Source organism: Neofelis nebulosa, chromosome 4, assembly GCF_028018385.1.
Source record: "Neofelis nebulosa isolate mNeoNeb1 chromosome 4, mNeoNeb1.pri, whole genome shotgun sequence".
Classification (NCBI taxonomy): Eukaryota; Metazoa; Chordata; class Mammalia; order Carnivora; family Felidae; genus Neofelis; species Neofelis nebulosa.
In genome coordinates, this window is record NC_080785.1 from 48,060,451 (window position 1) to 48,348,808 (window position 288,358).

Below are 288,358 nucleotides of genomic sequence, written 5' to 3' on the forward strand. Positions count from 1 at the left end.
GGGCCCCCACAGCAAGCTGCAGAGAGTGGCCTCCGGTTCAACAGGTGGCAAGGATTTGAGGCCCTCAGACCAACAGCTCAAAGGAACTGAATTCTGTCAACAACCACTGAGAACCTCGGAAGCGGATCCTTGCCCCGTTGAGCTTTCGGATGAAACCCCAGCCCTGGCTGACACTCTGCCGGCAGCCCGTGACAGACTCAGAAGCAGAGCGCCCGGCTAAGCTACCCCCAGGCTCCTGAAGCACGGGGGCCGTGAAACAATCCACGTGCGCTGTTTTTTTTTTTTTTTTTTTTTTAAATTTTTTTTTTAATGTTTTTTATTTATTTTTGGGACAGAGAGAGACAGAGCATGAACGGGAGAGGGGCAGAGAGAGAGGGAGACACAGAATCGGAAACAGGCTCCAGGCTCCGAGCCATCAGCCCAGAGCCTGACGCGGGGCTCGAACTCACGGACCGCGAGATCGTGACCTGGCTGAAGTCGGACGCTTAACCGACTGCGCCACCCAGGCGCCCCCACGTGCGCTGTTTTAAGGTGCTGAGTTTGTAGCAATTTGTCACGCGGCAATAGAATGTTAAGACACTTCCCATCTGGGTGGGTTTGGCAGGTTATTCCCCGCCTGCCCTTGAAACCTCCATTTTCTCATCTGTCAACGTGGCCTGGATAATAATATAAATGATGATATTAATGGCTGTCTTTGGGGATTTACATGAGAAACTGCAAAAACACACACACACACAAAAGCGTGCAATTGTTGACATCTGAGTGAGCAAGCGGTCTGGGCTCTGCCTAGGCTGGGTCTTGAAGACAGCGGGGGAGAGCAGTGGGCAGAGGTACTCAGCGGGAAGAGCAGGAAGGGCTTCCCCAAAGCTACGAAGCTTGGAGTTTGGGGAGCTAAAGATGGGATGTCAAGTGAAGGCAAAGCTGGGAACTCCAGAAACCACCAAAAGAGTTCAGCCAGACAGGGCTGTAGGTTCAAAGGACAAGCAGGAAGCAGTGCTAACCATAAGATGGAGGGAGACTTTTATAAGGTGCCAATGATGCCAATAGGTGGGAAGGATTGATTAAGACACTACGAGTGTTTAAATGCATAGCGGAAGTCAATTCGTGCCAAAGGCACTGGAATCCAGGGCTTGGGTGCCCACTATGGTTGGCTCTGGGTACCCACCCTCTCTTTTTGACGGAACTTCTCTCCACACCACCCATAAACCCTAGGGGACTCCTCATCAAATGCGATTCCCAACCCCCACACCAGACTCCTCTAACTTCGCCACTGGGATGTCTAAGGGGCATCTGAGATTTCAGGTGCCCAGATCCGAACTTCTGATTTCACACTCTCCCTCTAAGCTCTGCTGCAGCTGCAGCCTTCACATCTCAGTGTTGCCCTGACAGCTCGATATGGAACAGGGATGACCTTACAGGGCATACTGTTGAAGATGAGAAACGATAGTTCTTTGGAGAGGAGTTAAGATGGAGGAGCAGCATGGAGACCCTGAGTTTGTCTCATCCCTGAAACGCAGCTAGATCAGCCCCAAACCATTTCTGAACACCTAGGAAATCGTCCTGCGGATTACCACAACAATCTGCATAACTTGAGCCACGGAACTCGGCGGGTATGCGGTGCAGAGAGGTGAACTGGGACAGAAAAGATGCAAAAGCATAGATTTAAGCAAGAAGAGTAAAGCGTGAACATCTGCCTTCCTCCCTCCTGCTGTCGTCACCCCTCTCCCGCCACATTATGTTCCAATTGCTGGTATCCGAAGCTATAGGGCCACCTGCAGTCACCCGCCTGGGACTTACTACCTCTCTGCTGAGAAACAGATCATCTCCATTCCTTTTGAAAAAAAAGAATATTCCAAGCAATACCATAATGAACACCCATATCCATATGCACAATTATTTCTTCAGGATAGGTTCCTAGCAGCGGGACTGTGAAGTCCAAGGACTTGCACAGAAAACATATGGTAAGAGACTGACAAATGATCCTTTAAGGTGGTTGAACCGATTCACTTTCCCACCAACAGGGGCGTGACCTCCGTGCCAATGCGGGACATTATCAATCTTTCTAAGAATTTCCAAGAATGAGGTCCCGTCTTAATTTACAGCTTCCCGACAACCAGGGCTTGAATACATTTTCATGTATTTATCGGCCATTTGCATTTGGTCCTCGGTGGGTCGCCTCTCTGTTTTCTTGGTTTGTTTTTCTATCGGGTTATCTATCCCAAATTACCAATGGAAAACCTGAGGACTGGGGAAATTAAGTTAACTGGCTTCAAGTCCCAGCACGAGTAAGTGGCCGGGATGGACTGGAGCTTGGTTGTATTTCTCAAAAGCGCCCATTCTCAACCGCAAGGCCGGTTACTCTGCATCCCAGGTACGGTCCAGGTGAACCGATGAATGAAAACGTGAAGGCTGCACAAGGACACGGATAGCGCTCACTTGCAGAGGTGTGGCCCTTTCTGCTTTTACCTGAAACAGCCCGGCTGTCTACCACAGTTCCCTCCAGGACGGCCACCCGGCTGACCACCGTGACTCTTGCCCTGCGCCGGCCCTGGCTGCCCGTTCGACCGCATTTAGCAATTACATTGCCCCTGAAGACACCGGCAGCCAGAACTAAATAACAACCTATGGCTTCTGGCCATTTCCTTAGTTAAGCCAACTGGAGCTAGACCATCCCTGGCTTTCGGTGTGATCCATTCTCCAAAATCCAAATCCAAGACTGCTCTGGATCTGGCAGGGCTCAGCTGTCAACACAGAGAGGGAACGCGCAACCAGCTGCCATCAACTCATCTGACATTGTGCCAGGGCCACCCTACCATTGTTTGTGGCAGAACAACGCCTTTCTGCGGCAGAGGAGGTTTGCAGCCTTGCCCTTTGGTAAGGGCAGCCGACTTCTCAGCAGGCCGGAGAGCGCCTGAGCGCCAGAGGATGCCTTCTCTAAAAATAGAAGTCCTTTGCAGGGCTTCCTGACTAGCAGTCTTAACGGCATCCACACCACGTCTATGCGTTCTGCGCAGGACCAGCTGCAGGCGCGGTGGGAAAGATAATCTGGGCAGAGGAGCCGCTGCTGGGCAGAGAACCCCGTAGCCTGGGGCCGTCACCAACCAGCACTGGGGCGGACCCCTCCTGAAGGCAGCTGCGGTTAGTGTTACGGGGAAACCAGGCAGCTCGGAGGTTTTATTTGACTGGCAGGTAGATGAACCCGGCTCTCGAATCACTCCAGACTCACCGATCCTCTTGAACAGTGATTCCAGTCGTGTCTTTTGTGAACACATTAATTAGCACGACTTGGTGCTCCCTGAGGTCAACACAGACACGACTGGAAGATACTGCAGGCGGACCCGGTCCCAATCAGAACTCAGTTCTACCCCCTAGTGGCCCGGCTTCGAGAAGGTGTCAGAGCCCTCATGCAGCTCTCTCAAGTCAAAAATCCCAGTTCCTATCTTTGGAAATAGCAGGGAAACGCCACTCGGTCTTCTGTGGGGTCCGAAGCAGAAAGGTCAAGGCTATCGTTTGGTTACCACACCTGGGAGTCAAAGCCTGCTCGAAGGTCACCAGGGAGAAAGGCGGGCCCGTAATGGGAAATATGTGAGTGCAGTAATGAGAAGGGAGTGGAAGAGGGGTAGGAAAGGAACAACCAGTTGGAATTAAGTGACCGGAAAAGAAAAGAGGAAGCAAGACAAAAACAGTGTTCTGAGGACAGTGAGTCTCAAAGGCCAGTTGTGCCAACAGCTTTCACAGAATCGGTGGCCCAGCACTGGTGGACCGGGCCTGTGAGGCCTTCAGGGACCCACCCCACTTCCTTCCTTGGTGATCATGAAATTCTGGGGCCTGACAGGGGGTGGGGGGGTGGTGAGTATTTCGGAAGATTTTTTTTTAAAGAGAGAATTGGGAAAAAGAAGCCCGAGAGGTCCTGTGACTGAGCACAGGTGATGGGGGGGGGGGGGGCCCATGGACATTATTCTAGATGCAGAAACCTAGGTGACTTTATGCCATAAACTGAATGTGTTCCCCCAAGACTCATACGTAGAAACCTAATCTCCAACGTGATGGTATTTGGAGGTAAGACTTTTGGAAGGTGATGAGGTCACAGGAGCAGTGCCCTCGTGAATGGGATCCGTGCCCTTACAGAAGGGGCTCCAGAAAGCTCCCTCAACCCTCCTGCCATGTGAGGACACATGAACCAAGAAGAAGATCCTCATTAGACACTGAATCTGCTGGTGCCTTGATCTTGGACGTCCAGAACTGTAAGAAATAAATTGCTGTTTTTTATAAGCCACTCAGTCTGTGGTGTTCTATTATAGCAGCCCAAGCTGATTAAGACATTATGTTCTTTCCAGATTTTTTCTTCTGATTGATTTGGAGTTTCATACCATTGCGGCTGGAAAAGAGGCACCAAAAGATTCCATCTTCTTGAAGGTAACGATTAAGACAGTTTGATAGAGCAAATGTCATACTGATTTGTCGCCATGCCTAGAAGGCACCTCGGGCATTTTTCTGCTCCTGGGCTGTCCTGCTGGGATGGGGCAGTTTCTGAGTCTTCTCCGAGATGGTGTAGACGCAGGCAGCCTTGGAGAGCACCAGAAAGTGGGTGTCTTGTGTCTCGGGCAGCCTCTGTCCTAGGTTAGCTATCGCGCAGAAAGCAAGAAGGGCCACGGCACATGTTCTTGCTTTCCCACCAGGGAAAGGATGTGTCTTTCCCACCAGGGAAAGGATGTGTCCCAGGATGCGTCTAGGGCTGCATCTGGCTTTATAACTTTCCTATCTCCTGCTGGCACGTCCTTGATGGTCACTCAGGGATCACGAGGTCGCGGGCACAGAGACCTGGGACATCCACCCGCTGCTGTTCCCATTCCCCGGTAAAACGCAAAAGTCTTGGAGACTTACCAACAACATTACCAACTCTTGGACACAGTTTCTCTGAGATGTAGGGATAAAGGCAGGTCCCTGAAGGTTGTGTCTCGGGATCTGTGTGTTTCCATGCATGAGTGAGCGACAGTAGGTCAATCTCAGAGCAAAGCAGTCTCTCCACGTTCCTGAGAGAAAGAGGAACATTTCTTTCTTCTCCCCATACCTCATTCATTCATTCACTCATTCATTCCACAAAGGTTTCATGACCGCCTACCCCATGCCAGGACTGTGCTAAGCACAGGGGGTACAGTGGAGAGCGGAAGAGACAGCACCTCTACCCGCATGTAGCTTATTATCTGGCGGGAAATGTCATCTTCAGTTGGCCCGCTGGATGGTACATTTATATTGTGGAGAGTGTAGTGAATTTCAGGGGGTCCTCGGTTCTTTAGCCTTCCGGTCTCTTTACGATCTTCTCATTTCTTTGCCGTGTACTGAGGGTGATGTAATAGTTTTTAGCTGTAAAAAAGCACCGCCGACAAATACAACTTGGCCTCTGCCCATTATTGTTCCCCAAATGCCGCAAGAGCAGCGTGACGTCTTGTGACAAGAGACTAAGGCTTTGCAATTAGACAAAACTGGCTTTTATTCCCGGTTCTGCCACCACGTGAGCTTAGAGGAGTGGCGGCTTTTTTTTTTTTTTTTCCTCCAAGTCATGAGATTTTAATGGAGACAAAACTGTGGCATCTCTATAAGGATTTTCTCTTTGTGGAAAAAAATGCGTTAGGACCATGAAGGCATTTTGCCCAGCGCCTGGCACACAGGGACTGCCTGGTGAGTCTTTGGCTCCCTCCCAACACAGTGAATGATTCCTAGCCTGGAGGCCAGCTCAACCGCAGGGTTTCTCCGAGTGTGGACCACCTGAGGCAGCACTGCCTGGAATATCTGTAAGCACACAGCTGCCCGTGTTCACCAGGCCCTGGGGGCACCAGTCCAAGAACCTGCCCGTTTCACAGTCTCCCCACTTAAAAGCCCGATTGGTGGCCTAGGCTTTTGTTAGTCTGAGGATCTAGAAATCACATTTTTTTTTAAATGTGTATTTCTTATTTTGAGAGAGGGAGAGAGAGAGAGACAGACAGAGCATGAGCAGGGGAGGGGGAGAGAGAGAGGGAGACACAGAATCTGAAGCAGGCTCCAGGCTCTGAGCTGTCAGCACACAGCCCAACGAGGCGGCTTGAACTCATGGACGAGGAGATCATGACCTGAGCAGAAGTCAGACACTTAACTGACTGAGCCACCCAGGTGCCCCAAGAAATCACTTTTTAATGGTCAACTCTGTGCATAATACCTTTTACAGTGTGGAGTCACCTGACTCATGTCTTTACTAAAGTACTTCCTGTATGGCACAGGATACTTCAAATCACGGGACCTTGAGCCTTCCAGTCCTGGCTAAACCCTGCCCCCCCACTCAGCATGGTGGGGGTCACCTGAGGCACCTACCCACCCTAATACAGGAGGATGGCGAGTTCCAGCTTCTGCCATTTCTGGACAGATTGACCAGGTCTAGGACAGGTAGACCTTTCAAGAGCCTGTTCCAGGAGGGGCTGATGAGCCTCCATGGGCAGAACTCACAAGAAACATGCCAGGCTCACTAACGTTGGAGGGTGACCTTGGAAAGGCTGGATAAAAGCTTTTTCTGAGCCTGTCACGTAGAAGCACATTGAACTTTCGGGACTCAGACTCCTCTGGTGAGTGGCTGGATTAACAGATAAATACAAACAGAGCAGGCTCTCACCAGGGCAGCACCTGCATGGTTGCCAGCATCCTGGACCACATGGCCAGGGCCTCAACGCCTTGGACCGGTGGGCGCGGGGCCCACACTGGCAGGCAGTGGCACAAGGAGGGTACCTTTGGTGGACAGTGACTGAGCCTGTCCCAGCCCAGCTATGCTTTGGAGCTGTGCAGCATTAGCAGAAACGGCCGTGAGTTAAAGCCAGAAAGGAGAACACTGGGTACCAGTGAAGGCAAGCCTGTGAAACATACAAGAGACATCTCAAGGAACAGCCCGGGCCATTTGGGAGGAACAGGAGAGAGAAGGGCTGGGAATCCCCAGAGTAAGTTTCAGAGCCACAGACATGAGAATCTGCCTTTCGTTGTGATTCTCTCCTCCCCCCGAGGCCGCTGTGGTTTGGGGGAAATGGGTGACATCAGTAAATGTGCGGAGATCGGGAAACAGTGTCAGTCACCCTGCCTAGGAGGATGAATCCCCTAGTCTCTGCCTTCTTGTGACATCACTGCTCCAGAATGTAGCACGCTGTGGTGCCAGATGAAAAGTTCTATTTCTAGAGGATGCACAAAAGTGCCATTGTCTTGATGACAGACCAAGAGACCGAGGTCATTGTGTTTCCCAGCAGCCGCTGCGCCCCGCTCCACATCTGTAGCCCTCTCCCTCAGCAGCAGGCAGGGCCGTCCCTGGGGGGGTGGACTCCAAGCACCAAGTAGCATACCCGATCCCGCATCCGTTGGGTCAAAATCCCATCCAGACTCACCAACACGAGCTTCCAAATGAGATTTTCCAGAGCGCGTGGCCAATTCTGTCGGCACTCTTCCAGAGCTGAACAGTTGCGGGGTCAGAGCAAGGTTTGAAGTGCACTTTGGGGAATACTCTCTCACGCATGACGCAGAGGGCTGGCCCCAGTTCTGAAGAGAACACACCATGTGGGTGGGTTTGATGAGTTCATGAGCACGGAGTTAGATGACATTTTTGGCCTGCTTCCGGATGAGAGATCTTTTCCAAAAGCTCGCGAGCTGCATGGGGAGACGCTTCCCACCCACCTCTCTCATGAGGAGGGCACCAGATTATGTTTCCAGCCCGGCAAGAGCTTCACCCCAGGGGTGCTTCGGTGGCTCAGTTAGCTAAGTGTCTGACTCTCAGTTTCGGCTCAGGTCCTGATCTCACTTTTCGTGAGTTCGAGCCCTGTATCAGGCTCTGTGCTGATGGTGCGGAGCCTGCTTGAGATTGACTCTCTCTGTCTCTCTCTCTGCCCCTCCCCTACTCATGTTGGCTCAGTCTCTCTCAAAATAAATAAATAAACTTAAAAAAATTAAAAAAAAAAAAAGAGTTTCACCCCAAATGAGTCCTATCATCCCACTTAGCCCTTCTTGTAACCAGTTATAGGAGCCATTTGGGAGCTGGCAAGAGTCAGAAATAGTCTTAGAAGGAAGGGGGAATCAAAAGAGATCAGGACAGTCCAGCTCTATCACGAAGTATGACCCAACTCCTCCGCCAAAGCACGGGTTTTAGTGACACCGTGCAAGCCAGCTCACAAGTGGCCTGGGTTACCCAAGAGTTGTTTTGCTTACTGGGACTTTCCTCTGAGTACACTTTGGAAGCTAAGGCCACTCGCAAATAAAGCACCTGCTTCTGAAGACATAGCGTTGTCTAGTAAAGGACGTAATTATATCCCCTTTTAAACGCAGATGAACTGTAACGTACAGAGTGCTCGATGTCAGGCAAGGTTGGGGAGGAGAGAACGGAGGGGTGCGGTCGGGGGAGAGGCAGACCCTGACATAGCCCTCAAGGGTGCATGTGACTTGAAATCCTATTGCAGAGTGAGATTTGGGGTGAGACTGTAGCTGAAGTCCTCTCGAGCTACGAGATTTCTATTTCTGATGACAGGGAATATTGCAGTCAGAAACTGTTAAACCCCGACACTCCCCAGACCCATGTTAAAGTTGATCCTCCGCGACGGTTTGTATTTTTACTGCCCCTTGCAGCCTAAGGCTCCAAGTGGCCCTTCACACATCTAAGCAGAAGAAACTACAGATTTAAAAGACCAAGGCCCTATGGGAAGGAGAAGCCGGATCCAGAACACCAACTTTGTCTTCGTTACCATGTAACACTGTGCCCTTCTCTTTCCAAACCTGCGCAGCCTCGTGATCCCTGGAGAACTGCCGTTTTCAAAGGAGTGTTTTTGACTCACCTTTTCTGCTTTTCTTCCCTTCAGCTGCGCATCGTTTGGAAAACGGGAAAGCGCTGCTCCCGGGGTGCCGCACACTCTCCCTGCAGCCACGAGCCACGAGCCCACGCCAGCGTGCCAAGACCACAAGGTCCCAATCACGGGGGATCTGCGTGAGGCCACCTGAGATCTCAGAACCCAGAAAGGCCGGGTTGGGACGCCAACATTTCTTACGGGCTATGACCTGGCCGGCTCTTTTGTCCCCTGCATTTGCAGAGGAAACAACGGTGGAGGTCATCCAAACAAGAACACGAGCTCCAAATCAAACTTGACTTTGGCTTTGCAACGCGTCCTTCGATTTCCAGGCAGTCTGCACAAAGCCGTGCTAAGACAAGCAGCATTGCTGGGGGCATTGACGGGGTGCACGCTGCTGTCTTGGCACAGAGGCGGAAGGCAAGGGCTGGAGGGCGGGGGGGCTGGAAGCGTGTTGGGACGACCCAGGGAGATACACGGAGACAGAAGTCTCCAGTGTGTGGTGGTGACTGGTATGAGGGATAAGCGGACAAGGAGAGCTTTCTCCCTGCTCTCAGGTCCTGGCCTGACCACAGAGCGAATTACGCGCCTGGCTACTTCAGGGCAAGCTTGGGTAAAAGCCGCTTCATGACCAGGTGTCTGTAATAGCCTCTTCTGTTATTAGAAGAGTCTGTAACGGCCCCGGAAAGGGCCGTTCAGGGGGCGAGACCTAGAAAGAAGGGAACAGAAAGGACAGCATACTGGTTGTCCCCACAGCCGCACACCCGCCTAGAGATCCTCTTGTCTTACCAATTTACTAAATTATTTCAACAAGCCTGTTGTTCCAATTCTTCCCATCACTTTTAAATCTTTGCCACTACATGGATACTAGAAAAAAAAAAAAAATGTCTCAGTTAGCACCCTAATCCACCGGGCATGGCCAACCTGGTCCTGGGCAAGGCAAAGACTTAAAGTAACGTTCCCTTTAGTCCATCCTGTGCACAGCAACCAAGCAGACTAATAGTGTTTAGCGTTCTCTGCGTGAAGCTTACGGGCAGGGCCTCCGCAGTGCTGAGCAAAGAGCCAGAGGTTTCATTAAACGTTAAGACCAACCCCGATGACCCTATTCAGAGCAGAGCAGTTAAAAGGGCTCTGAAGGCACACTGCCTTGGGTCGAATCCCAGCTCCAGAACTTACTAGCTGTGTGATTTTGTGAAATTTGCTTAACTTCTGTGTGCCTCAGTTTCCTTATCTGTCAAAGGGGGCTACCAAATGACATCTACCTTATGCTGGAAGGATACGAGGAGTTAAAAGGAGCTTTGTGCTTGCTACTTAATCTGATACTCAGAAGGAGCTTTGTAAAAGTTTGTTAAAATAGAGTTTTGTATGTAATGCCATACACAGCTTGGATTTATTCACTCAGCACTGCCGGCTTCACGACAAGACGCCCGAAGAGTCAGTTGCACGGAATGCAACCAACACTGGGGAGCAGGGAACCTTGGGCCTTGTCCGCACTCACCAGGATGATTCTGAAACCTAATGGTAGCAGTGAGACTGCCGTTAAGTCACTGACCCGTAAGACGTTTTTCCGGGGAGTCTGGGCTTCTGTTGTGCGTGCAGCATGTTAGTTGTCCTTTCCACCAATATCCCTTTTCCATCAGTGGGTCCCAGGCCCAGTGAAATCACCCAGCAAAGGACAGCTGTCAACACCATTTGTGGGCTAGGTTAGGCCTAACTCAGTAGACAGGAACACGAAAAACCCTGAACAGGAGAGAGAGAAGAGAGAAAGGGCTTTTCTGTTCCTTCTTGGGCTAAAAAGAAACCCCGAGGCACCACTGGGAGCTACGGGGAGCTCCCAACGCTGCCTCCGGGTTTGGATTTGGCCTGCGGCGGGCTGTGAAGCCTGAGCCACCAGCCCGAGCATATTCCGACTGCATCTTGTGCCCTGGAGTCTCCCCTCCCCGCCCCAGGAGTGTCAACCCGTTTTGGGGGACTCCCAACCACTTCCGTTCTGGTCGGATCTAAGGGTCCTAAAACCCTTCCCCACCCACTCCTGATCTGGGAGCATCAGGGAGCCTGATGGGGTTCCAAGTGGAAACCTGTGGTCCCAGCACTGCCCATGGCACCCTGAAGTTTGACTGCAAGTTGCAGGGCTGAGCAAAGCCTGCCGCCTAATAACGAGAAAGGCTCCGGGCCGCCGGGGCCCAGAGGGGCTCCTCCCCTCGCTCAAAGCAAAGTGCACTGTGCCGTCCATCTCCTCTTTGGCGTCTCCCCAGCCCTTCTCCGAATGAGCTAAATGCCACGCTTCATCGATCGGTCAATAAGTCGTGTTTATTGAGCTGACAGTGTGTGCCCACAGGGTGTGGGAGCTGTAGGGAAAGATGGATGAGAAGGGGGGGAGGGGGAGGAGAAAAACAACCCAGGACAAATGTTAGGGCTTTGTATAAGGGAAAGGACCCTATGCCTTGCTCTCCCACACACAGCCCGGCTCTTCACCTCTCTCCTCGTGCCGGGGGTCTGCTGGCCCTTCTCTCCCAAACGCTCCACCAAGACACGGGCGCCGGCTTGACCCAGAACTAGAAAGCCCTTTTTTATGCAGTGCTGACCTCTAGAGGCTTCCAATTAAAAAGCATCCCAAAGGACCAGCTTCGTTCTACAGCCGGTTTCTCCATCTGTGGTGTTGCCGTATTTTCCTAGAAAATAAGGAGGAGGAAATGTCTCTGCTCCTTTCAACGTTACCTAATAGGAAATGCCTACCTCATTCTTAGGCTGCCTAACTACGGCTGGCCCAGATTTTCATAAATGTCAATGTTTTCTGCTCCAAAAGGGAAAAAGGCAGGTCAGAGATAGAGCGTTTCAGAGTTACTTTTCTACTACGGATCTAAGAGGAAAAGTACAGTGCCAGCTTATCTCAGGACGCGTTTCTGGGGTTTCCAAAGTAACAGATGGCCAGGCCTGCCAAAGGGAAAGAACGTTCGCTCACCCCGATTCAGCAGGGCACCAGGCAAAACGCTGTGCCACACCCCCCTGCATACAGGCATCAAAACCAAACCCCAGCACAGGGTCCAGATACTGGGTGGTGGGTTTAGTTCGGTTTACCTTGTTTGACTCCAACCCATTCATGTCCACAATGAACACTGGAAAAAAAAAAAAAAAAAAAAAAAAGCATCCCGCCGGACCTGACTTTCCTATGGAAGCAAGATTCGTTTCTAAAGGAAATGAGACTGCGAGTTACAGTCCAAAGCAAAATACCCCAAATCTTCCTATTTTGTTGTGGCTCTTTATTCCACAGTATTGATCGCAAAGAGAAGTGTAGGAAGGCAGGAGAAAGTACCCTGAGACATGAGCATCTGGGCTGACGTGCACCCACGATTTTGGCCCCTAGAAGGGATTCTAGGAAGATGGGCTCAAAATCAGAGAAACACAGTTCTGCCAATGTCACCACCCAGTCCTGGTTTCATGAGACACAGTTTCATTATAAACGTTGCTTCCCACCCTCCCTAGCCCCACTGGCCAAGACGAGACACATCCCCACAATGCTAGTGCCTGGAGGGAACTTGGAAATGAGTCCACAGTCTTATTTTTACAGATGAGGAGACAAAGATGGGGGACGGGGAGAGGTGACACGGCCACATCGCTGGTCAGGGGGGAGCCCGGGGAGAACCTTTACCCCCAGCCAATGGATTTCAGAACGATTCGCCACAAAGGGGGAAATGTGGGTCTTTCTAACACCAGTCTCTGCAATTAGATAAAGGAGTCGAGCTACATTTTAACAAGTTTACCTGTGGGGGCACCCGGGTGGCTCCCTCGGTTAAGCATCCAACTTCAGCTCAGATCATGATCTCACGGTTCATGAGTTCAAGCCCCGCATCGGGTGGGCTTTCTGCTCTCAGGGCAGAGCCTGCTTCAGACCCTCTGTCTCCCTCTCTCTCTCTGCCCCTCCCCCGCACTCTCTCTCTTTCTCAAAAAGAATGAACATTTAAAAAAAAAAAAAAAGTTTATCTGTGAAAAGTGATCAAATAACAGTCACAAAGAAATTCCCCCAGAAGAAAGGCTTTGGCTGGGGAAGATCATGCCAGCACCGTGCTGAGGTCAGCATCGTTGACTCGGGGAGCCTGGGGGGTTCAGTCCGTTAAGTGTCTGATTCTTGGTTTCGGCTCAGGTCATGATCTCGCGGTTCCACGAGTTCAAGTCCTACATCGGGCGTCATGAAAGAATCGTTGACTGAGTGAGGCTGGGAATGCCTGCACACAGCCCACTACTCACGTCCAATCTCTGATAACAGCCGTGCCAAACACAAAGAACTGCAAATGAAGTTATTTAAGACACACACACCAACCTCTACGCTGTTGTCTACTGAGGCAATCTCAAATCTCATTTAACAATCTATGGAGACCTATTCATTTGGGGAAAGAAACCTGCTCTTCATCAAAGAATGGGACTTTACCACGAACTTCGGACGGATCCTTTAAATGTCACTGCTTACGAAATGGTCATAACTGGGAAGGGAGTAGTGGGGAAACAGGGTCATTCATCACAGAGTGACCACAGGTTTCCAGCCGGTGCCACAAAGGATTCCTCGCTATGATGGGAGAAAATAGGGTTGTCATACCCGTCGTATACACACCTAAAGTACTAGGTCTGAAGGAAGACTGGGAAAGCACTAAACACCAGCCACGACATCAGCACAGATATATTAATGTCACAAAATTCCACAGCATTTGAATCATGTCAGTGGTTCACGTAACTGCCTTCTCCCTCTCCTCCCCCCCGGCCATCTCCCACCCAGCCCCGACACTGGCAACCACAAGCTAGCTGACGGTCCTCATTCTTTGTCCCTTTGTTTGTGTCACATGAGGTGTCCTCTCAGACCAAACATTGTGGAGGGAGTAAAAAAGAGGCAAACACCACCATAGTTTGGAAGGCTCTTTAATAGCAAGCGTATGGTAATTACATGGGTGGATGAGATCCTCTCTCGCAGGGGAGAGAGGCAGGTGCAGATGCAGACAGGGATCGGTTTAGGATTTACACTGCCGGAGGCATCTAAAACAAAGGGCAACAATTTTTTGGCAACCCATTTCACAGTTTTGTAATGTACAAGAGATTCCGCGGAAAGGAAATATAAAGGCAAAGAAAGCATACACACCTTGCATGAAACCTTTCTGCGTAAGGAAAAAGAAACCCAAAACTGTTCCTTGATTTTGCTTCTCAAGTAGATGACTCAACCCTGCTCTCAGACACCAGTTAAGACTGGCCCACAGATAGCGTCGGATTTTCCCCAGGGTGGACAATTTGCCTTCTCCTCTAAAAAGCCGACAGGGGTGCACGGTACTGCTCTGTGTCTTTATCCATCTGGCTATCAACAGGTACTTAAAGAATGACTCTTCAGCAACAAAAACGAAACAAAAGAAAAAACCAGGGAAAGGCAGTTTTACAAAGAACAGACTATCCGCCTTCTCTGCAGTACCGAAGAATTTGAATCCAGTTCTCAGTAAATTAAATGTTTATGTTCATGTGGCCCGGCGCACGCTCTCAACGGCTTGTGCCCATTCGGCCATACAGCGCTTTACACGAGGCTTCTAACATGTGACGCTCACGGGCCCTCTATTTTTATAATACGCGTTTAAATAAAAATATCGACGACAACATATTATTTAACAATTTGTCCGGGGAACACGAGCTATAGATATTTTGCCATGGACACGACGTTGCCATGGACACCAGAGGCTCCCGGCATTCTGGCAAGTTTTAGATATGCTGTATAGAATCTAAGCAACTTCAGCCTTTCGTGTCATACCTGGTGTCACAAAACCAAGATAACTAATTGGGTCTTTGTGGAAGAGGATGAGCTTTTAATTAAAAACACAAAACAAAACAAAAAACTCTCAGGCTTCTCTGGTCATCTGAAGCAATAGGCAGGGGCACCTCTTTGGGGTTAACACTCATTATAGGGAAGAGGGATCTGTGAGCCCCTTGAGATTTCATTGTGCTCTTTCTACCACCCTCAAGCACCTTGGAGTCAGTGGGCGGGCTCTGCCCTCCAGCCCCTGGCCGCCTCCACACTGAGGGCAAGATCCAGTCTGGTTCACGTTCCGCCTGCCAGGTGATGAGAGCCCTCAGATCTGTTGGCACTTTGGGAAGACAGGCTTCTCTGGCTGACGGCTGGCTTATTGAGGAAAACTCCACCGTATTTGCAGGACGCGCCCGCGGTCTCCTTGGCTGGGGGGGGCGTCTGTAAAGCCACAAAGCCACCCCCCGACACAGGCCTCGCCTCTCAACATTCAGGCCATCCCTTTGAGGAAAGCGGGCTCCTAGCGTGAATGCCATGAAGACAGTTTTCCTATACCTTACGCGATAACTGCCTTCGGGCTTTTTCTTTTCTTTTAAGAATCGGACTCCCTAACTCTCCCATTCTCCCTCTCTCATCTCCTCCTGCCCCAGATTAAGTCCCGCCTGTTCCCATGTGCCTCTCGAACCGTGGGAAATCAGATGTGTTCATACCGGTTTCCCAACCTGTGAATTTTCACGTGCAAGGTAGATTTCTAAAATATGAATTCCGACGATGCTCTGCAAGCACAGCCCCCCTAGGTCCATCCACTTTGTGCTCTTAGGAGACAGACACAACAGTTAGAGATGTAGTTGTGCTGGAGGAAAGGTTTCCGTTTGTAGGTGAAAAATGACAGTAGCTACGAGAGGAGAGAGATTTTTCACTGAAGGACACGAAACCTAGTTCTGGCAACCAGGACACAAGGAGAATTCCTAAATCAAAGACTTTTCATGTTCTAGTCACATAAAAAAAAAAAAAAAAGTCCTACGTGCTGCTATGAGCCTGGGAGACTTGAGGGGACGTCTCCGTGTACTTGAATCCGGGGTGCTGGCAGGCATCGCGTGGGGTCCCACCTCCCTCCCTGGCTCCCTAACTCATTCTCCGGTTCCCCGAAGTGCGCTCAGTAGGACCATCAGGCAGAGACAGGGACCAGTTGCCATACGGAAAATGTCTCTCAAACCCAGGATCAAGGTTTTTTCATGTCGCCAGAGGCCTGACTTCACAGCTGGCCCACAATGACCAACAAGCCACCGATCGCCACCCCCCCACACGTGTGCCACCACCATTCGCACATCTACACGCACTCACACACATTCCCTCTGGCGCTTTTCTTTCTACTGGATGACACGGCAAAAAAGCAAAAGTATTCCTCTTCCACTCTCTTCCAGCTACTCTTCAGGGAACTTATTCCACTTCCGAAGCCACCGTCTATCAGGGCACAAGGAAAAGCTATGCCTTCCAATGACGAAGCCTGCCTATCTGGGACAAGTGTGTTTCTAGATCTTCAGAAGCCTTATTTTACCCTCTTGTCTAAGGGACAGGAAGTCATCAGCCCCTCGGGATCACGCTTGAGGGGGTTTCAACACTCACAGACCAACAGAAACATACTCCAAGGTGGTCCTGTGGCCAGGATCCTCAGGTTAGCATCTTGGCGTGATTCAAAATGTATTTCTTTCTCATTTCCCTAAAGCTTTCCTTGACGGTTGCTCTCCACACACACACACACGTCATAAGGCAGTTATGGGGCGACCGTGGTGGAAGCAGGAAGGGAAAACACCCCTTGTTTCAGGCAAGTTAGGTGATTTGCCCAAGGTCACACGGTCACCGGCAGAGCCAGGATTAGAACCCAGGTCTCTGTCCTAACTCCTGGGCCAGCGCTCCTTCCGCTGCACCACACTGCCTCTTCGTAAGTGTTCTATGTTCGGGAAAGTCAGGAATGTGTCTAACTGTGGAACCTCTTCCGTGACAACCACCGCAGGCGGCCTGCCTCGCTGACCCATCCGGGTGGAGCTCTGCACCAGGCGAGCTCTGACGCCGCACGCGACCCGCACACACAACGCACAGCCAGGTGGGCGTGAGCGTGTGCCCGGGCGCGGGTGTGCACAATCAGAGGAAAGGAAGTTGGAGAGGAAACAGTCCGATGTGTTGATGCCGTCAGTGGTCTGGCCTTGGAAATAAGTAACATACAGCAATGGCATCCTCAACCCTGGGGGCAGAACAAAGACGAGATTTCTCCTCAGCCCAGTGACCGGCTGAGCTGACCTCGGGGCGGGTTTTTATAAACAGAGACATTAACATAATAATACCAGAGCGCATTTGGTCAAAGCCTAACCGCTTTCTCATAAAATACATTTTTCTATTAACGTCCACGTTCGAACATATGGAAACTCAGATTTTGAGCCTCTCCGTGTAAAATTCCAGCGTCCCTCGTCAAGCTTCTTCATTTCAGTGGCAGAAGTCATTCTTACTCTTTCAGCCCGTGGAGTCAACACGGTGTCAACACAGAGGCCACCAAACTTGAGTGGCATCTACAGAACACAATCACCTGCGCTCGGGTACGGGGCCGGTCGGAACACGGGGAGCAAAGCACGGGATACGCTCACCCCGCTGGATGAAACACCAAGGTGTGTCGTGTGAACAGGCGACTCGGAGGGACATCATTCCCCTGGAAGCTAACCTTCGATATGGTTTTTCCAAGCAAGGAAAAACACGCGGGTACCGAAGCACGGATGGAAACCACCGCATTGTTTTACCCGATGACTTAAAACCGCAGCACGCGGTTCTGCCACAAGCAGCCGTGCTCGTCACGGCACCAATCAATTAAACAGAAAATGTTAGCTAAGCAGGTTGACGCTGACATGCCTGGAAGATACACAAGACTCCCATAAGCTCTGTGCTCTCCGCTGCTGCTGCTTTTATTGTTAATCCCAAACTATGACCACCTCGCAGGCATGTGTGTGCATGTTAAAATTCCCACCCCAGATGCTACGTTTAGTTAAGGGTTGTGGAAGAGGCATTCTGCGTCCTAAGTTATCGGCACGAGAGATGCAGAGAGGTCCAAGAAAATGAATTACTTTAAATAACTCCACCTTAGCGTTCCAAAGGATTTCCCTTGGAAACGTATTTGTTGGCTGAATACTGACAGCAGTGTTTCCAATTATTAAGTAGTCGTTTCTGTGAGTTGTCTTAGTAGTTTGATCATTAGAACTTCCCCCCTTTGAACCAAGCTAACCCACGACTGAAAGATTCTCATGTTCCTATCGCTTTAAAAAGTCACGGCAGTTAGGTTCCTCGAAGCACCTGATGACATTTGTTTTTTTTTTAATAAATTATACAGTGGGATCCTTTTCTTGACTATCTTTTTTAAAGAATAAAAGACAAATTAAGAAAGTAAAGAAGGATTCCATCACATTAAAAAAAAAAAAATTTATCCTGGTTTATTTCCCCGTTAAATCTATCTATGGCTTCAAAGTTTAAGTGGCACTTGGATTCTGAATGTTTTCATGATTTAACAAGTTGCCATCTGGTTATAAAGAGAGAACGTAAATGTTTCATTTCATATGTGGGACGGTTTATAAACATTTTAAAGAAATCAATAATTTATGTCACCCCATCTATATTTTCCGCTATTAGATTTTAAAAGTGGCTTTGGAATTAGCATGTTTTGAAATAATTGAACATGCAAGTCATGTTTGCACCTAACCATGAACCAGCTGCAATCTATCCAGGTAACTTAGTGATGGCGGAACACTTAAGCAAAGGCTTCTTTGCCTCTCTTACCCTCTTCATCCAAAGCTAAGTGATTATCCTTTTCTACCCTTGTATTTTCACTTGTGCAGTTTAATGACTAGGTATTAAAACTCATGCCTTATAAGCAAATTCCTTCACTCATGGACACTTAAAAAGTACGTAAAAAGTGCAGACTGCATTTCTTCTCTGCCATGCTTTTCCCCTCAATAATGTCACCTGTGAGGACTCAAAACATAATCCTTAATACATTCCGAGTTCTCTACGTTCGAGTCAGTGAAAGTGAGTTCTTCAACACAAACTCAGGAGAGAACGGTCAGCCACAAAATGGACTCTAACTTCAAAATGGCAAAGGCTACCGAGACAACTCCATAGAAACCCACGGAAACGGAAGTAAACTTCAGGTCACTTCTGAGCAAAGCTCATTCCAGAAATTTTGTGGTCAATAAAAAGGTACTTGGTTTGAATTTGGATGCTGGGAGCCAGACGTCCTGTTTCGAAGTGCTAACGCAAAATGCTAACCCAGGAGCACGCAACCCCACCTCAGGTACCGGGGGTTTACTCTCCTCGGTGGGAGCCCTCGGAAGTTTACTGCTGACTGACCCCCATTTGGGGGTGGTCCGCCTCTGGCTCCTCCTCTTCCACGTCTGCACTGTACTCTTCAAACGCATCATCGTCTGCATCCGGAAGCCCCAGTAACTACAGGAGAGAGAAGAGAACCAGCCGTGAGTACCAAGTGGCCCGCGGGCAGGAAGGTAATCAAAGACGTCTGATCCCAATTCAACAGCACCTGACAGGACTTAGCACAGCACCGATGGATTCCCCACTGGTGTGAACTGTGCCCACGATTATTTTTATAACCGTATTGGGTGGAAATGTCAAAGCTTTAATGGGCTGGTGCCCAAAAGGCTAAGTTTTCTTGGGGAGCCTGGAGATTTCTCTACTTTTAAGTATCAAAGCATGGCACCACACCCCCATGTACAATAATAGAGTGTCTATGCACACACACACACACATCTGGGATGTCAGATGTCAGCAGAAGTACAATGGACAGTGCTGACTGTTCTATCAAGACGACCAAAATCTATCCCCCTCTATTTTCCAGCCTAAAAACATGTGCTGCCAGCATTTGTAACACACAGAAAAACGTGAAAACCACTAAAAGATGTAACAAAATAACAAAATCTATTTAACAAAATATTTAACAAATCACAGTGGATCTGCAAGATGGGATCTCATATACCCACTTAAAAGAGTATTCTGGGTAACTTAATGATACAAGAATATGCTCCTAAATGTAAAAAGACATGATAAAAATTGCATTTTCAGTGCAATACAGATTTTCTTCAAATTTATACACAAATGCCTAGAAAAAAAGACTTTGACAAAATACATCCACATTTCAGAAGTGTTGTTTTTAGACAATGAGGTAATGGGTACGTTTTTATTTCCTTTTTATCTTTTTGTATTTTCCAGAGGCTCTGTAATTATCATCAGGGAAATTCACAATAAATACACAGTAAACGTTTTCTTAAAGCACCGACTGGTCTTCGGTTAGAAGCTTGAGTGCCATTTGCTGGGTCTGATCAGTATGAACGAAAAACTCTGGTGCCGGCAGGAAGCCACGGCCTTGGGTCTTCCTGGGCCCCGACCGTGATCACGGTGTTTCCAATCCCACAGCTTCTCAGTGAGACTTACGGTCACTGCATGTGACTGCCCTGACTTTCTCACGTGGTGGCCCTCTTGGCTGATCACTTTCAGGCAACTTCACTGAATGGCCCTATGAGCCAAACTAACTGCCTTAAGCCACTCGAATAAGTTAGATCATTCTGTTCACTTTGCATGACCCCCCCAGTGCCCTGCAACCCATGCTTCCTTCCCCTGTCTTCCCAGCCTCTCCCCCAAATGCTTAAATGAGTCAAGGACAAAGCAGAATCCCAACCAAAAGGATGCCTTTACCCTGAAGTTCTCCAGCTGCAACCCTTGCCGGTCTCACAGAGCCCTACGAACACACTCAGGACCAGATCATCTGCCAGGCCCTGGGTCATGTTATACATGTGGCCTGGTGAGGCAGGCATGGCCAGCTGCAGCCACACGCTTTCCCCTCAGAGCCCAGAGTGCTGCCGATGTCTCAAAGAGCCACTGTTGGCTTGGAGGGGTGAGGCAGGAGGAGTGCATCCCCGCTAGTCTGGACAGTGTGGAGCGATCTCGCCTACGCCTGGGGGAAGCAAGAAGCCCCTTTCTCCCACTGCTGTCTCCCTCTCACATCTTAGGAGAGTGAGCAAAGGATCATCTTTTCCCCTAAAGAGAGAGGAAAGATGGCCACAATGGACACAGATGACGAGTATTTTGATGTTCAATTTTTATTTGAAGAGATGCTTGGTGACACGGCAAAACGTGAAAGCATCAAATGAGTGGTAAAACAGAAGTATTGTTGCCCCTACGGAGAACCCCAGCATCACCAAAATGCCAACTGCAGATGCGTTAATTCGGCAATAAATGTGACTCCTCACTGCCCCGAAGGGATACCCCCTTAAAAGAGGAGTGGCCAAGGAGTTCTCTCTCACTTAAAGAATCTGACTGGTAGTGGCTGCCTGGAGCCCTGGGTTGAGGATCCCAAGGGGCTCAGTGGGAAAGACGGTGGTCCATTAGCAATGGCGGCCATGGGTAAAGAGGGTGTGGTGGAGGTATGCATCCACACGTTTGCCATCTTGTCCTGAAGACACGTGCCCACCATTATTCTTTCTCACGACACGCGTAGGTAATTCACACGAACCCAAACCATAGGTAGCCCTCAACACCCTTCTTCTCCTCAGCTTAGGGTGGTTTGTAGAAGAGGTCCCAGCGAGCCATGAAACCATTACCACAACTCTTCCCCTCTCTCCTCTTCCTAGCTCCCTATCTTACCTTTACATGAATCCAAAGGACATAGTTTTAGGTCTAGAGCATCAGCCACACGTGAGGCCCTTCCCTTCCGTGGGAAATACGTGCATGCTACATCTAGAACTGCTCACCCCCTGCCCTGAGAGGAGGGAGAAAGAACAGAAGCAGTTCTGTTCTGGGAAGCGGAACTTACTTCCCGACTTCCCAGGCAACTTTAGTGCAGCGTCTGCAGATTCACAAGAGGCTGTGTGAAAAAGGCACTGGACCTGGCATCCAGAAGGTACGGCTCTAGCTGGGGACCTCTGCCACGCCCCTACCTTGGTTGAGCCTCAGCGTCCTTCTCTGGAAAGTGGGAACCGTGACACCTGCTCTGCGTCCAGAGAAACTCTGGAGACTAAACGGGAAAGTGAGTGTGGCCACAGTCAGCAAACCATAGAGCCCCGTGTGAATTATTCAGTGGCTTCTCGTTGTGAGGCACAGCAGTGCAGGTGGCCTGGGTGGCTCAGTCGGCTAAGCATGTGACCCTTGATTTCGGCTCAGGTCACGATCTCATGGTTCGTGAGACGGAGCCCCGCGTGGGGCTCTGCGCTGACAGCGCGGAGCCTGCTTGGGAGTCTCTGTCTCCCTCTTTCTCTCTCCCCCTCCCCTGCTCACACGCACGCAGCACGCATGTGCTTTCTCTAAACAAACACACACACAAACGCACTTTAAAAAAATAATAATAGGGGCGCCTGGGTGGCTCAGTCGGTTAAGCGTCCTACTTCAGCTCAGGTCACGATCTCGCGGTCCATGAGTTCGAGCCCCGTGTCGGGCTCTGGGCTGATGGCTCAGAGCCTGGAGCCTGCTTCCGATTCTGTGTCTCCCTCTCTCTCTGCCCCTCCCCCGTTCATGCTCTGTCTCTCTCTATCTCAAAAATAAATAAACGTTAAAAAAAATTATATAAAAAAAATAATAATAATAAAGCACAGCAGTTCAGTTATTCAAGGGGGAGTGCCGGCTGCATCTGGACGGCCTCCAGCCCCCGCTCCTCCCTTGCCCCTCGGCTGTGCTCCCTTCTGGGTCACCTCACTGGTAATCAGTACTCTAAGAAGTGTAAAGAGAAGGAAGGAAGAAACTCAATTCTGTTAGCCTCTTCGTCTGATTCTCAGACTTACAGTCACAGCCTTCCATCCAACCCACCAATTTGATCACACTTCAGATGTAATAATAATAATAGTCAATACTGGTCATGTTACTATCTTCTAGGCATGGGAGTTAAGCAGCTTTACATATATTAATTCCATTGGTTCCTCGGAATAGCCCCAGGCCCCATGATTATCACCCTATTACACATAAGACCTAGAGAGGTTGAGTCACTCGCACGCACGGAGTTACCCAGTTAGTGTCAGAGCCAGAATTCAAACCCACACCATCAGACTGCAGACTACAACCTGACCACCAGCTACCCAGGAGGTTCCCTTCCAGCTGGCGATGCTGTTCCTTCAGCTGGAGGCCTCAATGTTTTCTACTGAGTAATACACCTTTTAAAACATTCAATGGGCAATGGTAACGTCTACACTTATGAGTATGTACAATTGGGAAACACACAGAGCAGAGGAGAAAAAGCACCAGAACTATAATTTGCCTGGGACTGCAAAGAATACCATACAGACATGCAATAATCTAGCATTCCCACCTCTGCCTCTACTCCTATCTACGGCAGGTACATCTACATTTAACTTCTGGATCCAAATTTTTAACAGTCAGGAAGACATGTCAGAGACAGGAATACAGACAGACTGGTAAGAATCCTGGGCTCCTTGCTTATACTGTATCTGCTTGTTCTACTAAAGAAAAGGAGACAGACCCAGAAATCCTATCTGGTATGTTTCAACTACTTCTGATAGTTATAATCATTAAGTCTGTTGACCGGAATTTTTTCAACTGACTGGGAAAAAAAATCTTTATGCTCACTCTGGACAGTGGTGTTGGCATTTCTAGAGTTTTGCTGTGCACAAAGCTTTCTTTGGGCAACATATGATCTTACATAAAAACCTCTGGGGCCCAGGGGCGCCTGGGTGGCTCAGTCGGTGAAGCATCTGACTTCGGCTCAGGTCATGATCTCACGGTTGGTGGGTTCGAGCCCCACGTCGGGCTCTGTGCTGGCGGCTCAGAGCCGGGAGCCTGCTTCGGATTCTGGGTCTCCCTCACTCTCGGCCCCTCCCCCACTCACTCTCCGTCTCAAAAACAAATGAACATTAAAAAAAATTAAAAAAAAAAAAACAAAACAAAACTCTGGGGCCCACCCACCCACAGGGTTGTACTTGAAAGGTAGAAATGCCAACCCTTAAGAATTCAAGTTCTTTAGACCCAGAAGAGGATCAATTATCTGTAGGACTAACTCCAGGTCTTATAGAAAGTTACGTAAATTAGTTGAGGACACATTTAGTTGGCACTTAGCATCTGCTGTCTCCAAAGGTGGCCCTCACTTAGCACAGTGGCCTACAGTGTCTTTACGGAAGAAACGGAGAAGGATGTCTATGCCTTGGAGAGCACAGCCAATTAGCGAGGCAGCTTTCAGTGAGTGTCTTGTGGCTTCAGAGGTCCCTGTGAGCTCCTTCCAGAGGACGCCTTGAAGCACTTTACTGTGTATACGATTCACCCAGAGATGCCCTTAGAATGTAGATTCTGACTCAGCTGGTCTCAGGTGAAACCTGGGATTCTGTATTTCTAACAAGCTCCCAGGTGATAGGGATACGACCGGTCCGAAAACCACACTCTGAGCATTAAGCATTACTCTAAAGCTTTAGGGAATTTGTCACTATTTATCTCAATAATCAACGATGCCACTGGTACCAAGAAACCTACAACGAGATCCTGGTCAGTCTGTGTTCTTGATACTAGGAGAAAAAAAGGGGCAGGTGACAAGGTGGACAGAAGACCCAAATGGGCAAGAGACTGGTAGGTACTTTCTCACTTTCAGGGGCCATCATATTTCCTAAAAAAATACACGGGTTTGAAAGCTCATACCTGAGCAAAAAACAAAAGCTATGATAAACGTAAATTATCAACATTCAATGTCTTTTAGTAAAACCTACAGGAGTGCATAGTCTTCTCTTACCGGACTTTCCGACCTACTGGGGGGGTGGATTCTTTCTCTTCTCCCTGGCTCTTAACCAGACTATAGGAGTAGAAGCAAGGATTGGACTTTTTCTGGGTCACGAAAGGTCTTCCCGTGGGGTTTAATTCCCGGCTCCTCAGCTATTAGTGGCAAACTGAAAATATTAATCTTTCTTGGGCCAGCAAGCTAGAACGAGGGGGATTTTTCTGCTAGAAGCGTCTGCTTCTTGAAAGAAAAAAACATGGAGTCAGAACAGTAACCCCAGAGCGGGGGACCAGGGTCAAAGACAGCAAGAAAACATGGGGAACCACAGGCTGTAACTCCAGGTAGGTAGGACTATCAAAGCAACATCAGCCAAACAGCACACAAAGTTGTCATAACAACAGATGCCTCATGACCCTAATGTCCACAGTGCTAGAAGAGAAGGAGGAGTAACGGTCCAGGATAAAATAAAATAAAATAAAGCTTTGAGCGAAATTGAAAGGGCAAAGATAAGGTTTGATTTTGCAGCTAAATTGGAAACCATAAGCTCTTCTCTTGTGAACTGTTTTTTAACCAGGGGAAGCCTGTCGGCTGGCACTAAATAAAAGCTACGAAAACACCGAGGAAAAGAATAAATGGCGCAATCACCGTTATTTGGATCTATAACCGCTATTTTATTATCTAGCTCAATCAGGTGATGACCAGCAACCGTCAACCGAGGGCCACTTAAACAAGAAACATGTAACACTCCGACGATTCTCCAATTCACATTTATCAAGGCTATTGATGGGTGTCTCCGAAGCCGTGACGGGTTGCACGACAGGGATAAACCCGCCTGCTCCCCAGACGGCAATGACGGCCCGCTCGGCACGGTCATCTGCACATACGTACCATTTGGATTTGTCGTTCAGCCAGGAAGGGAAAAAACACGGGGTCCAAGCTAGGAGGCCCCTGGAGTAGAGCCAAACGCGTGTCCCTCTGAGAGGGACGCTGCCCTTGCATCCAGTCCTGGATCTACCCAACGAACCAGAAACTGAGACGGACCTCAACAGTGTAGAAGGGCTTTGATGGTCCTCTGTGCTCTTAGCCTGATTTTGAAGCTCCCCATGGATCCACAAGACCTCAAAACATGTACGACGCCCATTTTAAAGAGGGGGACACTGAGGTCCAGTGACCTGCTGGAGGCCATGACGGCATGGGAGCCAGACAGGGAGCCAAGGCAGGGCTGAGCCGAGCCACCTTCCCCGACCCACGGGGCATCTCTGAGACTCTGAGCCGAGAGGCCACAATGGGCCCTCCTTCTCGGCCAGCTCTCCCTCGCTCCGAGCCCATCTGGATCCCGCCACGTCTTCAGGTCTCAACTTCCAAGGAAGTCACCGCCTGGCACTTGATTCCTCAGTGAGCCCACTCATACCTGGAATTCGCAGCCCTCCTCACACACTACAGACAATACACGTTTGAAAAAAAACATACAACATCGTCGCTCGTTATGTTTTTTTGTGGTAAACTCATTATGTTTATGTGGGTAAACTTCTGACTAGAACACCCCAACAGCACCTCTTAAAAAAATCCCTTACCTTAGCTGGATGCTTCTGTTAAGCAATGTGTTGAAATCACTTAGCACCTGTTTTCTCTCTCCACCCAAAATCTAAGAGTCCCACAGAAGGTCTCACGGAGTCCTACTCACTTCTCAACAGTATTTCGCCTCGTGTGCTCAGCCGGGCCGTATCACCGCCAGCATTTATTCCGTGCTTATCACGCGTGATGTGTCGGACCAAGTTCCCAGTGAGAATTGCATCATTTAATCTTTACAGATGCCTAAGGTAGCTATCGTCAGTTGTTTCCTAATTTTACAAATGGAGACACTGAGAGGTCAAGTAACTTGGCTAATGTCACACAGCCACGAAGTGCCAGAGCTGGGATGTGAATACAGGCAGCCTGCCCACAAAGCCTGGGTTCCTCAACATGTAGTATCCCGAGTCCACATAACTGGGTAAAGAGACCACAAACAGCCTAACTAATGTCCTCTCAGGAAATACTTCCCCAGAGAACAGCAAAGCGATGTAAGGACAGCAGGGAATGGAACTCCTCTGCTCATTCTATACGGTATCTGGGAGGGTGTCCGGACCAAAATAAATGTTCTGCCTTGTAACATGGATTTCTCTGCACGTTTTCGTGGCTGCCTCTCCCATCAGAAAGCTCCTTGAGGGCAGGAACCGGGCACCATGTCCTGCCCCTTGCTCTCGAAAGCAGTGCTTTGGCAAACAGCAAACAATCAATACGCTTTGTTGAAAATGTGGTGAAGAAATGTGGGAAAAGAGAGGACGAGTGAGATAGAGGGAAACACTTTTTTGCTTTTCAAGTCCGACAACAGGTTTTTTTCTCCCCCCCCCCCCATTTTAAGTTTATTTATTCACTCTGAGAGAGACAGTGCAAGTAGGGGAGGGACAGCGAACCCCAAGCAGGCTCCCTATTGTCAGCGCAAAGCCCGATGTGGGAATCGAACTCACAAACTATAAGATCATGACTTGAGCTGAAGTCGGACACCGAACCGACCAAGCCAGCCAGGCACCCCTTCTCTCGCTGTTTTAAAATTTAAATTCTAGTTAGTAGCATACAGTGCAATATTGGTTTCAGGAGTAGAATTCAGCGATTCATCACATACAACACCCAGAGCTCGTCACAAGTGCCCTCTAGCACCCACCACCCATCTAGCCCATCTCCCACCCACCTCCCTCCATCAACCCATTTGTTCTCTATCATTAAGAGTCTCTTGTGGTTTAGGGGCGCCCGGGTGGCTCAGTCGGTTGAGCGTCCAACTTCGGCTCAGGTCTCGATCTCGCGGTCCGTGAGTTCAAGCCCCGCGTCGGGCTCTGTGCTGACCGCTCAGAGCCTGGAGCCTGCTTTGGATTCTGTGTCTCCCTCTCTCTCTGCCCCTCCCCTGCTCGTGCTCTGTTTCTCTCTCTCTCTCTCTCTCTCTCTCAAAAATAAAACATTGAAAAAAAAGTCTCTTGTGGTTTGTTTCCCTCTCTTCTTTTTCTTCCCCCTTCCTGTAAGTCCATCTGTTTCTTAAATTCCACATATGAGTGAAATCTTACAGTATTTGTCTTTCTCTTTTTCACTTAGCATAAAAACATTCCAGTTCCATCCACGTGGCTGCAAATGGTGAGACTTCATTCTCGTTGATGGCTGAGTAATAGTCCAATGTGTGTGTGTGTGTGTGTGTGTGTGCATACATATAAACCACATCTTCTTTATCCATTCATTAGTCGACGGACATTTGGGCTCTCTCCATAGTTTGGCTATCGACAACAGGTTTCTTCGCTGTGGGGGTGAGGGAAACTTTCATTATGATATTGCCTCCTTCAACGTTTTTTATTTATTTTTGGGACAGAGAGAGACAGAGCATGAACGGGGGAGGGGCAGAGAGAGAGGGAGCCGCAGAATCGGAAACAGGCTCCAGGCTCTGAGCCATCAGCCCAGAGCCTGACGCGGGGCTCGAACTCACGGACCGCGAGATCGTGACCTGGCTGAAGTCGGACGCTTAACCGACTGCGCCACCCAGGCGCCCGATATTGCCTCCTTCAGTGTGGGGGGCGGGGGAGGCAAAAAAGAGAGGGGGACGGGGACAAGCAGAGTCTACAAAGTTGTTAGGCAGGAAGGTACCGGGTGCCAAGTGGCACGTTTAGCCTTTTGGGCAGGACGGCTGAGGAAGGACCAGATGACCCCGCTCCTTTGGACCGTGCGTTCAGGGGTGTCCACGGACAGTCAAACGGACTGTGCTCAAGTAAAGCCCCAAAGGGCGGCAGAAGGCTGCTCATCTTTTGGTGCTCGTCTTTCCGGAGAGACGACACAGGGCAGGGGCTGGTGATAGGTTGGCCAAGGGGAAACGACTCAAAGCCACGGATGAGGCTGTTCTAAGATGAAGGCGGAAAGACTCCCCCGTGGTTTTCCCGACTACAAACAGAAAGCAGCCGCAGGAGTTGATCAGATTACCACCTGTTTTCAGGGGGATGACGTGGAAGTTTACCTACTTGACGACCCTGTGGCCTCTGGGTACGTGTTACTTCGACCAGTACTTCCATGAGCAACGAGGCCTTTTCCTGTGTCTTACTTCTAAACGCAAAGGTCCCTTACGTAAAGCTGACAGATATATAGCAGCAGTGGGAGGAACCACACTCTTGAGTGGAGGAGGAGAGGGTGGAACTTTCCCACTGAAGTCCGCAGTCCTTCCTTGTGGTCTGGAACAGTCCTGGACTCACCGAACTTGGGGCACGTCGGGGCTGAGGGAAAGGCAACCGCGTGCACTTCACCTTCACTAACCCTGACAAGGTGCCTCCCACCCGCCTCTCCCCGGGGTCAAAGAGACCCACACAGAAACCTCGCCACCAGCCGGCGCCCTACCAGTCCAGGCCTCCTCTCCTTGGGAGCACATCCCTGCCGGAGATGTAGGCTGTGCTCTAGAAAGGAACCCTGCAGATCCAACGGCAACGGCTGATCAAGTCTGCGTGTCTCTGTGACAAGCAGCAGCTAACTCTGAAAGAAAATGTTCAAACAATCCAGTTGTCTGCAGCTATGCATCTGGATTTTTCTGGACTGCGATCCCCCCCGCCGCCCCCCCCCCCCCCGTTTACATGTGGCTGCCTGGTTGCCAAAATCCAGCCCTGGCTTCTTGGTAGAGAAAAACAGCAAAACAAGTCCTGGCGGGAGAGACCACCTTCTCGAACAGTTAGGCCAATTCTGCCCGTATTGTGCTCGCCATCAAAGAGAACACGCACAGAAAGAAAAGCAGGTGGAAGGCTAATGAATGGAACCCCTGGGAGGAAACTAGCCGCAAAGTGAGTATCATTTGCTAATAGATGTTGCTGTTGTTGTTGTTTTCTGGTTAAGACTTGGGGCCGGGGGGGGGGGGGGGGTTCAAGTTTTACAAAAATCTTGCCTACTTTGATACCTCTGCTTAGATGCCAAACAGGCATGTTCAAATACTGCTATGCCCCAAATTGAGCTCCTGGTCGCATGGCCCCCCAGCCTTCCCTTCTGCATCCTCCCCAATCTCAGTAAATGACAGCACCACTCCCTTCCCTGCGCGGGCAAGGACCTGTGGGTCACCCTTGCCCTCTCTTTTTCCCACACCCACTTCTGTTCCGCCAGCAAGTCCCATCGGGTCTACTTTTTTTTTTTTTTTTTTTTTTTTTTTTCAACGTTTTTTATTTATTTTTGGGACAGAGAGAGACAGAGCATGAACGGGGGAGGGGCAGAGAGAGAGGGAGACACAGAATTGGAAACAGGCTCCAGGCTCCGAGCCATCAGCCCAGAGCCTGACGCGGGGCTCGAACTCACGGACCGCGAGATCGTGACCTGGCTGAAGTCGGACGCTTAACCGACTGCGCCACCCAGGCGCCCCTATCGGGTCTACTTTCAAGGTCACCTCTAGAGTCTGGGCCCTTCATTCCGCCTTTGCCGTGATCACCCCGGTCCAACCCCTTATCCTGTCACCGCATGACAGCAATGGCCTCCTCGCCCGTCCCCCCTGTTCCCACCTGCCCCTTGCAGCCTATTCTCAGCTGGTCAGAGGGGCAGAGGGGGCTTTTCAAAATGCAAGTCGGGTCCCTCTTGCGCTCAAACTCCTCCAATGGCTCCCCACGACACTGGAGTAAAACCCGAACCCTCTGTGACCTGCAAACCCCAGAAATTCCTCAGGCTCCTCTCCGACTCCTCCCCACCCTTCCCAGGTGGGCCACACCACCTCCCCCTCTTCTTGTCCCCCGAACACTGATATTCACCCCATCCACCACGGCCTCCCGGCCTTCGTGGTTGCTGTTCTGTCTACCTGGAAAGCTTTCCTCTGGATTTTCTCCTGTTCACACTTCAAGTTTTACTCAAATGTGAACGTCTTTGCAAAGCCTCCCCTGCTCCCCTGATTTAAAAAAAAAAAAAAAAAAAAAAATCCGAGTACCTCTGACGCTTCTTACCTCCTTTCCCTGACTTACCTACTTTTTCTCCTTGGCACTTATCACTAATACATTATGTGCTGGACTTCTTTATCTTTCCCCCCACCGCTGCTGAATATAAGGATAAGATTTTCATCTGTTTGAGTCGAGTGTTAGGACCAGAGCAGTCAGGTACTCAGTAAATATATACTGCACGATTGAGGGCTACATCAGTACTTTTCAGTCACGCGTCTATCCTGAGTGAGCCAAACAGGCTTAGAAAATGAAGAACCAAAAAATGGACTGCCTGGGCAAATGGTACACATCAGACACAGTGACCGAAGCCACTGAAATTCTAGTTCTTGTAATGGTGGATGAGTGGTTGGGGCCCAACTCTTCCTCAGAGAAAAAAGCTGGAATAAAGACGAAAAATGCCTTCTTAAATACACGGAAGAATTAGAACCTAGAGAGATAAACATAAAAGCTGCTTTTGTCCTGAGGGCATCTGTGGACCTGTAAGAAATGGCTAGCAACTTTTCTGCATTCCTGGCCTGCTATAACAGCTAGGGAGGCCGAAGTCAAACCCTGGGTCTTCCAAAGGAGCAGGCTATGACAAACCATCCCCACTTTAAGCTGAGGTCTCAAAGACCTGTTATGGTCAGAATGCCTGTGTCCCTGCAAAGGTCAGGTGTTAAAACCCTAACCCTTGAGGTGACAGATTAGGAGGTGGGGACTTTGGGAGGTGATGAGGTCATGAATGCGGAGCCCTCATGAATGGGATCAGTGCCCTGATAAATAGGCCCTAGAGAGATCTCCCTCTCCTTCCACCATGTGAGGTTACAGCCAAAAGCAGCTGTCTGTCTAGGAAGTGGGCCCTTACCAGACACCAAGTCTGCTGGCACCTTGACCTTGGACTTCCCGGCCTCCACACCTGTGAGAAATACATGTCTGTTGTCTACAAGGCACCCAGGTTCCGGTATTTTGTTACTGCGGTCTACATGGACTACAACAGCCCTCGAACTAGAAACAACCAGAGTTGCTGGCCTTTCATCACCTGGAGAGTTCCAAGAACTACAAATCTCGCATTGCTTGAAGGTGGTCTCACGTGATAGGACCCCCAAGCCCTGGCAGAAACAGATCAAAATCCTCTCTGGGGGAAGGTGCCATCACCTCAGGCCTCAATGTATTCCTTTTTTTTTTTTCCCCCTAACATTTATTTATTGTTCAGAGACAGAGACAGAGCATGAGCAGGGGAGGGGCAGAGAGAGAGGGAGACACAGAATCCGAAGCAGGCTCCAGGCTCCGAGCGGTCCGCACAGAGCCCGACGCGGGGCTCGAACCCACGGACCGCGAGATCACAACCTGAGCCGAAGTCGGACGCTCAACCGACTGAGCCACCCAGGCGCCCCGGGCCTCAATGTATTCCTATATACAAGTTTTCAAATACGATAACCAGCACACAGAGAGAATCCAACACACTAGGAAACCAGATACCAAGAGTGACAGCCAGTTGACCAAAGATGGCCAAACTGACTCACAAGCCTTGAGATGCTGGAATGTCAGACGTGGTCTATGACGCAGACATGCGATCGGGCCTGCTATGCTCAGGGAACTGAAAGGCAAGCTTGAAAACTGCAGCCGAGGAGTAGACACTATTTTAAAAGAATTGGAAAAAAAAAAAAATCCAGAGCAAATACCATGGAAGGTGTAGCATATTCACAGTGGGCTGAGATGCGGAACTCAGAGGACTTGTCATCACAACAGTAATCTGACTTTATCCTCCAATAAAGATAAAGGGAAATAGGTAATCTTCAAAACAGGGGTGAGAATTCACTTCACATGTTTTCAGCGGGAACAAAACCAAACTGTCAGCTAGCAGGAATAGACAGATTCCTAAATCCTGTGTTGGAGCTCGGGGGAGGAAGCAAGCTCTCTACAAGAGAGTTTATCAGAAGAGAAAAGACCAGAGCCAGTATCCAATGTCCTCCTTCTCCAACCCTACAGATATGGAGGCACATCCTGTATACAGCCTTCTGGCAGCCCCCCAAATCTAGACCCCTCCACCACGGACGAGAACCTCCATAGCTTCCACAAATTGTGACCTTAAGTCTACTGGACAAGAGCAGGAATACTCAGAAGTCTCATAGAGGCTCTGTCTGCTTCCCACCCTATCAGAGACTCTTCACTCAAGTGATGCTAGAAATAACCATCATTCCTGCAACCAACAGCTGTGTCACATCCCGTTCCCCCCTCCCTCTCCGCCCTCACCCTCCCTCCCCGAGCTGCTATCTTTAAGCCACAAAGCAGACAAGAGAAAAACAATTAGTCACCCCCAGGCCTTGCCCACTTTCCCCACCACCCGTGTTATTCCCAGCACAATCACTGCAGAAAAGAAGCCGGCTCTGGAAGCCAAGCAGGCACCTACAGGTCTGAAAGACTTGAAGACTTTTTCCAAGACTTCGTGGAGCGTCTTCTTGCCGCAGGAGGAGATGTAGTCCTGTGCTAGCTGCAAGAAGGGCAGGCAGTCCTCGCTCTCACTCCACACGTGCTGCGCGCCCACAGGCGAGGGAGAGGAGAGAACAAAGACACACAGTCATTATTACACTCGGTGTGAAATACAGACAGCCAAAAAGATTTTTTTTTTTTTTTTTTTTTTTTTTTGCATTCCATAAATTGGAAGGCCTCTGTTCCAGGGTAAAATTCCCACGTTCATTCTCGATTTGCTGGCATTGAAGGGGACAAGAAAATGCCTACCCTACGGGAAACCCCCATGCTTTCCGTCCATAGTCTCACCTGCTCAATTCGCCATCAGATCCGCTGGGGCGTAGCAAAAAAAGCAGTGGGATCCATATCCACTCCCCCACCCCTGCCCCATCCATCCATTTCCATAGCCCTTCTCGGGCTGGGGAAGGAGGGTTTTAAAGCAGCAGAGGGAGAAACCAAGGGTTTGCATGATCCTTGGCTTTGCCTTCAGCTGTGGCTGAAGGATTAATTAAGCATAATCTGTAACCATTGACTTGCAATGAAACATTCTTTACCCAGAGCAGCCTGCAGAGTGGGGGTGATGGTAAATTTACTTCCAAATGAAATGAATTTAAAATCAACAACAACAGGGGTGCCTGGGTGGCGCAGTCGGTTGAGCGTCCGACTTCAGCCAGGTCACGATCTCGCGGTCCGTGAGTTCGAGCCCCGCGTCAGGCTCTGGGCTGATGGCTCGGAGCCTGGAGCCTGCTTCCGATTCTGCGTCTCCCTCTCTCTCTGCCCCTCCCCCGTTCGTGCTCTGTCTCTCTCTGTCCCAAAAATAAATAAAAAACGTTGAAAAAAAATAAAAATAAAAAAAATAAAATCAACAACAACAAAACAGAATGAAACAAAATGACTTTAAAAGAACACACAGAGGGGCGCCTGGGTGGCTCAGTCAGTTGAGCGTCCCGCTCTGGCTCAGGGCATGATCTCACGGTTCGGTTCGTGAGTTCGAGCCCCGCATCAGGCTCTGTGCTGACAGCTCGGAGCCTGGAGCCTGCTTCGAATTCTGTGTCTCCCTCTCTCTCTGCCCCTCCGCTGCTCACGCTCTGTCTCTGTCTCTCTCAAAAACAAACAAACATTAAAAAAAAAAAATTAAAAGAACACGCAGAAAAGCCACCACTCCATCACTGGGAAGCAAAGGCTTTCGGAAAGCTCACCTTCTCTTAGGATGCATTAAGGCGGCATTGCTTCACAATGTCAACATGCACCAAGGACCTGGTTTTAGGTTTTACTTTTTCTTAAGGCTAGACACAGTATATTGGTTTTGTTTGTTTGTTTGTTTTCCCATGTGAGGACACTTGTTTTTGCAACTCTTTAAGACGAGATAAGTCTCTCCCATAAATGTTCAAGGATCTGGAATGAGCCCAAGAAACAGGCTGAGAGATCTGGGGGCAGAAGCCCCCCCTGCTCTGCACATCTGAGCTGGGGAGAGGCACTGGGCCACTAGGGTAACATCAGGGTGTCTAACCAAGAGTCACTGTTTAGAGGGGCCCGATCAATGACAGTGCAGAGGCATGGGAGAGAGGAAGACACCCGGAAGTTAAAGCAAGAAGCAGAAACGAGGCAGCAGGAGACAAGATCTATTTGGAGAAATGGTCCACGTCTAGCACACACTGGCTCCCTTCCATTAATATAATGATTAGGGCATCACCCCAGAGAGTTCCATGTCAATCACTCAAGAAACATTTTACCTCCTTCCTTCTCATTGGAGCATTTCTAAGGACTGGACCTATAGACTTAACTGCTCAGATCCAAGAGACTAACTAGACGCTAATGTGCCCTTTCCACTCCAATTATCTGTGTTTCACAGATGGAAAGGTCCATTTCTGACACATGCTGCTTGAATTCCAGCAGACTTCTAGAGGAGCTTCTGGCTCAACCTAGCGAAGACAACTTCTGGCTTCTCTAACTTTAGAGCACAGCTCAAACATGAGTCCCTATGAATTAGAGACCCTTAAGAGTTGCTGAGCAGCTGAAATGCCATTTATGTAATGGTAGTTTCTTACATTGTATGAAAGGACGAGTACAAAGTGCTTTTATAGCCATTATCACACTTGGTTCTTAATCAGTAGGGATTCAGTAAGAACAATAAAGTCCTACTTTAATGTAAGTTCTGCTCAGCACCCATTTTCATACTCAAATTTTTAAAAGTTCCAGCATATTTAAAATTCTTATCCAAGTTAAAGATGGGATTAACATCTAGGTGAAGATGAGAAAAAAAAGTAAGAAGTTTCTTAAGTCCCTGGCTGGCACGCAGTGGGCGTGCAATAAATGGTGGCTGGGAGTGTCCTCTTTCCCCTTCTGTGTCGGCAGGAGAATGGGGAGGAAGGGGTAGGGCTGGGCTTTCCATGTGCCACAAGTCTAAGGGCCCCCACTGAGCAAATGAGACACCCAGTGTGACCTCACTGAGAACACTCCCCAAAGCAACCTGGGTTATTGTTAATTCAGAAATAGTGTATGTATGAAAACCTTGTATACCTATTTTCTAAAATACATTTGGACCTTAAATTACAAAGTAAACTAAGTGTGATCACTCAAGCAACAGAATTGCACCGTATCCACTACTGCTTGGAAATCAGACACATTCTTTAAGTGTTTCTAGGGCATTTTTTAACATATAACGTTTATTTATTTTTGAGAGAGAGAACTTATGTGCTTACGAGTGGGGGAGGGGCAGGGAGAGATGAGGACAGAGGATCTGAAGCTGTCTGGGCTACTAGCACAGAGCCCCATGCGAGGCTCGAACTCATGAACTGTGAGATCATGACCTGAGCTGAAGTCGGACACTTAACTGACTGAGCCACCCAGGCGCCCCTGAGTGTTTCTAGGGCATTTCTAACCTCGTGAGGAGAGTGTTCGTGCCACAATTTTCATGACTCCGCTTTTGGAGCTATTGACTTATGAGTATATTTTGGGGAAGGAAGACCTAACACCTGCCGGAAGAGCCTTCTGTCCAGGCGGCCTAAATTTACTTCATTTGGCTGTCTAATTCACCCTGGATTCTCAGTCATGTTGGTTTTGGGGGCTTAAACAAGTTTTAACCGAATCTCTGCCCATACGATAACGTGAGGCTGCACAGGGTTTGAAATCGGATAGACCCACGTGTACATGGGTGCTCAGAGGACATCGTTTATTAAATGCTAATTGGTTCAGACCCATGGTATCTCATAACAAAAAGTATTGTTGTATTTATTGTAACTGTTTCCTTCCACATTTAAGGCAGTTCTCAAAGATCCATAAAAAACAAGGTAAGATGAACTAAAAAATGAGTCCGTAGTTGGGAAAACGACGGGAGGAAAGTATATAAAACCAAGTGAGATTAGGACAAACAGGGCCAGGTCAACGGACCTGGCCACCTGTTGCGGATGGGACACAGTTGTCGCTGTAGCTTACTACAGGCCTGTGCAATCAGTGTCCCACGGCAGTGTCCCCAGATAAAATAGATGTGCTCTTCAGAGCTAGCAACGATGGTAATCTCTGAGGAAGAAGAGAACGGCCCGTTCTAAAACCAGGAGACAGCAGAGAGACTGGTGGCTGGGCAGACGCTCCTGAAAACAGATTCTGGGGTCTAGTCTTAAACAAAGACAAGTGGATGACTGGAGACCCGGAATCCCTCACCCCAGGGCGTGACCAACAATGACTTCAACTTGGATATTGAACCAAACGGCCACTTTGGCCATGAAAAAAACCATAGCAGGGGTCAGAGAACCTGTGGCTTTGAACAATATAACTCCCTGGCAGATAATGAATCTGGATACAGAATGTACTGACTTTCTAACTGTGTAGTGAGAGCCAGGGTGCCTGTTAGAATAGGAGGAATGCCAAGAGAAGGCTTCCAAAAGAGAGGCCAGCGGTGGTCCTGTGGCTTCAGCCAAGTATCACGACACCCCCCCGCCCGCAACCCCCGACTTATTAAAACACAAGTGTGGGGGCGGGGGGGGGGGGTGGCACCAAGAACCTGCAGTTCCAACAAGTTCCCAGGTGAAGCTCATACTGCTGGTTCTGAGAACACACTTTGAGAACCAGAACTTTGACTCATCACATTTGGGGAAAGAGGGGCAAAGGTGGAAATCCCTGGTGAGAACTTTGATTTTAAAACAAGCCATCCGTGGCCCTTCTTTCTGTCATTAAGTTGGGCCAGAGGTTATCATCAAAGCTTGTCCAGCGTAAGACAATACAACCAGGCCATCTGCACAAAGGGGAACGAGCACCTTCTGTGTTCTATAGTGTAGATGAGAATATCCAGCTCATCCAAAAATGGTATCCGATCACTTCGGCAATTCAATCCGACAGGTATCTTTTGGGGCACAGCCTGTGCTCCTATTGTTCTAACACCTGGGGAGATGGCATGTGGCTTCCTGGGGCTGCGGCACAGTGGGGGATCCCGGGGGGGGGGGGCGGGCAAAGAATGCACCTGTTTCTCCTCCCTGGACTCAGTTATCTGAGTCAAAGGGCCATTTGAGGGCCAAAGGGCCTCACTCTTGCTGCGTGGGTTTTCCGCAATCATTAGGACCAGGGAGTCCATTCTGAGTTGGGGCGTCCTAACCCAAAACTCCACGCTGTCCATCGAAGAGATGGTGGGAGAGAGGAGGTACAAGCTGTCTCATGTCCCCGATAGGATTCTGCCCAGGGTAAGAAGAGTGCGTGGCCAGGCCTACGACCTGCTCCGTGTGCCAAGCACTGAGATGTGTTGCTGGGGAGGAAACTGAGGCTCAGAGAGGTTAAGCAACGCGTCTGTGGTCACATGGGGAGCAAGGGGCAAAGCCAAGACGTCAACGGCAGTGTGCACACCTTCAACCTGAGCCTCAGCTCCCTCCTTTGTAAGTCACAGAAAATACCGCTCCTCACAGGGTAGTCATAAAGATGACAGGAGATCACCCGTAGACTGCCTCTCATTTAGCAGGAGCCCACAGTGCTTATTCCCAACTGTTTAAACTCATGGGAGCGTGACTTTACCCTCCTCAGGATTACCGCTCCGTGAATATACTAAGGACATGCATACTTTTTCCCTGAAAAAAAAAAATCCCTCTATGTGAATGATGCACAGCCACTGTGGAAGGCTTTACAGTTGGTTACCACTCTTCCTCATTGGCTCCTCACAATAATGTCATACGCATAGGATTATCCCCATTTGACACAGGAGGAAACGGAGGGTAGAGTCTAAATTAGACATGAAGGTGCTTTTTTCCCCCCCATATGAAATGATGCAATCTCATGTAGAAAAGTTATATTGTTTTGCTCCAAAGTGAAAAGGTTGTTCTTTGGTCACACAGGTAAGAAGAGGGACAGGCCCAGGACAAAAATCGGGGAGGAATATATATAAATAACAAGCACAGACATATGTATAAAATTAAATCTCATGGTCCTTCTATAAATAAAGCTTTTCTTCTTTAATAGAATGACAACCGCTGTCTTGGTTTTTATACTGAGGAGAGATTAAACTATACAAAATTTTAAATCCAAACATGTTTTTGATGGGTTGGCAGAAAAAAAAAAACAGGACAATAAGGCAGCTCATCCCTTCTCCAGGCACCCGGGAGGGGCAGGGCTGTGCTCTTTGTTTAGAGTTCTTGCTCCTGGCCTAGGACAAGGGGGGAGAGCCGCTGGGGCTGCCAGGGCCAGGAGAGGGTGCACACACGTCCCTCAGTCCGGCTGCTATGTGAGCGGGTGCCAACACCCGACTCCTTGAACCTGACGAAGCCCTCAGGTCCTTCTGGGTTGGCAGAAGGTAGCACACCACGCTCTCGGCCCCCTCCCTGTCACACCCGTAGAGCCAGGCAGGGTTGGCTCTGTCACTGAAGGCCCAACACAGAGGGCAAAGGCAGCTGCATTTTATCCCAGGATCTGACCTTGTGTGCTGTCCACAGAGAGAAGCCTGAATCAGGGCAGCAGTTTGGAAAGGGACAGTGTGAACAGAATGGCCTGTGAGCTGAGAAGAGGGAACAGTGCACAAGGGACCCAGGAGCTGCCAAAGTGGAGGGAAAACAAAAGGAAGTCCTTGTTCCCAAGGCCTCTGGAGATCCTGGCTTGATCCTGCCTGCGGGACATGCCTCATGGTGCAAATGACAAGCCTCTGGACTTGAGCTTCCGTCCTGCCTGTCGCTTCTTAGTGCTATAGTCCTGGACAGATTCCTTAAAAGGAGCCTCGGTTGCCCAGCCTATAAAATGGGGATAATACCTAAGTCATAGACTTTTTGTGAGGCCCAGTAGGAAGCTGCCCTTGAACCCACAGTCTGAATGTCACCCCTGGGATGCTGTGTCTTCAGGACAGGGCCGTGGATTCAAGTTGCTCTACCATTTATTAGTTATTATTCAGAGGAAAAGTTAGTACACCTTGCTGGGTATCAGTTTCTCCATCTGCAAGATGGAGAAAATTACAGAGAGGGCCTTGTGAAATTACCAAGATTAGCTAAGTACATATACACAAAGTACACAGAACTGTGTCTGCTATATAGTAAATTACACAGGTGGCAGTTACTGTTCTTTGAAGCTGTCATTCTTGAAGTTTAACATCTGTCTTCTTCAATATCATTCACTCATTCATTCTTACAAACGTGGACGGAGCACCTACCACATAACCGACGCTGCTCCAAGTTCTGGGATACAGTGCTAAAGACAGAAAATGCCACTGCGCTTCTGAAGCTTATTTTCTCCCTCCTCATGGGGGGCGGGCAGAAAATACACAATGTCAAGTACTAATGAATGCTATGATTTGAATAAAAGAGGGTGAGGTGAAGGAACGTGTGGCCAGGAAGTCGTCTCTCAGGCCTGAACAGCATAAAGGAGCTACCCATGTAAAGAGGTGGGGGCAGAATGTTCTAGGCAGAGGGGACAGCAAATGCAAAGGCCCTGAGGCAGAAATGAGCTTGGCATGTCTGAGGACCAGAAAAGCCATTGTGGCAGGAACACAGTAATCAAGGAGGAAGAATGGTCCAAGATGAGGTCAGAGGGGTGGCAGGAGACACATCACGTAGGCGCTTGAAGCCAGGGCAAAGCTCAAGTTTTACCGTGAAAGTTATAGGAAGTCAGTTTAGGTGAGGTGGGGAGTCATAGATCATGACCTGGATTATATTTGAAATCCAGAGTGACTGCTGTGTGGAGACTGCCAGAGAGGTATTAATATCACCACCCCTATTTTAGGCACTGGGAAGGTACTAATGTTATCATCCCTCATTTCCAGATGTGGAAATCATGGCATAGAGGGATTAAATAACTTTCCGCAATGCATACGGTTAGACATGGGGGGGCTGGGGTGAGAACCCAAGTAGCCTGACCCGAGACCTTTGCACCCCTGACCACTATGCTACACTGCTTCTCAGATGGGTACAATGGCCCCAGGAAAGTGAGGGCAAACATCCTATTCTAGGAGGCCCTGGCCTGGTGAGCAAAGTGAGCCCTCAATAAATGTTTGATGAATGAATGAATGAATGAATGAATGAATGAATAAATCATGTGAAAACACTTGTAAATTGAGAAATGCTATGTAAATATTCTTAATGTTAATCTTTTGGATTAGAGGAGTTCCATTTATCTCAAATTTCTTCTAATGCTTATCAGATTTTCCTGGGAAAAGGAAAAGGACAGAGGTAGGACATTTACTTCATGCCTCAGTCCCTTTAACTAGGGGCAAACAGCAGCTTGACCAACCTGGTCTGGGGCAAATGTGAGGAGAGATCTGGGCTAAGAAAAATCTGGTGGTTGGCACCCTGTTATGACCTCCAGAAACTTTAAGAATGTTCCAGTATTGAGGTGCCTGGGTGGCTCAGTCAGTTAAGCATCCGATTCTTTCCTGCTCAGGTCATGATCTCACAGTCACGAGATGGAGCCCGGAGTCAGGCTCGGTGCTGGGCACGGAGCTGGTTTGAGGTTCTCTCTCTCCTTCCTCCTCTGCCCCTCCCCCATTTGCACACCACGCATTCTCTGTCTCCTCCACCCCGCAAAAAAGAAAACAAAAAGAATGTTCCAGTCTACCCAAGGTATTACTTTTCCCTCCTATCTTCTTTCTTATCTATTTCATTTACTTATGAAATAGCAAATGAAGACGTTCAAGCATTTTACTCATACAGGTGAGGAAACATTTAAAATATGTTATGAGTGGCCTTGAGAAAGGTGTGATATGCATAATGTTTTGCGATGATGGTTCTCTTTGGAGTAATTTCTTTGGGTAGGTCTACTGCAGTTCCAGCAGGAAGGCCATGTGGAACTCTCCCCTATAAAATCCTGAACCTTGAGTGATTCTTGCTCTGTCTCACACAGTAAGGGGGGGGGGGGGGGTTAGACCACTGGCAGACTAGGCTTAGAAGGAACTCCTAACCAAACCCTAACATGGTAGCTAGGTGGACCCTGGTGCCCTTTCCAGCGTATCCCTGGGGCTTTCTCACACGTTCACAACGGAGTAAATCCCTTTCGAATGATCTCCCATTTTTCTCAATAACAAGTAACACTTTTTTAAACTACAGTTAACCGTGTTCTTGCCTATATTTATAGCTTAGCTGTTCTTCACAAGTAACGGTGATGCAGGTGTTCCGATGAACCTCATGTTACAGGAGAGGAAACCGAGGCTTTAAAAAAAAAAGAGGCAAGCTCTGAACTCCGGGGAAGCCCAGATCTTAGGAGATGGTTACGTGTTTCATCTGTGGGATCATCACCCGGGTGCTGGTATCATGCCCATTGTTTTGATGTGTACACTGGGCTGGGGGGAAGGCATCTGACCGGTCACACAGGCAGGGAACTCAAATCTGGCTGTCACCCAAGGCCATCTCTCTTCTAGTGTCGCACTTCTGGGGCCCAGGTGGCTTCTTCTCGTCCCGCGGGGTTGGGTGCCGGTGGTGGGAAGGGCGTGTCTTACTGTCATGTCGTACACAAGCCCTCACCTCTCTGGGGGCCGAGGAAGGCGGTCTCGCTGTCTCTCTAACTCCTTCGCGAACTTCCCGTGGGTGGCAGGGGCGCGCGGCCGCCGGGGCCTGGGCCCCGCTTTGTCTCACCCCACCTGAGGAGCCGGCGCCAGGCCGCGCCTCGGCGCCGCCCCACCTCGGTCCGCAGGGGCGGCAGCAGCGCCAGCTCTAGGCTCCAGCCGGCGACCACACGGTAACCCGAGCCCACGGCCGCCTCCATCTTACATTTGGGGACCATTATTTTTTTCCCCGTCCTTACAAACCGTTAAAGGAGCGCCATCCTCGCCCGTTCCCCGCACCTCCCACCCCAACTCCTCTGCCCGCCGCATCCCCTTCCTAAACTGCCAGCGCCAAGATCCCAAGTGGGCGCAGGATACAAAGTCGAAGATCTGGACATCACAGTTCCAGGTCCCGGTCCCTGCTAGCACAGGACCCGATGGGGTGGGGGAGGGGGGATTCCTCCCGTCTGGCAAAACCGGGGGCCTTCGCCGGGGCCGCAGCCGCCGCCTCCGCCGGACGGAACCAGCTCGGGCCCCGCACACCTCGCTGGAAGCTCATAGAGGAGCAATGGACGCACAGGAGGAGAGGGGGATAGGCGTGCCCGCGAGCGTGTGTGTGTGTGTGTGTGTGTGTGTGTGTGCCCGCGCGCGCGCACGCGCGTGTGCGTTTTCTAAGATCCGAGGTGTAATTCCGCAAAGAAGGTCCTGGAGATGGGGCATCGCTAGTGTGGACAGAGGCTTTGTGTCCAAACCCGCGGCGCAGGGGATAGCACGGGGGCGGGGGAATCTCCCGGGCGGGGACGAGTGGAGGAGTTGCGTCTGCGCATCGGGAGGGGGACGGGATTCCTCGCCCCGACGGGACGCCCGGCTGTAGGAAGCTCGGGACTCCGGGCCCTGCGGGACGGTCCGCGCTCCCCGGCCCGGGCGGGCGAGCGGCGGGGACCCTAGCCAGAAGCTCCCAGCCGAGCACAGCGCGCGGGCCGCAGGGTCGCGTCCTCGAAACAGCCCGCCCCAGCCCGGCTTCCCGGTCCTAAGGGCGCCCCTGCCCGCCGCTCCCCGCCCCCCCGCCCCCCCCCCGCCCCCACCAACGCTGACACGGCCGAGCCGGGCGGGTTACGCCCCCACCCCGCGCCCACAGCCTCCCGGGCGTGCGGGAGCTCGGGCGCAGGGAGGCGGCCGCGCGTCCACTCCCGCGCGCTGCAGCCGTCCCTCCCCCCCGGCACTCACAAAATTGTCCCCGCAGCCGTTGTCCGGACACAGCACGTAGAAGGAGACGCCGGGGTCGGCGTAGAAATCCATCCTGCGCTCGGTCTCTTCGGTGGCGATGAGCTCGAAGGGCGTGTTGGAGCACCATTTCTCCGCAACGTCAGCCAGCTGCTGGAAATCCATCCTGGCCCGCCGCGCCCGCCGCTCGCTCAGCCTCCTCGCGCGCCGCCCGCCTCCCGCTCCCTCCGCCGCCCGCCCGCCCTCCTCTCTCCTCGGGCGCCCTCCTCCCGGGCGGGCAGCGCGCGGCTCCGCGGGCTCTCGGGCAGGCGGCGGGGCCGGGCGGCGCGGCTCCCTCCGGTCCCGGGGCTCCTCCCGGCGGGGACTGTTTACATGCTGTGTGTACGGGGTGGGCGGCGGCCTGGACGGCGCGCCGCCGCGCCCGGCTCCGCCCCGCCCCGCCTTCCCGCCCGCCCCTCTCGGCCGGCGCGGCTTGCGGCGGGCGGGGCGGGGCGGGGCGGGGCGGGGCGGACTCCTCGGTACGCCCCCACCACTTTTTTTTCTTTTTTCTTTTTTTACAAGCCAACGCGGAGCATCCCGGAGTCCTCCGGAGCCCGGCACCGCCCCCTACCCGTGACGTCATGCGCCCCAGCCAACCAGCGGAGTCAGACGCCAGCCCGGTGACGTCACAGCGCGGGCCCGAAATCCGCGGCTCGGCCGTGTACAGTGAAGTGGGGAGGGCCTGTAGTCCCCGCCTGCGTTTATCCGGAGTTGGAAGGCCTTGTCGGGAAAAGTATTTTCCCGAAAGCGGTTTAAGCGCAGAGGACGCCCACAGAATTGCAGATAACTTGTACCTTGTCTGAGGCTAGCGATGGAGGAGCTGAGAGAATCCAAGGGAAACGGAGCTTTTCTTGTTCAGAAATCCAAGCTCTGTCCCCTTATTGATGTAAGGAGAAAAAAAAAATGTTTGTCCTAAATACATTTACCAGACACTGCTATGAGTATCCATTTGATAGGAAGAGGACAGGTTTTGGGTGGGGTTTTTTTGTTTTTTGGTTTTTTTGGGGGTTTTTTTTGCGTTCACATAAAGCTGAGTATTTCTTAGAAATAAGCCTCATAAGACTAGCTTGAATATTATTCAGCCTCAATTCATATTGCATAACATAAAATGACCAACTACTAGTTTGGAGTGGAGAAAGTACGTTTTAAAACAAGCATACGCAGCCCAACGATTGCACCTGTTGAATGCTCCCTGACTGCCAGGAATGGGGCAGGCATTGCTGGATTGCAAAAAATGCGTCAGAAGGGCCCTCGCCCAGAGGAATTGAATGACGACTAGCAGAGACACGTTGAATAGCATTCATTCTACAAATGTTCAATCAGCTTTTGTCTTTAAAGTTGGTCCTCTGAACCAGACACAGTGCTAGCCCTAGGGATATAAATAAGAATAATGTGTTGTTCCACCCTCAAAGGGCTGGCAGACCAGCTAAGGGAAGCTCATGACACCATCATCCCTCTGAATACACCCTTACCCAACAGAATAAGTGTGATTCTGGAAAATTGTTCTCTGGCATAGTTCTGGGATAGGGATTCTTTTTCCCTTGACTTCCCTTACTGAATCAGAGCTGTATTCCCATACAAAAAGTAGAAACTCCACTTAATCTTTCGGTAAGGGAAGAGGTCAGGATGGTGACGGGCCCAAAGGCATCCCGGGCACTGATCTTTTTCCTGATGGGAGTTGTCTTAACCTTGAAGTTAATGCTCCTGTGTAACAACCTCCTGACTTCAGAATTTCCCAATTCCTTTAAAACATTTTGGTTTAGTGACCTTTGATGGAGCATCTATTGGGTACCAGACACACAAGGCCCAGTTTTTGCCCTCAAGGAATTTGCAGACTGTAAACTAGGCAGGCGATTCCCAAGCTCCATGCCTACTTCGTATACTCACACCTTCTCCCAGTGATTCACTCACTTGCTGTGAGGGATTTTACAGATGTAATTAAGATTTCCAATCAATTGACCTTAAGATAGGGAGATTGCCCTTGCTGGGCCTGGTTTAATCAGGTGACACTTTAAAAAGGACTAGGCTTTTCCCAGAGAGAGAGTCAAAGCATGAGATAGATTCATCATCAGGGAGATTCTCCACTAAGTGACCTTGGAGATGGAAGGGGCCATCTGGCAAGGACCACACAGCGGAGTCTAGGAGCTGAGAGCAACCCCCGGCCAGCAGACAGAAAGGAAATGAGACTTCAGTCTGAACTGAATTCTGCCCATGTCCTCCATGAGTTTGAAAGCGGATTTTCTGCAGAGCCTCCAGGCGAGAAGTCAGCCCTGACCGACGCCATGATGTCAGCCTTGAGAGACCCTGAACAGAGAACTCAGTTAAGTAGTGGCTGTGTAGGAACTTCTCATTTATAGAACTGGGAGCTAATAAATGGGTGTTTTCTTAAGTTGCTAAGTTTGTTCTAGTCTGCTGTGTAGCAGTAGAAAACTAATATACAAGACAATGGAGGAGACACGCATATGAATAAAAACATTCAGTATGCTCTTGTAAATGTTACAAAATGTTGCTTTCTTTCTTTCTTTCTTTCTTTTTAATATGGGAAGCTCAAGATAGAGCAAACTTCTGGTTCTACCATTTAAAACATTATATGCATTAGTGTGGAAGTTCCAAAAATGAAAAGCTTCCTTAAATTTGAGACTAAACTATATAAAATACATAGCTTTTCTTGGAAAGCAGGGAGTTTAGAAAATACATGTGTTTTTAAATCCATCTGTGGAGTCGGCTCTAAGTGACGGATGACCATAGTTAAAAACATATTTATGTAACAAATACTTTTTGTCAGAAGATGAAAAATTCTCACTATGAAAAGTAGAATTCCGGGTATAAAATAATTGCTTAATGAATTGAATACTGTTGGTTTCCTTAGAAAGACATTGAGTTGGGATGCCTGGCTGTCTTAGTAGAGCATGTGACTCTCTATCTTGGGGTCGTGAGTTTGAGCCCCACATTAAGTGTAGAGATTAGGGGCGCCTGGGTGGCTCAGTCGGTTGGGCGTCCGACTTCGGCTCAGGTCATGATCTTGCCGTCCGTGAGTTTGAGCCCCGCATCGGGCTCTGTGCTGACAGCATGGAGCCTGCTCAGGATTCTCTCTCTCTCTCTCTCTCTCTCTCTCTCTCTGCCCTTCCCCTGCTTGTTCTCTCTCTCTCTCTCTCAGAGTTTCTCAAAATAAAAATTAAAAAAAAAATTAAAAAATAAGTGTAGAGATTATTTTAAAAAGGAAAGGAGGAAGGAAGGAAGGAAGGAAGGAAGGAAGGAAGGAAGGAGGGAAGGAAGGCATTGAGTTAAAAAGCAGAAACTTTGGAATTCTGGGTTGATTCCCACCTCTGGGATTTTAAGTTTTATGGACATTTGCAACTTACTTAATTGCCTGGAGCCTCAATGTTTTCTCCTGAAAAATGGGGACAATAGTGAGACGAATTATGTAAAGTCCTTGTCCCAGAACTTGGTACACAGTATATGCCATGATCACTCTTAATCTGCTTCTGGGAGATGATTTGTAGGAAGATCAGCAGATGAATTTTAAAAGTAAAATTCAGGAGTGACATGAGGGTGGGAGGCTGGTTAGTACTGGTCACAGATGAAGGAAAACCTCATTTTTCCCAAGCACTTAGAGCAGAGTTTCTCAATAGCAGCACTATTGATATTGGGATCTGGGTAATTCTGTCTTGTGGGGAGTTGGCCGTGAGTGTCGTAGGGTCTTTAGCAACATCACTGGCCTCTACCCCACTAGATGCCAGCAGCCTCCTCCCCCCCACCCCCGCCCGAGTCCCCTTAGCCTGTGACAAACGAAATTGTCTCCAGATGTCACCAAATGTTCCCTGGAGAGCAAGCCTACCCCTTTTTGAGAACTACAGATCTAGAGAGAAAAATCTTCCACAAGTTCTGCTTCGGCCATTCTTATTAACTAATGGAAGGGGTATGCGAATAACGCAATGGGAATTAATTCTGGAAAGTACGTCTACACAACTCGCTCGAACCTTGGCTTTCCTAATGCAACTGGGAAGGTCAGTTGCTTAGACAGAAAGATAATACATCACTCTGCCTCTCTCCCATTTAGACAGAGTCCGGTGAGGCATCCTGTGTAGGGCTGTGTTCAGGCTCCACATACAGGACAGTGGTCTTTCCAGAACTGCAGCCAGGTCTTTTGTGGAGCCTGAGGGTGAAGAAACATTAGGGCCTCCTGAAGCCCCTTTCTTGTTCTGCCCCTGGAAGCAGAAGGAAAATGAAAACATCTCCATTGGTGGGCAGAGAGTTGTGTAGTCTTTGTTGTGTGTAGAGAAATGTCTCTCTCTCTCTTTTAAAAAAAATTTTTTTTTATGTTTATTTTTTAGAGAGAGAGAGAGAGAGCAGGGGAAGTGCAGAGAGAGAGGGAGACACAGAATCCGGAGCAGGCTCCAGGCTCTGAGCTGTCAGCACAGAGCTGGATGTGGGGCTCGAACCCACGAAACAGTGAGATCATGACCTGAGCCGAAGTCGGATGCCCAGCGGACTGACCCACTCAGGCACCCCTGTTTCTCTTTTTTATACGAATCTAGACTTGGATCTCTCTGAACCACTGTTTGTCTTTGGGAGACATGCGTTGGTGACAAGAGAAGGCGTATTCAAACCCCATGGTGGCTGGGACGTCTCAGGAGCCCAATTTGGAATTGCTGAGCTATTCTCCCGCTCAAACCGACTCTTCCACCCCCCGCCCCCCCCCCCCCCCCCCCCCCCCGTTCTAAGTCCTCTGTGGCTTTTAGGAGTAAGACTGACACTAACACGTAATTTTACCTTTTAGTTACTCCCCCATTGTAAGTCCATTCAAGGAGCCCTCCCTCCCCTCTGGCAAATCTGCTTCAGATTCTGTGGTTATGTGGTAGGAGTCGGGCAGAAAGGGGAGCGAGTGGGGCTGGTTCCACATTCACCCTTTGAGCCCATGGCAGTCACATGGTATCTCGAGGCACAGTAGACCCCGAGGTCCAGGAGGTGGTGGCTGGTAGAGATGTGTGTGATATGTCACAGCGGTGATGGCAGAGGTAAACAGAGCCTGGGATCTGGAGAAGCAACACCCAAGAGGGCGACATGGGAGGGATGAGCGCTACCCCCTCTCCTTCCTAAGACACTTAAGAAAGGGGACACCTTGGGGTGCCTGGGTGGCTCAGTCGGTTAAGTGTCTGACTTCGGCTCAGGTCATGATCTCACGGTTCGTGGGTTTGAGCCCCGCATCGGGCTCTGTGCTGACAGCTCAGAGCCTGGAGCCCGCTTCAGATTCTGTGTCTCCCTCTCTCTCCATCCCTCCCCCATCATGCTCTGTCTCTCTCTCTCTCTGTGTGTCAAAAATAAATAAACATTTAAAAAAATTAAAAAATAAATTAATTAAAGTTCGAGGAAGCTCTGGGTTACAGAGTTTGGGTGCATTTGTCTTCAAAACATGTCTATCTGGTCCAACGCACCTGAAATATTTTCCTTTTTATATACATCAAAGAAACCGAAATAGTTTGAGGTTATTTTAAGTTCTTTATTCAAACACTTCAAAATTCTATATAGTTCAATCATTCCCCTCCTTGCCCTGACTTTCATCTAAAATAGTTTCTCATAGGGGCACCTGGGTGGCTCAGTTGGTTAGGCGTCTGACTTAAGCTTGGGTCATGATTTCATGATCCGTGAGTTCGAGCCCCACATCGGGCTTTGTGCCGACAGCTCAGAACCTGGAGCCTGCTTCGGATTCTGTGTCTCCCTCTCTCTCTGCCCCTCTCACACTCATGCTCTGTCTCTTTCTCTCAAAAATAAATAAACATTAAAAAAAATTAAAAAAATAAAATAGTTTCTCATACTTTCTATTTCTTCTTTTTTTCCATGGAAAACATTTTTTAATGTTTCTATTTATTTTTAAGAGAGAGAGAGACGGGGCGCCTGGGTGGCTCTGTCGGTTAAGCATCCAACTTCGGCTCAGGTCATGATCTCACAGTTCGTGAGTTCGAGCCCCGCATCGGGCTCTGTGCTGATAGCTCAGAGCCTGGAGCCTGCTTTGGATTCTGTGTCTCCCTCTCTCTCTGCCCCTCCCCTGCGCATGCTCTGTCTCTCTCTGTCTCAAAAATAAATAAACATTAAAAAAAATTAAAAAAAAAAAAAGAGAGAGAGAGAGACGGAGCACGAGTGGGGGAGGGCTCGTGCATGAGCAGAAGCCACCCAGGCACACCTCATACTCCCTATTTCTAAGTAAAACACATACAACTTCCTTTCAGCAACATCTCACTGGTGCTGTCGAGAGAGAAACACACAGACTTTAAGGTGGCAAAATGGCATTTTCCTCTTTTCAATTTCTGATAAAGATTATAGTTCTGCCTCTATTTTATTTGTCTGTTGAGGCTTGTTAGGACCCCGTTGAAGTGGCTCATCCTCTAGAGAGGGGTCCTGAGAGCATTACTCCAGAACTCCTACAAGGGTGTGGATTCCCTCTGGGAAGGGGCGTGTATCCAGGTAATTTGCTAAACCAGAAGCCGCTGTCATGCTAGCAGCAGATGGATCTCTTATGAGATACAACAATCCATGACCCATGATCGGGATGACATCACAGAGTGTGCTGTGTCCCAGCCTTGCCTGGGAGAGCGTGCACGTCCTCAGTTACAATGCCAGGAAAGTAGCTGTTAGATCACAGCCAAGATTCGTGATGCGGTGGAAAGGTTTGGGCGATTTCACTTCCTCAGACACCGCTATTTCATCTGTAAAATGAATGTAGAATAGATGAGTCCACCTCCGAATATCTATAACCGTGTTTCATTACTTCAGAAAGAGTCAAGGTCTGTTCTTTTGTTTGGGGGCTCCAAACCAGGTGGAGAAGTGGGTTTTAGCAGTCTTACTCAATGGTCTGCTGTTCATCAATAACAGAAGCTCATTCACGCTAGCTTAGGCAAAAGAATAAAATGGCAGGAGAATGTCTGTAAAAATCCCGAGTATCTCGCAGAACCCAAGGGCAAGAGTAGAGCGCCTGATAACCAGGAACTGGAAAACTACCAGGAACTATTCATTTCTCTCTCCCTCCTTCCCTCCTCCCTCCTCCTCCCTCCTCCTTCGGTCTGCCTTCTCCCTTCCCTCCTCCTCCCTCCCTCTCCCTCTTCCCTTCCCCCTCCCTGCCTCCACCTCATTCTCTCTCTCTGGCCAGATGGCTTTCCCCCTCTGACTTTGCACATCTGTTCCCTTCTCTTTAAATGCCCACTTTCGGGGCGCCTGGGTGGCGCAGTCGGTTGGGCGTCCGACTTCAGCCAGGTCACGATCTCGCGGTCTGTGAGTTCGAGCCCCGCGTCAGGCTCTGGGCTGACGGCTCGGAGCCTGGAGCCTGTTTCCGATTCTGTGTCTCTCTCTCTCTCTCTCTCTCTCTCTCTCTCTCTGCCCCTCCCCCGTTCATGCTCTGTCTCTCTCTGTCCCAAAAAAAAAAAAAAAATAAAATAAAAATAAATGTCCACTTTCTCTCTAGTTAGATGTGGATGAGAATTGCTTTCCATGATGGCAGCCTCTGCTCATCGTTTTCCATAACCCCCATTTCACCTGAAAGGGAGTCATTCATTCATCTCTGAATGCCAACTCCAATCTGATTGCTTCACCTCAGGTCAGGTGTCCATTCACGGCACAGGGTCATCAATTACAAGCATAGCTGGCACATAAAGATGGAGATACCCTCAATGAAAGGTGGTTATTGAGCTGGCAAGATACCCCCCCAATGATCTATTTCAACGGTCAGGGTAATTTTTCTATACAGACAAGTGCGAGGAACAACCGCTATAAGAAAGAACTTGACAAGAATAACAAGCATCGGCAAAGACGTGGAGAAAAGGGGCGGGGACTTTTGGTGGGAATGTAAATTGGTGCCGCCACCGTGGAAAGCAGTACGGAGGTTCCTTAAAAAATGAAAGATGGAACCACCGTATGATCCAGCAATTCCACTTCGGGATATTTATTGGAAAGGAAAAAGCCCCACTAACTTGAAAAGCTTCTGCACCTCCACGTTCTTTGCAACATTATTTATAATAGCCAAGACATGAAAGGAACCTACGTGTCCCCTGACGGATGAATAGACAAAGAAGACACGGTATATTATTCAGCCACAAAAAAGAAGAAAATCTTGCCATTCGTGACGACATGCATGGGCCTTGAGAGCATTACGCTAAGTGAAATAAGTCAGACAGAAAACGACAAATTCCAGTATGATCTTGGTTATGTGTGGGATCAACCTCCTTCCCCAAAACTGAACTCGTAGACAGAGAGTACAGATTGGTGGCTGCCAGAGGCAGGGGGTAGAGGAATGAACAAAATGGGTGAAGGCGATCAGAAGTACAAACTTTCTGTCTTAAGATAAGTAAGTCCTGGAGATGTAATGTAGAGCATGGTGATTGCAGTTAATAATATTCTACTGTACATTTGAAAGCTGTTAAGAGACTAGATTTTTTTTAAGTTTCTTCATTTATTTTGAGAAAGAGAGAAAGAAAAAGCATGAGTGGGGGAGGGGCAGAGAGCGAGGGGAGAGAGAGAGAGAGAGAGAGGGAGAGAGAGAGAGAGAATCCCAAGCAGGCTCTGTACTGTCAGCACAGAGCACGACCGGGGCTTGAACTTACAAACTATGAGATCATGACCTGAGCTGAAGTGGGATGCTCACCCCACTGAGCCACCCAGGCACCACACGAGAGTAGATCTTTTTTCTTTTCTTTTTTTTTTTTTTTAATTTTTTTTTTCAAAAACGTTTTTTATTTATTTTTTTGGGACAGAGAGAGACAGAGCATGAACGGGGGAGGGGCAGAGAGAGAGGGAGACACAGAATTGGAAACAGGCTCCAGGCTCCGAGCCATCAGCCCAGAGCCCGACGCGGGGCTCGAACTCACGGACCGCGAGATCGTGACCTGGCTGAAGTCGGCCGCTTAACCGACTGCGCCACCCAGGCGCCCCGAGAGTAGATCTTAAAAGTTCTCATCACACACACACACACACACACACACACACAAAGGTAACTGTGTGTGGTGATTGATGTTAACTAGACTTACTGTGGTGATCATTTTGCCATGTATCCAAATATTAAATCATTATGTTTTACACCTGAAACGAACATAATGTGATACATCAATTATACTTCAATAATAAAAAAAGGAAAAAAGAACTTCCCGATTATAAGGCTCTTAGATAAATGAACATGATTCAAAAGTCTTCTTGGAAGGGGGTGGATTCATAGAGTACAGGAGACTGACCGTGAGTCGTAATAACACTATTTTAAAAAAGACAATGGAAGTGTAGCCCAAAGTATAACACATAAATAGTTCTAGGGTCTTGTGTATACATTTGGCAATGAAGTTACTGATATATCAATACGTGGATCTGGTGGTATTTCTTTTCTGAACTCAATTAGAATAAGCAGATGGACCGATTTCCAACAGCAGCACCAAGGCTAATGTGTCCTGATTCTCCCTCTTAGAAGAAAGGCCATCTGATGGAATACCCATGCAGAATGACAACGTGTGTGACATTGACATTCTCATGTCTGGTCATAGCTTTTACAGTCTTTAAGCTTATATTATATATATATATATAATTTTTTTTTTTTTTTTTTTTAATTTTTTTTTCAACGTTTTTTATTTATTTTTGGGACAGAGAGAGACAGAGCATGAACGGGGGAGGGGCAGAGAGAGAGGGAGACACAGAATCCGAAACAGGCTCCAGGCTCTGAGCCGTCAGCCCAGAGCCTGACGCGGGGCTCGAACTCACGGACCGCGAGATCGTGACCTGGCTGAAGTCGGATGCTTAACCGACTGCGCCACCCAGGCGCCCCTATATTATATATATATAAAGAAATCTATCTGGACATTGCATGGAAACGGAATCATATAATTTGTGGCCTTTTGCATATGGCTTTTTTCAGTTAGCACAGCGTTATTGTCCACGTTGGAGCCTGTATAAGTATTACATTACTTTTTATGGCTGAATAATATTCCATAGTATAGATATACCACATTTTTAAAAGTTTGTTTATTTGTTTTGAGGGAGAGGAAGAGAGGGACAGAGAGAGAGAGAGAGAGAGAGAGGGAGGGAGGGAGAGAGAGAATCCCAAGCAGGCTCCGTGTTGTCAGCACAGAGCCCGATGCGGGGCTCGATCTTATGAACTGTGAGATCGTGACTGGAGGCGAAATCAAGAGTCTGATGCCCACCGACTGAGCCACCTAGATAGACCACATTCTGTTTATCCATTCACAGCTGCTGAACATTTGGGTGGTTTCCACCTCTTGGCTGCAGGGAAGAGGGCTGTTGTGAATATTCGTGTGAGCTCTTGTTTGAACACCTGTTTTCAATTCTTTGGGGTGTATACCTGGGTAGGAGTAGACTTGTTGGGTCACTTGGTAATTCTGTGTTCAACTTATTAAGGAACTGCCAACTTGTTTTCCACAGTGACTGCCCCGTTCTACATTCTCACCAGCAATGTATAAGGGTTCCAATTCCTCCACATCCTTGACAACCCTTAATTCCACACCTCCTCCCTTTTTTTTTTCCAGTATCGTTACCCCAGTGAGTATGAAGAGGTATTTCACTGTGGCTTTGATTTGCATTGCCCTGCTAATTGGTTTCTTAGGTTTTTGATTGCCCAGAAAAGATTGTTTGCTCTCAGAGGCATGCATTGTTTTCTTAGGGTTTAACATTCTCAGGGCTGAGAATACAGTAGGTGATTAATCATTACCCGTTGACAAACCTTTCATTCAGCAAACATTTACGCGGAGACTCTGAGCTCTGTGCATGGGCTCAGCACCAATCAAAAAGAGTTATATTTAGCTTCAGAAGGTCAGCAGATCAGAGCACATGGATACATTCTAAAGACTCTGTGAAAACAGGCCCAGAAGCTGGAAAATTCACACCTCAACAAGAAGCAGCGATGGCAGCTTTAGAAGCTCTTTAATCCATTGCACTGTGGTACCAAAAGGTGGCTGAACATCAATGACAGTCAAAACAGGTATCTGCTGCTGTTTTCATCTCTTTTCATTTTTAATCCAATGTGTCTTGGCAGAAGACCCTTAAGGCAGATGGGAGCCCACTTCCCAGAAGTGTTTGGTAGGTAAGTGTATAAGCTGAACACGCCAGGGTGATACGACTTCTGCTGTAATTGAAGGGTCAGGTGCTCTCATTCATGAGACTTCTAATTCTGAGCGGTTACTACGTGTAAGGTACTGTCCCATGCAATTGATCAATAGCCGGGAATGTAATGCACAGCTTCCAGGTGTCATCTCAGTCTTACAAAGAGCTCTTTCCCCCGCCTCCGCACTGGCTGCGCCTCGGTTTGCATCTGAGCTCTGCAAGTGACCAGCTATGAGATTTAGCCTCTGTGAGTATCAATTTCCTTCCCTATAAAGATGGGGGGGGGGGGGGCGGGAAATGCCCGCCTCTTAGAGTTGTTTCCAGGAGCAGCTAAGATAACCTGGCTAACTTACTACAGTGGCTGGTACATGAAGAGAAGCCAGTACGTGTTAGTTCCCTCTGCCTTCACTACAAGCAGGGGATATTATAGGTAGGATTCCTCTTAGTTTGTAGATGGGGAAAGTGAGGCATGAGCCTCACAGTGAATGAGAAGTCATCATCTTTTGGAGCATCTTCCCAGCCCACAACCACCTCCAACTGCCTGAGGACTGAGCTCTGAACCGAGGTGATGGATCTCCCGTCAGGTTCGTACCACTGGCCGCTGCCCCTCCAGTCACTGTTGACTGAATTGAGGGAGACAGACAATGGAGCTAAAGGAGGCCATTTAGATTCCTGTGCAAGAATTCGGAATCGAGACCAAGAGACTGAAAGTTGGAATCTGTGTGTGGCTACACCTGTCGCATAACTTGGGCTCTAGATGCCGCCATATTCTGGCATATGGATGGGGAAGTGGAGAAAGCTGATCCTTGAAGAGAGAAGAGGGAAGTAGATATGCAGAGAGAAGGAGAATGGGAGCTGAGAAAGGACCCTGATGAATTTCCAGTTTCCATCTCTAGTCCTTTCTGAGCCCAGCTCACATTTCCCCCCTTGGATTCCACGAGACACCCACCTGCAGGCTTAGAACGAACTCCCTCATGTTGCTCCTTAAAGTTTGGTGGGCAAGTTCTGCGTGGGCCACGAACTCAAATGCACACGCGATTGAACTTTATTTCCCTGTAGCACAATTAAATTTTGAGCCCTCGTTCTGCCTGATGGCAGAAAAGCAATCCAGTAAGCTCCAGATAAACTTAGGCATTTCAGCATTGTCCAGGATTTTAGGTTTCACTCAATTCAGGATATCCTCATACACTTCTGTCTCTCCATACTGTCACCTTCAGACATCTTGGGCACTCTGGCTTCAGGGGAGGCATTCAGTCAGTCCCATCCCCCTAGAGAGAGGTGTAACTGAGGCGTGATGAATTCCATTGATCCCTTCTCACCATGTCCTGCCAGGCCACCCTCCACCCACCGTCTTCTGCATGACTGCTCTTTGGCTGCTGACAGACATTATTGTGCCCCTTTTAGGAACTCACCAGGATCTGAATCTTTTTATATCTTTTTATTTCATTTATTTATTTAAAAAAATTTTAATGTTTATTTTTGAGACAGAGAGAGACAGAGCATGAGCAGGGAAGGGGCAGAGAGAGAGGGAGACACAGAATCTGAAGCAGGCTTCAGGCCCTGAGCTGTCAGCACAGAGCCCGATGCGGGGCTCGAACTCCCGGACCATGAGATCATGACCTGAGCTGAAGTCGGACGCTTAACCGACTGAGCCACCCAGGCGCCCCTCAACTACTACATTAAAAAAAATTTTTTTTAATGTTTTTATTTATTTTTGAGACAGAGAGAGAGAGCATGAGCAGGGGAGGGGCAGAGAATGAGGGAGACACAGAATCTGAAGCAGGCTCCAGGCTCTGAGCTGTCAGCACAGAGCCTGACGCGGGGCTCGAACTCACGGACTGTGAGATCATGACCCGAGCCAAAGTCAGACGCTCAACTGACTCAGCCACCCAGGCGTCCCAATATATCTTTTTATCTTAATAAAATGATTTTGACTAAAGTCTGGATGATCTTTAATCTGCGGGAAATAGAGCCATCCAATTATTCTTCTAATTTCTAATATCCTGTTGACTGCACAGACTTTTTGTTCTGGTCTTTTTAGGGGACAGCCTTTTGAAACTTGAAATACTTTTTTTTTTTCCTCTCATAAATCCTGGCTGTTAAAAATCAAAAGTGTTGGATTTCAAGACTATTGTTTCTACTGGAAATACCAAAGAATCTAACTTGGAACTAATTTGAGTTTCAAGAACCCAATCTGGAACTGAAATCCCTTTGGCTGAGACATAGCATAGCTATGACTTGACTGGGAAGGGCCCAGGAAATGCACATTTCTTCATACTGCATAGAGTGTGAGTCGATTTCTTGTCGGTTGTGGGGTGAAAACCATGGTCTCCCAAGAATGTTTTCTCTCCTTCCACCCTACCTGCCCCTTACAGTTTCCAGGATTATCTCCTCTGTAATGGGCAGCCTGCCTTCCACAATCATGTCAACCGGGGCATGGATGCTGGGAAGGCAGATGGAAAGGCTATGCCACAGTTAGACCTCTATTCATAAGACCAAGTGGAACACAATGCCCGTCCCCCTGAAGCTGAACTATTTTGGAAGGAGAGGAGGGGAATATGGCATTCTATCAAGCATACTTTGCCATATTCCCAACTTGGGTTTCAGACTGTCTTTATACCCTGCCCATGGAGAGTCTTGCTAGTAAGTTCCATCCTCTCATAGAGAGCAACTGGGTTGAGGTGGGGGGGGGGGGGTCCACTAAAGACATTCCAACCTTCACTAAGAGAACAATTTCAACAAGAAACCTAGAGGGGGGAGCGTCTGAGATTTGACTGCAGCAAATTGGAGACCAGACAAAATATTCAAAATATAACTAGTTATCCAGAATAGTCAATGAAAATCAGTTCTGGAAGGGAGATACATTAACTAGCTTTAAATGCAAAGCATTTGTCGGTGGCATAAAGTGAGTTAGGATCATAGGGTTTTTTTTTTTTTGTTTTTTTTTTTCCAACGTTTTTTATTTATTTTTGGGACAGAGAGAGACAGAGCATGAACGGGGGAGGGGCAGAGAGAGAGGGAGACACAGAACCGGAAACAGGCTCCAGGCTCCGAGCCATCAGCCCAGAGCCTGACGCGGGGCTCGAACTCACGGACCGCGAGATCGTGACCTGGCTGAAGTCGGACGCTTAACCGACTGCGCCACCCAGGCGCCCCAAGGATCATAGGGTTTTTAAAGGAGGTGTTCCATTGTTTTATTTCTAGAGCAAAGGGTACAGAAAAGGAAGTTTAATGAATTTTAGTGATTCAACAGAAATGCAACACAATTATCAGGTGAAAAAGTAACGAACACATGTACACGTATGTATCCAGCTATGTAACAAAAACAGACATACATGTACATATGTGTGAAGGTGTATCTAGACATATATAAGAAGGAAACACATAAATACTGGTCTCTTCCATTCATGTATGTATGTATTTATATTTTAGAGTAAGTGTGAGCAGGGAAGGGAGAGAGGGAGAGAGAGGGGGAGAGAGAGACAGAGGGACAGAGAGACAGAGAGACAGAGAGAGAATCTTAAGCAGGCTCCATGCTCAGCACAGAGACTGATGCGGGGCTCGATCCCATGACCTGGGATCATGACCTGAGCTGAAATCAAGAGTTGGACGTCAACCGACTGAGCCACCCAGGCACCCGAATAGTGGTCACTTCTACGTAATGGTATCACGAGGAGCTTATATGTTTTCTTCCTAATACTTTTATACACATCTTCAATTTTTGATTATTCTTATAAAGAGAAAATGATTACATCATACTTTTGAAAGGCTAGAACAAGGCTTCCAAATCTCATAAGATAAGATGAGAGGAAAAAAACCTAAAAGCTCTCCTGCCACATTGTCTAGAAATGCTTGCTACAATACAGCAAAATTGTTTTAAATACATGAATGCACTGGCAAGAGAGACAGGAAGGCCCAAGCACGTCAGCAACAAAGAGGAAAGTGAGTGATGGGGTATGCTGGTGGAGTTAGGCCTGGGATCCCTGAATAAAGAAGTTTTTAAAGGGCTGTGTTTTACCGGAAGAGTAGATTCGAAAAAACATGGATCTAAAAAACATGCACAGAGAGACAGACAGGTATTTGTGTGCTTTGGCTCGAGTGCGAAAAATGTCCCCACTTTTCTTTCTGAGAAAGAAAATCTCCACATTTGTTTCCACCCCAAACTTGGAGGATCAAATTTGCAGGTGATCCAGGATACACGATGATAAATGCCCAAAAAGGTAATAGAGGTATGGTGATCTCTCTGCAAAACAGCTCTTGAAGGATATACCCAAAACCCAGGCCACAGGGGCTTCTCATGAAAAAACAGTCTCCTGTGAAGATGAGCTCACAAACGATGAAAGGGAACATCCTCCATGAGTCAGCAGAAACACTAAATAATATATTACATATATTTTCTAAATAAATAACATATATATCTATATATATATATCTATATATATATATCTATATATATATATATATATATAGATATATATATATATCTATCCTAGATCCATTAATTTAAAAATAGGCTCTCAGAGGGGCGCCTGGGTGGCTCAGTTGGTTAAGGAGCGGACTTTGGCTCAGGTCATGATCTCACGGTCCATGGGTCCAAGCCCCGTGTAGGGCTCTGTGCTGACAGCTCAGAGCCTGGAGCCTGCTTCAGATTCTGTGTCTCCCTCTCTCTCTGCCCCTTCCCCGCTCATGCTCTCTCTCTCTCAAAAAATAAATAAACATTAAACAATTTTAATTTAAAATGGATCATACATAAAAATATAAAACTCTTAGAAGAAAACACAGGAGTAAATCTTCATGATCTTAGACAATGGCTCCTTAGATACAGTAACAAAAGCACAAGCCATAAAAGAACAATTTGATGTATTGGACTTCATCAAAATTAAAAAAAAATTTGTGCCTCAAATGATATCATCAAAAAGTAAAATGACAACGCATTTAAAAGTGAGAAATATTTAAAAGTCATATATCTGAAAAGGGACTTGTATCCAGAATATATAAAGAACTCTTACAACTCAATAATATGAAAATAAATGACTGAAAAGTTGGGCAAAGGATACGAACAGAGGTTTCCCTTTCGAAGATGTACAAATGGCCAATAAGCACTTGATAAGGTACTCAACACCATCAGTCATTAGGGAAATGCACATCAAAGCCACAAGTTACCGCTTCGCACCCACTACATTGTCTATAATAATTTTTTATTTAAAAAAAAAAATTTTTTTTAACGTTTATTTATTTTTGAGACAGAGAGACAGAGCATGAATGGGGGAGGGGCGGAGAGAGACAGAGGGAGACACAGAATCCGAAACAGGCTCCAGGCTCTGAGCTGTCAGCACAGAGCCCGACGCGGGGCTCGAACTCACGAACCGCGAGATCATGACCTGAGCCGAAGTCGGACGCCCAACCGACTGAGCCACCCAGGCGCCCCTATAATAATTTTTTAAAAAGCCAGACAATAACAAGTGCTGGTGAGGAGGCGGAGAAATTGGAAGCCTCACACACTGGTGGATTAAAAAACCAAAACGGTGTGACCAGTTTAGGAAACAGCTTGGCAGCTCCTTGAAATGTTAAACACGGAGTTACCATAGGACCAAACAGTTCTGCTCCCGGGTACATTTCCAAGGGAAACGAAAACGTATGTGCCTCACGAAAACTGCTACATGAATACTCGTAGCAGCATTATTCACAACAGCCACAAAGTGGAAACAATTCAAATGCTCACCAACTGCTGAATGGGTAAATAAAATCTATATCCATACACCAGAGTACTTGTCAGCAATAAAGCAGAACGAAATACTGATATACACTACAATATGGATGGACCTCAAAAACATGCTCAGTGAAAGAAGCCAGTCATAAAAGACCACAAAGTGTATGATCCCATTCATATGAAAGGTCCAAAATAGGAAAATGCAGGGAGACAGAAAACAGATTACTGGCTGCCCAGGGTTGAAGGAGGGTGGAATGGGGAGTGACTGCTTACTGGGTACAGCGTTTCTTTTTGGGATGATGCAAATGTTCTAACGTTAGACTACGGTGGGGACTGCCCAGCTTTGTCAATATAATAAAAACCACTGACTTGTACACTTTAAACGGGTAAACTTTATGGTGCGTAAATTTTATCCAATGCAATTGCGTTTTGAAAAATTAAATCAGACGACATCAAATGCAGTGTGGTATTCTGGATCGGATCGAGGAATAGAAAAGAGGCATTAGTGCGGAAAAAAACTGGTCAAAATCTGAATAACGTTTGTACTGTAGTTAATGTGTTGTACTAAGGCAATTGTACTAATGTTAGTTTCTTCACAAATGCTCACGGTTTGGTGCGATGCTAACATTAGGGAGGACGAGTGAAGGTAATACAGGAACTCTGGATTATCGTTGCATCTTTTCCGCAAATCTGAAATGACTCCAAAATCAAAGTAAGAAACCACCATGGCAAACCTTTAGTGCACCTGACGCAGTGAGTCAGAGAAAAAGGGAGGAAGAGAGAGAGGGGGCACAAATAAATAACTACAACTGACACACGGGATATAAACTACAAAATGGCGGAGATGTAACCATGATACTAAGAACAATTACGTACCAGTGCTGTGCAAGGTAGGTTCCTTCACGGTCACCCTATCAGGTCTCGGGGCTCAGGATGAATTTCATAATGCGACACAGATCGAGATCAGGAACAGGCTCTGTTGGGGGGGGCAGAAGAGGAGACAAGATAGGGTCAGAATGAAGGGTCAGCCAGAAGAGACAAGATGGTGGTCTTGACAAGATGGTGGACAAGATACGTGGTTCACTGTCCTCCTATCACTGTAGGGAGTCGTGTCAGGACCTGGGTGATGAGCTTGTCGATGGGAGGCAAACAGACTGCTTGGCAGACTGATGTTTATAGCAGTTGCTGAGGAAACTAGTTGCCAGCACCTGGAGACCAGGGCGGCAGGTGCTGTGGGGACCCAAGGGAAGGGAGCTCCTGGTCCTGTGGGAAGCCGAATATGGGTGCTACCCCTTCCTCTAGGAGACGGTGGGGCCAGTGCTGGCCAGCTTCTTGTCCACGCTACCCAGAGTCAGCTCTCAGGGTCACCTGTGCACACCTCTACTTGACATTCGGAACCAGTTAATCCACAACATACACGAAATGCGGTTTAAAAAATATGTATATAACTTAATAAAACTACTCAAGAAGAAATATAAGTTTGGTTACATTTACACCTTGAATCAGGAGTTTTATTTTATTTTTTTTTTAATTTTTTTTTTTTAACGTTTATTTATTTTTCAGACAGAGAGAGACACAGCATGAACGGGAGAGGGGCAGAGAGAGAGGGAAACACAGAATCGGAAGCAGGCTCCAGGCTCTGAGCCATCAGCCCAGAGCCCGACGCGGGGCTCGAACCCGCGGACCGCGAGATCGTGACCTGAGCCGAAGTCGGACGCTTAACCGACTGAGCCACCCAGGCGCCCCAAATCAGGAGTTTTAAAATCCACCCTCCTCCCTCAAAAATAAAATAAAGTAAAACAAGCCATTAAGCTCAGAAGATTTTACCAGTCAGACCCAAACTTCAAAGAACATGTCATCGTTATCTTAAACAAACTGTTCCAAAAAATATTAAAATGAGGGAACACTGCCCACTTCATTCTATGAAGTAAAAATAATTCTGATGGCAAAATTAGATAAGGGCAGGATGAGAAACTAATTATTAAAGGCTAATCTTACTTTGAAACGGAGATGCAAAAATCCTAAATAAAACATTAGTCAACTGAATCCAGAAATGTCTATCAAAAATATATCATTACGGGGGCACCAGGGTGGCTCAGTCGGTTAAGCATCCAACTCTTGATTTCTGCTCAGGTCATGATCTCACAGTCCGTGGGTTCAAGCCCTGCATCGGCCTCTGAGCTAACAGTGCAGAGCCTGCTTGGGATTCTCTCTCCCCCTCTCTCTGCCCCTCCCCTCCTCTCTCTCTCTCTCTCTCTCTCTCTCTCTCTCTGTCTCTCAAAAATAAATAAATAAATATTTTTTACAAAATACATCGTTACCAAGTTGGATTTATCCTAGGAATGCACAGAGGGTTCAAATTAGAAAGCCTATTGGTGAGACTTACATATTCACTGGTTAAGGGAGAAAACCATATGATTATCTCAATAAACGTAGAAAACACTTTAATAATATGCAACATTGTTTCATTATTAATACTCATAGCAAACTACAAAAAAAGCACAACTTCCTTACTCTGGTAAATGGTAGCTACCAAAATCATAGCGATTTTCAAAATTATACAGCAAAAATCTTGTATAATTGTGAAATGTTAAAAGTACTCCCTTCGTGATCAGGAACCAGTTCTACTGCCCCTTCTATTCAACACAGTACTGGAGTGTTTCACTAGCATGATAAGACAAGAAAAAGAAATAAAAGTTATAAAGAATGGAAAGGAAAAAAACTAAAAAGTAAAAAGAAGATACAAACTACTAGAAATAAGGGTTTATTGAGGTTGCAGAATGTAAAAAATATGTAAAATCAGCAACATTACTATTCACCAGCAACAAAAGTTATAAAATGTGATTTTTAAGAGACGTATTTTTCAATGGCAGCAATAAAATATAAGGTCCTAGGAATAAATATAATAAGAGATGTACAAGGCTTTTATAAATAAAAATACAAAACTTTATTGAAGGACATAGTAGAATAGCTAAATAGATGAAAATATAAACCATATTTATTGATGGGAAGATACAGTTTTATAATAACAGTAACAATTTTTTTTTAATGTTTATTTATTTTTGAGACAGAGAGAGACAGAGCATGAATGGGGGAGGGTCAGAGAGAGAGAGAGACAGAGAATCCGAAGCAGGCTCCAGGCTGTGAGCTGTCAGCAGAGATCCTGACGCGGGGCTCAAACTCACGGACCGTGAGGTCATGACCTGAGCTGAAGTCGGACGCCCAACCGACTGAGCCACCCAGGCGCCCCAACAGTAACAATTTTGTAAGCCCCAAATCAGTCTAATGAATTTAGTATCATTACAATATATTTTAACAAGGTTATGTTTCAGAACTTGACAAGATGATCTATAAATTCATACAGAAGATTAAAAGGGGAAGAATAGTCAAAACTCATTTTAAGAGGAAACACAAGAGGTATGTGAGCAGAATGGAGGAAACTGATTCCAAACAGATATCAAGATCCTCTTTAAGTAATAGCATGGGGCCCCTGGGTGCCTCAGTTGGTTAAGCATCTGACTCTTGATTTCTGCTCGGGTCATGATCCCAGGATCTTGGGATCGAGTTCTACATGGGGCTCTCTGCTTACTGCCTGGAGCCTGCTTGGGATTCTTTCTCTCTTCCTCCCTCTCTCTCTGCCCCTCTGCCACACGCATGCACTCCCTGTCTCTCTCTCAAAGTAAATTAAAAAAAAAAAAATTAAAAAAATAGTGTGGTATCAGCCCAGAGATAATTAGGCAAATGGAATAGAAGAGTCTAGAATTAAACTCATTTACATATGATAGTAGTGGCACTTATTATTATTTTTTAAAGTCCATCTATTTATTTTTGTGAGAGAGAGAGAGGTGGGGCAGGGGAGGAAGGGACACAGAGAGAATCCCGGGCAGGTTCCAAGCTGGCAGCACAGAGTCCGACACGGGGCTTGAACCCACGAACCATGAGATCGTGACTTGAGCCCAAATCAAGTCTCACACGTAATATAGACTGAGTCACCCAGATACCCCCGTGGCATTTAAATTACAGGAAAAGGATTGCTCCAGTTGTCCTGAGTCAAGTGTCTCTCCACAAAGAGAAGATAAAATTAATCCAAACCACATTCTATACACAGACAATATCTAGATGGCTTAAAGATCTAAAAGGTGAAAAATTATACAATTATTGGGAAGAATATCACATGATGTTTTAGTGATATTTGCATACGGAATTATCTTCTAAAACAACCCAACAAGCCCAAATCATAAAGGAAAAACAGATACATTTGATTATATTAAAATTAAAAACCTGTCTGATAACAAAAGGCATGAGATATAAAGTGAAGAGACAAGCCACCATCCAAGAAAAGATATTTGCTATTCATGTAACCAGTAGAATTAGAATTAAAAAGGAAAGACAACAACCCAAGAGAAAAATGATGAACATTAACAATACCAGGAATACCCAGAGGGAGAACCGTGAATAGCCAGTAAACATTAAGAAACCATGCTTAGCACTCTCTTAAAATCCAATTTGTATTTTCTCAATGGTGAGTTATCCAGCCATAGCCTTTGTAACTTTCGCTGTTGTGTTTTGTGTATTTCCTAACTGATGTGTTTTGAACTTGCTGTTTTGATCTGGTTAGTCAACCTTTTAATGTTGGCTCTGCTGTTTCAACCTTGCTGCTCCTGAGAACATGCTTTTAACTTAAATTTTTAAATTTAAGTATGATTTACATGCATTTATAGTTAGTGCTTTTGCATCCTAAGAAATCTTGTGTGCCCCAAATTCACAAAGATACTGTCCTGTTTCCTTGTAGAACCTTTACTTTTCACTTTTACATTTAGTTAAATGATCTATTCTGAGTTTTGTTTTTTTGTTTTTTTTGTTTTTTTTGGTATGGTGTGATATGGGTCGACGTTCGTTTTTTTTTTCCTATGTAGATAGATGTTTGTTCCTTTCAGCGTTTTGTTGAAAAGATCTTCCTTTTACCATTGAATTACTTTGGTACTTTGGCCAAAAATGAATTGACTGTGTAAGTGTGGGTTTATTTCTGAGTTCTCTCTTGTTCCAAGGATATTTACACCATACTATCTTGATGACTACACCTTTACAGAAAGTCCTGTAATTAGCTCATGTAAGTCCTCCAACTTGTTAAGTTCCAAGATGGTTCTGTTATTCTAGGTCCTTTACATTTTCACTAAATGTTAGGATTCGTTTGTCAATTTCTACACTGGTGTTTTGTTTTTTTTTTTCCTAGCAGTTTTATTGAGATCTAATTCACTTACCATACAATTCACCCATTTAAAGTGTAAAAGTGAGGGGCGCCTGGGTGGCTCAGTCGGTTAAGCGGCTGACTTCGGCTCAGGTCACGATCTCGCGGTCTGTGAGTTCGAGCCCTGCGTCGGGCTCTGGGCTGACGGCTCAGAGCCTGGAGCCTGTTTCAGATTCTGTGTCTCCCTCTCTCTCTGCCCCTCCCCCGTTCATGCTCTGTCTCTCTCTGTCTCAAAAATAAGTAAACATTAAAAAAAAAAATTTAAAGTGTAAAAGTGTAAACTTCAAGTATACAATTCAAATTATACAACTCACAAGTGATTTTTGGCATATTACCTTATTAATTTTTTAAATTTTTCTTTATTTTTTAGAGAGAGAGAGAGGTAGGAGGAGCCTGGGTGGCTCAGTGGGTTAAGCGTCCTACTTCAGTTCAGGCCATGATCTTATAGTTTGTGAGTTCTACCCCCGTCAGGCTCTGTGCTGACAGCTCAGAGCCTAGAGCCTGCTTCAGATCCTGTGTCTCCCTCCCCCGATTGCTCTGTCTCTCTCTCTCTTTCAAAAATAAATAAAAACATTAAAGAAAATTAAAAAAAAAAAAAGAGAGACAGAGCACCAGCAGGGGGAGGGGCAGAGAGAGAGAGACAGAGACAGACAGAGAGAGAGAGAGGGAGGGAGAATCCAAAACAGGCTCCAGGTTCTGAGCTGTCAGCACAGAGCCTGACGCAAGGCTTGAACTCGCTAACCGTGAGATCATCACCCGAGCCAAAGTTGGATGCTTAACCGTCTGAGCCACCTAGGTGCTCCTACCTTATTAATTTTTAAAGATTGTGGTAAAATATATGTAACGTAAATTTGCAATTTTAATAATTTTTAAGTAAACAATTCATCGACACTAAGTACATTCACAATGTGGCACGAACATCACCAATACCTAGTTCTGGAGCGTTTTCAGCATCCCAAACAGAAACTCTGTTACCAGTAGGCAGTAACTCCCCAGCTCATGGTAGTTTCTAACCCACTTTCTGTCTCTATGAATTCGCTTATTCTAGATATTTCCTATAAGTGTCATCATACGTCTTTTGCATCTGGTTTATTTTATTTGGTGTATGTTTTCAAGATGCACCCACGTTATAGGATGTATCAGAACATCATTCTTTTTTATGGCTGAATAATTCATTCTTTTTATAGACACACATTTTGTTTACTGACGTGTCTGTTGATAGACGCTTGGGTTATTTCTTCCTTTTGGCTATTGTGAATAACCTTTAATAACTATTGGCATACAAATGCCTCTTCAAGCCCCTGCTTTGAACTCTTTGGGTCTATGCCTTCGGGTAGAATCGCTGAGTCTTATGGTAATTCTACGGACAGCTTTTGAGAAACTCAAACTGTTTCCATAGTAGCTGTACCAGTTTACATTCCCACCAGCAATGCACAGCTTCCAATTTCTTCCTATTCTCACCACGACTTGTTATTTTCTGGGTTTTTTGTTTGTTTGTTTGTTTGTTTTGGTTTTTCATTTTAGCCGTTTTAGTGGGTCTGGAGTGATGTCTCATTGTTGCTTTGATTTGCATATCTTTAATGACCAATGAAGTTGGGCCTCTTGTCATGTGCTCAGTTGGGCCATTTATATGTCTTCTCCGGAGAAATGTCTACTTCTGTTTTGCCCAGTTTTTAATTGGGCCGTTAGTCTTTTTGTTGTTGAGTTATAAGTATTTAAGTTTGTATATTCTCAATACGAGTCATTTGCCATTTATGATGTGGCAAAGATAGGATAAAAGAGAGGGAAAGGTTAGGACGTGAGTTCCCTGGGTGGGGAAACACACATAATTTGGAACAATGCTGGGAGCATTTGATCACAGCAAACCCCCTCGGGCGTAAGGTTCCTCTTAAGAATGTCACAGACACCACCTACTCCCCCTCAGGTTCCCTTCAGGAATTTGATAATCAAAATACCTTACTAAAATAAGTAAACCATAAAGCTTATGTTGTACAAGGGACAGGATGACCCTCACACAATGGAATCCAGCCGATCGGGAATGGACAACCCAGCACCTAGAGCGATCAAGCCAACAAAGGTTAAGACCTGAGAAGGAACGAGAGGGAAGGGAAGGGGCCAACCCAAACCCTATGAAATAAAGACCCTTCCCTATAATCGGGGGTATTCACCTTTGAATGTGCCCTCTCTGCAAAGAGAGCTTTCAGACTACTCTTACTTCTAATCTTATAGTCTAATAAACTTTTGCTTACTGCTCATTGTATTCTGTGTCCACCTCTTGACTCTTCAAAGCAGCGAGACAATGAACCCTGGGTACGGAGGTAAAAAATCCTCCAACACCTAATCAGACCTACGATTTACAAATATTTTCTCCCATTCTATAGTTTATCTTTTCACTTTCTCAACAATGTCTTCGATGCACAAAAGTTTTCAATTTTGATGAAGTCCAATCAACCTATTTTCTCTTGTGTTGCTCGTGCCTTTCGTGTCATATCTACATGGTGGTATTTTTACTGGGATTGTACTGAATCTTTAGATGAATTAGTATCACATTGTGACACTACAATTTATGATACACCTATATTTGGTTTTCTGTTTCTGGTACAGAGATAATAGAGCCCATGGAATTTCCTAAATTATAAGAGTGATCAAGAAGGCATTTTATTAAAAAGATGTTTTTGAGGTTTATTTATTTTGAGAAAGAGAGAGGGCAGGGGAGGGGCAGGGAGAGGAGAGAGAGTGCCAAACAGGCTCTGTGGTGTCAGCACCAAAATCAAGAGTTGGATGCTAAACCTTTGAGCCACCCAGGTGCCCCGAGGCATTTTAATATTCACAACAAACCCCTTTCAACCACACCTGAGTCTCTGTTAGTTAATAAGATGACTTTTGGAAAGCACTTAAGGACAGGGGCTGGTTCCCAGGGGGACCAATCACGTGATTAGAGGGTTAGAACTTTCCGTCCCTGCCCTTGACCTCCAGAGAGGCAAGCCGGCTAGAGATTGAGTTCAATCATCAATAGCCAGTGATTTAATCAATCGTGTCTATGTAATAAAGCCTCCATAAAAAACCCAAAAGGATGGGATTCAGAGAGCTTCTGCACTGAACACATGGAAGTGAAAGGAGAGGGTGAACTTGGAGAGGACATGGAAGCTCAAGGTGTCTGCACACCTTGCCCTATGCATCACTTCCATCTAGCTGCTCCGGAGTTACAGCCTTTTATCAGCTGTTCAATGGAGGTAGATGTTTCTCTGAGTTGAGAACCACTCTAGCAAAGTAATCAACCTGAAAGGGGGTTGTCAGAACCTCTGAGCTACAGGTGGCCAGGCAACAACCTGGACTTGCGGCCAGCATCTCAAGGAGGGGTGGCAATCCTGTTAAGGACTAAGGAGTCCTTAACCTGTGGAACCCGACGCTTTCGGTGGGTAGACAATAGCCGAACTGAATTCAGTTGAATTGTAGGAGACCAGCTGGTGTTGGAGAATTGCTTGGTGGAGTGAAAAAGGAAACCAAAAACCTAACACATCGGAGACATTCTATCGTTATCAGATGTTCCAACCTATGAACATGGTATACCTTTAAAAATTTATTTTAGGGCTTAGATATGTTTGATAGTTTTCAGTGTAGAGGTCTGGTATGTACTTTACTAAATTCATTCCTGATTATTTTCTAAAAATGTTTATTTATTTATTTTTTGGGAGGGGGAAGGGGCAGACAGAGAAGGAGAGAGAATCCCCAGCAGGCTCCGCACTGTCAGTGCAGAGCTCCATGTGGCACTTGACCTCACGAACTATGAGATCATGACCCGAGCCGAAATCAAGAGTTGGACGCTTAACCGACTGAGCCACTGCTATTCCTGATTATATTATAGATTTTACAATATTTTAAGTGGCATTATGTTTAAAATTGCATTTTCTGTTTTTTTGCTGGAAAAACTGTGTAGAAATACAACTTACGCTTCTATATTGATTTTGTGTCCTACGAACGTCGTAAATCGGGCTATTAACTCCAATAGCCTTTGTACAGTCCTTCAGGTTTTCTACATATAGCACTTGCAGATAAAAGGTTTTCTTTCTTCCTTTTCAATCTGTATACATTTTCTTTTCTTGCCTTGCTGCGTTGCTGGGAGCTCAACTTCAATAGTGAATAGAAGTCGTATGTTGAGGGGCGCCTGGGTGGTGCAGTCGGTTAAGCGTCCGACTTCAGCCAGGTCACGATCTCGCGGTCCGTGAGTTCGAGCCCCGCGTCAGGCTCTGGGCTGATGGCTCGGAGCCTGGAGCCTGTTTCCGATTCTGTGTCTCCCTCTCTCTCTGCCCCTCCCCCGTTCATGCTCTGTCTCTCTCTGTCCCAAAAATAAATAAAAAACGTTGAAAAAAAATTATAAAAAAAAAAAAAAGAAGTCGTATGTTGAGCACACACATGCTTACCTTCTTCCTGATTGTGGCAGGAAAGCATTCATTACCATCTTCTTAGGTATAATGCCACCTAGTGTTACAGGTTGAATTGTGTCCCTCCAAGAGATCCAGTTCAATTCTAAAATCCTAATTCCACATATCTGTGAATGTCATCTTATTTGGAAATAGAGTCTTCGTAGATATATAAGCAAGTTAAGATGAGGTCATACGGGATTAGGATGGGCCCTAAGTCCAATGATTGGTATTCTTGTAAGGAGAGAGATTTGGAGACGTAGGGAAAAGACAGCCGTGTGAAGATACGGGCAGTCGCTGGCGTTAACACTGGCGCCTGCCAAGGCACACCAGGGATTGCTAACAACCACCAGCAAGAGGTAAAGAACGATTCTCCCCTAGAGCCTTTGAGAGCGAGCGTGGCCCTGCTAACACCCAGAATGGAGACAGTCAGTGCTGGGTTCAGCCGCCATGTTTGTGGTAACTCGCTATTGCCCTAGGGGACGAATACACCTAGTTTTGTGGTAAAAGCTGTTCGTGAACTTTCGGTTTTGCCGTCTAGTTGTTCTGTTCTTGTGTGGGAATTCAGAGACTGAATATGACACTGCCGCCACTCCCGTCTTCCCAGGATCTCTCTTCACATCAGTGGTTTGAAATTGTTGACGGTCCAGCATACGGCTTCACGTGGTGAATGTTCCATGTGTATTCTGCAAACGGGCGTTCTACAAACGTCAGGGAGGTGAGGCGGTGGATAGTGTCTGTCAGGTCTCCAGTCACTTGCCACCAAGAGAATGCCAACTGCCACACCATTCTTTACGCCCCAGCTTCTCTGTGGGCCCCTAGGAAACCTGCGTCCTATGCTCTCATCCTCTAAAACGATGTGCTCCCTTCTCTGGGCTCCTAAAGCATTTTTTTTTTTAATGTTTTTTTTTGTTTTTTGGGTTTTTTTTTTTTTTTTTTTTTTTTTTTTAACGTAGGCTCTATGCCCAACTTGGGGCTTGATTTCACAATCCCTAGATCAAGAGTTGCACTCTCTACCGACAGAGCCAGCCAGGTGCCCCTGTTTACACTTCTTGTGGAGCTTGTGTTACATTCTGTTTTATAGCACAGTTATTTCAAAAACACGCCTTATCTCCATTCCTAGACCGCAAATTCCTGGAGAGCAGGAAGTGGATGGGACTCACTCCTGTGTTCACAAGGCACCCATCGCATCGCTTGCATCCCACAGCTATTCGTTTGTTTGCAGCGTTTTTGTTTCTTGCCCAGTTGTGGACACATGTCGTTGACCCACCACCTCAGTCTGACAGATGAGGCAACAAAGACGCTAGGGGTTAAAGGACTCGCTCAAGGTGACCCGGACTGCAAACCGCAAAGGCAGGACCAGAATCCAGATCTGTCCATGCCAGGGCCCGTCCGGAGCTTCCCCTTCACAGCCAGGAGGATGAGAAGGGTCCAGAAGGGCCCGCACAAAGGGTGAGCACCCACTCCGTGTTCAGGAGCCTTGTGGGCCCTGAAGGTGCCACCACGCGCGTGCCTGTCCGGGTGAGCGAGGCAGCGTGCCCAGCGATTTTCACACGCGGCCTCCTTCACTCCTTGCAAGGATCTTATGAACGGGAGGGATGCAACCGCCTCCTCTTGGTTTCTGGCGGAGAAAGGGAAGCCCAGAGAAGGTAAGGAGCACGCTTAAGAGCCCCACGGCTGGCGTGCGGCGGGCTGGGTTGCGAGCCCAGGTCTGGCAGGTCCCAGAGTCTCTGCTCTCCCGTCCCAAGTGCGGCGGGAAGATGTGGGCCCGGGTGTCAGCCTGCGTGGGCTCACGTCTCGGTCCCGCCTGGCATGCACGTGCTCCCTGGGCCGACAGAGCCACACTGCCAAGTCTCAGTCCCCTCCCCGCCCCCGTGTTAATGGTGCCAATAACATATACTGCATGCTTGTGCTGAGGGGTGGACGAGGTGAGCTATTTGAAGTTGTTCACACGGTTCTGGGTAGTCTATACATATTCACCATTATTGCTGTTATTTAGGAAGGAGGTCGAGGCCAGCGGAACCCGGAGCGTCGGCCCCAGTGTCCTGATGCTGTCGCGGTACCAAATAGTCCTGACTTCATCGGACCCCCAGGCGGCTCCAGTTTTCGCCTGCTGCTCAGTTTCCTTCTATGAACCACAAAAGAGTACGCCCATATACTCTGTGGAGGCAGGAAGCATCGAGAGAGAAATAGGGCAATCTGGCCAAGGGCACATGTCTCTGGACTTAAACCGTCCTCAAGCTTCTTTCAGTTACAAGCGACAGAGACTTCATTCCAATTAGATCTCAATAAAGGGGGAGGTACCGATTTCTGCCGCTGGGAAGGACAGGCGTGGAGCTGGCCCCAGGCATGGTCTGATCCAGCCCTCCGTATTCTCTCTTGCTCTGGCTCTCCACCCTGGGTGCCGCCATCTCTCAGCTCTTTGTTGCCCTCATTTCCTCCCAAAGCGGACCTCCCGGCAGCCAAGGGAGGGCAGGCTGCGGATGAGTCATTCTCGTGCCATCTCGGTTTGTAACCCGAGAGGAGAGGGATTGTCTTCATCAGCTCGGGCTGCTAGAACCAAATGCCACAGGCTGGCTGGCTTCCACAAGGGATGTGTATTTCTCCCAGTGCTGGAGGCGGGAGGTCCGAGGCCAGGATGCCAGCATGGCACCTCTCTTGGCGTGGCTCAGCTCTACTGCCCAGCGATTTCACTTGGGTGGGGACAGGGTTGACATTTTCTTTCCAGACTCACAGAGGCACGAAGATAGAAACCTCTCAGCTCTTCCGATGGACTGCAGCCAATGCATGTGCAACATTCCTACGGTGCTGAGTCTTTCTGGCTTCCTTCTTGTAAGATTTACTGTCAGTCACTCCAAACAGTCTCTCTTTCCGTTTCTTCATTTGTTTCAGATGTACCGGGCAGGTCGCTAGGTATCATACTGGCGTTCAATTTTTCCGGTTAGACCAAAAGAATGCAGCACTTCTCAGTTGCATAAAATGGGAGTTTTAGATGAGTAGTATCTTTGTGTGCCTAAAGAGATAGTGGCTCATGAGTGAAAAATAGCCAGTGCCAAAACAGGAAGTGTGGTGGGATTAAGTTAAAAGCTTAGAGTATCTTGCTAGGAGTTACAAAGCAATGTCATTACAAGGATCGGCATAAAACAGGCACCCACCTACACTACACAATGCTTTTTAACCTTGTTTTAAAAATACCCCCTCCCCTTCTATTTTAAAATAAAAATATAGCATGGTTCTCAAATAAAAATCAAGCAATATAATAAGGCACAAAAAAGAAGAGACTAAAACAAAATCAATACCCACCTAACAATAACCACCAATAACAATAACTTTTCGCTGGGTATCATTTCTGACTTTTTCCTTCTTACACAGATAGCAACGAAAGGATAGTGGTGTTTATAGTCATAGATTTACGTTCATTTTCATTCATCATATTTATTCCTAATCACATTTATTTTATTTTATTTTATTTTATTATTATTTTTTTTTTAATTTTTTTTTAACGTTTATTTATTTTTGAGACAGAGAGAGACAGAGCATGAATGGGGGAGGGCCAGAGAGAGGGAGACACAGAATCTGAAACAGGCTCCAGGCTCTGAGCTGTCAGCACAGAGCCCGACGCGGGGCTTGAACTCACGGACCGCGAGATCATGACCTGAGCCGAAGTCGGCGGCTTAACCGACTGAGCCACCCAGGCACCCCAAATCACATTTATTTTAAAAAATAACACTTGGCTCCTTTGCTTGCATTTAAGACAGAAACCAAAGTAAATTGAAACAACTACTAAACTTAATTTTTTTTCCCCCCAACAGGTATTTAAAACTCTATTCAAGCTTATTTTTTAAAAAGTTACCAACAGACTCAAGAGGCTGGTCGTATGTTTGTTTCTTTAGACGACATCAACTCTCTGTTATGAAGAGACTGACATGCTTATATTTCCCTTTCCCACCCCCAATTTACTAGTTATATTATTAAGGCTTATATCACGTGCAGTCTGAATCTACAATGCAATTCCCAGTTTGGCCTTCGTTCTTTATGTAAATTCAATGCACATCACCTGCCGGCTTGTTACAATCTCTTCCATTATTGAGCTATTTGATTCGCCTTTTCTATCAAGCGGTTTCCTTAAGAAGGGCTTGTGGGTGTTGTTTTCCCTGAGTTTTGCACTCTTGACATTATATTTGACAACGTGGCTGGCAGTCACCTACTTAGTCACTCTTTTTCCTACGTAGAACTTTGGAGATATTTCTCCATTACCTCCTGGCATTGAATCTTGTGGCAAAGAAGTTTAAGACCCTTGGCTGGCTGTCTTCCTACAATTGTCGTCTCAAGAATTACTCTGGCTTTTGCAGCCGTCTCAACCTCAAGCCTTTTCTTCCATGGTATCTAGTTTTCAACCATGTTTCTTGCTATTTCTAATTCACTTATTTATTCTAGAAGAGTGTTATTTTGGCTAAGCCGTTTTCTTCGCTCTTCAGCCTGCCTTTTTTGGGGGGACGTGCCTGGGTGGCTCAGTCGGTTTGTCTGCCTTCAGCTCAGGTCGTGATCTCGTGGTTTGCGAGTTCGAGCCCCGTGTCAGTCTCTGTGCCGACAGCTCAGAGCCTGGAGCCTGCTTTGGATTCCGCGTCTCCCTCTGCTCTCTGCCCCTCCCCCACGCACGCTCTGTCTCTCTCAAAACTAAATAAAACATTAAAAATTTCTGACAGAGAGACAGAGCACGCGCAGGGATGGGCAGAACAAGGGAGACACAGAATCCAAGGCAGGCTCCAGGCTCTGAGCTGTCAGCATACAGCCTGACGCGGGACTCAAACTCATGAACCGCAAGATCGTGACCTGAGCAGAAGTCAGACGCTCAACCCACTGAGCCACTCGGGTGCTGCAGTGTAGTCTGCCTTCATCCCGTTGTTTAATCAGCTCATATAGGAGCTTGCTTCTTATTGGATTCATGCTCTTTTGAGTTCTTGTGAGAACACAGTATACCTGTGGGAACTTTTGCTTCTTTAGGTGAGCTTCTCTTCCCAACTGATTTCATCTGTTCCCCCACCCATTCTGGTGGCTGTGTGTTTACGTGGTCGCTGGGTCATTTTATTTAGATTTGCTCATGGGGAAGGTGGCTCTGTACAGACCATTTATTTGCTTTGATATACTGTTGGCACGTATGCTCTCTTATTTGACGACTTCTCTTCTCCTGGGCTTCCGTTCTATGATGATTTCTAAGTACTTAATAACCAGCACAACACAGACACTGAACAAACAGAAGAGAGGGTGGCCACAGCTCTGGGGTAGGAGCCCAAAGACGCCATGTTGGGCCACACGTTACTTCTTTCGTTGCCGGTCGGTGGTCTGGAGTTGGGGGTTTCTTGTGAGAAGGGCTAGGGTGGCCAGAGCAGTGTGAGCTGCTTCCGTCAGCGATCATTTACTTCCCGGTATGGAAGTATTTTGATATTTTAATGACCAGCACAGCTATAGCAGTGTGTATCAGCCAAACCAACCTGCTTGTCTGTGTCTTGTGTCTGCACGTGGGAGGAAGGAGGAGCTGGGCGTACACATTTTTGGTTGGAAGGATTAGACTCTGCTCTGTCTTCTGATACTTGCTTGCATCAACTCCTGCACCAGGGTAACTTCTGAATGGAGAGGAGACGAATCTGCTACAGGAGGAGAGCTGTGGGATGTGGTTTTGTCTCTTAATTCCGGGACAGGCTGGTTTTTCCTGTTTCTTGTTCTCGTGTTTCACCCATCTCTCTCCAAGAACTCCCCTGTGCTTCCCCAACACACACACACATGCCAGCCCTACCCAGAGGAAGGAAGAGATGTCTACTCATCTTGCCCCAACTCTCCAATCAGTTTCCTTCCAAAACCTGAGGTTTTAATGAGCATTCTGGAGTTTGCAAATGCCCTCAATAGGGTTCCAAGATTAGGAACTCTTTTCATTCTTGCCAGAAAATCTGGTCTTTTTCTTTGGTGATCACCTTTTGGAGTTTGGGGCTTAATGGCAAGGTTGGGCTCCTTCCCTTGCTTTGCTGCTGGTGAATATATATATATATATACACACACACACACATATATATATACACACGTATATGTGTATATATATATATATATATATGTATATATATATACGTATGTATATATATATACGTATATATATATATACGTATATATATATATATATATTTTTTTTTTTTACTGGTTTTCACCTTTAAAATTTTTACTTATTTTGGTAGTTCATTTTGTGAGGATTTAGGGGATGAAGGTTTTGTGATCTGGTCTTACTTATCCTAAACACACACACACACACACACACACACACCCCAAAAGACAAAAAAACCCAAAGCACAATTTTATTTATTTAAAAAAAAAGGTGTTTTCTTTTTTAAGTTTTTAAATTTTAACTAGGCTCCATGCCCAATGTGGGGCTTGAACTCATGACCCTGAGATTACGAATCATATGCTCTACTGACTGAGTCAGCAGGGCACCCCCCAAAAGCACAATTTGAAATGTCAAAACCAGCAACTCTGGGTTCTCAATCGGGCTGCATATTATAATCACGGGGGAGATTTTACCAATACAAGTGTCAGGCTGCTTTCCAGAGACTGAGTTAAGTGCTCAGGAGGGGCTTAAACATCAGTGTTTTTATTTGCTTGTTTTTTTAAGTCCTTCTAGTGATTTACTTAAACGTGTAGAGCTGAAAACTATGAACTGGGACTTTGTCTTCTAATTGTTCCTAATTTGATACACATAAGCACCATTTAAAAAACATTTTATACCTGCATTAATTAAGGTAATATGTGGGAAATCAAAGAGCTATGTCCTGGGTTAGGAGAACATAGGGAACACACTGCAAAGAAGAACACTGCTTTCTGGCCTTGTGGAAAACAGCAGGCCAGTGTCTAATTAACGTGTATATAGGGGCTGGGTCCTGCCTGTGCTCATGAATTCCTTAGACCATGTTATCTATGGAATATTTTATCTTCTTCTCCACCCTGCTTTCTGCATCTGCTCTTTTACAGTCTTGGGAACCGCCTTGTTTTTCTGCATGCTTTCTATATGCAGCCCACTGACGTATCGCACAATGTTTCCCTGGATGTATGCTCAATAAATGTGGGAGCTTGAAAGCAGCTCAGGGAGACTTCCCTTAGCCTCTCTCTCACCTCTCTTGACTTGCATGGAGTCTTGAGTAATCCTTTCTGCTGACCTCAGCTGTGCCGGACAAAGCCGAAGACCGAACCCACAGCACAATATAAAAAACACAAATTATTTATACTGAGTGGTCAGGCACTCAGAGTATTTGAGTAGCAGAGGAAGCAGGAAAGGAGAGATGCACAGGGCTTTGCTTCAGAATATTCTTATCTAGTTGGATAATGGAACCAACACACCTAAAGAACCAGGGGAGCACCGTGTGAGGTAATGCCCAACTTCTAAGACGGTTTTAGAATCCTTCCATGGGCAAGGAAGGCAGTGTCGGTGCTAGATGCCCTGACTTGAATAAGGTGAAGTTCACGATTTAGTGAGGAAGGTGCTACAACCAATAAACAAAAGACTCATCCAAGAATGTCTAGTTCTCTTGGGAGTCATGCTTCCTATCCCTAAGTTCTAATTTATGCGGTATTGTTTAGAAGTGCAGGTGTTTAGAGGTGAACTTAATGGCTGGGATTATTGTGTGGGGCAGTTTTTGAGGTGAGGTTCAATCTGGGCTTTGAGGAAGGGGAAGGGAAAGGGGCATTCCAAGTTTGTGAAAGAATCTGAACCACGGCACGGGGTCATAAAGTGTTTTCAGATTTGGAAGGCAGTGGCAGACAGGTTGCAAGAGCACCGAATTCAGAGGTCAAGGCTGCAGCCACTGGAGTGAGGCGGCTGAGGCAGGCCTTCATAGCCAACTGGGTAGAGAGAGGGGAAGTGAGGCAGGAGCTCAGGGTGTCGGAATTTCCTGCCTGAGTGACTGGAATAATAGTGACGCCACCTACGTAAATGGCAAAGCTTAAGAGGTGACCGAGTGTGGACTGAGGGTTTCAGATGAAGGTAGGACATCTAAGAAGATCAGAAGGCAAGTGGGTCTGGTTGGAGCTCAAGACCACAATCCAGGTGAGCGGCTTGTACTTGAAGGTAACTTAAGGGTTGTCCACATGGGACTCTGCTATCGCAGAAGCATCTGAGGCTGCTATCTGGACATGAATGAATTTAACAAGTTTGCAGAGAAGGGGGGTAGAGAGCCAGGTCTAAATCAGGAGGAGCCAGGCAGGAATTCTGAGCCCCATCTGCCCTAGTGACTCACAAAACCTGGGGGAAGGTTTGGTCAGTGACACGTAACGGTCAGTGGAAAGGTAAAGGTCAGGGGGAATGTCGAAGGTGATCTCATGCAGAACTCTGAATCAAGATCTGACTTTTAAAACATCTAAAAACTTTTCAACAACTTGGACTGTCAAGCCAAAGCAGCAAGCCCTAAAATTGGCCGCACACTCAGTGTTAGCAAAGATGTGACAATTCTGTTCTCTAAAAAAAGGAGATGTGATTACACAGCAAACCACCTAAGTGTGATTTGTGTCTCCAGTCCAATGCTGATGTCAGACCATTAACACTCATCGATTCTTTCAGCCTGAACCATTCCTGCTACAAAGGCAGTATCTCCATTTTGTGCCTCTGGAAAGAATGATGGTGATGAGGACAGTGTCAGGGTGTGTGTGTGTGTGTGTGTGTGTGTGTATGTATGAATGTATGAAGGGTGTGATCTGTGCTTGTATAAAGGGTCTCAGACATCTAATTGACACATGTGAACATAAAAAATACAAATACCAACTCTAGGACGGTTCCATTCCTACCTAATTGTTCTTTTGGTTTCTGCATCACAGCCACTAAGCACAGATTTTCCAAGTGAACTTGTGCTTACTGCAGAAAAATAGAAGAGACAGAAAATGTACTCGTATTCACAGACTCTGGAAGAATAACACGCAGCAGACACAGCCTCTCGTCAGCTGGTCCCTCATGATCAGGAGGCTACTCTATCCCCTACCCATTGGAACTCAGGACAGATATTGAAACATGTTCTCTTTCTGAACACACCTTGGTTCATCCTCCAGGAAGCTTATCTTTCCATGGCTCCCAAGTACCACAGAGGGTGATGCTAAGGGACAAAAGCCGACTCTTCACACACCTTCTGATAGCACTGCTCCTGGTAGGTATGGAGAAGGCAGGAGATAGCTGGTCCTCACACAGCCATCCCTGGCAGTATTGAAGTTTAAGGTTTGCGAGAACAAAACCATTGCAAAAAAGCTCCTAGGGTTCTGTGGAGAAAGTGCCCATAACTTAGAACAAGCAGAGAGCTCATACAGACTGACTTCAGGTATGGACAGGCACTTCCGTTTTTATACAGCAAGGGGGACAAGGGTGGTGGTTCTTCAATGTAGGCCACTTTGTTTTTTCTTTAAGATTTGCCCGGGGGTGCCTGGGTGGCTCAGTCGGTTAAGCGTCCGACTTCGGCTCAGGTCATGATCTCGCAGTTTGTGAATTTGAGCCCCGCGTCAGGCACTGTGCTGACAGCTCAGAGCTTGGAGCCTGCTTTGGATTCTGTCTCCCTATCTCTCTGCTCCTCCCCTGCTCGTGCTGTCTCCCTCAAAAATACATAAACATTTTAAAAAAATTAAAAAAAAAAAAAGATTTGTCCGGGGGGGTGCCTGGGTGGCTCAGTCGGTTAAGCATCCGGCTTTGGCTCAGGTCATGATCTCACGGTTTGTGAGTTCGAGCCCCATGTTAGGCTCTGTGCTGACAGTTCAGAGCCTGGAGCCTGCTTCGGATTCTGTGTCTCTCCCTCCCTCTACTCCTCCCCTGCTCGTGCTCTCTCTCAAAAATAAACAAACATTAACAAAAGTAAAAAAAAAAAAAAAAGATGTGCCCATATTCATTGGGGAACAGAGACACACATGCTCATCATAGTGATTGTTTCAAGGGACAGACGCCCACCAGAGGAGGTGTAAGGAGAGTTGGGGCTGTATTGTAAAGGTCCACCTTTCTCCAGGGGAGGACTCCCAGGGCAGGAAAGCAGGCCTCCTGAGCACTGGAAGTAGGAAAGAGAAAGTCAGCCTGCCGAGAAAGTTTGTAGGTGCCCTGGCAGCTACACGGTTCCTCAGTGGGCCCACACCATCTGTTTTCTGTCTCTACCAGCTGTCTCTTCTCTCTCTCGCACGTGGCCCAACACGGCCACTCCAGCAGAGTCCACGTGAACCTTGCACTCAAGGACCTACCACAACTTCGCTTGCTTCTCTTCCTTCAATCCTGCTTCCCTGGCTTCTGATTGGCTCAGATCATGTATTTAAAGAGGTGGCTGGTTGGGGCGCCTGGGCGGCTCAGTCGGTTGAGCGTCCGACTTCAGCTCAGGTCATGATCTCGTGGTTTGTGAGTTTGAGCTCCACGTCGGGCTCTGGGCGGACAGCTCGGAGCCTGGAGCCTGCTTCGGATTCTGTGTCTCCCTTTCTCTCTGCCCCTCCCTTGCTCCTGCTCTCTCTTTCCTTCAAAAATAAATAAACATTAAAAAAGTAAAAATAAAGAGGTGGCTGGAGAGGAGGCCTCATGCGGGCAATTGGCAGGAAGCTTCTCTGTGGACAGTGTGGTTTCACACACCAGCCATGCAGACCCATCTACCTGCAGGTGTTTAATATCCACCAACAAGCATACAAGAGAGAAAACCCAACAGGTGCAACACTACTTTGGCATCAAATGATTTCGAAAAAAGTATTGCCTGTTGAACGTGAACTTTTTAACCACACAGCCACTCACATATTAGGCATAGCAAACTCATCTATCTGTTCTGCATTTGTGGTTTTTCTGAAAAAGGAATTAAAACCGGGCCAAAGAACAGAGCCATTGTGAAAGGAGCTAATGGTTCTAGAATGCTAGGCACACCCAGTGCAATGCCATTACAGAGGTCTTCTGATGCTTCAAAATTAATTTCTGTTTAGGTTTTAACCAGTTTTATAAAGATTTTGGAGCTAGGCTGCTTGAGTTTGTAGCCTGGCTCTACTCCCTAACAGCTGTGGGATCTTAGGCAAGGGGCTTCCTCAGTCTGCACCCATTTCTCATCTGTAATCTGAGGATAACAACAGTACTGGCCTTACAGAGTGAGTAGGAGGATTAAATGTGTTACTGTTGGTAAAGGGCTTAAAATGATGCCTGGCAAACAGTATGTGTTCCACAAATGAGACTTATTATTGGCATATTCAATTCAGAAGTGCACAGAAAAATCTTTAGAAGATGTACTTGATAAAAAATACTTTAAAAATAAGAGAAGCACTTGATAAAATACTTTAAAAATAAGTTTATTATAACTAACGAATATAAAATCTGACAGATGTTTTCAAACATTTTTGCAAAAAAAGTAAAACCCTCCCCACAAGATATAGAGTAAGAAGTTGGACAGTTTTTACATGAACACCAAACATGAAATTCTCATTCACTGGTTGGTCCCCAAAGGCTCCAACACATTGTATTCTAAGTAAAGGCCCATTAAAATGAACAAATCAACAAACTACTTGACACTTGCTTTCTATTGTCATTATGCTGCTCATTCAAAATGCTTTAGGACAAGAACAGTTAACACAAGACTGCATGTGACAGGTATTCAAAGTGCGTGGATCTATGAGACCGTAAACACTCAAGATAAGAATACTGGGGCTGGAATTCAACACCGACTTAAAAAATTAATCCAAGGAAATCTATGTACATTGTAGCCTTTGGCATCTGGTCTCATGTTTTTTTCCTTAGAGAGACATCATTTTGTCCAATCTACTAACCAGATTAAATCAACCTTAAATACATGTCTCATCTGACACAGATTGTCCACAGCCAATTTCACATGAGGTAGTTGGGCTGTTTACTGACATTCTAGTGAAACTGTCATGACACTGGGGACTCAGACATCAAACATGCCATGACACTGGCTCATCAGCCTTCTGGGAAGCAACAGAATACTTCTAGGTCACCCGTCTTGTCATCACTGACTCCACACGCACCTATGAAGAGACATGTACACAGGAGTCTGTGATCTCATTAGTTCTGCAAGGGGTGCCAACCGTCCCAGGGTGGTTGCTGTTTATAAAGTACAGGGAAGAAATACTGACCACATGACCACACTTTAAAATATATGTAATAGAACGGTGCTTAAAACAAGCAGGATCTCTTCCTTATGTTCTCACATAGCTTAGCTGAAAACATCTGTTCGCTCTGAAAGAGAAGTGATTAAAAAGGGCAACCAAAAAATCTTGCAAACTTTTGCATTACAGAGCAGTGGTATGTTTTTTCCGTTGAATGAAAGGCTATAGAAGAACAGCGGAGGAGAAGGATCAATGCATGCGTACCGCCAATGATCACTTAATCATGCCCTGGAGTGCCTTAGAGCAGCAGTGCGACGAGAGAAGTCATGCAAGTGGCCTCCATACACAGGACTACTGGCTGCAACAGGGTGGGAACCAGGAACGTTTACAGAGAAGGTCCTGCGAACAGTTTGTTCATGAAGTGCTGAATGGATCCCTAACAACCTTGTAACTGGTAAGCGATCTTAAAATACGATTAGACAGCTACTGAGTAGTTTGTATGTCATTATTATGAAAGCCCTGAGTCAGCAACTGCAGGTTACAAAGGGACATCCAGAAGCAGAACGTATTTCTAAAGAAAGCCCTCCATATACACTTCACAGGGACACAAGACTTACTGTACACACTGAGGTTGGTGCACAGACCGTACCAGATCACAAAGGGCATCTGAAGTCAGGCCCTCTAAGACCAAGCACATTAGCTCAGCTAACAGAACGAGGGCTTAAAACATATTTTACTTACAAATTCTAAACCTAAAATGTAAAAAAGGTTGACGGTTTACCCTAAAAAAACCACCCATAAAACATCAGAATAGGGAAGCTGAAGAGTTGTAAAACCTAGGACTAAAACCTGAAGTAACTGATTTTAATCAACGATTCAGAAACGCACCATTAAGTAACCAACTTCTTGTGGGATGTACTAGTTTAAATAGAAAAGAAACATAAAAAGCTTTCAGAAAATTGCCTCACATCATCTCATATTGCTCACGACCCCCTGACTCTCTCTACTGTCTTAAACGATATTTCGTCATCTATGTGATTTTCCTAATCAGATCAGGTCCCATTAATAAGAGACCTCTTACTCTAGCTCTTTTATTTCCTTCAAATTTAATAAAGAAAAGTGACTTTATTTACTGGCTCCTTCCACCTATTGTTCATTAAAAACACTGTTCCAAAAATATAAAGTTGAAAGCATGGACTTTTTGGGTATATACACAGATGCAATTAATAATCAAAAAGAGATGCCCGCAAACGTTCCCGGCGGCACTCATCTGATGACAGGTCACTTTCCGCACATGGCGGTCACCTGCTTCACAGCTACAAATGGGACCGGGGGTTCTTTAAGAAGCTCCTGAATGAAGTCCAAGAGAACAGAATCCCCGGCGACTGGGCACCTGACCGTGGGCTAGGTCCGCAGCAGGGGCTCCACGTAGGTAGGAGTTAGAGGAAGCTGCTAAGGAATGGGGCAGAACAGCTAGAGTGGGGGGTGGCTCCGGTGCTCTGAGGGGGCACTGCTGGCTATCCCCAGTAACAGAAAGCGGCCAGGCTGAGTTCTGGAGTCCAGATATCCCTTATTGTGCACACTGACATTTGAGGAAACTCTGTGTTCAGAAATGACATGCAAACAGTGATGACAAGGTGCCTCAAGCCACGACTTACACATCCTAATGAACACTGCCTTTCAAAGTCAATTCTCTGGGGACTCAGATGCTCGGCCTCCGGAGAGCCCTGCTTCCAGAACTCCCTGCAGAGCTGGATCAAGAGCTGACAAGAAAATCATCTCCGCCTCATAGTTGTAAGTTGGTTTGGTCCCCAAAAGGTATCCCTCCAACTTAACATTTTTCACCAGGATTAGCTATAATGAAGCAAATCTGCTTTCAAAGGGCAAAATAATAATAACGATAATTGCCAGCATCGCAAGGAGTTTGTTCAGTTGGACAAATGTGTATTAATCCCCCTGAAGTGTAAAGCCTGGCTTCTCCTGCGGGGGGATGGGGAGAGGTGCACACGTGACGAAATTACGTGCACCAAGCACTTTGTTATGTTACTTATCAGCTTCTACTAACCCCTAGAAGACAAATTACCTTCTTCTTCAGGATCTCTCTAAAGGTTACTCCAAAAAAGGAACCCTAAAAATGTTTTGAGCAATGACGGCAAGGTGACTCCTCTGTCGACAAGCATACTAATGTTTTCTCATCTCTCACTGGGTGAAAGAAAGCTTAAAAGTCCCAGAAATCTTGGAGGATCATGCAGAAAAGGTTTTAACTATCTTTTCTTTGTTCCCATCTCAGACGGTACCTGCAGATTAGAACTTCAACTAGAAGCAAATGCTGTGTGTCCAGGAGGAAGCTCTGACTGTGCCAAACTGCACGTCAAGTTGCATTTATCACGTAGTACGAGGTTCAATTTCCAGTTCCTTTTTTTCAGGACCCTGCGAGCTTTATACATCTTGGGCACATTTAACATGCTCCAGTGAGGAAAATACCTGTCAAAAACACTACGCCGGTCTACGGGGGTGGGAAAAGGGGGAGTACAAAATGTAACTTATTCAAGACTCAAGCTATTCTGATCTGGGTTCCCAGTGATCCCAGATAATATTAAATTCTTCTTCCCCGGAAAACCAAGTTATGGAAACCAAGGCCGTACCTATAGAAATGTGAAATGGCCACGCTGAGCAGCTGTCTTCTGTCTGTGTGTATCCAGAGCTAGGGTGGCGAGTCCGAGGCACGCGCCGTGTACCCGCACCCTCTCCAAGAGACCACATGAGCTCACTGGGGGTGACGGGGCGGCAGGAGCTGCTCCGAAGGGATACTTACAGTCTCCTGGTGGCACCCCCTTGCAACAGCACAATGCCTAAAGTGCCTTCGTTCAGGGTTCGAGCACAGACTGGCTGTTGTTTTCTTTTTCCCTCTCGGGAGGCTACGGGGAGGGCAGGAAGTCCGAAGTAGCCTCCGGCTCCTCCGTCACAGTCGCACTGACCAGAGGAGATCCACACTAGCTGCTTGTGGGGGCAGGGGAAACGACACACAGGCCTTGGCAGCTGCCAGTAACAAGCGCTAAAATACAGAAGAAGCGATACCATTTCAGCACCGTTTCCCCAGCCTTTAAACATTTGTTTTTCTTTAAGCATTTTCCAGAAGTCCTTGCGTAAGTTGCATACCTGCTTCATTAATCCGAGCTAAATAAATGCCAATTCGTTTAAAGACAGATAAAAGACAAAATCAAAACCCCTCCCTACACGAACCTCCGCCTAAGGAGAGGGTTCTCTTTGTCCTGGAAGAGAATCACCTGGGGCTGCTCAGGTAGCATGCACCTGTGCACTTTAAAGGCCCTCACCTTCTACCCTGGGGCACTACCTTCCGCTGGACCTTCTCTTCCAGCTGCTAGAAGGAAGCAGCCTCTGGGGGGGAAGCCTCCAGGACTTTCCTCCCACGCCCACTCTTGGCAGTTTGGCCTACTGGAGACCCCTGGTGTCACACGCTTGCCAGGAGAACGCCTACCCAGGGTTGTATTATGCAAGATTAAATCCTACCTTTAAACTCTGATACAGTCTTAAAGCTGTAAAGACAGCTTGCTTTGCACTATTGGTGATGATACCAAGATTGATCAGAGAGCACATTCAGAACTGTGGTCCCTGATGTGATGCCGAAGCCTCATGGCTGGGCGCCGATGCTGGTTCAGTTAAGAAAATGGTGAGTACACTTGCTCTACGTCTCACTCTCCCTTTAACTATTTTATTTCAATGAAAGTCTCTTCCTCTTTGGAAAAGAAAGGACACACCATTTAGTTCATGCAGAAGAGTTCTGCAAACTAGAATTTAAACTAGAATTTAATCTTGTAGTTCTTCAACCCTGGGTGCACAGGAATCAACTGGAAAGTTTATTCAAATGTAGGTTCCTGAGTCCCACCCCCCACTACTCTGATTCTTTAGTAGGTCAGGTTAAGGCCTGGGAATTTGCTGTTTGAAGAAGCAGTCCAGGTGATTTTGATGCAGAGGTGGTCCAGATCACACTTTACAATCATCAGCTTCCTCTAAGTAGAAGCTATATGCCTGTGAGTAAACTCCTCAACCTCTACACCTTACTTCTGAAATGGGTAATAAGTCCTAAAGTCTGAATGTCACAGTTTCACTGTACTGATTCAGATGGTGCAGGGGAAAGCATGCCGGCGAAGTATGGGCACTAGATAGGGGTCATCTCAGGTGACCTCTCACATCTCTGCCAGACTGTCCCCCTGCTTGGGGTCAGGCCACACCACTCACCCCTTCGGAGCCACAGTCTCCCCCCCACGGACAGGGATGGCACTCCGTGTTTGTGTCTTTCTCCTCGACACCGACATGCCCACACCAATGCCCCAAACACCTGAACTACACAGGCACTTCCTGTCCACAGAGCCGTGGGAGAGAGGATTCTCTGAACGTCTAGGAATACCAACTCCACATTTCAATAGCTTCAACAAAGGGGCTTAGCCTTCCCCCCAATTTTTAGTCTAAGTTGATCGAAACACTGGCTATGTGTTACAGTCCTTGCTACAGAACTTGCTCATTTTCAGCTGGGGCGTGAAAGGTAAAAACAAAACACAATACTGACAAACTCATTTGTCAAATCTGCTCTTATAACTTGCTGTTCAATTCTAATATAACAGCTATGATTTGGTTTCCAGGAGGCCCTTTGAACTGAAATATATAGCACCTTGATTTTTAAACACACAGAACACATACGCATTAAAAAAAAATTATATATAAAAGCACTAGGCTTTGCCTCCTTCTCTCCATCCCACCAAGTAAGGGGCTGGAGAGGGTCGAAGCTGCTGCTGGGAATGAAGCAGGGCAACAGAACACGTTAGCAGACTTTATTCCCTGAAGGTAGGAGGCAGCGCGGTCCTGCAGACGTCATACCACCTCGTCAGACTCCAGTCCGTGGACCTCGTACAAAGTGTCCAGTATCGCCAGCTGCTTTTCCATGGCAGGGAGGTAAAGGCTGAGGTCCCTCTGCATCCCAACACTGAATGCTGCTTTCTGGTGGTCGCCTTCCTTGATGGTTAACGCGGCCACAAAATCTTCATAGGACGGAGCCGCCCTCAGAGCTAACTGCAAAAGAACTGCCCGTGAGAATCTGCACCACGTCTCTTGCTCTTGCACGCTTTACGCTTATGCATGAGTGCAAACGTGCACGCACACTCACACACATACACGGAGATGAGGGGGGTGATACTACGCCCTTCCAAGCCACGGGCTCTAAGAAAACAAGTATGTACTTGGGCCATCTTGCGGATGAACGATGCCAACAAATCAGGGAGTGCTGAGGGAGAAGTTCTGAGAAAAGCTTCCTTCTCATTCACAGCATGATCCAGACCGTTCCTTCTGAATGCTCAGAATCCACCTGCGTGCATGCTGCTCCCCCAGGCTTGGTTCCCACGTGGCCAGCCTTCCAGGGCACCTCACTCTCTTATTTGTGTCCCATCCGTACGTTTCTCTGCCTATCCCTCTTTCCCCCGACATGGAAAATATTTCCTCTGCACCCGTGACGATTTCCTCAGAGGGAAGGGAGCTACCCTTGTTGTCTGCTTGTACACTGATGCTGTAACGTATCTTATCCCACTTAATCTGTGTAAGAACCCTGTACTGTTTATAGCCCTAGTTTACAGATGAACATTATATTGCTAACGAGGGCCCGGGCCAGGATCTGAACTCAGGATCGACTGCGTTTTTTCAACCATGCTGCCACACCACACCCCTTCCCTGATGGAACAGTTCCTAGGCTCTGGATGGCTCTCTTCCTTTCGTAGGCCAGTTGTTCCCTAAGGTTGCCAAAATCTGCTGGCTGGATCCACTGGATTGGTTCTCCTGAGATCTCAGGAGACTTTGGAATCTTCAATTAATTACACTACACTTGCTTTCCTGAGCTTTCTTATTCTTGACAAGTCTTTGAGAATAAGCCCCACTCCCTTTCTGCAATTGGAGGCTGACTGGCATTATCATGCAGTGGTTAAAGCACAGGCTTGGGTGAAGGAGACACGGATTCAAATCCCAAATCTTCCCACATATTAGCTCGAGAAATTTGAGCAAGGTGCTTAACCTCCTAGAGCCTGTGTTTCCTCTGTAGAAGAGGGCTGGTACCACTTTCCTTATTTGAAGAGATTAATGTAATATGTACAACATGCTGAGCTCACTTTCTGGTACACACCAAATACTCAAATAATGGCAGAAGTACAAGGGAGAGAGCAGAGAATGAAGGGAAGGCAATTATCTCAACGTAATGTGAGAAAATCTGGAGCTGAAGGACAGGAGCCTTCACATTTAAAGACCTACCCAGCACTCAGCATAATGAATGAAAAAGACAAAAGGAGAAGGTCATGCAATTTTAGAATGTGAGGATAAAGATCCTGGAAGCACCCTGAGGGGTGAGGAACAGTCTATGTAAATGGAACAGGAACTCATTAGACTCTACAGTAGTAACACTGGAAGCTGGAGGACAACAGAGGAAGCCTTCAAAATTCTGAGAGAAAGTGACTATTAACCTAGAAGTCTATACAAGCCAGAGCATCACTCTAGTAAAAAAGGGCAGAATAGGGGCGCCTGGGTGGCTCAGTCGGTTAAGCATCCGACTTTGGCCCAGGTCACGATCTCATGGTTCATGAGTTTGAGCCCCACGTCATGTCGGGCTCGTGCTGACAGCTCAGAGCCTGGAGCCTGCTTCTGCTTCTGTGTCTCCTTCTCTCTCTGCCCTTCCCCCACTCACGCACACACTCACTCTCTCTCTCTCAAAAATATTAAAATGTTAAAAAAATATATATATATATAAAAAAAGAAGGGCAGAATAAAGACATTTTCAGGCAGGCAGGAATTCAGATGTTTCGCTCCCTTGTACCATTTTTCAGAAGCCACTAGGGGACAACACTAAAACAAGGGATTAGATCAAGAAATAGGAGGTAACAGAACTTAGGAAGTTAGTGTGAGATGGGGATTCTGTACAGAAAAACTTGTAAGGAAGAGTCCTAGGGCACACAGCAGTTCAACAGGCCTGAACAACGAATTAAGATTGGCACAGAGTTTAGAAAGTTCTGGAAGGGAAGTCTCACGGAAAAAAACTCAAGACATATAGAAAGATAGTATGATATATCTGTGGGTTCAGAATGGTGGTGTTTTGAGAGATTTGATGATGCAAGGAAAATATAAAAACAAAATTAAAAAACCCCATACACTTTTGGCTCATCTTTATCATGTTAACTTGTAATATAATTATATTGGCAAGGTGGAGGGAGGGGAAGTGAGGTAGTGATAGCAAGGTCTAAAGACAGCTAAATCCTAATCTATAACAGAAAGTCAACATTAATGGCTAAAACTGATAAGGCCAAAAAGAACAGTAAACATTTTTAGGATTACAGAGGTACTGGAAGAAGCAGTCACAGTAGTTGAAGGTGGCAGCCTCTTTGGAGTAAGTCTGGGAAGGAGGGGACAGAAGGCAGGGGCCGCTATTTTTTCTTACAACTTTTGGACTTTTGATAAAAAAAAAAAAAAAATTAAGCCCTATGCATGTGTATCTAGGTACAATAAAATTTTTGAAATGTTTCTCCAGAGTGGGGCCCCAGACTATGTATCTCTCCAAAGGTTCCTACAGGACTATGATGCAGTCAAGTTGACTTAGGAACCAGTGGTAGAACTCAACTGAAGAGGAAACCAAAAAGGTCAAATGAACAATGATTAAGAATCACGCTGGAGGCAGAGCCCGGACTGGGCTTCAGTGCCATAAATTACAACAGCGTGAAGATAAAAGTTCACTGTTTGGCTGCTAAATGAATCAAATTCCCGGAGTGTAGAAGCTGTTTCACTGAGGAACTAAGACAGTTAAATGAATTTGCCTCTGCTAATTACTTAGCACCTTCAGAAACAATACACTTTCTAAAGCAGGGGTGACTTGGAGAGTAAAAGTAAGAGGCTCCAAGGGCTGAGTTAGCTCTTCTGTTGACGAGGCTGTTGCCAAATGCTCAACATAATCTATTTTCTTAAAAACCAGCAACTTTAAAAATTATTGGCAATACTATCAAGAACCTTCAAACTGTTCTTCCTCTATAATTTCGGGTGTATTACTTCACCTCTGTGTCTCAGGCTTCTTTGTCTATAACAGGGAAAGTAAGAGAACATACTTAGGAATTAGGAGATTAATAATTTTATGTATGTAAAGCACTTAAGACAACATCTGGTACACAGTAAGTGCTCAAAATTCTGAGTTCTAATAGTTCTTGGTATTAGACATAACAATTCCACTTCTAGGAACCTATTTTTTAGGAGATGAAAGTTCTACTCAAAAATGCACATAAACAAGTGCTGTTGACAACAGCCTCAGAAGCAGCTTAAATGTCTAACACAGAGGATTGGGCAAATAAATCCTATTATCTCCATACTAGGGAAGTATTATGCAGTCATTAAAAATAATGATTTTCAAAAACTCTTATGGCATTTAAAAATGGCCATGATTGACTCTGTTAAGTGGGGGGGAGGGGGGAGGATAATACAAAATCACACAAGCTAAATATAAAAAAATTTATATGCATATACAGAGTATGCAAAATAATTTTACACATATAACAAACATGTACATATAAAAATATAAATACCTACAAGTAGATATATATTTAGATAAACATATAAAATTAAATAGAATAATCTTAAAAGAATATATAAATATACATACAAATAAAAGGTAAGGTAAAACACGAAAATGTTAAAAATGGTTATTTTGTATGGAGTGGTGAGAAGATGGACAATTTAAATTTTTTCCCTTTCTATTCTGCCATGATTTCTACTTTTTTTTTTTTTTTTTTTAATGAGTCTAAAGTCCTATATGCTGGGGAAAATGCTATAAATTAAAAATTGTTTTTAAAGAGCCTTGCTTATGTTAAATTTTCTGCTACGTTTGCATTTTTGTTGGCAACGTCTCTTGGATCATTAATATTTCAGGATTAAACTCTGACTCTTATACCGTAACAACAACTACAACACACAGATGTTTTTTGTAAATAGGGCAACTTAGCGTTCCTGTGCTTTGTCATCTAACCAGGGGAATGCGGGTTTCCGTCCCCTGCAAGCAGTCAGTGTTTACTCCGGGATCAATGAATGTAGCTGCATCCACTGCTCAGCGGCAGCCTGTCGGACGCGACTTCCCTGCAGATGGTGGTGACGTGGCCTCGGAGACAGCGGAGGGGGTTTAGACCTGGGCTCTGCCACAGCTGCACTTTGGGACTCTGGGACTCGAACGGACAGTTCTGAACTTGTAGAATGGTGAGAGTAAATCCTGAGATTACTTAAGATAATGAACGTGGAAGTACCTAGCACTGTCCGTGGTTCACAAAGGTGTCCGACGGCCAAACGGCAGCTATTACTGTGATTACAAAACATATACTGAAGGTGAGCGTGAGCACTCTGTAGCTGCGGCCGGCCCAGCTCCTACGGCGGTGAGCGGTGGGGTACGGGCCTAGCTACCTCCAGGCCTTCCAAAACCAGTTCAGTCCATTTTATTTCTTCCACTGTGTTCTTCCCGCTTTCTTTACCTGCCCCCTGATAAGTCATGACCTAAAGAGTTCTCACCTCAGGCAAATAATGTCTCCTATCCTTTAATTACTAAGACACGTGCAAGGCTATTTTTGCCCCACGACCTTCCGCAGAATACTCGCAGCTAACGTGTCTGCTCGTGAACCACCACACGGCACTCTGCCTTTTCACAGCTGTCCCTGACTAAGGCTGACCTCTCCTCAGATGGCAGAATCACAGAGCATTACTGAGGACATAAAGGGGCCATCCATCTACTCCTGCTATTTTACAAAAGCAGGCTAAGTGATTTGTCCAGGGGACTACGATTTCCAGGCGTGTGTTCTTCGGTCAACATGCTGGCAAGGAAGGAGTGGCGGAGTAACAGGAGCCCAAACACACAAGGACAAACGTCTCCAACAATGAAAAGAATGGTCTGAGAAGCCCTAGCTGCTGGCACACCCAATTAGACAATTAGTCAAAGACGAAATCCAACTAAATGCAAGAAAAATCCATTAAAATCTTAGAATTAACAGGATGGAATACAATGGGCAGCAGAGGGAGCTATGAGCTTGAAGGCCCCACTCATCTCCCATCATTGGTGAGTATTTGGCAGCTTCCTGCCTACCCCTGCACGGATACACTTTACTACCTTATCAGAAAGGCAACCACTGGGGCGCCTGGGTGGCGCAGTCGGTTGGGCGTCCGACTTCAGCCAGGTCACGATCTCGCTGTCCGTGAGTTCGAGCCCCGCGTCGGGCTCTGGGCTGACAGCTCAGAGCCTGGAGCCTGTTTAAGATTCTGTGTCTCCCTCTCTCTCTGACCCTCCCCCGTTCATGCTCTGTCTCTCTCTGTCCCAAAAATAAATAAAAAACGTTGAAAAAAAAAATTTAAAAAAAAAAAAAAAAAAAAAAAAAAAGAAAGGCAACCACTTCTGTGGCAAATTCCCACAATGTCATTGGAGGTGGACAGGGGAAAGTATGGTAACAGTCTTCTTTATTCCAGACGCTTTTTTTTTTTCCAACATCTACACACAAAAAAAGATCTACATAGACTTAAATAGGCAACATTATGTTCCTATTCTTGAGAACAAAGCAAATAGAAATGCTACACGCGCATACACACACACACACACACACACACACACACACACACACACACCACCCTGCTGTGACCATCATAACATAGAAGGCAGGATCACTTACCGCAAAAACCCCTCGAACTACCCAGCCGTGGTGCTGCCGTAATGTTTTACCATATGCGTTATCTTGAAAAGAAGAAAAACGCCATGAAGCACAATTTCACCAGAATTTGATGTGCTGTTTGTATCACGTCCTTTCTAATGTACACGGTAGCATGATACTGTTAGTATTACAAGCTGATGAAAAAAGTCTAATTACAAGATTGTGTATCCCAAGAGTCTTGAGTAGGAAAAAAGCCTTACACAATTTTTTTTTTTCCCCTAAGAAACACAGATAGTTCCACTCTTCCCTTGGGCAAATGTATCTGAACTTCATTTTATTTTCATGGTGGGAAAAGTCCCATACATATCAGGAAATAAACGTGCGGAGAGGATACTGGAAAAGCTACACTAAATACAAATAGAAATACACTGTAAGAATACAAAAATGCAGGGGCACCTGGGTGGCTCCGTTAGTTAAGTGTCCAACTTCGGGTCAGGTCGTGATCTCACGGTTCGCGGGTTTGAGCCCCGCGTCAGGCTCTGTGCTGACAGCTCAGGGCCTGGAGCCTGCTTGGGATTCTGTGTCTCCCTGTCTCTCTGCTCTCCCCTCCCTGCCCTGCTCATGTTCTGTCTCTGTCTCTCAAATATAAATAATAAATGTTAAAAAAAAAAAAAAAAAAAGAATATAAAAATGCAGTTCTCTGAATGTTGTGTGACCCTGAGCCAGTCCCTTAGCTGTCCTCTCTGTTTCCCTCTTTGTAACCTCTGAGTTTCTTTTCAATTCTAACATTCTATTCTGGGATGTCAAATGTTTGTTCTAGATGTCCCTATGACCTTGGATATGCAGTATCAAGCCTAGAAACCTTTAAAGCTACTGTGGAAAGAATGGCTTGAAGTTACTAAGCTAGTTATAAAGTACTTGGTGAGACCTATTAGTAAAAGGCATTCACATTTAAGACTTTAAAGATAGAAACCTATGAATTTTGTCCCAATGTGTTTGAAAATGGGGTTTAAAAACTTGCATATAATAATCTTAATTACAAAAAAATCTGAAGAACAAAATGACTGCATGTTGTTCAAGGGATGTGTTCCTGAAGGCTTTGAATAATATACGCAAAATTCAAAACAGATCCTTCCACAGGAGTAAGTGCATTCTCGGGAGGCACAGGTCTACGTCATCACAGTGCACTTACATTAACACTCTGTTTCATTTCTGAGCAGCGTCTCCAGTGCTCACAGTACTTACTCATTCCTAAATGACAGCACAGGGGGTCACGGGGGTTGTCTGACCTTATTCCGCATGTTTTATCATATCTAAGCTTTATCCCACACTTATTTATTTCCATGAGCTAGTTTCCGGACTGATACAAGTACTACCACCATTTAATCAATGTTTAGGTGACATTACAATAGGATGTAAAAATGTTTCAAACTATAGTAAGAGCAGATGTTAAAATAATGCAAAAACAGACACCAAGGCCACAACCACCATTTCATGTGGTCAACAGCAGTGTGGTTCACAGAATCCTGCCAAAGGATATCAGGTATCTGCATTTTACTGGCCAAAATAGTGCTGCCATGTGGCTGTAGCTTAAATGCATCTTACAATTTACTCAAGCCCTCTAGCCTTGAAATTATGTAATTCGTGTCAACTTTTATTTTTAAAACTTGCATGAGCCTTTCTTAATACTTGTAGCATATATTACTATCAATTTTATATAATTCAAGTTTGCATAAAGTACAATTTATATTTGACATAAAAGACTGTACATTTGAAATCTGATAGATTTCTCTGGTTATCTGAAGTTTTAGGAACAGGTGGAAATGCCAGCACCCCGGCTGGTAAAGCTAAAGCAGAAATGATAAAGAATTACTAAATTTAGGTATGAAGAAGACTCTTGTGAGCAGTCTACAGGAGAACAGAAGATTAATTTTGGTTTTTTTCGGGGAACAGTCTGAATAGACTTAGGGCATGCTCACAGATACAAGTCTTCAATCTCAGCCACTCTTAAAATCTGATTCCCTAAGGGGCCAGATGGTATCAGGGACATTGCAGATGGTCTATGAGGCTTTAGTGAAGGAAGGGTTGCTGGCCTACTAAATGTACAGTGCAGATGGGCAGAAAATACCAGGCACAGCCTCTGAGGTACATCAGGAAGATAAACAACTTTCCAGCCGTCCTTTCCAAGGAGGCATTCGGGCTGGCAAGTCAGCGGACAGGTCCGCGGGTGCTCCATCCTGAGGTGAGTCACAGGGGTAGGATACTGGGAACACTTCAGTTCTTGTGATCTTAATCCAGGTGAAGAATTAAATGCCATTATGAATAAACAGACGGAATTCAACGATGTTCAACTCTGCCAGTGGATGTCCACGATGGGATGAGGGTCTACCAATGCCCACTGGGCAAGGCAGGGGAAATCCTTAGGTGATTTAAAATCAGTCAGTCCACGGCCCTCAGGAAGTTACCAGACTTATGAGAGCCAGCCGTTTGACAGTGTTATTATGTAAACTGCCAACTGCTATAGTAAAGATCTGTGTTCAGTTCTTTCTGTAGGAACACAGAGAAGAGAGAGAAACGAACCCAGCCTGTGGGCAAGTAGACAAGGAATTCTCCAAAGGAGTCCCAAAAGCTGGCGAGGGCAGAGGGAAGGGTGGCGGCTGGGGCCGCAGGGAGCACCAAGGAACTGTGAGGGACGGTGGCATACTGTGCACAGGGGAGCAGTTCGCTGGGGCTGAAGATCACTGGGGCCGAAGGGTGAGGGCCTTTACATGCCGTGCCAAGGATTCTGGATTTCCCACTGGAGGCACAGTGGCACTTCTAAAAAAAATATAACACTTAACTGCTTGTTTCTAATTTCACAAGTAACTCATGCTCATTGTTGAAAAGAAGGAAAACACCCAAAGGAGGGAACTAAAGAAACCTATAATCATGCCTCCCAGAGATAACCACAGTGGGCAGTCTGGGGGGTTCACTCTCTTAGTCTTTTTTCCTATACAGACTGTGTTATTTTCTCCTAACAGTCGTGACCATTCTGGTTTGGAATTGTGGTCAGGGAAGTAACAAGGTGAGATTTATACTTCGTTATGCTAGGCCGCAAACACAGCCGTCTTGGTCCTCAGTCTTGGGCTCCAAAGCACTCCTGGCTGGACAAACTGCCTGTTTACAAAGGCTCGGGATCCAGTGCTATGCCAACCTCACGGGCTTACACCTTTCCTACGCTTTGCTACTTGAGTCAACCATTTAAAAAAAGCCCAGAAACTCGACTTCGTGCCACCTTCCTTCGGACAGCAGGAAAACACGGGTGCCATGAGTCCCAATAACGTGGGCGGTCTGGGCTCAGGACGGGGGAGTGTTCGTGCACAGCAGCATGATCTGTGTCCTCCCGCCCAGCCCTTCTGGAGGCAGTTGCCTCGCTGTGCCCACACCTTGCCAGAGAAGAGCTCTGCCGCTGGGTAAAATGCGGGCCGGCTAGTCTAACAGGAGAAGAAGGAACCAGAGAATCTGGGCTGGGTCCCTTCCCAGGTCCGGGAAGAACACTATTGCAATTTAAAACCAACAAATGAAAGAAAATTCGTTAAAAAAAAAAAAAAAAAAAAAAAGTCTTGCCAAAGTCCTTAGCTGACTTCTAGGGCTGCAAATATCCCTGCCACGTGAGGCTACATTAAAATAAAATGAAGTCTAAGCCTGACCTATTTTGGTTACCTAGAGAAGATTAGATAATGAAACACATTAATCTTCACTGTAATATCCATTCATTATCATAATGCATGTTCTATAACCTGGAAGTATTTTTGGCCTCTGAGAGACATAAATGATCCCCTTCTCCCAGATCTTTGAGATGTGTCAGTTCCTCAGAGACTGAGTCAAAATTTCTGAGTAGGAAGCCATGACAATCACCTTGCCCAATTCTTTTCCTTTTACAAAAGAAGAAACAGAAGACCCGGAAAGATGGTGATTTGCCCAAGATCACAACGCTAAAAGCAATGAGAACTGGGGCATTCTTCTTGTCACATTAAACCATTCTGCTAAAAAACTAATGTGTACTCTTTGTGAAACAAAATAATGAAAATAAAAAATGTCCTTTTTCCAGCAAGAATCAGAACCTTATTCTGTTTATGGAAATAAAATAAATCCGATTTCTTTACTGGTAACTCAGAAACTTGCGGAGGCATTTACTTATTTTTATTTTTCTAAAAGATTTTATTTTTGGGGTGCCTGGGTGGCTCAGTCGGTTAAGAGTTCGACCTCGACTCAGGTAAGGTTGTGAGTTCAAGCCCTGTATCAGGCTCTGTGCTGACAGCTCAGAGCCTGGAGCCTGCTTCGGATTCTGTGTCTCCCTCTCATTCTCTGCCCCTCCCCTGCTTGTGCTCTCTCTCTCAAAGTAAATATTTTAAAAAATAATAAAAGATTTTATTTTTAAGTAATCTCTACACCCAGTGTGGGGTTCAAACCTAGAACTCTGAGATCAAGAGTTGCATGCTCCACTGACTGAGGCAGCCAGGTGCTCCAGAAATTTGCTGAGGTATTTAGTGACTGATTTTGCCTAAACCTGTTATAGCATGCGAGAGAGAACAACTTTTCCCTTACTGTTGGTACACGCTGTTCTGTCCAGGAACTGAGTATGACAGTTTCTCTACTGTCAATCTGTAACTGGTTAAGAATTTGTCAAGTTACTTTGGGTTGTAAAGAAGACAAAGGAGAAATGCAAATCTAAGTTTTAAGAGAGATCGCAAAAAGTATATAAGCAAAGCCGGGAAAGGTGGAATCAATCATTCACTGAGTTTAAGAGATGACAATCATCTTAGCTCTGCAAATGGACCATGCTAGCCAGTGCTTGGCAAGAATCAGGAACCAAGAGAGGTTGGAAAGTGAATAAATCTGAAAAATAATACTGAATGAATTTGTATACAACGTACAGTATATGAGTTTAACACTTGCGGTACAATCCTCGATACTATTTATAGACACATAAATGTACAGAAAAATTATAAAAACGCATGACCATAAATAGCAAATTCAGGGTGAAGATCTTCTCTGGAGAATATAAGGACTAGTGGGGTCAAGGGACACATGGTACACTATTGAACTATTTTATATATTTGGTCAAATGGTAGATATTTGTGAAATGTCTGAAATATTTATGATAAAACAAAAAATAAACAACAAAAAACTGAGCTACTAGGAGAGTACTGAATTCTTTATAGTGACCAAGCCTCAGACAAAATGAATGTATGAAGGAAAGTCAAATAATAACCAATGGACAGAAGTGAAACAAGTTCCCAGAGTTACCCCTTGTTAACTCTAGGCATTATGAAGACAAAAACATGCATTGTAAGCCAAGCCTGCCATTCAAGAAAGGCACAGGCTGTGAGTAGTTTGGGAGAGGGCAGGATTTGATTCCTATTTCACAGTATTTTCAGAATAACTAGTCAAGTTATGATTTGGTGCTAAATATCAGATCATGAGTTCCGACTTTAGCTCTCTCACACAGCTCTTCTTGCCTGTAAAAGCCTTTCACATTAAACACACAACTGAGCACCCTATTAAAGTTTTTATTCTGGGTCAATGTCTACCTGACATTGATGGAATCATCCCAGGGTGAGGGATGTGGCAATATGCTATCCCGTTTAGGGGACAGTGCAGAGCATATAACATTTAGTATAATGGTACAGGAATGCCAGAGCAACTTTTCTGCCTTCTACTTACAAGAAGGCTTTCCAAAAGCTCATTTTGATGTGGCATCTGCGAATGGAGGGGTTCAGCTATAGGGTGGACCATTCAACACATCTGCCTAGTGGACCTAACTCTTCCCTTAGAATGAACTCTAAAGAATGCCATAGGACATTTATGGGTTCAAGAACAGCCCTTGACATGAGACCATCCACTCTGATCATTATGACAGGAAATCCAAGTAATGGTTCAAATGCAAAAGGAGGCAGTATAAAGCCTAAGGCCTCCAGATGCTGGATACTCAGTCTAGGTCACAGAACTTCAGCAATATAATGACTATACTTACATTCTCCAGAGAGTTAATACATGTCAAGGCTTCCATTGCGTCATTTAGGATTTTATGTAGATCACCCCCACCCCCATTTTCTTTCTTTCTTTTTTTTTTTTTTAATTTTTTTTAATGTTTATTTTTGAGAGAGAGAGAGAGACAGACAGAGCACAAGTTGGGGGTGGGGGGTGGGGTACAGAGAGAGAAGGAGACAGAATCTGAAGCAGGCTCCAGGCTCTGAGCTGTCAGCACAGAGCCTGACACGGGGCTCAAACTCACAAGCTGTGAGATCATGACCTGAGCTTAAGTTGGACGCCCAACTGAGCCACCCAGACGCCCCTGTATCACCCCCCATTTTTTTTTTTTTTTTAAATTTTTTTTTTTTTTCAACGTTTATTTATTTTTGGGACAGAGAGAGACAGAGCATGAACGGGGGAGGGTCAGAGAGAGAGGGAGACACAGAATCGGAAACAGGCTCCAGGCTCTGAGCCATCAGCCCAGAGCCTGACGCGGGGCTCGAACTCACGAACCGTGAGATCGTGACCTGGCTGAAGTCGGACGCTTAACCGACTGCGCCACCCAGGCGCCCCTATCACCCCCCATTTTTAAGACCACTGAGATCATATAAGTTTTATGAACATTTACCTCAAAACCTGTCTTAAGCAGTGTTTTCAAATTTGGGAGTACTAGTCAAGATTTATCCGTAATTTATCCCTACGATCTTGCTGTTTCTAGATTAGGAAAACTTTCCTGTCATTGGACAACTAGCTAACTATCACGAAAAGGAGGCAAAATTAACTGATTAGTGCTATGGCACTAATTTCAGCACTTTTATTTCAGTTTATTTGTTAATCATTCAGATGCAATCAAAATTCTCAAATAATCAAAATGTAGCCTAGTGACAGGTACCTTCAACGTCCTAGCTCTAGATGAGTGGGTCCCAAACTTTATCATGGATTAGAATCACCCGAAGGACTTGCTAAGTGCCCCGTGTCCCTGGAGTTGCTGTCAGCAGGTGTGGGTGGGGCCTGGTAGTCTGCATTTCTACTAAGTTTGCAGGTGATGAAGATGCTCTCCTGGGATCACTTTGAGAACCACTGATCTAGACTGGAGACCTTAAGGAAGGTACTTTTCCTCTCTAGACCTCAGTTTACTCACTGTACAAAAGGAGTACTGGAAGATTAAATGAAATGTTTATCAAGAACCTGGTGCCATTCCTACACTGTGTGCTCTGTAAATAGCAGCTGTTACTACAATGATTCACATTCAATTTTAGAACTTAAAACATGGAAGCTAATTTGCTTATACAAATATAGGCATATACCCTCTCTTTTACCTATATTCCTAAATTTCAGACAAGATATCAGTTCTACTTATAAAGGTAATGCTTTCAAAATGAGAAGAGACGCGGTTAGCCCAGAAGAAATTCGCATCAAGGAGCCTGTTGGCTCAAAGTAGCTAGTGTGTGAACCCTTGTTATAAAACTATTTGTTTGCTCAGAGCTTGCTGCGTCTGCATCTAGAGGGGAGAGTGGGCTGCTGAGAGGAACTTTCTCTTCATACTGAACAGCAGCAGGAAACTAGGGAATTCCTACAAGCAAAAATAGGATTTAAATCATGAAGACTTCTGAAACCATCTTGAACGTCAGAAGGAAAGTCTCAAATTTACAGCCCTCTTTTCCTTCCCACTGAAAACCGTGCTGAAGGGGAAGAGAGGGAAGGAAAAACTTATTTTGGTTTTGAAGCAGCATTTCCCTTTCTAGGTTGCCCTCTCTTTGGGACGGCCCAGATTCCAAATCAAGTAAAAAGTAGGGGAGAAAAAGGGCAGATTCAGGGGCGGAGGTCGGGCAGAAAGGGGGATATCCTCGACTTCCTCCCTACCTCCAGGGGGCCAAGCTTCTCTGTTTTCACTTGTGTGTCCTGTAAGCAGTTCTCTTCCACCTCCAGGAGGGGGCTGAAGGAGGCTAGCACTACCCCCCCCCCCGCCCCCCCCAGACAGCCACAACACAGCAACAGCATCATGTGACAGGTGGAGCCCACCAGGCACACTGCTGAATCCCACAGCTTCTGTATTTCCTGCAGTGGAGGAACCTACAAGTGTGAAATTTCCACGCTAGGAAGTTCGCATAGAGAGAAATTTCTGGTTTGGCACCAGAGCTTTGTAAAGTTTTCATTTCTGATTTGGGACAAATAAGCCCCATTTTCTGGCAGGTTATCAACTTCATACGTCATGATGATGAAAATATAAACAAGAGAAGCTACTTTCTATTAAGTGTTTATTATGTGCCACTTTTCTAATCTTTTTATATGCATGAACCTGTTTAATCATTATGACAACGTTTTTAGGGACATGGTATCATCATCCCCATTTTATAGATGAGGAAACCGAGAAACAGAAAGGTCAATAAATTGCCAAAGTGGTGCTATCAAGTGGTGGGATCCAGAGAGCCCAAGATCTTAATTTTTCCAAAAGTCATAAAGTTTGAGGATACTGATTAGGGAGCACGAATTGCTATGGTGAATATACTTTTAGTACTGAAATCAGGACACATAAAGGGGAGAATATCGCAGACTGTCCTAGAATTCAGGGATATATGAGAAGCCCAGAAAATGCAGGTAGCCCAGGGTTGGTGGAGAAGACCTTTTGTGGGAGAAATGAAGACTTTTGAGGCAGGGGGCCCAAAGTGATTCTGCTTCCAGATCTTTTGTGGCCTTAGCATGTATTTTAATCTCTCAGAATTTGGGGTACCTGTAAAATGGATTGATATGAGGATTAAGTTGTCTAAATTCTTCATAAAGTGTTACAAAAAACCCAGCTTTTTTTGTTTCATGACACATTAGCAAGTTTCTAGATAGGAAGGCCTCAGAAAATCACACGGAGGGCAGAATCCCTCAGGACTCATGGCCCAGAGGGAAGATGAACAGAAGGAAGAGCTCACTCCTGACACTGACAAAATGTTGCAGGGAATACTGGCTCCCTTTCCCAAACAGAAGCATCTAATACACTCATTTCATTATTTATAATCATGGCTACTTAGAGCTTGACCACATACTCCTCTACATCAAAATAATATAGCGCTTCAAAGTAAGATGGAATTTCAATCCCCACTCCCCACCCCTCATGCCTCAAGGCCAACGCTGGGAGAACTTCCTTTAGGCTGAGAGTGAGAGTTCAGCCACTCTGTCAGGAACACTATAAGGATGCTTCCGAGTCGTTAGTGTTTTCCAAAACTAATCTGATAGATCCACCACTTATCTACCCACCCACCCAATGTTTACTAGGCGCCTACAATATTCAGCCACTGCATTAAGATGCTGGAGATACAGGATGGCCTCCTTTGACCAAGGCCTTCATCTTAGTCTCAGGTCTACCACTACGAACACACGGCATTTGAGGACTATAAGAAGATGATGATGATGATGATGATGACGACGACGACGACAACTACCCATCTTTCATTTCACTCCAGAGCAAATTCCCCAAGCCGACGTCGATGACGACGACGACGACAACTACCCATCTTTCATTTCACTCCAGAGCAAATTCCCCAAGCCCTCTCTGTTATGATATCCAAAACTAGCTTCTCTGGGGATATTGATTTTATAGAACTACACTGTATTTGAAGATTAGGAGGAAATCACTTCTTGAAAATATTACGCTTTCCTATTAAGAGATGGCTCTGCATTGATTCAGCTCTTCTTTAAGATATACTGATTTTTTTTTTTTTAATTTTTTTTTTTTTTTAATGTTTTTTTTTTTAATTTTTATTTTTGGGACAGAGAGAGACAGAGCATGAACGGGGGAGGGGCAGAGAGAGAGGGAGACACAGAATCGGAAACAGGCTCCAGGCTCCGAGCCATCAGCCCAGAGCCTGACGCGGGGCTCGAACTCACGGACCGCGAGATCATGACCTGGCTGAAGTCGGACGCTTAACCGACTGCGCCACCCAGGCGCCCCAAGATATACTGATTTTTAATAAGCCAGATCTAGATTACCAGGTCACAATCTCATGGGTTCTTTTTTTTTTTTGTAACAGAGCATATAAGAAACAGACAATAATAACAATGAAATAGAAAAGAAACCAAATGAAATCTGGAAAAGCAGAAATTTCCCCTATTCCCAGTCTCCTCCTCTAGGGGTCTCCATTCCATATCCTATTCAGTGGATCAATCAAAATGTAAAGGACACTTACTCAAGGCTGTCTGGATATCCTTTTCTCCATTTTTCACTTCTGTCAAAAATCCTTTCAAAAATTTGAGACCTCTAAAACAAAAGAGAGGAAGAAATATTATTTTCAACGTCTACTATGTTGAATGAGTATAAAGAAATGGCAGATACCAGCTTCTTCAAAATCTTGGACACAGCAACAGAGGTCAAGTTACATGGCAGTCCTTTCTTCCCTGTCATTTCCCTTTAGTTTGTTCTAGACCCTTCTCATCTGATATACGTAAACAGTGGTTTCCAAAATGTAGTCCCAGGACCAGTGGCTTCAGTACCGCCTAGGAACTTGTTGCAAATGCTAGTTCTGGGCCCCCATTTCTAGGCTTACTGAGTCAGAAAGTCTGAGTTTGGACTGGAGCAATCCGCATTTTGAAGAAAGCCCTCCAGGTGACTTGGATGCTGCCAAAGTTTGTGACCCACTGACTTAAAGAGAACCGGTCAAGTCTATCACCCTTTAAGATTCCTATCTTACATATACTGTTAATATTAACAATGTTTATCATCATCAGAAGGGAAGGACAAAAAAGAGCTGGTGCTCTCTTCATCAGGCCTTCTAGAGAAGGCTACTGGGTTAGATCCCCCACTCAGAAGCAGTCTTTGCAGGGGACTTTTTTTGCTGGTAGCATCTCAACTGAGCTGGATTTCAACTGCTGCCCCATCCCAGCTGCCTCACCTCTTCAGCCACAACAGGGCTTCTGTAGCTGAGTTCCTAACCTGGGCTACGTCTGCCTCCACTTCATGCAGCACTATCTTCTGGAGGGTGGTGAACTCTTCCTTGTTGGTTATATACTTCTGATTTACTTTCTGCAGGAAAAGCAGGGAAACAATCTAAGTTACAAATGCTAAAGTTATCAAGTAAATCAGTATAACATGGAGATGCATAAACTTGTCAAGCAGGCCTCTAAGAAATCAAAACAAATTAAGCCTCTATTACCTTTTTCCTTATGTTCTCAAGGTACTATGTTTTAGTTGAGAATTCTGTTTCTTTTATTTAATTTTTTTTTTTTATTTGAGAGAGAGAAAAAGTGAGAGCAGGGGAGAGGGGTAGAGGGAGAGAGAGAAAGAATCCTTTTTTAAAAAAATATTTATTTATTTTGAGAGAGAGAGAGAGACAGACAACAAACAGGAGACGGGCAGAGAGAGAGGGAGACAGAGAACCTCGAGCAGGTTCCACTGTCAGTGCAGAGTCTAATGTGGGGCTCGAACCCACGAACCGTGAGATCATGACCTGAGCCAAAACCAAGAGTAGGACGTTTAACCGACTGAGCACCCAGGCACCCTGAGAGAGAGAGTAAAATTAAGCAGGCTCCATGCCCAGTGCAGAGCCTGATGCGGGGCTTGATCCCATGACCTGAATTGAAATCAAGAGTCGTATGCTCAACCCACTGAGCCACCCAGGCACTCCTTTGTTTGAGAATTCTCATGAGGCTTAAGCTAGAATTAAATAGTCTCAAGGTTTTAAAAATACTGTTTCTAAAGTATTTTTTTTTCTGCCTCAGAACCTTTCTCACAGCTGGCCTGTACTTTTCATCTTGAGTATAAAGTCAACAATCATGTGTTTCTGAATGAGATTTCTTGCACTACTCCCTCCAAATATATGAGATGGTCTCTGTAGAGACAAGCTTGTACACTCACCTTAATATTTCCAACAAGATCCATTTTAACAGGAGCAAACACCGTAGGGCCAAGTTTGTCTAGAAGAAAAGATTGAAAACATCTTTAAAAAAGCAACGATTTCAAGTGGAAAGTATTTTTTTACAGTGACAAAATTTAGCATGTTTTTTTCCCCCCATTTTTTTTTTTTTTTGCTTTTAAATCATTTTCCAAACATAAGTTTCAAAGGCTTCTAGGATACTATCATCACTTTTTTCTATTACACACCATTCCGGGGTAACTATAATAAGGTCCTAAGTAAGTGTCAAGTGAAGATAATCTTATATGTTCACAGTGCATATTGTAATCTTTACGGCTGCATTGTCCAATGTGGCAGCCACTAAATATGTGGCCACCTATCACTTGCAATGTAGCTATTCCAACTTGAAATGTACTAGAAGTATAAAATACTAGATTTCAAAGACTCAGTATCAAAAAAAGAAGGCAAATATCTCATTAGCCATTTCTTTATATTGATTACAAGTTAAGATAATATTTTGGATACACTAAATTATATAAAATATGTTAAAATTAGTTTAAAAAATCAGTTCACTTGTTTTGTTTTACTATTTTAATGTGTCTGCCAGAAAATTTAAAATCATGTATGTGGTTCGAATATTTCTGTGGGACAGGAGCAGCTAAAAAAATAACGAAGGGTAGAGGTAAAAAGCCAGAAGAGAAAAAATAATGGAATTCTAAAAAGCACCTGATTGATCCAAGAAAAAAAAGAAAGAAAGGAAGAAAGAAAAAGGGAAGAGGCAGGGACAAAGATAGGTAGCTAAAAAGCTAAAATAGGAAATAAAACAGAATAATAAAAAATTAATTGATTGGCTTGAATTTAAGAAGGGAATAAAAAGAAACAAGGAACAGATAGAACAAATAGAAAATAAACAGCAAGATGATAGAAATAGCGAGACAGTAGACTTAAATTCATCCAAACAATGTAATTCACTATTATTAACAAAAGTACAGGAGAAAAAGATACAACTTCAATAAACACTGAAGATGCATTCTATAAAATTAACTCACTCATGATTATAAAATATTATAAAATACACAAAAGTCAACTGTATCTGTATGCTGTCAATCAACAACTGGAAGATGAAATACTTTTTACAATGGCATCAAAATCATAAAATTCTAAAATTTATTCTTAACAAAATGTATAAGGCATCTACACTAAAAACTATACAAAACATTGTGAAAATAAAGACTTAGGTAAATGGAGAGAAGTAGCATGCTTCCAGATTAGAAGATTCAAAGTTGTTTAAGAAGTAAATTTCCTCCTAATTGGTTTACAGATTCAATATGATCTTAATCAAAATCCTTTCCAATAGAAATTGAAAAGTTAAAATTTATATGGACATGCAAAGGACCTAGAATTGCCAAAACAATCTTGAAAAAGAATAATAAAATTGGAAAAACTTACATTATCTGATTTCAAGCTTTAATATAAAGGCACAGTAATTAAGACAATATAAGTATTAGCATAAGAAAAAATAAACAGATCACTGGAACAGAAGACAGTACAGAAACAGACCCACACCTAAAAGGTTCACTGATTTTCAACAAAGTGGCCAAAATAATATAAAAGAGAAAATAATGTTTTTTCAAGAAATGGTTTTTGAACAGCCAGATCTCACAAAGGGAAAAAAAAAAGACTCTCAACCCTTACCTCATACCATACAAAAACTAAGTCCAAGATGTATAAATGTAAATATAAAATCAAAACTAAAAGGTATAAAAAAACTCAAGAGAATATCTTCATGACCTTGGATGTGAACAAAGATTTTTTTCTTTTTTTTAAAAAAATTTTAATGTTTATTTATCTTTGAGAGAGAAAGAGAGAGAGAGGACGAGCAGGGAAGGAGCAGACAGGGAGGGAGACACAAAATCCGAAGCAGGCTCCAGGCTCTGAGCTGTCAGCACAGAGCCCAATGTGGGACTCAAACTCACAAACCGTGAGATCATGACCTGAACCAAAGTCAGACACTTTATCGACTGAGCCACCTAGGTGCCCCATAAACAAAGATTTCTTAAGACACCAAAAGCACTATAAAAAGAAAACAGATACATTGGATTTCATGAATGTTAGAAGCTGCTCTTTAAAGACATTAAGAAATAGGCAAGCCACAATCTGGGGGGAAATACTCATAATACATATGTCTACAATGACATGTTTTTGAGAATATATAATGAATCCTTACAATTCAGTAGTAAGAACATTAGCCAACTTAAATTTTTTTTTTTTTTAACGTTTACTTATTTTTGAGACAGAAAGAGACAGAGCGTGAGCAGGGGAGGGGCAGAGAGAAAGGGAGACACAGAATCCAAAGCAGGCTCCAGGCTCTGAGCTTTCAGCACACAACCTGATGTGAGGCTGTAACTCACAGACCGTGAGTTCATAACCTGAGCCGAAGTCTAACACTTAACCAACTGAGCCACCCAGGAGCCCTGAACATTAACCAACTTTTAAAAATGGATTAAAGATTGGAAAAGACTTTACAACGAAGGAGATAGCAAAAGCCAATAAATTATATTAGAAAATGTTCAACATCATTAGTCATCAGGGAAGTGTAGGGGTCAAGGGCAGGCCACACCAAGATGGACCACTTGGAACATGAAGATTATTTTGAGTGAAAAGCAATCAAAACCCAGCAGATCAGGAAAAATTCTTTACCTTCCCCCTTGACTGCCTAAATTTACATTGGAAAGGAAAAGCCTGTTCCAGGAAGAGAGCAATTAGCAGATTCCTCTTTACTTAAGAAACTTATCTGCATAACAGCGCAGCCTTGGTTTTCCAACCATCTCCTTTCACCTTTCTACTAATGATCTTCCTCTGTTTTGTATCCTGTCCCCAGACCCCTGCCCCTTTCCTTAGGTCAGGATGTCATATAAGTCTCATGTTGTCTGTCTTTGAAATTTCATGTCTGCGTGGATTCTCTGTATGTATGGCATTACATTTGATTTTCTCCTGTTATTCTCTCTCATGTCAATCTGATTCTTGGGCCAGCTAGAAGAACGTTAAGGGCATAAACTTCTTCCTCCCCAACACAAATTAAAGCCACAAGGATACCTAAACACTCACAGGAATAGCCAGAACCAAAAACTCCAATACCACCAAGTGTTTGTGAAGATGTGAAGCAACCAGAATACTCCTACATTGGTGCTTGAAGTGTATAATTGTGCAGTCACTTTTTATAAAGTTAACCAGATGAACCCAATGAATCAGCAATTCTACTCCTGGGTATTTACTCAAGATATGAAAAAATATGTTCACAGACACAATATTCAGAGTGATATAATTTATAATAGCTGCAAACAAGAAACTACGCAAATGTGCATCAACAGAAGAATAAATAAACAAATTGTGGTATGTTCATTTAATAGAATACAATTCAGCAATAAAAAGCAATGAACTACTGATACATGTAACAATAAGGATGAAGACATTGTACTGAGAGAAAAAAACAGATCCACAAGAGTAGATAATGATTCCCCTTACATGAGATTTTAGGAAAGATTAGCAAAACTAATCTATGGTGACAGAAATCAATAAAATGGTCGCCGTGGGGTGCTGAAGACATTCTAGTCTTGATGGGGATACGGATTACGTAGGGGTAGGTGTGTTGGTCAAAAATCACTGAATCATAACACTTAAGTTCTATGTGAGTTATATCTCAACTTCAAAAAAGATACACAAAATTTAAAAATGTGAATTAAAAAGATGCACAGCTAAATAGGTCATGAAGCAAATTTCAACATGCTAGTGATTCCTGGTTCTACTGACTCTATATAAAAAGTAAATGTAATTTGGAGTTAAACTTATACATACAATTTTTAAGCCTTTGAAAAAAATGTTTTAACTGGTAAAATGTTTTTCATTATACCAATGGATTTGAAGGTCTGTTCCTCTACTACTTCCACTCTTGCTTTTGAGTATGATTTCTGGAATACAAAATTCCTATTTTTCCTTATACTACTTTGTGGTCAGCGTTTAATCACAAGCAGGAATAAAACAGAAATGTGGAATAACGCTTAAGGTCACACAGTTTTAATGTACGTTAAACGTACTGCCGGTGACATGCAGAAATAGCTAAGAAGGGTCACTTCATGGTACATACGGTTCAGGATACTTCTCCTGCAAAACAACAGCAGTGAGACAGATTCCAGAGACTAATGAATTCAAGACAAACGCAGTAACCTTACCTAATACTGGAACCACAGCATAACATGACGCCAAGAATGCTTCTGTGGGAATGCCACTGTCTTCCAGAAGTTCAATGTCACTAAAGCTAATGATACAGGGTGATATAGAGGAGGAAAGATTGAAAATACAACATTAGCACTCTCTGCAATTCAGAGGTAGCCACGAAAACAGCTGCCCCTCTGTAGGCCAAGTCGTTTGGCTTGATTTCAGTAATTGCTTTTCTATTATAAAATGGTGCAATCAAATCGTTTTCCAAAGACAGTCTATGAAAGCAAGCTAAAATTTGTTCAGAGTATAGTCTCAATTCAATTCCTTCTCATCCGCTGCTTCAGACAGGTAAACAGAAAAGCACACACGTGGTATAGCATCTCCTCTATTCTGGATAGTACGCCATCATCTGAAAGGAGCACCAGGATTGACTTCCAGAAGGGAAGCTGGTGTCCAACTGTCAGTGACTTTAGAAAGTACACGATACCTGGTATTCATGGTACTAAAGAAAGTCGGGATAACTTCTTGGCCTTCTTCCCAGTGGGATTCTGGAGAGCTACTTGAGGAGTCTGATCCAGGCTGTGCCAAGCTGCTGTCATGATTTCCCAGGTTGTCCTCTCCTTCTTCCTTCATGATCTCACCTTGGACTGTGAACAGGAGATACTTATTATTTATTATAAAATTTAACACACATTCAGTGGTGAATATTTCTAAAACACGGAGCAATATACAGAAATAAAAATCAGTGAAATACTACACAGACACACACACACACACACACACACACACAACACACATGCACGAATTTGGGTTCAAATACATGTAGATTTGTAAACTGCTTTCACTCAACAGTTTATCATGAATATTTTCATTATCATTCAATACTTTTTAAAATACCATTTTAATGACCATATAATATTGCATCAAGCTCACGTGGAGGGCACTTACGTGGTTTTTAAAATTTCAGTGTTTATAAATACTGTCGATCCTCACTATTAGTGTATTCTGTATTTGCAAATTTGTATTCTTGATAAAGTTTATCTGTGATCCTAAAACCAATGCTTGTGGCACTTTTGCAGTCATTTGTAGACATGTGTACAGTGGTGAAACATTTGAGTTGCCTGATATACACGTTCCCAGCTGAGGTCAACCAAGGTGACAAACTGCCTTCTTGCTTCAGTTCTCACACCATACGCGTGTGTTTATACAGGGTCACGCTTTGTGCGTTCTGTTACTGATTTTGCTGTTTGCAAGTGCCCCCACATGCAGTGCTGTCTCGTGCTCTGAAGTGTAAGAAGGCTGTGACGGGCCTTATGGAGAAAATACATGTGTCAGGTGAGCTCCATTCAGGCACGAATGAAGCACTGCCATTATAGTACTGCTGACCATGGGTTCAATGTTAATGAATTAACAATACATATTCAGTAAGATGTCTTTAACCAGAAACACACATAAAACAAGGTTATACACATTGATCAGTCGACGACCAAAATGTGAATAGGGGTTTGCAGGAACCTAACTTTGTATTTCCCTTAAGAGCAATGGTTCAGTATTTACTAACTCAGTGTCTGCAGTGACTTTATAACTACCATGAATAATGAAAATCACTGTAATGTCATAAAGAACATCCCCGTCCACAGACATTTGTCCTTAAACTTGACTATCCCTGAAGACAAATTCCTAGAAGTAAAATTATTGGGTCAAATAAATTACAGTACTGTTTCCACAGAAACTCCCCTGTCTTTATTATTTACTCAAGGGATAAGACATCAGCACTGTGTGGATTGCTTGCCTCAGATTATTAGCTATGAAAACCCTCCTTCTTTGTCCCCAGCTCATCTGGAAAAAAACAGGGTCTTTGTTATTTCAGGGGAGATGAGCAAGAAACTTATTTAAAATTTTATTTTCAAAATAATTATTAAACACTTACAACACAATTAAAAGCTCTAATACAGTTGTCTTGGACTGATCTGAAGTTGGTTTTAGTGGTTAGAGCCAAGGGAATTAGCAAATTTGAAAGGGTGGCATAACTACAAGCTCTGACCTGAAGTGTAGGACTCTGGCTCGAGGGACACAGAGAAGGCTGGGTGAAAACGTGCTGGTGGTTGGTGAATGGTGATATCCGCAGGCCTTACCAGAAACCAGGAGGACAGCAACCTGAACTGCCATAACTTTATACTCTGTTAAGTCTGACATCATAGTTTAAGGTCAAAGGATCGTGAGACTTAGAGTAGAGGGCCAGTGAAATCCTCATATTCTCTAAAAAGTCAGCACAGACAGCTGCTGCCCACTGCTGCTCGCTGCAGCCCATGAACATCACAGAACAGTGAATAGGTAAATTCTCTTCATTCTGCCTTCTCAACACTGGGTCAGATGGGCTGGCACAACGCTGGAGTGACCTATGTTATCCAGCTAATGTCTGCCTTAGGCACTCCTAGCACATTGTCTTGAGGCCAATGCCTCAAGTGTCACATCATGGATAAAGAATCAAACTCCCAAGATCCTACTGTTCAATGGTTTGCTTCAGACTTTACTTTCATTTTTACCTGTTATATTATCGTCTGTATTTTCTTCACTTGATATGCTGCAATCTATCTCTGCAGGTTTCAAATATAAGCTCTTATTTTTCATTAGGATTTCTTCATCATCATTGATTTCCATATGTAAAGATCCATTTTCACAATTGTTTAACTCCATTTGCCTGAAATTTTTTATAAGGAAAAAAAGGCAAAAAGTCCAATTATTTGGTCTTAAATAGACTGCACAGGTAGATCTTGAAAGAGAGGAAGGGTTCACAAGCACCAACTACTTTTAACAGTGATTAGAAACCACTATTGTTGGGGCGCCCGGGTGGCTCAGTCGGTTAAGCATCCGACTTCGGCTCAGGTCATGATCTCGAGGTCCGTGAGTTCGAGCCCCGCGTCAGGCTTTGTGCTGACAGCTCAGAGCCTGGAGCCTGTTTCAGACTCTGTGTCTCCCTCTCTCTCTGCCCTCCCCCGTTCATGCTGTCTCTCCCTGTCTCAAAAATAAAATAAACGTTAAAAAAAAAAAAAAAAAAAGAAAGAAACCACTGTTGTTAAATCGGCCAAATGTCTCAGCCTCCTGCCTCCAAGGCAGGTATGTGCCTGTGACGGAGGCAGACCTGTCTGCCAACTGGAGGTCTGAAATCAAAGAGCCGTTCCTGGCTTTTCATGGACCCTCAGTGGATTCAAACTTCCTGCTCCCCACCAGCAACAGGAAACAGTCATTGACAGCTCTTTGGTTTTCAATCAGTTTTCTACATGGACACATTTAACAGTTTTCTAGCTTTTCTCAGCTTCTTCCTGGGAAGTTGTTTCTCTCTCTTCAGCTCTCAGAATCACTGGCCACTCCTACCTGTTTGCCTACCAGCTAACTGTCCAGAAGCTACATGCTGTGGTCAGGGGAGAATACTCCCTAAAAAGTTACGTGTGACAGAAAAGAAGCAGGAGAACACAGGATACATCCTGAGAATAGGCTGCTCTTTGGGGTGACAGGAAAAGTGTTTAACAGGCAAGTAGAAGAGCTGTTTTGTTAAAGGGACAACCATGATGCCTTATCGTAAGTGATTATATCTAGCCAAATAAGAACAAAAATATTTCCTTCTAATAAAAACAAAGACAAAGGGGCTAAGCTATTTGGTGACTCCAGGAAAAGTATTTATGTTTTAAAGAAATGCCATATTTCAACTTAGCAATTAAAAATGTAGGAGTATATTAAGGAAATGTCAGACACAAAAAATCTACAAAGATGTTCCCAGTAGAAATATCTAGAACAAGAAAAAAATGGTAACCAAATTGGAACAATCCTTGTACTAAAGCAAACAATAGTATACAAAGAGATGAAATGTTAAGTAATAATTTGAAAGGACAAACATATGGAGTAAGTCAAAATACAGGAATGTTTATATAAAATAATTACTGAATAAAGACCCCAAATAATAAGAACACAACTATGAAAATGTGTACTTTTTTTCTAAAATCAAAGGATCATTTAGAGGAATAGTTTAGATTTTGATATTAAGTTTTTTATTCAACTTGTAAAGCTACTAAGCTTTTTATTTTTAAATAACATAAAATCATACTGTCTTTTCTGGATAAAAGCACACTGAAGTCAATGCCTGGCTCCTCCACGAGAGGCGGTTCCAACCCTCGGCACACTAGAGTGATGAAAAGTTACTACATGTGGAGGGCAGTTTCATCCACAGATGAGGGAGAATGCAGACATCTCCCTGGGCAGTCAGAGCTGAGTGTAAGATCTGCATGGCTTCAAGCTCACCCCAAAGTGGAAGATGAGATACTGTTTCTTTCTGGCACCACCTCAAATCATGATCAGCATATTTTTATTTCTTTTAAACCAACAATAAAAAATTACTTTTTTATTTTTAGAAAGAAGAAAAAACAAAAGAGTTACTGTACCTTTCCAATGAATTATGAATCGGTATAATAGGATGTTTCATCTTTAAAAGAAGCAAAAAAATGAAAGCTTCGTGTTAAATTTCCAACAGAGCATATTCAGAGTCTTATCACATATAAAAGTGGTAAATATGACCATAACATAACTGCTCCACTCAAAGGAACAATTTTAGATTGTTCCCCAAAGGGAGTCATTGATCTCAACCAGTCCTCTGTATTTTTTCAAACAAGTGTACCCAAATTTCTAAGGAAAAGGAAGATGGGTCTTTTGAAGGATCTAAATACCATAGCCAAACTTTTGGTGGTTGGATTTCTTGTAATTAAGATTCTGATGCAGCACCGTTTCAAATACTAGAAGTATAAACAGTATGGAGGCTCCTACCCTTAAGGTAATTTCAATACAGAGTAACGCTAAAATAGGGGCATGCATAGAGGAGAAGCTCCTAGACCAACTTATGGATTCAGGAAAGGAGAGATTCAATCTTGAAGGATGAGGAAGTGCTAACCAGGGAAAGGTAAGTGAGAAAGAACAGCATTCTTGGCACTGGGAAATGGTGCAAAGATGTCACGGGGGGGGGGGGGGGATATATGTTGTTAGTATGTTCAGCCAGGTAATGACAAAGAGGCTGGTGGTGTGAGAAGGGGTTAAGAAGTTCTGACTTTAACCTTTGGCGATGAGGAAGGCATGGCGTGGCTTAGGGTAAAGTGGTCCAGTTTATACTGCATGAATGGAAATACCACCGGCTGCCTGGAAGGTCAGGGTGAAAGCAACTAGTTAGAAGGCAACCACAAATCTTGGCAAGATTCACTGGATAAGGAGGCTGATAAGAGGCTAGCTACATCAGAGACAGGTTTGGGTGGTAAAATTGCCAAAACAAATGGACATGGGGGACTGAGGACCGAAATATGTGAGTGGACATAAAGGAAAGTCTACTAAAGAAATGTCTTTCTCAGTCACTAAAGGGGGATGGATAACATTGTTCACTATATCATTTTTTAACTTTTCCTCATGCCCTCCTGCGGCCAACCTGAGCTGGCCTTTACCTTGTTGGACTTCAGCATGGCCAGCTGCGGTGAACCTGGGGGAGTGCGATAGAGCAGTTCAGAGGTGAAGGCTGCATTTGCGATCTGCATGCATTCTTCCAAAGTCTTCAGAAAAGTATTGCAGGTTGATTTCAGCAAAGTTCCCACATCAATTCCCTCCTATGAAACAACGAGAGTGGAAGACTCCTTTACCTTGCCAAAAAAGAAAGAGCCCAATTGTGGAATGTCCTTAGAGGTTTTTATCCACAGTGCAGTAATAATGTACCCACCTATTTTGCTGGACGAATATGTACATCAATTACAAAAGAAAAATAACGAGTGTGTCCACTTTATCTACTAACCATAGACAAGCCTTACCCTCAATCTGACCCTTCAACACTCACACCCCCTACTCCAGATGAAGGCAACACATTTCTTCAGTTCAACGGTATTAGATGCTGGAACTGTGCCAGGTGCTGGGCACAGAGCCCTCAGGTCTTATGTAAGGGGGTGGCAGGCATGAAACGGAATCACACAGACTAAAGAACTGTGGAATCAATGGAGAAATGTCTCCCATTGAGTAAAAATGAGGTTCTAGAAGAGAAGCATTAGAAACCATAAATTCATTGTTTACTTTCAAATGAGGTTTTTGTTTTTGTTTTTTCAATATATGAAATTTATTGTCAAATTGGTTTCCATACAACACCCAGTGCTCATCCCAAAAGGTGCCCTCCTCAATACCCATCACCCACCCTCCCCTCCCTCCCACCCATCAACCTTCAGTTTGTTCTCAGTTTTTTTCCAATATATAAAGTTTATTGTCAAATTGGTTTCCATACAACACCCAGCGCTCATCCCAAAAGGTGCCCTCTTCAATACCCACCCCCCTCCCTCCCACCCCCCATCAACCCTCAGTCAAATGAGGTTTTTGGATTTCAGTACAGATGAGTTTGAGAGGTTTTAGCAACTGTAATTCTTTTGAACATCATTTTTCTTCCAGTTATTTTACTTGCTCAGGGTGTTTTTCCTCTGAATATTGGTATTATTTTGTTCAGGAAATTGAGGTCATATCCCAACTAGAGAGTACAGTAGACACATCTTAGTGGTATAAAAGAAACTAGATTGGGCCCAAGATGGAGTCGCTCATGCTAAGCCTCACATTAGCGACTCAAAATCTCCAAGTTTCTATGCTTGGTTATCCTAGACAAGGCAGGCCTAGGGTCAAGCGATCAGCACAAGGTACCTGACCCAGCTCCAAGATTTCCCTTTGCTCTACATGAGGAAAGTAACCCTGCTTTAACTAATCAGCAAATGCCCAGTAGAACTTCCTTGTTCCTGCTCACTTTGGTCTATAAAAATCTCTAGCCCTGTACAGCTTTTCAGAGCTCCTTTCTATCTGCTAGATGGGATGCTGCCCAATTCATGAGCTGCTAAATAAAGTCAGTAAGATTTTTAAAATTTACTCAGTTGAATTTTTCTCTTTTAAGAGTAGCCTCTGTCTTTTCTTCAATTTTGTATTTCTAACAAGCTAGCAGGTGATTTTACTGGTTGTGGACCACTATGGTTCTGACACTGATTATGAATGCATGGGTTTTCTCATACCACCAAGCAAACCTCTGACAGCAGCTGGGTGTCTACAATTCAACTAAATAGTGACACTATCTACCTGAAGATAAGTGTCAGATTTCACAGGGTAAGGGCTCAGTCCGGCAGGGCTGCTCTACAACCCTCACTTCAGACACCAATGTCAAGTCCAGATTGTCCCCTGTGCTTCTGACTGACCTGCTACAGACTGGAAGTTCCACCCCCCTCCTTTCAGTTGATTAATTTGCTAGAGCTGCTTACAGATCTCAGAGAAACATTTTACTCACTAGATTGCCAGTTTATTAGAAAAGGATACAACGCAGAAACAGATGCACAGGGCAAGGCACCTGGGAACAGGCTCAGAACTTCCACGCTCTCTGATCACTTTCACTGAACCTTCATGTGTTCACCAACTCAGGGGCTCTCTGGATCCTGTTCTTGGGGTTATGGAAACTTCATTTCATAGAATATTGATGAAATCATTGGCCACTTGGGATTAAACTCAATCTTCAGCCCCTCCTCCTTCCCAGGAGATGAGGGTGGGGGTGGGTGAGTGGGTCTGAATGTTCTAACCCTCTAATCACATGGTTGGGTCCTAGGTCAACCAGGCCTCTGGCTTAGGCACTTTAAGAGAAGTCTCCTCAACACAACAAAAGTCAACTTAATCATTCTCATCACAGGAAATTTCAAGGGTTTTATGATCTCTGCCAAATACATACTTCTTATGAAGACCAAATATATATTTTGTATTATAAATCACAATATCACAACCATAGTTTCATGAACAAGTTCCCAAGGCACCCTTGAATTAAAAATTGTTATGTTCACATTTTCCCTTCCCATTAGATCAGGAGGGCTTCCCCACCTTGGCGCGACTGACGTGAGGGGCTGGCTCATTTTTGTAGTGGGGGGAGAAGGCGGAGAGCTCTCCTGCTCACGGCAGGATGTTAAGCAGCACCCTAGCCTCTATACAGTGGATGCCAATGGCACTCTTTCAGCTGTGACAACCAGAAATGTCTCCCGCGGGGCAAAATTGCTCTGGGCTGAGAATCACTGCTCTGACCTATAAACACCCCAAGAGCAGGACTGAAATGTTCTTTTGGTATCCCTCTCTTCCCCTCCCCCAGCACAGCGTCTGGTACACAACAGGCAGTTGCTGAATGGATAGGAGAACCCAAAAGGAAGTGAATGAAAATGAGTTAAATCACCCTTCTTTAGAAACACTGAAAGCACACATACCACTAGTAACATAATATTCTTCTACTAAAACCATTAATTAGAATCCGCAGGTTCTTCATTTTGTAGGCACTGCTGTTTAGATTATAATTACTCTGAGAGTAGAACAGAGACCCTCTGGGGGTAGTGTGAGTCATTCAATACCCAACACCAGACAGGTCTTTTAATATATTTTTTAGGATGAATGAATGACAGCTTTATTAATAAACATTAAAAATCACAATCCTTACTGACAATGGATGGAAAAGAAAGCTGTGTCTCCATCTCTGAAAGCACTCATCTACACTAAAGCAACAATTGCTATTTCACCAATAAAATCCTGTTACAGGGGTGCCTGGCTAGCTTAGTCAGTAGAGCATGCAACTCTTGATCTCCCGGTCATGAGTTCAAGCCCCATGTTGTGTATAGAGCTTATGTAAAATAAAATAATAACATAAAATAAGATAAAATAAAATAAAATAATAAAATAAAAATAAAATAAATAAAATAAAATAAAATCTTGTTAGTCTTATCAAAGGTGACAGATACACATTGCTGAAAAACATGATGCTGGCATGTTAGCAGCCACACCTACAGAAGTAGCTGTGCTAGACAGGGAAGGCTGTATTTTAAAAAGTGATGCAAATGGGGAGAAGCAAAATTTAGTACACCAGCAGCAATGTTAAAGGTTCCAAAGGGTACCAATTAATCCTGAATTCATTCTGTGAAGGAAAACTATATGCCTCCATATGCTGAAATGCATTTTTTGGTATCCCAAAAATGCACCTTTCTTCTCTCTTGAATTTTGTTACTTTTTCCTCCAGAAAAATAGTAAATTCCAAAACGGTCAGGGATTGTGTGAGAGTAAGCATTACCTGTAAGCAACATCTGGCACTATTTTTCACGTGGCTAAGACAAGTAATATTTTACCTCAGAATTGGACACACCGATTGCGGTCACTTCTTTTGTTTTATCTACTTGCTGAACGAGGAGGTCACAGTAGAGTCTCAGTTCCGACATTTTGGTTTTCAAGTTTTCAGTGTTTTCAGCAAACTCTAAATAATAAAATGATAATGATGTAATTATCAGGATAAATAAACAATTTACTAGTTAGCATACCATGGAGTGGAATATATAACCTGTATCTAAAGTCAGATGTTTATGGTATGGGTTATAGATAAGATGTGAGTGAAGATATGAGGGCAAGAAAAACAGAATAAAGAGATTTCTGGTCTTTTGTAATCTATATTATTTTTGGGGCCAAGGTACTGAATGATCACCAGTACAGGAAGAAGGACACAGCATACTTTTTATCCCTTAATGTCAGAACTGGGAGCAAAGAGTCAGTGGTTCAGAATTTTGGTATTTGCTACAGTTTTCCCTATCTGTAAAATGGGGTCATAGCTATCTACCTGCTAACAGTGCTCAAAACTGGGAAACTGTTCTGTAACGTGCAATTACCACTAATAAGATGGCTTGTTAATTCACAGAACTGGTTCAGCATGGCACCTGTCAAAGCTAATGACACCCTCTGTGCACCTGCTGAGACCTCATTAGCACAGTGCTCCAGCTGCTCCCTAACTGAGGGCTCAGCTAGTCATTATCACTTCTGTTTTTTGTCCCATGAAAAAGCTGCATGTTACAACCTGATCTGAGTCAAAGCTGACAGTGTCTAGAATTTGCTCCTGAGTTAGCATTAAAAAACAACCAAGGAAGAGGCCATTTTACTGTGTCTACTTGAAGAGTCAAGCACATCTGCCACACCTGTCATGAGAAAGAGGCCTCATCTCCCGCCTTTCTCTCTAGGTGCATATATATGGGTGGGGGGCTGGGAAGGTGGTGGTTAGGGCTCAGGCACTCTTCCCATAGTCCACATAGAAAGCTGTGCCATGGTTCTCAGGAGACAACGATGTCAAGTTAATGAGCATTAAGCAGCAGCAACCCGGCAATGAGTATCCATCCCACCCCAGGGAAAGGGAGGGGAAAGTGGGGTCCTACTGCAGAAAGTGCCCTGATCCAAGGCTCAGCTATTCTTTACCAAAGGTCAACTCTGTGCCAGACTGGGTCCTAGACAGTTTAGTATAATGATGAATCCTACGGCAATCCTTCTAACGTACACTTTTACATCTTTTTAAAATAAGAGGAAGCTGAGAGAGTCAGAGAGATTAAGTGACCTATGCCAAGGCCGAAGGCCAGTACCTACAAAGCCATGATTTGAATCCAGCTGTATCTGGCTCCAACGCCTGTACTCTTTCTACTATGAGATGCCAAGAGAGAGGAGTTAGATACAGACTGTGGTTTAAATTCCAGATGTATATGGCATTTGCAGGATATAAAAAGCTGGCTAGGTGGTCAGAGGCAAGATACAAATATGGGAACCCAGAGATGCCAGTGGGTGATTCCCAAGCTTCCCAGACCACAGAACAATCGATACTTGCCTTTTTCCTTCTGGGTCCTACTGTCTGTTAGGCAAGCCTTGGCTGACCCCAGGGCTACCAGCCACCGCTGTCTCTCAGCCACGCTTCTGGCCTTCAGGTAGAAATACTGCTCCCCAGGGATTATCAGGTCCATGCGCGTGTTATCTACAGAATGAACTGACAGCAGGCAGAGGGAGGTCAGAAGCTTAGAAGAGCTAGGGTGCCTGGGTGGCTCAGTCCGTTAGGCGTCCGACTTTGGCTCAGTTCATGATCTGACCCCACGTCGGGCTCTTTGTTGACAGCTCAGAGTCTACAGTCTGCTTCGGATTCTGTGTTCCTCTCTTGCTCTGCCCCTACCCCGCTCGTGCTCTGCCTCTCTCTCTCTCAAGAATAAACAAACATGAAAAACAAACTGAAGATAAAAGAAACTTAGAAGAGCTCTATCTGGTGCCCTACCCTACCCAAATTCAAGAGCTCAACTGGTGCCAGTCATTAAAGGCTTCTTCCAAGGGGGGATGCCAGCCCTTACCACCTCCCCTGTTTATTTATCTCTTTCTAGGTGCCTCTGCTGATGAAAAGGAAAAACCTTGGCTGGCTCCAAGGTATCACCAAGACTAAAAAAGTAGTACTCAATTCTCCTTATCAGAATAGAGATAGAATCTCTCTTTTGGCTTGTGTGTGTAAAGTATGCTGCTCTGAGGCCAAAAAGGCTTGCACACCCGTAAGTAAGGGTGTGCCTCTGTACCTTCTTGGGTTTATTGGAAAGCAATCAAGAACACACTATTCTTCCTTTTCTACTGTCCTTCACAAGTTAGAGCAAAAGTGCGAGAATTGCCTCGGAGACCTTCAGGAGAAGAAATAAGCAAACCACACTCTCCTTCACCCCCTACCTCACCCCAAAATATCCTTCTAATCTGTTTTGAAGCTTCATCTTCTCAGCATGTCTCAAGATGTCTCCAAACCAAGAAGTAAAGGCTATTTGCAGGTCTTTATGCGTTTGTTTGTTTTAAGTAATGTGGTGGTGGTGAGAAGGTGTGTGTGTGTGTCCTGATTTATACACAGAAGTTTTGATGCTGCAGTAAAAAGACTTACATAAACTTTGCAAAGAGTCCCTGGCTTCAGGTGAGCAAGTGAATCAAGAATGAGCACTAGATGTGTGGTGAAGCACGTTGCTCTCATTTATTTTGATACCTTTTAAACAACCTCCCTGTAAAAATTGTCTGCAGTTTTAGGTCTTATTTGTAAGGCTTTCTTTTGGGACATAACACTATGTATCTCTGTACTACAGGAATAGCAGAGAAAGGCACGCAGAGGCTAGTCCTTTTTTTATTTTGTGGGGGAGACAGAAAGAAAAAGAAAACTTAGAAATGCCTTGGTTTCTCACCTTGAATTTCACAGACCGCCATCTGGATGCTCCCTTTGCAACCTTTCCAGGCATCTTCAGGAGAATCATAATAGGATAATATCCCCCCACAGAGAAGGAACCATCGAGGCTGCCAACCTGAAAACAGAAGCAAGAGCAGGTCTCAATTATGGCCTCCATGTAAGGTGCCTCTCAGGACACAGGAGCGGGACCTGATAAAGGAAGCTGGGTCCCAGCTCCGAGGAGCTTAAATTCCAGGGGAAATTCTAAGGGAAAGAAGTAGGTTAGAAAATACCAGTATGCATGATCTCATTTTTAAAATTAGAAACAAACACCCATAGGGGCATATATTTTTAGTCACATAATGTATAGAAGTCTGCAAGGGCCAGGAATATAGTGATGATTCTGATGATAGTTAATAGGATTACCGATGATTTTTATTCCTTTTTCCATTAATATAGTACTAGTAATCTTTGATTTCTAATTTTCTTTTAATATTTATTTTTGAAAGAGAGAGAGAGAGAGAGAGAGAGAGAGACAGAGTGGGAGTGGGGGAGGGCAGAGAGAGAGGGAGACACAGAATCCGAAGCAGGCTCCAGGCTCTGAGGTGTCAGCACAGAGCCTGATATGGGGCTCGAACCCACGAACTGTGAGATCATGACCTGAGCCGAAGTCAAAGTCAGACACTCAACCGACTGAACCAACCAGGTGCCCCTGATTTTTAATTTTTTTAAGGTAAAAGATTATTGTTTCCTGAACATTATCGTTTTCTTTTTATTTGTTTGTTTTAGTGTTTATTTTTGAGAGAGATATAGGCAGAGCACAAGCAGGCTTCAGGCTCTGAGCTGTTAGCACACAGCCCAATGCGGGGGCTTGAATCCATGGACCACGAGATCATGACCTGAGCCGAAGTCGGATGCCTAACCCACTGAACACCCAGGCGCCCCATGAACGTTATCGTTTTCATATACTTGCTCTTCTCTCCTTTGGTTAAGAACAATTATCCTGAACTTAGAAATAAGGCAAAAGATTACATTGCTCTGAAAGACGACTTCAACCACCTCCATTTTGAGCTCAGTCTGTACTTTCTGATTAAGTTCTTGCCAGCTTATCTCTCTTAACTCAGGCAAAAGACCCCACAGGCAAAGCCTCCAGTGATGGGAACTGAAACTACTCCCTCAAGCAATTAACTACTGCCCTGACTCCAGCAAGACGCTGCACGATTGACCCCAAGATAGTGACTGACCTGACCTTTACTGCCCAGCACTGGTACCCACTGACCCTTCCCCCACATTTTCCTTACATAATAAACCCACAAGTATTTTCAGCACTATGGAAACAGTCTTTGAGATACCAGTCCACTGTCTTCCCGGTGTGGGCCTCACTGAAATAAATTCCTTTCTTGTGTCACCACTACTCATCTCTCTGTCTTTGGATTTTGTCAGCAGGGAATGGCAGATCCTGGTCTGTTTGGGCCCCCAGGGCCAGGTGCTCTTATACCCGTGTCCTGCAGCCCTTTCAACATCGTAGAGAGTTACAGAGTGCAAACAAGCCTGTGTGGGGGCATATGAGCCCTAGGAGAAGGTAACTTTGACTTATTACTTAGCATTGATCCACTGTAATGAAATAATCTTAAAACATTCAAGGGCTTAACAACTTTTACTTTGGAGAATTTCAGGGGACAAACCATATTTGGTTGAAATATACATCTTATCTAGTCCTCTTACAAATTTATATTCTAGGCAACCAAAATTATTTGCTATCTTCCTGCTTCTGGGCTTTTGCCTGAGTTGGATCTTTTTTCTAAAATGTCATCTCTGACTATTTCTGCATAAGCCTTGTCAGTCTCCTCAGTCAGATATACACATATTTTTGTCTCTGAAATGTTATAGCCCTTTAGGGATACATTTTTCTCATGACACTCTTCTGGGGCTGAGGCAGACAGAGAGAAGACCAGGAAAAGCTTTGAGCAGAGCCCTAGGGGCTGCTTAGGTACAGATGTCCGATGACTGATTCACACAAACCAAGAGGCCTGAGACCCAAGAAGAGCTGTGGTTCCATCCAGGTCAGAAAGCAGGAAAAGACCAATGTTGCAGCTCAGGCAGGAGGAATTCCCTCTTTCTTGGCCTTTTTATTCTATTTAGGTCATTGATTGATTAGATGAGACCCACTCATATTGGGGAAGGCAATATACTCAGTCCACCAATTCAAACGTCAGTCTCGTCTAGAAACATGCTCACAGACACACCCAGAAAGATGTTTGGCCACATGGCCAGGCACCTCATGGCCCAGGCACACTGACACAAAAAATGAGTCATCACATCATATGTTAACTAACTTGGATTTAAATCAAAAAAATAATAATAACAAATAAAAAAAATTAATCATCACACACCATTAATTTTAAGACATACCATTATTTTGTTTAACACAAGAAAAAAAAAATACCTGGCCATTAATCAATGACACGGCGCTGCTTCTGCTTCCTGATTTCAGCTACTAAAATGTGGAATAATGTCTACAAATTGAAAAACTGTGGCACTAAACTAGGTTTAGCTTATAGTAATCTGAAAAAAGTTAAAGAGCTCCTCCTCTCCCTCAACACACACAGACACACAGACACACAGACACACACACACACACACACACACACACACACACACGGCACAGCTGCAGTTAGGTTTTGAAAGTTGCTGGTGAACTGTAATAGCAACTGAAACAGCACCTTCCCTGTAACATGTTCTATATTTACCTAGAAGTTATAATTGTACTAGGGGAAGTTCTATATATCGTTATTTTATCCTGTAGTCTGTAACTATAAAAACCATGACCAAAAAAACCTTTTCTTTAAATCATAAAGTTACTGGAATCTCAGAAGGCACATTAAGAGACCACAGAAGTCTCAGTCCCATTATATGAAATTTACCGGCAGAGCGATGGACAGTCCAGAGAAGGACTGGGATGCACTGCTCTTTCACGATGTCCCTTTCCCAGAAAGCTCAGTTACAGCTCAGAAATAACTGTATGAGAAAAGCGGCAAGAATGAAGAGGCCATTAATCCACTTCCTGTTTTAAATTAATCTGCAGTTACTTTGATTGATGTTTCAGCTTGATAGTCTAAGGGATGCCCAGATAGCTGGTAAAACACTATTTCTAAGTTTGTCTGTGAGGGTGTCTCTGGCAGAGATTAGCATTTGAGTCAGTAGACTGAGTAAAGACTCCCCTCACCAATGCAGGTGAGTATCATCCAATCCACTGAGGGCCTGAGTAGAACAACAAGGCAGAGGAATGGAGAATTTGCTCTCTCTTCTTGATGAGACATCCACCTTCTCCTGCCCTGGGACACTGGTGCCCTGGGGACTGTGGACTCAGATCAGGACTTAATACCATCCATCTCCCTAACTCTCAGGCCCTTGAACTCAGATCGAATTGCATCACCAGCTTTCTTGGTTCTCCAGCCTACTGACAGCAGATCATGGGACCGGTCTCCATAACTGCATGAGCCAATTCTTACAATAAATCCCTTCATATATTACAAGTACATACATATATGTATATAATACATATACAATTGTATATACTATTGGACCTGTTTTTTTAAAGAACCCTTGCTAATACACTTGGAAATGATCAAATATTCAAGGTAACAAAACAGCAGATGAAAACTGTGGCTGTAACCAGTCCCCGCTCCCTTAGATTACCATTGGATTAATCTTCCGGTCCAACCCCACTTTCCCATCCCCCCCTTTTTTTGGCCATTCTCTGTTGGAGATGGAATGTGGTGTCAGCCAAACTCTCTGCTTGCAGGGATTAGACAAGAGATTTCAATGAGCAAAGAAAAGTTTTAGCTTATATAAGTTACCTCTGCCAGGGATGGGGTCGGGAAATAGAAGTATTTAAATGCCAATTTCACATACTTTGCATTATCCTGGATTATTTCACTATAAAAGGTATGGTGGACATTTATTTTTGGCAACCTGGCATCCACCCTCAACACCTCTGTTACTGAAATTCTCCTCCTCCACACCCTATCCATGTAGTTTGGGTGGGGCTGACTGGCTCTATGTGGGGCATGTGATTCAGGCTTAAAATGGAGCTTCACGTTCCCTGTCCTCAATGATACACTCCGCGACAGGCAAGTGACCCAACCAGAGATAAACAAACCTGGGACTTCTGCTGGGTCTGGAGACAGATGGAAAGAAATGGAGACTGCCTCTTTTTGCTCTGGTCTTGAAGATGTTTGCCTGGAGCTGTCAGCAGTCATTCTGCCACCACACGGGACCTACACGTGATTCACCCACTAAGCGAACGGGGGTGGGAGGACTTGAGGGAGGCAGGGAAAGGAAGCAAATCCAGACGACAGTTTTGAACACCGCAATAAGACCATATTATACCCATAGATAAGAACTTTTTCAGAGTCAAAAAGTGAGCCAATATCCATTTTTTTTTAACTTCAAGCCTAAATTGGATTTATTCCTAAATAAAAGATTTACAAACTATCACATGATCAACTTCACTAAATGTAGAAAAAGCAAAAGCATTTGACAAAATGTAATAACATCCTTTCACAATAAAAATTCTCAACAAACTCGGAATAGAAGGGAACTTCTTCACCCTGATAAAGCATGTAAAAAAACAACAACAACAACAACCCACAATTAACATACTTAATGACAAAAGACTGGAGGTTTTTCCCCTGAGACAACATAAGGATGCTTCCTCTCACTGTTTTTATTCAATATTTTATTGGAGGATCTAGCAAGGGCAATTAGGGTAAAAAATGAAATAAAAGGTATCCAGATTGGAAAAGAAGAAGCAAATCTATCTTCATCTGCAGACATGCTCTTACATATTTCAAAACAAATCAAAGCAAAAACCTAAGGAGTTCAATTAAAATTAGAATAAATAACTTCAGTAACGTTGCAGGATAGAAGGCCATATGTAGATATCAATTGTATTTCCATACATTTGCAATGAACTGAAAGTGAAATTAAGGGAACAGTTCCTTTTACAGTAAGATCGAAAAGAATGATAGTTAGGAATACACTCAATAGAAGAAGTATAAAATTTATACTCAAAAACAATATAACATTACTCAAAGAAATTAAAGACTGGAAGATCATTATTCCAAAACTGTTACCAGCCTGTTGTTTTCTCATATAGTGCAATGTCTTTCTATACTTCATCTATACTTAATTGACAGCAACTGTTTGCAAAATTCAATTTTTTTCAGCTCAACTAATGTCAAGCAATATGGATTTTTTCCAATGAGCATAGTTTTCTTGAAAAAATGTACATATATTTGGACCTAAAACAGCATAGCTCATGTTAACTTCATACTATAGTTTCTTCCTTTTTAATTTCACAACAACCACTTTAAAATCAAAGTTTCTAGACATGTTCTTATACCTTAAAGATCCAAACCAAAAAGTGACTACTTGTGAGTCACGCCTATGTCTAAAAAACACTGTAACTTCCCATACTCAGCAGCCTTGGGACATGTAACTCATCCAAACATATCACTAAAAATAACTGCACTCCATTAAAAAAGAAACATAAATTCTTTTTTTCTTTTCAAAGATCTTGTTTTTAAGTAATCTCTACCCCCAACATGGAGCATGAACTCACGAGCCCGAGATCAAGAGGCACATGCTCTGCTGACTCGACGCTTAAATTCTTAACAATATTTTAAAATTTACATGTAGTGAAATTTCTTTGGTTACCAGTTCTGAGTTTTGATAAATGCATAATCCTCTAACAACCACCATAACAAATACAGAAAAATTCCATTATCCTCCCCTCAAAACTCCCTTGTGCTCCCCCTCTGTAGTCAAACCCTCTCCCCACACTGTACCCCTGGCCAACCACTGTTGTGTTTTCATTTTAGTTGAAAATATTTTGCAATTTTTTTGAAGACTTCCTCTTTGACCCACAGATTACTCAGAAACATATTGTTTAATTTCCTAATATTTGGGGATTTCTCACATCTTTCTGTCATTGATTTCTAGTTTACTTCTGTTAAAGACAGGAGCATTCTTTCAATTGGGCAGGGTTTCTCGTATAGCCCAGAATATGGTCGATCTTAGTGAATGTTCCAGGTGCATTTGAAAAACATACAGTATTCAGCTGGTGTTCGAGGGATCACTCTGTAAATGTCAATTAGGTCCAGTTAGTTGATAGTATTCAGATCTTCTGTTATCTTTGGATGATTTACTGTCTACTTGTTCGATGGAGTACTGACAGGAAGAATGTTGAAGTTTCCAAGGATAATTGTGAATTTCTCCTTTCAGTTCTATCAGTTTTTGCTTCATAGATTTTGACGTTCTGTTTCTAGATATATATACATTTAGGATTCCTATATCTTTTTGATGAATTAACCCTTTTATAATTACACAGTGTCTTCATTCTCCCTTGAGATTTTCTATTCTGAAATCTACCTAATCTAATATTCATACAGCCAATTCAGCTTTTGATTAGTGTTTGCATGGTACCTTTTCCTATCTTTTTTTTTTTTTATAATGTTTTAAAAGACTTTAATTTTTTAGAGCAGTTTTAGGTTTAAAACAAAACTGAGAGGAAGATACAGGGATTACCTATATGCCCCTCACTCATACTTGCATAACCTTTCCCCTTATCAACATCACTCACCAGAATAGCTCATTTTTTTAATCATTTATATTGACACATTATAATCATCCAAAGTCCAGTTTATCTCAATGTTCACTCTTCCTGCTGTACACTTTATGGATTCAGACAAACGTATGATATGTATCCATCATTATTCATCTCCCACTACAACCCCTGCCCCTGCAGCACCACTCATCTTTTTATTGCCTCCATAGTTTTGTCTTTTCCAGAATGTCACATAATTGTAATCATTCAGTATGTAGCCTTTTCAAATTGGGTTCTTTCACTTAGTAATATGCATTTAAGATTCTTCCATGTCTTTTCATGGCTCGACAACTCACTTCTTTTAAGCACTGAACAAGATTCCCTTGTCTGGATGTACCAGTTTATCCATTCACCTACTGAAAGGCATCCTGTTGCTTCCAAATTTTGCTATTGCGAATAAAGCTGCTATAATGATCCTTGTGCAGGTTTTTGTGCGGACATGAGGTTTTGACTGCTTTGGGTAAAATTTAGCGACGGTTGAATCATATGGTAGGAGCAGGTTTAGTTTTGTAAGAAACCATCAAACTGTCTTCTAGAGTAGCTGGCTGTACCATTTTGTATTTTTTTGTTTTTGTTTTTTTTCTTTTTGTACCATTTTGTATTCTAAAGCAATTTATGAGAGCTCCTGCTATTTCACGTCCTTGCTAGCATTTGGTGGTGTCAGTGTTCCAGATTTTGGCCACTCTAATAGATGTGTAGTGGTACCCCATTGGTGCTTTAATTTGCCATTTCCATGATGACATATGACATGAAGCTACTTTTCACAAGCTCGTTTGCCATCCATATCTCTTCTTTGGTAGGGTGTCTGTAAGGTCTTTGGCTCATTTTTATGTTGGTTTTCTTAGTGCTGAGTCTTAAGAGTTTTTGTATATTTTGGATAATAGTCCATTTATCAGATGTCTTTCACAGGTATTTTCTCTCAGTCTGTGATGTTTCTTCTAAATTTTTTTTTTCAATGTTTCTTTATTTTTGAGAGGCAGAGAGAGACAGTGTGAGTAGGGAAGGGGCAGAGAGAGAGAGGGAGACACAGAATTCAAAGCAGGCTCCAGGCTCTGAGCTGTCAGCACAGAGCCTGACGCGGGGCTCAAACCCACAAACCGTGAGATCATGACCTGCGCTGAAGTCGGACGCCCAACCGACTGAGCCACCCAGGCGCCCCGTGTGATGTTTCTTCTAGTTTTCTTGATACTGTCTTTCACAGAGCAAAAGTTTTTAATTTTAATGAAGTCTTATTAAATTATTTTTTATTAATTATTTTTTCTTATTATTTCTTTCATGGATTGTATTTTGGGGGTTATATCTAAAAAGGCATAAAAATGCCAAGGTCATCGAGGTTTTCTCCTATGTTATCTTCCAGGAGTTTCAGTTTTGTGTTCTACATTTAAGTCTATGATCCATTTTGAGTTAATTTTGGTGAAGGCTGTAAGGTCTGTATCTAGATTAACTTTTTCTGCACGTGGATGTCCAGTTGGTCCAGCACAATTTGTTGAAGAGATTATCTCTGCTTCATTATATTGTCTCTCTTTCTTGGTCAAAAATCAGCTGATTGTATTTATGTGGGTCTGCTTCTGGGCCTTTTCCCCCCAATGATCTGTCTTTTCTTTCACCAATACCACACATTGTTGATTATATAGCTTTACAGTAAGTCTTTAAGTCAGGTAGCATCAGTCCTTCAACTTTGTTCTTCTCCTTCAAGATAGTGTTGGCTATTCTGGGTCTTTTGCTTCTCCAAATGACTTTTGGAATCAATTTGCTGACATCCATAAAATAACTTCTTGGGACTTTAGACTGGGATTGCATTGAATTTATAGATCAAGTTGGGAAAAACTCACAACTTGACAATATTGAGTCTTCCTACCCATGAACATGGACTATCTCTTCATTTATTTAGTTTTTCTTAGATTTCATTCGCCAGTTTTGTAGTTTTTCTTATACAGGTGTTATACATATTTTGTTAGGTTTATACCTAAGTATTTCATTTTGGGGGGTTTAAATGTAAATGGTACTGTGTTTGAAATTTCAAGTTCCACTTGTTTATTGTTGGTATATAGGAAGGCAATGAATATGGGCTTTTGCGCATGAACTTTGTATCCTGCGACCTTGCTAACATTTGTTATTAGTTCCACTTTTTTGGTTTGTTTCAGACTGTCTACATAAGTGATGTTACCTGTGAACAAAGACAGTTTTATGTCTTCCTTCCAAATCTGTACGCTTCTAATTTCTTTTTCTTGCCTTACAGGATAAGCAAGGGCTTCCAGTATGATGTTAAAAAGGAGTAGTAAGAGGAGACATCCTTGCTTTATACCTGATTCTAGCAGGAAAGTTTCTAGTTTCTCACAATAAAGTATGATGTTAGCTGTTGGTTTTTGTTTTTGTTTTAGTATTTATTTATTTTGGGGACAGCTCAAGAGGGGGAGGGCTAGAGAGAGAGGGAGACAGAAGATCAATCAGAAGCAGACTCTGCACTGGCAGGCTGACAGCAGTGAGACTGTTGTGGGGTTTGAACTCACGAACCGCAAGATCATGACCTGAGCCAAGTCGGACACTCAACTGAGTCACCCAGGTGCCCCTTAGCTGTGGATTTTTTAAAAATACTCTTTAAAACTTCTCTTCCATTCCTAGTTTACTGAGTTTTTATCATGAATGGTGATTTGCTTAATGGCTTTTCTGTCTACTGATATGACCGTGCGATTTTTCTTTTTTAGTCCGTTGATAGAATGGATTACATTGGTGAATTTTCAAATGTTGAACCAGCCTTGCACATTTGGGATAAATTCTAATTGGTCATGGTATACAATTCTTTTTATACACTTTAGGATTCAATTTGCTGATATTTTTTTGAGGATTTTTTGCATCTATGTTTGTATATCCTTTCATTTTTAATCTGTATCTTTATATTTAAAGATCTCAAAGGCAGCATATAGTTGGGTCTTGTTTTTCATTCTATCTGACAATCTGTGTCTTTTATCTGTTTAGATCACTTACAGTTAATAGATTATCAATATAGTTGGAACTAGGGACACTGCTTTATTAATTTTCTGTTTCCTGTTTTGTTTTTGGTTACTTTGTTCCTCCCTTTCCTGACCTTTGGATTATATGACTCCGTTTTATCCACATCTTCTGCTGTATCTCTTAGTATTTGTTCATTAGTTGCTCTATGGCTTAACAAATAGACATCTAACTTTTCAGCCTACTTAGAAATAATATTTTGCTATTTCAAGTAAAATATGCAAACCTAAACCCAAAGAACTCCTTTTAGCCTTCTCCTTTTCTATTATAGTTACCATATGTATTACATCTACATATAACAACCATCCCCCCATGAGGTTATAATTTTTGCTTCCAACAGTCATACACATATTAAAGAACTTAAAGACAAGAAAGAGTCTATTATGTTTATCTGGATATTTACCATTTTTGTCGCTTTTTTTTAATCCTGATGTTCTAAGTTTCCTGTGGTATCATTTCCCTTCAGCTTCAAGAACCGTTTTTAACATTTTAATTTTCCTTCATCTAAGGGTGTTTTTATTTTACCTTAACTCTTAAACTCTGCCTTCTAGCCTCCACATTTGCTGGTAAGAAACCCCAGACACTGAAACTGTTTCCCTATCGTACTGTGTCTTTCTATTCTTGATGCTTTTGAGGTTTTTTTGTTTTGTTTTGTTTTTTTGTCTGTTTTAGTTTTCAGCAGTTTCATCATATGTATGGTATATCTTTGAGCTGACATGGCTTGGAGTTTGGTGAGTATCTTGAATTTGTAAATTAGTAGCTTTTGCCCAATTTGAGAAGTTTTCAGTTATTATTTTTTCAAGACTGTTTTCTTCACCAATGTCTTACTCCTTACCCTTCTCCTTTCTCCAAAGTCTAAATGTTAGACCTTTTGTTCTTGTCTCCGAGGTCCCTGACTCTATGTGCTTTTTTTTTTTTTTGAGGTACAATTGACATTTAACATCAACAACAGGATTTATGTATATATTGCAAAATGATCACCACAATAAGTTTAGTTAACATCTATTGCCACGTTGAGTTACAAATTTTTTCTCTTCTAATGAGAACTCTTAAGATTTACTCTCTTAGCAACTTTCAAATATACAACATAGTATTATTAACCATAGTCACTGTGCTGTATGTTATATCCCCAGGACTTATTTGTAAGTAGAAGTTTGTATCCCTAAGGTTTTATTCATTTATTTCCCTTCATTTTTTTCCTTTGTTCTTTAGACTGGATAATTTCTATTGACTGATGTTCAAGTTCACTGATTCTTTCCTGTGTCATCTATATTTTACTGAGCCCATCTACTGAGTGATTTTTTTTTTAATATTGATATCATACTTTTTTAGTTCTAAAATCTCCATTTAGTCCTTTTTAGTAGTTTCTATTTCTCTGCTAAGAATCTATATCTTTCCATTTGTTTCAAGAGTGTTCATCTTTACCATGGTGGTTGTTAACGTTTTGTCTTCTCTCCCAGTCGGCTTGCTATAATTTACTTTTCAGAGTTCTCAGGCACTTGAGTAGTTTGTTCAGGTTTTAGTCTCAGTGGGAGAGAGACTACAGTGAACTTACTCCATCTTGGCCCAATAACAATACTCTTAAATAGAACTAGTAAGACACCCACTAAGTGAAATGTTAACCTCATGCTAGGGTACATCACTCTGCCTATAAACCCATCGTAGTTTCTTCAGAACTTTTGCCAATTAAATATTATGGGAAACCAGAAGTTTACAATCTTATTGTTTAACAGAAAATAAAAACAAGATTAAAAAAAACCCACATTAACACACTGTAAATTTTTAAAAATCCATAATGAAATACTGCTGTTTAGAAATGCAGAAAAACACAAGAAGGGGCTATTTAAATCTCTTATAGAAAATTAAGCCAAAAGCAAAGAAAAAAATGAAGAAAAGGTGCTTCTTCATCAAACATAAGAGGAAAAACTAGTGACCATAATCAAGTGGGAACAGAGAGAAGAAGGAAAAGGGCTGAATTCGTCTCTAACTTCTTTTGACTTTCATTTCCTTTTCCACAGAATTATAGCATGAGTTTAATAGTCTCTTCCAGTTTTCAAAACCAGTAAACCTCTATCTTGATTCAAAGTAAGAGGAAACTTAATTCTTTCGCAGCATCTATTTCAAGAGAAATTAACTAGTGTCAAGAAAGATTAAATTTCGGGGCGCCTGGATGGCGCAGTCGGTTAAGCGTCCGACTTCAGCCAGGTCACGATCTCGCGGTCCGTGAGTTCGAGCCCCGCGTCAGGCTCTGGGCTGATGGCTCGGAGCCTGGAGCCTGTTTCCGATTCTGTGTCTCCCTCTCTCTCTGCCCCTCCCCCGTTCATGCTCTGTCTCTCTCTGTCCCAAAAATAAATAAAAAACGTTGAAAAAAAAAAAAAAAGATTAAATTTCTTCACAGAATTAACAACCTTTCTGAAGTGGTGAGTCAAGACTTAATTTGTTCACCATAAATTAATGGTTGCTGTGTTCATAACTCATATATATTACATGATGGTCATAATATATCATGTTATAGATATTTTACAGATACATTAATGGTGTGAAAATCTACCATTTCTAAATTGAAGCAAAGCAGTTACTCAGTCCTGACCGCCACAGTCTTGGTGTTTTCCGTGTCCAGCTATGGGTGCTCAGCCATATTCTACCTCATCAAAACCCTTGCCCATAGCTCAGCCTCCCCAGAGGAGCTCCAGACAGGACAGTGGATAACAAGGCTGTGGGTTCTTCTGCCAGGTCAGTCACAAGACTTTTGCTGCAGCTGGGAAGGAGGAAGGAGGAGACATCCCTAATAGTAACAGATAATAACCAAGCACTAGCTAAATTACAGGCTTCTTAATTTACCATTAATTAATTCACAAAGCATTTTTTGAGCAGTTATAATTTGCCAGGCTTGGAGATTAAGAGAAAAGATGATCCCAGGCTTCAAAGAGTGACAGCCTACTGGGGAGTAAGGCATGCAGATGGTGGGGAGACTATAATTACAATATATTAAATCAAATTCTCTTTAGAACCTTCTGTTGGAGCCTGCTGTAAGTTACCTCTGTCTGTGCTTTGGGCTATCAAACTGGACATTTGTTATATTTATTTGTTCTGGGCAATGCTTCTCATATGTTCCACCATCACCTTACTCAAGAAAATAGGAAATGTTGGTTGTTCAAGTTCAGACTCATAACATCTAGATGTGTCATCCTGAGCATGTCACTTAATTCCTCTGGGCATTACTTTCCAATTTACAAACAGACAGACGGATGAAACTGAGTATCTAAGGTTTAACACATCATCTTCCTTCTGATTATAATGTCACTCTTAACAAACCCAGCAACCTCTCACTACCCCAGCTCCAAACCTGAGGGTCACTTTCTGCCCCATCCCTCCAGGTCAGTCACTAAGTCTTGCCCAATCACACTCTTCTCCACTCTTGCCTTCAGTGTTACACCATGCCCATGTTGAGGCGTATGGTGTAAAATCATGGGAAGGACAAAAGCCAGGCAGACCTGGCTCAAGGTTTATTTGTTGTGTGATTCGAAGTCAATTATTTATCTTACGAGCCTTGGTTTATTCATCTGTGAAATGGAGGATACTGCCTCCCTCCTCCCCTTCCATCATCATTGTGTTCCTGTTATTTCAGTGTTTTCTCCTCCCTTATCATGTTTTAGCCAGCTGAATCTTCCTTATGTACTGTTTTTACCTGTTCTTTCTTCCTATTCAGAAATCCCAAGTGACTCCTCACCAATTCAAAACTCTCAGGCTTGGCTTGGTAATCTAATCCTATCCCATGGGGCGTCTGGGTGGCTCACTCAGTTAAGCATCCAACTTTGGCTCAGGTCATGATCTCACAGTTTGTGAGTTTGAGCCCCACATCAGGCTTGGTGCTGACGGCTCAGAGCCTGGAGCCTGCTTCATATTCTGTGTCTCCCTCTCTCTGCCCCTCCCCTGCTCACACTGTGTTTCTCGCTCTCTCTCTCAAAAAAACAAATAAACATTAAAAAAAGCAAAAAGATATTTGTGATGTCAACCTGGATGACCAAAGACTTTAACATTCCAGCCTGTCAGGGATGCCCCAAATTTGCCTTTAAAATTCCAAGACTCCAGAGGATGATAGGTAAGAGCTAACCCCCTACACCTAGGGACCAGCTACATGCAGTGTAGCTCTTCTGAGCTTTGTCAAGCCATAGCCTTGAAGCAACCATGTAAAGGCTTAAGGGACAAAATTATGAATTTAGCCGAATTTAGAAAGGCACTTTTCATAGTTAAGAAGGACAGCCACAAGCCTATTATCTCCTTGAGAACAGGGATCATGTCTTACTCAAAACAGTATCCCTAATATCCACACAGGGTATAGTAAGAGTTGATGCTAGTGTTCCATCCATTCTCAGTGAATGAATGACTGACGGGGAGCTATTAGACTGTGTTAAAAGTAGACTGTTGAAACCTTTCCTCTGGTATTTAAAAATCAAGACAGAGCCATCCTTGTCTTGGACTATACAGGAACAATTCTACCTAAAGGAGTAGATTCTCAAGCAAATGATATTTTGCTTCCTTTGATGTAACACGAATACTGAGAAAGGTCAGCCCTCTCTCTGGCTAACTCTAAGTTACCCACTTTTCCATCTCTTCTGCTACTGTCACACCCTCCACCAGCCAACTTGAAAATGGATCCAGGGAGAGAAATGCCCAAGCATCACAGTATTTTTTGGACCTCCCTTAGGAGGAGGAGGTAACTCTTACCTGTTCCAAATCTATTCCTAATGGAGTTTAACTGGGCTTTTGCTCAATTCTAAACAATATGAAAGTAATAGTAACAGGAAATGGTAAAGATTGAACACTGAGAGCACAGTCTGAGAACAATGGTCCTCAGGCCTCCTGTCCACAGACCACATCAATGACCTGAGACCATGGTCACTCCTAACATCTCCAACCACATCACACATCAGAATTAATGGAAAGACTGGTGCTGCTTTTGAGGGAGTGCCAATAAGGCAATGGTCTAATATCTCTTATGTTCCTTAACAAATTATTAATTTTTGCTAGAGGCAACATTACAGGGGTACACAGAATTATGTGATCTGTAATCAGCATTCATTCAAAACAATGACTGTCATAGGACTACAGAGTCAATTCCAAGATTCTGATGGCTCATTGGAGTATTTTCTTTTATAGATTATATCACTCCAACTTCCAAAAGGAGGATTTAAAAAACTCAGGTTAGGGGCACCTAGGTGGCTCAGGTGGTTAAGCGTCTGATTCTTGATAGCCACTCAGGTCATGATCTCACTCACGGTTTGTGGGTTCGAGCACAGGCCTATCAACACAGAGCCTGCTTGGGATTCTCTCTCCCCTTCTCTCTCTGCCCCTCCCCCGCTCATGCTTATTCTCACTCTCAAAATAAATAAACATAAAAAAAAGAATTCAGGATACATACACTTTCAGAACCAATGAGGAGACTCAATTTGCATACAGACAAAACCAACAACTGAATTTTTCTGGCATCATTAATCAAAACAGTTGTCCAATTAATCTAACAGTAAGTGAACTATGTACTAGACAGGTTCATATATGTTATCCATTTCATCTTTGTAAAAAACCTAGTATGGCTATTATTCTTGCTGTCATCTTAAAACTGAGGCTCAGGGAGATTAAGTAACTTGCTCAAGGTGTCAGCATTAGTAAGTAGCAGAGCAGAACTTTCAACTCAGGGCTTACAGACTTCAACCATTTTCATTTAAAGCATTTGAATATACTGGCCCATGGCCCTGTCACTGAAATCATGAATAAAGAGTTGAACATTGGATATGGCAAAGAATGTAAACAATGAAGGTGACCCTTAACTCACATCATACACAAAAATTAGTTTATTTATTTATTATTATGTTTTATTTTATATTTGAGAGAGAGAGAGAGAGAGAGAGAGAGAGAGAAAGAGCACGAGCAGGGGAGGGGCACAGAGAGGGAGACACAGAATCTGAAGTAGGCTCCAGGCTCCGAGCTGTCAGCACAGAGCCCGATGCAGGGATCGAACTCACGAGCAGTGAGATCATGACCTGAGCTGAAGTCAGACGTTTAACCGACTGAGCCACCCAGGCTCAATTAGTTTAAAATGGACCACAGACCTAAATGTAGGAGCTCAAACTAAAAACTCAGGAAAAAAACAGGAGTAAATCTTTATGACTTTGTGTTAAGTTAGACAATAGTTTCTTAAGAATGAAACTAAAAGCACAAGCGATAAAAGAAAAAAAAAATCAATAAACTGGACACCAAAATTAAAAACTTCTGTGCTACAAATGAGACCATCAAAAAAGTAAAAGGTAATCTACAGAACAGGAACAATATTTGCAAATCATATATTAGATAAGGAACCTGTATGCAGAATAAAGAATTATAATTCCATAATGAAAAAAGAGCTCAAACAACAAGTGGGCAAAGGCTGTAAATGGACATTTCTCCTAAGATACACGAATGGTTCATAAGCACATGAAAAGATGACCAATATCATCAGTCATTAGAGAAATATAAATCAAAACCACAAGGAGATAACACTTCACACTCACTGGAATGGATGTAAGAAAAAAGACAGGTAATAATGAGTGTTGGTGAGAATGTGAAGAAATTCGTTCATTACTGATAAGATTGTAACATGGTGCAGCCAGTTTGGAAAAGTTTGGTTGTGTGGTATTTTTGTTGTTGTTGTCATTGTTTAAGTTTATTTAAGTAATCTCTACACCCAACATGGGGCTTGAACTCACAACCCTGAGGTCAAGATCTGAGCTGAGATCAAGAGCCGGATGCTTAACTGACCAAGCCACCCAGGTGTCCCAATTCCCCCCAAACTGTTAAACAAAAAGAGTTATCATACTACCCAATAATTCCCCTCCTAGGTTTATATTCAAGAGAAATGAAAACATGTCCACACAAAAACCCGACACAAATATTCACAGCACCATTACTCATAATAACCAAAAAAATGGAGCAACTCAAATTTCCAATTGATGAATGGATACACAAAATATGGTATATCCATACAACGGAGTATTATTTGCAATAAAAATAAATGAAGTACTGATAGATGCTATACATTCACGAACCCCAAAAAATATTATGCTAGGTAAAAGAAGCCAGTCACAAAAGAACACATAATGTATGATCCCCTTTATATGAAATGTCTAGAATAGGCAAGTTTACACAGACAGAAGATTAGTGGTTGTCAAGGGTAGGGTGGGGTGGGGTGGGAGTGAATGCTAACTGGGTTTCGTTTGGGGATAATGCAAATATTTTTAAATTGTGGCGATAACTGCACACTAAAAACTACTAACCAGTATACTTTAAATGGTGAAATTTATGATGGGTGAATTATTATCTCAATAAAGATGTTAAAACAACAACAAAAAATGCTGATCAGTGGTTATGAGACCATGAGAATCTTGCTCTGGATCACTCACATTCCAGATGTCCTTTTTACACAGCACAAACGTATACGGGCAAGAGTCACCTTCCTAAACCTGCGTTGGGGGGCAGTAAGCAAAATTATCGCACCTCCCCAGACAACCATCTGGTCAGCATGATGCAAGCTTTTGTTATTTCTGGAATGCAGTACTGCAATGTGTTGTGCCCTAACCTGCTGGCCAGGCCCACGAAGCCTGCAGCTGGATAGAGCTCAGGGCAGCAGCCCTCCCGCTTGCTGAACGGGCAGGAAAGGGACCTAAAATGGCAAAGTAGAAAGCTCACAGCACAGTTCAGAAAACTTCCTTATGACAAAACATAGGCACAACACTGAGCAAAGTCTTCCTCACTCCTGAACTCCTCCCTTCCTCCTACCCCCAAATGGAGTCTGCTATTGTAGGTCAACATATTTTAAATATAGGTGCATTATGAATCAGCTAGAATTATATAATGATCAAGCAGGAAGGACCTTTCAAGGTATTATGTAATGGAGCAATGACTCCGGAGCCACTTACTAACTGTGTGACCTTGGGCCAGTTCCTTGACCTTTCTGTGTCTCAATATCTTCATCTGGAAAATGGATGTGAAGATTAAATGAGTTAATACTCGTAAAATGTTTAGAATAGTGCCTAGAACGTCGCAAAATCTTTTACTATTTTTATAATTATTGACTGGTAAATCTCATCATTTTTATGGAGGAAGACGTTAAGCTCAGAATGGTAAAGTGAGTCTGAAGCTTGCAGCGGCAGAGCTGGTATCAGATTTTAGGTCTCTTTAATGCCTCAACTATGGTTCTACTATTAATTTACAACCGAGCAGGTATAATATTCCTTGACCAACTTTTAGGGCTTGAAAGATATGAATAACAAACATACAATGCTTAGCTCTACATTTCACACAATATAGGGATTTGTGAAATGTTTGATCCATATTTCCTTTTCATTCCAGGTTTAATCCTCTAATGTCTAAAGAGAAGGTGTAGGGGCGCCTGGGTGGCGCAGTCGGTTAAGCGTCCGACTTCAGCCAGGTCACGATCTCGCGGTCCGTGAGTTCGAGCCCCGCGTCAGGCTCTGGGCTGATGGCTCGGAGCCTGGAGCCTGTTTCCGATTCTGTGTCTCCCTCTCTCTCTGCCCCTCCCCCGTTCATGCTCTGTCTCTCTCTGTCCCAAAAATAAATAAAAAACATTAAAAAAAAAATTTAAAAAAAAAAAAAAAAAAAAAAAAAAAAAAAAAAAATAAAGAGAAGGTGTGATGCTAAATTCCAGAATGTCTAGTGTTCTGATGTTTAAAAAGTGGGATGGCTCAGGGCTGTTAAAATACACGTAAGTTTTCTCTCTCTCTTTTTTCATTTTCCTTTTAAGGAGCACAGGGTACCTGCATGTGCCTAGTGTATCAGGAAAAGAGACTGTTTCTATTTCTCTATTTTAGTACTATACTCATGCAAGCAATTTAAATGCTATTCTCTGGGTTTGATGATGTTTCCAACTTTCAGTAAATGATACCTACCGGTTGATTAAAGAGGCAAGAGAAACTCACAAAATAACTACAGTATATGGCAAAGTACAATAAATGCCAACAAAGTAAGTGTTTAAACACTCTCATCATTTCTCTCTCTTTCGTATACTCCTACCGCCCCATGGTGTTTACACCAGCATAAGAGATAGGCAGGGGCCTTTCGAGCTTCTTATCCACCCCTGCAGCCTTGTTGGAGCCTCACACTAAGCTCTGCAGCCTTTCAGGTCTTCTTTCCTTTCCTCACTCACTCGCCTCTGTCCTGCTTTACGGCCTTCATACCGACATTCCCCGTAGCTAAAAAGTTCTTCCTCACAGCCTCCAAATGCACCTCTGCCTTGGCCTCGCCAACTAGCTAGCTTCTATTTATCCTTCAGGTTCTGCTTAAATCTTTTCTTCAGAGAAGCCTCCCCCCGTGACCCAAACTAGCTTCTCTTCTTCCCTTCTCCCCAACTCACACACACTTGGAACACGCTTCTAAGTACTTCCAATAAACGTCTTTCTCCCCCATCAGACTGTAAGCTCAAGAAAGGCAGGGACTGTGTCTGTCTTGTTCAGTGTTGCTTGCCCTGTGCCTAACATAATAGTGCCCAGCACACAGTAGATGGCAAATGAAATTAACAATATCCTCCAAGCATTAAAAGGATCAGCTAACAAACTGATTTCCTAACTTCTCTACTCAGATTTGACAAAAGGCTTCCCATATCAAGCCGTGGGCATGACAAAATTACACAAACAGATACGACCATTTAGAGAAAAATTCACAACGGAGAAAAACTGTGGCTGGGATATCTATTTTAATGTTTATCTATTTTTGAGAGAGATAGAGAGAGACAGCGTGCGAGCGAGGGAGGGGCAAAGAGAGAGGGGGACACAGAATCTGAAGCAGGCTCCAGGCTCTGGGCTGTCAGCACAGAGCCTGACGGGGGCTCGAACTCATGACCGTGAGATCATGACCTGAGCCAAAGTCGGAGGCTCAACCGACTGACCATCCAGGTGCCCCTGGGATATCTATTTTAAAATTACTGTGTGCAGGGGCGCCTGGGTGGCTCAGTCGGTTAAGCGTCCGACTTCAGCTCAGGTCACGATCTCACGGTCCGTGAGTTCGAGCCCCGCGTCGGGCTCTGGGCTGATGGCTCAGAGCCTGGAGCCTGGTTCCGATTCTGTGTCTCCCTCTCTCTCTGCCCCTCCCCCGTTCATGCTCTGTCTCTCTCTGTCTCAAAAATAAATAAACGTTAAAAAAAAAAATTAAAAAAAAAAATTACTGTGTGCAAAACCCTAAGGAAAAACATTACTTTTTAAAAAAAGTTTATTTATTTTGAGAGAGAAAGAGAGAAAGAGCACAGGGGAGGGGCAGAGAGGGAGGAGAGAATCCCAAGCAGGCTCCATGTTGTTAGTGAGAGCCTGATGTGGGGCTTGAACCCACAAACGTGAGATCATGACCTGAGCTGAAAGCAAGAGTCGGATGTTGGGGTGCCTGGGTGGCTCAGTTGGTTGAGCATCCAACTTCAGCTCAGGTCATGATCTCAGGTTCGTGGGTTCAAGCCCCATATCGGGCCCTCTGCTGACCGCTTAGAGCCTGGAGCCTGCTTTGGATTCTGTGTCTTCCTCTCTCTCTCTGCCCCTCTCCTGCCTGTCCTCTGTCTCTCAAAAAACAAAATGTTAAAAAAAATAAATAAAAGAGTTGGACGCTTAACCGACTGAGTCACCCAGGCAATCCGAAAACATGTTACTTTTAGGGGCGCTTGGTGGCTCAGTCGGTTAAGCGTCTGATTTCAGTTCAGGTCACAATCTCACGGTACGTGAGTTCAAGCCCCACGTTGGGCTCTGTGCTGACAGCTCACAGCCTGGAGCCTGCTTTGGATTCTGTATCTCTCTCTCTCTCTGCCCCTCCCTTGCTTATGCTCTGTTTCTGTCTCTCAAAAATAAACATAAGAAAAAAATTTTTTTAATGTAACTTTTAAAAACAAGCATCAGAAGAAGAAAAAGTAGTAATGTCTTCATCAAAGCTTGTCATTAACAGTCACACTATGTTCTTTTGGGAGACTATCTCACATAGGAGGGTGGAAGAAACGAGAATGCATTTGTTCCTCCTAGGCTATACCATTTCGTTCCAAAGTAAATTTATCTCCTGATGAAAGACAGTGTGCTAAAAAATAATTCTAAGTATATCCAGTAAAAGTACCCGGTGGTGTGATGGGCTTCTATGAACACTATGCCCACAATGAGGTGGCATGTGGGTCAAGGGAACAAGCAGCATGATATGAGGACAGCTGCCTCTGGCAATGGCTCCAGGCTCCCGTTTTTAGGGCTTCCACCCTGGCACCAATCGCAGAATTAACTTCTCTTACTTGGGGCAGAAAAAAGGAGACTCTTTTCCAACTAGACAGATGGTACAGGCATCACATGATAAAGATTCCAAAAGATCCTTCTAGAGAAATTTTGCTGTATTGAAGAATACATAACAACAGTCAGGGGGAAAAAAACCAACCAGGAAGCAGGTACTATACACACAGACTAAACTTTCTATATAAAGGAGGATGAGAGTAAGAAAAGTGAGGAAAAAAAAAAAAAAAGGCAGGGGAGGGGGATGGAAAAAAAGAAGGAAGAGTGTTCAGGATGAAAGAAAAAAGTTAAAAAGCATGTGTAATGGAAAGGGGTGAAAGACCAGGCACTAAATTTTACTCAAGGGGTTAAGATCCATATATCTCAGAACTTGGAGATACCTGAAAGACAAATTACCTGATCAAGCATGCTCCCTTTAGATTAGTAGAGTGTTAATGAGCCTTGGACATTCACCAAAGCCCAGCCACGAGTTACCCACATCTAATTGAACCATTTGACATCAAAGAAAGTCCTCAAAAGCCAAGGCCAGGTCTTCTAGTATATGTGCTGCCGAAGCGAGCACTAGGCCAGGTCTTCTAAAACACCTTTCTTCACTCAGTCTTTACTAATGAATATCAGAAAAATAAACAACTCACCTCTAACCACAGTCTGCAAAAGGAAGAGATTCTGGGTACAGCCAACAGGTGCACTTTTGGCTGTGCTGTGTAACCTCATCAAAGTCAATATGCCAACTGATCCTCACAGACACACATGAGTCCTTAAACTACCCTAGAGCATCACCACACTAAAACATTTAAAAAACTGTCCAGTCCTGGGGCGCCTGGGTGGCTCAGTCGGTTGAGCGGCCAACTTCGGTTCAGGTCATGATCTCACAGTTCATTAGTTGGAGACTGCATCCGGCTCTGTGCTGACAGCTCAGAGCCTGGAGCCTGTTTCAGATTCTGTGTCTCCCTCTCTCTCTCTGCCCCTCCCCTGCTTGAGCTCTCTCTCTCTCTCTCAAAAATAAATAAACATTAATGAAATTTTTTTTAACTGTCCTGTTCTATCAAAGGATGGGAAAATATATCTCTCCCACTATAAGAGATACTGGGAATACCTCTGGTTTCAAATACACTGCTATTAAAAGTGCCCAGCTCTTTTTCCATAATAAAGTTTAATTCCAAAATGGTGCCTAACACAGTTGCTAGCATGCAGAAGGCTTTTACTAAATACTGGTTGCAAAAACGAAAATATGCTTGTTCTGAATCATATTCACGGTTGGAGAATAGTTACGACCTTACAAGATATGAAGGAAGGTACTTCCACACATTGGAAAGGGGGCAGAGTATATTTTTAAGCCATTCTGCTCAGCAGTGCAACAAAACAGTTGCTACCGTTTCATTTTGTGGGAATTTCTGGGTCTGTAAAACAAAAAGAACGCTCAAGTGAGAAAAGCAAAAACCGTGTACATACTTTGGAGCTTTGAACTATTGAGATGGAATTCTGGTATCTTGGTCCGCACGCAGATGACTCCGAAAGTGACAAAGGGAAAGTGTTTGCACTGGGGACTTTGTTTGAAAAAGGACCTTTCACCTCTGGAATTCCAAGTCACCTCTAGCATTCATAGGAAACCTTCCAACCTCTCTGCTGGGCGGGCGAGACCAGCTCCTTCGCCAGAATTCGATAGGCTCCTAGAAGACCCCCACTGCGGGAGTCAGCGCCTCCTTCCCGCTGACGCCGAGGGCATCGAGCCTTTCCAGTCACCCCAAACCTCTGTATTTTGTAGCTTTCCTTGAAGCGAAAGGGCAGTTATGGGCCTCACCCAGCCCCAGCAGAGGACTGTGTCCTTACAGCATGGGTGACACGGCCCCGTGAGAACGGCTTTGGGCAAGTATCCCCGACCCGTGCAGGCCTCTCCGGTTTCACTAGGGGCCGTGACCCCGACCCCCGGGGACGCGCGTCCGACGCCGCCCTCCCGCCGCTCAAACAAAGGACCCGGCGCCTGGCGCGCCCCCCACTCACCGCTCAGATAGTTGGTCCACTTGTACAGCACCCCCTCCATGTCGCCCGCGGCCCCTTGGCCCCCGCCGCGCCGGGGCCGTTTCCCTTCGCCCGCCGGCCCCCTCACTGCCCCAGGCCCCAGGAGGCGAGGAGCACCGGCAGCAGGGCCATCGCCCAGAGCTGCCGAGCCGCCGACTCCCGGCGCCCGGGCCCGGTGCGGGGACACCCGGCCAGCCTCACATCCTCGGCCCGGGGGCGGGGTCACTGCGGCGGCCTGGGCACGTGAGGACGCGGCCGGCCAGGGCCCCCGTGCGGTGGAGCGGCGCGCTGTTCACAGGGAGGCGAAGGCCCTGGGTGGGCCCGAGTGGTGGCTGCAGCCTCCAAGGGGCCACTGTAGCGAGGGAACCGGTGGCTGGCGGTACCACAGCGCGCTACCTGAATCCTCGACGCGCCGGGCCCGGGGCCCGCTCGCGCATGCCTAGTGCGCCGCTCGCGCGCACGTTCCCAAGGTCCACTCCGGGGTTTGGCTGCGACTGCGGCGGCGGCGGGGTGACGTAGCGGCAATTGCAGGCAGGGAAATTGAGTCCTGGGAAGCGGGCTTGAGAGTAGGTGATGCGTCAGAGTGGAGAAGGGCGACCTAGGAGACACAGTCCAGACTGTTAATGGTACCGTAGGTGGGGCCGGACCCACCTCTGGATGTTTGAGGGTCAGTGTGGCCCCTTAGGGTGCCTCCTGTGTTATAGCCCCCAGGGTCCAAATCTTGTTTCAAGGCTAATTGATGCCAGAAAATCGAGGCAGCTAGCAATAGAGTGTACGGTGTTGACGGGAATTTCACGATAGAATACAGTGTGGCTAGTAAACATGTTTAAACTCTAAGGCCTAGCTATTGGAAGTGCGGTCCACGGACAGCAGAATTAGCATCACCTAGGAGCTAGTCAAAATTGCAGGAACTCACGGCGAGCCCAGGCCTCCTGAATTGAAATCTGCATTTTAACAGATACTCTAGAGGATTCCTAAGCATATTAAAATGTGAGAAAGTACTGTGCGAAGGATGTTTGACCAGGGAAAATGTTAGCGATAGATTAAGTGGAAAGAGCATGTTATGAAAGAAAGTGTACAATCTGATCTAATTTCTTTTAAGCCTATGTCACAGAAGCATGAACCAAAATGTTAAGATGATTATTTGTAGATGGTGGCGCTATAGGCGATCTCTTTTTCTCTTTTTCTTTGGCATAAGATTGCCAGATTTAGCAAAAATACAGAACAACGGATTCGTTGTTTATCTGAAATTCATGTTTAATTCGGCTCTTTTATTTTAACTGGAAAACCTACTTTCGTGCTTTCCAGTTTCTTCCAAATCGACTGTAATGAACATGTGTTGCTTTTGAAATTAGGCGAAAAATGTAAAGCTAATAATTTTAAGCTAAGATGAGCCAGTGTAACTCGTAACTGTGATTACTGTTTCTTCTATAAAGTGGAGGTCTGCACGTCCGTCTCCTCGATAGAAGCTATTATTTACCTTCTACATTAAAGTCACTAAGAGATAAACTGTTAGCAGCCATAACATTATGCGGTGTTGTAGAATGAATCAGAAGACCGGGTTTGAAGGCGGAGCTCAAATGCTTTGGGGCTGAACAATTTTAAGCAGGACCCCTTAACCTCTCCTTGCCCAGATACATTTATCATTTAAATGGGATTAAAGAACCTGCCTTACTGGCAGTGTAGTGAGGTTTACGCAACGGGAATGCGCTTTGCGAACCCTACAGAAATATTTAAGCCTTTATCGTTTATACTGTAAGTTAAGTAACAATACAGGATTGTGGACTCCTAGGGGCGGGGAGTAACCTCTCAGCGTGCGCAAGAGTAAACAGGACTTGCCGGATACCGCTACCTTTTCACTTAGCCTGGGGGCTCAGCACGCTCAGCGGGGAAACTTCACAGCTGTAAATCTGCCGGAGGAGTTTCCGGTTAGCTGCGTTCCCCAGGGATCTCCCAAAGTCCAAGGTTGTGGAATTCTTTAATCCGCCTTTCTCTAGGACCCCTCCCTGTGCTTCGCGGCCTGACCAAGTCCTGGCTCCGCCCAGCTGTAATTATTGCAGCATCATTGGCTTGAGAGGCTCCGGCGGACTGCAATGCTAGCCAATGGGGAGTCATCGTTCCCAAGAGCCAACCTGTGAGAGCCAGTCAGGCCCGGGTTTGGGGTTTAACGCTTTAGAGGTGGGTTCGCATTACGTGGGAAAGTTGTCGTAGTAAGTGTGCCACGTCTGCTGGGAAGCGGTAGTCATGAACTTGCCAAAGGCCGTTGTCTTGAAGCCTTCAAATACTTTCTTAGTTCTATGAGGTCGGGGGCCCTTTCTCTGTTTTTGTAGGAACTTTCCTGCGCCAGCAGCATGAGGCTTTTTTTGTGGAACGCGGTGCTGACGTTGTTGGTCACTTCTTTGAGTGGGGCTCTGATCCCTGAACCAGAAGTGAAGATTGAGGTGCTCCAGAAGCCGTTCATCTGCCATCGCAAGACCAAAGGGGGAGATTTGATGTTGGTCCACTATGAAGGCTACTTAGAAAAGGATGGCTCCTTATTTCACTCCACGTAAGTAATTACACCTCGCAGGTAAAGTAGTGAAGAACCCATCGACCTATGCGAGCTCTCTGGCAGGAAAGGTAGCCTGTATCAGGTTTTACTTCTCTTTTGAAAAATTGAAATCTGTTATTTCCTTCTTTGGGAAAGGAAATTGTTTAAAGACAATCAAGACAAACAATTTGGTTAAAAACAATAAAGACAATAACGGTGCCTTTGAAGTTCCTTGGAACTTGGAAACGTGCGGTAAGGATAAAGGTTAATTTTTACTCTAAAAATTAGAACTAGAATCTTTGACATATTGCAGAAGTATCTAGGTGTGTAATTAGGCAATAAGTAGAAAAAAACTGTAAAGGAATTTCATTTCTCAAACTCCATTCCCAAGGGAAAATGACTCAATTCCATTTTGAATTTGGTGTAGGTGAAATTTACTTAAAACTTTTCGCAGGGACTTCATGAGCAGAATACACAATCATTTATTTGCTTGTTGTAGGATATGCTAATGCTAGCCTATTGATCTGTTTAATTTTTGTTCGTACAAATGACATTTTGGTCAAGGTATAGTCCCATGATTTGTTTCATTATTTTTTTTCTTTCTAGAAAATTCAAAGATTTCATTGATGGGTATGGTTATGGCCATGAAAGATTAATCCAATAACTATAGTGAATGATTTTCAGGTGGTTACACTATCATTATTTCTGTTCTATACGAACAAAGAAATTGCAACATGGATGTTTTACAAGTGTAATGATTTCTAATTAGGCATTGATTCTCTTCATTCCATTCCAAGATTATTTATTGAGCATTTCTTTTATGTTAGGCCCTGTGTTTGAGACTAGGGAGTTTAAAACTTTTTGGCTTCTCCATCCTTGTCCATTCATTTATCTGTCCATCTAACAAACCCTTGTTGAGTGATCACAAGTCAGGCCTTGAGGATGCAAAGGTGACTTAAGAGTGGGCTCCTGTCCTCCAGCAGTACATCATCTACAGGAAGGAGGACGACAAGTAAATAGCTCATGCTATGTAGTACAGAGTGTTCAAAGTGTTTGCAAAGCATAATGGAGTCTGGCATTAATGATGCTCTGGGGGGGTGGGGTAAGAGAAAGACTTCCCAGAGATCATAATTGAGATGGGTCTTGAAAGATGGGTGGAGGGTTCCTTCCAGGTGGAGAATGGGGGCAAGGAGGACATTCCAGGTAGAGAAAATGACATGAACGAAAGTAGTGAAGCTTTGTGGCCCATCCTAGACCTCATTTTCGGATGAACTGCCTTTATTGAGCATTCAGACCTGGTCTGTCAGGTTTTGGAGAAATGAATGGCGTTCTTCTCTGAACTCTGTTAGCCTTTGCAAACATTTCTGAAACAGTGGCTTGCCATAGAATTCTCAACAGCTCCATCTTCTTAGCAACAAGGCCAGTGCCACAGTAGATGTTAAACAAGATTAAGGTATGCATTTAAAATTTTCAACTGCATCTTTATTTTTAGTCTGATCTCTTTTAGATACAGCCTGATGTCTTTCAGGTCTCAGAATGAAAAACCTATTGTCCTTTGGTGGTAGCCATACAACATTATTTAGCAGTTTGCTACTAAAGTTTTAGTACCCATTAAAAAAAAGCAGGGGGGCGCCTGGGTGGCTCAGTCGGTTAAACGTCTGACTTTGGCTCAGGTCACGATCTTGCGGGTTTGTGGGTTTTGGCCCCACGTTGGATTCTGTGCGGACAGCTCAAAGCCTGGAGCCTGCTTCGGATTCTGTCTCCCTCTGCTCTCTGCCCCTCCCCTCACTCATACTCTGTCTCTCCCTCTCTCTCTCAAAAGAAATAAACATTAAAAAGATAAATAAATAAAGTTCTGGTACCTGATGAGGGGACGGTTGTCATGCGGCCTCAGTGTAAATGGTCAGGAACTGCTTACCCTGAGTTTTATGAAGCAGTACCATCAAGTGATCTGTGGTAAAGCATGTTTGCCATGTCTAGAATAATAGCCTGTGTGGTAAATAGCTTAAATCCTTTAGCTGTGACAAGAAATGTACCAAAACTGTAGTCAGCACTGGGTGGCAGATTGTTTTCTTCCTTCTTTATTCTTTTCCAGCCTTCCCAAGTGTTCTACAGTTGGCAATTTGTTTCTTTAGTCATAGGGGGAAATTAAGAAAAGAGGAAGTAATGGCTTTTACCTAGATTTAGTAATTAACCATGATGTCCATGAAACCTAGTAGAGTGATTTCTCATTCTCACCTATACGATATCCTTGAGAATACTTTCCGTATGTACCAAAAAGGAGCGAACTGAGGCTCAGGTGCTATTCAGCCCTCAGGCCCCCCAGTAGCTTGGCAGGCTGGGTTTCTTAGGCTGGCCTCTCTCCAGGTCCTAAGCCAGGATATTTTGATCATTTCCTTCTTCCTCAGTCCTTGAGGGACAACTCCCCCAGGTTTCCCTGCACAGCCCCACAGAAAATGCCTGCAGGCAGCATCTAGGTGGGGTTCGGGTTGAAGAGCAGCCATTTCCACCTGTCAGAGCCATCACGAGACTGTACATCAGCAGGGTTTATAGGCAGACTAGAAGATGCTGTGCTCCTGACTCTCCAGTGTCCATGTGGGTGTGGACCCACTTGTCTTGGCAGTAACTTCTCCTTAACTTCTCTTTCTTCCCAAATTCACCCATTTTCCATGATTTTCTCCCTCTTCTGCCCGGGATGATGTTCCTGGGACAGCATCGCTGTGGTTAAGACCTTGAAGTTTGGAGTTAGATCAAATACCAGCACATTTAACCTCAGTTTCCTCCTCTGTACAATGGGGAAATGATGGTACTTACCTCATATGATCATTCTCACAGAGTTAAAAGAGGCAAAGAATTTGGGGTAATACCTGGTACACAGTAAAATCTCAAATAATTATTAACTGTTTTTATTATTATTCCCTCTGCCCTTCTCTACTTGATTCAATTGTATGAAATTTGCATCAAGAAATAGGGGCAGTGGATTAAATTATTACAAAATTAACCTGGTTTTGTGTGTATGTGTATAGCTGTTTTTGTTAATTCCCAAACTGAATCACTTATTGGTAGAATAAAATGCTCCCACATCAATAAAAAAATAAAGTTACTAAAGAGTTCTAATATGTTTTCTTTCTATTGTAGTCACAAACATAACAATGGTCAGCCCATTTGGTTTACCTTGGGCATCCTGGAGGCTCTCAAAGGTTGGGACCAGGGCTTGAAGGGAATGTGTGTAGGAGAGAAGAGAAAGCTCACCATTCCTCCTGCCCTGGGCTATGGAAAAGAAGGAAAAGGTAATAACAATTTCACATTTTTACTACAGCATTGGGGTTCTTCTCTGGATTAGGAGACAGAAGTCAGCGTAACTAGTATGTATTTTTCCCCCAGAAGTAGAAGATGTGTATTATTATTTTTTTTAAGTATGATTGCATCTTGATTATCATTTGAGACGGCCAAATTAAAGCCATTCTATCTTAATGGTCAACTGAACTACTGATACAAAGTTCTGGAACCTTTAACTCTATCATTAACAATTTACCACCATATTAACCAAAAGAATGGTTTTTAAAAAATTATGGCACAATACTTACAAAATAATGGTTCCTATTTTAACCGCTTTTAACTGTACGATTCAATGGCATTATGAACATTCACACTGTTGTACAAGCATCACCACTATCCAGTTTCAGAACGTTTTCATCCTCCCCAGCTGAAACTCATCAATTTATTTTAACACCAAAAAGAAAGATTATTCCACATAAGTGTTTCGATGAGTTGAACATGTGAAATGTAGATTATTCAGGTATTAAATGGGGTTTAGATGTGGGCTGCAGGGGGCTCACAACTGAAGTTTTCTTTAACAAAGCTTTTTTTGGGGGGTTGTTTTCATTCTTGTGTTAAAGTTGTTTTATAACTGTTGTTATAATTCACTTATAAAACCTGATGGAGTGACATGAAATGAGTGTTATAAATTAGAAGCAAATAGGCTAGCTGATTCCAGGAGACTTTGTGCTAGTTTGTTCCAGGATGTACACCTGCTGTGTGAGTGGGGAGCCACGCAGCTTTCCAAAGGGCTATTTACAAGAGGCCAGATGATGTTTCCTGCACAAGATATATTTCCTTTCTAATTTAACCTAAGGGAATAATCAGGTATCAGGAGAAATATTTGTGGACAGGCATGTCCATTGCTACATTGTTTTAAAATGTTTATTTTTGAGAGAGAGAGAGAGCGTACAAGCAAGGGAGGGGCAGAGAGAGAGGGACAGAGGATCTGAAGTTGGTGAAGTTGGCTCTGTGCGGACAGCAGCGAGCCCCATGCGGGGTTCAAACTCATGGGGCAAGTTCATGACCTGAGCCAGAGTCTGAAGCTTAACGGACTGAGCTACTCAGGTGCCCCACTACATTGTTTCTAACAGCAAAAATATTGAAATCAACTTCAATGTGTAATGAGAAGGGTTAACTAAAATATGGCCCAGTTATTAAAAAATGGCATTTCAAGGATTAAAAAAATTATATCCAAATGGGTAAGATATAATATTATATTGAAAAGTGGAAAATAGGGGCGCCTGGGTGGCGCAGTCGGTTAAGCGTCCGACTTCAGCCAGGTCACGATCTCGCGGTCCGTGAGTTCGAGCCCCGCGTCGGGCTCTGGGCTGATGGCTCAGAGCCTGGAGCCTGTTTCCGATTCTGTGTCTCCCTCTCTCTCTGCCCCTCCCCCGTTCATGCTATGTCTCTCTCTGTCCCAAAAATAAATAAAAAACGTTGAAAAAAAAAAAAAAAAAAGAAAAGTGGAAAATAAAGCTATACTATATCCAAGAGTAAGTATTAGAAAAAAGTATATACACACACAGAGTGAATCACAAGGAAATAATTAAGAATGATAACAATGGATGGGTCGGAATTATTTTTATTTCTGGTTCTGTCTCTTCCAAATTCTCTACAATGGGCATGTATTACATAATGAAGAAAAAAATTTATTAAGTAGTCACCAGAACCAGACAGGGAACCACTCTGATACTGTAGCAATAACAGACTTCACAGTATCCTTAGGTCTAAACTTAACCAGTTACAAAGTGAGAATCCTAACCCCAGTTTCCAGAGAAGAAAGTAAATGCCATATGTGTAACATTATATTCTTTTTTTTTTAATGTTTATTTTTGAGAGACAGAGACAGTATGAGCGGGGGAGGGGCAGAGAGAGAGAGGGAGACGTAGAACAGGAAGCAGGCTCTAGGCTCTGAGCTGTCAGCACAGAGCCCAAGGAAGGGCTCGAACTCATGAGCTGTGAGATCCTGACCTGAGCTGAAGTCAGATGCTTAACCAACTGAGCCACCCAGGTGCCCTTGTAACATTATATTCTAAAATGGAACTTGCTATATAAATCTTATGCATAGAATGCAATTTACTAACCAAATTCAATTATTATGATAATCATCTCTTTAGAGAAGAAAATCCGGTATCTAGAAAATGTTTCTCTGATGTTCAAATGTATTCTTTCACCTTTCTGCTGTATCTTTATTGCCTCACCTTTAATGTATATGTAGAATTAATCCATTACTCTTACTCCATACTGTATTTAACTCATTTTTACTGTAGGACAAGCAGAGTTCTAAATTTGAGTCATTTTGTCCAAACTGAGAGTCATGAAACTAATTCTGCTAATGTGTATTTAACACTAATTTTGTAGTCATTTGGTACCACGTTTGCATGTCTCCTTTGGAAAGACACCAGTTTTATCAACGACCTAGTGCATGCCCCTTCTCTGTCTAGATCTGGAATGGTAAGCTTGGGCACAGAGTGTAAGTTTTGTTCTCTTTAATACTTAACAAATGCTCCTTGACAGAAATATGTGGGATTTGGATGGGGGGGGGGGGGGGGACTAAGAAATATTTGCAATGTTTACCCAGACCTTTATGTTAAATACAGTTATAAGGAAACAAATTGGAAAAAAAAAAAAATTGTTCATACTGCCCAGAAAGTATTTTTTTGAAAAGGCCCCTGGGACTTTTAATAGAGCTCTTTTCATGTTTTAAAAGATTTTTATCTCCCTTCTCAGAAATTTGTTTTAATTTCTTCTCTCTCATGAAATGTCTTCAGAATATGTATATAATTATATATATGTTCTATATCAGAGGAGGTGTTTCCCAAGTCTGAAATTGTTGAAACTTTCTGTATTGTTTTTAAAGCTTATAAGAGAATTATGTTTTAGTAATACATTGAGAGCTTACTATTTATGAAGCAGAATGCTAAATATTTTGCATAGCTTTATTTTCCTCCATCTTCCCAACAGATTCTGCATTTTATAAATGCATTCTATAAATGAGGAAATAGGCTTAAAGAGGGGCAAGTTTAAGCTTTAATACCGGCTCCTGGGACACCAGATCTCTCTCAGTTAGATACTGCCTCCTAGTGGTAGAAATGCTACTACTCTATGTATATCTAGGTCAGGACTTTTGTGACACCGCCCCCCCCCCCCCCCCCCCCCCCCGCCAAAGTTAGTTAAATCACTTGTACTATAATTAACTCTGAATTATCTACAGCCCTTTAAGTCATTCTTGACATGTAATATATAATATCTTAATCATATTTGAAATTTAATACCAGGCCATTAGGCACATCTCTATGTATGGTGTGTGTTTGTGTGCACGAAACAGTTTGTAATTGCAAAGCCAAACACAGACTGCTTTTGATCTACCAGTTTGGATTATTCCTTTGCTATTCTATTTGTTTGAGTAACATATAGTTACAAGTAATTCACATCATATGTGATAGCCTTAGGAAGACTGTTCATTTAATTCAATCAAAAGAATATTTTGTTCAGTGTCATAAGTTTCCTGTCATCAAAACTTTGGGATTGTTTAAGTAAAAGTTAACCTCCGTCTCTCTTCATGTCAGGTAAAATTCCCCCAGAGAGTACACTGATATTCAACATTGATCTCTTGGAGATTCGAAATGGACCAAGATCCCATGAGTCATTCCAAGAAATGGATCTTAATGATGACTGGAAACTCTCTAAAGATGAGGTGATCTTTCCTTCTTCTTACTCCTTTGTTTGCTTGTTTCTTCTCACTTATTAAAAAATATACTTCTAAAGAAAATTTATCTTTGTTTGGATAAAATATTGTTTATAAGTTTTCTTATAATACTGATGCTTTGAATATTGGCTTTTTTAAAAATAGGAAATCATTGGGGCGCCTGGGTGGCGCAGTCGGTTAAGCGTCCGACTTCAGCCAGGTCACGATCTCGCGGTCCGTGAGTTCGAGCCCCGCGTCAGGCTCTGGGCTGATGGCTCGGAGCCTGGAGCCTGTTTCCGATTCTGCGGCTCCCTCTCTCTCTGCCCCTCCCCCGTTCATGCTCTGTCTCTCTCTGTCCCAAAAATAAAATAAAAAACGTTGAAAAAGAAAAAATTAAAAAAAAAATAAAAATAGGAAATCATTGTTTTGGAGAGAAATATATTGAGACTCAACACCATTCATTCTTTTGCTTCCCTCTCCCCCCACCCCTACCCCACCATGTTTAAGGTTTACTGTATCCTTCCCTCTTTCTGAGTTTTTGAAAGGTCCATTTTGCTAAGACAATTCCCATTTTGAAGTTGCTATATAAGAAATGTGGATGTCTGGAGAAATATCTCCTGTTGACAGTTTCTGTTTAAAACTGTCAACTGGCTGTTAAATGCCCTTTGTTGTAATTTCCTGGCATTTAGCAGCAAACGGCCCACCTGCTGGGTTATTTTGTTCTGGGTAGCACCTGGAGAAAGGAGACTCTGGTCTGGATTTTCTAGAGCAGAAGACCTTTCCCAGCCCCCTCTTAGTTCTGGTGTTTGCGTAAAGATAATGGAAGAAGTCTTCTCCCTGTAATTCATTTAGGCTTTCGCAGCCATTTTTACACATACCTGTCTTAGTCTGGCTGTTGTGAGGAAAGGATTGGAGGTAGAGAGCTACTCAGTTTTTTTGTCTGCCCATATTCTCCATTGTGGCCTGGCTGGTCAGAAATCAAGTCCCTTTTTATGTTTCAATCAATTTCATTCTAATGGCCAGGAAATGATTAAGTCTTAAATAAGCGAAGTTATTATGAACTCATAGGGTCATGATCTACAGCTACTAAATTTATAACACCTTGTACTATTACCAGTCATAGGACTTTTTTCTATCCAAGGTAAATTTCAGTAACCTTTCATTTAAAAAACCTTAAATATACAGCACATTAAAAAAAAAAATCAATCCAGGGACGCCTGGGTGGCTCAGTCGGTTAAGCGTCCGACTTCAGCTCAGGTCACGATCTCACGGTCTGTGAGTTCCAGCCCCGCGTCGGGCTCTGGGCCGATGGCTCAGAGCCTGGAGCCTGCTTCCCATTCTGTGTCTCCCTCTCTTTCTGCCCCTCCCCCGTTCATGCTGTGTCTCTCGCTGTCTGAAAAATAAATAAACGTTAAAAAAAAAATTAAAAATAAATAAACGTTAAAAAAAAATCAATCCAGTTAAAAAAGGTGTTTATTAAAAAGTTTTTCTCCCACCCACATCCTCTTCTATGTGATCTGTCCCTTTCCGCATCCAGTTTTATTTACTTCTAATGTATCTTTCCAGGGTTTCTTTATGCAAATACAAGCAAACATGAATATATATTCCTGTTTCCTCTTTTCTTACATAAAAAATAGCATGATATACGTAATATTTGACATCTTGCTTTATTCTCACAGTATATCCTTGGGATATATTCTACATTAATCCATGTGGCCTTATCATCCTTTTTTTTTTTTTAACAACTTCATTAAATCTCCTTAATCTTAAAAATAAATATGTCATATGTTTGTATATTGGCGATAGGGGCAGGAAGGAGGACTTGAAATTACTGATCTAACAGAAGGAGCAATAGAGCTCTGATTAAAAATGAAAATACAGGTTAAACTGCATTATGGTCAATCTAGTGGGTAATTGGGAACAGGATTTTGTTTATGTCTTTAAATATCTGAATGAGAGTGAAAATTTTTAGTGTAAGCACTCATCAGGCTGGATTTTGCTTTAATTTCTGAGATTGGGAGGTCATGAGGCATGGTCATAGCCAGATCCACAGCATGGACTATTAGTAGACACTTACTTAAATTAAAAAATGCCATTAGGAGAGGGGAGGCAAGTGGGAGCAATGGGTGAAATAGGTGAAGGGGATTAAGAGCACACTTATGATGAGCACTGAGTAATGTACAGACTTGTTGAATCACTCACTATATTGTACATCTGAAATTAGTATAACACTGTAAATTATACTGGAATTTAAAAAATTGAAAAATTTTTAAATAAATTTTTTAAATGCCATTCTTTAATCTGATTTTAAGGGAGAAGTACCTGGAATTCTGACCCTAGTTAGAGATCTGGATAATTCAATGGAATGAAAGACTACAGTTTTTCAAATGCTTGGCTTTATTTAGACTCAGATTAAGAGCAGGTAGTATCCTTTCACTGGGTGCTTTTCTTTTTCTTTTTCTTTTTTTTTAAGTTTATTTATTTATTTTGAAAGAGAGAGTGTGAGTGGGGGAGGGGCAGAGAGAGAGGGAGAGAAAGAATCCCAAGCGGTCTCCGGTCTCCGAGCTGTCAGTATAGAGCCCCACTCTGGGCTCAATGCCATGACCTGAGCCAAAATAAGACTGGGCCGTGTAACCAAGTGAGCCACCCAGGTGCCCTACTGGATGATATAAACCTTATCTTTGCCTCTGAGCAATATTCTGTGTCTATATTGGAGCAGTATAGCAACAGTTTTTAAGGAGAAAAAAAACTTTCCTTTACTGTCATTGGAAATATATCCAATGATACATTGTAAAGCAGTTGGTTAGTCATTGTTGTATATAATCCGGTAAACTACCAGTCCACTCTGTGATATTAACAGGCTTGGTGTGGGTGTCTTATGAATTAGAATTATTAATGAGACCCATTATTTTGTAGGTTAAAGTGTATTTAAAGAAGGAGTTTGAAAAGCATGGTGCAGTGGTGAATGAAAGTCATCATGATGTTTTGGTGGAGGATATTTTTGATAAAGAAGATGAAGACAAAGATGGATTTATATCTGCCAGAGAATTTACATATAAGCATGATGAGTTATAAAGATACATCTGCCCATTTTATATGGCATCCATCCTTAAAGACAGGGCAACCATTTTAAAAGAAGGTCTTATTTCTAAATAATGTGCTGTTCCTGTTCTGGTTTTATATATATATATATACACACACACATACACACATACATATATATATACACATACATATATATATATATATTTTTTTTTTTTTCCTGAATATTATTTGAAAAACCCCTTAAGATCCCTAAGTGCCCATTTCTTTCTGGTGAGTTATTGGGAAGAAAAAAATTACTTTGTCTTTGAACGGAAGACTGCTGAACTATTTTCCACTTTCACATATGAAGCCTTATGTTTTACTTGCTTGCTTGTAATTTTAAAATATTGCAGCCAGAAGCATGCCCAACAAATCGACACCCTCTATTTCTCCTTCCCTCTATTTTCTCCAAGTTAGATACTGACATTTGAGAAACCTTTCGCATAGCCCAAGGCTTACTATTTTCATGTTATAATGAAACAGTGGGTCTGTAACTGCCTTTGAGTCTCTGCTTAAGGAAAAGAGGAAACTGGTTGTTGATTTGGGCTTGTAACAGTTACTGCTCTACTGAGATGTGTAAGGCTGAAGTGAGTAACAAAGTTAATAACTTATAAATATGTATACATTGAAACATTCTGCCCAGGACTTAAGTTTTATAAAGTTTGGTTCCTAGTGACTAATAATCTATAATGAGAAATAGGACAAATTATTTATGTGTCTGGCTCTTTGTAATAACGGGTCAAAACATTGTTTGCTGAGGTAGAGAGTTGTATCTAGTCAATGTTTAAGTCTAGCAGATTACCCTTCCTGGTTCATTAATGAATAAAATCTATTACTAATGTATTACTACAATAACATTGTATCATGAGAGAAATCAGTAAGCCAATCGACAATTTCCCATTTCTGCTCATCAAAAAATGACATGGATCCACAGCTGCTACTGTTGCATAGAAATCTGTCCTGCGTCAAAAAAATGGATGATTTTATAATTTTACCTGAAATTGGCTTTTGTCCTTTTCCTTTAAAAAAGCTCCCAAATCTCCATTTACTAATAGTTCTTTATCATTTACAAAGTGATCTCAAGTGCATCATCGTCTTTGATTTTCATTGCTCTGAGCCCTGTGGAAAAAAAAAACAAAAAAACAAAAAAAAACAACTGGTGGATCTTAATGTAACTGTTTTATAGATGAGGACATTATCCTTCAAAGAGATTGATTGTTTTGTCCGAGGTCAACAGCTAACTTGTGCAAACAGATCACAGTCCCCAAGTTCAGTATGTTTGTTTTGCCCTCTACTAGTGAAAAAGCAAAACTTCCCTTTGAACTCACTGGACCTAATTCTCTCTTCACTTTGCTCTCAAAGCAGTCAGCTCTGTTTTTGTTTTTTTTTTTTTATCTTTGGCTCCTTATCCTTTGAAGATGGTGAACTGGCTGTCGTAGGTACTTTTGAATTCTTCCCCTGATCTAGGAAAGGCTCTGGTTTCATTGAATAGTCTTGGGGTTAGCACTGAATTGCCTCAAAACCCCTGTCCTGTGAGAAGATCCAGGCATGTTTCTTAGTCCTTTCATGCTTGTTTACCTCTAGGTTTTTTAATTTTGTTTTGTTTTGTTTTGTTTTAGAGAATCATGAACAATTATTGCATGATATACAGGCTACTCTTGCCACTTATCTGTTGACGTTTTCCTCACCAGAACATAAAGTTCTTGAGAAGAACATATATAACACCTTCTTCTGATGAAATCAGCTATATGTCAAAAACTCTTAAATTGTCACTGCTATTTTCCTCAACCCGGAGGAGTTATGAACCGCAATGCAGAAAGCCTTATGCTGTGTTCGTCAGGAAGGAGAGAGCTTGTCACGTGGTAGCACCTTGTATAGACGTTATTGGCGATGCTATCTCCAGTAAAGCAGGCAAAGCAAAAAGAATTGTGATTATTTGGGCAGCATATTTCTTTATATGTGAGTTTATATAAATTCTCATCTAAATCTTTAGACACAAACATGAAATGAAAGCATATAAATGGGTTATGGTCGTTTTTAAGCATCTGCCTTTGGTTTAGCTACACCTCTACCCCTTTCCATTCGTGGGAATAATCAGACATGAACTGTGACCTCACTTTAATATAATTTGACTCATTAATATTGCTAGATATGTCCTACTTAAGTTTATATGACCATGTTGTATTCTTTTCCAAATAAACTTTATTTGGGGAATGATTGGTTTTGTGAAACATTCTTCAAGTACCAGTTTCCTTAGCAGCTTTATTGATTTTCTTACCTGTTATTCTAGGTTTTATGTTGAAACTGGATAGGGAAGATGGATAGGTCATGGTAGGAGAGGGGTGTAATGACGCATGGAACATGATTATCTGCTCTGTTTATTTTATTTATCTGTTTTTTGACATTAATTTTTTTTTTTTAAATTTTTAGAGAGAGTGTGTGAGTGCAGGAGAGGGGCAGAGGGAGAGGGAGAGAATCCCAGGCAGGCTCCATGTTCAGTGGGGAGCCTGACGTGGGGCTCCGTCCGTCGCACGATCCTGGGATCATGACCTGAGTCCATATCAAGAGTCAGACGCTCGACTGACTGAGCCACCCAGGCGCCCTTGTCTGCTCTGTTTAGAGATATGTGTAAGAAAAACTGTGCTTTGGTTTCCATTGTTTTGAAGTAAGCATTAAACATTGAGAATCGCGGGCAACAGCTGCTAGTGAATTTTGGTACCAGAGACACTGTATGTGTTGGGTTTTATTCAGTGTGGTTTGGGTGGTAGTTCTCACTATTGTTTTCGTTTGGGATTTTATTTTGTCACAGGTGGACATTATGATGATTAATGCCTAGTGAGTGAGTGAGCACTGTAAAATGTAATTAAATGAAATGCTGGGTTGTCATAAAAATAACAAGAAACAATGATTTCTGATTCAGAAGGGGAATCAGCCATTTGAATCTTTGCTTGTGGAAATGAATTTGTACCCCTTCATGATATATAGGAAATTCTTTACATCTACAGCGCTGTTAGATATGAGCATGCTGTCTGTCCCTACTAAATTGAGTGTATGGATGATTTCTCAGCATTGTTTGGAAACTGCAAGAGGAGAAAAAGGGACTTGGTGGAATGTTATGGGAAAAAATACATCTCTCACCCTTTTATTAAAAAAGGGACTTATCATCGTAATAATAACCCTGGGGAAAAAATAACAAGCAACTTCTTTTCCAGAGTGCAGAGCACTTGGTCATAAGGGTGTTTTGATTTATTTTATTTTTGTTGCTTACCCACTTCTGTTTGAAATGAAACCTAAAATGTCAAGCCTGGTTGTACATTCCTATGCCCATTTGGAAACATGAAAATTATAGTACTTTTCTCTCTTAATATCTGTAGCATTCTATTTAGGAAGATTTGCATATTCTCTTCAGTACGATGAAATCCATACATTCTTACATAAGGGTTTGGAGTCTATTTGAAGGTAAATTCTTTTCTCTGTTTAAAACATTGCTTTGCCTTTGCTTTCAGCCTTGCCTCTGCTGCCTTCAGCTCCTTGCTCCAGGCTGACAGAAGACAAAGACCTTATAAACACTGGTTTCCTAGTGCCAATCCTCAAATACAACGAGAGGCTTGCTTTGCTTCCTAAATGTTGCAGAAATGTAGCAGTGACTCAAAATTAGCATACACCAGAAATGCATGGTATATGTGTGAAATATGCAGATTCCTGACCCCTTCCCCCAGCAATGCTGATTCATTCTTGGGTTGGGCCCATGGTTCTGCATTTTAGCCCACTTGCTAGATGACACTGATGCAGGTGGTCTAAGATTCTTAATTTGAGAGATGATTAACGTCACCAATTCCCTGCCCTTGAATATACGATCTTCTATATTTTTCTTTGAATATTCTTTCTTGTTTTCTGTAAAGCATTGGTCATTGGGGAAACTAATTGTGCCTAAAACTGAATGTACAGTCAAAAGGGTAAGTTGTGTGGAGATACTATTTTCCCCAGGGTTAGGAATTTTTTAGGACTCTAAATTCTTACAGCAAAAAGTTAGATCATCAGTAAGTATGTTTTTGTGAACATCTTCCCTACCAGAAGAGAGAAAAGAGACCCAAACTTTCCCAAAATTATTGTTCTTTATTATTTTTTCAGAATTATCTATAGCCCATATGTTTAGAAGAATATACAGTCAAGAGATTGCCTTTAAAAAGTAAATATATATATGTATGTTATGTATATAGTGTATAAACTATGTGCCATGTATAATATATACATATATTATGAATAGATTATACATATATATGAATATGTATATATATAGTTTCGTATCAAAGATAGTCATTGAAATATTCTCTCTAGTACATGATTTCCCTTCTCTGAAAACTTGTCTATACCATGCAGTTAAATTTCCTTTTGGTTGATTTGGAATCTGTCTTTCTGTACTTTGCTTATATTTCTATGTTTCACTTATAATTTAGGTAAAATTTCCTAGTAGTTCTCCATGTAAAATCAACAATAATCTTTTTTTCATTCCTTCAGCTTTGGTTTACCCAAGGGATTAAGTGGCTTATTTTGATATACATAGGTTATTGTTAAGGAAAAGAAAAGCATACAAACAGTTGGGAGATTCTGGAGATCTGAAAACACCTAGCACACTAATCGAGGATTCTTTCGTTTACCATTTCTTTGTGTTCCTGTACTGCTAATAAAGCCTCTGGCATAAAATGGATGACTGTAGTGAGTATGAGTCAGCCAATAATTTACAAAGCCAATCTAAGTGCCTAGGACCTAGACTAACATTAATTTTATTTTATGATCTAAAAACAAATTACATGAGATGTTTGCTGAGGTTTTGTACTCTAAAAATCTAGAATAAAGTGAATGCTGTCCCCTTGGTCTTTAGTAACAGCTAAATTATATCTCACTTGGGGATTTCTGGGAATTTACAAGTCATTTCTTTAATTTAAAATTCCACACTGCTGTAGGGATAGAGGTAATTTCTTTTCTGGTGAACAGTTGCAGTAAAAACATTTCACACGCAATGTGAATTGAGGTATTGGGGGACAGTTCTCGTTATTATAAAGAATGAAGTAAAGGTAGGGAGACCCTTTGGACTTTAATTCCGGTTTCTCAGAACATTTTCTCATTCGTTGGCCTTGCTCTGCTGGAATGTATTTTATGTTAATATAACTGATAATAATTTTACCTCCAGGCAGGAGACTAGGATATTATAACATTCAACCACATAACAGGTGTTTTGTTTTTTTTTTCTTTTCCCATTATAATCGTATCTTGTATTGTTGTGTAGCTGTTTTGTGCAGAAAACATTTGGAAACAGTCTAAGTTTGTTTATTTTATATATTTTTTAAAGTTTATGTATTTATTTTGAGAGAGAGAGAGCAGGGGAGGGGAAGAGAGAGAGAATCCTAAGCAGACTCTGTACTGTCAGCACAGAGTCCAATGCGGGGCTCAAACTCACAAACCGTGAGATCAAGACCTGAGCTGAAATCTACAGTCAGTTGCTTTACCAACTGAGCTACCCAGGCACTCCTAGATTTTTTTTTTTTTAAGTAGCTCTTAAGTTAGAAGCTAAATTAAATTAAATTGAATGGGTAAGGTACTTGTGTAGAATAACCAAGAAGAGGACTGATATTAATACAGGAGATTTGCCTTAAAGTAAGAAACATTTTTAAGAAAATTAAGCAGCCTACTAAAGTTAATTGATTCTTGCTTACATTAAGACTGAACAGTAAACCAACTCTGCTCCTTGAATTCTTTTTTCCTAACATTTTCCTACTATGGCAATAATTCTTCAAAACTATTCACTCTTTATCATTGACCTATATTTCCTCTGAGCTGGGCAATGTTCAATGGTTGTCTTTTTTTTTTTTTTTTTTTTTTGAGGTAGGGTATTTTTAAAAAATAAAACCGTGTAATACAGTGATTTTTTTTTTTTTACAATTCAATAAATTGTAGCATACAGAGTTGTGCAGCCATCACCACAATCCATTTTAGAATGTTTTTCTTATCCAAAAGAAACTCCCACACCCAAGTAGTCAATCCCCTCTTTTCCCCAACTCCCTAAGCAACCACCAATCTGCTTTCTTTGCCTGTCCTAGAAATTCACTGATAATTCTTAAAGCTCTGTCCTTTCTTTATATTCACAGTCAAGAAAGATTGACTATCTGAGAAATTCATATGACAGTAAAACAATTCCTGCTCAATTTTTGTTTCAAAAAAATATGATAAGATGCTTTTTGAAAATCAAAATGAACCAGACACAGATTCCAACTCCAAGGAATAAATCACTCTTTGTACACAAAAAGTTAAATCTTTTGCACGTGTAAGAGCTGGTATAAGGGATGTGATAGTAAAAACCTAGGGCCTGGATTTTGACTGAAAAGTAGAAAGTCAATGGAAAGGAGAGTGAAGAATAATTAGGAATTTAAACACTCAAGTCTCTCCATATGTTAGATTATTTCCAATTATCTGAGAGCCAGGTAATTAGTCCAATAGGAAACAAAATGATACCAATCTTCTGCTCTTTCATGAAAGTTAGATGCATGTCCAAAACAAAATACTCTTCCTCTGGAGTCAGAAATTTTATACATTCTCTCAATAGGTAGGATGATTGCTGAATCACTGATAGCATGAAATAAGTCTTCCTTTAACTGAACCCAAAATTCCTACAGCAATTTAGACAAAACTTTGTTTAGTTCTCGGGAAGATTGGAAAATAACTAATAATAACTTTTTTTTTTTAAGCTTATTTATTTATGTTGAGAAAGAGAGGGAGAGGGCACACTAAAGCAGGGGAGGGGCAGAGGGAGACAGAATCGCAAGCAGGCTCCGTGCTGTCAGCGCGAGTCCAGTTTGGAGCTGGACCCCATAAACCGCAAGATCGTGACCTGAGCCGAAACCAAGAGTCGGTCGCTTAGCCAACTGAGCCACCCAGGCGCCCCACTAATAATAGCTTCTGTTGAAAGTCCTGTATTATCTTGAGGGAGCAGTGGTGTTAACATTGCAGATCTAAGAAGCTCAACGTCTACAATTCTGGATAAGCTTTCATCCATTAAAAGGTGGCCTCAGGTATCACCAGGATATTAAAAACAAGTTCTGTTTTAAAACTGTGGGTAGCATGGGGTGGATCTTTTCCACACACGTAAACTAGGAAAACATCAGGAGGACAGGATTAGGTTGAAGCTCCCAGTCTGGTCATAGAATCTTTTAGTCTGTTCTTTGATGATGACAAGACAAGGTCTTAGCGATTCTCCTTTAAATCATCTGTACAGTGGCTAAACCCATGAATGACTCCTAGAGGCACAGAACGTGTGAAGCATACATAATTTGTTTTTAAAACCAGATCCAGAACATTTAGGAGCTGTTATTTCAAATTAAATAGAAGACATTCACTGAAATGACACACTTGAGTAATTGAATTTATAAGCCCATCACCTAGTTACAATAAATACAATTTTATACCTTTTGCCAAAAGATAATTTATGGCCGTCCAAATTACATATTCAAAGGGCTCGATGGATCATTTAAATTCTAAAGATAATTTAAAAATAGATTTCAGTACTTAAAATCTCTCAGTGTTGCTTATACTCGATATGGGCAGTAATTCTGTAAATTGATTTAAGGGCATTCTAAAGGTTTGTTTCTATGGTAACCAAATTCAGAAAACTAACCTCCTAAACATGGTTGTCATAGAATTAAGACAGGTGGCTGACTAATCTTCACTAGCTTTCTTTCTCATTTTCTGATGGCTTTGCTCTCAGCACCTCTTTTGATTCTCGTAAGATTACATACAAAGCAATTACACGGGCTTTCTTACCCTTATGTGAGTGTCTCGTTCACGTAATACTGTCTGTTGTTCATCCCCATGAGATCTGCCCAGTGACAGATCTTTTTCTTCCTGCTACAATTATACATCAGAAGAAGCACTAAGTGGAAAACACCTCTATAAGTAATGTGTTAAAGGCATTTCTCAATTACACACATACTTCAGCTCCTCGAAATCATTGTACGGGGTTCCTCAGACAGTAACACTGCTTAGAAGAAAAGGCAACGTTGTCATCGATAATTTTTTTAGATGGTCTGTGTTCGATAACCCTCATTTATGATCATCTTTCATACTTGTTTACATTTCCCAATATGCTAGATCCACATATTTATCTGTGCCTAATTCTTATGTTACCCTGACGGGAACGTGGAATATATGCATATATTACCTTTCTACTTAATTTCTACTTAATTTCCTTGCCTGCCTCTGACTTCCTGGGAGGAGGGGCTACGATGCCTTTTACACCTTTGTAGCAGAAGTACAATTCCTGCTACAAGCGTTCCATAAATGTTTCTTGTTAAACTAGACGTGTTGAAGAACTTCTAGAAGTATAAATAAACTATGCATTTATAGTTTATTAAATAATGGGCCTAGCTGATTCTGTATCAGTCCATTTGGTTCCTAAGAGGTATGAAGATTCGTGTTCCTGGCCTTCCACATCTTCCTAGGAAGGAAAATGTGCTATGGCACTTGCTATCCGGTTGTAAGCAATTAGAAAACTGGGCAAAATAGATGAGACAACGTGGGTCAGACATTGGTCAGCAGGCAGAGCGGGATTGTGATTCTCAAGAGAAAGGAAACAAATGAGAAGAGACCTACAATCGCCTTAGCCTCCTGTGTGGAGGCAATTCCTGAACCATACATGGCAAAGACAAGGGGAAACAAAAACAGAGCCCAGTTGTTTTGCGCGGGTGAGGAAAGAGTGATCAGAGTTCAGGAAGGCCAAAGCAGTTGGAATATGTGGGGCAGAGTTCTGCAGAAAACTAAATGGAAAGGAAATTTAGAAATTTGCATTTTAGTCATCGACTGAATACCAGTTTATGCATGCAAATGATGAATCTCCACAAGGCTGAGGAAGAAACAACTACTGGGAGCTGTGCACCAAAAACTTTGCAGAGCTCACACAAAACTGGGAATTGTTCACGTTTCTACCAGCCAGGATCACCTTATTGATTGCATGGAACATTTATTAGAGACCCTATGTGAGTCATACCTTAGTAGAAGGGCTAAAGTAGCCATAGAGTTAGCCTGGGTGGTTCAGTCGGTTGAGCGTCCGACTTCGGCTCAGGTCATGATCTCACGGTTTGTGAGTTCGAGCCCCACGTCGGGCTCTGTGCTGACAGCTCAGAGCCTGCAGCCTGCTTCAGATTCTGTCTCTCTCTCTCTCTCTCTCACTTTCTGCCCCTCCCTCTCCCCCACTCTCTCTCTCTCTGTCTCTCTCTCTCTTTCTCTTGCTCTCTCAAAAATAAACATTAAAAAAATTGGAAAAAACAAGTAAAACACACAGTATGATTAGGAAACCAATAATGGATTTAAAATGGAATACTAAAAAGAATCCCAGTTCTTCAAAAGAAGGCAAGTAAAAAGCAGCTGGCTGGCTCAGTTGAGTGACTGACTCCTGGTTTCAGCCCATGAGCTCGTGGTTTCATGAGTTTGAGCCCTGCATCGGGCTCCGCGCTGGCAGCATGGAGCTTGCTTGGGATTCTCTCTCTCTCCCTCTCTCTCTGCCCCTCCCCCACTCACACTGTCTCTGTCTCTCTCAGATAAATAAATAAACTTAAACAAACAAACCAAAAACAGGTGGGACAAATGGAAGTATCAGGATGTTACATTTATAACTCACCATACTGATAATTACATTAAATACCGATGGTCTGAATCAGTTTCTCAACCTCAGTACTATTGACATTTAGGGCCAGATAATTCTTAGTTTTGGGAGATCGTGCACTGCATCCTAGGGTGTTTAATAGCATCCTTGACCTCCATGCACTAGACACCAGTAGAGACCTCCTCCACCTCTGCCATTTTGACAACCAAAAATATCTCCAGACATTGCCAAATGTTAACAGCCGCTGATGGAAACATTCCAATTCAAAGGCAAAGGGTGTCTGAATGAAAAACAAGATCCAACTATATTATGTCTTTGAAAAAAAACAAAACCAAAAACACCTACTCTAATCTAAAGACAGAAATAGGTTAACAGTAAAAGGACAGTTTCCTTGGTTGGCCTAAATGTGCAATAAGGTCCTTTTGTGCTCCAAGAGTATATGACCGCTGGTCTATCCTGCAGTGCCTCCACGGATTCCCTCAGCCTTCTCCTACACTCCATTCACTCTTGGGGCAAACCACAAGCATAGGAATAACATTCAAAAGCCATGAAAAAAAAAAAATCTCCCTCCCTTCCCTGCATTCTGTCACTCAGTTCTCTTTCCTGATGGCATCTATTATTACAGTTTATGATTTCTTCCAAAGATATTCCATGCATTTACAAATATGAGTACAAGCATATTTCTTCCCCACAGATAATAACACATGATATTCTGCACATGGTCCTGACCCCCCACCTCCCTTGGTGTTGGTTGCAAATCTTTCATATCAGTACATAGAGATAGACCTTCCCCACTAAAAAAAGAAAAAATTATTTGGGGGGGGGGATGAGCAAGCAGGGGAGAGGGGCAGAAGGAGAGAGAGTGAGAGAGAGAGAATCTCAAGCAGGCTCCATGCTAGGCGTGGAGCCCTATTCGGGGGCTGGATCTCATGACCCTGGGATCATAACCTGAGCTGAAATCAAGAGTCTGTTGCTCGACTGACTGAGTTACCCAGGCGTCCCAGATCCTCCCCGTTTAAAAAATTTTTATAGCTGGTTTGCATTCCATTTACTGATGCGCTGTAATGTATTTAACAGTCGTTTATTGATGGACGTTTGCTTCCAGTCTTTGCTAGCACAAATAATGTAGCAATGGATAACCTTGTACTCCTATCATTTCACACCTGTATCAGTGTATCTATAGGATAAATTACAGAAGTGGAATCCTTAAAGACTATATATATATTTTTTATTTGAGAAGATATTGCAAAATTGTCCCCCGTTGAGGTTCTAAAACTTTATTTTTTCGAATCTGATGGATGGAAAATTCTGCCTTGTGTATTTGATTTGCAGCTAAGTGAACTTGAATATCTTTTCATGTGCTGAGTGTGCGTTTGTTTTCTTCTCGTGAATTCTCTCTTCGTAGCCTTTGAGTTGGGCTTTTCTTGTCAATTTATAGAAGGTAGAGTCTCTATTCTGGTAACAGACGATGGTCAGGTCCTGACCATCAACACACCTGTCACCTGTCTGTGGATCTATTAACCCTGGGATGGAATCTGGGCTTTACTACTGCCTTGTGACCTTGGGCGAGTTCCTTAACCTCTTTGGGTTTCCATGTCCAAGGACCCAGGGTAGGGTCTCGTTTATCAACATGACGCGGGACGGCACCTTTAAAACCGGGGAGTCGGCTAGGACATGTTTGTCAACAAAGTACAGGGCACGTTTTTCCGCGGGGAAATTTTGCTTAGGCACCGAGGCCCGCACGTAGCAACCCAACCGCCGAGTCCGGGAGTGCGCTGCGAGGGGGGGTGGGGGGACTGGCTCCGTAAAGCCCGAGTTCCCCCTTTCGAGAGAGCCGCAACCCCGGACGTGACCGAGAAATAAAAATCGAGCAAAGAAGGAGCCACTTTCTGCGGCGACAGTCGCCCTCTCGGCCGCTCCCGTGCTCCCAGGCGCCCTCCCCTCTCGGGCCGAGCGCGGCGCTGCAGCCCCGGCGGCCCAGACGCAGCGGGTGCGGCTCGGCCCCGGGGCCCGGGTGGGGGAGGCGGGGGTGGGCCCCGCGGTCACGTGAGCCGGGCCAGCTGTTAGCGGGGGGCGGCGGGCCCAGGCGCCGGGAGTCTGGGGAGGGGGAAGCGCCCGACGGCCGCCTCCGCCACTGCAGCTGCAGCCCCCGATGTCGCCGCAGTAATCGCGGCCGCGGCAGCACGCGTACCCTCGGCGGCCGCAGCATCCGCGCCGCAGAGCAGAGCCCGGAGCCCGCCGCCCCGCAGGTAAGCCGCGGCGGGCACGGCTGCGAGCGCAGGGCGTCCGCAGCCCCTTCTCCCCGAGCGTTTCGGCCGCGTCCGCCATCGTCGTCCCCTGTGCCTCGTCGCCAGCCCCGGCCCTTCCGGACCTGCGGGAAGCGCTACTCCGGGCGGCATTCCGGCGGGTGGTGGCAAGGGCCGGCTGGAGGCTCGGGGGTGGGGGACGGAATCAGGGGAGAGATGGCCTCTGCCCGGGTGGTGGATGACTCGGGTTAGTAGGTTGAGGGGGCGCCGGAGAGGGATGCCCCACTCCGGGGCGCGGGCAGTGCCGCTTAGTTTGAGTCCGTCCCCCCGCTCTACACCCCAACCCCATCCTTTGCCCCGACCTCCGGGCGCTTTTCCTGTTTCCATTTCCTGAGAGCCAAGTTGCTGCCCCGCTGGGGTCTGTGCCCGCAACCCTCCCCCCCCCCCCCCACACACACCCCTGCCACCCCTCGGGCTGCTCCCGGGGTTCGCAGCTCGCTCGGTGGTGGAGTGGGCCTGGCACCTTTCCGGGAGGTAAGGTACCTGCTACCCGGGTAGCGCGAACATGGCTGCCTGGTGGGGCCCGCTGTCCTTGACCTGGCTCTGCGCCCACGTCGACCCGGTTTGTGATCACGAATCAGGTCCAGGGCACTGCCCCCCCCATTAAGGGCAAACGCGCAGGCTGTTGCTGTGTGTGCGGGCTGCAGGACTTGCCACAACTCCCCTCCCCCTCCCCAAGCCACCTCGGGGAGGTTCTTGGGGGTGGGGGGTGTCAGGGTAGGTACGTCGCGGCGCCGGGACACTTATTGGTAGAAGGCATCCTTGTATTTCTGCTACGGTTATACACTTAAGCCCTCGCTTCGCTTGTCCGTCCTGGAGCCGTTTACTTGGCGACATCACTGGTGAGGTCTGAGACGAGGGTGGTTTGCAGAGCAGGAGGGACGCTTGAACTTTAGAGAATTGATGAGAACTCGGATTGAGGGGTTTAAAATGTCCATCAAACCCAAGTGCATCTAGGGAAGCTGTCATTTGCTGTGACTCAAAACCGACTTGGTAAGGGTTCTTTCTGGATTTGCTGTTTAATTCTGACTTGCAGTTGTCTTGAATTACACTTGTGTCCAGCCTCCCGGTGGCCTCCTGTGTTCCCAGCCTGACCAGAAGATGTCATGGGTTGCAGAAGAGACCTATGTTAATTTAAAATGGCAGCATGAAAAATCAGGCCAGGCAGAAGCAGTACAGACAGACCACAGCTAACATCAGCTACCCCTGACTTATGCCTTGGTGGGGAAATCTGCAGCAGGGAAGGCTCTCCGGGGTGTCGCTGTGGCTGGTCCTAAGGGGTAGGGACTGATTCTTGCAGCAGGCTAAATTTTAGCGGGCGGCGGGGTCCTGGGGAGGTGAAGTGGCAAGTTTAGGGAGCTGTAAGTATCTTCTCTAACGTACCAAATGTGGTGCAAAGACCCAATTAAAACTCCATGATTTTGATCTGATTTTCTCCAGGCTCCACTAAGGACGATTTATGTGGCTGCTTATGTCTGTTTGATGCATAACTTCTGTGTGTTTTGTACCTACAAGTGGCTCTTAAACGAGCTGAGTGTCTAGTGTAAACATCACCCAAGAACAGTACATAACAAATGCCAGGTTCTTCAGAGCAAATTTCATTGGAAGTACTGATACAGCTCCATGAGCGAGCACCCAGGCACCAGAGAATGATACATTCTTGAAAGGTGACTCATTTTAAGATTTTTTTTTTTTTTTTTTTTTTTTTTTTTAAACAGCGTTTCTTTCCGGTTTCACTGCTGTGCCGTCAGCCATCTTCTCATTTAGGAAGGAGGGGATGCCTGAGGAGGCAAGTGTTTTCAGGGGCAACGGAATAGACGAAGATTAGTGCTCAGGTCAGGAATGGCGAGCTGGAAGCAACCTAAGAGAGCACTCTCCTGTCACCCCCCCACCCCCTTTTTACAGCCTGGGAGGCTGATTCCAGCAGGGTGATTGGGCTGTGCCCAAGGTCAGATGGCTGGTTGGCAACTGGCAGTGAGGATCGAACTCCAGCTCTCATAACTGCCCAGGTCATATTTAAGCACCAAAAAACATAAGTTAGGCATATTTTTTAAGGGGAGAAATGCGTTCTCGGATGAAAAAAATGAGTGGCTTTGTTTGTGGAGAACGATTAGGTGAATTTCTTTTTAAAAGAAACCAAAGTGGGATATGTGATAGCTTTTGAATACATCTCATTTTAAGTAAAAGGGAAATAACGAGCCTGTTTTAAAAGAATGTTGAAACGGCACTGGGTACAGAGGGTTTTCTAGAATCTGAATTTGAATTCTCTTGGTCATATACCAGTAACCACATTGGGAAGTGTGCATGGGTAAGTATTTGCGCAGAGGTGGTGAGGATATGAAAAATACTTCTGGGCATTCCGTAACGTTAACCCAAAGATCTGCAGAAGGAGAGGGTGCGTGTGTTGGGAACAGGGAGAATAGTTTGGGATGGTGAAGTGGATAGGAGCTAGGTATGGATAGATATATGGAAGTGAAGACTGATGACGATGCCATGCTTGCTGTTTAAAAACGAATAACTTGCATTAGAGCATGGTTGTCAAGATTCATTCACTTAAATTCCCCTGGTGTGTCAAAGATATTTAAAGTCAAGCGTTTCAGAAATACGTAAACATGTGCAGTTTGTTTGTTGGAGAACAGTAAGCCAAAGTTATTTTATTTTATTTTTTTAAGTTTACGTATTTATTCTGAGGGGGGGAGGGGCAGGAGAGAGGCAGAGAGAGCATCTCAAGGAGGGTCTGCCCCAACAGCGGGGAGCCAGATGCAGGGCTCGAACCCATAAACTGTGAGATGGTGACCAGAGCCGAAACCAAGAGTCGGACGCTTAACCTACTAAGCCACACAGGCACCCCTGCCAAAGTTATTTTTTAAAAAGTCACTCATGATCTCTTTATCCAGCAATAATCAGTCCTTAGGAAAGTTTGGGGCCATTTTCATTGGAATGAGAGTCTAGGTCTGTGCTGTCCAATTCAATAACCACTAACCACTAGCTACTACCCACATGTGGCTGTTGAGCGCTTGAAATGTGGCTAGTCCAAACTGAGATGTGTGAACTACGCACCAGATTTCAAACTTTATATGAAAAAAAGAATTTAAAATACCTCATTAATAATTTGTATATTGATTATATATTAATTTTTTTTAAAGTTTATCCTTGAGAGATAGAGATAGAGCACAAGCAGGGGAGGGGGAGAGGGTGGGGGAGACGCAGAATCCGAAGCAGGCCCCAGGCTCTGAGCTGTCAGCACAGAGCTGGACACCGGGCTCGAACTCGTGAACGGAGAGATCGTGACCTGAGCTGAAGCTGGACGCTTAACCAGCTGAGCCACCCAGGCGCTCCTTGATCATACATTAAAATAATATTTTAGGTATATTCCAGAGTGACTCTGGAAACATTTTGCCAAATGTTTAAAAAGTTCAACTGAACTTGGGAAACAAATGGATGGAAGAGCCAAGAAATGTAAAAGAGTTATTGGGAATGAGATAGGATCTGTACTTGCTTTACCTCTGAGGTAGATTGGCCACAACCCTGTAGCACTTTGCACCTGCCCTGTGCCAAGGATAGACACGTCCTTTTCCATCATTCTGTGTGTCTCTTCTACCCTCACTGTCATCCTTACCCCCAGTTGGGGCCTTATATGGAACTCTCTTCTCTGCAACTCTTAGGGATGGTTACAAAGCTCTTGTCAGTGGAAGGGATGGCTAAGATCAAGTGATCCCATTCCCTTTGTGACAGGGAAGCGACCTGGCATCCAAGACGGCAAGAGTGATGTAGCCATCAGTCACACCCTCCCATAGAAGCTCCCCACGTCACCAACCCAGTCTGGGATGGCGGTGCGCCATCCATTCCACTGGATGGAATGTCACATCACTCAGTCAGGGTGGCTGGAAGGGGAGGGAGGTTGAGAGCCTCCCGGCTCGAGCCTTACCTAGAGAGAGGGAGCTTGAGAAGGTCAATGTTCCCTTCTTCTGTTCTTAATAGTTACATGTTTAGCCTAAGTCTATCAGTGCTTGATATCCTCCGCTAAAGTGAACTACACCTGCTTGAAAACTCCCATAAGCATCTGCAGTCGTTATTTTAATTTGGGTTGCTGCCCTTCTCTCTCGGTTGTGTTTATGAGCCCCTCTTCTAGGTGATAAAGATCTTGAAAACATCGTTTTAGTTCCGTTTTCCCTTGGGTTGAGCTTAGTGCTTGTAGGTTTGTAGGTGGTTAGGGGCTCAAGATGCCTATTGGTAATTCATCCGACTTCTTAAAAATTCTAATTAAAATAATGTAGCGACCGAGGCTCTTCTGAATATTTTTGTCCTCTCAAAGTAAAATCTTAGTGTATTTTTAAATTGCGCTCAGAAGCGCCCTAGTGACCTGAAAGAATTAAATGAAATGTCTTTGTTAAGCACTAAAGGAATCAGATTTTTTAAATAATGAAAAACCCAATAAAGTAATATGAGCTTGCTATAAATTGAAAATGACATAACTAGATAAAGTAAAATTTAAAGCTTCTTACTCTGTATCCCATCTCTATTTTCACTGCCAATTCTTAGGTTAAAAAATTTTTTTTTTAGGGAGAGCAGGAGAGAGGCAGAGGGAGAGAGAGAGTCTTAAGCAGGCTGCATGCTGCGCATAGAGCCTGATGCGGGGCTTGATCCCACGACCCTGGGACCATGACCCGAGTTGAAATCAAGAGTCAGATGCTAAACTGACTGAGCCACCCAGGAGCCCCTGTTAGTGACATATTAATCCATTAACCCTGGTCCTTTCCTTCATTCTTTCTTCCCTCCCTCCCTTCCTTCCTCTCTCCCTCTTTTGTATATGCTTATATTTATATTAATGTATGTGTATACATATACATGTATATACACACCCATGCATATATTCACATATATGAATATAAGTTTCTTTTGGTAATAAAATGGGATACATTCCCTAATGGTAAAACAGAGCAAATGGCTCTAGCATTAATGGGTATTTACAAAGTAGTTTTAATTTTTTTAAATGTTTATTTTATTTTTGAGAGAGAGAGAGCATGAGCAGGGGAGAGGCAAAGAGAGAGGGAGACAGAAAATCCCAAGCAATCTCCCTGCTGTCAGCGCAGAGCCCGGTGTGGGGCTCGAACTCATGAACCATGAGATCATGACTTGAGCCGAAAGCAAGAGCTGGACTCTTAACCAACTGAGCCACCCAGGCGCCCCTACAAAGTAGTTTTTAAATCAAATTTTGCTAGACCTAAAAAAAACGTAATCTCTGGTTACTAGCAAGATTTAACTCTTATTGCTTTATGCCTTCTGTAGAAAAGGAATAGTTAGCTAATTTGTTTTACAGGGACAGAGTGTAAATCACCATTTTAAGAATGACTGAGAAGAGTTTTTAAATCCCAGTTTGCAGAGTTAACAGGTACATATCAAATTACATTAATGGGAAAAGATCAGAAGAGACAATGCATTATTTAGATGGGAGAAGAAAACAGATGGTGGGAATAGGAAGGTCATAATTCAAAGCAACCTTGCCAAATTAGTGGACACAATGGCAGCAATGTTAGAAATGAGAACAGAAGCAAATGAAAGGATCCTAGATGCGGCTTGCTTAGCAGCTTCTAGGTCTTTCCCACAGAGAGTGCTTTTGGCAGCTCACCGGATACCTGCCTATCTCGCACCCATTTTTCTTCCTTCATTTCCCTTATCATTATGTTTCAAGAACACTGTTCTTTAAGAACAAGTTAAAGGACCAAACCTTGAGTGTTTCTCTCTTCTAGATAGGCTGCGTATATTATCTCATTTAATCTCATACCAGCTCATCTACATTTTATAGATGAAGACTTTTATAGACAAGAACTCCACTTTTAAATGGAAGAACTGTACCTGGAATTGGGGGTCTGTCTGATGCTTTCTTAAAAAGCTATAACGTAACCTCTTAGAGAGTTTATCCTAACCGCACAGTCTCACCTGTATTGTTCATGCGATGCAAGCCATTTTCTTTCTTTATGTTACTATGAAAGATGGAAACCTTCTTCCAACCTATCATGTATTGGAAAACATCTTCTTTACCATGAACTCGATCTGACTATCTTTCTTCTAACTTGGCTAGCCTGAGCGGAAAATTAATCTCTCTTGTGCCGCTTATCTACTCTTTCTTGCAATTAAAAAAAAAATTGTTGTATCCATGAGAAATAGATGCCATTCAACTAATCTCTCCTCTTTCCTTCCCTCTAAAATCCCTAAACGGGTTCTTCTTTTTTCTAGCTCAGATTTTCACTGAGTATCCAAGGTAGAGGAGTCATGATAGCCGCCAATCTTGCAGCCTGAGTTTTCTTTTAAGTGGCACCATATTTTAAATGCACCAGATTGATGGACAGACCACTGGGTGTGGTGCAGTTTTTGAGATGGTCCTTGAATTCACATGTGTCCCAACCTTGAAGGTACACAGACTAAATAATGAGCCATATATATCTGCACCACTGTTTTTCAAACATGTAAGGATTCTGTTGCCATTTAGCACATACAAATCCATTGGAAGTGTTATTGAATTCATAACATATATTCATTATGTCTTTCCCAGCCAACTGCAATGACTGTTAGGTGAGAGTTTCCATGAACATTTCTTGACATTGAAAAGTTGGAAAACATCATATTAGAATATTTTCTATTATAGAAAAATTCTGGAAGGATTGGAAGAATAATTTTGTAAAGTGACCATTTTACCACCTAACTTACCTTATGGATAAATGCTGGTTTTGATGTACAACGTTCTAATTGACTATGGATAGAAAGCTCTACATTTCCTTCGTTATCAGTCTGTCACGTGAATCATTACGTTAGACATTTTGCTTTATTCATATTTCTCATTGTGACCATATAGCGCAAATGAAGCAGAATCAGATGTGGCCCAAAGTTAAAATGAGTGTATTTGCCATGACTGAGCTATAGAGTTCTCCCTAATTCCCAAGCCTCAGCCCTATTGTAATATCATATTTATTAGCTGCAATGAGCTAGGATAATAGATTATTCTGATTGCCACTCTTCCTTTTCTTTTTTTAAAAAAAATATTTTCATTACTAATTCTATACTTTTACAAGAGAAATTTGAAAATGCCTGAATATATAGAGGTTAAGAAACTGTGATTCTTGGGGCACCTGGGCGGCTCAGTCAGTTAAGCATCTGACTTCTGCTCAGCTCATGATCTCACAGTTTGTGAGTTCGAGTCCCGCATCGGGCTCACTGCTGTCAGCAAGGGGCCTGTTTTGGATCATGTGTCCCCCTTTCTGTCTACCCCTCCCCAGCTCGCACTCTATCTCTCCCATAAATAAACAAATAAGCATTAAAAGAAAACGAATTGTGATTCTACAACCCAGAGATACTGCTACTCTTAAAATTTTTGTTACATTTCCTTATGATCTTCTTGCAACATCTGTCTAGATAATATACATAACTTGAATGATACCATATGTAATTTGTGTGACCTCTTCTCTTTTACCAGCTTGATTCTGTGTACTTATATGTTTTCCAGCTTTCTATGATATGTATAGATAGCCATTTACATGTCCTGAATCTGTTTTGTTTTATTTTTTGATTCTTACGATCATCTAAGTGGTTGTATTTTGGGGGAGGGGAATGCAGCAGGGGCGGTCCATTAAATTATTAGGGGTTAGGAGGAAGTCGAAAAGTCATTAATTACCTGAACATTTGGTTTTACAGGTTTTTAAAAATTTTTTAAATACATTTATTTATTTTTGAGAGACAGAGCACAAGTGGAGGAGGGGCAGAGAGAGAGAGGGAGACACAGAATCCGAAGCAGGCTCCAGCTCCCGGCTGTCAGCACAGAGCCCGACATGGGGCTCGAACTCACTAACCTCGAGATCATGACCTGAGCCGAAGTCAGACGCTTAACCGACTGAGCCACCCAGGCACCCCAGGTTTTACGGTTTTTAAATAGACACTCTTTTCATTTTTTCTAGCTAGTCGCCTTTATTGCAGTATTTTTGGAATGGATAATAAGTAAGTGTGTTTGGAAAAAATCATCCAGGAGATATTTCTTAGCCATCTTACCGACTTAGAAATATTCCGTTACTTGAAATGACATTTAATTCTTCTTTTTTTTCTGGCTCAGATTCTCACTTTCTGTCCAAGGCAGAGGAGTCCTGATAGTCTCCAATCTTGCATCTATGTTAAATGAAGAACACTTTTTTTTTTAAAGGCATTTTCATTTTTTAAATTAAAACATTTTTTTAAGTATTTTATTTTGAGAGGGAAGGTGGAGAGGAGCAGAGAGAGAGGGAGAGAGAGAATCCTCAGCAGGTTCCCCACTGACAGGCTCCACTACCCCCGGGATCATGACCTGAGTGCAAATCAAGAGTCGGACGCCTAACCGGCTGAGCCACTCAGGCGCCCCTAACGGCCTTTTTAAAGAATTGGATGAAACTTTACTTCTTGAAAGTAGTAAAAATTGCAGGGGTGCCCGGGTGGCTCAGTTAGTTGAGTGTCCAACATGGGCTCAGGTCATGATCTCACAGTTGGTGAGTTTGAGCCCCACGTCCAGCTCTGTGCTGACAGCTCCGAGCCTGGAGCCTGCTTCGGATTCTGTGTCTCCCTCTCGCTCTCTGTCCCTTTCCCACTCGTGCTCTGTCTCTCTCAAAAATAAAAAAAATAAGAATGTTAAAAAAATTAAAGTGGTAAAAATTGCAAAACAGAACAGTTAACCATCCAGGTCTTCCTGATGATCATGTATTCTGATTTCTCCATTTTATTATTTATTTATTTACTTTTTATTTTTTAACGTTTTTTTTTTTTATTTTTTATTTTTGAGAGACAGAGAGACAAAGCACGAGTGGGAGAGGGGCGGAGAGGGAGACACAGAATCTGAAAGCAGGCTCCAGGCTCTGAGCTGGCAGCACAGAGCCCGACGCGGGGCTCAAACCCATGAACCGAGAGATCATGACCCGAGGTGAAGTTGGACGCTTAACTGACCGAGCCACCCAGGCGCCCCTGATTTCTCCGTTTTAAAGCTAGAGACCAAGAAACATAGCCTCCCACACCTCTGTTTGTCATACTAGGGAAGAGGAAATCCTGCTCTCGCAAGTTAACCAGGGATCGGTTTCACCAGCCTTCTGCCCGAAGGCAGAGCGTATGGCCGCCATTGCTGTGGCTGCATTCAGCAACATGCGATTAAAATTAAGTGGTTTCCTTAAGACTAAAATTGAGAAGCAAGAAGGCAGCAGGCTGATGGCCTTTGAGGCTGGTGGATGCCTTCAGGGGCTTTGCTGCACTGTTCTGTGTGTGCTGAAACACATGGTCAAAGAACCATGCACAAGAAACGAAGAATCCTTTTGAGGAGCACAGAGGTGAAATAACTTGTACCAGTGGGTTTTGCACACCCGTTCTGGACTGGCTGCACCAGAATCACCGGGTTATTGGTTAGAAATACACTTCCTGCGATCTCATACAGATGCACTGAACAGAATCTACAAGGAGGGGGATGTCTAGGAATCTGCCATTTTAACAAACTCCCCAGACGATTTGGATGCGTGGTTAAATATGGATACCATGGATTGAACCACAGCATGGGAGCACCTTGGCCAAATTACGTTTTCCTGCCCTTTTTCTCTCACTGAAGATTAAAATACAGTTATGTCCCTTCCCCTTCGTTCATTCAACAGACATTTATTGAGGTCTTATTAGGTGCCAAAGTGCCAGGGAAATGAGGGCTTATGTAAGGGTCCTTGCCTCATGGGTCTTACAGTCTGGCAGGTATTTTGAAACTTGAGGGAGAGAAATAAAGCAAGGTAGTGGGGTCCAGGGGCTCACTCCCCCCACTAATATACCTTGCAAACTAAGCTCCCTGCCCAACCCCCTGCTCCAGTAATCCTTCCTCAAAGAGGTATTTGAGCCTCAAACAAGTTACGAGTAATAACTCCAAGAAAATATTCCCTGTCTTTGATCAGTCCAGTGCTATTTCTAACCTTAACAGAATTTTATTTTATTTTTTTTTAATTTTTTTTTCAACATTTTTAATTTATTTTTGGGACAGAGAGAGACAGAGCATGAACGGGGGAGGGGCAGAGAGAGAGAGAGGGAGACACAGAATCGGAAACAGGCTCCAGGCTCCGAGCCGTCAGCCCAGAGCCTGACGCGGGGCTCGAACTCACGGACCGCGAGATCGTGACCTGGCTGAAGTCGGACGCCTAACCGACTGCGCCACCCAGGCGCCCCTAACCTTAACAGAATTTTAAACATCTTATCATGTGCTTTACTTTTAAAAGTTATTTATTATATGGGGCGCCTGAGTGGCTCAGTCAATTAAGCGTCTGACTCTTTTTAAAAATAAAAAAATTTTTTTAATGTTTATTCATTTTTGAAAGACAGAGAGAGACAGAGCACAAGCAGGGGTGGGGTGGAGAGAGAGGGGGACACAGAATCTGAAGCGGGCTCCAGGCTCTGAGCTGTCAGCACAGAGCTCAACACAGGGCTCAAACTCACGAACCGTGAGATCACAACATGAGTTAGTCAGATGCTCAACTGACTGAGCCACCCAGGCACCCCGTGTCTGACTCTTGATTTCAGCTCAGGTCATGATCTCATGGTTCGTGAGTTTGAGCCCCAAGTTGGGCTCTGCGCTGACAGTGTGGAACCGGCTTGGAATTCTCTGTCTCCCTCCCTGTCAACCCCTCCCCCACTCATACGTGTGTGTGTGTGTGTGTGTGTGTGTGTGTGTGTGTGTGTGCGCGCGCACACACTCTCTCTCAAGATAAATAAACATTTAAAAACTTACTTATTATACAAAGTTACAAACAGATATAAAAGTAAAGAGAACAGTATAGTAAATCACTGTGTACCCATCACCCCATTTCAGCCATTTTTGTTATATAGCCAAACTTGTGACATCTGAATGTTCACCCTTCCTTCCCACCTTGGATTACTTTCATCCTATCATTTCACAGGGAAATACCCCAGATTGTATCTCTAAAAGATATGGGCTCTTTTTTCAGACATAACCAGTGTTATACTGTCTAAAACAAGAATTCCTTAATGACATCAAATATCCAGTCAGTGTTCACATTTCCCCAATTGTCTTATAAAGTTTTTGTATCATTTATTTACATCAGGATCCAAATAAATTTGTCAGTGCAGTTGGCTGATACATCTCTTAAGTAACTTTGTCTCTTAATCTTTTTTTTTTTCCCTTGCAGTTTTTGTTGTTGTTATAGAAGAAGTCAGATTTGTCCTGTAATTTCTCATAGTCTAGACTTTCCTGATTGCATCCCTAAGATGTTATCTGCATTCTCTGTAAACTGATGGTTAGATCTGGAGGCTCTATCATCCTAATTGTTATTTTTTTTTATAAGCTTATTTACTTAGAGAGAGAGAATGAGCTGGGGAGGGGCAGAGAGAAAGAGGGAGAATCTCAAGCAGGTTCCACACTGCCAGCATTGAGCCTGATGCAGGGCTCGAACTCATGAACCGTGAGATAGTGATCTGAGCTGAAAGCTAGAGTCGGCTGCCTGTCCGACTGAGCCCCCCAGCCCCCCCGGCCTGATTTGTTAAACACATTTTAGTTACACCATGGAACGTGTATCTGATGTGCCAGGGTGCAAACCACTGAGGGATTGGCGTAATGGTGGCAGACCATCACCAGTGAGTAAGAGCGAGGAAAGTAAATGTTTATTTGTAAATAAAAGTAAGCTGTGTACAGCCACAGGCCCTGGTGCCTTCTGTATGCTTGCACATAAATTGGAGTGCTGTGTTGTATGTGGGGTATTAGTCCCATTTTCACATGTGGAAACTCTGTTTCAGAGAGCTCATGACCTGCTTGTCTCTTACAGGTAGTGGGTGGATTCAGGATATAAACAAGGGCCTATTTATCTTAAAGTGTATCATTCTCTTGCCTGTGTACACATGGGGCTGCAGGGCCAAGCAGGCATTGTAAAGGAGGACAACTGACCTGACAATGAAAAAAGAAAGAACAAAAAAAGCAATATCCCATGGGGTGATGCTAAGTGGCATTTTCATTGGCCTCCGTGTCAGGGAGTGGAGGGGACAGTGGAGAGGACCCCCTCCTCAGCTCCAGTCTTGATGTCACACGGGAATGTGTGCCCAGTGTTGGCAGATCTTTTCTGAGATTTCAGAAGTCAAGTATCTGAATTTCTATGAAATATCTCTAGAATTGAAAATGTTCTATTTTTTAGTTTTTTTTTTTTTTTTTGAGAGAGAGAGAGGGCACGAGTGAGTGAGGAGAAGAGACAGAGGGAGAGAGAGAGAGAGAGAGAGAGAGAGAGAGAGAGACTTCCACGCAGGCTCCTGACTGTGAGCATAGAGCCCGACGTGGGGCTCAAGCTCACAAACCGCGAGATCATGACCTACGCCAAAGTCGGATGCTTAGCCGATTGAGCCACCCAGGTGCCCTTAGAATTAAAAATGTTAGCTGCTAATTCAGATTAAACAAACAAACAAAACAAAACACTATCTAGGACAACACCCTGGGCCAAACCAGACAAATGTGCCGCCTGCCGCCCCTGTCCCTCCTCATGCTGCCCTAAGTATGTCGGTTGAAGATTGGTTCTGCAGACCGCAGCAGGCAAGTGTCGCAGGGACGAGTTGCCCCTGAAATTAAAGAAAGGGGATATTAAGTAGCTCTTAAAAGGCATCAACTGGCAACGAGGCAAATCTTCAAAAGATGAAAGAGCATTTAATACTTCAGGGAAAAAGCCAGTTTCTGAAGTCTGAACAGATCAGACGTTAACAAAGGAACAGCCCTCCTCATCCGTGTACCTTTTCTCATCCTCGTGAGGCTCGAGCCCTTACGATGACCCACATGGTGTTCTGAGCACTTGGTAAGTATTTGCAAGTCTCTGCTCATTTCAGCCCTCACCATAACCCTGTCGTTATCCCATCAGAGAAAGGTGACACGGGCCTGAGATTCACAACAAGGTTGGCCCCGAAGCCTGCTTACTTAACACCCTATATGGTCTTTCTTCTCTCATTCAAAGCACAGAGTATTAGAAGCTGGGATTTCCTGGCTGTGGACTCCCAAAGCCCCACTATCTTGAGCTTTCAACAAAACACTTAGTAGGGTATTTCTTTCAGGCAGAGCTCGATGAGCCTTTCATCAGCTTCTGTTAGCATTTACATCTAATGTCTAGCTGGAGAATTCCTTTCCCGAACACCTTATCTATTCTTTACCATTCCCACAGTAGATACCTGACAGGAAAACCAATTTGTAAGCGATTATTAGCATTTGTCCTGTTTTCAGTTCAGCCAGAATGTCGATCATTTAAAAAATGAATTTATCAGGAAATAAAATAACATCATAAAATAAGGTCTTCTTGGCTTTTCTGGAAGCCGGTAATTCACAGACACCGGATTTAAGCCTACCCGGTCCGTTCAGGAAAGCTGGGAGCTTGGGGAGTAAGGAAGCCTGGCCGGACATTTGGGTTTTGTTTCTATGTGCAAGTAAAGGCACTTTGTTACAGTTACTTGTGAGACAGTTAATAAGCTCCTAGCTTGTAGAGGTAGTCATTTTCTTCCTCTCAGGCAGTTTAAGCCTCTCTTATTACTGGGTAAGGTGACTGATGAGGGACACTCAGGAGCTTCACTGGGACAAAAGGGCAGGGCAGTCTGGCAGTCAGGCGAAGAAAACCCCTACCCGGGCTCAGAGCATTCATGCCCTTCAGTAACAACTCCCTGAACTTGAGGACAAAGACCTCTTCTCGCTTGCGGCTTCCTCCCTCCTTGTCTAGACATTCTGCAAGTGGTCTCCTAGTTACAGGGGTGCGGTGCGCCAGCCCTGCACGCCTGTACCCAGCCTGTGGGCACCAGCCAGAGGGCGAAGGTGCAGATTCCGCCCCCACCCCCTTCCTGTGCAGTGAACTCCAAGGAAGCTCAAATATCTTGTTCCCACGAGGAAGTCAGGACTCCTAAGAAAAGTTTGATAAGGAGGACAATGGTGGTTAGAAATTGAGCTCTGGGGGACCTCACCACAGCTGACAGCAGCAATCTCTAAAGCTGTGCACCTGCAGTACTGTGGCCTCTAGCCACATACGACCGTTTAATTAAATTTTTTAAATTGTGGTAAGATACACAGAGCATGAAGTTATCATCTTAACCATGCTGTTTAAGCGCACAGTTCAGTCGTGTTAAGGATAGTCGCATTGTCGTGCAACCAATCTCCAGAATTTTTTGTCTTGCATGGCTGAAACCCTGAAACCCTATACCCATTTCCCCTCCCCCCATCCCTGGTAACCACCTTCCTCTATGAATGTGACTACTCTAGGGCCTCATATAAGTGGGATTATATATGTGTGTGTGTGTGTGTGTGTGTGTGTGTGTGTGTGTGTGAGAGAGAGAGAGAGAGAGAGAGAGAGAGAGAGAGAGAGAGAGAGACGGGCTTATTTCACTTAGGGTAATATGGGCTATCTTAATTTTAAGTTAATTAAAAATTCAGCTCCTGACTTGCACTGGCCATATTTCAAGTACTCAGTAGCCCCATCTGGCTAGTGGCCACTGTATTGGACAGCACAAATACAGAATATTTCCATTATCGCAGAAATTTTTTACTGGACAGGGCTCATCTGAAGGAAGACAAGTGGCTTAAACAGAGAAGTGGCTGGAGGCGGGGGCTGGGAGAAGGAAAAGTACCAGCTATTTTTTTTTCTTACCATTCCAGCTGGTGAATAATCCGACTCCTTTTCTCCCCCACAGAAACAATAGCAGCTACCTTCTGTTTTAATAGTTGCAATTTGTATCCTTAGCCCAGCCTCCAGTCTTCCTGTAGCATAGGACATGAAGAATAATCCAGTTTGAGAAAATACACAATACAGACTACAGATAAATGTACTTTAAAACATTCTTAGCAAGTACGTTTTAGGAAGCACCTGTCAGTTTAACTATCCATGGGAGTTAAATTGCAGTGTTTCATTAATCGGAACTATTAGTTTATCGCTTACTTGGCAAGAATCCTAATTGGTATTTACCACAAAGAAGCCTTATTCAGTAGACCTACCCTTTAAGCCTGTTGCTTTTAAAGATTTTTGCTTGAGACCCGCAGTAAGAAAGAGAAATATTGTATCTCCTCCCAGTTTATGCACACACTTACATGTTTACATGTATATACCTGAACTTAAAAGTTTCTTGTAACAACACTTACCCTTATTAAGTGTGATGCATATATTGTTTTATTAAAAAATGTTTGTCTATTAAAAAAAAAACAACAAAAAACCACTGATCCTATCCACTGAATTGATTTCGTAACCCTCAAAAGGGCCACAACATGCAGTTTGGAAAACACGGCTTTAGGTACAGCTAGGTTCCATTTCAGGCCTGGCGTGAATGCTGCTCCCCATCTCTCATGGGATGACTCAGAAAGTGGCTAAGAATTGCATCTCAAGGGGCGCCTGGGTGGCTCAGCCCGTTGAGTATCCGGCTTCAGCTCAGGTCATGATCTCACGGCTCAGAGCCCACTTAGGATCCTCTGTCCCCCCCCCCCCACCCCTCCCCACTCCTCCCCGCTCATGCTCTCTCTCCCAAAAGTGAAAAAAACATTTATATTAATAATAATAGAAAGAATTGCATCTCAAAACAAGCAAGATTTTTTTTTTTAATTTTTTTTTTTCAACATTTTTTATTTATTTTTGGGACAGAGAGAGACAGAGCATGAACGGGGGAGGGGCAGAGAGAGAGGGAGACACAGAATCGGAAACAGGCTCCAGGCTCCGAGCCATCAGCCCAGAGCCTGACGCGGGGCTCGAACTCACGGACCGCGAGATCGTGACCTGGCTGAAGTCGGATGCTTAACCGACTGCGCCACCCAGGCGCCCCAAGCAAGATTTTTTTAAAAAGCCATCAATCAGGCTTTATTTCTGAGGAACCTCTGTCCACTCATTTTAATGCCAGTTTAAGTAGAGAGTAGTTATGATAAAAAAAAAACAACAACCCGTTTTCAAATGGTTATACTGTTTTCTAAAGCCAAACATAAACAAATGAACACTTTTTCATGCAGTAAGTTTCTATATTAGCATGTGTGATTGGGAGTTCATTGAATTTTAGTTTACTTTTCTTTGTGGAGGGGAATATCACATCATAATACTATATAAGGTTATTGAGGGAAAAGGCAAAAAAAAAAACCCTTAGTTTCTGGTGTCATGCATGAAAAATTGAATAGTTTATAAAAAATCTTGTAAACACAGATGTCAAGACGCATGTTTTATACGGTATGTAGATGAGTTAACTTGTCCAATTTTTTTTCTTTCGTCGTGTAACTCTCTGGTATGTTGACTAGTGTTTTTGACAGATAATAGGGACAAAATGGAGTTTCCTTGAATCACGTCCAGAAGCATTTCATCTCAAGGTCGGCAGAGAATTGGCTTCCTGAAGAGCCCGTTTTTCTTTTCGCCTCAACAGAGGGGCAATGCCGCGAGAGGCCTCCCCACTATTTGTGTGAATAATAGTAATGAAAATTTGTGTGCTCCTTGAGGAATTCTGAATTAGGCAGGCTGTAGAAAAAAGTAAAAGAAGGTATCAGAGAATAATTATGATAATGCCGAATAAAAGGTATCATCCTTAGGGAATGAGGGATGGGCAAAATGGGTGAAGGGGGTCAAAGGCATGAACTTCCAGTTATAAAATAGATAACTCCTGGGAATATAAGATACGTCATAGCAACTAGAGTTAACAATATATATTATACAGTATTGCATATTTGAAACTTGCTAAGAGAGTAGATCTTAAAAGTCCTCATCACAAGCAAAAAAAAATCTATGTATGGTGACAGATGTCACCGAGATTTATTGTGGTGATCGTTTTATAACGTGTCCACATACTGAATCATTGTTGTATACCTGAAGCTAATAAAATGAACGTCAATTGCACCTCAATAAAAAAATGTCGTCCTGGGGTGCTTGGGTGGCTTAGTCGATGACCATTCGACTTTGGCTCAGGTCATGATCTCATGGTTTGTGAGTTCGAGCCCCACACTGGACTGACTGCTGTCAGCCCAGAGCCTGCTTCAGATCCTCTGTCCCCCTCTCTCACTTCCCCTCCCCTGCTTGTGCTCTCTGTCTCTCAAAAATAAATAATAAACATTTCTTTAAAATGTCATCCTGATAAGAATGTCATAACTGATAAGAACTTGCCAGTTTTGAAATTTTAGATGTGTCAGGACACAGAAGTAGAGACAAAGTGTTTTCTTTAAAATAAAATTCTAAAATCGGTACTGTCCCTTGGATTTATTTTTTTTTTTTTAATTTTTTTTTTTCAACGTTTTTTATTTATTTTTGGGACAGAGAGAGACAGAGCATGAACGGGGGAGGGGCAGAGAGAGAGGGAGACACAGAATCGGAAACAGGCTCCAGGCTCCGAGCCATCAGCCCAGAGCCTGACGCGGGGCTCGAACTCACGGACCGCGAGATCGTGACATGGCTGAAGTCGGACGCTTAACCGACTGCGCCATCCAGGCGCCCCTTGGATTTATTTTTTAAAAACTCATTTTTGTGTGTGTATATAAGTGTAAATACTTGTAGGAAAATTAGAAATTAAGGGAAAATATGAAAAATTAGAAAGAATTCAGTGGTCAGGCTCCTACTATTAATATTTTGGGCACATTTCCTTTTAGTCTTTCCTATGCATAGTTTTACATAATTAAAATAATTTATTTTGGATCTCCCTCCCCAGCCATTTCTCCATGCAGTTAAAAATTCTTCGGGGCACCTGGGTGGCTCAGTCGGTTAAGTGTCCTACTTTGGCTCCGGTCATGATCCCGCCGTCTGTGAGTTTAAGCCCCATGTCAAGCTCTGTGCTGACAGCTCGAAGCCTGGAGCCTGCTTTGGATTCTGTGTCTCCCTCGCTCTCTGCCCTGCTTGTGCTCTCTCTGTCTCTCTCTCTCTTAAAAATCAATGAACATTGAAAAACTTCACAAACATTTGTAATGGCATTGATGTAGCATGAATTTTCAGCTACTATGATGCTGGACACTTAAGTTTCAGTTTTACACCTGTATAAGTACTGCTGTGTTGAACATTTTTGTGCATAAACCTTGTCCGTGTTCCTGATCATTCCTTAGGGTGAATATATGGAAATAGAATTACTTGTCAACCCCTTCATTTACATCTAAGGAGCTCTTTCTGTCACAGCCAACTTCTTTGAAAAATTGCCAATGTGCACTGGCTCCACCTTCTACCTAAAACTCGGCTTAAAAGCCTCCAGTGGGAAAAGAGGTTAGAGTGGGAGAAAGCCAAAGCATAAGAGACTGTTAAAAACTGAGAACAAACTGAGGGTTGATGGGGGGTGGGAGGGAGGGGAGGGCGGGTGATGGGTATTGAGGAGGGCACCTTTTGGGATGAGCCCTGGGTGTTGTATGGAAACCAATTTGACAATAAATTTCATATATTTAAAAAAAAAAAAAAGCCTCCAGTGGGTTAGACATCCGTGTCTATCATGGGATAGACACTGAAATCCTTGCCGTGGTCTTCACGGCTTAACATGGACTGGCCTGTCTCCCTGCTTCTCCAGCCTCTTCCCCATTCTCTCTGGCCTCAGCTCTGGCTTTTTGACTGATTAGCTCCTTGCCCTTTCTCCAGCCACAGGACCTTAAAAGCTGCTTATCCTATATCTGACACCGTCTTCCTCCCCCAGCCATCTCTTCTTTGTGGAGGAGGAGGTGAGATGTCTGCTCAGAGGAGGTAGTTGGAGGTTTGAAAAGAAGTGAAAGTCTCAAAAGTTCATTTAGGAGATAAAAAGTGGAATTGTTCATTTAGTTCATTTGGTGGATAAAAAGTGGAATTGACCAGAGAAGTATCCATAAGATTTCTAGGCAGTAATGGGAACACACACATGGTGTTTTCAGGGTTAGGAATATGAGACTCACATCAAGGGAAATGAATTGGTACCCAGGGCTTTGATCACCCTCAGCTTCTTGAGAACAAGTTTGCTTAAACTCAGTCCACCAGGTGAGTTCGGTAGCTACTTCCTAATGTTTGTTTTCTGGGGTCTTCTCGAAGCGTGCTATCTCCTCTTTGGTAATTCAGTTTATATGGATGAGAGCATATTTTGTCATTAGAATATGTGGAGAGCTTCCCAAGGAAGCACTTAAGGGATTATTGGAAGGCTTAATGTGAAAATCTTCATTTCTGGGTTTATTGCGAGGTTATGGTGACGCTCTGTCCAATAGCATTCCTATTACTTGGTAATGAGATGTGTGGCTAATTACATTTAAACTAATTAAGGTTGTTAATAAAAATTCATTTCCTTAATCACACTAACTGTGAGGCTAATGGCCACCATATTGGACACTGGAGGTAGAACATTTCCATCAATGTAGAACGTTCTTCCGGACAGCATTGATCTAGAGAGTGGAAAAGGATCCAGCTAAGTCATCTCTGGGGCTAGTAAGTGTCTCGAATGGTGATCCAGGAAAAATAAATGGACAATTACCCTTGGCTGGTTTGCTACTGGGTGTGTTACACAGTTTTCTGGTTCATTTAGCATTAAAAAAAAAAAATAGGCATTGCAGTTCTGCTCCCTTCTGGCATTCCCAGGCTTTCACAAGATTCAGTGGAAAAGCCAGCCTCTCTGGGCCCACATACCCCTGGGCTTGTGTTGCCTACATCCAGGTCATGGTCACGTGACCCATACATCTCGCTGACCAAGCAGACGTCCTGACAGAAGAATAGAATAGGTGCTTGTCAAAGCCCTGTGTTATTTATTTTCTACAGATACAGCTTCATAAATGCAAGACCAGTGCATTGCTACCATTTTTAAGGACCCCTGCTCATAGGGGAGACACCAGCACTTTTGAAATGACCCAATGATAGGGGAGGAAGGGGAGTCGTGTCACATAGGAGAGGCATTACAAACGCAGGTAAATGCACCCCTTCTCCATCTTATCTTCCGGATTTGTTTCACTTTATCTGGCTCAGCCAGCAATTCTTCCCACCCTCAAATTCTAGAAACCTGCTATTAAAGCATTTTGTCTTCTAATTATTCTAGGTCTTTCTTACACATACGGAGTTTTGGTTAACTTCTCCCTGCTTCTCAAGTCTGAAGATAATGCAGTTCTTGTGAAAATAGAAAAGGATAATTGGAGAAGGAACTGGAATTTTTTTTTTTTTTTTTTTTTTAATCTCCCTGCCGGTTCTTTCTCACAGAGTGAGTGGGGTAGTGTTCTGAGCTCGGAGGGGATTATTTTAGAGCTCTGGGCTCCTCCACTTGTCGGTGCCCTCGGGTGCCCAGTGCAGGGAAGGACTTTGGACAGCCCAGGGTGTGCACGTACAGACGAATCTGAAGCAGCCTGGATGCAGACATAGCAATATGGTCCCACACAGAGATGTTGCCGACTCTGCGACTGGGTAACTGCCCCAGTTATGAGTGAGGTGGATTTGACTGGCTTGACTTGTAGAAGTTTTGAGATGCCTCTCTGTTTGAACAGTCAAAACCCAAAGAAAATAGCTTATGCTCGCCTAGCTTTCACAGCTTGTGAAGTATGTTCTCAAGCATCACGTCATTTGATACAATAACCTTATGGCCTGGGGCAAAACAGTTGCAGAAGGGAAAACCTAGGCCCAGAGAGGGAAAGTGACTTGCTCAAGCTCACACAGTAGCAGGTGGTGCGGCTGAGTTTTGAATCCCAGTGGCTTTGCTGGGATCATTGCTTTACTTCTCACTTGCATTTGGAATCATTAAAACACATTGACGACACACATATGACAGTTGGCTTAACAGATAATGTTTGTCGAGGGCCTATAGTAGGGGTTTGGGAAAGGGGCTGCTGTGGTTGGGTGGCCTGCGTCCTGCCCTCAGGCATCTTTATTTGAAACATTTGAAGCAGTACATTTACAGACAAATGCACATCATCTTAGAACAGACTGGAGGCCTTATGGATGCTGAGAAAATGAGAGTCCTTTGTGGAAGGCATCCTGAAAGGAAGGGATTTTGAATCAGATCCTGAAGGAAAGGCACAGACCCGGGCAGGGAGTTCCAGCCAGGTGCAGAGGCATGGTGGTGAGAAAGAGCTGTAGAGAGTTGGCTTCGGTTTTAAGAAAGACGAAAACAGCACTTGTTTCTTATTTTTTGAAAACCTACCCTGCAGAAGACATTGCGCACAGCTGGGTTTACGGCGCTGCAAGAGAGACGTGGTTTCCCTGCCTTCATATTGCTTAGCCTTTGGGTGGAAAGACCAAGTGTTGATTGTTGGTAGTAAAATCATTACATAAAGATTTCAGGTGGAGATTTGCTATAAAGGAAAAGGAGGGGATTCTGCGAGAGCATACAATACAGCGATGTAAATTCGACTGATGTTTGGTGTGTGAAGGAGTAGGAGTTCACTAGGCAAATGGTTTTGGTATAAGGAACAGAGAGAGGAGTGCTCAGGAACAGGGGTGAAGCGTGTGCAAAGGCCGTGGGAGGATCGGAGGGGCTGGAAAAAGGTCTGTGTGCTGGAGTTGAGAGAACAGAGTGGCGAGTGGCATGAGACGGGGCTGGGGAGGAGGCATGAGCTTGATCAGATTTTGGTTCTTTATTCTAAGAACCATGGGAAATCACTGAAGGATTTTAAGCAGGGTGACACAACTGACATGATCAAATCTTCCTTTTAAAAAACCACTTTGGGAGCGCCCGGGTGGCTCAGTCGGTTAAGCGTCCGACTTCGGCTCAGGTCACGATCTCGCGGTCCGTGAGTTCGAGCCCCGTGTCGGGCTCTGTGCTGACAGCTCGGAGCCTGGAGCCTGTTTCAGATTCTGTGTCTCCCTCTCTCTCTGACCCTCCCACACTCCCACTCTGTCTCTCTCTCTCTCTCTCAAAAATAAACATTAAAAAAAAATAATAAAAAGATCACTTTGGCTGGCACGTGCCAGTGTTTTGGAGGGGGAATAATGGTGGCTATGCAATAACTTCTTACTACTGGTGGGGATCCAGGCTAGTATTGGAGGCTTGGTGCAGAGTGGTGGTAGTGGAGATGGGGAGAAGTGGATACTTTCCAAAGAGATTTACAAGATCGAATCTACAGGTGGAATTTAGTGGTATGTTAGATAACAGAGAAGCAGATGATAAGGATAGTTCTTGAGCTCCAGATGTTCCAGTGACATGGATAGTTCATTGGATGGCCAATGAGATAGAGATCTGTGGGAAGGGACCCAGTTTAGGGAAGAAGAGGATGAAGTCAGCTCTGGGTATCAGGGAGGCATTGGGCCTATGGGTCGGGAGCTCAAGGAGAGAACTTGGCTGGAATCAGATGTGCAGGTCATGGGCACCTAAGTGACCAATGGTCATGGATGAGTTTTTCCAGGAAGAAAAGAGCATTAAATGAGGAAGGAAGAATCAAGCAGTGAGGACGCTCAGTGGCCAGGTAGAAGCGCACAAGCCAGCCCAGAAACACTGGAGAGGTTGGAGGAAAACCAAGAGATCCTGGAGTGTTACGTCATGGAGGTAGAGTAAAAATACATAAAATAGGGGGAATATCTTTCACTTTATCTCTAGACCCATTTCCCCATCACCACCCCAAAATCCGTTACATCCCGAGAAGCCACACATCTCGAGCTCCAAGACAGTTGGGGAGGACACTGTTACGAGTACATTTAATGATTTTTCTATTACTGGGACAGATTGCCGTGTGTGTTTTCTGCCGGGAACAATAGCCTCCTTTCCGTTCTCTTACATCATTGCCCTTTGGCTGCCACTGCAGATTGTTGCAAAACTGAGCTAGTTTAATCCCACGGAGCACTAACCACTATCTGGTCTCCGCAGTTCTGCTCCAGGCGCCCTACCTTCCTGTGCCAGCTGGGATCTCTTAATGAACTAGCCGCACACAGTTCGACACTAAAACTGCTCTCACTGGTGAAACTGTTGGAATGTTCCACCTTAGGGCTGTTTCCATTCTCTCTCTTTGCAGGATGGCTGTCGCTCCTCCAAGTTACTGTTTTGTGGCCTTCCCACCACGTGCTAAGGACGGTCTGGTGGTATTTGGGAAAAATTCAGCTCGGCCCAGGGATGAAGTACAGGAGGTTGTGTATTTCTCGGCTGCTGATCATGAACCCGAGAGCAAGGTTGAGGTAAGTCCTGTGCTACAGTCTCTCGTTACCACTCACTCTTGCCTCTGGCTTTGCCCAGCACACTTTCCTTAAGCCTGCTCACCGGTCAGGACTGTCCTGTTAGTTCTGTTGATTCCTGTTCCCACGTGGCTTTGTCCATAGCCTTAGAAACAGGATCGCGGGGCGCCTGGGTGGCGCAGTCGGTTAAGCGTCCGACTTCAGCCAGGTCACGATCTCGCGGTCCGGTCCGTGAGTTCGAGCCCCGCGTCGGGCTCTGGGCTGATGGCTCGGAGCCTGGAGCCTGTTTCCGATTCTGTGTCTCCCTCTCTCTCTGCCCCTCCCCCGTTCATGCTCTGTCTCTCTCTGTCCCAAAAGTAAATAAAAAAAAAAAAAAAGTTGGAAAAAAAAAAAAAAAAAAAGAAACAGGATCGCGTGGAGAATACCACGTTCATTGCTGTGACCCTTGTTCAGTAAAATATTTACATGGCTCCAAAGTCGAATGTACAAAATAAGGTATATTCGTAGAAGTCTAGTATCTATCTTTGTCTCATTTACTCTCCTTCCTTTTTCTCCTATAGATGTTCCACGTTTTGAAAAATATTTTACTTTGCGCACCTAAAAAACTACATATGGGGGCACCTTGGTGGCTCAGTCAAGTCCCACTCTTTGATTTCTGCTCAGGTCATGATCTCGTGGTTTGTGGGGTGGAGCCCCATGTCGGGCTCTGTGTTGACCGCACAGAGCCTGCTTGGGATTCTCTCCCTCTCCTTCCTCTCTCCCCCTCCCTCACTTGTGCATGCTCTCTCTCTTGAAATAAGTACATTTTTAAAAATTTAGAAGAAATTATCTATGTACACAATTGTGCACGCGTGCGTGCGCCCGCGCGCACACACACACACAATTATCCCAGTTCCTCTCCTTTCTTGAATGGGTAGCATGCCCTGTACACTTTTCCCCACTTTGCTTTTTTTTTTTAACTTAAATCATATCTTGGAGATCACTCCATACGGTAAGTAGGGGTAGTATTCATTACTCACTTAGAGCTGTGGAGTGTTCGATTCTATGGATGTATCATAGTTTAATCAGTCCCATGTTGCCGGACACTTGGGTTGCTTTCCAGCCTTTTGTTATTGCAAATATTTTCTTGTATTTTGAAGTGAATAATAGCCCGGTGTATCTGTCACAGTATCTGGTCTTGGTTTGTGTATGTGTATCATGTTAAAAAAATGATCTATCCGTTCCTGTCCTGAGTGCTGAAAAATCAGTTTTTGTCAGTCCTTCTTTGGGATATGTGCCTAGAAATGGGACTGTTGGATCACATAGTAGATAAGTCTGTAATTGTTTGGTTATTATCACCTTGCCTTCCCTAGGTGGAGTACTTGCATTTCTACTAGGAGGGTGACAGTGCCCTTCTCCATATGCTCAGAGTGCATCGTCAAACTTTCGTGATGGCTATTTTAGTCTGCTGTTTCACTACATTCTTTCACTGGTTGTCTCAGCTTTTTATCGTGCATTCTCTTGGGTGTTCCAGGTTGATTGTTATCAGCACCTGCGAATAGAGTCTGAGTGTTCTTACATCTCTGCTTTCTTGTCTGATGGATTGGCTGAGCTTGGATCCAACGTTAATATTTAGTGGAGATAGTGGGTATCTTTGTCTTTGTTCGTGACCTGAGTGAGGCAGCCTTCAGTGTCTCTCCAGTCACTAAGGGGCTGGCTTTAGGACAGAGATTTACACAGTTTTATTTTAAGTATTTTAGAAAGTATACATCAGTTTCTGTTTTTAGTGGTTAAAAAGAACCCCTCAGGAGCAGGTGTTGAATTTTGTTAAAGGTTTTTTGTTTTTTTCCAGTAACATGGATTTTTTTCTTTCAACTTATATGACAAATGGAACCATCTTGTGTTCACGGAATAAACTTCTTGGTTATGGTATGTTTATTTGCGTGTGTGTGTGTGTGTGTGTTTTAATGCTAGGTTTTTAAAAAATTTTTTTTGAGAGAGAGAGGGAGAGAGAGAGAGAGAGAGAGAGAGAGAGAGAGAGAGAGAGAGAGAAAATCTTAATCAGGCTGCATGCTTAGCATGGAGCCCAATGCAGGGCTGTATCTCACAACTCGAGAGATCGTGACTTGAGCCGAAATCACGAGTCAGAGACTTAACCGACTGAGCCACCCAGGTCCCCCAAGGATGAAGAATTTAGAGAAAAAACTTTGGGCAAGTAAATTAATAAGCTGTTTCCACTGACGCACTTCTGCTCTTTGGTGTTCTGTGTCTTGGAAAATAAACTGATTTTTCTGCTAACTGTGCTGGGTTTTCAATGGGCATCCATCAATGCGTATTTTATTTTCTTACCTGAATCTTTGTCTGTTTCAGTCCTTTATTTTTAAAAAAAAATTTTTTTTAACGTTTATTTATTTTTGAGACAGAGAGAGACAGAGCATGAACGGGGGAGGGGCAGAGAGAGAGGGAGACACAGAATCAGAAGCAGGCTCCAGGCTCCGAGCCATCAGCCCAGAGCCTGATGCGGGGCTCGAACTCACGGACCGCGAGATCGTGACCTGAGCTGAAGTTGGACGCTTAACCGACTGAGCCACCCAGGCGCCCCTGTTTCAGTCCTTTAAAAACAGCTAAGCAGCACCAGAGAGCAACAGAACTTTACAAGGAGCTGCTTATGTTGGGTGAATGGAAGAGGGGCGAGGAAATGGCCGGGCAGCATGGGGCATGACTTGGCATGGGTTGTGTGCCGTGGGGGAGGTGCAGACTGTGTCCCCAGGACATTCACCAGAACCACTCGCCTCTCCTCTCGCGCCACTAACTGGGTCCAAGCATCTAAGCTTCAGTAGGACATTTCTTTTATATAGGTGGAGAAAAACACTGGGTTCTCTGGCGACCATGCTAGGTTTCGATTCCTGAATGTTTGACTGTCCGTGTCATTTGGATTTGAATGTTTCTCTCTTCCTGGAACAGAGTGGACTCTGCGTGGATGAAGTTTGCAGGTTTGAGTTGTGACAGGTTTGACTTATTAGTGACCCTCCCTGCCTGTCTTCCCTAAATGTTTCTTTTTTTCTGAAGAGTCATACAGACTGAAACAATGCTTGGATTTTCACGTGGGCAGATTTAATTTCCCAGAAATAGCTGCACCAAATCCCATCCCACATGCACTTCTTACGGTGTCATGAACACTCCTCCATGGAGAGGTGAGGCTGATGCCCCCCTCCCCTGCCATGAGTCTGGGTGAGGGCTTGTGTTTGCTCTGACCTGTGTGGCATGCTGGAAGTGAGTCTTTGTGACCTCCAGGGCTGGGTCACGAAAGGATTTGGCGCCTACACGTGTCTCTGTCTCTTGGGATCTGGCCCTGAGAATCCAGGCACCAGACTGGAAGGAACCCAAAACCAGCCCACATACAGAGAGCACAGGGAGGGGCCCACATGGAGAGGAACCGGAGTCCTTCAGCCAGCGACCAGTGTCAGCTGCCAGATGTGCGAGTGAATGGCCCTTCAGACGGGTCCAGCCTCAGACAGTGTGGAGTGGAGAGTGTCGTCCGATCTCCTGACCCATCGAGTTCGTGAGCATAATAAATGCTTGTTTTACACCACTGCATTTGGGGATCACTTGTCAGTAGCCATAGTAACCACAGCATCACACAAAAGCCACTTATAAATATGTCTGAAATAGAGGTTTTAGAAAAATTTGTTTTCTTTTGGGAGGGATAGGCTAAATAACGCAATATTTTCCTTTCACGGGCACCATCAAGTTTAGAAAATAGACTAGATTTCTTTCCCTTGTTGACTCAGAGTATATTGTCACTCCCATGTGCTGGAGGTTACATGATGTGGTTCGACACACATCAGAATCAGTTTCGAAGGCAGCCTGACCTCTTTTCTGTGCTGCCTACCTGTGTCTGGAGCTGCTTCTGTGTGTTTCCACATCTGTATCCTGTGAGAAATAAAATAATGTCACGGTCAAAAACCAAGCTCATCTTCCCCATCTCCTCTGTTCTTCTTCCTCTGTCAGCACCACCATTGTCTGCCCCATAGTTTAATGTAGAAACCAGAGGGAAACGTTGACCCTCATTTTCCCACACACGTCTGGATGCATGGGGACGGCTGTCGCCAAGTCCTGTGGCTTCCTCTGCTGTGTCCCCATCCCCTCCCCACGGCCCCTAGCTCATTCGGACCCACCCCCACCTCCCTGCTGCTATAATCTGCTTCTTCGTCCCTGGCTCTCTTTTTCCTAGATTCTTCAGCCTGCAGGGTCACCAGAATTTTCTTTTCAGAGCAAAACTCTGTCACTGCCTTGTTTCAAAAACGGTTGTGTTTACAGGATGAGAGTCCAGGCTGATTTGTATGCATTTCAGAACTCTCCCTGACTGGCACCCGGCTCACTTTCCCTTTGTGTTCTTTTCTTTTAAATTGGTAGACTTAATTTTTTTTTTTTTTTTTTTTTACTGCAGTTCGCAGAAAAATGAACAGAAAGGACAGAGAGTTCCCATATAACCCTTCACCCTTTCACCTCCCAGTTTTCCTTATTATTAACATGTTGCATCAGTGTGGTCCAGTGTTATAATCCATGAGCCAAGACTGATACATTATTACTAACCAACGTCTATCATTTGCCTTAGGGTTGGCTTTTCGTGTTGTGTATTTCCATGGGTTTTGACAGATGTAGACAATGACATGTATCCACCATTATAGCCGGCGTAAGGTATAGAAAATATTGTCTACAGAATACTTTCTCAGCCCCAAATATCCTCTGCGCTCCCCCGATTCATTCCTCTCTTCCTGACCCCTGGCAACCACTGATGTATTCACTGTCTCCAGAGTCTTTGCCCTTCCTGGAATGTCATATATTTGGAATCCTACAGTCTGTGGCCTTGCAGATTCTTTTGCTTAGTCGTACGCATTTAAGGTTCATCCATACCGTTTCCAGGCTTGATAGTGCAAGTTTAGTTCTGAAAAGTATCCCCCTGTCTGGATACACAAGAGCTTAGCCTTCCGCTCATCTGGTGAAGGACATTTTGGCTGCTTCCAAGACTGGGCAGTTAGGAACAAAGGTGCTATAAACATTTATGTGCACGTTGTGCTTTGTTTTGCCTTTTAGCCCTGCTCCCCTCCTATGTGCGGGTTTTTATACGGACATAAGGCTTTTAACTCCTTTGGGATACTTTTAACAAGTAAAGATGCTTTTTAATGTAATTTTACATTTTGAATAGGTAATGTATCCGTGTGGTATTAAAAAGGTTTACCCTCCCGTATTGCTACTCAGTCTGATTCCCATCCCGCATCACCCTTTTTAGTAATTACTTGCACATCCTTCCACTGTTTCATGCAAATGCAAACAAGTGTGAATATTTAGCCTTATTTTCTTATTTTTTGCCACAAAAGTAGCGCATTATATATACTCTTCTGAAACTTGATTTAAAAAAAATTTTTGTAATGTTTATTTATTTTTGAGAGAGAGAGAGTGTGAGTGGGGGCAGAGCAGAGAGGCAGACACAGAATCCGAAGCAGGCTCCGGGCTCCGAGCTGTCGGCACAGAGCCCGATGCGGGCCTTGAACTCACAAACTGTGAGATCATGACCTGAACCGAAGTCGGATGCTTAACCGACTGAGCCACCCAGGCGCCCCTGAAACTTGATTTCTAAATAGAAAATTTCAAATGCACAAAAAAGGTCTACATTTTTTAAAATTTAGTAACATTTTCTAAAGATTCTTCTACATTTGTACACAGAGATCATCTTATTATTATTTGTTAAGGATGCATAGTGTCCATTGTGGAGATATTCCGTAATTTTTCAATCAGTCCTCTATTGGTGGACACTGGGCCTGTTTTCTAGTCCAGAAGTCAGTCATGAAGAACCTTGTATGTAAGTCATTCTGTACATGTGCGGGTATAGTCTCTAGATACACCTGGCAGATGTAGGATCGCTGGGTCGTGGGGTAAAGTTTTTGTACTAATTACCCTCCAGAAGGGTTGTACAATTTCCTGCTTGCTTTTCTGCCCTCCTTCTTAGTCTTCCTCTCCCAGCTTGCACCATAGGCTCCAGCTACATTGAGCTGCTCGTCATTTCTTGAACAAGTAACACATTTGCATTTCTTTGTGCTTTTGTTAAGAATGCTCTTCCTGTCCTCTCCTCTCCTTGGTAGATGCATCCTTCAGGGCCCACATACCAATATCCTCACCTCCCTCTGGCCTGCCCTCCTTCTGTGAACATGTACTTTGTGCCTGTTCTGCCATTATAAATCAATGGAAATTTACAATTGCCTGAAACCGGTGGGATGAGTCTGGCCTCAGGTACAAGGGTCTTGGCTTCCAGGCTTGTCTTCCCCACTTCCTGCATCTTGGGTCTTTGAGTCTCTTTGAGACTCAGTTTACTCATTTGCCAGATGGAGATCATAACACCCACTGTGTCTGCCTTACAGATTTTTTGGTGAAACACATGGGAGCTGATATTTGAAAGTACTTTATAGACTCTAAGGAGAACATTGTAAAAAGAGATTTTTTTTTTTTAAAGAATTGACTAGTGTTGAGAGCTTCTGTGACTCCAGGTCTCAGTTCCCAGACTATCTTTAGCATTTGGTTCTGAATCTGCTTTTCAATTTGACTCTTGCCTTCTCTCTGCCCCCTTTTTAAAGTAAGCTCTACGCCCAACATGGAGCCCAACATGGGGCTTGAACTCAAGACCCTGAGATCGAGACCTAAGCTGAGATCAAGAGTCGATCGCCTAACCAACTGAGCCACTGAGGTGCCCCTACTCTTACCCCTTTAATTCCTTTTGTTACTTTCCCAAGTACAGAATGGTGGGCTCTTTTCCATAGCTGAGCCCACCAAATATCATGTAACTTTCATAAAGTTGTATGAGCCCAACAACTATCATGTAACTTTCATAAAAGCTCTCATTAGCACACAGAAATTATTTTTCTAAACTGTGAAGAGTGAGAACTTCCTATAAACTCCCATCTATTTCTTAGCCATTTCACAACATTTTAAACGTATATATTCTGCAGTTTCCCTAGAAACCTCATACTTGAGTTTTGAGGTTCCAGGAATTCATTTTCTGAGAATAACCGTGCACTAAAAGTCATCCTGATTACTCATCCACTGACCCGCCTACCCTTCCAGCTGGCCCGTCCTTCCAGGCGGTCCTCCCGTCCAAGTTGTCCACTCACGCACCCGTCCTCCTTCCTTCTGTCTGTCCATCAGTCTACTCAGCCACCATCTACTCTCCGTCACATTCTCTTTGCTTGAGACAAAGGATAAAAGAATACAGAACAGGATCCTTTAACAGAGTTCCTCCATTTCTAAAATTACACTGCATGTTTTGTTTAGCTCCACAGTTGGAAGATTGGAGCATTTTTTAAATGTTCTTTAGTTTCTCTCTCTCTCTCTCTCTCTTTTTTTTTTAAAAATTTCACTTTGGATGCAGAGTGGCATGGATCCGTGTATATCCATTTGTGCTCTCTGAGGATGCTATACCACTACGCATCACAGAGCACATCTCGACTTTTCCTCAAGCCCTGCTCCTTTCTGTAGATAGGAGTGTTGAGGAAGCAGATGAGTAATTTCCTGGATCATGATGTTCTCTGTGTGTGTGTGTGTGTGTGCGCGCGTGCCTGTAGGTGGGTACGTATGCCTGTTTTCATATGGTTGGATTTTCTATTTAGGAAAAAATGGATCCAACATTAGAATACTGCTCCCAAAACCAATGCATTTCTTTGTTTTAAAAAATGTTTATTTTATTTTTCAGAGAGAGAGAGAGAGCGCCAGCGTAAGTGGGGGAGGGGCAGAGAGAGAGGTGGACAGAAGCTCTGAAGCAGTCTCTGTGCTGACAGCAGAGAGCCTGATGCAGGGCTCCAGTTTGCGAACCGCGAGATCATGACCTGAGCCTAAGTTGGACGCTTCAGTGACTGAGCCACCCAGGTGCCCCATACAAAAACCAGTGAATTTCAATTAAAGTTGACCTGATTTATATTTGGTGCCCAGAGAATAATTATGTCACCATTTGTAGAGACAGAATTCTTGATAACCAAGTCAGATTTGACACATCATGCTTTTTAAAAGAGTCTCTTATTATTATTATTATAATATAATAATCCTCTTCTCCATTTTCCCCCTTCCTTTAAAGTTTAAAGTCTTCATTGTTTCTTCCTCTCTTTTTTTAAGTTAGGTTTAATTTATTTATATTTTCCTCTATATAAAGTTCTGTTTGGGTTCAGGACCCCCAGTGAGATTATACAACTTCCACAGTTTGGGGCAGGTTTTTGGTAGATCACTTCCTTTTTTTCTTGCCCAATGAAAATACTTTCAAGAAGAATAGAAAATTACCCATTAATGATAGCTGGTAACATTGTTAGTAACATTGTCCAGATGGCAGCTATATTTGTGGTTCGTGGGATGTGTGTGTGTTTTGCGGGGGAGAGTGTCTGAATTTCATTTCCGAAGATTCCCTCTTACAGTGGGAAAGCACGAGTTATTCTGGAATCAAAGAGAGCTGAACAAAGCTCCATGTGGCCACCGGGGGGACTGGGTGCTGGTCTTCCTATCTGCTCTTTGTCCCCAGAGCAGGAGCCTCCAGCGTCGTGTAGAGCAGGTGCGTCCCCCTCACCTCAGGGGAGCGTGGCTTAGCAGGGAACTTCCTTCCACCAGTCCCCTGTCCCAAGCCTGTTTCCGACCCCAGGCCTTTGCATTTGCCCATTCTCAAAGATCTAACGTCCTCAAGGGAGTATAAGGCCCTGCTTCTAAAATGTGGCTGACGCTCTTTTTTTGGTCATTATTTAGAGTCATCTGAACCTTAAGGGCACATTTTCAAAAACCGGTCAAGTAGCCGGCAAGACACTGGGCTAAAGAAGATAAAAACAAACCCCAAGAACCTCAGTGATCATGAGCAGTGCTGCTTTAGAGTTGCAAATTTTCTAAACCTAAAAATATTCCTCCAAAACATCCCATTTTCCCTGCTTCCCACCCCCCCCCCCCCCCCCTCCACCCCGGGAAGTCTGGCTGAGTCATCAGCTCATTTCAGAGTGCTTTTTCACTGGTGGTGCCAGGGCTGTGTTCACCATCTGAGTACAGTAGGAAAGCACAATGGTTGCATTTCATTAATTGAAACGTCTATTGTGTGAGTGTCTCTGTTCCCCTTTCACTGGGTGATATCCAGGAAGGGTGTGCACCAGAATGTGCAAGGGGTAGGCACCAGCGTGAAGCTGATTTTGCTTTTTCGTTTTTGACACAATCACAGAAAATAATAAAGGGCTTGCCCTGCAGGGGAATTGTCTTTTGTCGCCGTCCCCAGGGCTTTGTCAGGCAAGGCTCATCTTTTCTATCCTCCAACCTGGCACGTGTCCCCTGGAGCCACCTGAAAGAGTGACAGGCTCAGTGCAGGCAGTACCTTTAAAACCTCAGTGATCAGCAGCAGACAGTGCCGACATTTACAAGCCTGCCTCACCGTGCTCCCTGCTCCAGGCAGCCTTATACTGTTATGTGGCCTTGGCACCCAGAAGTCACACAGCTGACAGATTTGTTTTATGAGAGGCTGGTTGGGAGTGGCCGTGGGCAGCAAGACAATTTGCTCATCTCTGTCTCTTTCTCTGCAAACTTCTTAAGCGGCTTAATCACCGAAGCTGAGGCCAGAACCGTCCCTGTAAAGATTGAGCTTTTGCATGGTGAACGTGTTCTTTCCCCTTTTTGTTTTGGGTAGGAATTCTGGCTAGGAATTTTGACTTGAAGAGCGAAACTGCTTTTGTCACGCTGAAAGAACATGTCAGGTGCATTTTGGATTTTTTTTTTTTGGTGAGACCTTCCCTGCTGCCTGAGATCCCACTCCCACTTACCGTCTGCCTCCTCAATAGTGATGTGGCCGTTGTGAAGATGAGTGAATTTTATTAAAAAAAAAAGAAAAACGGTGACGGGGGCACCTGGGTGGCTCAGTCGGTTAAGCGTCTGAGTCTTGGTTTTGGCTCAGGCCATGAACTTGCAGTTTGTGAGTTCAAGCCCTGCATCAGGCTCTGTGCGGACAGTGCAGAGCCTGCTTGGAATTCTCTCTCTCCCTCTCTTTCTGCCCCTCCCTGCTCTCTCTCTCTCTCTCTCTCAAAATAAATAAACTTAAAAATAAAAAAGAAATGACTGCCTGCAGAGTTCATGTTCTAGATGGCTGACTTTACACAGTTTAGCTAATTACATCTTGTGTTAACGTTCCCTATTTACGAGGTTTGCTCCCAGACGAGGATTTTAGATAAGCAATCGTGACCATCCTCTTTGATCTGGGTGTGATTCGTCAGATTTCAAACACAATGGAGTGTGTGTGAATTGTAGCCACAGAAGGGTCCTTGTTAGGCTCAGGCTGCTGCAGTCCGTGACAGAGATGCCCTAAGGGTGTGTGTGTTACAGGCTCCGAAGGGCTTGGGTGCACCGCCCCCCCCCCCCCCCCATCTCCATAACCCCTTTGCTCTGTAGCATATGAGGGGGATCTGTCTGGTGCATTGGCTTTCCGCCTGGTGTTTAGGAGGGGCCGATGTGGCCCATCTGGCTACTTGGGCATCTCTTTTCTTCCTCCTCCTTCCGAGTTTGGCTAAAAAGTGTCAAGTTGGCTGCAAATATTTTGAACTCCCACGAAGACCATATGGTCTTTTGGATTCAGTTTTCAACATTTTTATCAGTCAATGCTTACTGAGCTCTTGCAGTGCTGTTACTCAGTGCCTTCGCAATAGCTTCTGTGAGTGGCACAGAGGGGGGAATGTTCCTGGCCCCGTCTCTGTCTCTCTCTTCTCTGGCTCTTACCTCTCTGTCAGGAGCGCCTCGATGTCTGGCCCGTTTTTTCAAGATCAACTCAAATGGCACTCATTTATAAATCCTCTGGCCACTTAGATAATTTCCCTCTTTCTGTTGAACCTGTATTGTGTCCCTCTGTTCTTTGTTATTCACTTATTCCTTCCTTCCTTCCTTCCTTCCTTCCTTCCTTCCTTCCTTCCTTCCTTCCTTCCCTCCCTCCCTTGAAAAAAGATCTGTTGATGCCTAATGTGTACCAGATTTCGGATATATCACTGAACTAAACCACAAATATATCTCCTTGCCCCTATGGAGCTTACCTTGTGGCTGGGGGAGATAACATACATAAACGGTATATGCAGTACATAAGCCAATTATACAGTATTTGGAAGGGGATAAATGGAATGGAATGTGGAAGAAAAAAGCAGGAATGGATTGCTCAGATGTACAAGATTGAGGAGGGGGAAAGATGGATTACACATTAACTTGACAGGCCTCGGTGATACCTGCTGAGGTTGGCCTGGTGGTCATGGTAATTTGCATGTGTGCTTTCTCCTTGTTTCCCAACTGAAAGAACAGGGATTAGGCATCCTTCCTGATTTATCTGCAAACAGTGCTTAGCACAAAATGCCTTCTGTGTGGTTGGTGCTCTGTAAATAATTGGCAAAATGGAAACGAATGTGTAAAAACGAATTTGAGAACAGATAAATAAACCCATTCTTCTTTTTGCTTCCTTCTTGCCCATAAAAATAACTTTATGATACATCTGCACTTAAGAATCTTAAATTCCTGGGGCGCCTGGGTGGCTCAGTCGGTTAAGCAACTGACTTCGGCTCAGGTCATGATCTCGCAGTCCGTGGGTTCAAGCCCCACGTCGGGTTCTGTGCTGACAGCTCAGAGCCTGGAGCCTGCTTCGGATTCTGCGTCTTCCTCTCTCTGTTCCTCCCCTGCTCGTTCTCTGTCTCTCAAAAATAAACGTTAAAAAAAAATTTTTTTTTTTAAAGAATCTTAAATTCCTTCCATATTTACTCATTCTTTTCAAGACAGAATTTACCACTGGAACTGACTCAGTGTACACAGAGGGGTTTGGAAAACGTTGGTCGATGCCTGAACTGCTTTTTACATGAAGAATACAATTTTTTTTTTTTTAATTTTTTTTCAACGTTTTTTTTATTTATTTTTGGGACAGAGAGAGACAGAGCATGAACGGGGGAGGGGCAGAGAGAGAGGGAGACACAGAATCGGAAACAGGCTCCAGGCTCCGAGCCATCAGCCCAGAGCCTGACGCGGGGCTCGAACTCACGGACCGTGAGATCGTGACCTGGCTGAAGTCGGACGCTTAACCGACTGCGCCACCCAGGCGCCCCCATGAAGAATACAATTTTAAGATATAAACTGCTATCACATTTAGAAGAGCACAGAGGACCGTAGTTTGTTCATGGCTCTGGCTAGGTTTTTGCTGTAAAAGAAGCGTTTTTCAAAGTAAACAACGTTCAGGAACTAGGGAAAACATTTCAAGAGTGCATTTCATTATCAATTTGCCGTGAAAAACTCAAGAGCCTCTTGACAGCCTCTGGATTTAATTAGCTTTCAGTCTTACCAGTATTTATCCAGTGAAACAACATCATCCCAGTGCAGAGCAGCACCTTCCATGGATTATGAAGATACATATGTCACCTGACCAATGAGGGTGCATGCAGCCCGCGTTTTAGCTCTTACCCGAGGCTTAGACGTTATGGAAAATCAATGCAGAATAACGTCCCGGGCTGTGTTCAGTCGACACAACCGGGTTGCGAGTCAGAAAAAGATCCGAGGCCACAGTTGAGCCGATGCTTTCAGTGCCCAATTTAAAATGTAAATGGTTGCCGCAGGTGACGAATTTCTCCCTTGAGAGCCAAATAGGCTGTGCAGCTTAGAGCCCTGGATTCCATGCCAGAGTCAGCAGGCGCCTTATGGGCCACCCAGGTTAACGTTTTTCTCATTTCTCCAAGGGAGCTGTCTGTGCCGTGGGCCCATCGTGGGGAGGGAAAGGGTAGAACCAGCAGGCCAGGCTTTGAGTTAGCTGGTCCCACCACCCAACTTCCATTTGCCTCAACGCACCGTGACCGCTTTTACTGTCTTCATGCTTCTAGTAAGAGTTCGTGCGAAGGCAGGGTTCTAAGGCTAAAAATATTTCGAAAAACAAAATCGCTTGTTCTCGATTAGCTCACTCATTTTCCAGGTAAAGACACAGCAGCCTGGAGAAGGTAAGATATACAACACCACGTGGTGTGGGTCTTGCTGTCCTGATCATAGTTAGAAACATGCCCTTCTGGGACTCTCTTCCCCTGTGTCCGGTGCATAGGCTTAGTGTGAGAATCAGATGGGACAGACAGGGAAGCACAGTGTATAAGAGAGCATTTAATGCATTAGTTAAATGTAAAGCTTTATCATCACGTTCCCTTTTCTACCACTAGAGCAAACGTGAAGGTTATGAAACTAGGTTCCAGGGAGCCCTAGGGATCATTGCCAGGAGCATAGGGACCCCCCTGGCCCCACCCCCATCTTCGTCAGGCAACACATTTTCCTTTAATCTGCTTTCTATGTTAGGCCTCCGAGTAAAGTTTCTTCTATAGTAAGGTTCAATAACTTTAAAGAAGTTTGAAAGCCACTGATCTGGAAGGAATTTTGCAGATGAGAATAAATGGTTATGTTTGTTTGAAATGCTTGTGCCCTGAAGCATCTGTGCCTGCTGAAATGACCAGACAGCGTATTCAGGGCACAGATGGGCTGCATACCTGTTTCAAGAAGCTGATTGCTGGGGCGCCTGGGTGGCTCGGTCAGTTAAGCGTCCGACTTCGGCTCAGGTCATGATCTCACGGTCCGTGAGTTCGAGCCCCACGTCGGGCTCTGTGCTGACAGCTCAGAGCCTGGAGCCTGCTTCCGATTCTGTGTCTCCCTCTCTCTCTGCCCCCTCCCCTGTTCATGCTCTGTCTCTCTCTGTCTCAAAAATAAATAAACGTTAAAAAAAAAATTAAAAAAAAAAAAAAAGAAGCTGATTGCTATAAATGTGAGAGCACTGTGGATAAACTGGGCTTGAACCGGAGACTGAAACCTGATTGGCCCAACTGCACCTCACTCTAGAGACCTCTGAGCTTGCGTTGAGACCTGGGGTATCTTTTAAGTCTTGTGTTCCCAAGGCCTTTCATTTTCTGGCTCTGTTTGCAACTGATGTAGTGGTTCCGGTTAAGTACCAAGATGGAAACTGAGTGGTTCCTGACGGGTGATGGTCCTTTCTTTCCTGTCTTTGTTTTCTAGTGCACGTACATTTCAATCGACCAAGTTCCCAGGACCCATGCTATTGTGCTAAGCAGACCTGCCTGGCTTTGGGGGGCAGAAATGGGAGCCAATGAGCATGGAGTGTGCATAGCCAATGAAGCCATGAATGCCAGAGAACCAGCAGCTGAGACCGAAGCCTTATTGGGGATGGATCTGGTCAGGTACCACATAGTCATTCTTTGAAAGAACTGCTCAGAACAGGTGGGGGAATGGGAACGGGATTTATTTCCCTCCAAACCTCATATTTTTGTAACACGGTCCTCCCAAAGGAGACATGTGTCTTTTGATAAGTTTGAGGTGATAGGAAAAAACAAAAAAGGTGGATTACAGTGGAATATTATTGAGCAATAAAAAATAACTGAGTGCTTACACATGCTTCAACATGGTGGGTTTTGAAAACATCGTGCTAGGGGCGCCTGGGTGGCTCAGTCGGTTGAGCGACCGACTTCGGCTCAGGTCATGATCTCACGGTTTGTGAGTTCGAGCCCCGCGTCGGGCTCTGTGCTGACAGCTCAGAGCCTGGAGCCTGCTTCGGATTCTGTGTCTCCCTCTCTCTCTGCCCCTCCCCCACTCATGCTCTGTCTCTCTCTGTCTCAGAAATAAATAAATATTAAAAAAAAAAAAAAGAAAAGAAAGAAAGAAAACATCGTGCTAAGTAACAAAGCCAGACACCGGAGGTCGCATGTTGTATGATTGCATTTATATGAAATGTCCAGAACAGGCAAATCCATAGTAGCAGAAAATAGATTAGTGATTGCCTGTGGCGGGGGTGGGAAAATGGGGAGTGATTCCTTATGGATATGGGTCTTCTTTTTGGGGTGTTGAAAATGTCCCAGTTAGGTTGTGGTGGTAGATGTGTGAATGTACTAAAAATCACTGAACGGTGTATTTTAAGTGGGTGGTTCATGGTTTGAAATGTAGCTAAAATGTACGAAAGAGGGAAGGCTGCATATAAAATACATAACATATCAAGGAAGAAAGAAGAGATATATGCCCCTCCTGTCCTTCTTCATCTCACTTGTCCTTTTCCCTTTTCCTTCTCTACCGGCCACTACATAACAGGAGGCAGCAGGTGCGTCGTGGGCTCGGTGGGATGGGGGGCCTCTCCTTGGTCACCACTGTGCCGTGAGCACTGGGACTTGTGTGCCTGGCCTGCGGTGGCTGATCAATGACGGAGTTTGGAGTGAACCACCAAAGGCGAGGGTGGGTGGGACCGAAACGACACTCTGAACTGGCTTTCTTTTTTTCGGAGATGGTGAAATGCAACAGACTCATGGCCTCGTTGAAAGAATATTGGGCTGGGAGCCAGGGGCCTTGGTTTTCCGTGTGAGTACACCCAAGTTACAGCACCCCTCGGGACCACAGTCTCCGCATTTATTCGAGGGGAGGCCTTAGATCGGATGACCTCTAAAGAACCTCCCAGAGCCAACATCTTACACCAAGCATTCGTGGTTTTGACACTTTGTAGGACTTGCAGGGAGAAAGTATGGACCTCTGTGGTCCATAGCTTCCGCCAACCGATGGATAGGTCTATTGACCTTCCAGGAATGGGCACACTGGGTTTGACATACCTGTGTGAGAGTCATGGATTGCAAGTAGGGATCCTTACAAGTAGTTTTCATAAAACAAGAATTTGAACTTGGTTGCATCTAACTCCAAGATCCAGAAAAACGTGGACCGAGCTCATATGTTCAAAGGATCTGAACTGCACTGAAGGTAGATGTCAGAGTGAGACTCTAACCTTGGCCCAGCGAATTCCATCCCTTTTCCTGCCCTGGTCATGCCCATAGTGAGGTGACATAGCCAAAGGGAAAGTAGGCATGGGACCAGAAAGATGGTGTTCTCATTTTGAGTCACGTGAATTTGCCCCATCTATGGGGCCAGAGCACTGTGAAAGGCTTTGGAACGGGTCTCTTGATATCGGGTAACTTGTGGCCCTAGACTACTGTAGCCCGGGTGCACCTGTCCCCTCAGTCTTGCTGTTGTTTGCGTCCTGATACAGTGGAGCAGGCTGTCCTGTCCTTGGCCCATGGCACAGAGGCTAAGTGGGAGTGGCCAGGTGTATCGTTTTTCTTGGTCCTGGCACAGAGGGTAGGAGGGTCTGATCAGAGTGGTGTCTGTGGATGAGTGCTGAGGTCCTGCTGCCGACGCCATACGCAGAGGGCACTAAGGAACCTCCCGGAGCCAAGGTTCTTGGCTTGTGGGAGGGCAAGTGCGCGTACTGGCGCCTCAGTGTGGAATGCAGCAGGCAGAACGGCAGGAGAATGAGCTAGAAGCTGCAAAAGAGAAGTCACGGCTTCCAAAGGTGGTGTGCCCCTGGCTAGGTATTCCCACGCTCCTAGCACGTGTTTGCCTGGGCAGATTGGAGCCCTGTGAAGGCCTCGGGACAAGGCTTCTGCCTGGAATGCATGCATGAGGCAATGTGACCAGAGGCTGCTAGGCCTCTGTGAAAGGAAGAAGGGGGACCTCCTCGGGGCACAGCTCGGGCAGATCAGAGAGGTGCTCCTATAGCATGCTTGTTTCCTCTGGATCCTCAAGAGCAGGTGAGGGCTTGCTTCTGTCGGTCCTCTTTGGAGAAGATGACACCCACCAACAGAAAAGTCTGCTTAAGCCAACCGTCTCCTAAGTTTATTTTGTATCACTCTGCTAAGGTCTTAGGGTTCAGCTTTGCAAATCAGTGCCTTTTCACCAAGTCTTCCTAAATAAGCTAAAATTGAGAAATGCCCAATAAATGGATATATAATTATCTGACCACGAAGATAAGCCTGTCACGAGAGCAAGTCTGTCGGGGCGCCTGGGTGGCTCACTCAGTGAAGCGACCGACTCTTGATTGTGGCTCAGGTCAGGATGTCAGGGTTTCGCGAGTTCAAGCCCCACGTTGGGCTCCCCTCTCTCTCTGCCCCTCCCCTGTTTGCATTCTCCCTGCCTCTCCCAAAATAAATACATAAACTTAAAAAAAAAAGAGAGAGAGAGAGAGAGAAATAAGTCTGTAGCATTATCTTTTCCTCTCCCTGGCAGGACAGTGGAGGTTCCTTCAGCAAGAATCAGGCTGGGTGAGTTTTAGAGACGATTGCTCGCATGATGAAAATTCCCACAGAGCTGGCTTATGCTGCCATTTTAGCGGGCACCGTCGTCTCTGTTCTGAGGCGCTTGTGTTCCTGCCGCCAGAATTATGATTGGAAGCAAGAGATGAGTTAGTGGACATTTGCTGAGTACATTTCAAGTGCCATCCTCTTTCATATCAGCCCGAGAGGGGCGTAGTCCCCTTTTGACATTACAAATGAGAAAATCACGTTCCCGAAAGGTTATGTCACTTAAGGTCACACTGCCAGTGGGTGGCACACATAGAATTGGGAGCCAGGTCCCCGTATCTCTGAGCCATTGTTTTTCGGCCACAGCGTGCCGCCTCTCAGACCTACTGGCCCCCTTGGTCCTGGGCAGTTGTGTTTGTATTTTCACAGTCAGTATCTCGTACACCTGTCTTCATAGAGCCCAGGGGTCAGGTACCTGTTTTACAGGTGACATAACGCGGACTTCAGACATATCATGGGACTTGCCCGAGGTCACGCAGAGGGCCGTATCTGTGCCCTCTGTAGGGGGCTGATTACTTGGAAGGGCTGGGAGCAGACTGCTGTTTCATTTCAGAAGAAATAGGTACTTTTTGATAAGTGACGCTCTAAGCCACACCAGGAGAGGCAGGCTGATAGGTAGGAGGAGAGATACGCAGAAAAGGATGGATCGCGTCCTACCAGGCACCCATTCCCCGTGAGATGACGGAGTAAAACATATGTACTGAGGACAAGGGCTGGCAATGGAACCCTTTGTTACCAACCAAAATGCCTGGTGTAGAGTAACAGAGATCAAGGCTGCCCTGCGCACAGGTGTCCTTTTGCCCGGAGGCAGGAGGGAGAATAAGCCACAGAAAGGGGGTCTTGACACGGCTGGAGCTGAGCTGGCCGGCATCATGGGAGTCAGTCAGAAAAGAAACAGCGTTGGCTGAGCTGCCTTTCACGAGGGAGAAGCCACTGGGTTCCTGAGTCTTCTGTTTGTGTGTGTGTGTGTGTGGGGGGGGGGGATGGGGGGTGCCCAAAGACAGAAAACAGCCCCACGATTTGGAACCGAATGCGTGAAAGACGCATCCTGAGCTCAAGTGCCATGAATCTGTGTATCGGCCTCAATATTTCATACATTTACACGTGACGGCGTGCTTCATAACTCATCTGCACCCCAGGCTTTGGTTACTGTGGTGAGAACCATAGTGTATGAAGGGACTGAGGGAGACTTCCGGTCTTCTTACTTCAGGCTTGGTTTGGAAAGAGGGACAACAGCCAAAGAAGCCTTGGATGTCATCGTCGCCTTGTTGGAGGAACACGGACAGGGTGGCAATTATTACGAAGATGCACACGCCTGCCACAGCTTCCAAAGCGCGTATCTGATTGTGGATCGCGAGGAAGCCTGGGTGCTGGAGACCGTGGGGAAGTACTGGGCTGCTGAGCAGATCACAGGTGAGCGGTGTGGACGGGCGGGGGTGGGGGGGAGCTTCGAGGGCAAGAGAGGCTCGGGCGGATGCTGCCTGGACGCGTAGGAGTCACCCTGGTGCGGCAGACCCCCTCTGTGCCGTATCCTCACTTCTGGGCTCTGCTTCTAGAAAGAACCTGGGCTGCAGAGGTGTCAACACTTGGGAGACACGCTCGTGACATTTCTTATTTTCCGCTTGCTTTCTGGGCAGGACCCGGCTGTGGCTACCGGCCGTTTCGTGACCCAAATGGTTACTCTGTGACTTGGCCAAAGGAATGGTGATTATCCCATTCCATTCAGTGAGTGAACCCCTACAACAGGGAGCTGCCCCTCATCACCCGTAGCCCTGTGGCTCCTCGCACTTGGAATGTTCCTCTAAAAGAGGCGTTCGGATCTGTGTGAGGACCGTGGACTGCCTCTGGGACAAGCTCATTTCTCTGTGAGACAGTGTTTCTAGAAGCGCAGAGGCCTAGGGGATCCATTCGGAAGGATCTTGTGCCCACACAGTTGTGGCTCTGTGCTCCCTGCAGCACTTTGTTCTGAGACAGTTCTGAGGAAGGAGATGTTAGAGGGGGTTGTGGTTATCCTGTCTCATCACTTAGCAGCCTCATATTGGAGACAGGATGAGGTCCCAGCATGGGTTAAAGGGTTTCCGAGAGGACGAAGGAATTCTAGGAGAGAATCGGCCAGTGAAGCCCCCCTGATGCTCCTCAGGACTGGATGACAAGTACCTAGACTGTGTGCCACCATTTCTACCCTCCTGTGCTCACGGCACACGCGGCTAGTGGCTCGCCACCCTCTTCTCGTGTTGAACCTAAACTTGGGCTTCAGTTTCTCAACTGAATTTGTCAGGAAGTCTCTTCCAGTTCCTCAGAATTGATGATAGGGATGAAACCTGTTTTCCAGACCTACCCAAGGGGTGATTGGAACCAAAGCTGACCTGAGTTAGAAGCAGAAGATCTGCGATAGTTGAGAGTCAAGGTTTTCTGTGGCCTGAGTCAGTGCAGTGATGAGGGTTTCTGTGGACGAGGGGTGTGTTGGATGCTCTACGTGGCTGGCTTGCGGCGCTTGCCTGGAGGAGGGTGGCTTCTTCGCATTCTCACAAGGGTACCGAATGGGCTGGTGGCACCCTTGCAACAGTCCCAGAGAGTTTCTTCACCCCCACGTGCCCAGCATATACCTCCTGGTGCCTGTGCCCCATCCCTATGGCACTTACAGGACTGAGACAGCCGGTGTGGCCACTGGATCACTGAGCCTGCTGCAGTGCGGGAACCTTAAACTTTTTTATCAAAAAAGTTCTAAGCTGAAGCCTTACTCTCCAACGTTTCCGGCAGGAGGGCTAGTGGTCCATGCTGAAAAAGCAGTCATATATTGCTTTTAAATAGAACTTAAAACTTTTTGATCTATACCTGCATTTCAGAAGCTTAGTTTCTCTTCAAGATGCAGCTTAAAAAACCCATCTCCTCAAAATGCGTGCTTTCACGAAACATTGAAATAAAAGCTCAGCCATTCATTCCTTGGACTCATTGATCTCATGTCCTCTGATCCCAGCAGCAGTGTGAGTGCAACAGGACTTGATGAAACTAGGCCCTGAATGCTAACATTCTTGGGAGCAAACATATATTATTTTTAATGTTTATTTCCGTACTTTTGAGAGAGAGACAGTGAGTTGGGGGGGGGGGGGGTGGGGAGTGGAGAGAGGGAGAGAGAGAATCCCAAGCGGGATCTGCACAGTCAGCACAGAGCCTGACTCAGAGCTTCATCATGAAGCGTGAGATCATGACCTGAGCCGAAATCAAGAGTCGGACGCTTAACCTACTGAGCCACCTGGGCGCCCCAAAAGCAAACATACATTATAAATCAGCCCTTTAGGAAAATAATATCTGTGGCACTGTTCACAGGATTTTTTTGGATAGCTTAGCATGAAGAATGCCAAAAGCCCCTTTTTAGGCCAAAGCTCCTTTTTATTTTTAATTTTTTTTTAAGTAGTTTTATTCTTGTGTTGTCCTCTGAAAAGACGAGCGGCAGAAGGCCAATGCCCATCAGCTAGGAATACTTATTTTGGAAGAACAAATCAGTGGAGCAGAACATACTGGAAGAACCCTGTCCAGCACTGACCTTATCTCTAGAAACCGGTTTTTAGGCAGTAACGGCTTGCGGCTTGTGGTTTGATCTCTCTCTCTACTTGATTCTCCCAAGAATTTAAAAGATCAGCACGCTCTCTGGAAGCAGCAAGTACGGATGGCCTCTTTTGAGCTACAACTCATAACTTCTTAGTGTTCTAGACAGCATCTTGAAGAATGAAGTCATCCTCAGTGGATTTGCAGCTGAGGCTTTGGAAGAAGCCACAGGAAGCCTGCCAGCCGATAGGGGAGTTTCATCAAGCTGGAGTGCACTCAGCATTCATGCGCTCCCGACTCTAGACTCTTTTAGCTGCACTTATATTTTTATGAGAAAAAAATTCCCATAGAATTTCTGCACTCATATACACGTACACGCATGCACACACACACACACACACACACACACACACGCGCGCGCTCATACTGATATCCTCAGAGACGTATATTCGCAGGTACATTCCGTTCTTTTAAAACAATTCAGTATCAGTGCCACTGTGTTTTTCTAAATGTTGGGACCTGAAAAAAAAAAAAAGTTGAATGAAGAGGTGCCATCTTTGTATTTTCCAAAAGTGATGTTACTTGGGCAGAGGGTGGAGGTGTAAAGTGTTCCTTCAAGTGGAGGAAGCCTAAATTGGGGAAGAAGCAGGGCTATAGTTGTGATGTTCATAAGTCTTGTAAGTCACGTCATGTCTCTTTCAAGAAACCTTTCATTTTTCCTATCGTTAATAGATGCCTGGGGTTTATTTAGCCCTAATGAGACCTGCACAGGTTTCCTTCCGAGTGTGAATTTTAGATCCAGCGACCATTGCTCCTTTAAAATGTGGTAGTGCCCGGTCAGGACTGGTCAAACCTTCTGGGAGGTCTTCTTACAAGAGGACCAAGGATTGTGTTTCTCTCTTCAAAAATAGAGTCGTTTCCTCTCTCTAAAGTCGAATCGCAGAGAAGGGATTCACTGTAAATTTCCATTTCTTGATTAAGTCCTTCTAAGTATCTTTCCAGCTAACCGGACTTTGCACTCTCTACAGAGGGAGTGAAGTGTATTTGCAATCAGCTTTCGCTCACCACTAAGATAGACGCGCAGCATCCTGAGCTCAGGAGTTATGCTCAGAGTCAAGGCTGGTGGACGGGAGAGGACGAGTTCAATTTTTCCGAAGTTTTTTCTCCAGCTGATGACCACCTAGACTGCTGTGCAGGCAAAGACAGCTTAGAAAAGAAAGAAGGTGAGTTAGTATACCCCTTACGATTCTCCCTCTCATACCTATTGTCTTGCAGCTGTGTTTCAGAGAACTTGTCTGAACTTCGGGGGGTGAGCAAGGAGGTGGAAATGAGAACGGACCTTGTACATAGAGATGAACTTGTGTTGATGTCCCTGATGTGCAGGCAGGATGACGTATATCTATTGTTACAGGATGCTTCCTCATCCACGAGGGTTTTTCCTCCTTCTGATTCAAGTCATTGTGCTTGTCTTCGTGATAACTTACTGTAGCCTTCCTTCTACCTCAGCATTTGTGTATTTCACTCATTGCCTTGTCTTCCTGTATTTTCCTTTCTCAGTGGCCTGCTGAGCCTGGAGGGCAGGGAGCTGTCTTTCACTCATACTGGGATCCCCTCGTGGTGTCCCTTATAGTCTTTTGCTCCGTGAACATTTGTTGAGTTGGAACTGTTGTTCTGAATTCTCTTCCCAAACCCTCTATCTCGCACCTAGCTGTTGACTTAATCAGAATCCATGTTGAGGCAAACGTGGTGACTGGATAGCTTATTACTTCTGTGCCCGAGCGGAAACCCTTCCAAGTAAACCACTGAGGCCACATTTTATAGTTGCCAGTGATACATGCGTTTTGTAAGTTAGACCTGTGATCATTTAGAACAGGGGTCAACAGACTGGGACCTGTTGGCAATCCCCTATTTTGCAAATAAAATTTTACTGGAACATAGCCGTGCGCATTTATCTAGGTGCTGGTTATGACTGCTTCCATGCCATATTGGCACGGTTGCAGAGTTGCGACAGGTAAGTTACAGCAAGGTGGTGGGGCCCATAAGCCTGAAATATTTACTGTCTGGTTCTTTAAGAAAAAGCTTGCCGATGCTTAACGTAGAAGAACACGTCACGACTTTGGCTGTAGAACTTAATGTATTAAGGGTAAGAAGGTAGGACAGTGATCCATTTTAAAATGGGAACTTCATGGGGCGCCTGGGTGGCTCAGTCGGTTAAGCGTCCGACTTCAGCTCAGGTCACGATCTCGTGGTCCATGAGTTCGAGCCCCGCGTCGGGCTCTGGGCTGATGGCTCAGAGCCTGGAGCCTGGTTCCGATTCTGTGTCTCCCTCTCTCTCTGCCCCTCCCCCATTCATGCTCTGTCTCTCTCTGTCTCAAAAATAAATAAACGTTAAAAAAAAATTAAAAATAAAATGGGAACTTCAAAAAAAACCTCCAAAAGTTAACAAAAAAACAAACCCAGCTTGATAAAAGCATATAATACCATGTATGAAGCAGTCTTGCCAGAACATCAAATCTAAATCTGATGAAGCCTCTGGACCTAGCTACGGGTTTACAGGAAATGCAGAGGATGGGAGGACATACTAAGTAACACCAGGGGCTGCTGTCTGCAAAGTGCAGACTGTGGGAAACTCTATAGGAGAAATGGCCCCACAAATAAAATGCAAGGGGATAAAGTGAGAGGCAGAGGTCAAAAGAGATTTCAGCTGTTATCAACCGACTGGGTCCTGATTTAAATCAACAAACTCATTCGTAAGACAATGAAAAATGTTTAACACCGGGTAGTTGAAGAAATCAAGGCTTTATTAATCCTTTTAGGTATGGCATATTACAATTGGAAATGTACAAAGAGGACGTGAGTTGTGTTAGTGAAGTTTAAGGCACCTCTTCTTTATGTGACGCTTTGATTCCATCTATGTGAACATAGACGGAAAGAATAGTGTTTTAACGAATCATGATCAGAGGGAGAAAACGTAAAACCGGGGTCCTTTGTGGCCAAGGAGTTGTTTACGCATTTATCTGAAGTCAGAGCCAGTACTCAAAATGGCTGTGAATGTTCTGAATATTTCTCTGTGTGTCTCTTTCCCACTGCAGAGAGGTCATTCTCCAAATACAGTGCTGACTGTAACCAGCAAGTGTGTATGAGAGAACTTGCTTAGTGGATTGTGCATAGACTGCAAATACTTTCCTATGGATATCGTTCTATTGCATACTGTACTGGTTGAGAAATTGCTAAGTGCTACTTAGCGCAAGGAGACTCCAAAATAATATGGCTTCGAGAAAATGGAAGCTTATTTTTCTCCCGTGTTATGGTCTAGATGTATATGGCCAGTCCGGGGCTGGTGGGTTACCCGGCACCAGAGGACAGCCATACGCGACGTTTGACTTCCGCCTGTGGTCCGACTTGCGGGCATGTCCTGGGCAGAAGAAAGAGGGGCAAACAAAGTGAAGGGCGAACCGTCCTTTGTATGGAGGTGACGAGGAGGTGACGAGGAAGTTGCACGTAGCATTTCTTCTCCCACTGGTCGGGATTTATCATGTGACCCCGCCCGAGCCACAAGGGAAGCTGGGAAACATAGTCTGTAGCTGGGCAGTTATAGTCCAGGGTTCTGTAACTAAGAAGAAAAGGAACAAATGGATTTTGGTTAACAACTTGCCGCTATTAAAGCTTCTCTCTCTCTCTCTTTCTCTCTCTTTTTTTTTTTTTTCTTTACAGAAAGCATCACTGTGCAGACTATGATTGACATCTTACGGGACAAAGCCAGTGGAGTCTGTATAGATTCTGAGTCCTTCCTTACCACAGCCAGTGTAGTGTCTGTTCTGCCTCAGAATAGAAGCTCGCCGTGCATTCACTACTTCACTGGGACCCCAGATCCTTCCAGGTTTGTTTGAGACACAGTCGTGCTGGCAGGAAGTATGTGCTCCTCGAAAGCTCATCCAATGCGCATGCGCTGCGTCCCTGTACCTCTCTTTCTATAGCCGAGTCACATTTTTCAGTCGGCCCCAACGTGGCCAATGCAGCACAAAGAGCTTTGACAAAGGGGAGTTCTTGGCTGGAGTCATATCATTTTTATGACATCCGTGGAATCAAATTGGTTTAAATTCAACCGATATTTATTGAGTTGATATCATGGGCCAGGCATTGTGCAAACATGCATGAGGGGTGCAAACATACATAACACACAGTGAGACAGATGCAGGAATGCCCAAGATTGATCAAAACAATCAGTTCCTGTAAGTTAGAGGACCAAATAGCCCGGAGGCAATGCAGATTGAGGCAACGTCAAGGGCACTGACCACTTCTTTTTTTTTTTTTTTTTAATTTTTTTTAATGTTTTATTTATTTTTGAGACAGAGAGAGACAGAGTGTGAGCAGGGGAGGGGCAGAGGGAGAGGGAGACACAGAATCCGAAGCAGGCTCCAGCCTCTGAGCTGTCAGCACAGAGCCCAACGCGGGGCTCGAACTCATGAACCGCGAGGTCATGACCTGAGCCAAAGTCGGACGCTTAACTGACTGAGCCACCAGGCGCCTCCGGGCACTGACCACTTTGTAAGACATTGTGTTTTAGGGAGTTGCTTTCTGCCTACGTTCAGCAAAGGCATTGTACTGCCCAGTGTTTAAGAACACAGCCTCTAGAATCACCTGTGAGGATTTTGAGTTCCATCTCTCTCACTGAGTGGCTGGTAAGTTACTTAACCTCTGTAAGCTTCAGTGTGCTGTACAGACCGGGGGTCCTGGGGATAATGTCAGCTCCTACTTCGTATGCTTGTGGGGAGGATTAAATGAGATAATCCAAGTAAATAGACAGTAGGCTTAACTTTTCTTTTATTAAGACTATCTCTGATTTGCCAGGCAGACAGCAGCCCCACTCCCTGGTAACGTTCGGTCACATACACTGCAAGTCATGGCTTCAGTGGCTTAGACACAGCTTTCCAGCGGTTTCTAATTCAGTTCATTATCAGAAGCACTTGGGGGAGTTTTTGAAAAATACAGGTGCCTTGGCCCAAACCTCTTGTATCAGAATCTTTAAGGTGAGCTTACGAATGTGTCAGGTTAAGACTGACCCTCAGCCTGGAAAACCACGAAGATGTCCTATTCTGATAGTTTCAGTGGTATTTTTTAGGGGTTCTCTTGGCTGAAAACACTCATCATTGTTTGTATATCGGGTGTCAGATCTTTGACTGCTATCAGGAAATCTGCAGCTGTTCAATTTCATTCCCTTTTCAGCTAAACATATTTATTCTCCTCTTACTGTTTCAGGAATAGAAGACAATGATGGTGTCTAGCTAGGGATGGTTTCTTAGATGACTCAGGGGAAAAGCCGAGTACCTCTCTTGACCTGTCGGACTTACTTGTAAATTACTGCCAATATCAGTAGATCCTTCTAGCAGGACCTGACTATTAAATTCAGTATAAGCTATTCCTAGTTTTTCGTCCACTCATTTATTCATTCAACAAGCATGTATGAAGCACCTACTGTGTACCAGATATCATGCTGATTGGGTATTAGGGATGAAGTGTATGCAAGGTAACAGGTGGCTTGGAGGAGATGATGAAGGAGCACGCTTCACTGAGGAAGGATCTCTTGCGCGCCGGGCATTGTGGGAAGAGGAAGAGTTTGTTAGGAATGAAAAGCAGGAATGACATTTTGGGTAGAGAGATAGCATGGACGCATGCAGAGAGCCATGAAACGGTACCCTGTTGTAGATTATGTTTCCATCTCTCCTCTCCCCGCCGTCCCCCACCCCCCACTCCTCCAGTAAACAAGCCTGGCCACCCTCTCATGGCCTCCCACGGTGAACCTCCTCTCTCCATGGTATTCCAGTCGGCCTCCCAGGGTGCGCTCCTGGTTGACCCCGGCTGCTTCCTTTTGACCTTATCTCGAAGCTCTGGATGCTTGGTCTCATGGATGGCCCTTCTCCCGCCTTCTTGTCCGTCCACCAGCTCTGGGGCGCGTCCTTCCTCTCCCTGTTGTCTGGACCTCCCTTCATGGACTCCGACTTAGCTTGCCCCGAACGCTGGTGGCTCAGCTGCCTCTTGGGAGCGCTCTGTGCCGCACCACAGGGGTACACGTGGGCACTTAGAGCCCTTCTGTAGAGTGACTAGAATGCCCTGCCGTGTTCTTTAGTGGGCAGGAGCCTTTGAAGGAGTGGGTTGAGCTGAGGAAGGCCTGAAGTACCCGCCTTGCTCCTGATGTCTCAGGCACCGGCCCCAGCTGTGCTTAGAAGACAGGGCTGTGTGAGGCCAGAACACTAACAGAAAGGAATGCCATTTCCTAGACTGAAGTACAGGGCCCAGTACGGTTCTAAAAATGGGCTGGGAAATAGCCTGCTTATATTTAATCTGGAAGATTTCAAGTAATTTTAAAAGAAAGTTACTCATGGTTAAATTAATTGAAAAGACCTTAAAGAAGATTAAGGCATTCATTTTTTCTTTCAGGGCTAAGGGAGCTGCGTTTCCTACTGTGACTGTTAGAACTGTCACAGAGTCTTTTCTCCTATTCACCATTTCAGTGTTTCTCTGTAATTGGGCATGTTTAACATTTTCTATTTTGTCAGCAGGAAGCATAATTACCTCCTCTTGGGTTTTTAGGTAGTAAATGGGGGAAATTTTAGCTGGCTTCTGCTGACGCTGGAAACAGTAGAGAGATGTTTTCAGGAAATCATTTCAAAGCAGGGGGCTCGCGAAAGATTATGATTTAAGAGCGGGACTGTGTTCTTTATCCCTCCCAATTAATGTTCGGAACCAAAGGACACCATCTGACTGTTGCTCTGTCTGCTTCGACACGTTTCTGCCCTTTGCTCGGTGGACTCATTACAGATCCTTCTCTGGAAATAACTTGTTCTCGCGCTCTTTTCCTCTTTCTCCGCCCCTTCCAGGATGGACCAGGTTCTGTGCAAGTTTGAGGGCTGGAAGGAGGTGCAAAAGTCAGAGTTTGAGAGCTGAAGAGGGAGATGCAAAAGACCTTTAATTAATTTTATTGAGGAGGCAGATTCTGTCCTATTAATATTCCGTTGAGTCAGCTGGTGCCTCAGTTATCCACGTGGTGACAGCGACTGACTTCAGTGCTCTGGTTCTGACCTTTGGAAGCCATTTCCTTCGTGGAAGCTGGCACTTGCCAAAGCCTCACTGATGTGAAGAATTGGAGAGGGAAAGGGGAGAGAGGTACCTTAGCACATTGAGACTGTGAAATTCGGGGTCCTGGAGCCCGTGAGAGTGGGCTGGAGCCCGTGAGAGCCGAGCAGGTGCGTCTCTTCCCAACCCTGTGTTCAGTGACGTCACACTGGTAACGTGACACGGGTCACAGTGGGCATGTTCATACCACAGAAGCCGGCAGACGCCATGGATCGGGGCTTATTTTTTTTCAGATACGGTTGCCAAGCCGGCACATCGCCAAGAGGCCCCCACATCTGAGAAAGCCCACAGAAAGTCCACTCGGTGTACAGGATGGAGAAACCAAGAGGGGGAGAAAATTAAAAAATTTTTCCATTTTAAATATTAGAAGGCTGTGTCCCAACCCATTTCTCTCATTGTATGAGGCTGTGGACTTCGGCCCAGGAAACAGAAAATAGGGAAGAAATTCTAGGAAAATGGGATGTTGGGCCTAATTTAACTAGCGGCAAATAGCTGGGGAGTTGCAGGGGACCTGGTGTGTGTGTGTGTGTTTCCTTCTCTTCTCCCAGTGTGCTAAGTTTGAGAGGCTAAGCTGAGTCAACTGAGACTGTTTCATCTGGTTAATTCAAATGTAGTGACGAGCGGCCTGTCTGTTGGTGGAGATAACACTTAACAAACCTTAGACGCGGCCGCGTAGGTAAATACGATCCCTGGTACTGTTCAGGGAACAGCCAGCAGAGACGTACCCAGAGGTGAGGGCCCCGTGTGAAATAGCACCCCCGTCAATTTCACTCTGAATGCGTACAGCACCAGATTCCTCCTCTCTCCTGCCCTTTGACCTCACAACCTTCCAGAGCATCTGGATCCAGCCCGAAGCTCATCCCATGCCCCAAATGTACGAGTTCTCTTTCCCTTTAAAATAGAAAGGCCCTTCACTGATAGGTCCTGCCCTCAGCCAGATGCGGCTGAGATCGTGTGATTAAAGTGACCGACAGTGAAGCTAGAGCGACCCATTCAAGAGACACCTGCAATTGAGAGAAAACTGGTTATTTTGGGTTATTTTGAGCTTGGTTGAACGTTTAGGAGATTCACCCACGCAGGAGCCTTGTGCTGCCCCGCTCTGTGCCAGACTCCCCTCAGTGGATCTGGGGGACTCCAGGGCACGGGATAAGCCTGGCTGAGTGGCTTGGGGAGTTTCTGCACCTTCCTAAGGATAGAGCCATATTTGAGGTCAGAAGTGCCGGCTGGCCACTGATGATAAAATCCCAAAGCACCAAAAGGGTTTTATTTTTCTGCACAGTGTGTATGAAGAACCAACAGAAGGTTAATATAATGGTGTGAGGTCGTGGGCGGAAAACTGACCTCAGTTTAGAAGACCTGAATTTAGTTCTCCATCTGCCACTTACTAGGAATATGCCTTTGGACCCAACACTTAGCTGCTGTGAGCCTCAGTCTTCTCATCTGTAAAATGGGATGGAAATGTTTTCCCTGCCTTGTTCATTGCTGTGTCCCTAGTATCTAGAATGGTGACGGGTACTCAATCATTACTCAACACGTATTTGCGTGTTGTATGGATAGAATAGAAAAGTGAGCGAATAGAAAAATAGGGGTACTAGGAGAACTGAATGCAAGCACTTTGAAAGTTATGACACGCTATAAAACGTCAGGGGTTTCCACAGTAATTATGCTCTCTTGCCAAATGAGAAAACAAATGACAGGGAAACATTTTTTACACTGGCTCGGCGTGTGCGTCACAAGATTCTGGAAGACAAAAGGGACAGATGAGGCCAGGACGCCTCCCAGGGAGCAGGTCTCTGGGCTCGAAGGCTAAGATTCTGCAGACTTCTGAGACAGAGCGTGGGAGAGCACGCTCTGGTCCCTGTCATCAGACCGTGCCTTAGATTTGTCTCAGGGAGAGCTGAGGGTCGTGGTCATACGGTTTCCTTTATGTCGCTCATGGCTTCCTTTGTTTAATTGTCCCTCCTGACGGTGGATTGTCCCTGTAGAGTCGCTCAGCCGGCCTTAAACCTCCTCAGTAACCAGCTGATGGGAGACTCTTTGCCGCCGGAAGCACTTTCCCCTTTTGGGCCTATTAGCCTGTGTTCGTGTCACGGCACACAATGCAGGGGCCGGGTGACCCAGGGTGAATTCCGGGTTAGGTGGCTTCTTTGAACCAGCTTTCTGGAGCCCTCTCAGCTGTGCTTCACGTCAGGGCCATCCCTGGGACACTCTGGAAGGGTTCCACAAGTGTGACAAAGTGTGCCCTGCCCTGTCCCGCTGGCCTGGGAGGGGTGTGCCTTGTGACTCAGATGACAGTTTCAGCTTTGCCGCTGGCTGCATATGTGACCTTGGTCAAGTCATTTAATGTCCGGGTCGTTACTTAGCATACATTTGATGAAGTGGCATTTAAGAAGCTACCATCTGGGCTTTTTTAAAAAAAAGCTTATTTTTGAGAGAGAGAGAGAGAGAGAGAGAGTAAGTGGAGAAGGGGAAGAGAGAGAGAGACGGAGAGAGAGAGAATTTCAAGCAAGCGCCGAACCACCAGCACGGAGCCCGATGCAGGGCTCAAACTCACGAACTGTAAAACATGACCTGAAACGAAGTTGGACGCTTAACCGCCTGAGCCACCCAGGCACCCCCCCTCGATCTGAACTTCAAGTGTGGGAAAATGTCAGAAATTCTCCTCACCTATTTGTATCATTCGTGTGATTTTTTTATAAGGCTTGGTGAGAAATCAGAAGGTTTGGGAACCATCGAGTTACCCACATTCTGCTTTTTTTGGATACATAGGCACAAATAAACCCCGAATTATAATTCCCACATTCAGGTTTAAATAATTATTAGTGTTATTGCAATTTGTTATCAGCAGTAGTTTTTTATTTATTCAGTCTCAAAAACTCTCCCTTTAACCACTTGACAAATCTGTGCTTCATGTTTGTGGCAGTTGAGGGTGCTGACTTCCTTACAGACTTTGGGGGAAAAATCCTTGGAGAGCTTTGGCTGCATTAGAGTATTATGGAAATCCCATCGTATTTGTTATTTATTTTGAGAAAGAAAACTGATAGATGGGATAACTAGTAAACATATGGTACTTTCTTGCTTTAGAAAAGCCACTGGGCACCTTTATTGAGGTGGAGTGGGTTGGCAGTTCCATCAACTGGAATGTTCTGATTTTTACTACACTGTTATCCTATGTATTGGATGCAAAAGACCATGACTGTGCTTAGCATGAACTTCTTGTTTTTAATGTTTATTTTTGAGAGAGAGAGCGCGCAGGGGAGGGCCAGAGAGAGAGAGAGGTGGACAGAGGATCCGAGAGAGACAGAGAGAGAGAGAGCGCGCAGGGGAGGGCCAGAGAGAGAGAGAGGTGGACAGAGGATCCGAGAGAGAAAGAGAGAGAGAGAGCATGCAGGGGAGGGCCAGAGAGAGAGAGAGAAGTGGACAAGGGATCTGAAGCTGTGTTGACAGCAACGAGCCCAATGTGGGGCTCGAACTCACGAACCGTAAGATCATGACCTGAGCCAAAGTCACGCTCAACCGACTGAGCCACCCAAGCACCCCAGCATGAACGTCTTGAAGTCAGAGTCACAAGTTCATGAACTGCATGACATACAAATAGAAATTTATAGGTTTGGAAGCTGGAAGGGAACTTCGAGATCATTTTAGTCCCAATCAGAGACAGGGAGCACGAGTGCCCCCACAGCTGGTCAGAGTAGAGAGGAGTCGCATACCCTCATTCTGAGGCCCAGCCCAGTGCCCCGCCGCTGCTGTCATGAGTCAGGCAGATCTGGGATCCATGCTCAGCCCGACGAGTGATACCAGACTGTGCCCCTCCTGGCCCCCCAGAACCGTGGTTCTCGCCCACGGGGCCACCGTGTCAGAATGGTCCTGAGATGTAAAGTAACGCCCTCCTAGTGACTGAGCCTGGCCACCTCATTGCCCAGCGTAAGCCTGTGGAGGTCACGACTCTGACCCTTTCTGGCCACGGCACAGACCCTGCGGCCCAGAAGACGTGAACTGTGTGGGCTTGGGGCTGCACAGCAGGAGCCTCAGAGCCAGGGTCCCACAGAAGGGTCTCTGCGCCGGGCCAGGAGGCTGCAGATTAACGTCTGCTGGCAGGCGGCACGATGGGCGCCGACTTTTCAGGAACCCCTTGTGCTATCGGGTTCTGAAGGATGGGATGCTTGCCTCCTGTGAGGCCGCTGTGTTGTAAGAGACCAGAAGGCCCCAGAAGCCATGTCTGTGCCGGACTCTTTGCTCCCCCCCGTTTTCCTCCCGCTTCCCCACCCTTCCCGGTCTGTTACCCTTCTCCTGGGACCCCTCACCCTGCAGCCCTTTTGCAGAATCAACTGAATGACTAATTGGATGATGCAGCATTGTATTGAGCATTCAGTAGAAGGGCCAACGACCCGTGGATGTTCAAGAGGCTGTAGGAGGTGGCACTTCGTGGTCCCTCTATGAAAGGCAGCCCCCCCATGTCCTGGGGAGGGAGGGTCCATGAACAGGGTACCTGGTGCCCATCCTTAACCAGGCCCACCCCACTTCCCCAGCTTGGAGTATGAAGGTCTCGCTGCTTGTAATAATCAAATCAACTTAGCCTGAGCCCGGTCTTGCAGAGTGAGTTCTGTGTCTTGACTCTCTTGAGCCCTCTTTCCCGTGACCTCCTCAGGGAACTAACCTAAGAGGTTACTTCTCATGACAGGTCTCCCCCGCTATCCGCAAGTTCTTTTTCTGCCACGTCCCTTTTACGAAAGACGTGCGTTAGTACAGTACCTGTTTTCACTAACTGAAAGAAATCCCAAGAGGCTTCTCGCTCTTATGAAATGGTAACTGCTTCTTTGCTCTGTACCATTTTGGCTTACGAGAAGTTTCATAGAACATTCTACCTCCAGATAGCGGGCGTGGGGCGGTGGGGGGGGGGGCGCTTCAGATGGGGGAAGAGCCCGTCCTGTTGTCCCTGTAGCCCTGCTCCTCAGACTTGGTCTATCGCCAATCCCCTGGGGACCTTGTTGACGCGCACATCCTGATTCAGCAGGATGGGGGCGGGGCCTGAGGGTGATGCCGAAGCCCCGGGTTCAAGGACACAATTCGGGGAGCCAGGGTCCCCGGTTCCCAGTTCTTTTCAGACTGTGGCACACCTGAACGTGTTTGTGTGGCACACTGGCAGGGCTTCCCCGGCCGCCTCGAGCCCCGCCACCTCAGGGCTGAAGGAGTCAATATCCCAGCTCACTGCTAACCCACTCGAAGCATGGTGGCCAGGGCACGGGCGTAGAGGAGAGAAAATAACCCGGCTCCGACCCGTACACCTGGGGGCGTGTTTGTAGCCCTCTCTCTCCTATTGTTATTGCAGGTGCTGCCCCAGGGTAGAGAAAGGCAGACGCCTTTCAGCCTAGATGGATGGCCCCTTGCACCCTTTTCTCCAAACGCCACGCGTCCGTTCGCCTTACTTTGTACAGCCGAAAGGGGCCTCCCAAACGTTCTTCCAGGAACACAGCAAGTCTGTTTTGATGTCTCCTTGCTGCTCATAGAAGAACTTGCAGCTGGCAAATGACAGCTTTACTAAAATATTTACTAAAATATGCAGTTGTGTCTGTCTCGGCCCCCACCCGCCAGCCGCCGGGAGCTGGCTCAGGAAGCGATGGCCTAATGAAAGGACAGCCTCTGATGTCCTCACGCCTCAAGCTCAGTTGGGCTGAAGCACCTCTCCTTTCCCTCCAGGTCCATATTCAAGCCCTTCATCTTTGTGGATGATGTGAAACTTGTCCCCAAAGCACAATCTCCCTGTTTTGGGGACGACGACCCTGCCAAAAAGGAGCCTCGGTTCCAGGAGAAGCCAGATCGCCGGCACGAGCTCTACAAGGCCCACCAGTGGGCACGCGCTGTCATCGAAAGTGACCAGGTGAGCCTAGGGGTGGGCTGGCAGAGGGGGGCGCGGTCTGCGCTTGAGGAGGCAGGAGGGCGTTAATCCCGCACATCGTTTCCCTCCTCGCCAGTACGCCTCCGTCCAGAAACCCGGGGACCTGAGGCCTGCCGAGAAGGCTGCTGTTCACTTTTCCGGCCAGTCCCCTGAAACCTAACGAAATGAAGCTTCCACGTCTAATGTTGTCCTAGAACTCAGTGGGCTGGGAATATCCCTCTTTCATTTACTGTTTCCCTGGGGATGTTCCCTGGGAATAATAGATGTGTGCAGTTCTGGTGGGGGTAACTGCTTTCCTGCTGTCTAAAATTCTTTGTGTACTTTTGGGGGTAAAACGTTGGTACGAGATGGCAATACCTTAAAGACGCAATCATGTGTTGTTTAAAAAAAAAAGTAATCCTTCAAAAAAGTTCTGTAGACAGACGGGGGGGGGGGGCGGTGGTGCACAGTAGTGCAAATGTCCTTATGCCACTGACCTCGTACACCTAAAAATGGCTGCAATGGCAAACGTTGTGTTATGTGTATGTTACTATAATTTTAAAAGAGTTTTTCAAAAAAGATTCTCAAAGTCCTAGTTTTTTAAATTGAATTCAATTTTTATCTGAGAGAGTGTGTACACGAGCAGGGGAGAGGGAGAAAGAGAGAGAGAACCTCAAGCAGGCTCCACACTCAGCTTGGAGCCCTCCACAGGACTTGATCCCACGACCCTGGGATCATGAGCCAAAATCAAGAGTTGGACGCTCAACCGACTGAGCCACCCAGACGCCCCAGGTTCCTAGTTTTTAAAAAAAGTTATTCTCCAAGGTGCAGCTCACCCGCCCCTCCCCGCAAAGCTTTGGCAAATAAAGTTACAAGACATCAATTCAAACGAGACCTACACCCAGTATATGCCCACAGCAGCCACTAGTGATGGGTTGCGTATAAAATCCAAGACTCCGTTTTGCTGAAGGGAAGGGGAAGGAACGTGGCAGTTAGACGCCCATCTGCTTCCCAAGCATGTATTTGCCAACTTGCAACGAGTCTAGTTTGTCCTGAAGAAAGGGACACCTTGTAGGGAAATTGGCGTTTGCATTTGCGTGGACTGGGTGAGCTTTTTTTCTTGTGCTTGGCATGGTGGACTATATAAAAAGCATAGAAAGAAGGGTGCCATCAGCAGTAAACCCAAGGGATTTCAGAAAGCATCTCAGAGAAGGGCAGTCTCACCATCCAAAGGCTTTGCACTTCCGTGCCACAGAAATGTCCATTTTGACATGTCAGAGTCACCTGGTGTTTTCACCTCCGTCTTCCCTGCTGGATGTTTCCGTGGAACCGTGAGTGCTTCCGCTCCACTGCACTGACTTTTGTCCGGGGCTGTCTATTGCGGTTCCCAGCAGTGCCTGTCTTCCAGGTGGATGACAGTAAGCCCGGAGTGAAAATGCCACTCGGTGCGTCGTTTTGGGGCTCTCTGGCAACTAGAAGGTGGAGGGAGAGAGGGGCGTGTGTTTGAGCCCTTCTGCACAAAATGCCACGGAGATGAGACGGACGAGGGTGGGTGGGCTCTGACATTGAGACATGACCGTTGCTTTGCGTCAAGGCCGTGTTAGGAAGTGGGGGACGGCTGCTGACGGCGGCTTCTCCATTCTGGGACTAACTGGGCAAATGGAAGCTTTTCACTGTCACACACTCTAAGCGAGTGGAAGAAGCAATCTCAGCAGCTCAGAAGAAAGTACGTCGGGCGACGGACACGGCACGTGTTTATTCACTGATCGTTTGTCCATTCAGCAAACATTTACTGGGGGTGCCTCCTGTGTCCCATGCCTCTTGTGTCCCAGGCGTTGAAGCCTGGTGATGAGCCCAGTTCTCACTCCCGGGAGATCATGGTCTAATGGGGGACACGGGCAAATAGACAGACCCTTATAGGACAGGAAGAGAACAACCACGGCAGAAGTAAAGGCATGGACAGGGAGCCCAGAGGAAAGGTTCAAAGAGGCCCGGAGATGGGTGCGTGTTGACCAAGTGCCGAGGAAGGGCAAGGTGGAGTATCATGGGTTGGAAGAATGCAGTTAATTCAGTTTGGCTAAAGAGAAAGGGAGACTTTGGGGGGCCTGGCAGGAGGTGAGGCAAGCAAGAGCCTCGTACTCAGGTTACAAAAGGCCTTTCCTGAATATCACTCAAGAGTCTGGATTTTATCCTAAAGGCAGTGAGGAGGTAGGTATGCCAAGCAGAGCAGTACCATAACCGCACTGGCATTCTAGAATGATCCCTGCGGCAGCCCTGGGGAAACAGATCGAATGGGGTGGGTAGGCCCCTGAGAGGCTTTCTTGTCCATCGTAGTGACTCTCGCTGTTCCCGCCCTTCCTCAGGAGCAAGGTCGCAAGCTGAGGAAGACCATGCTGGAACTAGAGAAGCAAGGCCTGGAAGCCATGGAAGAAATTCTGACCAGCTCTGACCCTCTGGACCCCACTGAAGTGGGGGATCTTTTCTATGACTGTGTTGACACTGAGATTAAGTTCTTTAAGTGAAGTAAGCATTCCCTCTCCTCTCCCCTTCTTATTTAAACGTTCCCACCTTACTAAATTACCAGCAAAACAAACCACTCTCCTGTTTGAGTAAAACGAGAAAGTTCAGACGTGTGAAAGTCACACTCTTGTGTTCTGCCCTGAATCCCAGCAACGTCCCCTTCTTCTACAACGTAGCTCCCCCTTTGCAGTGTAACGTGTATCCATTTGCCTGTCTTTCGATTGTGTGACTACTTGTGGATGTTCAGCTGCTATCGTTGTATTTCAGTGACCGTGGACACACTAGCCTTCTCACGGAGGACGAGCATTTGTCAGGCCTTCACGGGGGCTCCACAGTGCTGGGTGTGCAAGAAAAGCAAAATCTATTGAAGTCTTAGTCTTTCTTTCAGTAATGGTTCCTTTCAGGTTACCAAAAGGCCCGGGGCTTTTGTGTGTGAACTTGAGGGGGAAGCTTCCCGGCCTCCCCTTCACACGAGTGCAAGCCCGTCGTGCAGAACGTCTGCAGATGTGTCTGCTGAAGGACACAACCAATGGGAAGGAACAAAGGGGGCTCCTCTCTAGTCGCAGCTCATCCTGATTCTCTTGGTTCTAAGGGGCCTGTCCTCTGTCTGCTGCGCTTGTGCGCAGTGGACCCACAGACGGCTCCTGAGCACGGGAGAGCTGGTTAGCGGAGTTAGCTAGAACTGCCCGTGTTGGAGATTCCGAGGCAGCCATGCGCGTGGCCTCCCCACATCCCCACGTGGCTCTCCCCAAAGGCCCGAGGCTCTCGCAGTACAGTAGCACGCCCACCCCTTGGCCTTGCGTAGAAACGATTTCGGGCCTGGTTATGGCCATCTACTCCGGGATTAATTAAATGGCCCTGTGGCATGGTTCTCCCCCCCCCCCCCCCCCACAAAGCTGCGTATCTCTCCAGCTAATGAGGGAGAGAAAAGGAGAGACCGTTGGCTGTTCAGATGCTAGTTAAAGTAGCTGGAATCCGAGCAGCGACTACATTATCTCAGCGGAGACTTTAATTAAACTGATTTGTTTCCAGTGTCGCGTTCACACGAAGTATTTGACTTACCACCAGAGCACAGAAGAGCATGTGAGGAAGACCAGATGGGCCGGGCATCGGGGAGACAGAGGGCAAGGAGGTGGCAGATGGAGGCAGAAGCAGGTCGCCGCAGGGTAGCGATCCAACCCCCAGCCTTCCTGCCCGGCTTGTTATATCCCACGAGGCTGTGTACGATGCACCTGGCTCTCCCTGGCCCTCCCTTTGTTCCTCGTGCCCCGTGACCTGGTAGCTGCCCTCACGGCGAAGGCAGCCGCGGGGGCAAGGGTAGGGGGGCTCCCCTCCAGCTAGCGAAACTCTCACCCACTCCAGAGATGGACAGGGGGCAGAGATGACGAAGGGACGTATATGCGGGTCAGCAGCTCCTGGGAGAAGGGCAGCCCCACTATTCCAGCCTCACCCCCACCGCTGGGGCCCCGTCGTGCTCCGTCACTGGTAGGAATTTGCAAGTGGAAATACTGGGAGTGTCAGTAATCTTCAAAGTGACCTTGGGTTCGGGATTCTGCACCGACAGCGGTGCACGACAGGCAATAAGGGCCGGAGGGGACGTGGGTCTCACACACAGATGCGGACACGGAGGGTCACGGGTTTTATCGGGACACAGCTGGTTTCTCTACCAGCTCCCCTCCAAGGGTGTAGGTATAAAGGCACCACGAGCTTTTGGTCCGGCAGTTTTGTGAGTTCTGTACGTAAAATCACAGACGACGAGCGGTGGGAGATGGGAGGGACGTTTGAGAGCTGACAGGGTCAACAGGGCCATTCGTGGCGGCTCATAGCTGCTGTGACCCAGTCAGGGCTTTCACGGGTGACGAACTCAGGGTCTTCTGGTAGATGGAGCAGCCATTCTCAGAGCATCTGTCTACAGGTGCTAAGTTGGGGGAGGGGGAGGTTTGGAGGTGACGTTTTCGGTGCCTCACCCCGCCCAAGTCCACCTGCTAGGTGGTTATTTAAAACAAGGGGATGTGTTAAGCCACTCTAAGATTTCACCAGGTGGTTTCACCTCTACCTATTATAGAAACATTTCATCGGACCTGACGTGCTTGAGATACCCAAGGTGATTTGGGGTTTACCAAAAGAGGTCTGGTGAGAATAAATTACACGGGGGTCTGCTTTCATTATTATGGGCCAAACATTATTGTGGGCCAGCCAGTCTATGCGATTTCCTAACCGCCATGAAGTGGGAAATACAATGGCTGCTTCTCTTAGGGGACACTGACCTTTGTCCAGCATCTCAAAGAAGGGCCAACCCTAAATGAGAATTGTCTGGGGTAATGGTGTGCATCACAATTGTGGTGCCCCAGTCTTGGGCCACCATGGGCCATGGCAGCCCTCCATGGCTAGGCCGGGCAAGAAGTTCAACAGAGGCTGGGACACTTCTGTCAGGCACAGAGGGGGTCTATGTACAGTCAAACCCCCAATAATAGCGTGGGTGAATTCTTTGCGCATTTGGGCAGTGTGGAGAAAGACGAGAAGAGAGTAGAGAATCTGTTGATGTGGCTGGACCCCCTTCTAGTGACTTCTTTCTACTTACGTCCACCGCTTGAAATTCGTTCTTGGATTTTGAACAGGCTGTTGGGGGAAGGTATGTGTCTTTTTAAATTCTCCAAACAGACCCTGCTTTTGAAAAATGCTTATCATTACATGGATGAATTCTTGACCAGGGATTGCTTTTCTAAAGGCAATATGGAGAAAATGAATATTCAAGAGGAACTAAGAAAACAATGGTTAAAGGTCAGTGTGTAAATAGCTTCCTGAAAGAACCATTTGTGTGTCCCTTAAGACTTGGACGGGGGAGGTGTGCGTGCTTTGTGCAGCAAGAAGACATGGCTGTAAAGGATGGAATTTCTCCCCCAATCCCATGCCCCGTAACCAACCATAAGCCGCTTAGTCTTGTCTAGTAGATGGCATTGCCGTAGATGAAGACAGCCCTCATCCTCTAAGGGAGCAGAGGCTCCAGTAAAAGTAAATTAGCGAAGCAGAGGTAGTACTCTTCCTTCTTGGAGGTGGTTTGGAACTTTCAGTAGAATAAGCATATACTTGAAATTCTGGTGATTCTTTAGTGCCCAATAACATAAGACACAGTGTTCTTATTAGACGGTCTTCCTTACAAGCTAACAGAGCAGGTGTGTGCCTAGTAGATACTAGCAGTGAAGTTCCTTCACTATTGGGTGAATTGCTAGGTATAAAAAAAGGAATTGCCAACCAGGCAAACTACTTTGCTCCCTAACTTATGTCATCCCGCACTGGTACAGGTGTCACACAGCTCTGGCCGGCCCCAGCAGGGAAGCCGGGTGGGACCAATGTGTCTGCTATGAAACCACTCACTGCATCCTTGACTAAAGAACAGTCAAGTCATTTGTCGGGAGGTCTTCAGCTGAGCTCGCAGGTTTAGGAAGGAAGCACACGGAGGAAGGAGGGAGGGGGGGAGCCCCCCTGGCTGGCCGTTCCCGAACGGAGGGGGTGGGGTGGCAGGTCACATGCATCTGCTGTCCCAGGACCACCCTGTGCCTCCCTGTGGCTGTGGCGTTTCATTCTGCACGGTCCCAAGCCCCAGCTCTCCTCCTACGGTTTGTGCCAAACGTGCCGTATCTGACCGACTCCCAACATTCCGAGATGTCACCTGCAGATTTCTCATGGGAATGCACTACGTATGTGTTTGCAATCGTGCTGTGAGAAGTTCCATGTGTGAGCTGGAAAATGCTATTGGCAGGGAATACTAACAAAGAAAATCTTTCTGTTTCCTGCAGTGGGAACCGACCGTGTAGTCTTAACAGCCTTTTGTACAAATATCAACAAACCAGATAACTTCCCTATCCAGTGCTTGCCCTTGGAATTGTCTCTAAATACATCAAGCATACAATAAAAAAAAAAAAATACTGAAATTAATGTCCTTGTGTTTCATGAATAAATGTGGGCATTGGTCACAAAAGAGAAAAATGTATGAAGGGGGATGTGTTTTTCTGACCGGACTCGTCATCAAACCCAGTCAGCTCAGTGTTTCCAACATGGTATACCGTTTGGTGAGTAACTTCACTCTTTGCAAATAAACACAAAAGCACAACCCATCGGGTTGGCTACCATCAAAAAGCAGAAAATAAGTGTCGCTGAGGATGCTCAGACATCGGAACCCTGTATGGTACTGGTGGCCGTAAAAAATGGTGCAACCGCTGTGGAAAGCAGTATGGCAGTTCCTCAAAGAATCGGAAAAATGGGATTAGCATATAACCAAGCAATTCTGCTTCTGGGCATATGCCCCAAAGAACTGAAATCCGGGTCTGAGGTACTCTTACGCCCGTGTTCACAGCAGCAACATTACGTCCAGTAGCCACGGTGTGGAAGCAATGCGAGTATCCACTGAGATTATTCTGAGTGAAACAAGCCAGTGTCAAAAAGGCAAACATTGGGGCGCCTGGGTGGCTCAGTCGGTTGAGCGGCCGACTTCGGCTCAGGTCGTGATCTCGCGGTCCGTGAGTTCGAGCCCCGCGTCGGGCTCTGTGCTGACGGCTCGGAGCCTGGAGCCTGTTTCGGATTATGTGTCTCCCTCTCTCTGCCCCTCCCCCGTTCATGCTCTGTCTCTCTCTGTCTCAAAAATAAATAAACGTTAAAAAAAAAAAAAGAAGGCAAATATCGTATGATTCCACTTACGTGAGGTCCCAAGAGCAGTTAACTCACAGAGCCAGGAAGTAGAAGGGCGGCTGCCAGGGCCTGGGGGGGCTGGAGAATGAGGATTGTTGTCTGAGAGGTAGAGTGTTTTAGTGTAATTTAGTTTAGTTTTTTTTTTTTAAGGTTATTTATTTATTTTGAGAGACAATATGAACAGGGGAGGGGCAGAGAGAGAGGGAGAGAGAGAATCCCAAGCTCTGTCAGTGCCGAGCCCGCTGCAGGGCACGGTCTCACGAACCATGAGATCATGACCTGAGCTGAGATCAAAAGCTGGACGCTTAACCGACTGAGTCCCCCCCAGGCGTCCCTGAGCTGTGCACTTAAACGTGGTTATGGCGGTAAGTTTCCCTGACGCGTATTTTACCACAATTCAACAAAACCACACTAGAAACAGAAGTCGAGCTCGTTAGAACGGCTGCCGCCTTCTGTGCCGAGCATCTTCAAGGCTAAAGCCAGAGCAGCCCCGAAAGAGGAAACAATGCCACGTAAGAGGAAGGCCAGCTCTCTCCACTCTTGTGACCTAGAAATGCCAGGTTGCTTCCATGATTTGGTCTCCGCCGTGACAGGCAAAAAGCAACTGAGTGTCTTGTTTGTGAAAATAGGACTTAGTCACGGTCACAAGGTGACCTGTGTCAAGGTCAGAGTAGATGACTGCCTCGTTGATACGACAAGGGACTGCTGGCTCTTTAACCTGTATCTCCAACTCTCGTCTTCCCCACAAACGCGACATTGTCCTGCAAAGCTCCAAGGTGACAGAGCACGTATTAGTTTGCTAAGGCTGCTGTAATAAAGCCATCACGAACCGGGTGGCTTAAACAACAGAAGTTTATTGTCCCACAGTTCTGGAGGTGAGAGACCCAAAACCCGGGTGTCGGTGAGGGTGGGGTTCCCTCGGAGGGCTGTGAGGGGGAATCTGTCCTGTGCCTCCACCCTGGCTTCTGGGGGTTTGCTGGGGGTCATTTGGCATTTCTTGGCCTTGCCCCAGTCTCCGTCTTTGTCTTCACACAGCGTTTCTCCCAGTGTATGTGTCTGTGTCCACGTTGCTGTTATTACAAGGACACCGCTCATACTGGATTAGGGCCCGCCCTGCTTCGGTACCCCCTTATCTTCAGTAGCTACATCTGCTACCTGATTCCCCCATCAATACCAGAGATGAGGGAGCGAGGACTCCTCCATATGGATTTCTGGAAGACATCATTCAACCTATAACAGAACAGGTTGATGAAGGACGCCCAAAACTCTGGGACGTGGTGTAAGAATTCAGATCTCACTTCTGGAGTCCACAGCCCTTCCTATGAAGCTGCTTCCCTCACCCTTCTAGGTACCACCTTTCCCACCCTTAAGTCTATCAGAGGTGCCTAAAACGACAGCTTTTTCACCTCTGCAGCCCATGGCTTTGAAGTTCATCATCCCCTTTGTCAAGTCTCTTCGGCCACTGCTTTCCTTCTCTACTCACCCTGGCCCTTTGGGTCATTAAAGGGCTTATCTCTACCTCTACTAATAAGAGGGCAGATAAAACAAGTCAGGTCCTTAACTAATTTGGATGCAAAGTGTGTGTAGCCGCTAGCTTTGAAATTCGCTTCCAGATGAGATTTATTCCGGGAACGTCTATGAATTCTAACGACTGCGCTCTCCTTGTTATCCAACGGCAGAGCCAGTGGAGTGTGGTCTTTGAGCTTCTTTGCTACCATCTAAGCCGAAGGGCTGGGGTGTGGGTAGCCAGTGACGGCTCTGTTTGTGACTCGGCATGTAATGAGCCCACTGCTTTTACCCTAGAGCTGGGCTGTGCCGGTACCTGGGTCTCTTGGGACCCAGGGGTTAAGGGCTTGTCTAGGTCTAACTTCACTTCACCACTGTATGCTTAGGTACCTATTTGTGCCCCCATTTTACAGGTGAGGAAACTAAGGGGCAGACGGGGTCACATAACTTACATCCTCCAACTCGTAACAGGCAAAATAGACTCAGATCTCTGGCCCCAGGCCAGCTTACCTAGCAGGTGAACCGCATCTCCTCTGTGCCACAGGCCCCCTGAAAACACCACAGGGCACATCAAGGTGACACTGCCTCGTAAAGATTCTGCGAGGGGTTTGTGAAGTTGGGGGCAGGCACGAAGTGCACTTAAGAGCAAAAGTGGTTTCGTTTTGACACGAATCAGAGGAATTCCATAAGCAACGGTCTCTGCCCATTTTATATTAATAAAACAATACAGCGTTACCGATTTTTTTGGGAAATGTATTTGAAGGGCACCTCGTGGCTCAGTCAGTTAAGCGTCCGACTCTTGATTTTGGCTCAGGTCACCATCTCACGGTTCGTGAGATCGATCGAGCCCTGCGTTGGGCTCTGTGCTGTCAGCTCAGAGCCTGCTTGTTATTCTCTCTCTCTCTCTCTCTCTCTCTCTCTCTCTGCTGCTCCCCTGCTCATGCTTGCGCTCTCCACTTCAAAATAAATAAGCAGTGTTTTTTTTTTTTTTTTTTTTTTTTAAAAAGGGAAAATATATTTGAGAAAGATTTTCCCTTGGTTGCTTTTCCCAAATACCCATCCGTTCCATTGAGCCACAAAAGCTAGGAAAACACCATGTCGTAGGTTAGTGAAAAGCGTCAGCTCAGAACAGAAAGGCCCCATTTTGGACACAACATGTTGCAGCAGGTGTTGGTTCCCCGTGTGAGTATCTCCCGTTCCCTGCCATTCTTAGAATAGAAGCCCTTCTAACCCTTAAAAATGGTTGGCCTAGATTGGTACTGGTGTCCCTCAACGGGTTTTAACAAGGACACGAGCAGAAGCATTTCCACTTATTAAAGTTTATTAGGTACAAAGAAAGGAGTCTGTGGAGGGCACATCAATAAATACAAAATACATATGAAACACGGGGTGGGGTGGGGCACAGGCGACAGTGTTAGCGAGACGCTTGAGAGCAGTGAGGGTGCTGTGATTCGTCGTCGCCTCTGCAAAAGTTTACGGTCAAGGGGCTTAACCTGTCCTGCCAGAGGCAGGCACCACGTGAGTTCGAAGGGTGTGAAATTCAGTGATAGGTCTCGAGGAGAGGTGTGATGCCAGATTCCTGAGATTTCTCCCTAATTGCAATTTTTGGTTTCTGCTCATCCCTTCCCTCTGTCCTTGATGGCTTTATTTTTCATTTCTGTCCCAGTGGCGTGGAACATGAGTGTATAAACACCTCATCAGGGCAGTCAGTCTACTCTGAAGGTGGAATTGTCTTTGTCTTTGGCCTTCTTAATCGTGATCATTAAAACCCTTGTAATTATTTTACGCAACCGGGAGGGAGACGGAGGGGATGCCGTTATAATAAAGAAATTCTGACCTTTTGGAAAGCTTCCGGAGCCAGTAAAACAAATCGGCTATGCCCAGAGCCAATGACCTGCAAAAGCTGCTTTTCCATTGATTTAGCAGTTACAGTTTGGCATGATTGATTCCCCAGAGAAGGGCACTTGACCTTGTTCAGTTGTAGGACGCCATCTTACTCTTTACTCTGGACAACAGCTGAGTGTATGCACTCACGTCTGCCAAAACCCTCCTCACCGGAAACCTCTTTTGGATGGCTTGGTCTGGGCACGCTGTCCTTCAGGTGTGAGCACCTGAGAGGGTTGTTCTAAAGGACATTAATTTTTCCACTGCTCTGCCCGCCTCTCCTTCTCGATTTCCTTTCATCTCCACCTGTTTTGAGCACAGACCCCGGGGTCAGTCTGTTTCCTTCTATGTTCTGTCCTTCTTCTGGTATAGCTTCCCCTCCAAGGACAGGGGGCATTTGGGGGTCAGGTGCAAGCAAAAACACACTTCTGTTCTCTTCCCAGCTCAAGAAAAAGGGTGCGAGAACAGCAGTCAGAGCCCGTCCAGACCAGTTCTATATTCGGGGGCTGCTGTACTTCCACCCTTCTCCCCCACAGAGAAGTGCCTGCGGCAGGGAAGGGGGGATTTGCTCTCAGACCAGTCAGGTCCTCTTGAGCTCAGAAGGGAGCTGAAGAAGGGAAGGGAAGCCTGGCGGGTGCTTCCAGGGTCCCTAAGGGTGGGGGTGAGGCACCAGGTATGTGAGGCAGATATTTGCTAATATGCTTCGGTCTATACTTTCTCGTGTCATATTTTCCGTGGAAATCCTGCTCCCGGGGCGAAAGATAAAAAAACAAAAACATCTCTGAGATAGACTTTGTAACTGACTATAATAAGGAGTCACATATGTTTCCAACTTGCAGAAAAAAATACCAAAATCTCATAAATCTCGCCTTACCCTGGCTGCCAGGACTGGGGCTAGGGGCTTCGTGGGACAGGAGGAATGGGAACGTGGGTGAGGAGGGGCACTGTAAACGGTAAAGAGCACTGGCTACTTGTAGGGTCATTCAGTTACAAAAGGGCCCTGTGGTTGGCATTGGAGGGGCCACGCCCACTCTTGCCTTAATTTTGCGTTATATTTACATTAGGCAGAAAAAAAAAAAAAATCCCTGTACTGCAAAACGAAGCGAGACATGGCATCTCGTTCACTGGAGGCTGTGTGGCATTGTCTGGGTGTGGGGATACACTACTCTCTCTGAGCTGCATAATTTATAAGGCATTATTTGGTTTGATTTTGCGGTTTGTACGATGAGAATAAAGAATCATGCCAATAAGAAGCTGTCATGGATACTGCGACTTCGGGACTACTTGCAAACTAAGGAATCTTCTAGAAACGGTTCAGAATCTAGGAAGGGCCAGCCTGCACGCATATTTACAGTCATGGAATGGACACCACGGGGTGGGGACAGGGCTCTGTCTGTACCGACAGATGGATGACAAGATGCGTCTTAGACTGGAGAAACATAATGTGTGTGTGTGTGTTTAAATTACTCAAAAGTCGACTACCATACTGACTTAAAGCCTGTGCAAACTACGTATTTACAATAAATAAATGCTCCACTCTGAGCTTGTGTGTCAACTGAATTACAACTCGAGTGTGGTGAGGACAGACATGTTCTCCTGGGGATGCCCATCTGGCAGTATGGAACCCCAGGTGGCTCACAGGACATGGGCTTCATCTGCCTTCTCACCGGAGGGTCTTTAGAGATAACTGCGGAAAGACAAGAACATTACCAGGTGGACCGAAAAGACGCCTCACACACAAACAACCCACCCTGGGACTGGGCACCAAAGCCTTTCTGCATCCACGTAAGGCTGCCAGGGCCTGATGCGTCATATGCAAGGGGCTGATTTTTACCAAGGGGGTTGTGGGTGGACGCGGGATGAAATGGGACATGTAATTGATGGCAAATGAAGGCTTAATGCCATCTTACAGACATTTATGGGACCAAACACCAGTACCTGGCAGAAACTCAAGAAAAGCAAAGAACTTCTGGGAGATCCCAACACAAGGCAATGGGAAAGAGAGAGGGCCCCAGGCCTTCAGGTTTCCAGCCCAGGTTTCCCACCCTTGCATGGATCACTCAGGCCTCCTAGCCAGAAAAGAAGAGTGCCCCCTGGGACAGTTTGCTTTGTCTACAACCCTGTGATCCCTCCGGGTGATAGCTTTTTGTCTCACTGAAGTGAAAAGGAATTCACACGGTGTCCAGCTAGACGTAAAAGAAGATCATCTTGACTACGGGATGCCCAAGAGAGACTTCACAATCCATCCTGGACTAGACTTTCATGGGCTCTGGTGAGTTAAGTGTGTGCCTGCCATGAGGCCAGAGACGGGGCGCTGCACCATGGTTAATCATTCTGGCTGTGCCTGAGGGTGAGGATAACTCCTATCCTGGTGATTTGAACACACCAGGAAAAGCAGAGAGGTATTGTGGGAGGAGCACCGCACAAGGAGTCAGAAGTCTGGGCATGTGACCTCGGGAAAGTTCCTTAGCCCCTTGGGGCTCAGTTTCCTTGTCTGAAAAAAAAAATGTCATTAAAGGCATCTCTCCAGCTTACATCAGAAGGTACCTAAAAGGATCAAAGGAGATCACATATGCAAGTGATCTGAAAAAATGTAAAGAACTGTATAATGTGGGGGCTATTATTTTGATTATTACTATATTTTTTCTGACCACAAGAGTAATGTATTCTCTGCAGAAACTTCAGAAATTCCAGAAATGCGCTAGGAAGAAAGTAAAAAATCAACTCTCATCTCCCAGAGTGCCTGCCTGTTAATTCTGTGTCTATTCCCTCTGTCTTTTGTCCTATGCATATACGCTTCTCCCTTAACTGCAACCATACACCCAGTTTTGAGCCTGTGATCATTTGAGTGGTTATCACAATTCTTAGACGAGCCGTGGTTGGTTAGAAAAGGGGGTGTTCGTCCTCCTGCAAGGAAATCATCCTGGCATCCAGGACCTTGTTCCCCTTCTCACATCCCTTGCCATGCTGTCCCATGTGGCTGCAGAAGGGGCCAGTTTAACAGGAGGCCACCCTCTTTGCCACACAGAACTGTGAAACAGGAGGAGGCCAAGGCAGGCACTAAATGCTTGTTTGCAAAGTGATAAAGGGCCTTTAATGATGAGACCCTGTTGTGAGCAGTGAGAGATGTCACTTCCGCCCAGGGGCAGGAGATAGTCTGTCCAAGCTGCCTTGCGTGAGAAGGAGGGCATTTTGTCAAAGACTCTTATCCCACAAGAACCTGTCTGGTTCTCTTCCCAGCTTTCCTCTAGCCACCAGGACTTGAACTGTGACTAAATTTGGCCAAAAGAAGCTATTTTGTCAATGGGAGAAAAACCCCAATGGGTGCGCTAAGATACCCTGCGTTCTGTGGACAATACAGAATCTGAATTCAATTGGATACATGTCACAGGGTTTTGTCTCCAGGCTTCTCAAGCCATTGGAACCAGGGAAGAATGAACTGGGGGGGGGGGGGTGAATGGGGGCACTGTTGCAGAATGACTCGCAGGGGGTTCTGGGTTGTCAACCTTGCTTCTGGATGTGATGGGGATTCCCCCTTTCGCTCTTCAGAGCTTGAAACTGTAAGCATTTCATTCTAGCTGCAAAGGTACACCAAATGGTCTTCCCTGAGGAAAAAAGAGTCTGTGCAAAGATGTCAAGTTTCAAGGAGAAAGCACACGCTCAGCATTTCTGGGGGCTCCCGGTTTTTACATTCAGAGACCCGAGGGACGCGTTACCTGAGAATTTCTGCCTTTGATGTCATCCGAGCTCTGCCCTGCCACCTCGGCATGGAGCCAGGGACCAGGTGTCCGGCCTGAAAGAAGAACGATCTCACCGTCTCTTGGCCCGGGGACCGCCGTGCACTACACGGAGAAAACGCAGACTACACGGGCGCTTAGAGCAACAGCAAAGGAATCAAGGGTAACATGAGCCCGTCAACCTGAAACCTTCGGGCTCCTGGCCCTAGACTGCGTTTCCACCCACTGCTTCCATGTCACAGACCGGATGCCCAGGCATCTCGACCAGTCTGCTGGAAGGAGAACCGGTTATTAAGGCCTGTCGTCTAAATGCACATGAGCGCTTCTTAGCTCCAAACGAGCCACCCCCTCCAGACTCGCTCATTTGTCCAGTAGCCCAAATGTGCCAAGCACCGTGCTGGGGTTGGTTAAAAAAAAAAAAAAGGAGTAAAAGGTAAGTATATGCTGAATAAATCAGGCTCCATTCCGTGAGGATCCAACTCGTTCTCTAAAATACACTTTGTTTAAATATTACATGAGTTACACATAAATATATTCTCATTAAAGGTTCAAAGAATATAGGGAAATAGGAAATAAAAACGCAAAACAACCTCAAGTGTGTCTTTGCCTGCCCTCTTTCTCATCCCATTTTCTATCCTGAAGTCACCACTATTTAACGCTTGGTGTTTATCCCGCTAGATTTTTTTTTTTTGGCATTGACTTACATATATGTGTGTATGTGCATATATATGGGTTGGTTTTAAATCCACATTCCCAGGCCTTCCGGGACTTTTCCTGTGAGTCACGTGTTCCAAATGGTGCCCCTGATGCCTCTTTGCTGCATGAAGTACGAGGCTTTTCTGTCCTGCCTCTGTCACAGACTCCGAATTAAACACGCATTGTCCCTCCAAACAATCCAGGCTGCTGTGCTACTTAACAAACAACTGAAAAGCAGAACTACTCATCACAGATCATTTATGGTAGTGAAATACTGATAACACCCTGTGTTCAACAAAACTATTTAGGAAATCCAGGGTTCATAATTTTGGACAGGGTATGAAGGAGCCATTTGAATGTTTACAAAGGCCCAAGTAATTTGGGGTGATGTTTGAAACTTAGGAGAAAAAAAGCAGGCTAGAAATTGTTTAAATAGGATGACCGGAACTATTTTAAAAATGGAAATAATATATTGATTCCTCCTGGATGTACTATTTTGTTTGAATCTCTTGAAAATACTTTAAAGTTTTCGACAATGAACATGTAAGTCATCTTAAGAATCTGTTAAGATACAGGTTTTTGGGGGGGGGGGGCGCCCGGGTGGTTCAGTTGGTTAAGTGTCCAACTCTTGGTTTCGGCTCAGGTCATGATCTCAACGGTTCGTAAGTTTGAGCCCCACGTCGGGCTCCTGCGCTGACAGTACAGGGCCTGCTTGGGGTTCTCTCTCCCTCTCTCTCTGCCCCACCCCCGCTCATGCTCTGTCTGTCTCAAAAATAAACAAACATTAAAAAGATTTTTTAAAAAATAAAATAAAAAAAAAGAACTAGTTTATATCCCTACCCGATCCCATGCGTCTAGGGCCCGAGAGCAGCCTGAGTGACCACTGCTGAGGCCTCCTAGCAAAGAGATGGCCCCCAAGTTACTGACAAAGCGTTGTTTATTTCATAAACCAAGCCAGCCTGTGCCTTTTTGCAGGCATAGAGATACTTTCTTTGTCTTTTTTTTGGGGGGGATGGTGGTTACTGGTTTATTGTATACTAAAGGATAAAGATGAACAGTGAAATGAAGAGGTATGTATATAGGATGAGGTCAGGAAGGCCCCAGGGAGCAAGAGTTTCTGTCTTCATGGAGTTGGGTGCACCATGGATGCACCATTTTCCAAAAACACGGATGTGTTCACCAACCTAGAGGCTCTCCGAACCCCCTACGTTTGGGATTTTTATTGGTGGCTTCACCTTGTAGGTAGACGTGATCGTTCATTAACACAACCTCCAGTCCCTCTCCCCTTCCAGGAAGAAGGGGGTTGGGGCTCAAAGTTCCAAGCTTCTAATGATGGCTTCATCTTTCTGACGACCCACCCCCACCCAGGATCCCACCAGGCATTGCCTCATTAGAACAAAACATGTTCCTATCACCCAGGATATTCCAAGGGATTCAGAAGCTCTGTGTCAGGAACCGGGGTCAAAGACCAAATATTTGAACAAAAGGTGCTGGTAGTAATCTTATCCCTTAGGAAATGACAAGGGTTCTAGGAGCTTTGTGCCGGAAGCTGAGGGCACAGGTGAAATATACATTTTCTATTATTTCACAAAATACAATTCAATCCATCACATTCTTCTTTCGAGAGTGGGCTCCCGGAGCTGTATTTATGCCAGTATAGCTCGGGAGGCCCGGGAAAGTCACATTTTTCAGGAAGGATGCCTTCGGCACAGAAATACTTTCACGCCAAGGGGGGGGGGGAAAGTCATTCTGTAGCCAACGGGAGGCTGGACGCTGCAAGACCTGGAGAAGGGCCAGGGAGGATTTACAGACGGGGCTGGCCGTTCAAGCTGGGTCTCTCTGAGAGCCTTCCAGAACTCCGGCCAGCCTTGCAGCGACTCAGCATGCTGACGGGGGGTGGGTTAGCACAAGGGTGGACTCCTAGGAGAAGCACAACTAACTGGCAGCCTGGGGCCAGGATGGGCTCTCCAAGCTGAGGGTCCACGTGGCACCAGGGGGAGAGGTAGGAAGGTGTGCAGAACACTGGACACGGAGCAGAGACCTTGGTGCGAGCCCCAGCTGTGACCAGGGGCAGGGCACTCGATTTCTGCCCGGGTTTCTTCAGCTGTACGTGAAGGAGTTGGTCTGAATGACCTCAAAGGGCCCTTTCGTTCCGATGCTGGAGGCCTCTCACAGTCTCCAACCAAAGCAAATGACAGGTTTCGCCGGAAGTGACAATTCTAGTATTTGCCAGATTTAAACCTTAGAAAGTGCACATCTGGCCTTTCCTCTCCTTCCCCGCCATGATGTCATGGTTGAGGTTGGTGTGAACCCTGCCACTCCTTCCTGGACCACATCCGCTTGTACAGAACTTAGTGGGGTCACCCTGTGTACCGTGGGGCCACACTTCCCCTCCACAGGTGCTCAGGCCAGGGACTGGCCGATCAGATTCTCTCCCCCAATAACCTGGAGTTCTTTTTTAAGTTTATTTATTTATTTATTTATTTATTGATTAAAAAAATTTTTTAATGTTTTTATTTCTTTTTCAGACAGAGACAAAGCATGAGCAGGGGAGGAGCAGAGAGGGGGGAGACACAGAATCGGAAGCGGGCTCCAGGCTCCGAGCCATCAGCACAGAGCCCGACGCGGGGCTCGAACTCACGGACTGTGAGATCGTGACCTGAGCTGAAGTCGGACACCCAACTGACTGAGCCACCCAGGAACCCCTATTTATTTTGAAAGAAAGAGAGAGTGCACGAGTGCAGGAGGGGCAGAGAGAGAGAGAGGGAGAGAGAGAATCCCAAGCAGGCTCTGCGTTGACAGTGCAGATCCCGTGGGGCTCCAACTCAAGAACTGTGAGATCAGGACCAGAGCGAAACTAAGAGTCAGACACTCAACCGACTGAGCCACCCAAGCGTCCCTCCCAATAAACTGGAATTTTAAAATTAGCGTTAATGATCAAAAAGTAATAAGTATTTGTTATAGGAAACTTGGACAAAACAGTGAGGCCAAAGGACAATAAACACCACCCAGCATTCTACCTCTGAGTGCTAACCACTCTCAACACTTAGTGTATATGCTTCTGGCCTCTTCTCTCTTCTGTTGATTTGGTCAACAACTTATTCTCTCTCTCCATATAGATTCACAAAATGATTTCTATTTTAAAAAAAATTTTTTTAATGTTTATTCATTTTTTTTTGAGAGACAGAAAGAGTGAGCAGGGGAGGGCAGAGAGAGAGACACACACACACACACACACAGAATCTGAAACAGGCTCCAGGCTCTGAGCTGTCAGCACAGAGCCCAATGTGGGGCTGGAACCCACGAACGTGAGATCATGACCTGAGCCAAAGTTGGACGCTTAACCGACTGAGCCACCCAGGCGCCCCCACAAAATCATTTCTTAATGGAAGAAGATGATAAGGCAGAAGGAACAAAAGTGACGGGGCAGGGAGGGCTATCAAATAAAGAGTGGTCAGGGAAGAAGCGTCTGATAAAGCGCCATTAGATCAAAGACCCAAAGGAGGCAGGGAGGAAGTCTCATGGATATCAGGGGACAGCGTCCCGCAGAAAGAACAGCAAGTGCAAAGAACCCACAGCCCAGAGGTGGGAGTGCGCTTGGAGTTTTCTACAAGCTCCAAGTTGTCTGTGCTGTTGGAGCGAAAGGAGGTTCTGTGGGGAGTGCGGCTGGTTGTGTGGGCACTTCACGTAGGTCTGATGAGCCAGGTGGGAATTTCTAATGGATACAGAACGAGACAGGAATTCAGTGGAGGATTTGAAGCAGACGGTGGCCTGACTAGACTTGGGCTCTAGACAAATCATGGGGCCTGCAGTATGGGGCAGGGAAGCCTGTTGGTAGGTCGCCTGCAGTCTCCAGATGAGAAATGACAGTGGTTTCGGCCGGGCTGAGGCGGAAGACGAGACCACAGAGATCAGATCGAAGATATACTTCAGAGGAGGAGCCCCAAGATTTTTCTGGTAAGTTGGATGTGGAGCAGGAGAGAAAGAAAGAAGCCAGAGAGGACTCCAAAGTATTTGGTGTGCCAAAAAATGGGGAGGCAGCAAGCACAAAGTGGAAGGAGGGAAGAAAGCGAGGGATGCCAGAAAATCTAAGTGAAGATGTGCTTCAGAAGGAGGGTGTGACGGACTGCGGCTAATACATCTGACCACTGGCTTTGGTGACATGGAGGTCCCCTGGAGGCCTTGCTAAGGTCTCTTTCCATGGGGTAGGGGTGGGGGAAAATGCCTGAAAGGGCAGAAGGGGAGGAAGAAGGCATGGCACTGTCTGTGAGCGGAGACATAGCCCAACGACCAGAGTAGGCCAAGGGAGACGCTTTATAGGCGGTAACACCTTTGCCGGTTCTGAGGAATAAAGGAATAATCTAGAAGGGCAGGAGTAGTGGTAACAGAGTGGGATGTTGGAAGATAGCTTATGAACGAGTGAGGTCAACAGTGATGATCAGGCACGGCTAAGATTAACCCCAGGGCAGACTCCTCACCGCCCTGCGGCCCTCCGCAAAGGCAGTAATAGATGCTCAGCTTCTGGCAGAGTCTACGGATTCTCTCAGTCTTGGGACGTCTAATGCTTTGATTTCATGACACGAACCACCCAGTACTGTTAGGGCAGCACTTGGTGGAGAAGTTCCTTTGCTAATGGAAATCGTGGTGGCTAGTTTTGCCGTAAATGTAAAGTAACTCTTTTATGTATTATTCTTTAAAATTTTTTAATGTTTATTTTTTTTTAAAAAAATTTTTTTTTTCAACGTTTTTTATTTATTTTGGGGACAGAGAGAGACAGAGCATGAACGGGGGAGAGGCAGAGAGAGAGGGAGACACAGAATCGGAAGCAGGCTCCAGGCTCCGAGCCATCAGCCCAGAGCCTGACGCGGGGCTCGAACTCACGGACCGCGAGATCGTGACCTGGCTGAAGTCGGACGCTTAACCGACTGCGCCACCCAGGCGCCCCTAATGTTTATTTTTAAGAGAGAGAGAGAGACATCGTGAGCAGGGGAGGGGTAGAGAGAGAGGGAGACACAGAATCCAAAGCGGGCTCCAGTCTCTGAGCTGTCAGCACAGAGCCCAACGTGGGTGCAAACTCACGAACTGTGTAGTCATGACCCGAGCCAAAGCTGGACACTCAACCAACTGAGCCACCCGGGCACCCCAGTAACTCTTTTAAAATAGGAACTGGATCATAACAAGGTACTACTTCACGACTATTAGGATGGCTGCTATCAAAAAAAAAAAAAAAGAATAAATAAGCAGAACAAAACAAAACCCAGAAACTAACAAGCATTAGCGAGGATGTGCTGGAGCCCTTGTGTGCTGTTGATGGGAATGTAAGATGGAAATCAATATGGTGGTTCCTCAGAAAATTAAAAAATAGAGTTACCATATGATCCAGCAATTCTGGGCATATACACAAAAGAATTGAAAGCAGGGACACAAAGAGGTATTTGTATATCCATGTTCACAGCAGCGTTATTCACAATAGCCAAAGGTGGAATCCACCCAAGTGTCCGTGGATGGATGAATGGGTGAACACATGCCATACGTACATACAATGGGATATTATTCAACCTTAGAAAGGCAGGGAATTCCGACAGATGGTACAAAGTGAATAACCTTGAGGACATGGTGCTAAATGAAAGAAGCCAGTCTCAAAAAGTCAAATATTAGAGGATGCCACTTATATGAGGAACCGAGTAGTAGTCCAACTCTTGGAGCCGGAAAGCAGAACAGAGGTTGCGATTTTAATGGGTTTACTGGGTACGAAGCTTCGGTTTTGTAGGATGAAAGGATGAAAGGGGAGGGGCAGAGAGAGAGAGAGAGAGAGAGAGAGAGAGACAGAGTCCCAAGCAGGCTCCACCCTAACAGCGTGGAGCCCAGTGTGGGGCTCGAACTCACAAACCACGAGATCATGACCTGAGCCGCAACCAAGAGTCAGATGCTTAACTGACTGAACCACCCAGGGGCCCACTAATGCATTTTGAGAACATTAAGAAATTAGGTAAAATCACCCTGTCAAAGGAAGAAAACAGCTAACACCTGCAGGGTGGAGACAGTGAAGAGAACAGGTAGAAAAGCTAAGCATTAGGGGATCTGGGGGCTGTGTGTGTGTGTCAGGAGCAGAGAGAGAAAGCGAGCAAGCGGGAGGAGACAAAGCCAGAATTGCTACAAGGGAGTGTGAAACAGAACCAACACCGTCCCCCAGATATGAAGAACGCGAATCTCGGGGAACCAGGTCAATGGGGAGAAGGAAGAAAGCTGTAAGGAGAGATGTAACCAGACAGGCATGAACTGTATCAGACTCACACTGATAGAATTAACAAGGTTCTACCCTACCGCTCACAGGGATGGCAGGAACATGCTAATTTAATTGTGCTAGGAAGCCACGGGAGTATTTTATGCCCGTCAATGCCTCATCAACCTAAAACCATATTTTATTTTTGAAATTGCAAATACCCTTTCTGGTCTGTGGGATGTCAGTTCGCTTTCTTTCTCGTTTCCTCTTTTTTTTTTTCTTTTTTAACTGCATCTTCCTGAGCCTCAGATTATCTTTTTTGTGCGTGGGCACTGATTTGACCCTCTCTCTGAGATGAGAGGAACACAGTGCAGACTGCTAGCTGTGTCCTGTGGTGGCTTCTCTTCCATTCTCAGGGAGGAGACTGGGCACCCTGGGCTCAAAGTACGGCTAACTTTAGAACTTGCTGAGTCTGAAGGTCGAAGGACTGCACAGCACGCTACTGAGAAAGGCCGCATAAAAGAAGGAGATTGCGAAGAATCCGCTTTTCTGGAACAATTTAGTGCAGCGATCAGCAAAGTATGGCCGGCAGACCAAATCCAGCCAGCACCTGTTTTTGTTAATAAAGTTTTATTGGGAGATGGCCGTGCCCATCCATTTACGTGTGGTCCGTGGCTCTTTTCAGGTCAAAATAGCAGAATCGAGTCGTTGTGACCAAGAACGTGTGGCCTGCAGAGCCTCAAATGTCGTTTCTGGCCCTTTAGAGAAAATGTTTGCTGACCTCTGGTCTAGGGTAGGGGCCACGTGTCACATTCACGTGTTACAGTCCAGGTATAACAAAGAACGGTGGGATTTGGGGCATGAAGGTGGCCGGTGAGCAAACCCTTGCTTAGGGAAAGGAAATGAGCCTTGTACTGACTTCGTCTTTGGCCCTCCATTCTGTCTTGCTCTTCTCTTCCTCCTCTTTCTCTTTAGGTTCACAGCAGTAGTCTTTACATATTATTTAAAAAGCACACAAGGCCACTTCTGTCTAAATGTGCAATCCCACAGGCCAGCAGAAAAAGACCTGCCCAGGCTGATTCCAAGGGCACCTGTGACCTGAGCAGGGCACAGGCTCGAGCTCCCTGGTCTGCCTGCAGGAAGATGAACGCTGGAGAAGAGCCCTTGCCAAAAGTTCCTCTGAAGGAAGAGGTCAAAGAGCCCAGTTCATGGTCTTGGGCTAACACAGGACACTGATGGTTTTCCGTGCTAGTCTACAGATGTCTGGGATTGGGGGCCTCACCCATGCTGTGGGGTGGGAAACATATGACCCTTACCCCATGTTGCCGTCTCTGTCCCCTCTTACCAGCTCCTGCCCAATCGGATTGGGTCAGCAGTGGACCAGGACTGGCTCATATTAACTGACAGGCAGCATCACTGTGTGGTTCACAACCCATCTTGCTTTTCTTGGCTTCCTGTTTTCCTAAAGTACTTGCCTCCCTGCCCTTTTGGCCCTGAGGGGCAGGCCAGACTCTTTCTCTTCCACCCTTCAGGCTAAACAGGTAAGCAGAGTGCAGGCTTCTCCTTGGAGGCTGTCCACACGATGAAATTGGGAGAAGGCAGTTTCGCCCCAGGCTGAGATTTTTCAGCCTTGGCTGGACACTGGAATCACCTGGCAACTTTCAAAAATATGGACACCTGGATCCCACCCTGCATATTTTGATTTAGTTGGTGTGGGTGCAGTCTGGCCGTTGGGATTTTTAAAAGCTCTCTGGGTTGTTCTAATGTGTATTCAAGGTTGAGAATCACTGACCTAAGGACATTCCCCATTTCACAGTCTGCTAGAGTTCTGAATTGGGGTTTTTAAGAATCTTCTCTAGTTATTAATACAAAGCTCCTGTGTCTCATTTTGCTGTCGTCTCGGGGTGTTCAGCTCCCTTGTCAAAAGCCCTAAGGCGGGGAGGGACAAGTGGTGAATCTAGGCACTCAAATCCGAAGCCAAACAATCAATGCTGGAATAAAAAGCTCCTAAATGAATCCTTGGGGGGGCAGGAAATGTTCTGACACTTCCAGAAGCACGGATAGCACTGTACCCTTGAGTAGTGAAACCATGACGTCATCCTTTAGGCAGCCCGTAGCCCATCAGTCACACTAAGCACTTAATTCTGGGTATAAACCAAGAGGCTTCCCAAGGTGGTACTTACTTCTGGGGATCTTGCTGGGGTAAATCTTCTGGCATGGTTTATACTCATCTGGAGGAGGAAAGTCTTCCACAGTATGAAACGTGAATTTCGACTCAAAGTCATCTGCCCACGTGGAAAACAGCAAAATTACTCTAGTTATTGTGATGACCCAAGTTTTGAAAGTTTCCAGGAGCACACAGGTTTGCCTGCCCAGTGCAAGGGTTTTAATGGCTGGCGATTGCCCCCTAAGACACCCATCTACTTCTCCGTGTTTGCTCTTTAGCTCAGACAAGGGGAATCAGGAAAAGCGAGGTCAACAGACTCTCCCTGATCACCCACTCCGGTTTGCTTTGACCAACATCTTAAGGAAGCTTCTAAAGGCAGAAGTGCCACAGGGCTATCGAGGGTCCAGAGTCAGAGGAGGGGAACGTGACAGCAACACGGCACCAGCAGAGTCCCTGTGGCCTGAAGCTACCCCTGAGCCCCTGGGGAGGCCTTTGTTTGGGAGGGGTGAGCAGGGCAGGAGTCCGCAGCCCGGCTGGTGGGAAGGAGCACGGCCTGGGTCTAGTTGGGGAAGGGGGCTCCCCAGGCGGGGACGCGGGCTCCCCAAAGCGAACAGGATTTTCCCTGAGCTCCTGACTGCAAGAGGACAGGTGGCGTTCGGCCCTTTCATGAGCTGAGTCCCTGCTTTGTGATCTAGGCTTTGTTATCTGAGCCCAGAGAACCTTCCTTCCTATCCAAATTTTTGCCCTACCTCTCCCTCTGTCTAGTGGGCCTTCTATTCGTTCTTTCACCGTTTCCAGATCACTCTATTCTTTTTTAATCCGATATGCCTGGATTTCTCTGTGGAGACAGACACATACACGCAGACATGTGCAGTTTAAATGTCGGTATTCTTCCCTCTTTCTCATCTCAGATAGATGGTTAGAGGAATGGGTTCTGGAACCTCCCAGAAAGCCTCGTGAGAAACCCTATTTCACACAACTTGTGGGCTGTTTTGTGCTAGAGTGAGCTCCTGCTTGCACCCTGAAGCATGCACCCTGAAATGGTGGGCTGGCAAACTCCCTCCAGGGGCCAGGGAAGCCCCTTCCTCGCTGGCAGCCAGCACGGGCCGAGGGCGGGCCCACTTACCGATGATATGCAGGCTTCCGTTCCGCAGCTGACCTCCCGGCTGCTGTGTCGGGGTCCAGGCTAGGGCCTGCTGGCTTCTGCTGGAAAGCTCTGTGGTGGGTGACCTCGCAGGCGGTGCTGGGGGTGGATTTAGCTTTCCCCCACTGGTCCCTTATAGAAAAGATGCCAGAGTATTCAGAGACAGGAATGGCAGAGGCTATAACTTTCGGTGAGAGGTGCCAAACTGCTCGGGACCGAATTCCAGTTCTCTTGCAGGGATAATGACACAGCATCCTTGTGCCTCAGTTTCCTCAACCGTGAAATGGGGATAACAGTACACCCACCTTCTAGGGTTGATGAGAGGGTTGAATGAGTGAAGTCAACTGGCGTGTAGTAAGGGCTCAATAAAATGTTAGCTGCTGTGGCAATGTTAATGGTGACAACAACCTTCAGTATCAGACGGCACCGTTCAAAGAAGGGGAAACCATTGCCCAGTCTGAAGAAAGGGAGGGACTGTCTGTGGGTGAGGTGCAGAGGGAGGTGGGACGAACAAGCTGTCGGGGCTTGCTCCTATCCCCAGGGTTCTGCTCATGGGGGTTCCCCTGCACGGCAGACACTCTTTCTCCTTCTAGTCAATACCTAAATCCACCCCACCCACCAGGGCCCAACTCAAGTCCCACCTCCGTCACCAGGCCCTGATGATGCCTGTGGGAGGTTCGCTCTCCCTTGTCAGTACTCTGTTAAATGACTCATTGCCAATTAAGGAGCACGTCAGTGTGGGTGTTCTACTCTTCACCTATTGAAATGATGACCACCACACCGCTATTACCTGTGACAAAATGCCCATGATTACAACCTCCTTCTCTGCCCCCCAGTTGGCCTGAGGCAGAAATTGCCCTCATGTTGTTCGTGGAAAACTAAGTTCCACATCCAAAGACACAAGGAGATGGGCCAGAACAGCATCTGCTCCTGGCCTTGAGCTTACCACCCCGGTCTTCCCTTTCTCAGAATCAGGACCCACTAGGATTTACTGGCTCCCGTAAGCAGACTAAAGGGGTGAAGGGGCTACAGTGGCTGCTGACTCCTCTTCTGGAGGAAAAACTGTCCCTTCCTATGGTAAGGAGGTGACACAGTGAGCCCCTGCTCTACACAATGCACTTCAGGCACATTCTCTCACTGAATATTCGTAACGATCCTCCATGAAAGGTGTTATCTCCATTTGCCACCCCCCCCCCCCCCCACATAAAAGCAAGGTTCCAAACATTTAAAAACTGGCAAGAGGTTACACAGGAGTGGATGGGGAGGCCAGGTTGAATTCAGATGTCTCTGAATCTAAGGCATTGTTGTTTTCGCCATCCCATGAATGAATCATGGGTGGCTGTCTCACTGGCAGGAATGCTGGCCTTATGGTGACCACTCAGTTGAAAACAGAATGCCTCAAACCTTCTCTCTAATGACCAAGAGCCTTACACATACACTTGCCCTGGGGCGCCTGGGTGGCTCAGTGGGTTAAGCGTCCAACTCTTGGTTTCGCCTTAGGTCATGATCTCGTGGTTCCAAGAAGTCGAGCTTAGGCTCCTCTGCCCTTCCCCTCCCCTCAGAATATATAAATAAACTTAAAAAAAAAAACATATTCTTGCCCTTTGTATCAGGAATTCCTTATTAGGAACCTGTCTTTTCAAAATATACAAAATATACAAAATACTACAAAAGTATTTCCTGCAATATTATTTACGATAACAAAAAATAGAATCAACTTCGTACTAGAAATCTGGTATATACTGCTGATCATATCAATATGCTTCTGAATAAACTTCACTGGTTTGACAAGACTGCTTTCGATGGAACATTAAACAGAAAGAGAATAGAAATATTTGAATCATATATTCAAAATAGTATTAACTTTGTAAATACGTAGACATACTCCGAAAAAAAAAAATGATGGGAAGTACACTGAAATGGGACAGCTTTTATTTCTGGGTGATGTTATTTTGGTGATTTCAGTTGCTTTCTACTTGCTCCACAATGAGCTTGTCTTATTTCTGATTCGAGGAAGCACATTTCGGAAAGCTTCTGCATCAAAAGATTTTCTTAAAGACCGAGGAATATGTATGTGTGAGTGTGGATGTGTGCTGGCGTGTGTGTGTGTGGATGGTGTTTATGAGCATGTGTGCATGTGTGTGTATGTGTGGGTATGTGCGTATGCTTTCCATTCAGAAGGACACCAGAGGTGAATGAAGCCTCCCCAGTATCTGGACATCAGTTAAGGGTATGCACACTCAATCCAACACCCTCTCTGCTAGATATGTGAAGGGATTAAGTTTTACTATTTGGCTTGAAATGCAGACCTTTAGTTTTCTTGAGTCAGCACGAGAACCTGCCAGAAAGAAGGCAGAATGCTAATACAGTCTGTGGAGGGCCAGTGCGGATTGTGGCTGGGGGCCAGCGTGTAATAACTCAGGCAGAAATTACAGCAGAGACCTGGTTCTGGAAACAAACTGCATCCACAGCCCCCTCCACCGCAGAGAGGAGATTTGGGTAAATGAGCGATGAGAGTAAGAATAAAAAAACCCTTCTCTAGAGCTCAATGTTGCCAGGCCCTGGTCCAACAATCACACAAGGTGGGAACTATTGCTATCCCCATTTAACAGATGAGGAGAAGAAAGCACAGAGAGGCTAAGGAATTGTTCAGGGTCACACAGCTAGTAATTGCAAGGTGATTAAGGCCAGAATTCCTGGCGAGGGGTTTGCACGACCTTGGACAAATCTTTCAACCCCTCTCCCCCTTGGTTTCCTGTCTCTAACATGAATACAACATAAAGTCCCATACAGCAAGTTTCATCGTGCTCTGCGAGGGGCATTGATAGCTCGGTTCTAAAACAAAATCCTAAGAGTTAAGACATCTCAGGGTGTCCCCAAGTGGCTCCTAGAAGCAGGCCTCTGGCTGTGTCCCTAGCACCTCCATAATTACTGGCAGGGCTGGGTGATCCTCTGATATGGCCACCCTGGACCGGGACAGTGGTGCTCACCTGGGCCTCGTCCGGGCCTCTTCTTCTGCACGAACGTCTGGGATCCCGGAGGGGCTGGAGGTGTAGGCAAGGCTTGAACGCTGGACTTGGGTGGCTGGGCCTGGAAGCTGGGAGACTTGGGGGGCAGCGGGGGTGGGGCTTCACTGCTGTTGTTAGCTCCTGGCAAAGGAGGCGCAGGCACAGAGGACCTCGGGGTACAGGAGGCATAAAGAGGGGGTGGGGGTGGTGGGGGCGGTGGGGCGGGAGGCTCCCGTGCATCTTGGGCAGGGCTGGTAGCATCTGCACTGAGCCCCGGATACCCACAAGGTGGGAGGAGAGGGAGTGGGGGTGGGATGGGTGGTAGGTGCAAGGGGGTTAGTTGAGGCTTCACTGCCTTGTCACTGAGAACGGAGGCCAGGGGAAGGGGGGGTGGAGTTGGGGGAGGGGGGGGAGGGGGAGGGGGAGGTACGGAGGGGAGAGGGGGTACAGCCACTGGGGGGTTCCCTTTGGTCGGTGGGCCAGGTGGGGACACCAGCGGAGTTTTGGTGGGGGAGGAAGGGGGCAGGGGTGGGGGCAGGGGCGGAGGAGGTGGGGGTGGGGTAGGAGGCGGTGGGGCGGGCATGTTGGGGCGAGGAGGGACTGTCCTGGCAGCGCCGTGCACCTCAGAGGCATTGCCTAGCCTGGGAGATGCAGGGGGGTTAAGCGGGCCACTGATAGTTTTGATAGGAAGCCGGGGAGAAGGTGCCCGGGAGCCAGGGGCCTGCCCTGTCTTGCCACCTGGAAGTAAACAAGCTCTGAGTTAGGTCAGCCACAGAGGACGGAGGAACCCGAGTATGTGGGCGGCTGTGACAGATGCTGTCCAGCATGATGTCAGCCAAATGCATGGTGGACGCTCTCTTCCTGCACGCTCACGGGGAGACCTCAGGTGCGGCAGCTGTCCCACGAGAGGGCTGGCTGGACCGGCCCCAAAGTCCTTGCAAGTGCCAGCCTTCCTGTTCCAGCCCATCTCTGCCCACACCTGCCAAGGGCCCACGAGTCTCCCAGCCCAGGGCACAGGGCTGCTCTGACCCTCTCTGCCTTTCCTTACCTCAAGGGCACCCTCATACTCATTCACTGTAACCGACTGGGTCAATCCAGCCGGGTACCCAGCCTTTACATCCTAGTTTGGATCCTCAGCCGTACCAACCAGAAGCTCCTTGCTAGGGAGGTTTTCCTCATTTCCAGCATTTTGTGAACAAGGACTTCGTTTTTGCATCAAGACCAGAAGATCCATCATCCCTCGAATATATAAGTAACTCAGAAGTCAGTGGGAAGACACACAGCCTTGGGGATCCAGGTCCGACGACCTTGAACCTCCCAGTCCCACGGCTCTGGAATTTCAAAGTCTCTTTTTCCGAAGACATGTCCATTTCCAGTGGGCTCTTGGTCTCCTGATCTCCTGGCTTCCTCACCGCACAGATCCACGAACCCCAACTTGAAACCCAATGCCTCTTTGGAAGTCAACAAATCTGGAGTAGCATGCTGGTCCCAGTGACGTGTGTTTGGCATACTTCATGCAAGACTGGGGTGGAGGCACTCCCTAGGAGGGGCCTTGTCGCTCTCTGTGCGCCCTTTTGCTGTGCTTCTTACACTTTTGTCCCTCCCCGAGGACAAAAATGTTCCTCTCCTTGTTTAGTGCATGGAAATTCTGCAGCCACTGCTCTAATGTGTCTTTGGAGCATCACTGTCCCCTCAGGAGGCTCGTTAAAATACTCCTTCTAAGTAAATATAGTGGTCTCCCTAATGGAATTCCAGGGAAGCCATATTTTCCTATTCTTGCACCCCTGTAATTTACAACCCCCTTGAAAACACGTGGCGAACACCTGAAAAGATGGTTGCTTCTCAGACAGCTTCCTGGGTGTTGCAGAATAGGAAACACAGCTGCCGACTCAGATTATAAACCCCAGCATCTGGCAGCGGTTCGGAGCTTTCCTGCTGGTGCGTCCCCGGGTGTGTTCACCCAACCAGGTGCAAGATGGTACCCCAACGCACTTGACCCCAAAAGCCAGGCCATTCAAAGCAAGGTGTGGTGGCGGCGACGCTGGGGCTGAAACTCGGTGGGCAGGATGACAGTATCGGGCTTTCCAAAAGGATGGTGACCCTCCTCTGGCTATGATGTGACAGTTACCTGGGCAGCACTGCTTTTTATAAGTCTCAGCTACAGGATGGCTGCTCTGAAGGCAGGGTGGTGGTGCCATTATTCCTCTGCTGAGGATTTCCTTTGGGGGTGGTTCTGGAAGAGACAATGTCTTCGCACGGAGGCATCCACCCTGGCTGACTGGATCCCCTCGGGGCCTGAGGCAGGCACCGCCATGACACCCGGCTGACCGTGGCCAGGAGTGAAGGCCTCCGCCTGGCCTTTCCAAGGACGGGACTTACCGCCCCCTGCGATTCTAACATTAGACATTTCATGTGAGGTCTAGGGCAGGTGTCAGGCTCAGGGATTCCTGCCTTCAAGGTCTTACGCCTGTTCCCATAGCACACAGAGATGAAGACAGAGGACCAAGGCAGGTCCCTAACCAGGCCGAGGCCTCCCTATATGTCTGCTTGCTCCCTGAACTTTAAAGGAATAACAAGTTTGAGGAGGAGCAGATTCAGCCGCTGGGTAACCAATCCTGACTTTCTAAGTGACTAAGGACACCATGTCTCCGAGATTCAAAAACGCTCAGAATGAGTCATTTAAAAGCACAGGAGCCTCTGCTGACTAAGCGGCCAGGCAAATGAGACGTGGGCAAACCTATTTTTATTGTGACATGAACAGCAGAGGCAAGGAAGGCACAAATCCTCATTCGGCTTATGCTCATGCCCACTCCAGGATGAAGCAGACAGCTGGCAGCACACGTGTAAGGTGAGGCCCCCAGGAGAGAGGAATTAGCCTGCATGCAGGCCAGGAAGCCAGGTAGCAGGGGGCCCGTGGAGAGAGCCAAGGGGAGTAAGTGCCAAGGGAAGGAAGGAGGAGGTTTTCCTTCATAACATAGACGTTAACCCTGGAAATCCAAACAGAAACACAAAAGGAGGCCACAAAGCGGGTGGGGAAAGGCCAGCTTGAGTGCATCTAGAGCCTGGGGGGGTTATCAAAAGATGAAATATGTTTTGGGGCACCCGGGCGGCTCAGTCGGTTGAGCTTCCGACTTCGGCTCAGGTCATGATCTCACGGTCTGTGAGTTCGAGCCCCGCGTCGGGCTCCATGCTGACCGCTCAGAGCCTGGAACCTGCTTCAGATTCTGTGTCTCCCTCTCTCTCTGCCCCTTGCCTGCTCATGCTCTGTCTCTCTCTGTCTCAAAAATAAATAAACATTAAAAAGCATAAATTTTAAACAGATGAAATATGTTTTCCTTCTTCAATCTGTGGGTGTTTCCAGAAGATCTGGGACTGCGTGGAAGTCTCATTACACATTCCATAGTACCCAGTTTACTCATCCTATCTTATTTTAATGGCCACTCCTTCGGAGCGCTAAGCCAAGGCCACATTGTGACTTTGGAAGACATTTTAGGGACGTGTTGCTATAAAGACAAATAGAATCTTTGACCCTGAAAGTGATTTTATTTATTTTTTTTTTTTTAAATTTTTTTTTTTTTCAACGTTTTTTTATTTATTTTTTGGGACAGAGAGAGACAGAGCATGAACGGGGGAGGGGCAGAGAGAGAGGGAGACACCGAATCGGAAACAGGCTCCAGGCTCCGAGCCATCAGCCCAGAGCCTGACGCGGGGCTCGAACTCACGGACCGCGAGATCGTGACCTGGCTGAAGTCGGACGCTTAACCGACTGCGCCACCCAGGCGCCCCGACCCTGAAAGTGATTTTAAAAGAAATCCAAATATTTTCACGGACTCCCAAAAGTACTGTGAGCACTAGACTCTGTGCTTTCTGGGCCTCATGGCTCTCTGCAACCATGCTACCTACGTTCCACTCAACAAATATTTACTGAACACCTACCATACATCAGGCATTTTTAAGGCAGTGAAAAGAAACACAGTTCCTGCCTTCACAGAGTTTATATTTAGAGGGAGACGACAGAAATAAACTAACGAGTAAATATATATCAGATGGTGAAAACTAATACAAGAAAATTAAATCAGTGTAGAGGGGATATGGAGTCAGGGGGTGGGACTGATATTTTTTGTGGGCTGGATGCATAAAGCCTCACTGATAGGTTGATCAGGTGCCACATGAGCAGAGACCTGAAGGATGGGAGAAAATGAACCATGTGGACACCTGAGGAAGAGTGTTTCCGGTCAAGAGGGCAGTCAGTGCAAGGGCCCTGTGGCAACAGCATGCCTGGTGTGTGCAAGAAAGCAAGGAGGACAATGTGGCTGAAATGGAGGGCGTGTGCTAGCAAGAGCGGGAGGCAAGAACATGGAGAGGTAGCAAAGACTAGAGCCCTTCTCTCTGAATGGCCAGGAAGCTGATGGAAGTGTTTTGAGAGAGGAGAGCCATGGTCGGTCTTACTCTGACATGGCACCCAGCCCATGCATCTGTTTATTGTCTCTGTCTTTGAGATTCCATCCTGTAGCATGCATCATCGGTCACTTCATTATGGATTTCCATCTCCTCTACAGAAATCAATGCTTGTCTTCACAGAGTGGCTCAAACACCACACACTTGTGTCCTACAGGAGACAGGTAGGAATGGAGACGACCTGGCTTCCTTTGGCCGGTCCCTGTTAAACCTGACTGGGTATTTCTCCTATCTTTTCTTCTGTGAAGAGAAACTAGTGGACATTTTATACCCTACAGGATGTTTATTTGCTACCACTCAGGAATTTGGGAAAAGAAAGCGGCCTTGAGAAATGTCAACTCTCTTTGCCAAGCCCTTAGCAGAAAAGAGGAAATGAAATGGCTTCTGAGAGGGTTTCAATTGGACCTCAAAGCACCCTAGTGCCCTTATCTTTGCTGGACTTTATCAGTAGGTGACAGCAGCAAATGCACCTCCTTATGTCAAACAGCCATGGAGCCCCCCCCCTCCCCGCCCCCCACCACCAGCCAAAGGTTATTAGCAAAGCCACATGGTAGAAGATTCTATACCAGCAATGCTTGGGGCTTGATATTCCCTGATTAATGAAATTCTTGGAGTTTATTTCAGCTTGCTGGCTAAAGAGAACAATAATAGGAAAAATATTCCCATTACCCACAATAAGTATATATTTGCCCAATTTTAATGCAATGCTTTCAAAACATCTGATATCCACTAACACACAAATGGCTGCAGTAGACTGGTTGCAGAAATGGCCTTGCTTGTCCACTCCCTCCTGATTCTGTATCTTTGAAATGTGATTTTACAGATCCTGTCATCAAGAGGTGAAGTGTCTTTCTCCACCCTCATTTCCGGGCCGGCCCTGTGGCTTGCTTTGGGTAAGAGGATGCGGTAGGAAGAGACATTGTGCCAATTCTCAGACTAAGTCTTAAGAGACTTTATATACTTCCGTCCTCTTTGTTGGAACCCTGCCACCGACACGCACAAAATCCCAAATAGTCTGCTAGATACTGAGAGACTGTATGGATCAGTCAGGTCTGTCATTTCAGCTGAGGCACCAAAGATACAAGAACTGTAAGATTAGCCAAAGCCAATTACACAAGCTGAGATGACCCTAAATGGCCAACCACAGAACTAACTATAAGCGAAATAAGTGGCTATTTAAAGCCCATAAGTGTTAGGCTATTTTGTTATACAGCAATGCCTAACTGATACAATGACTCACATTACAGTGATGTCACTATGATTTTCCAACGCGATTTATACCCTTCATCCGTACTTTGCCGTCCGAGCCCCAATCACAGCTTTGCGAAACACTACACACAATGGCAAATCATTCTTCAGTAATTACAAAGGGATGACTTCCAAGACCCCTTGAGCATGATGCTTTGGATACTTTCAGTACGTGCTCCCCAATCCATGATCTACTGCTAGACAACTTTTCACTAAAAACACGTCACCACCCTCCTGGCACGTGAGGATCGCCCCGTTGGTTCCACACGTTAAGGAGGGAAAGACCACGAGGCAGCCAGTCTGAATTGTCCCTTACCTGCTGCATCCCTCTGGCCTGCTGGACGCAACACTGGAAAGCCACCGGCAAACAGATCTCCCAGGGCTGGGGGTGTGCTTCCGCCTCGAGAGTTCGCAGAACCTCCTCCTTCTTTGTTGCCTCCCTTAGAACCTTGGCAGAGAAGAGGCAGGTGGGTGAGGACTTGTGAGCAGAGCTGAGCCGCCAGTTCTCATCCCGGGACCGTGGTCCAGCACCGCCTGGGGCAGCCTTCCCGTTCGTTCCCCCACCTCCAGCCTTCCCCTTCTAGTGGGCATCATTCCCAAACGCCCTCTGCCCGGATGCCCCGCAGACTCCTGCAGCTCGTGCTGTCTGCTGTTCCCTCCGGACTTAACCACGCAACTGACCATCAGCAGCCGAGTACCCTGAAGAGTGGCCGAAACAAAGGGGCCTAAACGCTGCCATTCCGTAGATGCCGGCAGGGGAACCGGCAGCACCTTTCGAATGAGAACGCTCACACACTGCAGGTGTGGCGCCGGCCCTATTTTCAACTCGACGGTTGTTGTGGGAAGACCAGACAGAGAAAACCCAGAGATTTAGTTCAGCCGGTAATTTTAACTTCTTGTCCACAGAGTCTGGCCCAGAATGGCAAGCAGGAAGTGAAAGTCTGCAATGATTTGTGTTTTGGCATTTTCCTTCTCTGTCTCCCTGGCTCTCACTCCCTGAGCCCCCTACCCTTCCCTGAATCTTTTCTTCTACAGGAGAGAAAGCTCGTGAAACCCTGGGGGACAGGGGTCACTAATTCCAGCCTTCCAGACGTGTGTGATGACCAACTGTGTACGATGAGAAGACGTTCGGCTTAGGGAAGAGTTCCTAGCAAGAAATGTTCAGAGCCTGCAGCTAACTTGCACAGAGAAATCAGGGCACAGTGCCCACTGGTGGATGAACGGGTTTAGATTATTCTGAGTATTAATATACATTTACCTATTCACTGGCATGATTAGGAAACGAGTGTTCCGATCAAATGGGTTTGTCTGGTAACTGGGCTTAACCAATTAGATAGCGGGTCCAACTGGAAACTAATTTTTATTGCAACTGCTGAAAATACTCTAAAATAATTTGTCTATCCTTGTGTATTAACATATATAGTTACAGATACTAGATACAATTATACTTTTAGGACTATCCTTGGGAATTACCATCACGTGCATCATTGAAAACTTCATGAAGACATAATAAGAGACGACATTGGTGAATAGTTCCGCATGTATTATTTCAACCTTCAGCAATCTTGATGAAAAAAAGCAAAAAAGCAGGTATGATCATCTTCCCCCATCTTGTAGATAAGCAGACTAAACCTCAGAGAAATCCCCAGATTTGCCGGGTAGCAGAATCAGGCCTCAGCCTGGATCATCTCTACTCTATACATAGAAAGCTGCAGTCATCTGACCCTATGAGAGAATTCTGAGCACATCTTTTTCCTTGTGAAAACAAAAACGTGGCATATTTTAATGATAACACTTTAATTTTTCTCTCACTGAGTTTGAGGGCTATGAGGATGCAGGGTAGGTGATCTTTAGAGGTTATCTCACGGTCAATAAACGCAAAGTGAAATCACCAGACAGTGGAATATTAGTCAACAGTAAAGCATTGGCACGTGCTATATATGGATGAACTTTGAAGACAGTATGCTAAGTGAAGGAGACAGTCACAAAAGGCCACAGGGTGTATGATTCCATTTATATGAATAGCCCAAAGAGGCAAATCCATAGAGACCAAAAGTGGATTTAGTAGCTGCCAGGGATGGGGGGAGAGGCAGAATGGAAAGTGACTGCTAATGGGTGTGGGGTTTCCTTGTGGAGTGATGAAAACGTTCCGAAATGAGACAGGGGTGATGGCTGCAACCACATTGTGAATGGGTAAATGCCACGGAATTGGACGCTTTGGTGCTTAAAACGGTGAATTTTATATTATGTGGATTTTGTCACGGTTCAAAAGAAGCTATCCCACCACGTTTTTGTTTGTTTAGCGTTTGAACAGGGGTAGAAGATACACCATGGATCATCTGCCGACCTGAAAAGGAAGCTCCAATTCTCTCACCCACGTGGCCTGTGCATTGACCAAGTCTGCTATGGCCCAAAGTGGGCGCTGGGTAACTTCCCTGAGCAGGCCAGCGGTGCCTGGCTGAGCCTCCCGTGGCTGCCCTTGCCTCACAGCAGGCCTAGCCCCGCCGCTCACTTACTCTCAATTTGTGGGGCACTGCGGTCATTGATCTGTGTGACTTTCCGTAGGCGAGTTCCCTGCTGGATATCAGCCAACAGAGCGCTCCGACCTTTGGGGTCTGCCTTTCTCAAGCTGGAAGCGTCTGTACCCACCTGTAAGGGAATAAGAGGGATCTGATTAGAACCACATGTAATAACACAATCCGCTGTTTGTTGGTATAACTTCCTGCGTCGGCTCCTTTCTGCCTGTAAACGTCTTTCGATTTGCACAGCTTCTTGGGGCTCTCTTCCCTCTGCTGGATGGGATGCAGCCCAATTCATGGATCGCTGGATAAAATAAGATCTTTAACATTTACTCTGTTGAATCTCGTTTTTGTTTTTTTTTTAAACACTTCCATTTTCGCGTGAGCTGACATGGTAGGGGTCTCCATGGACTTGTAGAACCAGGGAGCACCAGAAAGAACATACGTAGGCTGGTGGCAAATAAGAGGAGGGGTTGGGTTGTGCTGGAAGATAGAGTCCGGAGGAAACACAGTTAGAAGGTTTATACCATGTGAACTGAGACCTAGTTAAACATTTCTCAAAGCCAGAAATACTTCTTAGCTCTTGCTATTTGGGGGAGACCATGTGTCTTCGGTGTTTGGCTTAAATAGCACCACTTCAGAGGCCTTTTCTGACCCCCTCCCCAATCTAAGCAAGGCCACCCGGTGTTCTCTCTAAGGGTACCCTATTCCTTTTTCCTCTGCTAACTTCTATCACCTGACGTAAACTTGTATCTGTCTCTCCTTGCGGAAAATTTCCATCTGTGGTTACGAGTTGAGGGTTCACCACCCCCAGAGGACTCTGTCAGGAAAAAGACCTTATTCGTTTTGTTCACAAATTATTTCCAGAGGGTATAACAGGACCTGGCCACAGGTAGGCGCAGCGACTACCAGACGAATGAATGAGCGCATGAACTAGACCCAGGACGTAGAGTACATTGACCTTGCTTTCAAGGGCATCGTGGGCGTGCCAGGGAGACAGGGCACACATGCATGGAATTAAGCCATGACATCGTAAACATATGATGCAAGTCCCACAGAGAGGAAGGTCACCGAGAGTTCAGAAGTGGCCATATTTGCCAGGCTGCAAAGGAAGATAAGAGACCTTGAGATGGTCCTCGAAGTAGAGACAGGATTTACAAATCCTTGCAGTAGCCATTTTCCGTTCAGAAAAGGACAATCCAGCTTTGTTGGCTATTTAGTCAGAGACTCTCCAGTGTCACAGACTAGAAACAAAGGCAATTGTGGTTTTAGCTAAAATGTGCTGAGGGTGTGTTTTCACTGGCTGCCTCTACTGCCCTGGTGATGTATCTTCCATGGGCTTTGAAGGACATAAGCTTCAAAGCTGGGTTCTTGCTGCCCGGAAACAAGCTTTTTGAACCCTTGAAGGGCGGGGGCTCATGGACAATAGTCAGTAACAGAGCTGAGCAAGGGGCCCCAGCCCTGATGATACACGTTTTTAGAAAGCATTATTAATGCACACGTACAGCAGGGCATTTCTCACACAACATGCTTTTAAAGTCTATCAATAGAAACCATTAATATCCATAAATCCTTTTAAAATGCCAAGTTTTGAAATCTTTTAAAGTTTCCTCTCATTTTATTTACAAGTAGTTCATGGCAGGAATAAAAGGCCAAGGGAAATATCATGACCCAGTCAAGAGGGTATGAAAACTTTTGCAAAAATCTAGCATCACAATCTCAGACATGTATTATTTTCAGAGGTTAGGGAGAGAAAGTGCTTTGGAGCTTTATTCCTAGTTACAAGACAAATAACACAGTGCATTATAATGATAATCATGGCTCAACTCAGGTGACAGCCTTGGGGACGGCAAGGGTTAGAACGGTGTGTTCTTCTGTTCAAAGAAGTAGCTGGACCCAGGAACAAACCTTGTCGCTAATAATCCCGCCGCGGGCAAGTGGGTCATCTTATATAATTTTTTTTCAAATATTTATCTCTGGGAGAGCTCAAGCTGGGGAGGGGCAGAGCGAGGGGGACAGAGGATCTGAAGTGGGCTCTGCCCTGACAAGCTGACAGCAGCTAGCCCGATGTGGGGCTCGAACTCATGAACCACGAGATCGTGACCTGAGCCGAAGTGGGATGCTCAACCAACTGAGCCACCCAGGTGCCCCCGATCATCTCATCTAGTTTAAACTTGATTTTTTAATTTATCACCAAAATGTATCCCCTACCCCCTGATCTTGCCCATCCCAAACTTTTTAGGTGAGGGCTATGAAGAACATTAAGAGCCCTTGGGATAATGACTTTGAGTACCTACTTAGCACAGGCCTCAATATATTCTTGATGATTCCACATGCCAAGATTTTTTGATAAACATTTTCCAAGTCAGCAGGAGGACATGGCGAGTCACATCATGTTTACATGCTGCAGTTCAACTTGCGGGACTAAATGGAACATTCCTTCTTTGACTTCTTGGCTTTCTTTCCTGCTGTACTGTCTACCCTGATGATTTTCCACTAGAGGGCTCTCCCTCCCCTGATATGGATATGGCATCAGTCCGTCCTCTCTGGTGAGGTCCAGAATGAATAACTTCAGGGCTAAGGGGACCACGTAGATTTAGTCTTAATGGGTTTTGCACAAAAGGACATCTAAGGACATATTCATGTGCACACCGAAAACTGTGTTACTCAGTGGCAGTCGTTTCTACGCCATCTGCAATATTTATTAGCAATTCAATCATAATTTGCCTCTTAAAAAACCCTATGAAGTCTTGTTACTGTGGTTACAGGGCACAGAAACAGAAGAGGGAAGATTTCCAAATATTCACTGGTTCTTTTATTCTATGCAAATCCTGGTTATTAGCAACTCACTAAAAATATAATCAACTGAGAGAAAGCCACTCCTGGACACTTGTCCTGTGACAAATATAGCCACCAAACATGTCCCCCTCGCCCCATGTGCATGTGCAAGGGTGCACGTGTGTGTACACACACACACACACACACACACACATACACACACACCCGAAACCAAAACATTCCTTCGATGTTTGTTCTTGTTCTTTCTTAACCTTGTTATTGAGTGTGGCAATTTGCTGAGTTTCACATAAACCTTTTGTGGACTCAGTTCCCCAGTAGTGAGCTCCAAATGCAATAGCGTGAACCCCAAAAAGATGCCACGTAGCAGAACAGCAATGCAAATTAGCCCATCCCGAGCCGTGCAAAGGCTGAAGGACCCAAGTGAGCCAGTAAGATCACAAAGACAAAAACAAAGACAGTTCTGACCAGGCCAAGGTGGTGAAGTGTCTGTCCTCCCATCTCGATAAATTAGAAAAGCTTTTGCATGTCCCTTTGTCATCTCAGCAAATGAGTCCATCAGGTTCCAGTGGGGTTTGGGCGGGGGTGGAGGGATGGGGTGGGGGATGGCAGTCCAGCCCAGATCAAAACCTTGAGCTGCATGTCCTGCTGTCTGTCGCTTTGCTGCCATATGCCATTACTGCATCTGTCTGATTCATGCCGATTTCTGTGAGAAACACCAATTAAAAAAACCCCAGCCAGTTAATCCAAATCTGGCAGGCTGTCTATCTCAAGGATGCTCTAAATCCTATCGTATTCGCACAATGTCAGCCTCGCAGTTTCCTAAAGGTACATTCTCCAATGTGGCTGCTAAACCTAAAATTAGTTCTCAGGTGTCCAGGCACACAGCCTGCCCATTACCTCGGCCCTCAGCCCACTCCCGCCTTCTCCAAACTTGGGGGCAGCCAGCGTCCTGGGATCCCGTTACCAAACCTGAATCCCCAGGACAGCCCGCACTGCCTCCCGCCTGCCATTACCGTCTTTATGTTGGGAGAACACAGAGAGCCTGGGATCCCAAAGAGAGACACAAAATATTTTCACAGAAAATTAACCGACACAATGTTCCTGACACCCCAAATGTGCATAAGTCAGGCTGTTCCAGAAGGAGGTGTAACTGGGATCCAACAGCGGTAGGTCTCGTTTTCAGAAATCCAAATAGGCAATTAAAATCCACAAGCAAGAAGAATGGACCCTCTAACCTCCTTTACTAAAACCTGGTTTCCTGAACCACTGCATGCAGACCGTGACTGGTCCCTAGAGGACAGAGCTACCTCGCGCAGGGCTACCTCCTTTAAAGGGAGGGCTAAAACAGCACAACAGGTCCCAATCGGAGCCACTTGTCCCCAAGAGAGCAGACCAAGACAAAACTGCAGTCTCAGCCCTTCCCGGGAATGTGAACTTTCCCCAGTCGATCTGGAATTATCCTACCAGCACCCATAAGGTAATTTGTGTGATTGATCCCTGCCCTTCCCTTCGCCCTTTGCTTGCTTGAAACATTCCTTTCCTTTGTTTATGACTTCCCTGTCCCACCCTCTTTCTGCCTTTACCACTTGGTATAGCTCTGCCGATCTCCTTTCTATTTGCTCTAAGGGATGCTCCTTGATTCCTGAATCACTGAATAAAGCGTATTAGATCTTTATGTTTACTCAGTTGAGTTTTGTGTTTTAACAGGCGGGAAAGCAGAATTAAAGGCCCTTTTGTTGGGGCTCTAGGCGTATCTGTTCCTATTCTCAACGCCCTCAGTGAAGGACATCCCCTACAGTCATCTCCTCCCCAGGATGACTGGCTGTTGTAGGCTGGCCCAGGGGCCTGGGCCCAGGGACCTGGAGGCCATCTCAGACCCTTCCCTTTTCCTCATTCCCAACAGCTACTCAAGTCCCAAGCTCCTACGGATTCTTCCTGAGTGATCTCTCTGGAACCTGGTTCCTTTTCTGCATCCCTGCAATGCTGACTTAATGCAGGTGATGGCATTCCTCCCAGGCTGCTCCAAAATATACCACTTTGGCATATTGATTATTTTGAATTAAAGGGATATAGGAAATCGCCAATGCAAGGACACTGACCGTCCTTTGTTCCCCTGTTAGCAGGAGATAAATTTCCCATGTGAATAGTATCCTCCTTGTACCAGGAGGAAAGGAGGCATCCTTATCATCATCGATAGGGAATTCAAGGCTGAGAGGGCTGTGTAAACAAACCTTGTTACTTCTTTTCCAATTAACTACCCCAAGCCTAAACTTCTTTGTCTTGTTGATTCTTTACAAACATACTGTTTCTTCGTCTAAAAGGTCTACAAGCTGCCTACCTACACCTACCCTATGACCCAGCAATAGCACTGCTAGGAATTTACCCAAGGGATACAGGAGTACTGATGCATAGGGCCACTTGTACCCCAATGTTTACAGCAGCACTCTCAACAATAGCCAAATTATGGAAAGAGCCTAAATGTCCATCAACTGATGAATGGATAAAGAAATGGTGGTTTATATACACAATGGAGTACTACATGGCAATGAAAAAGAATGAAATATGGCCCTTTGTAGCAACGTGGATGGAACTGGAGAGTGTGATGCTAAGTGAAATAAGCCATACAGAGAAAGACAGATACCATATGGTTTCACTCTTATGTGGATCCTGAGAAACTTAACAGAAACCCATGGAGGAGGGGAAGGAAAAAAAAAAAAAGAAGAGGTTAGAGTGGGAGAGAGCCAAAGCATAAGAGACTGTTAAAAACTGAGAACAAACTGAGGGTTGATGGGGGGTGGGAGGGAGAGGAGGGTGGGGGATGGGTATTGAGGAGGGCTCCTTTTGGGATGAGCACTGGGTGTTGTATGGAAACCAGTTTGACAATAAATTTCATATGTTGAAAAAAAAATAAAATAAAAGGTCTACAAGCTGCCTGCTTTGGCCACTTTCTTGAATTTCCTATTTCTATGAGCTTCTGTACATTCAAAATAAGCTCGTTTCTCTCCCGTTAGTCTGTCTCACGTCAACTTAATTAGTACACCAGCCAAAGAACCTAGAGGGGGGGAAAAAAGGAAAACTTTCTCACCCCTACACAGGCCACCATCACCTTGGGATTCCATCATCTGGTCTTCATGTCTCCTGTTTTCTTGCTTTCCTCCACTCAGCTCTCCGAATGAACTGTATAAGGGACATGTCACTTGTCATGGCCTTCCCCACCACAAAACTTTCTGCTGGCTCCCCATGGCCCTCAGGATCAAGTTCAAATACCTTCACACTGTGCGAGGCCCTCCACTTCTCCAGCATTCCCTGCTGGAGCTCACCCCTGGGCCTTTGCTTGAGCTAATCTCTCTGCTCTTTTTACACTTGTCTCTTGGCTATATTCCAGGAGGACTTCTGATCCTGGAAGGCCAGGTGAAGAGTCCTTTTTTGTTCCTAGAGCAACATGCTCACCCTTAGAGCACCTGCCACCCGGATTATGTCACTCTGCTCAAAACTTGCAGTGTTTTTTCATCTCACTTGGGACAAAAAATTCAAAGCCTCCATTAATATGCTCTGCTGGGCTTAAGTGCATTTCTGTAAGCTGAGTTTACCTATAAATGCCAGCATTTTCCTACCCACACCAGCTAAGCAGTTCCACTATATGGCAGTCCCTCCCTAATTATAAGCTTTACCTCTGGTGCTTGTTTTGGCAACACTGATAAGTTTGATCGTAATATGAATTCCAAGTTCCTTCAGTAGGGAATAATCGGAAGAAAACAGAAGAATACAGGTTGGGAAAGGAAACAGTAGCAATAAAGAAATATGGAGAAAGAGGGATCTGAGGCGTGTATCAGCAGGGCCTGTGGGATGGGTTTCAGAGGCAGGGAGTAGATATTGAACTACACTGGAGCCATAAATTTAAAAAGGCAGCCGACAGACGGATAGTGCATTGGACGTTGGGCAAAAACACAGCTTTAAATTATAAAATAAAATAAAAAGCTATTTTATCCGCATCACAGCAAAATGAATCTGTGAGTAGTTTACAGAGGTTGCTGGAGAGAGGGACCCTGAAAAGAGGGCAAACAGAAATAATAGAGCAAACCTGTTGGTTATTAATGTGACTCAATAATATTTAAGATCTGAGTGCCGACTCTGTGCCATTAGATTAGGAGTTGGGGACGCAGTATGGGTGAGACCGCCAGGATCCTGTTGTCAGGGAGTGTGTCTATGTGTGTGTGTTTACGTGTGTGTGTATATATATGGTTGTATACGTATGTACACACGTATTGCATACACACATGTACATATACACATACAGGTATCCTCCACTGTTTGAAAGTCCCCACTACATCACTTTTACAAAAGACCTACATTAGCGCCTACTTTGACTAAATGAAAGAAATCGGAAAAGGATTTTTGCTTCCACGAAGCAAGGTGAAAAGCGAAAACAGCGCGCAGTGTTGGTTTTGCAACAAGCCTTACAGAGGCGGCGCGCACCCCGGGCGGCGAGAACCGCCCCGCCAAGCTCCGTCCTGAGAAGCACACTCAGCATCTCAGCAGCCAGCCGCCACAGCTTTGAACTGTGCCTGTGAGCACCTGTGCTTTGTCTTGATTTATTTTGTGTGCCCGTTAGTCAGACATGTCCCAAGGTATCAGAAAAGCCTAAGAGAGGTTGTATTTGGGGTCTGGGAATGCTCAAAAGTGGCCCTATATATGTGAATGGTAATTGGTGCCTCAGTTTACAACATTTTGGCTTACAAAATGTTTCGAAGGAACTCCACCTTCGGATAGCGGGGTAAAACTGCATTCCTTGTTATTTATTTTCTGGATGTGATCCTCTGGTCTCCACAACTCAGATCCCAGTCTATTCAAGGCCGCCCTCAGATAATTGCATTTAAGGCACCCGTTGTCTGACTCTCCTCAAAATGCTTCAGTGACTCTCCATTCTGCCCCAAATCAAGGAATCCAGCCACATTCCTCCAAGGAATCTTCCAACCTTCTTTTGTATTTCTCGGGGAATTAAAACTGCTCCGGATTTCTCCCGCATTCCTTTTCTACTTCCAAGGCTCTGCTCACGTTTCTGCCTCTTCTGGGCATGCACCCCTGGCCCCAGCCCTGCCCTACCTCCCAACCTTGTGTTTCTCTTTTAAACTTTATATCAAAACCAAATTTACTTTACAAAATCTTTTTTCTTGTAAGCTTCTCCAAATCAGTCTTTTCCTTATATGATCCACACATCCTCTCCAAAGCACACTGTAATTCTCTATGGCACTACTCAGGTCTTTCACATATTAAAGGTTTAAACAATTTTTTTTTAAGTTTTATCTTTTTATTTTGAGAGAGAGAGAGAGAGAGAGAGAGAGAGAGAAAACATGAACAGGGGAAGGGCAGAGAGAGGGAGAGAGAGAACACCAAGTGGCCTCCATGTTGTCAGCATGCAGCCCGATGTGGGGCTCAAACCCACGAACTGGGAGATCATGACCTGAGCCCAAATCAAGAGTTAGACGCTTAACCTGAGTTACCCAGGTGCCCCTCAAATATTAAAGTTTTTGTATACTGTTCTTTCCCCTTATTTATTTATTTACCTTTACTCTGGGATTCCATTCATATGACGTTCTAGAAAAGGCAAAACTAGAGACAAGGTCAAGGTAAACATATCAGGCATTCTTTGGAGCAGGGAGGCCCAATCGGTGACACATTTCCCAGATACTTTGATGACAGACAACTGCCTTTACGCATCTGTCAAAACCCACAAACTCTTATGGCGTAAACAGTAAACCGTATGGACACAAATAAAAATAGTCATTTAAGAAGTTGGGATATCCCAGGAAAGAATGCAGAATGTGACAAAATTATCCAAGAGTATTACAAATGAATGAAATAATCTCACTGTGCGTCGTACGAAAAAAAAAAAAAGACAGTGATACAAGTAAATGTGTAAATGAATCAAAACTTTTAAGAATTAAGGTCAATGAATTCTATAGAAATCCCGGACTCTATATGATAGCGTTATTTCCCACAGAGGGAGTGGCTAGCCATTTTGAAACTGCTATCCATGCATACTGGTGTCCTGGAATTGGACAGTTTGTCGGTGACAAATGGTGGCTGTAGGCCAACTGGTCGTTGGAGTAGGAGGTTAAGGATAAGCGAGAAGAAAATGTCTGAAGGTCCAGATGAACACCCAGCAATGAGGAGGCGCAGGACGTAGTTCACTTTGGACAGAGCATTGCCAGAATTTGCACAGAGGGTCTGGCAGAAGCTTGGGTCTCCGAATTCCCAGGAACAGTGCTGATGGCGGTGCTTGCCCAGCTGTTGTTTCTTTTCTCCAACAAGGTCAGCGGTACCCAAATTAAAACAATAAAAATATCCAGCGCCAGGGTTCCCGTCACATCCTACTAAACTCTTCAGGTCCCAGGTACAGTTCTTGGAAATCTGTGTATCTGGAAACCCATGTCGTGGCTACACTGATAAGATATCTGTCCCAGCTGCTGTAGAACATGGTCATGAAACTCATCCAACCTCCTAACCTGGACATCTCACGTTTTGTCATAGAACTTTGCGTTTTGAGTTCCAGGTGCTCGGCTCCCCACCCTTTCCCCTGAGGAAAGCATCTTACCACCATAGTCTTAAGGTTTGTTTAAGGTGCATCTGGATTTAATTACAGAAGAGCTAAAAGACCAACCGTCACTTCTCTGGAAATGAGATCATTTGTTTCTGCATTTCCCCTTATTTTTGAGTGGAAACTGTGTGCAAAAACCAAGCCGTTCCCCTTTTAGTACAGGCACATCCAGCTTTTTTTTTTTTTTTAATTTAAATTTTATTTTTTAAAGTTTACTCATTTATTATTTCTGAGAAAGAGAGAGAGAGAGAGAAAGAGAGGAGTGTGAGTGAGCGCACCGTGGGGGAGAGGCAAAGGGAGAGGGGGAGACACAGAATCCGAAGCAGGCCCCAGGATCTGAACTGTCAGCACAAAGCCTGATGCAGGGCTCGAACTCACAAACTGCGAGATCATGACCAGAGCTGAAGTGGAATGCTCAACCGACTGAGCCACCCAGGCACCCCACCAGCTCTTTTATTTTTTTTTTAAATCGTGTGAGTAATCTATCAGTACTTTATTCAAATGAACTTCGTATAAACCTTAGCCCCTTGCTCTCTGACATCTGTCTGCTCATGCAGGGGCAGGAAGGGAAGCTGCTGCCTTTATGCTGAAGCCCCTATTCCTCAAGCTGTCTTCACCCCTTTTAACCTTTGGTTACTCTGTCCTGAGAGATGGGAATTGAATTCAGCACCCATCTCCCTTTTTCAATGATGCCCATATTCCCAGGCTTTTAAGACTAAAATTTAAATGATGAGAAAACCTGATTTTAAAACCATGGCCGGACCCGGAAACAACAACCTTGAAACTAAAAAAAAAAAAAAAAAAAAAGAGGCCAGCATTAGGAGTCCAGGGCTTGGCACCAGGAATTGCTAATAAATAAATCATAGTTTGAACAGTGTCTCAAAAACGGGTTGAGGTTTCATACCTTCCTTTTTTTTTTTTCCAGACAAAAAGAACCACCAAAAAGAAACATGCTCTCGTCCCACCAGATTATCTGCAAACTAATAAATTAACACCACTGTCAAAGGGAGCACATCACTCCAGCATCCCTGTTTCCGTTAAAGGCTTTCTCTCATTCACCCCAGCTGAAACCTAGGATTCCTTCCTCTCTTCCTTTTGAAATAGACAACTTTCGCTGAGACCTGGTTCCTTCTTTTTTTACTCCGCTATGCACACGGGTCACTCTGAAGTCTGGGTACAGAGGCCGCAGCATGCATAGGGTGACAATAATGACAACGGCAATGAGGAAAAGAAACGGGAAGGCATTTGCACGCGCCAGGCATCGTTCCGAGGGCTTGACATGTATTAACTCATGTAAAAGGCACTTGACCCGCCCACCCCATGATGTAAGTACTTGTTAAGGGTATTATGTTCACTTTACAGATGAGGTGCACTGTTTACTGCTAGCGAGGGCAGAGCGGAAAGGTGAGGCCAGGCCAAGTCAGGGTCCCTTGGCCACCAGGCCCTACAGTCTCTTAGTAATGACACCACCCGGGTAAATAGCGAAGGTGAAAACCCAGGAACACATGGTTAAGCCTGCAGCTGGGTGGGGGAGTGGTCCGATTATCCTCTGGCCTGTGACCGTGGTAGATGTTGCTTCACAAGGAGTGTGACAGCCAGCGCAGGAAGAAGGGGTCAGGGAGGGGGTATCAGAAGGAAAAGGAAGGGCAGGTGTTGCTGCGTAGAAGGCTGGGGCCCGAAGAGCTAAGTGCTAGGCCTTTGCCAGGGCTGAGTGATGGACTCAGAGCAGTCTGATTGGTGCCTCAAACGTGAGCCAGCGGCAGTCTTGGCAGGAGTACGACGGAGGGCACTTAAAATGGAAACTGCACAGGGTAACCCTAGCTCCGAGGCTGATACCCGCAACCGTAAACAGCCTGTACCTGAAACTCCCTTGTCAGGTAACATGGAACCTCCTGTGGGTGGACCATACTGGCCCACCTCTTTCTTTCTAAGAGTCAGCCCCCTACTCTCCTTTTCCATGCCCCTGCTGGCTGCAGGGCGAAAGGCAGGGGTTTTCGGCTTCTGGCCTCCCTCTGCTGACTCTGAAACGGATAAAGATTTTGAACACTGCTCAAATATGAAAGGGCACGAATAACAACCAAGAGGGGGGGAAATTCTGAAATTTCTGGAAAGCTCAAGATGTTCTCAAAGCTTTGTACCTGTCATAGATGATAATGTAAATGGATCTAGACCAACACCGAGAGGGTCTTACGTCAGGATCTGGTGATATTCTCATCCATTCCAGACCTGCTTCCCCACCTCTCTGGTTGGCCCCTAGGACACCAGACTGGAGCTGCTCTGGGTATGTGCTTCTATAGCTCTGTCATCACCCTAGGACCGCACTCTACTTCTGAGCCCTGTCGATGAAGAGGGGCAACCAAGGAATCCTTCTTTGTCCAATAGGTGATTCTCTACACCCTGCCTGATAGCTCTGTGGTCCATGCTGCTCACATCCTTTGTTTCCCTTGGGCCACTTCTTTTAACGCTGTTGGGCCGCTAAGAGCATCGTCACCGGCATGTTGGCAAGAAGGTAGTATGGCATAGTGGAAAAGGCTGGGCTCGATGGCAGGTTCTACAAGCTACTGTTCTCTTCCGGCCAAGTTAACACTTCAGGAAGCATCTGAGTTCAGTTTGCCAGTGGCTAAGTGATCTTGGTAGAGTGAGTCATCCAAGGAGGAAGCCATCAGACTTGTATCAGCGGGAGCCAGCCTTTCCTTACAGTTAAAAATAAGGATTCCAGAGGATTCCCTCCATTCAACTCAACACATCCCAACAGATTTATCATCTCTCCTACTTCCCCCACCAAAAAGTGAGCACTAAACTCGGGACTCATGCTGCCGCTCTTCTGTTATCATTGCCTTTCTGCACTGGTTCCTTTCTAAACCACGGGCATGTATTAATTTGATGTGCCCACTGGGCTCCTCACCAAGTTCTGATTTCTGTTCATCTGCAGAACAGAGATAACATATCCTGAGGGCAACAAGAGACCAGGTCTTTCTCAGCCCTAGTGGCCACGCTTGTCTACCCCCCGAGGGACTCTCTGACCCTTTATCACTTCATGGCCCTAGAGCGACTCTTTTACAATACGAGTAAATTTGAACACCCAGAAACAACCATGTCTCATGTTCCTCCTAAGAAGAAAGGCTGACATCCACCGCCCCCCACCCCCACCCTCGCCGCCTCATCTTGAGCTTAAGTTTAGTTCTGAACCGTCTAGCTTGGATGTGTGTGACACCTTCATGGAATCAGGTGAGTCGGCCAGGAGGTACTGCGTGCAAAGCAGCCAACAGGAACACGTCCTGGGAAGAATAAAGCACTCCGAATGACAACCCCCAGGGGGCCTGTGGAAACCACGGAGTGCCAGAATAACATCCCCTCCCATTTGGGCAACCATGCCAGGCTCTCCCCACTACTGCATGGCTGAATCCCTACAAAACACTCTGGGTATTCCCTGTCCCATCCCACCACCCCCTACCCTACAACCAGAAAATCTTTCCCAGACGCCATTTTCACCAGTCCCTCCTCTGGGTGAGAATGTTCAGTGGCTCCGCTGGTTTCAATACACCTTCTCCATGAAGTACTTTCTGAAAACCCCAGTGGGTCTTTCTCTCTGCCTTCATTTTTTACCACTTCAACCCAGTGGCTGCTGCATGCCAGGAATTCAATTTGTATTTGTTTGACTTTTGGTCTAAAATTTTCGACAAACACAGCCTCAGGGGGCGCCTGGGTGGCTCAGTTGGTTGAGCGTCCGATTCTTGGTTTTGGCTCAGATTATGATCTCACGGTCATGGGGATGAAGCCCTGTGTCGGACTCTGCACTGAGCGTGGAGCCTGCTTGGGATTCTCTCTTTCTCCCTTTCCCTCTCCCCCACTTGTGCTCTCCCTCTCTCTCTAAAAAAAGAAAAGAAAAAACAGACAGTTTCAGGTTGCTGCTCTTTAGGGGGACAATATCCAACATGAATAAGTGATAAACAAACAATATCTAAAATAAATGACAATCAGAAAGTGGCATAAAATATTATGCTAACAGGTCAAAACAAAGGAAAAAAGGAAATAAGCAGGATGGCAGAATTAAGACTCTATATATTTCGTATATATTTAAAAAAATTTTTAACGTTTTATTTTTTAAGAGACAGAGAGGGACAGAGCATGAGCAGGGGAGGGGCAGAGAGAGAGGGAGACCCAGAATCCGAAGCAGGTCCAGGCTCTGAGCTGTCAGCACAGAGCCCTATCTGGGGCTCGAACCCACAAACCATGAGATCATGATCTGAGCCAAAGGTGGATGCTCAACTGACTGAGCTACCCAGTGCCCCTATATTTTTTAAACCTCTTTTGTAAAGTTATATTTCTTTCATCAGGAAAACATTTGACACATTTATATGTATACGGACAAAGAGCCAAATAGAAGTAAATATAGGAAGTTATCTCCGTGCCATAATCCACAAGAAAAATATAAACTCTTGTTCTCACTCTTCTAGCTTTGTCAACATGAGGCTTAGTACTCTCACTCATTCAACAACACACAGTCCCTGAGCATCTCTTATGGGCAGGAACAGAGCAGCAGCAGCGGGAAAGCCAGATACTTCCACATATTACTGGCTGGATAAGACTCAGAAAGGTGCCAGCAGAGCAGAAACACCTGGAATCTACTCGAGCCACCTTGCTGGCATTTATGCAACATAGACAGGTCACTTCAGAATGTGCTGAGTGTGTAGCTCCAGGCATATGCTTCCAGCTGGCTGCTGAACATCTCCACGCAAGGGCTCCATTGACATCTTAAATCAACACATCCCCCCAAAACTCATTCTGTCCCATCCACCCCCCAAAGACGTGTGTGCACGTGTAGACACACACACACACACACACACACACACACACACACACCTGCCCTCCTTACACCTCTTGTGATACGGATCTCAGCACTCTCCTTGGAGTCCCATAGGCTCAAAGCCAAGACTCCCTATTTGACACTCTTGACATTCTATAGCTGGTCAGTTTCACTTACTGTCAACTTCTCTTGCAAAACATATCTAATTCCTACCGCCCTTTCTAGTTCCACCACCACATTTTGAGCTTACTCTTCACTTCTCACCCACACCACTTAAACCACGGCGATGGGAGGACGTCATTCTTAGCGATGGGAGGACGTCAACCTTCAAGTGTGTAGGAGGAGGTGGGAAGTCTGAGAGTCATGAATTTATTTATTGTTTATTTCAGTGATATGCATTTTTAAAGTTTATTTATTTATTTTGAAAGAGAGAGAGAGACAGAGACAGAGAATGAACAGGGGAGGGTAAAGAAAAAGAGAGAGAGAGAGAGAGAGAGAGAGAGAGAATCCCAAGCAGGCTCCAAGCTTGACGCGGGGCTCTAACTCACAAACTGTTGAGATCATGACCTGAGCTGAAACCAAGAGTTGGACGCTTAACCAACTGAGCCACCCGGGTGCCCCGAGAGTCATGAATTTAAACGGTCTCCTAATGGGCCTCTTGCTTTCAGAATCTTCATTCTTTAGTTAAACTTTCACATTGATTGTCCAATTTTCTTTCGATCTAGATGAGACACCCACAGGATGAGGATAAAACTCATTAGGCCTGGTGTTCAAGGCTGTCCAGAATGTGACCACATTCCATGTTTTCACCTCCCCCACCCCCAACACTGTATATACTGCCCACTGCCCGTGCCTGCCTTGTTCCCCATTCCCTATATGGGTCTTGCACTTGGTATCTCATTGTTAATACTCATGCATTCTCTTTGCAGGACATACTCTTCTCCTCCCATTCTGCCAACTAAAATCAGACTATTTTCCAAGGGCTAGCTATGAAGCCTCTCACAGAGAAGCTAAGTTACTCCAAGAGTCAGAGTTGACTGTATTTCAACTCTCATCCACTTACCGTATAATAGCCACGCATTTTAGAAGTTTAACTTAGATAAGCAGATATCAACTGGGGGTTCCTGAGCCCTGGAGATCTACAGGAGACTGGCTCAGAGCCCTTCTTGATGCCCTTGGGAAGCCCAAAGCCTCCCAAAGATTTCTGCAGTTTCAGGGGAATTTATGTCTTGTGGGCACATTTGTTTCCAGGTTCCTTCTTTCACACATCATGTCTCTGCTCTACTCCTTATGGTCTCAGAAACACAGGTCAAAGCCTTCTATGAGCCTTTCCCTTCTTCTTCCACCCCACCCCCCTGCACCCCCTCAGGGAAACCCCTAAACACGCACATCATTCAAGAGCCTAGCAGACTTTCTTGAAATGTGGGTGGAGAACAGGAGGGTTTTTCAATCCAAGAATCAACAACCCCACATCGAGCCCTGGGCATCCCTGGCCCTCAAATGGCCTTTGCTCATCACAACACAGAAGGGTTTCATCTGGCCCAGCATCTCCGTAGCCACCTACCTCAAGTCAGTGTTCTGGCCCCTTCCCCCCATCCCCCTTCTTAACTATCTTTTCCTTCTGCCCAACTACTTATGAATGAAGCACATTCTTCCTCTGGCTTTGTGTGGTGCGGTATAGCCATTCTTATTTATTTATTTTTTGCCTCATTCCTGCTTTCAAGTTCCACCCGCCCCCACAACCCATCCAGGGTTTATCAAGATGTGTTCCCAACACAGGTCCTTCCTTAAGAAGAATTCTGACTCCAGTTGCTGAGATCACATATTTCACATCCTGACATACATCTGTCTTCCCCAAGTTCCCCAAGTTCCTTGAGGCAGAAGTTATGTCTTCATCAACGCTTCCAGTGCTCAGCACAATGTCTTCCATACAATAAACACTCCGAATATTCACTAAAATAAAATTAGGTTCTTTAACATGAAAATACAGCGTCCACTTTTTTTTGCAAAAAGTATTTTTGTCATGAGAATCACAGAAGGGGCCCACCTGAGCCTCACACAACGTACTCTTATTAATGACGCTCCCTGCGTATTTTTAACAAAATGGGGCCACCTCAAATGCTCCCTTAAAAATACAGTAGCATCTGTTGAACAGAATGCCAGCAATTCCAGAGGACGGCAGAAATAAATTGAAGGTCATGACAGCTGCAGTGAATCAAAACGAGATGGAGGTTTGCATTGTGCTTAATAACTGTCAAAAGTCTTCATGCAATTATGACAGGGGGAAGAATTTTGCATAAACTGAACAGACTTATCAGCTGAGGGAGTGAATTGTAGCAGAATAAAGGGGGGGGGGCTATTTTTAGTTCACTCCTCTCAACTGTATTTTCGTCTTACACCTCCTAAAATTAGGCCTACTGATGAGGCTCTATGTAACCAGAGTGAGGTAGGCTGTTGCAACAATTCCTTCTGCAAATTTAGATACATCCCAGCCACCGTCCTTCCTTTGCACTGATGGAGCTCTGCCCCCCTTGGCAACTCGGTGAAGTCACCTTTGCACCATAAGGAAGGGGCTGCACTCCAGCTCCAGGAAAACCCATTTAAAGACCACCAACCTACTGGCTCCCAGGCCAAAGACTGTTCAGATAGCGAAGCATCTGGAAGTCACAAGCTTCGTCAAGGAATAGAATGTCAATACAGTCAACAAACGTCAACCGCCTTCGATGTGCCAGCTACCACTTGATCTCCGGTACATTTAATCCCATTTTAGGAACCAATAATTCTTCTACAGGCAGAAAGTATGTAAGACACTGTAAAACATTAATACACAAACATTTTTTTAAACAAGTACTTAAAAACTACTAATCTTTGGTTATTCTCTTCGTTTTGGGTAACCATGCCCTCAAAGAGATAGTTTCAAAGATGCTGAATCTTTAACAAAACACAGAATAGAAGTCTTGATGAAAAATCTGATGTTGATAGCGGGGGGGGGGGGGGAGGGGGGCTGTACATGTGCAGGGGCAGGAGGTATAAGGAAATTCTCCATTCTTTCCACTCAATTTTGTTACGAACCTAAAATTGCTTTGAATAATACGGTCAGTTAAAAATAAACCACATACACACACAAAAACATTTCAGATTCTCATATTTAAATGGAAACACTTTAAAGAAAATCATAATATCAAAGCACTCTAGTCATCAAAGTCATGGGGTAGGGGTGAGGTCAAGGAAGGGTTGGAAGCCCCAGATACCATCGGTGGCCAACAGCTGGTCCGCAAGAGTTGGAAATCTAGAAAGTGTGTTTTATGATACCATTGGAGGATGCCCGCACAGAGTTTTTTGAATTTTTTTTGTTACCAAACAAGTGATTTAGACAACTGATAAGCCAGAAAAGGAAAACAAACAAACAGACCACAGAGGCCAACCACTGTGAAAGGGGCTGAGGAAAAGTTTGTGGAATTTTAAACAACGGCTGTGTCAACTTTTTGTGGAATGAAGTGGAACATGATGAAACAAAAATCAAGAAAAAGAAAGTCACTTATTTATGTTTTGCTCAAATTGGAAAAAATGGTGCCATGATTGCTTCTGAAAGAGAAACAATTTGGTTTCCCTTCTGAAATGCTGGGTTATGAGGGAGCAAAGTTGAATTGCGCTAGGTTGCAGAGCCAGGACAAGGGTGAGATAAGGGAGGTGCTGAGGGTGCAAACTGAGAAAAGGTGGAAGTGCCCAGGGTGAGTGCCCTCATCACCCCTGCTCTGTCTTCCACGCTGGTGAGCCCGGCAGCCATTTTAACCTAATCCCTTAATGATGAAGGTCTGTGGCCACTCAGTTCTGGCTCTCCGTACACTCTTTATTCTTTGCTGCAATGAATACATATTACTTTGGATTCTGATCTTTCCATGTGTCTTATCCAAGGGGGAAGACCAAAGGACTTCACTGATTTAGCGATCCCACAGCCTAGCATAATGATTTGTAAGAAAACAGACATTAGAGGGATTTATGCCTATTGACTGATAGGTTTTAAGATTTACTAATGAAAGGTAACAAAAGTGAAAAAAAAAATCCCTCACACTTCTTATGCCGCCCATGAGGTTCTTACATGACTGTATCCTAAGCCATCACCCTTCCGTACGAGGGTATGATCCCATTTTCGTGTTTAGGTCCAGTGATCCAGCAAGGCAAAACAAATATAAATAAATCAGAAGAAAAAAAAAAACCAAATTAGAATACCAAGGCTGATAATGACCTTATTTTACCAATATTTAAAGAGAGAGCTATCAAAGATTCTACTTCTCAATATTTAAAAAAACTTTTTTTTAATGTTTATTTATCTTTGAGACAGAGAGAGACAGAGCACAAACGGGGTTGGGTCAGAGACAGAGGGAGACACAGAATCTGAAGCAGGTTCCAGGCTCTGAGCTGTCAGCACAGAGCCCGACGCGGGGCTCGAACCCACGGACTGCGAGATCATGACCTGAGCCGAAGTCGTACGCCCAAGTGACTGAGCCACCCAGGCGCCCCATCTACTTCTCAATATTTTAAAGTTGGAAGGAAACAAAGTTATTTATTAAGTGTGACCAAGATTTAGGGAAAGGAAAACTATAGTTTTTAAGGATAGATAAGGGAGATATATAACAGGGGAAAGGATGTGGAAGAATGAAGAAAGGTGGAAGGAGAAATATGGATATAACCACTGCTGTGCATATGAATGAAGGTGGGGGGTATGCCTGTAGGGTTTTCAGGGGAAAAAGACAGAAAAGGAAAGCCTGTGAGGGAGATCTCTCTCTCCAGCTACATCTCTATGTACATACATACCTATATATAAGAGAAACACACAAAAGAACACATATTCCGAGACAAAGACAGAGTTGCCAGATAAAAACGGTGTACTCAGTTAAGCCTGAACTTCAGATAAACAAGAAAAATGTCAAGTTTAAGTATGTCCGTATCTGTTCCCTACTTACACTAAAACAATGATTTGTTTTAGTTGTAGTACAGCTGTTTAACTGAAATTCACGTTTAACTAAGCGTCTTGTATTTTTATCTGCTAACTCTGGCAACAGAGAGAAAGTAATAGAGGGAAGGTGACCTGAAAAAAAGTGAAGGAGACCAAGAAAAGAGAGAGTGAGATGATTGGAAAAAAAAAGAAAAAAAGAGGACTGGCGTTCACTTTTTGTGGTTTCTCTGGTGCCATTAAAGACCCGAACCCACTCTGTACTTTCGTCAGGCTAGGTCTACACCAGGACCCGCGAAGGCTCACCCTGGGTCCACCCATGCACTCCAGCCATAACTGAACCCCGCGGCTGCAGCAGGAAATCAGCTAGTAACAGCAAGGTCCTGGGAAGGGAGCCAGCAAAGGCTATGCAGTGAGCAAGCAGAATGCTTTTCTTCGTGATGGCTGGAAGACCGTCCCATAATGGATGCTAAAATGATTTAAGGTTGCACGGAATCGACACAACTCTTGATCCGAGCTTCCAGAAATAGAAGTTATCTGTCCATTGATTCTGAAATGCATGACTCCTGCAGCAACCTGAGCAGTTTATGTCATTCGTAGCCAAGGCTTTGGAGGCCTTTAAATGAGGTCTTAGGGGCAGAAGGCCCCTTCGAATCAGAGATTCTGCGTGTTTCTAAACAGTAGACAAAAGAAGACAAAACAGAGAAAGCAAGAACAGTACAATCGATAAAAGCACAAGAAGTTGGGGGGAAGGACGTGCATACGCAGCAGGGGAGTGAAGAAACAAGCTGCAGATTCTGTCTGGGGGTGGCTGGCTCTGGGACCAGATTTGCCCCAAGTGACCTGTCCTCAAGGTGCGGTGGGGTAGCTGAGGGGGGCGTCACCGAGATGGTGGAGGTGCTGAGGTTTCTGCACTGGCCGACGAATGAAGGCATCGTGTATGCGTTTGCCAGGGCGGCCGTAACCAAGTCCCGCAGCCTGGGAATTTATTAAACAACAGGAACTTACTTTCCCACAGTACTGAGCCTAGAAGTCTGAGATCCAGGTGTCTGCAGGGTTGGTTTCCTGTGAGGCCTCTCTCCTTGGCTTGCAGGCGGCCGTCTCCTGCCTGTCTGCATCCCTATCTCCTCTCTTACAAAGACACTGGGTCTATTGGATTAGGGCCCAGCATAATGACCTCATTTAACCTTACTTTTCTCTGCATTCACCCTAGCAGTCACATTCTGAGGTCCTGGCGGTTAGGACTTCAACAAACGAACTGGAAGGGGACAGCCCATACTGTGCTGAATCTGTGACTCGGTGTGTAGGTCGTGTAGCTATAACCCACCTCCCACCACTGGGTACCTCCAACCTTTACCAGCAAGAACTTGGTAATTGTGAACAAACACCCTGGCTTAGGTCAGTTCTGCCTTAGGGCCCTCTGCGTGCCGCGGTGGATCTGAGGTCCTCATATGTAAAACAGGACACCCAATTTGACCCTGACCCATTTGAACAGTGTGTCAAGGTCAAACGGATGTTAAAATTAGTCCACCTGTTGCCACACAGTGTTATCTGTAATGAAACAACAATACCCATAATTGCTGGTGGATGTTAATACTGCACACCAGAACGCCCCACTCCGTATCTTCGCTTCCAATTTAATCTCACGGAGGATTAAAGAACAGAGCCACAGCTGAAAATTCTTTTGAGGGCCTCAGAATAGTGTTCTATAAATATAGAGAAAATTCTGGGAGGAGTACATCTCTGGTTCAACCTTTCAAATTCTTTTTATGCTGATGTCACCACCAGCAGGTGGCTTGCCTGTGTAACATGAGCTTTGTGTCACCAGCGAACTCCTGGGAGGGTGTGCTCTCATTCACAGAACACCAATTTCCGGAGAAGCTCCCAAGGCCAGGACCCACCCTTGGCGCTGCTCATGCTGTGAAGGGTAAGGCCGCATGACCTCCCTCCTTAGGGAGTTGATCAAGGTAGGGTGAAGACAGGCGATACACAAATTGTCTCAAGTGCAATGGCGTTTAAACTTGGCAAGACGCTACCAAGACGTGAATGCGGGATGAATTGTGAGCTTTCGTTTCATAATGAGTTCGCATGAATTCGAAAGCCAGTGAAAGGAAAAAGACCGTCCGTATGCACCATAACAACACCATCTAACACTTTTATGGCTGTTATTCCCTGCTAAGCACTTTACATGTATTAATTCATTCAGTCTTTGCATCAGCCATTATGAAGCAGGTAGTACTTAAATAGAGAACAAAACTAAGGCACAGAAAGTTTAAATAGTTTGCCCAAGGCCACTCAATTTCCAGGATAGAAACACAGGAAGGCTGGCTCGGAAATCTTCATCACTTTGCTGTGTTACCTCTAAGAAGGAGCTACGCTAGTCGGGCAAAGATCCCTGTGGAAATGCAAATGGGGGAAGCACATCAGAGAAAATATTCTGCTAGTCCTGCTCTCCGGCCTCCTAACACTGGCTGTCTTGGGCTTGGAGGGCATGTCCCAGCCATCTCTGCCATAACTGCAGCCCTGGAGGCCGGGCGGTACAAGGGACAGCATGCAGGTGACGAAGTGCAAAGACTCCACCCTTTGTGCGACTCTGAGCAAGTACTTAATCTCTCTGGACCGCCGATGATTCTAGTAGATGCTGCTGGGTCTCATCACCTGCCTGCTCTGCCTCGCCCGGAAGCTGACACCAGACAGCGCCCCGACATGCTAACTGCTTGTGGGTCTCTGTCAGAGGGATTCCCCGGAGGGGCGTGCACTCCACGGTGACAAGGGTGACGAGGGTCGGTGGATAAAGCCCTAGCCCCTCGCCCGTCAGTAGCACAATCCAGGCAGATTCTAGAGTCTCTCAGGGGTCCCCTGCAGGATGACACCCTACTTTCCCACACACCGTTCACCTGCTTTCCTCTCTCCTCTATTTTGCTTCCTCGTTCCCTTGCCAGGGCTTCTAGGCATCACCTCTCAAATACACTACCTAGAGACCCTTTCCTCCAAGTCTACTTCGAGGGGAACCCACATTAGATAAAGCTCTTTTCTTTCTCACAGAGGATAAGGAAAGATCCAATGAGGCTCTATGGGAAGTTGTGAAATTGTCAAGCTGTTTACAGTAATATATTAGAGGATTACTATTTTCAATAATAATCCAAAGGTACTATTATAATTGCCATGGAAAAATGTCCATGGCAGATGATTTTGGATGCACACCCGTTTTTTCCCAAACTTGTCCTCAAAACCTGTAACTCAGCCATCACCGTGGGTCTGTGGCAAAAGCTCCAAGTTCGGGGCAGGAGGCAACAATATCTGGTAGCAAACAGACACAGAGGTTTGGCAAAATACACTGATTCCTCCAATGAAGAGGGCAAGGGGGTCTGCCACCAGGGAGGGGACGACATACAAGAAGCTACAGCAGGTCAGAGGGGTCCCGCAGGTTAGTAGTGCTCTGGATGTCAACGCAGAAGAATTAAGGAACTGGGTGCTTGGGTGATTCTTGCTGGTCTTGGTTCTCCTGGGGTCAAGGCCTTAAAGTAACATTCCAGGGGTGCCTGGGTGGCTCAGTCGGTTAAGCATCTGACTTCAGCTCAGGTCATGATTTCACAGTTCGTGAATTTGAGCCTCGCGTCGGGCTCTGTGCTGACCGCTCAGAGCCTGGAGCCTGCTTCGGATTCTGTGTCTTCCTCTCTCTGCCCCTCCCCCACCCCACATTCTGTCTCTCTCTCTCTCTTAAAAATAAACATTAAAAAAAATTTAGAGTAACATTCCAGAATAGTGTATCCTTTTTTTTTTTTTTAATTTTTTTTTTTTTAACGTTTATTTGTTTTTGAGACAGAGAGAGACAGAGCATGAACGGGGGACGGTCAGAGAGAGGGAGACGCAGAATCTGAAACAGGCTCCAGGCTCTGAGAGCCCGACGCGGGGCTCGAACTCACGGACCTCGAGATCATGACCTGAGCCGAAGTTGGCCGCTCAACCGACTGAGCCACCCAGGTGCCCCTAGAATAGTGTATCCTAATACAGCTGTTCATTTCACCTAAAAGCTAAACCAAGGGAGAGTGTGTTTTTTGTGTGAGTTTAGAGTTTTCAAATAAAATCTCATTGGTTCCTCAAATCCTCCCTAGGATACTTTTCTCTCCTTGCTCACCCTCTTCCCATTTTGCACTTGAGAATCCAGTCTTTGAAGACAATGTTTAAACATCTATCTATCTATCTATCTATCTATCTATCTATCTATCTATCGTACAAGCTGGGGAGGAGTAGAGTGAGAGACAAAAACCCAGGCAGACCCTGCACTGTCAGCACAGAGCCCTATGTGGGACTCGAACTCACTAACCACAAGATCATGACCTGAGCAGAAATCAAGAGTCGGCTGCTTACCTGACTGAGCCACCCAGGCACCCCTACAAATGTTTCAAGATTTAGAATAGCTTTACTCTTTAGGCATTACCTAGCAACAATTAAAACAAAATGAAGCAAGTCCTTGACAAAGCCAAATGACATAAAATCAACAGCGGCCCCCTGCCTCTCCCCTAGAGGACGGTCTCCATTGTGCGGCCTGAGAGGGTGAAGGGCAGGGACTCCCCAGGTCACACAGAGGACACGGGTGAGGCAGATGAGCGGGAAGCTGGGCTCCTGAAACTCCTGCTTGGGGCCAGCCCAACCGGCACGGACACGTGGCTGGTCTCACCAACCCACTTCCCTGTGCCAAAGCGCAGCAGGAAGGAACACCATTGAATTTCAGAAAGTTCGCCAAGCCTTCCACGTCAGTCACTTGACCACTACTCTTATCCAAGCCAAACAGGCCAAGTCTGGCGCTGTTACTAATGGAATATTTATGCGCCTCGAACACAAAATCATATTGTTCACGTTCACGTAAAATCAATGGAGGGAGGAGGTGGTTTTGTATGGCCCTGGTGAGGAGAAGCAGTCATGGTTTTGTCCAGGTGAGGGTCAGGGATCGCTGATTCCATGAAGTATTTGGTCAAAATAAGGAAGGGGAGGTTGAGCTAAAGTGACATCTCCAAAGAGGGAAAGAGGAACTGATGTGTGAGTTTGCATGCTGCTTAGAAATTACTGGAATGGAAACGGGAAAACCAGTGTGCCAAAGAGAAAATCTTGGACACGAGGAAATGACCCTCACATCTTGCTCTGTCGGGCCCCGGGGGGAAAGGAAGATTATCGATCTCTGTCTCCTGACCCCCACTCTCAGGATCCTCCTGAGGGCAGCCTTTCCTGGCACAGAGACAGAAGGCCCCTGGACCCAAAGCCCCTAAAGTGAGTACAACTGACAACAGGGCCTGGCAATAGCTGAACCGATGCAGGAGGGTTTACTGTACTCACGGAGAGACGAGTGTGCAAGCCGGTGAGGCCGTGCTCTAAGCCAGGCTGTCGGGAGTGGTGGTAACCCGTGTGCAGCGGGCACAGTGCTCTCTGCCCCCTGGGAACAACCATTACCATTGGTGGTGAGCCTCTGCTTGTACCCATACTGACCCTAGCTTTCTGCAGTTGCTCGAAATGGGGGAAGGAAGGGCGCATGCTCCCCTCGGTGGGTGCAAATCTCCATGGTGGCCTTTGAGGAAGTGAGCAAGGACACGTCACATTTCCAGTGAGGCTTTTTCCCTTAGCTTTCCCTTAGGTTTTAAAAATCCTTCCTTTGGATACGATAAGGGCTTTTGGTGCATATTTTTAAGCAATAGTTATGGATTAATGGCCAAAAAAAAAAAAAAAAAGTAACTCACCTACCAGTCCTGGTCTGTGTTTGCACGAGGGCCCCCTGAGCCAAAGGAATGGGTTTTACTGGGCCATTTTTGTCCTGTGTGACAAAGCCTTGAGGGGCAGCTGTGCTCTCTATTCCTATCGCAGATCTGACCCCCAGCACGATTGTACTTTTTCTTCCTCCAGTGGAACCAATGGTAGTTTCTAAAAAATTTGAGTCTGCATGGCCAAAAGGGCAGACGTCTATATTTCACAGTTGTGGGTTTTACTTTTTTATTTTTATTTTTATTTTTTAAAGTTTATTTATTTTCCTTGAGAGAGAGAGAGAGAGAGAGAGAGAGAGAGAGAGCGTGAGCACAGGTAGGGGAGGGGCAGAGAGAGAAGGAGAGAGAAGATCCACAGCAGGCTCTGTGCTGTCAGTGCAGCATGGGCTCCAGCCCAATAAACGGTGAGATCACGACCTGAGCCAAATCAAGAGTCAAAATCAAGAGCCGAAATCACAACCAGTGACTGGGGCACAACCAGGCGTCCCAGTTGTGAGATTTAAAGAAGTCCCTGGATGCCTGCGATCTGACTTCTTGAGATGCGCTGTTCACCTGCTCCCGAACCCACAAGGTTTTGTTTTGTTTTCTTTATGCTATAACATATTTCCTAAGCTACCTCGAGGGCCAAAGCTTTTGCCTCAGAGTTGGTTTTAAAGTTCCTCTTCCCTCACCCGCCTCCAGAATCCTTCCGCAACACAATCACAAGAGGCATGCAGTCAGAGAGGAGACAATGTCGAAGGTGAAAATTCTTCCATATCTGGGTGGGGTGACCTTGGTGCTGAGAAGGGTTGCCGGCTGGGAAAGTTCTGCCTTAGTAATTCCCACAATGTCCTCCGTGCTTGGAGCAGAAAACACCAGCTAGTGCTAGGTGTCCTTGTCCCTGGGCACAGGACGGTAAAGGCAACAGTTTTACAAACCACTGTTTGTTATCTGGCGTCCGCACTAGGCCTCAAGGCTTATTTAAATAAAAAGTAGCAAGGGATATCGTGATGGCCAGCCTCACAGCTTCTCTGACATTCCCCTTCAGAGTCACTGGAATCAGGGATCAGCCTTAGGAGGGAAAAACCAAGCCATTCTGTGACCCAATGATTAGAGATAGCAGATCTGCTGTAGGGAGGTGGCACTAAAACTGTGACATTAACCCCAGAAAAACAGGAGCCAGATTACATGGTGGGGAGGAGGCAACACAGAGAATTTTAAGCAGACGTTCTATGCTTCCATGGCATAGAATTTCTTTATATCAACCAGTATCCCATCAGTGTTCAAATTCCCCCTGGCTGGTAGAGTTTTAAATGAAAGTCTGGGCCAGGCAGAGAGAGAGACCACACCATAACGTCTGAATCACAGCCTCCCGGAGCTGTCACAAGGCCCAGAGAACATCTTTCTTTAGATAGGGGTCCAGAGCCAGCCAGCTGTGCTGGAATTCTTTTTTTTTTTTTTTTTTTTTTTTATTTAAAAAAAAATTTTTTTTTTAACGTTTATTTATTTTTGAGACAGAGAGAGACAGAGCATGAACGGGGGAGGGGCAGAGAGAGAGGGAGACACAGAATCGGAAACAGGCTCCAGGCTCTGAGCCATCTGCCCAGAGCCCGACGCGGGGCTCGAACTCACGGACCGCGAGATCGTGACCTGAGCCGAAGTCGGACGCTTAGCCGACTGAGCCACCCAGGTGCCCCAGCTACGCTGGAATTCTTGCACGAGCATCACCGTGAAACCTCCCAGGGAAATGTGTGCCTTCCACCAGGCAGCCTCTTGGTCTGCTACTGCCCAGCTGCTTGTAAACCGACAAACCAAACAGCAGCTGAGAAAACAAAGCCTCCTCTACACGTTGGAAATATCTGGACCCGGCTTCCATTCCACGGGATCGTCCTAAAGGACGCACCACCACATCTCCACTTATTCCTCCTCCCCGGTTGCATGGCTGACGGCTCTGTTGCCGATTTCAGGTATTTCCTGCTACACCCCTGGTCGCAGGCCACTCAGCTCCGTGGGAGGCACGAGAGAGGAGAGGAGGCCAACCATTCACCTCCTTGGAATCGTGCTACACGAGCAGATACCGGCACAGTGGAGTTGGAGCCCCTGAGAACCCGGACGTGGTAAACTCTGCCCTGTGTTTTTGGACTATTTTCCGACCACTGGCCTAACTCCCCACTTTAAAGAATAACTCAGGCTTCCAACCTTGATCCTGACTTCTGGGGTGTGACCGCCTGCTCCACACTGGCCACAGGGACCCTTGCCCTCAACTTCCCAGTCCCAGATCTGGTTACGTGCCCAGCTGTTTCCTGGTCCCTGAAATAATAGCAGCTACCATTGACTAAGCAGGCACTGGATAAGCAACAGCTTCTATCAGTATTTTACTTGGATCCTCATAATAGCCCCATGATTTGTGCATTCTACACATATTTACCACTCTACGGGCAGTGTGCCTTACGAAGTCGTATTATTATTCCCATTTACAGAGAGAAAGGTGAGGCTCGGAGTTACTAAGGAATTTGCTCGACATCATATAGCTAGCAAGTGGCACAGTAGGGGTTCAGTTTCCAATCTGCACAATTCTAAAGCCCACATGTTTTCATTTTATTTATTGAATTAATTCATTTATTTTTAACACACCACACTGCATCACTGCATGATCCCTGCTGACCCTGATGTCTCGGCCCAGCGAGGGCTGAACGGACAATGGAGAACACAAACATGTTTTTACACCTTTAAGTTTTAAGTACTGTACACGGAGCAGGTGCAATCCTGCCTTCGCCAGCCTGAAAACGCATTCCAACTCCTCTATTGTGAACAGACCTTATTAAAATGGAAATCTACGGCTCCCATGTCCAAAACTGGTACATCGTGTCGCCTTCCTGGAGTTTTGAAATGTGTTTATGTAAAGGAAAGGAGCAAGGTCTATTCTCTTTGAAAAGAGTAACAAACTGGAACGGGTAGAGCTTTTATGGCTTTTAAAATAATAACTGGGTGTTAACTTTTGCTATCTCTAAATGTGTTACTTCTGCTAGAACTGCATTCGCCTTATAAAAC

At 45.3% G+C, this 288,358-nt stretch overlaps 5 protein-coding genes and 2 long non-coding RNA genes across 16 annotated transcripts in view; 3 read left to right on the forward strand and 4 right to left on the reverse strand.

The window, feature by feature from the left end:
* Positions 1–4,016: 4,016 nt before the first annotated feature.
* Positions 4,017–9,131, forward strand: LOC131509196 (uncharacterized). Of its 2 annotated transcripts, XR_009260361.1 has the most exons (3): positions 4,017–4,244; positions 4,338–4,416; positions 8,853–9,131. It is a non-coding gene; the product is annotated as an uncharacterized LOC131509196 (long non-coding RNA). The 2 variants fall into 2 exon arrangements; XR_009260360.1 differs by having other exon boundaries at positions 4,017–4,416.
* Positions 9,132–10,191: 1,060 nt separating this feature from the next.
* LOC131509195 (uncharacterized) lies at positions 10,192–11,854 on the reverse strand. The gene is made up of 2 exons (XR_009260359.1): positions 11,423–11,854; positions 10,192–10,577 (listed from the first exon to the last, which is right to left on the reverse strand). It is a non-coding gene; the product is annotated as an uncharacterized LOC131509195 (long non-coding RNA).
* Positions 11,855–13,729: 1,875 nt separating this feature from the next.
* Positions 13,730–43,353, reverse strand: MTURN (maturin, neural progenitor differentiation regulator homolog). Its single transcript, XM_058724712.1, has 3 exons — positions 42,932–43,353; positions 32,711–32,833; positions 13,730–19,089 (listed from the first exon to the last, which is right to left on the reverse strand). Exons 1-3 carry the CDS (start codon positions 43,091–43,093, stop codon positions 18,979–18,981), a joined length of 396 nt encoding a protein of 131 aa, XP_058580695.1. The 5' UTR covers positions 43,094–43,353; the 3' UTR covers positions 13,730–18,978.
* Positions 43,354–49,549: 6,196 nt separating this feature from the next.
* On the reverse strand, positions 49,550–143,763 carry PLEKHA8 (pleckstrin homology domain containing A8). Of its 7 annotated transcripts, none has more exons than XR_009260363.1 (14): positions 143,303–143,762; positions 120,348–120,464; positions 118,985–119,140; positions 117,477–117,601; positions 113,769–113,927; positions 112,728–112,768; positions 110,838–110,992; positions 108,779–108,938; positions 108,303–108,388; positions 104,076–104,134; positions 103,155–103,244; positions 102,412–102,482; positions 60,639–60,738; positions 49,550–49,671 (listed from the first exon to the last, which is right to left on the reverse strand). XR_009260363.1 is itself a non-coding variant. In XM_058724716.1 (14 exons), exons 1-13 carry the CDS (start codon positions 143,340–143,342, stop codon positions 60,677–60,679), a joined length of 1,362 nt encoding a protein of 453 aa, XP_058580699.1. In that variant the 5' UTR covers positions 143,343–143,762; the 3' UTR covers positions 49,552–49,671; positions 60,639–60,676. The 7 variants fall into 7 exon arrangements, 5 of the variants coding, with proteins under 5 accessions (XP_058580699.1, XP_058580696.1, XP_058580698.1 ...); XM_058724716.1 differs by having other exon boundaries at positions 49,552–49,671; positions 103,114–103,244; XM_058724713.1 differs by lacking the exons at positions 49,550–49,671; positions 60,639–60,738 and adding exons at positions 80,723–86,600; positions 92,243–92,304 and having other exon boundaries at positions 103,114–103,244.
* Positions 143,764–145,425: 1,662 nt separating this feature from the next.
* On the forward strand, positions 145,426–160,651 carry FKBP14 (FKBP prolyl isomerase 14). Of its 2 annotated transcripts, none has more exons than XM_058724721.1 (4): positions 145,426–145,868; positions 148,989–149,140; positions 152,741–152,868; positions 159,450–160,651. In XM_058724721.1, the coding sequence occupies exons 1-4, from the start codon at positions 145,672–145,674 to the stop codon at positions 159,486–159,488; spliced, it is 516 nt and encodes a 171-aa protein (XP_058580704.1). In that variant the 5' UTR covers positions 145,426–145,671; the 3' UTR covers positions 159,489–160,651. The 2 variants fall into 2 exon arrangements, with proteins under 2 accessions (XP_058580704.1, XP_058580703.1); XM_058724720.1 differs by lacking the exon at positions 159,450–160,651 and adding an exon at positions 155,776–156,053 and having other exon boundaries at positions 145,464–145,868.
* Positions 160,652–167,714: 7,063 nt separating this feature from the next.
* SCRN1 (secernin 1) lies at positions 167,715–228,173 on the forward strand. 2 transcript variants are annotated; one of them, XM_058724718.1, is made up of 8 exons: positions 167,715–167,844; positions 190,763–190,922; positions 204,954–205,135; positions 209,277–209,479; positions 212,641–212,835; positions 215,327–215,492; positions 224,444–224,624; positions 226,985–228,173. In XM_058724718.1, exons 2-8 carry the CDS (start codon positions 190,764–190,766, stop codon positions 227,141–227,143), a joined length of 1,245 nt encoding a protein of 414 aa, XP_058580701.1. In that variant the 5' UTR covers positions 167,715–167,844; position 190,763; the 3' UTR covers positions 227,144–228,173. The 2 variants fall into 2 exon arrangements, with proteins under 2 accessions (XP_058580701.1, XP_058580702.1); XM_058724719.1 differs by lacking the exon at positions 167,715–167,844 and adding an exon at positions 190,183–190,299.
* Positions 228,174–234,636: 6,463 nt separating this feature from the next.
* The window catches only part of WIPF3 (WAS/WASL interacting protein family member 3), an 85,498-nt gene continuing 31,776 nt past the window's right edge, over positions 234,637–288,358 (reverse strand). The window contains exons 5-11 of the mRNA XM_058723551.1: positions 260,415–260,547; positions 258,215–258,346; positions 252,175–252,930; positions 249,167–249,316; positions 248,057–248,158; positions 238,934–239,010; positions 234,637–236,904 (exon numbers count right to left, since the gene is read on the reverse strand). Coding sequence (XP_058579534.1) covers positions 236,881–236,904; positions 238,934–239,010; positions 248,057–248,158; positions 249,167–249,316; positions 252,175–252,930; positions 258,215–258,346; positions 260,415–260,547 — 1,374 coding nt within the window. The 3' untranslated portion in view covers positions 234,637–236,880. The remainder of the gene's footprint in view (positions 236,905–238,933; positions 239,011–248,056; positions 248,159–249,166; positions 249,317–252,174; positions 252,931–258,214; positions 258,347–260,414; positions 260,548–288,358) is intronic.

Coding starts and splice junctions, on each gene's coding strand:
- FKBP14 (XM_058724720.1), top strand. CDS start 145,672: ATGAGGCTTTTTTTGTGGAACGCGGTGCTGACGTTGTTGGTCACTTCT. Junction 145,869..148,988: donor GGCTCCTTATTTCACTCCAC/GTAAGTAATTAC, acceptor TTTCTATTGTAG/TCACAAACATAACAATGGTC. Junction 152,869..155,775: donor GGAAACTCTCTAAAGATGAG/GTGATCTTTCCT, acceptor ATTATTTTGTAG/GTTAAAGTGTATTTAAAGAA.
- PLEKHA8 (XM_058724713.1), bottom strand. CDS start 143,342: ATGGAGGGGGTGCTGTACAAGTGGACCAACTATCTGAGCG. Junction 117,602..118,984: donor TAGGACCCAGAAGGAAAAAG/GCAAGTATCGAT, acceptor TTTATTATTTAG/AGTTTGCTGAAAACACTGAA. Junction 108,389..108,778: donor TTTAGTACCATGAATACCAG/GTATCGTGTACT, acceptor CTGTATCATTAG/CTTTAGTGACATTGAACTTC.
- MTURN (XM_058724712.1), bottom strand. CDS start 43,093: ATGGATTTCCAGCAGCTGGCTGACGTTGCGGAGAAATGGTGCTCCAAC. Junction 32,834..42,931: donor ACGGCTGCGGGGACAATTTT/GTGAGTGCCGGG, acceptor GTGGGCGCGCAG/CACGTGTGGAGTGAGAGCGA. Junction 19,090..32,710: donor TCTTCAAGTCTTTCAGACCT/GTAGGTGCCTGC, acceptor TCTCTCCTGTAG/TTACTGGGGCTTCCGGATGC.
- SCRN1 (XM_058724718.1), top strand. CDS start 190,764: ATGGCTGTCGCTCCTCCAAGTTACTGTTTTGTGGCCTTCCCACCACGT. Junction 190,923..204,953: donor AACCCGAGAGCAAGGTTGAG/GTAAGTCCTGTG, acceptor TTTGTTTTCTAG/TGCACGTACATTTCAATCGA. Junction 215,493..224,443: donor GGGACCCCAGATCCTTCCAG/GTTTGTTTGAGA, acceptor CTTTCCCTCCAG/GTCCATATTCAAGCCCTTCA.